General features: G+C 43.7%; 2 protein-coding genes, 5 long non-coding RNA genes and 6 pseudogenes across 16 annotated transcripts, besides 18 other annotated features; 7 read left to right on the forward strand and 6 right to left on the reverse strand.

Moving 5' to 3' along the window:
* Positions 6,279-7,478: an enhancer, noted in NCBI's record as "CDK7 strongly-dependent group 2 enhancer chr20:25582716-25583915 (GRCh37/hg19 assembly coordinates)". NCBI's record gives its function as "activates an origin of replication core promoter dependent on BRD2, BRD4, P300/CBP, MED14 and CDK7 cofactors, with strong dependence on CDK7, by STARR-seq in HCT116 cells {active_cell/tissue: HCT116}" and the evidence as "EXISTENCE:reporter gene assay evidence [ECO:0000049][PMID:35650434]".
* Positions 15,352-15,422, forward strand: RNU6ATAC17P (RNA, U6atac small nuclear 17, pseudogene; annotated as a pseudogene).
* Positions 17,134-28,213, reverse strand: NANP (N-acetylneuraminic acid phosphatase). Its single transcript, NM_152667.3, has 2 exons — positions 28,058-28,213; positions 17,134-20,780 (listed from the first exon to the last, which is right to left on the reverse strand). The coding sequence occupies exons 1-2, from the start codon at positions 28,145-28,147 to the stop codon at positions 20,124-20,126; spliced, it is 747 nt and encodes a 248-aa protein (NP_689880.1). The 5' UTR covers positions 28,148-28,213; the 3' UTR covers positions 17,134-20,123.
* Positions 27,486-28,161: an enhancer, noted in NCBI's record as "H3K27ac hESC enhancer chr20:25603923-25604598 (GRCh37/hg19 assembly coordinates)". NCBI's record gives its function as "activates a minimal SCP1, AML or CMV promoter by ChIP-STARR-seq in naive H9 embryonic stem cells {active_cell/tissue: H9 hESC(naive)}" and the evidence as "EXISTENCE:reporter gene assay evidence [ECO:0000049][PMID:30033119]".
* Positions 27,903-27,962: a silencer, noted in NCBI's record as "silent region_12754". NCBI's record gives its function as "represses an Ori minimal core promoter by ATAC-STARR-seq in GM12878 lymphoblastoid cells {active_cell/tissue: GM12878}" and the evidence as "EXISTENCE:reporter gene assay evidence [ECO:0000049][PMID:35858748]".
* Positions 28,133-28,302: an enhancer, noted in NCBI's record as "active region_17671". NCBI's record gives its function as "activates an Ori minimal core promoter by ATAC-STARR-seq in GM12878 lymphoblastoid cells {active_cell/tissue: GM12878}" and the evidence as "EXISTENCE:reporter gene assay evidence [ECO:0000049][PMID:35858748]".
* Positions 28,244-82,273, forward strand: ZNF337-AS1 (ZNF337 antisense RNA 1). Of its 3 annotated transcripts, none has more exons than NR_126466.1 (5): positions 28,244-28,334; positions 38,248-38,369; positions 38,928-39,026; positions 78,051-78,206; positions 79,096-79,277. It is a non-coding gene; the product is annotated as a ZNF337 antisense RNA 1 (long non-coding RNA). The 3 variants fall into 3 exon arrangements; NR_126467.1 differs by lacking the exons at positions 28,244-28,334; positions 78,051-78,206; positions 79,096-79,277 and adding exons at positions 28,424-28,625; positions 36,357-36,487; positions 74,310-74,543; NR_126465.1 differs by lacking the exons at positions 38,248-38,369; positions 38,928-39,026; positions 79,096-79,277 and adding exons at positions 49,730-49,847; positions 81,135-82,273.
* Positions 38,527-38,576: an enhancer, noted in NCBI's record as "active region_17672". NCBI's record gives its function as "activates an Ori minimal core promoter by ATAC-STARR-seq in GM12878 lymphoblastoid cells {active_cell/tissue: GM12878}" and the evidence as "EXISTENCE:reporter gene assay evidence [ECO:0000049][PMID:35858748]".
* Positions 58,794-59,080, reverse strand: RN7SL594P (RNA, 7SL, cytoplasmic 594, pseudogene; annotated as a pseudogene).
* MED28P7 (mediator complex subunit 28 pseudogene 7) lies at positions 73,859-74,603 on the reverse strand (annotated as a pseudogene).
* ZNF337 (zinc finger protein 337) lies at positions 77,394-101,052 on the reverse strand. Of its 6 annotated transcripts, none has more exons than NM_015655.4 (5): positions 100,958-101,052; positions 90,590-90,665; positions 90,195-90,321; positions 89,766-89,861; positions 77,394-81,236 (listed from the first exon to the last, which is right to left on the reverse strand). In NM_015655.4, exons 2-5 carry the CDS (start codon positions 90,614-90,616, stop codon positions 79,231-79,233), a joined length of 2,256 nt encoding a protein of 751 aa, NP_056470.1. In that variant the 5' UTR covers positions 90,617-90,665; positions 100,958-101,052; the 3' UTR covers positions 77,394-79,230. The 6 variants fall into 6 exon arrangements, with proteins under 6 accessions (NP_056470.1, XP_011527521.1, XP_006723621.1 ...); XM_011529219.3 differs by having other exon boundaries at positions 100,658-101,052; XM_006723558.5 differs by having other exon boundaries at positions 95,699-101,052.
* Positions 89,944-90,003: an enhancer, noted in NCBI's record as "active region_17673". NCBI's record gives its function as "activates an Ori minimal core promoter by ATAC-STARR-seq in GM12878 lymphoblastoid cells {active_cell/tissue: GM12878}" and the evidence as "EXISTENCE:reporter gene assay evidence [ECO:0000049][PMID:35858748]".
* Positions 100,456-100,565: an enhancer, noted in NCBI's record as "active region_17674". NCBI's record gives its function as "activates an Ori minimal core promoter by ATAC-STARR-seq in GM12878 lymphoblastoid cells {active_cell/tissue: GM12878}" and the evidence as "EXISTENCE:reporter gene assay evidence [ECO:0000049][PMID:35858748]".
* LOC107985400 (uncharacterized) lies at positions 101,240-152,341 on the forward strand. 2 transcript variants are annotated; one of them, XR_007067557.1, is made up of 2 exons: positions 101,240-101,362; positions 138,468-152,341. It is a non-coding gene; the product is annotated as an uncharacterized LOC107985400 (long non-coding RNA). The 2 variants fall into 2 exon arrangements; XR_007067556.1 differs by having other exon boundaries at positions 101,240-101,294.
* Positions 123,136-123,651: an enhancer, noted in NCBI's record as "NANOG-H3K27ac-H3K4me1 hESC enhancer chr20:25699573-25700088 (GRCh37/hg19 assembly coordinates)". NCBI's record gives its function as "activates a minimal SCP1, AML or CMV promoter by ChIP-STARR-seq in naive and primed H9 embryonic stem cells {active_cell/tissue: H9 hESC(naive and primed)}" and the evidence as "EXISTENCE:reporter gene assay evidence [ECO:0000049][PMID:30033119]".
* Positions 123,652-124,167: an enhancer, noted in NCBI's record as "NANOG-H3K27ac-H3K4me1 hESC enhancer chr20:25700089-25700604 (GRCh37/hg19 assembly coordinates)". NCBI's record gives its function as "activates a minimal SCP1, AML or CMV promoter by ChIP-STARR-seq in naive and primed H9 embryonic stem cells {active_cell/tissue: H9 hESC(naive and primed)}" and the evidence as "EXISTENCE:reporter gene assay evidence [ECO:0000049][PMID:30033119]".
* VN1R108P (vomeronasal 1 receptor 108 pseudogene) lies at positions 138,428-139,313 on the forward strand (annotated as a pseudogene).
* Positions 155,047-155,276: an enhancer, noted in NCBI's record as "active region_17675". NCBI's record gives its function as "activates an Ori minimal core promoter by ATAC-STARR-seq in GM12878 lymphoblastoid cells {active_cell/tissue: GM12878}" and the evidence as "EXISTENCE:reporter gene assay evidence [ECO:0000049][PMID:35858748]".
* Positions 155,407-160,249, forward strand: LOC105372582 (uncharacterized). The gene is made up of 2 exons (NR_135006.1): positions 155,407-155,537; positions 156,762-160,249. It is a non-coding gene; the product is annotated as an uncharacterized LOC105372582 (long non-coding RNA).
* A 7,401-nt stretch (positions 160,250-167,650) lies between these two features.
* Positions 167,651-205,490, reverse strand: FAM182B (family with sequence similarity 182 member B). Of its 2 annotated transcripts, NR_027061.3 has the most exons (5): positions 200,244-200,307; positions 190,944-191,187; positions 179,309-179,511; positions 169,093-169,200; positions 167,651-167,903 (listed from the first exon to the last, which is right to left on the reverse strand). It is a non-coding gene; the product is annotated as a family with sequence similarity 182 member B (long non-coding RNA). The 2 variants fall into 2 exon arrangements; NR_026714.2 differs by lacking the exons at positions 167,651-167,903; positions 169,093-169,200; positions 200,244-200,307 and adding exons at positions 173,797-178,358; positions 205,019-205,490.
* Positions 187,752-188,118, forward strand: BSNDP1 (BSND pseudogene 1; annotated as a pseudogene).
* Positions 205,491-248,865: 43,375 nt separating the features above from the next.
* Positions 248,866-258,220, reverse strand: LOC101926935 (uncharacterized). Its single transcript, NR_110001.1, has 3 exons — positions 256,297-258,220; positions 255,436-255,511; positions 248,866-253,147 (listed from the first exon to the last, which is right to left on the reverse strand). It is a non-coding gene; the product is annotated as an uncharacterized LOC101926935 (long non-coding RNA).
* BSNDP2 (BSND pseudogene 2) lies at positions 249,420-250,064 on the forward strand (annotated as a pseudogene).
* Positions 250,542-251,052: an enhancer, noted in NCBI's record as "H3K4me1 hESC enhancer chr20:25826979-25827489 (GRCh37/hg19 assembly coordinates)". NCBI's record gives its function as "activates a minimal SCP1, AML or CMV promoter by ChIP-STARR-seq in naive H9 embryonic stem cells {active_cell/tissue: H9 hESC(naive)}" and the evidence as "EXISTENCE:reporter gene assay evidence [ECO:0000049][PMID:30033119]".
* Positions 251,258-251,759: an enhancer, noted in NCBI's record as "OCT4 hESC enhancer chr20:25827695-25828196 (GRCh37/hg19 assembly coordinates)". NCBI's record gives its function as "activates a minimal SCP1, AML or CMV promoter by ChIP-STARR-seq in primed H9 embryonic stem cells {active_cell/tissue: H9 hESC(primed)}" and the evidence as "EXISTENCE:reporter gene assay evidence [ECO:0000049][PMID:30033119]".
* Positions 252,175-252,675: an enhancer, noted in NCBI's record as "H3K4me1 hESC enhancer chr20:25828612-25829112 (GRCh37/hg19 assembly coordinates)". NCBI's record gives its function as "activates a minimal SCP1, AML or CMV promoter by ChIP-STARR-seq in primed H9 embryonic stem cells {active_cell/tissue: H9 hESC(primed)}" and the evidence as "EXISTENCE:reporter gene assay evidence [ECO:0000049][PMID:30033119]".
* Positions 254,137-254,661: an enhancer, noted in NCBI's record as "NANOG hESC enhancer chr20:25830574-25831098 (GRCh37/hg19 assembly coordinates)". NCBI's record gives its function as "activates a minimal SCP1, AML or CMV promoter by ChIP-STARR-seq in naive H9 embryonic stem cells {active_cell/tissue: H9 hESC(naive)}" and the evidence as "EXISTENCE:reporter gene assay evidence [ECO:0000049][PMID:30033119]".
* Positions 266,012-266,061: an enhancer, noted in NCBI's record as "active region_17676". NCBI's record gives its function as "activates an Ori minimal core promoter by ATAC-STARR-seq in GM12878 lymphoblastoid cells {active_cell/tissue: GM12878}" and the evidence as "EXISTENCE:reporter gene assay evidence [ECO:0000049][PMID:35858748]".
* Positions 266,172-266,221: an enhancer, noted in NCBI's record as "active region_17677". NCBI's record gives its function as "activates an Ori minimal core promoter by ATAC-STARR-seq in GM12878 lymphoblastoid cells {active_cell/tissue: GM12878}" and the evidence as "EXISTENCE:reporter gene assay evidence [ECO:0000049][PMID:35858748]".
* Positions 267,218-267,287: an enhancer, noted in NCBI's record as "active region_17678". NCBI's record gives its function as "activates an Ori minimal core promoter by ATAC-STARR-seq in GM12878 lymphoblastoid cells {active_cell/tissue: GM12878}" and the evidence as "EXISTENCE:reporter gene assay evidence [ECO:0000049][PMID:35858748]".
* Positions 267,398-267,447: an enhancer, noted in NCBI's record as "active region_17679". NCBI's record gives its function as "activates an Ori minimal core promoter by ATAC-STARR-seq in GM12878 lymphoblastoid cells {active_cell/tissue: GM12878}" and the evidence as "EXISTENCE:reporter gene assay evidence [ECO:0000049][PMID:35858748]".

Below are 288,358 nucleotides of genomic sequence, written 5' to 3' on the forward strand. Positions count from 1 at the left end.
GGGCTTTTGGGAAGAACACACAGAAGTGAAGTGCCCTTGTCATCCCATCGCATAAGGGGTACCTGACATCCACATGGCATGTTAATCCTGATCACTTGGTTCAGGTGTTGTCTGCCAGGTTTCCTCACTGCAGTTTCAAATTTTCATCTTCATATTCTGTTTTGTTTGTTTGTTTTAGACAGTGTCTCCTCTGTCACCCAGGCTGGAGTGCAGTGGCGCAATCTTGGCTCACTGAAGCCTGGACTTCCCGGGCTCAGGTGATCCTCCCACCTTAGCCTCCCAAGTAGCTGAGACTACAGGGGGTCGGCACCATGCCCAGATAACATTTGTATTTTTTGTAGAAACGGGGTTTTGCCATGTTACCCAGGCTGGACTCAAACTCCTGGCCTCAAGTGATCTGCCCGCCTCAGCCTCCCAAAGTGCTGGGATTACAGGTGTGAGCCACTGCGCCCTGCCCATACTCTGTTCTTTAGGAGTAAGTTACTAAGTCCATTCCAGCCCACAGTCAAGAAAAGGAGGATTAAATTCCACCTCCTGGAGGGGGAGTATCTACATACATTATTTAGAATTCTTTATCAGGAGGATCTGTCTCTTATCTCCTATTTATTGATTCAATCAAATCATTTATTTATATTGATATGGACTCCTGTATTTTTATTTCCTACTCTAGGTTATAATCTAATGCTATATTATTTCATTGCTCCCATTGTTCCAGCCTTGGCCATTGGTGGCTCTTTCTGCTCGGGTCCTGCTCTCCTCACTGTGCCTGTGTATTTTGCTTTTGGAGCACTTCCGTAGTTGTGAACACCATATGATGTTCCAGGCTCATCTCATATTTTTCCAGCCCCAGCCCTAGTATCAAGCCAGGTATCCAAGATACCTGCTTCTTTTGGTTGGTGAATTGTATTTAGAAACCAAGATCTGAGTGAGGGCGTGTTCATTGCTATTGGAGGTGTCATTGCTTCTCGGCTCTCTCAGTGGACAGGCTCAGGAAATACACATGTATATTGACTCATATTTATAAATGTCTACTCTCACCTCTTTATCTGTCTATTCTCTATCATCTATCTATCTGCCATCTACCATCTGTCTACCAACCTACCTATCTACCAATTAAACTAAACCTGAGTTCATGCTGATGTCTCCAAAATAAATCCAATACCCTAGGCTTCATGCTAGCATTCCCCCCTTACTTCTTTATAATGCTTTCAGAATTTTTTTTCTTTTTTTGAGGCAGAGCCTCACTCTATCACCCAGGCTGGAGTGCAGTTGCACAATCTTAGCTCACTGCAGCTTCAACCTCCCCAGGCTCAAGTGATCCTCCCACCTTAGCCTCCCAAGTAGCTGGGACTACATGCTTATGCCACCACACCCAGCTTATTTTTATATTTTCTGTAGAGATGGGATTCCACATGTTGCCCAAGCTGGCCTCAAACTCCTGGGGCCAAGCAATCCACCCACCTCAGCCTCCCAAAGTGCTGGGATTACAGGCGTGAGCCACTGTGCCCAGTCTACTTTCAGAATTTTTAACCCATAGCCTGTGAGAAACAAATTTATAAACTAGAGTACAGTGCTTAATATAGTTCTTTAGCCTTACAGTTTCTGGTTAAAATACAAGCTTTCAAAATTACTTAGGTCACCTCCTTTTCCCTCAGCCCCTTTAGTGAGGTTATATCACACATTTAGAATAAGGTTAGATTCATTTATCACAGTCTGTTTTCCATATTAGGTCTTAAATATGCTGTTTGATTATTTTTTAATCGGCATGCAATAAAGTTCGTGCAGTATGAAAAAATAAAGTATGAAATTGACAATTGTGTAGATCACCATATATCGACTATCCCAGTACCATAGGTAAAGTTCCATCACTGTGAAAGTCACTGGTATGGTTTGGCTCTGTGTCCCCATCCAAATCTCACCTTGAATTGTATTACCATAATTCCCATGTGTTGTGGGAGGGACCTGGTGGGAGATAATTTGAATCACAGGGGTGGTTTCCCCTATACTGTTCTCGTGATAGTGAATAAGTCTCATGAGATCTGATGGTTTTATCAGGGGTTTCTGCTTTTGCATCTTCCTTATTTTTTCTTGCTGCTGCCATGTAAGAAGTGCCTTGCGCCTCCTGCCATGATTCTCAGGCCTCCGCAGCCATGTGGATCTGTAAGTCCAATTAAACCTCTTTTTCTTCCCGGTCTCGGGTATGTCTTTATCAGCAGTGTGAAAATGGACTAATACAGTCACCCTATGTGTCCCTGTGCAATTAACTGCTCCCCTCCCCCAAGTCCCTGGCAACCATTGATGTGTCTTCTGTCCTTGTAGTTTTGCCTTTTCTAAAATGTCATATGAATGGAATTACACATGTAGACTTTGGGGTTTGGCTTCTTGTTCTTGTTCTTCTTTTTTTTTGAGATGGAGTCTCACTCTGTTGCGAGGCTGGAGTGCAGTGGTGCAATCTTGGCTCACTGCAACCTCTGCCTCTTGGGTTCAAGCGATTCTGCTGCCTCAGCCTCCTGAGTAGCTGGGACTACAGGTGCGTGCCGCCACGTCTAGCTAATTTTTGTACTTTTAGTAGAGGCGGGGCTTCACCATGTTGGCCAGGATGGTCTGGATCTCCTGACCTCGTGATCCACCTGCCTCAGCCTCCCAAAGTGCTGGGATTACAGGCATGAGCCACCATGCCCGGCCTTGGGTTTGGCTTCTTTCACTTAGCAAAATGAGTCTAAGATTAATCCATGTTGTCGTGTGTATCAGTAGCTCATTCCTTTTGGTAATTATGAATAGAACTACAAGGCTGGGCATGGTGGCTCACACCTGTAATCCCAGCACTTTGGGAGGCTGAGATGGGAGGGTTGCTTGAGCGAAGGTGTTTGAGACCAGCCTGGGCAACATAGCAAGACCTTATCTCTACAATAGAAGTTAAAAACTAGCCAGGCATGGTGTCACATACTTGAGGTGCCAGCTACTCTACTCAGGAGGTTGAAGCGGAGGATGGCTTGAGCCCAGGAGGTCGAGGCTGCATTGAGCTGTGATCGTACCATTGCACACCAGCCTGGGTGACAGAGTAAGACCTCGTCACTAAAAAATAGAAAAAAAAAATGAGTAGAGTTCCTAGAAACATTTCCATACAGGTTTTTGTTTGTTCGAACATAAGTTTTCTATTCACTTTGGTAAATACCTATGAGTGGGTCATTGGCATCTCTGGGTTATAGGGGAAGTATCTGTTTAACTGGAGGAGACAGTGCCAAATGGTTTTCCAAAGTGGCTACACCATTTTGCATTCCCCACCAGCAACCAGTGAGTTTCTGTCCTCTGCATCCTTGTCAGCATTTGATGGTGTCACTTTATTTAATTTGATTTATTTTACAGTAGAGTCTATTTTCTTTTTGAGGGCAGTCTTGTTTTGGTGAGAATATTAGGTATTAACATTCAGCTAGCTAACAGAAGTTAGCTGAGGGTTTTTACTGTAAGCCAAAGTAGACATCATCCTTACCACTTCAATCAAAATGCTGTTGACAGAAGAAAGTTCATTTTGAAAATTACTCTAATCTAAGGGTCTTTCATTTCTAGAGAAGATGGTAGAAGAGGAAATTGAGAAATAAAGGGAAATATGATGTTCTTGCTATGGATTTTTTCCTTCTACACTGGAATTTTCTGACTTAGAATAAAATTCCCCTTTAAAAGCAGGTATGGGGCTGGGCACGGTGGCTTGTGCCTGTAATCCCAGCACTTTGGGAGGCCAAGGCAGGTGAATCACTTGAGGCCAGGAGTTCGAGACTAGCCTGGGCAACATGGCGAAACTCTGTCTCTTCTAAAAATACAAAAATTAGCCGGACGTGGTGGCACACGCCTGTAGTCTCAGCTACTCGGGAAGCTGAGGCATGAGAATTGCTTGAACCTGGGAGGCGGAGGTTGCAGTGAGCCAAGATGGTGCCACTGCACTCCAGCTTGGGCAATAGAGTGAGACTCTGTCTCAAAAAAAAAAAAAAAAAAAAAAAAAGCAGCTATGATTGCCTGTGGTCAAGGCTTTTGAGGGCCCAGAACCCTCATTTGGTTCTGGCATCTGAAGAGGGTTTATATTGCACCCCAGTGGGTGAAAGACCAGGCCCCCAAGGGCCCACTGTACAGAACACCCAGAGGTGGTCCAGGGCCTCTGTGCTGTTATCTTGGCCAGGAATTGTTGGAGCCTGAATCACGTGCACACACGGGAGCTTTAACAGCACAGGGAACCTACTGAAAGGTCCAATGATGTGGCTGCATCCTTTGAGCCTGTGAGCTCCATGAGAGCAGGCTCCTTGTTTCCCTGCTGTAGACTCAGAGCCTAGGACACCCTGCAACACTCAATACTGCTCAAATGTTTGACTGAATGGTACAACTGAACCAGGGCCTGCAAAGACATCACAACCATTACTTCTTGTTTGAGTCTGTTTGGGCTGCCAAGACAAAATACACAGACTGGGTGGCTTGAATAACAGAAATGTGTTTCTCACAGTGCTGGAGGCTGGGAGTTCAAGATCGAGGTGTAAGCACTCAAAATCAAGGTTTCTCTGACCCTCTCTCCTTGGCTTGCGGACAGCTGACTTCTCACCCTTTCCCCACTTGGTCCTTTCTCTGCTTTCTCTGTGCACGCCCATCCCTGGCATCCCTTCCTCTTCCTATAAGGACACCATTCCTATTGGATTGGGGCTCCACCCTTAGGACCTCATTTATCCTTATTTACCTCCTTAAAGACCCCATGTCCAGACACAGTGACATTAGGGGTTGGGGCTTCAGCACACGAGTTTTGGAGGGACACAGTTCAGTCCACTGTACCTATCCTGACCCACAGGTCCCTCCCTCTCCCTTGCCTTGCAGACCCACTTACTCTTCTGTCTCCACAGACTCCCTTTCTCTGTGACCATGGCTTTACCTCACTTGCCCTTTCAAGAGTTCACGCAACAGAAGAGGAATGTGCTGAGCGCACAGACCAGGAGCCCCGCGGTATTGCCTGCAGACCCAATTGGCTTGGCCTGGTGCCCAGGCGTCCTCTGGGTCATCCCCTCGTGGGTCTGCCACAGCCCACACCACTTCTGTGCCCTCCCCCAGCCTGTGTGGCTCGCCTACAGGCTGGCCTGGACCCTGTGGACATTCGTGAATGGCACTCCCAAACCAGAGCCTGTGAGTCCTGAATTCCCCGAAGAACCTGCCTTGCACAGTTGGGCTCAGTTGGAGGCGGCTGCCCACTCACTGGAGAAGTTCAGTCTGAGAAGAGGCCAAGGATAGGTTCTCTAAGAAGGAGGCTGGGACTTTAGAGGAATTGACTGCAGGAGAGACAACAGGCACCCCTGGCCGGCATCACACAGGACATTCCAGGCCTCTCTGTGTCTCTCTTCGTGTCTCTCTTCATCTCTCTCTGCTTCTCTGTCTCTGACTCTGTCTGCCTCTCTGCCACTGTCTCTGTCTCATCTCTTCATGATACTCTGCCTCTGTCTGTCTCTCTGCCACTGTCTCTGTCTTTCCCCGTCTCTCTGTCTCTGCCTCTGTCTCCCTGTCTGTCTCTGCCTCTGTCTCTCTGCTGCTCTGTCTCTCTCTCACCCAGGCAGGTTTTAATTCAATAAAGAAAGCATCTGTCCTTCACATAGTTCTTATTCAGTAACCACTACACACACACCCCTAACACAACACTGCTACACATACCACTGTCATACACACAATGTACACAAACACAACTGTATAACTCACATTCACCACAACCTCACTACTACACCCACTAAGCACACACACACAACCCTTCTAGACACACCCAGTGTGACATGCACACCCCCTACACACACCTCTCCACACACATACACAACCATCTCACACACACCTCTCCACGAACGTACATACATGCACACAGCCATCTCACACACACCTCTCCACACACCTACATACACACACACAACCATCTCACACAAACCTCTCCACGCACCTACATATACGCACACAACCATCTCACACACACCTCTCCACACACCTACATACACACACAACCATCTCACACCTCTCCACACACCTACATACATGCACACAACTATCTCACACACACCTCTCCACAAACCCTCCTTTGCCTTCACTATTCACACACCTCCACACTGCACATCCTGTTCCACACAGACCCACAGACACATGCACACAGGCTTCCCCACCTTCCTAAAATGCAGAGGACAGTGCTCTCTGACTCCAGGCCTATGTCCACAGCCCACTTTTGACAGTCCATCCTACCCATCCAAATTTCACTTCTCACCCCCCTACTCAGATCCCTCTCTGTGGAGATTGTAAACTCCTGGTTGCTTGGTACTCAGCTCCTGGCACTCAGGAGGAGCCCTCTATGCTTGTGTTGAACTGAATGAATTCTCTCCCTTCTTTGCCCCAATCAAATGTTTCATTTCCTTCAATCCTCAGCTTAGATTCATATCCCCAGTCAAGCCACTGCACAGTAGCTCCCTTATGAGACTTTGTTTCAGGAGGTGTTCATCTATATTGTACCGTATTCCTTCTTGTTTATGTACCAGGGTATCAAAATTGGAACTTTTTCTCCTCCAAAACAAAGGGTTGATTCAGGAATGGCAAGGAATTGCCATTCAGGCACACGTGCTCAGGCGGATCACAGGCCACACGTGCTCTGGCGGATCACAGGCCACACGTGCTCTGGCGGATCACAGGACACACGTGCTCTGGCGGATCTCACAGGACACACGTGCTCTGGCGGATCTCACAGGACACACGTGCTCTGGCGGATCACAGGACACACGTGCTCTGGCGGATCTCACAGGACACACGTGCTCTGGCGGATCACAGGACACACGTGCTCTGGCGGATCACAGGACACACGTGCTCTGGCGGATCTCACAGGACACACGTGCTCTGGCGGATCTCACAGGACACACGTGCTCTGGCGGATCACACAGGACACACGTGCTCTGGCGGATCTCACAGGACACACGTGCTCTGGCGGATCTCACAGGACACACGTGCTCTGGCGGATCACAGGACACACGTGCTCTGGCGGATCACAGGACACACGTGCTCTGGCGGATCTCACAGGACACACGTGCTCTGGCGGATCACAGGACACACGTGCTCTGGCGGATCTCACAGGACACACGTGCTCTGGCGGATCTCACAGGACACACGTGCTCTGGCGGATCTCACAGGACACACGTGCTCTGGCGGATCACAGGACACACGTGCTCTGGCGGATCACACAGGACACACGTGCTCTGGCAGATCTCACAGGCACAGCCTCAGAATGGAAACTTTGACCTAAGCCAGTAGACATCAGGCACCAGTTAGTGTGACACTTGTTGGAGGAGTTTTGAAATCAATCAGTCAACAACTCATTTCCTGACTTTTGAAGTCCCTTACCTATTTCAAGAATATTGCAGTGGAGAAACTGCAGATGGAAGAGGAAGGGAATTACAGGATTTCTTTGGAGAGAGAGCTACTGCAGCCTGTGGCTGCTGTTCTCTCAGGGGGTGAGAGAGGAACTCCTTCCTTCACCCAAACCCAGAGAATGGGACGACCCAGTGGTGAAATCCAGAGACAGGTTGGCATGCCTTTTCTGCAGAAAGCATGAAAGTTCAAGGGGCCTATGGCAGGGGTGGTAGGGGGCGTGAAGGATGTGGGTGGGATGTAACTCCATTCTCACTGATAAGGGGCAAGGACATGGGAGAGAGGCTGACCTGGGGTCCCTTCCAGAAGACAAAGGGGAGTCCAGTGGTGAGAACCAGTGGTGGAGGGGCCTGCCTGAGACCTAGGGCCAGAAGACAGCCCACTGGAGAAGCACAAGCTAAGCTGCAGCTGGAGGGGGTTTACCAGAGGTCTTTAAAGAGCCCCTGAAGCCAAGCCTAATAGCTCACGCATGTACTTCTAGCTCCTTGGGAGGCCAATACAGGAGGATCACTTGAGGCCAGGAGCTCAAGACCAGCTTGGGCAACATAGTGAGACCCCATCTCCAAAAAAAAAAAAAAAAAAAAAAAAAGGGAAATCAAGGTGTCAGCCGGGCAAAGAAAAAAACAGAAAACAAGAGCCCCTGAAAGTGCCCAATGGGAGGCAGGTTGGGGCTGGAGGCTATGGAGCTAACTCAAGACAAAACCAGGCTTTGGTGAGGAAGTCCCAAGCGAGAACTTACTTCCCTGCCCAGCGTCCCACCTCACCCCCAACTTGCAAAGAGGAGATGAGTGTGGAAGAAAGACGCCAACCATCCCACACCCCCACAGGGTGGCTGTGTCAGGCAGGCCTTGAGGGGGCAGGCAGGTGCAATTAGTTCTCCTTAGAGCAAAGCCCGAAGTGTGGCCGCCTCCACTGGGCTAAACCCTCCATGGGTCTGCACCAGGATGGTGTTTGTGACATCAAGTCATCACAGGACAATTTCCTAGGACTGAGCAGAAAAGGCTGGCGTCCACATCTCCCTTCAGTCCACTGCCAGGAGAAAACTTCCCACTCTGAGTAGATGTGAAAGGGATAGCAGGTGACCGAAAAGTTCATTTCCACTAAATTCCGTGGTTTATTTATTTATTTAGAGACAGAGTCTTGCTCTGTCGCCCAGGCTGGAGTGCAGTGGCAAGTTCTCAGCTCACTACAACCTCCGCCTCCCAGGTTCAAATGATTCTCCTGCCCCAGCCTCTCGCATAGCTAGGATTATAGGCATGTGCCACCACACCTATAATTTTGTATTTTTAGTAGAGATGAGGTTTCACCATGTTGGCCAAGCTTGTCTTGAATTCCTGATGCCAGGTGATGCACCTGCCAAAGTGCCTCCCAAAGTGCTGGGATTACAGGAGTGAGCCACTGCGCCTCATGGCATCCTTGTTCAGCACACTAGTTACACTCGTGTATCTAGTACATTGTTCTCTAGTTTTTATATCTGGTGTTCCAAATGTGACCCTCAAAATTTAAATACCTGCCACAGTATCTAATGCTGCCTGGGGAGTTCCCATGGGCAGGGGCAAGCATAGCATTTGGCAGACCAGGAGGGAGCAGGGCCGGCAGGGCCGGCAGCGCTGATCCACCATGGCAGGAACGTGTGCCAGTTGTTTCAGCAGTCTGGGCTTCGCTTTCCTCATTGCAGTGAAGGTTTTAGAAAACTGTTAAAAACACTGTGGACACTAACATTTTTAGTCAAAAAAACTCAGCCAGGTGCAGTGGCTCACGCCTGTAATCCCAGCACTTTGGGAAGCCGAGGAGGGCAGATCACTTGAGGTCAGGAGTTCGAGACCAGCCTGGCAAACATGGTGAAACCCCATCTCTGCTAAAAATACAAAATTAGCTGGGCGTGGTGGCAGGCGCCTATAATACCAGCTACTCTACTCAGGAGGCTGAGGCAGGAGAATCACTGGAACCCAGGAGGCGGAGGTTGCAATGAGCAGAGATCACACCATTGCACTCCAGACTGGGTGACAGAGCGACACTCTGTCTCAAAAAAATGAACAAACAAAAAACCTACCCACACAAAAAAACCCGTGGACGGATGCTGACCTCAGTATGTACTGAGCATCTGAGCTGTGTTCATCCTTCCCAGAGGGAGGGGTTTGCCCAGGAATTCCCAGAAACGAAACAGCTGTTTCCGGAGAAGCAGCATCAATATCTTATTTTAGTGGCATCTGTTGGACACTCAGTAAAGCACTGTCTGTGTTGTTTTCAAAGTTTATTTTATTATTTATTACATTTTTAAGCACAGATTTCAGGCTTGGGAGACGTACAAAGATGACACAGACATCCCTAATTATTAAGAACTTGGCCAGTATAAAAAGGTGGTAGACACCAAGGAATAAACTAGGGTTGTATTTCATAGAGGTGTCTATGGATGGACTTGTGGGGGGTTAAGGGGAATTTGGTGGACCCCTAAAATAATATGTAAATGTTTGGTTATGTGAATAGATTAATTTTGGGCGGAAGAAGGTCCATAACTTTTCCTAGATTTCTCGATTTAGCAGCGACTCAAATAAAAATCACTGGTATAAAATGAAGTAATGAGGGCTGGGCACGGTGGCTCACGCCTGTAATCCCAGCACTTTGGGAGGCTGAGGCGGGCGGATCATGAGGTCAAGAGATTAAGACCATCCTGGCCAACATGATGAAAGCCCATCTCTACTAAAAATACAAAAATTAGCTGGGCGTGGCGGTGCGCACCTGTAGTCCCAGCTACTCAGGAGGCTGAGGCAGGAGAATCGCTTGAACCCAGGAAGCAGAGGTTGTAGTGAGCCAATTGCACTCCAGCCTGGCGACAGAGTGAAACTCTGTCTCAAAAAAATAAAAAGAAAAAAGGAAGTAATGAGGCCAGGTTCAGTGGCTCACACTCTCACCTGTAATCCCAGAACTTTGGGAGGCTGAGGCAGGAGGATCATTTGAAGCCAGGAGTTTGAGATTAGCCTGGGCAACATTCCAAAGCCCTGTCTCTACAAAAAATACACAAATCAGCCAGAAGCAGTGGTGCACACCTGCAGTGCCAGCTTCTTGGGAGGTTGAGGTGGGAGGACACTTGAGCCAGGGAGGTCTAGGCTGCCTGGACCCATGTTCACAGCACTGCACTCCACCCTGGGTGATAGGGTGAGATTCTGTCTCAAAAAAAAAAAAAAAAAAAGTAACTGAACTGTAGAGCTAGAGCTAGTGGTTGAGTACATCAAATGTAGCAGCTGTTCTTCTAGACAAGAACATGAGCTCAGTGGTTTATTTCATTATCATGAATATCAGTGGAAACATAAATAATAAAGGATATCTCAGGATATACCAGAATGCCTCTTGCTTGTTCACTTTGAGGGAACATTTCCCTTCTTATCTTTACCTCACGTCTTGTCTCTCTTGGGACTATTCCCTGCCCAATTATGTAACCAAAGCAGTACCTACCTCATTCACAAGTGTAATAGTTTATTTGAGTAGCTCTTGCTAAAAGATATTAGAAAGCATGATGCAAACTGAGGCTTCAAAGTATTTATACGCTGGGGGTTGCCCAACTGGAATGCTCCTTATTGGAGCCCAGCCACCATGTTGAGAGGAAACCTAAGCTAGTCCCATGGAGAGGCTCTTGGACCACATGGAGAGCGGTCCGGTTGTTCCAGCCATCCCGTGTAATAATCCACGTTGACCCATGTCAACAGCCGGAATGAACTGCCAGCCATGTGAGTGAGGCCATTTTGCATAGTTCAGACAAGCCAGTACTCCAGGTGATGCCACAATAAGTGATTTTGTTGTTTTAATACACTAACTTTTGGGGTGTGTGTATTCTTTTTCAGCAATAGATTACCGAAACAATAAGTAATTGATTTTTTCTTTCTTTTTTTTTTTTTAAAGAGATGGGGGTCTCGCTATGTTGACCAGGCTGGTCTCAAACTCCTGTCCTCAAGTGATCCTCCCATCACAGCCTTCCAAAGTGCTGGGATTACAGGCATGAGCCATCATGCCTGGCCCAATAAGTAATTGATTTTCTATTGCTGTCTTCTAGTCCCTCTTCTACTGACTACAGCTACTTTTGCCATTTTTTCCGTTGTGTGATAGATGCTTTCAGCACTGTATTCAGTAAATAGCCTGTAGCATCCTTTTTAAAAAAAAAGCCCTTCCAAGTAAAGGCATATTTCAAACTGTATTAAGAATATTTTCTGGCTGGGCATGGTGGCTCATGCCTGTAATCCCAGCACTTTTGGGAGACCAAGGTGGGCAGATCCCTTGAGCTCAGGAGTTTGAGACCAGCCTGGTCAACATGGCAAAACCTCGTCTCTACAAAAAATACAAAAATTAGCCGGGCGTAATGGCGCTCACCTATGGTCCCAGCTACTCGGAAAGCTGCAGTGGAAGGATTGCTTGAGCCTGGGAGGTGAGGCGGCAGTGAGCCATGTTGTACCACTGCACCCCAGGGTGACAAAGTGAGACCTTGTCTCAAGAAAAAAAAAAAAAAAAAAAGGAACAGAACGTGAATATTTTCCATCATAATGACAGTCACTGCTGGAGTTTGTAAATGTACTCAAGAAAGATTTTCTTCATTAAATACATATGTCAAATAAATGGAGATTTGTGACCATTCCGTCAACTGTCATTTCTGTATCAGCTCAACAGTGTGGTACAGGTTATTAGCTGGTGCTTGGAAACAGGCACATTACAGGAAGTGAACTAGCATCATCACTGCAGTCCTCAACACAGAATTCCCATTCTGCTTTATCATGGTGCAAAGGACAAATCCGCATGTGAAAGGAAGGAAAAGTAAAATTTTAACAAAAACGAGTTGATGAGTTGCCCCTTGTTGTTAAAATTTGTTTAATTTTAATTAATTTTTATAGAAATAGCCAATAACTGCTTCATTCAACAGATATTCACTGAGTGCCTACCACGGGCCAGGAATATTCTTAAGTGCAAGATATAGCCATATCCTGAAAAAAAAGTGACATTGCTGTTACTGAGATGTGGAAGACAGCAGGAAGAGCAGATTTTTGAGAGAAATCCAGGAGTTTGGTTGGAAAGGAGTTATTTTGGTAATGTCTATTAGACATCTACGCAGAGATGCCAAGTGGGCTGAGGACACATATCTGAGAGTCCAAATTGGCTGATTTGCTTAACCTCTAAGCTTCAATAAAATGGTCAATATAATTCCTTTAAGCATTAAAAAATGTAATTTTAAACAGGAACTATTTTGAGTATTATTTCTTTAATTGTCTGGTGGTTAAAACCATTTTATCTTTTGTGACTTTTTAAAAAATTTTACTTTTTTTTACTTTTTGGGTTTAAGCGATCCTCCCGTCTCAGCTTCCCAAAGTGCTGAGATGACAGGTGTGAGCCATCATGCCTGGCTATCTTCCATGACTTTTAAAATCTGAGTATTGGCCAGGCACAGTGGCTCACACCTGTAATCCCAGCATTTTGGGAGGCCAAGGCGGATGGATTACTTGAGGTCAGGAATTTGAGACCAGCCTGGCCAAAATGGGGAAACCCCATCTTTACTAAAAATAGAAAAATTAGCCAGGCGTGGTGGCAGGCACCTGTAATCCCAGCTACTTTGGAGGCTGAGGCAGAAGACTTGCTTGAACCAGGGAGGCAGAGGTTGCAGTGAGCCAAGATTGCACCACTGTACTCCCACTTGGGCGACAGAGTGTGACTCTGTCTGAAAAAAAAAAATCGAGTATTGGAAATCTTTTTTAAGACAGAGTCTTGCTCTGTCACCCAGGCAGACAATAACAAAAACACAGTATACAGTTGTGGAAACACAGCTCACTGCAGCCTTGACCTCCTGGGCTCAAGCAATCTTCCTGCCTCAGGCTCCTGTGTAGCTGGGACCACAGGCACACGTCACCATGTCTGGCTAATTTTTTTTTATTTTGTGTAGACACAGTATCTCTCCTTGTTGCCTAGGCTGGTCTTGAACTCCTGGGCTCAAGCAATACTCCCACCTTGGCTTCCCAAAGTGCTGAGATTACAGGCATGAGCCACCACACCCAGCCTGAAGATCTTATCTGAAGGTCAGGCTGATCACAATGACATCTTCTAAGAAATCTAGTGGAAATAACTGTATTATCATATATGTCATATATGAATGAAGACTGGTTTTAAAAATTTATGGTTTTATCTGGCTAAATTTTAGTCCTATTGCTAGGAGTAAGTTAATTTTTAAAAAGTATAAATCTAAGAAAAAAAGAAACAAAGTATAAATCTAATGCATCCCAGTAAGGATTTTAATTTTAAAGAAATCTAAGAGAGTATAACTGTTTTAGAAGTGATTTGGGAATAGAGTTGCTGATATTGGCCAAAGACCCAGTCAGACTGTGCAAGCATGTCAATAAACATCTATGTCCAAGCAATGGCGAAAGTTCACAAACACAGGACAACAAGTAGACTCCCATCATGATAAGAGTTATGTCAAAGAGTGTCACATACAAGGACACAGAGAAAAAGGAAACTAGTAATTCAAAACAATAAATTAAAAGAAGAAAAAAGCTGCAGGCATGCTGTAAATGTCCACCTCAAATGAGCATTTCTGACCTGCGAGTAGTGACTATCGGGCATGGGGTCAGTTTCATGGGTCTTGACCAACATTGAACACAAAGTGGAAAAAGAACTTCCACATCAAGATGGTGGATGGAAATACACATCTGATAGCTTGTACCCCAAACTCAGCTAAAACTGCAGTAAAGGAATTCAAACATACAAGCACACACACACAAATCCACAAGGACCAGGAAGACAGGCATCAACCACAACACAAGTTTGGAAGCTGCAAAGCATATGGACAAGTGGCAAAGGATCTAGTAGACTAAAGAAAGCGAGTCCTGACCAGCAGAGGGGAAGGCTGAGAAATAATGAGGTACACAGCAGACTCCTCCAAAGATGCGGGCACTGGCATCCCCAGATGCTGAGGTCCTGGAGGAGAGGAAAGGAGCAGCTGAATTAAGGAGGCTGGGGTAAAAAGGTGCTCAAGGTACAAACAAACCCCTAGATCCCTGTCCCCACTCCAACTTGTTCTCTCTCAGCAGACACTGGGATGCTTCTCTGTGGAGGGTAAGACAGAGGGGTCTCTAGCCTGGGGAATACCAAGCATAGCTGGACTCAGGTGCAACAAGAAACAGAGAGCATGGGGCTATATGCACACACACCCTTCCCACTCAGCTCCTAATGCTGACATCAGACCTCTACTCTCCAGTCTGAAGATTCATCTCTAAGAGAGCAGACCAACAAAGAGAAAAGACTTTAACACACTGACCTCAGGGATCCCTCAACTAACAGCCCATCCAGATACCCCACAGTAAAAGAACCTCTGATTTGAGAAGGCCCATGCACTTGTGTGGAACTTCCAATCAGCATTTCCATCTCTCTTCTCTGTATCATAAATAACCAAGGGTTAATGGGCACTTGAGGAAAGCCTCCAGTATGAACAAATAGACCCAAATAAACAGATTAGGGAAACTTAGAATGGTATATGCTGTGGATTCTTTTAAAACTTAATTTTTTTTTTCAGAGATGATACTCCACTCAAAAACAAAACAAAAAACAAGCAACAAAAAAAATCCCAGAATGTTATTTAGAATTTTTTTTTAAAAAGCTCTTGGGGCCAGGTGCAGTGGCTCAGGCCTGTAATCCCAGCACTTTGGGAGGCCGAGGTGGGCGGATCACGAGGTCAAGAGATCGAGATCATCCTGGCCAACATGGTGAAACCCCGTCTCTACTAAAAATACAAAAATTAGCTGGGCATGGTGGTGCACACCTGTAGTCCCAGCTGCTCGGGAGGCTGAGGCAGGAGAATCACTTGAACCCGGGAGGTGGAAGTTGCAGTGAGCTGAGATCGTGCCACTTGCACTCCAGCCTGGCAACAGAGCAAGACTCCATCTCAACAACAACAAAAACAAGCTTTTGGGAGGCCCTTGGGCCTCACAACACACATATTGTTAAGGCCTTGCCACCTATTTCATGGCATCTAATTATTATATATATATATATATATATATATATATATTTTTAAGTAAAATTAAAGCCTTTTTTTTTTTAGACCGAGTCTCACTCTGTTGCCCAGGCTGGAGTGCAGTGGTGTGATCTTGGCTCACTGCAACCTCTGGCTCCTGTGTTCAAGTGATTCTCCTGCCTCACCCTCCCAAGTAGCTGGGACTTAAGGTGTGTGCCACCATGCCCAGCTAATTTTTGTTTTAGTAGATGTGGTTTCACCATGTTGGCCGGCTGGTCTTGAACACCTGAACTCAAGTGATTAAAAAATACACTGGGGCTGGGCACAGTGGCTCATGCCTGTAATTTTAGCACTTTTGGGAGGCCCAGGTGAGAGAATTGCTTGAGGCCAGGAGTTTGAGACCAGCCCGGACAACATGGTGAAGCCCCGTCTCTACAAAAAATACAAAAAAATTAGCTGGGTATCATAGCATGTGCCTGTAGTCTCAGCTACTCTGGAGGCTGAGGTGGGAGAATCACTTGAGCCCAGGAATTAAAGGCTGCAGTGAGCCATGACTGTGCTACCGCACTCCTCACTGGGTGACCGAGTTAAGACCCCGTCTAAAAAAAAAAAAAAAAAAATCAAGCTCTTGGAAATCTTTAAAAGGTATGATAGTAGAGGGAAAAATCATAGAAGGATTGGAAGGTAAAGTTGAAGAAACAGAGTAACAGAGATGGAAAAATGGGAGTGAAAAGATAAAGTGGAAGGTCAGTAAAGGAGTTCTAACATCTGAATAACAGGGATAAGAGAAACCAAAAAAAATCAGAAATCATAAAGAGAAATCAGAAAATAAACAAAGGGAGGCAATTATCAATGAAGTCATTAAATTCCCCAGGACCAAGAAAATATGATTTTGATTGAAAGGGTTCAGCGTGCCAAGCACAGAGGATGGAAACACCCTCTCCAAGGCATGTGATCATGGACCACTGGAGGAAAATAAGGTTCTAAGAGTTACAAGAGAGAAAGAAAGTGGTCACATACAAATGGCTGCTAGACCACAGACCAATGCCTTCAAAATTTCAAGTAAAAATGTTATCGAAATACACACTATTAAAACTATCAATGATGGGAGAAGAGAATAAAGATATTTTCAGACATTTCAGATCTCAAAACTTTTACCTCCTACACACGTTTACAGGGAACCTACGCAAGGATGCATGCCACCAAAAAGAGGGAATAAGTCAAAATAGGAATACACAGGACACAGAAAATAGGAAATTTAACATAAGAGGCAAAGAGAATCACCAGGGTGGTGGTATGCGAAAGTCAATGGAACTACAGAGATCTCGCACATGGCTGAGACCATGAAGGTATTATGTTCCTAACACAAATGGCTTAAACACAAGCTGCATGACTCTTAGATTATCTGAGCAAGAATGCTGTTTCCTAAACTGAAATACAGAAATTAAAAATCTGCCTGAATTCAACTGATTCTATATAGTCTTATACACTTCTATATGCAGGTATACATGAAGCTGGTAACAGCACTGGCCTTGGCTGGGTGACATGGCTCATGCCTGTAACCCTAGCACTTTTGGAGGCTGAGGCAGGTGGACTGCTTGAGCTCAGGAGTTTGAGACTAGCCTGGGCAACATAGCGAGACCTTGTCTCTATTTTTAAAAATAAAACAAAAACTAAACAGTAGTGGCCTTTAGGGCAAGTGGGTTGTGGGCCCCTAGCAAAGAGATGAGGAGAATGACTTTTCACCATTCACCCTTTTATTTTTTTGACTTGTGTACTACAAGTAGTACTTGTTCAACAATGAATATATTCCCTAATTCAAAAAAGAATGGAATGAAAAATATCATCACACGTAACAAGAATGTTTTATGAAAATTAAACATATAAAACTGGATCCCATACACATATTAATGTTATACTATAAAATGTTATATTTATATTTATTTATATACATGTGTTATATTTATATTTATATATAGTTACAGTGTTATCTAACACTATAAATGTGTTAAAGAGGTTATGATAGAAAATGTTTCTTACTGAAGGTTGCAAAGAAGTTTGAAAGCAATAAACCAAGAACTTTGGTAAAGACCTGCTTTCCTACAATACTGAGCATCCACTGGGTCCTGGGCACTCCCAGATCTGAGATGTTCGTGCCTTGTATGTGGAGGTGCACATGGAACCAAACCTCCCCACCAGGTGCTGGTATTCCAGGTGCAGTGTCCATTCATGTCTGTTCTAGGCCCACCTCTGTAAGCAGTGTTAGGGAGGGCCTCTGGCTTTGTGTGAGAAGGCCACTACAGGGAAACTTTGAAAAAAAATAAAGATGACAAAACATCACCCATAATTTTAAGGAATATTATTCTAAAACAAAAAATATTAATAAAATCATAGGTTTATTCCAATATTTTAAAATATTTTCTGTAACATTCCACTCAGAAGGTAGATAACCACAAAGTTCTTCCCTAAGGAAGGGTGCAAATGGAATGTAATACATTACTGTACTCTGTAGAATACAAACTGTGAAGACAAGGAAATTTAATTATTCAATTTTTTCCTTCTACATCATTTCTGCTGGAGAACTGCTCACTTAACATCCTAGAAGCTATCCTGTTGAGATTTGCTACCATGATACAGGAGTGATGAACCTTCACTCTCAGCATAATGAATGTGACACTGCCTACATCCATCCTGTGGGAGAGTTAAAAGGACAAGCCCCCTGCAGCACACGCCAACCAATCTATCAGAGCAATCATGCATGTGACTACTTCTGCCAAAATCCTCCAACTTAATTTTTAAATAGCTAAAATATGATCAAGGTCATATGGGTACTGCATTTGAAACTACAAACATCCTCTGTTCACAAATGTTCACTGTTATAGCAACAGCACTTTGGTACAGTCAAGGGCACAATCACATTTTTAAAAATCTAGAGCGAAAAGTAAACACGAAAGGGCATTTGCATGAGGCAGAGAATTCTGTTTCTTGGCAGTAGACAGAAAACTGGCTAAAGAAATAGGCTCACAGATAGGTACAATCTACAATTTGATTCTCTGAGTATTAGTCTTGAAGACATAGCTATACACATCCCAACATATAGCCTACTATTTTACATTAGTAGTTTCTTATATAACAGTTGGAAGAAAAACATATCAAAAACCAACCTAAATCATATTTATTAACCACTTTAATAAGCCCCTTTATACTTTCTTTTTTTTCAACCACTTTACTCCAGGTTTGGTTAGTATAATCATGAGACTGTCTAGCCTAATAGTCTAGAGAAAATTCTCCGGTTCCAAGACGATGCCTTGCTATGTAGCCATTAATTATTAAGCTCCTGGTAAACCCTGAATTAGATATAGAAATTTGCAAAACAATGATATATTTCCAAGAATGTGAAAAACAGAGGAAATTTAAGGCAGATGGTAACTCTAAGAAGAGTCACACGAGTATTAAATTGGCCCTCAGGAAATGGCTCATAGCAAAATCTAATTTTCTATCAGATGAGGGGGCCAGGCACAGTGGCTCATGCCTATAATCCTAGGACTTTAGGAGGCTGAGGTGGGAGGATCACTTGAATCCAGGAATTCGAGACCAGCCTGGGCAACATGGCAAAATCCCATCTCTACAAAAACACACATTAGCTGGGCGTGGTAGTGTGTACTTGTAGTCACACACACCCTTGGGAGGCTGAGGTGGGAGGATCACTTGAGCTCAGGAGGCAGAGGTTGCAGTGAGCCGAGATGGTGCCATGGCACTCCAACCTGGGCGACAGAGATCCCATTTCAAAAAAAAAAAGGAACAGATTGGGGGCTGCATTGTTAGGCTACACTGAGGAAATGTTCCTCTTATGGATCCACAGAAGAAAAATGACTTTTAGTGCCACGTGCCTTGCAATTATCTCTAGCAAAACAGCCTAGCTCCCTCAACCCCACTGTGTGTCTGGGAAAAGACAGTAAAAACATTTCCTTGAGAGGTGAAGACTAAAAGGAAGCTACCGGCTCACTGTGCACAGGTGAGAAAATGTCACGGTAAAGGAGCACCATGTGTTGATTTTAACAGCTTTTTCTAACTGGAGGAATCTGTCACATGCCATAGAAAAATTGCTCCCTGCCCTCTGAAAAAAAAAAAAATGTCATACAGAAAAATCAGGTTCATAAAAGAAAGTATACATCCAAAGTAGGCAAAAACTATGGTTTATGTTTTCAAAATATGCAAAATAATTTCACTATATAATACCTTGATTTGCATGTGACTTAGTACTTATTTCATATTAACCAGATTCACTTGCTTTCATAAATCTGTGTTTTAGAAAATCTATTTTTTAAAAATATCTATTTTTAAGCCAGAAGATAAACCTTACATTTGTGCATCCATGTGTAAAGCAATCCTGCTTGGCATTATGCAGCCAAGATACTAAAAGATTAATAACATAATTTTAAAAAGCTCCAGATACAGACTAACAAATAATATATTTCCTTAAATTTTCTGGGCTATACTACTGACCTGAATTCATGCAATCTGAATTTTCAGATATAAGTACCACTCAATGGTTGGTTGTTACAACTTAGAAGCAATAGGGTTGGGAAGACCTTCAAAATATTGGCCATTAAATCATAAGTAAAATTATTCTTAGAGCTGGATTATCATAAGTGGAGTGCCCTAACTTTTCTTATTTCATACTCAGCAAATTGATTCTAACATTCATAATCATGCCCTTTTATGTGCTTTAAGTGGACATACTGACTTTGCAGTCTATACTTTGTAAGAGAGCAGGTAACTCTAGCACAGAAGAAACCATGTAATGCGGAACTGGGGAGGACTTCAGTGGCACTATTCCATTTTTATTGATCCAGACTGTTGCTTTCAATCCTGCATTGAGGCCTCCTTGGATGTCGGTTTCTAATGTGTCACCGACCATCACACAGTCCCCAGGTTGTACTCCGAGAAGATTGCAGCAGTAATAAAATATGGACGGTGCTGGTTTCTCCTCTCTCTGCTCTCCACCTACAACAACAGCGTCAAAATAGGACTGACAGGCACAAGCCTCAATCTTCTCCCTCTGGGTCTGTCTGTCCCCATTCGTTAATAGAAGTAGGCGGACCTCCTTTCGAAGTTCAGTAAGCATGGCTTTGACGTCTTCTGCTAGTGTCATATGCTGTAAACGTGTAGATTTCCAAAGGAAATAACATTCTTCAGCCAATTTTCTATTGGCTGCACCACCTTTTGTTTCCTGGATTGCTTCTTCCCAATGTGAAGTCCTTAAATCAGTAATGCATGTATTGTAAGGATGAAAACATTCCTTGCTGAGTTTAACTTGAACTTTATCACAGATGATTTCAGCCTCTTCTTTATAATGGTATTTTGATTGTAAGAGTTTTATCACCTAAATAATGGAAAATAACTCCATTAACACATTGCATGTCTTTAGTAGTCATGCCCTAGGAAGCTGTGATCCTACAAGTGGCTGAGAGAGTCCAACTCCACTCCTCTGCTTTAAAGCAGCTACTAACTACACCGTTTCTGGTGGGAATTGGCCTTATTTTTAGAGACAACAAAGTGAGGCTCTCCCAACTGCTCTAGAACTCACTCATTTTTTAAAGCCAACTTCTTCATATATAGCTAGTAACAATCCTTTGTTTGGTAGTTTAGAGTCCAACATCTTTCATTCTGGTCATGAAGATATGAAAATAAAACTTGTGCTTTTTGGGCCGGGCATGGTGGCTCATGCCTGTAATCCCAGCACTTTGGAAGGCCAAGGTGGCAGGATCACTTGAGTTTAGGAGTTCAGGACCAGCATGAGCAACATATCGAGACCCCATCTTAAAAACAAAACAAAACAAAAACAAAAACTCGTTGTACTTATTTTTGGTAAAACATTTAAAATTTCTGACAACCACTATTTAGACTATCATCAGAAAAAAATAACACTTAGTTCATCTAATCTTTTCTCATCTACATCCATTTCACATTTTGAAGACCTAAATTGACTATCACCTATAATGGGATCCAATTCTACACTTTTATTTTTTTTGAGACACAGTCTCATTCTGTAGCTTAGGCTGAAGTACAATGGCACCAGCTCGGCTCACTGCAACCTCCACTGCCCAGGCTCAAGAGATTCTCCTGCTTTAGCCTCCCAAGTAGCTGGGATTACAGGCGCCCACCACGACGCCTGGTTAATTTTTGTATTTTTAGCAGAGACAGGGTTTCACAATGTTGGCCAGGCTGGTCTCGAACTCCTGACCTCAAGTGATCTGCCTGCCTCGGCCTCCAAATTACTAGGATTACAGGCGTGAACCACTGTGCCTGGCCCAATTCTGTACTTTTTTGTTTCTGGATACAGAGTCTCGCTCTGTTGCCCAGGCTGGAGTGCAGTGGTGCAATCTCAGCTTACTGCAACCTCTGCCTCCTGGGTTCAAGTGATTCTCCTGCTTCAGCCTCCCGCGTAGGTGAGACTATAGGTGCCCGCCACCATGCCTGGCTAATTTTTGTATTTTTAGTAGAGGCGGGGTTTTACCATGTTGGCCAGGCTAGCCTCGAACTCTTGACCCCAAGTGATCTTCCTGCCTCTGCCTGCCAAAGTGCTGGGATTATAGGCATGAGCCACTGCGCCCGGCCCCAATTCTGTACTTTTGAGTTAAATACTCCCTCTTCCTGCGTTCCCAAGGCTCTTTATGTGGCTTTTATAACACTAATCCATTTGGCCTGTCTTGTAACTTTTCCTAAAACCCCTAATGTGGCAAGCATTGTACTACATACTTACATACATTATTTCTAAACTTTTCTACAATCCTGCAAGACAGTTCCATGTTCCAAATTAGGCAGGGAAGTGCAGAACTGTTAATAACTCGCCCATCTGGGATCTGCATCCATACCTGCTTACTTCCAAAGCCCACATGCTTGCCTTTGCACTATGTGTTAAGCACTAGAGACTGGCCTTTGTCGTTGAGGCATTATCTGGTGGGGAATATAATATACAACCACTACAAATCATGGGCCGGGGGTGGGGGAAATGCCATGACAGTAGTTTGAACAAGCTGTGGGAATAATATGGAAGTCATTCCACAGGGTAGCTGGCAGAGGAAGTCACATTGAGACCAAGGAGTAAACAAGCAGAAAAAGCGGGTTTGGGAAGAGAAGAAAATCATTCCAGACAGAGGAACAGCATGAACAAAGGCCAAGAGTTTAAAATTTTGTGGAAAAAGCAAGAAGCTGAGTTGAGCCCAAATGGAGGCATGTGAGGGAAGATGCCAAGAGATGCAACTGGGGAACCTGTTCACAGATAGTTTGTGAAGGGCCTTGAACCCCATGTTATAGCAGGTGCTGCCTAAATCCCCTTGGCACACACTATATTCACTCGCCAGTGGCTTCCCTCTCCAAGTATGGGCCTCTCTGCTTGTGGGCTTTACTTGGCCACACACAAGGGTATCTATACACACAGGATGGGGCTAAAAAGTATTGCCCTGGGAGCAGCCCTCAACAAATGTAGGGCAGAAACTGGCGAATAAATATCACAGCTTCCTTGCCCCTTGGGGAGCAAAACTGAACCCTGTTCTGTGTACTGTCCCCCAGAAATCTCCAGCTGCTCACAGCAGTAACCTGGTCATTAAGCTGCTCTAACCCGTATTGGACTCCTTCCCCTTCTTGTCTCCCCGACCCCTTAACGTGTATCCTGGGATCGCCTCAAGAACTGTCTGCACTGGAAATCCTGTGTTCAGGTGAGCACCTGAAGAAAGTCAAACATGCCAGGCAATGCTGGCTCTTTGAAATGCACCCAGCTACAGTTAAAATATATCTGTTGTAATGGGACTAGGGAATAAACAGTATGCCACTCACACCAAAAACTCAACTCACCTACTGAGAGAGGAACGCATGTGTTTTTCTTCCCTCAGAGTAAAAGAATCACAACAAAGGAAAAGGGTCTTTTTTTTTTTTTTTTTTCCCCAAACAGGATCTTGCTCTGTTACTCAGGCTGGATGGAGTGCAGTAGAGGAATGATTATAGTTCACTGTGGCCTCAAACTCCTGGGCTCATCTCACTTCAGTCCCCCGAATAGCTAGAACTACAACTGCACACCACCATACCCAGCTAATAAATTTTTTTTGTAGAGACGGGTCTTGCCATATTGCCCAGGATTGTCTTTAACTCCTAGCCTCAAGCAATCCTCCTGCCTTGGCCTTCCAAAGTGCTGGGAATTACAGGTGTGAGCCACCGTGCCTGGCTGAAAGGAAAATATTTTTTGAGGTATTTGTGCTAATCAGAAAATGTATCAGAAGACTTGGCCATATGAGAAAAAAAAATTAAAGAAAAAAGAAAAGAAAATGTAATCATTAAGAAAAATCTTATCTGCCCAAGAAAAATATACCAGCCCTAGGAATTTTAGGTAAAGGCAAAACGCTGTAAATTTTTGCTTTATACATCTCTATGAACAAATAAAGCTTTCTCAATCTCCATGTTTATCTCACCATCTTTGCTAGCAACATCAATTGAAGGACTCTTAAGCTATGATTGACAGGAGCTCCAAAGTTTCAGCAACCCTACAGCAGTGCAAGGACACATGCCTCTAGGACTCCACAGAGCTTGCGCTTAGATACGGGCTGGCTCATAATCAGCTCCTATACAGACCCAATTTCCTACTGGCTCCCAGTACAGACCCAATTTCCTGTTACTTCAACTGGCACTTCATTAAGCACATTCTTGGGGCTCTGAAAAAGCAGGATTTGCTCACCTTAAAAGGGAGATGTTTATAAAGGCATGGTATGCCACGCCCAAGTTTCAAAATCTCTTCCTATTCTATCCCTTCAATTAACTTCCTCATTTTGTCATACAGCAACTAATTACAGGTTGGTATGCGACAATAAGTAGCATTTTAACAATATTAACATCTTTAGGAAAAAAGTTTATCAGCATTCATTTATTAGTTCAAACAGAAATTAACACCTACCCTGAATTAGTATGCGTTATTACAAACTCTCCTAACACCTGCACTGAAAATGGGAGTATTGATTGAATTGGAGGTGAAGGAAAAAGCTCTCTAACTTGGAGGCGTGATGATACTTTGTGTCTGACTGGTAAGGCAGGGCTGAAAAAGATTTTGGTATAAAGAGCCCACAAGGTGCTCGCTGGCCTGAAGAAAGGGGCCCTGCTCTGACAGAAGGGCTATCCGTTAGTAGATCAATATGAACTCAAACTTCACCCACTTCAAAACTCTATTTTAAGGCTCTCTCTGAACGTATACGAAAAAGGAAACTCTATTCTTCTGTCTGCTCCCTAGACCCAGAACTAAAGTTAGTATCATCAATACTTTAGTTTAGCTAACTGATTTTAAAAGACTTTTTGAGGGCTTAGTTTGGAACCATCTAATACTTTACAACACTTTAAGAAAAGTGTATTCTGAATACTAATCATTTGGATATGAAGCGTATAGCAGGTGCACCTGACAGCACTAACTTACGCACACCCTTAGAATGACCCTGTGGTCTATGAGGAATGTGTATTCGGGTTCCAAGATAAGGAGTCCAGGAGTGTCCAATCCAGAGATTCATTCCTTATTTATGAGGAGGATCTGAACCATGGCCCATCCCATCCTGCGGAACTCAGGTTGCAGAGGGGATAGAGGCCCCCCTTTTTTTTTTTTCCATTAAATGAAGGTAGCCAGGAGGAGGTTGCTGCAGGGAGGGTGCTAAGTGAAAATGCTATATAAACTGCATTCTTTTTACAAGTGGCTGCAGTTCTGTCCAGCCCGCCGCCAATGGACCGTCTTGTATATAAGTTCCCTCAAAAACCGTTCCTCATTTGCTGGCTCCGGGTCTCATCTTCAGCCTCTTGAACATGGTGCTATCCCTACTGAAATCAATAGGGATCCAGCACGACAGAAGGGGATGAATTCCAAATAAAACTATTAACAATTTTAAAACACGCTCACAAAATGAGGCCTGCACTCAGCCTAGCAATTCAAGCAGCGCTTCTGTTATTTTTATTTCAAGTCTGTGCACAAACATCACCTACTCGATGAGGCCAAATCTGACCAGTCTATTTAAAATGTTGATTTGTTACCCTCTCTGCTTTTTCTATCACACCTGTAAATATTTATTATGTTCACTGCCATACCCACTAAGAAGTAAATTCACAAATGCAGAAATCTCTTCTGCTTTGTTCACTGAGAAACTCCAGGCTTCTGTAGAAAAGTTCCTCTTGAGTAATTACCATGAAAAACAGGTCTAAAGAGGGAGAAAAAAAATAACTTCCCTAGGTGATTAGAAAAAATTAAAGTTGATACATACAGTCAGTATATGACCTCTTCTCCCCAAGCCCAAGGCCATAAATGGCTGGACCTTTCCCTCTTCCTCCATTCATAAATTATTATTATTTTTTGAGACGGAGTCTGGCTCTGTCGCCCAGGCTGGAGTGCAGTGGCGCGATCTCGGCTCACTGCAAGCTCCGCCTCCCGGGTTCACGCCATTCTCCTGGCTCAGCCTCCCCAGTAGCTGGGACTACAGGCGCCCGCCAACACACCCGGCTAATTTTTGTATTTTTAGTAGAGACGGGGTTTCACCGTGTTAGCCAGGATGGTCTCCATCTGCTGACCTCGTGATCTGCCCATCTCGGTCTCCCAAAGTACTGGGATTACAGGCGTGAGCCACCGCGCCCGGCCCATTCATAAATTATTTACAATGATTTGTAATTATAAAGGAGGCAGTAATAGAACCAAGTCTCGAAGTAAAAATTTGTATCCATCCATCCAGCATTTATTCAACATTTGCCATGTGTCAAACGAGGATAATTAAGACAGCTTGTTCCCTCCCAAGAAGCTCACTATTTAGTAGTAGGCACCTGAGTTGCAAAATTAATTGAAATATCCTTTGACAGATGCATTAAGAAATATCTGAACAAAATACAGCACTACTATAAGTGAGGGTGTAAAGACCAGGGAGGCATACGATTTAGTCTTTGTTTTAAAAATATTGCTGTGGCAAGAATGTGGAGGACACACTGGATGTGGTAAACCTGGAGACAAGCCCACAGCAACAGTCTAGGTGAGAGATGAGTTCAGCTGTAACTGAGACATGCACGGGGCATGTGCAGTGGTGGACAGACAGCGTACGAGGGTGGAAGGTGCTATAGTTCGCTGAGTGGACACTGCAACCATGGGCTTCCCAAGTATTACAGGGTTATTGAGGACTAATATAATTCACATTTTATGAAGATATAAGGCTCCGAGTGGTTAATTCCTTGAGGCACTTTCAGCTAGGTTTTGGGAGAGCTGTGATTCATATTCAAATGTCTGATTTTAAAGCCCAAACTCTGGGCCTACAGCAAGAATTGGCCTAAAGCAATAATTTAATTGAAATGCACAGGACTCAGCTTACTAATAACACACAGGTAAATATGTAACATCTGCAGCGAGAGATACTGGAGGCAATATGGCACAGGGTGGCACCCCTGAGGTGGAGGCCAACAAGTTAAAAGTGTGGAATGCCTCAGTAAAGTCATGAAGACAGACTTTAAAAATGTCTACTGATTCCGGCATTTTGGGAATGCCTAGTGATCCAGCAAGTCTATTTCAGTCTAGCGGTGAAGATAAAGCGACATTACGATGGATTTAGTAATAAATAGGAGGTAGAGACAAGGAGATAACGGGTATAGATTTCTCCGGGAAAACATGGCTGTCAAGAGAGACAGGCAACATCTACAGCAGGAAGAATAGCCCAAAGGGAGGCATCCTTTTTACAGCTTTTTTAAAACTATAGGGCAAACATGAATATGCGGCAGGAGTGGAATGCAGCTAAAAAGAAAACGGATGAGGTAGTGGAAGATCCAGGGACACAAAAACTAACTGATGAAGCATGAAGAGGACGGGGCGCTCAGGTTTGGATGAATTAGCTTTTGAAAGTGAGTTTTCCACATCTGATAAATCCTTCCCTTTCCCCTTGAAGCTGAAGGTAGAGAAAGGGAAGCCGGGGTGGACTGGGGCTGGAACACGGGAAGGTCTGAAAGCGCCTCCGCGCGTGTAGAGGGGCAGTGCCGCGGAGGAGCGCCTCAGGAAGGGCATGCCCTCGCAGCACGGGCTTTTGCTGTGTCACGTGTCAGAAAGCCACGGTGACCACCACCCCGCCAGGGAGGCCAGAAGAAGTTCTGCGGCGACAATTCTCTAAAGCAGGGCTTAAGTCCAGGCTCGGTACTGACAGCCGTGTCCCTTCTTGGGTCAACACTGGGGCTAACTCTACCATGTCTCCTCCCAGCAACCCCGAAAGTCGCATGGGGGACACGACCCTCTGTCGAGCTCCACACCGACAGTCTGACCGGGGGCGGGACCAGCGCCTGGTCTCGCGGCTTTGCTGTCGCCTCCCGCGCCCACGGGCACCTCCGCCACCGTGGCAGCCGTCACGGAGCCCTTCCGCGTCCCGAGCGCCAAGGCACCTGCGAGCAGCCGCTCCAGGGCTCGAGATTGGGTGACAAGCGGCCGCCAGGCCAGGGAAAGCAGACCCGCAGGGCCCGCGCGCCTCCAGCCACCTCCGCACCCGCACGCTCCACAGGTTTCAACCAGCAAGAGCGGCCCGCGGCGCCGGGGTGGAAGTGGGGTCAAGGGGAGGTGAGCGTGCAGGACGGGGCGGGGCGCACTGACCCCGCCCAGAGGAGCGCCATGGGTGGGGACGTTACCTCCAACATGCCTCTCCTGCTCGCCCCGGCCGTGTCGATGAGAGTGTTGTCCAAGTCAAAGAAAACCGCCCGCACGCGGCTCAGCCCCATAGCGCCGGCCGCTGGCGCGAACCGTAGCCTTGCCACCGCCGCCTGCGCATGCGCAAGGCGGACTGCCCAGAGAGACGTGGGAGGAGCCGCGAAGTCACCAGACCATCTCCCGGCGCGGGTGGAATTCCCGCGATCTGTCTCATTCCCTGCGCCGCCGAGAAAAGTGAGATCCCGCGAGACTCCCAGGGTATGGTCTCTCAAGAGCCCTGGAAACGTGTGTCGGCGCCGCCGGATGCGGCGACTTCTCAGTGGCTGTGGCTGGCGTTGGTCCGAAGCGTGGTGTTCTTCCCTGGTGTCTTTCTGCTTATCTCTTTCCTCCCTGGGCCCTCCGGCGCGAGGGACCGTCATCACCTCCCCGAGAGAGGTTGTCCGCGCTGCCAGGCGCTGGGCAGCAGGCTCTCCGGGTGGCCGGGCGGGCGGCGCGGAGACGTCGGCGGGCCTGATGTCTGCCTTGAGCGCCCGCGGTCCTAGCCTGCCTGTACGCGCAGGTCACTGTAGGTGATCTGGGGACGGGGGAAGGTGGAGCCTGCGCCTTCCCGCCTCGCGCCATTTGCGGCCTTCGCCGGGGTGGAATCCCTGTCTGCCTGGGCCCGCGCCAGCACGTTTCTGAAGGATGTGACTTGGGTCTCTTACAACCCGTTTAGTACCTGTGCCCTAAGACGGAGGGGCTGTGTAGTGGCTGCCCCATGTTTTGCCCTTCCTGATTGTTTTCCTGAAACCTTGCGTTCTCAGGTCTTTGGATGCCTTTTACTCGGTTGTTTTCAGGCATAGCAAGAGGTTGAGGGACGTCGACCGCCTTTTAAACCCGCGGAAGGGCTGTAGCAACTCTTGTCTCCTAGTGCTGGCAGAACGGGGATCGTAACACTAATCTCTAATCTTTGTCTCTCTTGGGTACCTTTACTGTAATTTGGATATGTGGTCATCATTAGTGACCAGAAATTGACTGTCAGGTACAGGCCAATTACCTGATTTTGTTTAGCCAGTGAGCTAAGTGGTTTTTTTTATTTTTTAATTTATTTTTATTTTTATTTTCGAGATGGAGTCTTGCTCTGTCACCCAGTCTGGCGTGTAGTGGCACGATCTTGGCTCACTGCAACCTCCGCCTCCCGGGTTCAAGCAATTCTCCGGCTTCAGCCTCCTGAGTAGCTGGGATTACAGGCGCATGCCACCACCCCCCGGCTAATTTTTGTATTTTTAGTAGAGACGGAGTTTCACCATGTTGGCCAGGCTGGTTCTCGAACTCCTGACTTCGTGATCCACCCGTCTTGGCCTCCCAAAGAGCTGGGATTACAGGCGTGAGCCACCGCGCCTGGCTAAGGGTGATTTTTACATTTGTAAATGGATTTAAAAAATCAAAATAACAGTGTTTTGTTACACATGAAAATCAAGAAATTTTAGTGCCCATAGTTGCATTAGAACACAGCGCACACATTCATTTCTGTATCGTCTGTGGCTGCTGTTGCCATACAGAAGCAGACAGAGTTGAGTAATTGTAAGCGAGACCACGTGGCTGGAAATCCTAAAATATTCATTATTTAGCTCTTTAGAGAAAAAAATTGCCAGTCTCTCACCTCGCTGGTGGAACTCCTTAACAGACCACTGATGTTCAGTAGGTTAGATTAATTGGTTTATCTTTATATTAATAGGAGTTTCTTCTGCAGCGTTAGACTACCTACAGTTTCTATATTTTATGGAGCACAATCACAGTTGACATCTCATTGCTATGGTGGAGAATAAACCCATAGGCATTCCTCAAAACCATGACTCCTTTCTGTGCTTACCTCATTGACGTATAGGGCTAGCCTATCAATTGTGGACATTTAGATTAGCAATCAGCCAAAATTATGGTGAATTAATTGGAGTTACTTTTAATTGCCTGAAATGTCAGAATCAATTTAGCATAAAACTATAGGCACAGGAAGCTTATAGGATTGGAGCAGCTTTTTTTTTTTTTTTCTGACTTGCATGCAGAGTTTGTTGTTTGCTGATTTAGGCAAAAATCTAAGGTTAGATGAGGCATAGCAGTCTGTATAATCCTTTTAAGGGGATGCGTTGTTTGATAGATTTCCTTTTGTGACAAGTCGTCTAATGGCATTCCATGACCTGTCCAACTTTGTGTAGAGCACCCTATTCTGTTGCTGTTCATAAAAATCTGAATCTGTTGTCCCACACATAGCACCAATTGAAAATAAAAAACAGGAGAGGGAGGATTAAAATTGGCCTATACCGCCTCCTCCAATTGCAGAAACATCGGTGCTGCCTCCTTCGGTAGTAGAAATAGAAACCCCAACACAAAGAATTTTACGCTCTGCTGTCATAGCTGGAGAGCCCTTAGGACCTTGCGCTTTTCCTGTTTCCATAAGGCCTGATCCAAATAATCCATAGTAGGTAATTCATGAACACACTCCACAGGAATTTAAGTTGTTGAAGGAATTAAAAACTAGTGTGGTCAATAATGGAGTACAAAGCCCATGGTTCCCAGAGGAAGGAATTCTAGACATAGAACTCTGGGAACAAGTGGGGAGAAACCTTAAACAACATCAGGCGCAAAGGCATCAGGTCCCAGTAAAATCTTTAATGTTATGGGCTTTAATTTGAGCAGCCCTGGCTCAGTTACACACAGAAGATCCTAAAAAGAGGAAGGAGAAGAAAACATCACCTGCCTTATCACCTCCTCTTCCCTCAGCCCCAATATCACTGGGCCAAAATAACAAAGAGGAAACAGAGGTCTTACCTAAGCCGCCTCCTCCTATAGATAGGGAAAAGGACAGAGGATATACTACAGCTATCAGTCCCTGTCCAGGTGCCACTATGTAACTAGCATGGACCTAGGGGGACTGAACAAAGAGGGGGAACACAGGAATGAAAGACGAGATAAAAATATATTTGGAAGAAGGGGTCGGGGGCACCTTGCCTCTAGTGGACAAGGGGCCTGAGCTTTACACAGCCCTCCGTATTTATTAGGCAAAAGAGATAGCGAGAAGGGGGGCGATTGTTGGGTAATAGTCGGCCATTTGGTTCACAGCAGGCTTGCGAGACTGCATCCTTTGGACAATAGGCGCTAGATTTCTCAATAGATAACTTTAAGGAGCCTGGCACCAGGGAGTGATGTCCTTCAGCAAACCTTTTGGTGGCAGGGCAATGTGAATTTGCCCACATCCTGCATTCATGATAAACAGTTTGCTGTTTGATCATATAGCCTCCGGTGGAATGCTGAGTTGGTCATGTCCCATGGGTCTTCGGCTCCTTGCAACTTTGCTACTTGAATAATGGCTAGATGCAGTAAAACCTGACAGCTTTATTATTTTATTATTAACTGTTTTTTTGAGATGGAGTTTCACTCTCGTTGCCCAGGCTGGAGTGCAATGGTGTGATCTCAGCTCACTGCAACCTCCACCTCCTGGGTTCAGGCAATTCTCCTGCCTCAACCTCCCAAGTAGCTGGGACTACAGGCATGCACCACCATGCCTGGCTAATTTTGCATTTTCAATAGAGACGGGGTTTCGCTCTGTTGGCCAGGCTGGTCTCAGACTCCTGACTTCAGGTGGTCCACCCACCTCGGCCTCCCAAAGTGCTGGGATTGCAGGCATGAGCTACCGTGCCTGGCTGACACCTTGATTGATTGATTGATTGAGACAGAGTCTCACTCTGTTGCCCAGACTGGAGTGCAGTGGCGTGATCTCAGTTTCCAGCTTCAAGCAATTCTCCTGCCCAAGTCTCCCTAGTAGCTGGGATTAAAGGTGCGTGCCACCATGCCTGGCTAATTTTTGTATTTTTAGTAGAGATGGGGTTTTGCCATGTTGGCCAGGCTGGTCTTGAAATCCTGACCTCATTTGATCTGCCTGCCTCAGCCTCCCAAAGTGCTGGGATTACAGGCATGAGCCACTGCACCCAGCCAGCTTTTTTTTTTTAATTAATATTATTCGAGACAGGGTCTTGCTCTGTTGCCCAGGCTGGAGGGCAGTGGCACAATCTCGGCTCACTGCAACTTCTGTCTCCTGGGCTCAAGTGGTCCTCCCACCACCATGTGGCAGCATGCTTGGCTAATTTTTTTTTTTTTAATTTACAAAGAAAAGAGGCTTAATTGGCTTATGGTTCTTTGGCCTATATAGACTTCTGCTTTTGGGGAGGCCTCAGGAAACTTACAATCAGGGTGGAAGGTGAAGAGAAAGCAAGCACATCTTCACATGGCTGGCAGGAGAGAGGAGGTGGGGAGGTGCTACACACTTTCAGTCAACCAGATCTTATGAGACCTCTATCTCAAGAACAGCAAGGGGGACGTCTGCCCCCATGATTCAATCATCTCCCACCAGGCCTCTCCTCCAACACTGGTGATTACAATTCGACATGAAATTTGAGTGGGGACACAGACCCAAGCCATATCAACTAATAAAGATAACACTAACTGTTGTAACAAACTGCAAATTTTAGTTGTCTGGGCAGTGAAATAGAAGTTCACTTCTCATTTATATAAAGTGTGGTGTGGATTGGTCCTGGGTTGATAGTGTCATTTCTCCATGGGGTGACGCAAGGCCCAGGGTTTTTCTTGTCATAGCTTCGCCATCCCCTAGAACCTGGGAATCTTCTATCCCCGGGCACTGGAAACCTGGAGAGATCATCGGGGAAGCACACCTGATTTTGAAAAACCCTGGCCTGGAAATGACCACTTCCCCTCTGCTTGTAGCCTATGGTTTGGCCATGACAAAGACAAAGGTGGCTGGGAGATGTCATCTGTGGCTGGGCAGCTGTTCCCAGCAGCCCCTCTATCTTCTGGAAGGTGGAGCATGAATTTTTTGTTGGTTCACTTGTGAATCTGTCACACCAACGAGTGCTGTAAAATTCGGAGTGGGATTTTACATAGAGAAAGCTAGAAAAACAACTGTGTGTTCATGAGGCCAAGGCATCAGGGTTGAGCACAAACAATTTGAGTGCAGATTTGTCTCTGCTAGTTAATCTCACTTTACAGTGCCCCCAATGTCATGGGTTATCCGGAAGGTTATTTCATGTACCGCCTTTGTGTGGAAGCACATTTCCATAGATAGTAGATAAAGATCTCTTAACCTTATATTTTCCCTCATATCATCATAAATAGCTTATGCAATGCCATTTCAGTGAGTCTGACAACTTCTCCAATGAGGTCTGGATGCAGCAGCGTATCTTTTTGTTATATATAAAAAAGAGTGACAGCATTCATCGTTTACAGTGACATCAATGAATTCTGCTTGTAGAGGTTCCCCATCCATCCGTTCATAATACCTTTTATGACTTCAGGCTTTTAAACATCGCACTCTGGTCTGTTTTTCAAATATACCACCATTATCGGCTCAGGAAGCCATTCTTCAATATTTCATTTTCCTAAGAATATCTGGAATATCTTAATTCCTATGAGGCTTCTCCATGGGGTAGGCTCTCAGGTAGGACTTTAACAGGAAAAGGGGGAAAACTGCTGCTGGAGACACGGTTCCTGAGCACAGCTGTCTGCTCTGTACTGGGAAGTTAAAAGGGTTAGAAAAAGGGGAGTTATAACACAGACTGAGTTATATCTTGGGTCATTCCTGACCTGGAAACATATTAGCTCTTCAGAGCCCTTGAGTTTGCCATCAGGAGAAGGAGAGACACCCATTCAGGTGAAGCCTGGAACCACCAAGGGTTGGGTGAGGAATGGGCAGTGAATGTCCTTCCTAAGATACCCTTCTGCTGATGAGAAGTGCATTCTTGGTTTCCCAGGAAGTGCCCATTTGGACAGAGATGGAGAATTACGAGGGGCATTGCTTCTCAATGTTTTGTCACTTTTGAGGTGCCACGGTGTCTTTCTTTGGCCACCATTTCCTGGTTTCTTCCTTGTCTGCAGATCTTACTAGAGTTAGGCAAAATCAATTTCAGGTTCAGCTCTAGTGGACTGGGAACAATCTCCAGCAGGGAACTCCCTGGACAGTCTGGGGACAGCTGGGACGATTCCTGAAGCAACTTAGATAGGAAAAATCACGATGAGCTTTGATTTAGGGAAGAACATTGTTGGGCACCCTGAGTCCACCTGCCACCAGCCGCGGAGGGCATGTTATAAACACACCAGACACGCCAAGGATGGGAACATTGGACCTAATTTAGCAACAACAAATCCTTTCCCTCATGCATACTTCTCTAATTACAAATGAGATTGTGGTAGGCTTAGCATGGGTAAATAAAATTGATTCTGTCCACAAAATTGGAGATGATAAATGTGTTCAAGAAAGGGCTTCAAATGCCTAGCTGCTGATTAGAAAAGGCAAAATAATTGTGAGATGGTGACTAATAGATGGAAGGAATTGTGGTAGAATTGGTCTCCTTGCAGAAATATCACTGGTCTGATCTTTTCAAGATAATTACCATCAAATGACTGTGTGTTTCATGCTCTACCCTTCAGTTGGCCGAGGCATTGCAGGAATCCCCACATTGACTCGGCTGTAGGTGGCTCTGGCTTTCTCTCTGTTTGAAGCCTGTAACGGAGCCCCTCTGTTTTCTTTTTTCTTTTTTTTAATTATACTTTAAGTTCTAGGGTACATGTGCACAACGTGCAGGTTTGTTACATAGGTATATATGTGTCATGTTGGTGTGCTGCACCCATTAACTCGTTATTTACAGTAGGTATTTCTCCTAATGCTATCCCTCCCCCAGGCCCCCACCCGCAACAGGCCCCAGTGTGTGATGTTCCCCGCCCTGTGTCCAGGTGTTCTCTTTGTTCAATTCCCACCTATGAGTGAGAACATGAAGTATTTGGTTTTCTGTCCTTGTGATAGTTTGCTGAGAATGATGGTTTCCAGCTTTATCCATGTCCCTGCAAAGGACATGAACTCATCCTTTTTTATGGCTGCATAGTATTCCGTGGTGTATATGTACCAATTTTCTTAATCCAGTCTATCATTGGTGAACATTTTGGTTGGTTCCAAGTCTTTGCTATTGTGAACAGTGCCACAATAAACATACATGTGCATGTGTATTTATACTAGCATGATTTATAATCCTTTGGGTATATAGCACCCAATAATGGGATCACTGGGTCAAATGGTATTTCTAGTCCTAGATCCTTGAGGAATTGCCACACTGTCTTCCACAATGGTTGAACTAATTTACACTCCCACCAACAGTGTAAAAGCGTTCCTATTTCTCCACATCCTCTCCAGCATCTGTTGTTTCCTGACTTTTTAATGATCGCCACTCTAACTGGCATAAGATGGTATCTCATTGTGGTTTTGATTTGCATTTCTCTGATGACCAGTGATGATGAGCATTTTTTCATGTGTCTATTGGCTGCATAAAAATGTCCTATTTTGAGAAGTGTCTGTTCATATCCTTTGCCCAATTTTTGATGGGGTTGTTTGATTTTTTCTTGTAAATTTGTTTAAGTTCTTTGTAGATTCTGCATATTAGCCCTTTGTCAGATGGGTAGATTGCAAAAATTTTCTCCCATTCTGTAGGTTACCTGTTTACTATGATGGTAGTTTCTTTTGCTGTGCAGAAGCTCTTTAGTTTAATTAGATCCCATTTGTCTATTTTCGCTTTTGTTGCCATTGCTTTAGGTGTTTTAGTCATGAAGTCCTTGCCCACACCTATGTCCTGAATGGTATTGCCTAAGTTTTCTTCTAGGGTGTTTATGGATTTAGTCTAACATTTGTGGATGAATGAGTCTTCGTGTAGCATTTTAAGGAGGGGAGATGTACAGACTCATTACAGATGAACCTGTTTGCTAAGCACAGTACTTAAACTGCCATTTTGATAGATTAACACTAGTAGTTAGAGGACATCTTCAAATTTGCAGGAAACAAGGTTTGAATAGAAGATTTGTAAGTCACTGTTCTCAGTGGCTCATGCCTATAACCTCAGCACTTTGGGAGGCTGAGGCAGTCAGATTGCTTTAGGCCAGGAGTTTGAGACCAGGCTGGCCAACATGGTGAGACCCCATATCTACAAAAAATTTGAAAATTAGCTGGGTGTAGTGGTGTGTGCCTGTGGTCCCATCTGCTTGGGAGGCTGAGGTGGGAGAATAGCTTGAGCTCAGGAGGTTGAGGCTACAGTGAGCTATGGTCCTGCCTCTGCACTTTAGCCTCGGCGACAATAAGACTCTGCCTCAAAAAAAAAAAAAAAAAAAAAGATTTTTGACTGTGAGACTTGATCTAGGAATGAATGGAAATGCAACTGTAGTCATGTTTCTCCTGCATTCTTCCATCTGCAGAATGGCACCATTGTTGTGCGGATGCTGATGCCCAGCGTTGAGCCTGTCGTCTCCTATATTAGGGGAAGTTCTCCTGGCCCTTCCCAACTACCTCCCCTGTGCAAGTTTATTACAACTGAACGGCCTCAAGGGCAAGTGTGCCTTCTGGTTTAAAGTTTTCTCAGATTAGGGCACTGTCAGGTTTATAGGGATGAAACAGAAGCAACCAGAAGAGAATCTTAGGCTCCCACATCTACCCAGCTACCGCCAGCCCTTTCTGTTGTTTGCTGGATCCCACCCTTACTGAGGGGCATCTTTCAGCAATTCTTTCCTCCTTGGTTTTGCATCTTCAAAGTTCTCCCACCCTTTGAATCCACTCCATTTAGCATTTCACTGACACCACTCCACCGAAACTACTCTTGTCAGGCCACCAATGACCTTCACCTTGCTCTTCAATCGCCATTTCCTGGCCTCTTCTTATTTGTCCTATCAGTAGCATTTGAACTAGCCAGTCACTGCTTTCTCCTTGATAAGCTTTTTTTTTTCTCTTTCTGTTTTTCTTTTTGAGATGGAGTCTCACTCTGTTGTCTGTTGCCCAGACTGCAGTGCAGTGGCACAATCCTGGTTCACTGCAATCTCCACCTCCTGGGTCCAAGCAATTTTCCTGCCTCACCCTCCTAAGAAGCTGGGGTTACAGGTGAGCACCACCGTGCCCAGCTAATTTTTGTATTTTTAGTAGAGATGGGGTTTCACTATGTTTCCCAGGCTGGTCTCGAACTCCTGACCTCTAGTGATCCACCCATCTTGGCCTCCCAAAGTGCTGGGATTACAGGTGTAAGCCACCGTGCCCAGCTGATAAACTTTCTTTACTTGGCTTTTGGGACACCACACTTTCTTCATTTTCTTCCCGGCTCACTGACTACTCTTCCTAGTCTCTTTTCTGGTTCCTCCCATTTCCCTGACTTTCTGGTATTAGAGTGCCCCAGGGCTGCTTAATTACACGCACTTCTTTGGTGATCTCATTCACTTTTATGACTTTAAATACCATCTGTATGTATATGCTGATGACTCAAAATTGTATCTTCCCTGGATTCTTAACACTTAGCTTGGCCAGAGGATAGAAAAGTAAATACAGCCAATTAATCCCGGAAAGGTGGTCAATCATACTCACATTTTAAGAAATGCAAATCCAAACTATAAGAAGATACCACCTACATATATGGGATAAGCAAAAGTTTAACATTTGACAGTCAGAGCTGGTGACCATGTAGGAAAACAGGCCCTTAGGTACTGGTGGAGGGAATGTAAATTGGTGCAGCCTCCTTTGAGAATAATTTGGCATAATCTGTCCCTTAAACAATCATTCCCACTGCTAGGAATTTACCCTTGGAAATACTTTCACGACTTTTACAGGATGCAGATACTAGAGCATTTCCTGCAGCACTGTATATTCAAAAGGGTGGAAACCACCCTTGGGTGCTTCAGGAACCACAAAATAAAATTTGGCATATCTGCAGGATGGAATACTATGAGACCTAAATGTAAACAGAGGAGATTCTTCTGCATGTTGGGGATCACAAGATTCACAATGATTTATAGAAGCTGCCAACCAAAGTTTTCTTGGGGCAGTTTCCCTAGAAGTAGGATGAAAAAAGACTTCCTTTCATGCCCCTCCTTTTCTGTCCCCTTATTACCGAAGAGTGAGTGCAGGAGGATAAAATGTGGAGGCCCCTGCTTCCTTAATTACTGGTCTAGTCACAGCCATTCTTGAGGCCCACTTTCTCCATGAAGTATTTTTTTACATCCCATGATCCCAGGCACTTTATTTCTTTAGTTCTCAACAGTATCCCCAAATTACCAGCCTGCATCTGTCATCCTGTATTTATTGCTGGTTTTTTTTCTTTTCTTTTAGATGAAGTCTGGCTCTGTTGCCCAAGCTGGAGTGTGTTGGCACCATCTTGGTTCACTGCAACTTCCACCTCCCAGGCTCCAGTGATTCTCCTGCCTCAGCCTCAAGGGTAGCTGAGATTACAGGTGCCTGCCACCACGCCTGGCTAATATTTGTATTTTTAGTAGAGATGGGGTTTCACCGTGTTGGCCAGGCTGGTCTCAAACTCCTGACCTCAAGTTATCTGCCTGCCTTGGCCTCCCAAAGTGCTGGGATTACAGGCATGAGCCACTGCACCTGGCCCATTTATTGCAAGTTTTTGAGAGCACTAATATATTTATTATTCTCCCACAGCATAGACCTGTGCCAAATACAGAATAAGTTTCCAAGCATTTGTTGAAGTCAGAAGTGAAAATAAGAAGACACCAAATGAATAATAACTAAACTAGAACACACTCAAATTAATACCAGCTGACCAACAAGGTTGTCAAAGTATTATCAGAATACCTGATAATTGCTACCTGGGCTTTATATACTTAGCTACAGTTTCCATTATTCAGAATTGCAGAATCCTGCTTTCCCTGTCCTCCAAAATATCTGAATAAATCATGCAGCAGACAATGACAGAAGTATAAGAAAGTATATGTCTTTCTCATACTGAAACTGCTATTTGTCATATTCTTTTTTTTTTCTCTCTCACCCAGGCTGGAGTGCAGTGGCATGATCTCACCTCACTGAGAACCTCCACCTCCAGGGTTCAAGTGATTCTGCTACCTCAACCTCCCAAATAGCTGGGACTACAGGTGTGTGCCACCTTGCCTGCTAATTTTTGTATTTTTAGTAAAGACGGGGTTTCACCATGCTAGCCAGGCTGGTCTCGAACTCCTGACCTCAGGTGATCCACCCACCTCAGCCTTCCAAAGTGCTAGGTTTACAGGCATGAGCCACCACACCTGGCCTGAGTTTCTTATATACTTTGGATGTTAACCTCTTATCAGATATGTGGTTTACAAATATTTTCTTCCATTCCTTTCGTTGTCTCTTCACTCTGTTGATTTTTTTTTTCCTGTGCAGAAGCTATTTAGTTTGATTTAATTCCATTTATATATTTTTGTAACCTGTGCTTTTGGGGTCATATCCAAAAAATCCTTGCCAATATCATGGAGCATTTCCCCTAAGTTTTCTTTTAGTAGTTTTTTAGTTTCAGGTCTTACATTTAAGTTTGTAATACATTTTAAGTTGATTTTTGAATATGGTATGAGACAAAGTTCTGATTTCATTCTACTGTATGTGGTTATTCAGTTTTCTCAGCAACATCTATTGAAGAGATCGCCCTTTCCCCTTTGGCACTTTTGTCAAAAATCAATTGACCATAAATGTATTGATTTAGTTCTGGGCTCTATTTTGTTCTACTAGTATGTCTGATTTCACGTGTCAACCTCAAAAATCTGAGACAGGTCTCAGTGAATTCAGAAAGTTTATTTTGCAAAGGTTGAAAATCTGTGCCTGTGATACAGCCTCAGGAGGTCCTGATGACATGTGCCCAAGGTGGTTGGGGCACAGCTTGTTTTTGTTTTGTTTTGTTTTGTTTTGAGACAGAGTCTTACTCTGTTGCCCAGGCTGGAGTGCAGTGGTGCAATCTTGGTTCACTGCAAACTCCGCCTCCCAGGTTCAAGCACTTCTCTGCCTCAGCCTCCTGAGTAGCTTGGATTACAGGCGCCCGCCACTCGCCCGGCTAATTTTTGTATTTTTAGTAGAGACAGGGTTTCATCATCTTTACCAGGCTGGTCTTGAACTCCTGACCTCGTGATCCACTCTCCTCGGCCTCCCAAAGTGCTGGGATTACAGGCATGAGCCACCACATCTGGCCGGTTTTATACATTTTAGGGAGACATAAGACATTAATCAATATACGTAAGATATACATTGGTTCCATCAGGAAAGGTGGGACCACTCAAGCACAGAGGATGCTTTCAGGTCACAGGTAAGTGAGAGGCAAATGGTTGCATTTTTTTTGAGTTTCTGATTAGCCTTTCCAAAGGAGGTAATCAGATAAGCATTTATCTCAGTGAGCGGATAGATGACTTCAAATCGAATGGGAGGCAGGCTTGCCCTAAGCAGTTTTCAGCTTGACTTTTTCCTTTAGTTTAGTGATTTTTGGGCTCTAAGATTTATTTTCCTTTCACATTTCCCCCCCTTTCTTTTTTTAAAATCTTTTGGAGAAAGCATTTTAGAAGAAAGCAAGTCTCTGGTCCCAGGTTTTCTCGGATCATTCATGGCTAGGGTGGTTTATCCTAGATGTGTAGGTCCTGAGTTAAGAAAGCAATTTTTAGCAGGTTAGAATTCTCATGTTCTATGAAGAGAGAATAGGGAGAAAAAGGGAGAAAAACAACAACAAACAAAAGAACAATCCTGGAAAATCAATATAGGCCACATGACTCTGAAGTCTATACATCAGTAGGCAGGAATGAAAGTGGCTTATGTAAGTAAATAGGTTGCTGTTACTTTCTTCTGATGTTTAAGTTGTCCAGATTCAGTTTGCAGGGCTTTAAGAAATCACATCTTAGTTTTCAGTGATTTCAAATTAGGAAAATAAAAAAAGGAAAAGAAAGAAGAAAAGTATTGAAAACATTTTGGAGATCAGTAACCAGGAAAAATTAGAATTCAGTTCAAACTGTTGAAAATGATAAAAATTGAAGAACAGGCAAGACTAGACTCTAAGAACAGGTGTACTATAGTTTTTGAAGCATAATTTTTCTCTCTCTAGTTTCCCATTTTTACTAAAGACAAGTCATGATAGGACCAATTTGGCTTAGTATACTTGACCAGCTTATTTGTATAAAGTGCAGCAAGAAAAATGATTTTTTCAATAGGCTTTTAAAATTGGCTTTCATGGAACTTTGTTTCATAGAAGGAATCTCAGATGAGACTTTTTAAAGCCAAGCACAGCCATGGATTTGTATCATCAAATACTCATGAATTGTCTGAATTCTCCTCTTGAGGCTTTCAGATAACTTGGGGCCCTGGGCCTGTCAGAAAATGACAGTCTCTACTTACTACAGGTCAGGAGCCCTGTTCAGGAACTGTGTAGATGAGATGTGGGCCAGTTTTCTCAAGGAGCTTTTATTGGCTCTGTAAGTCAAGTTTGATTCCTTAAAGGAAAGCACACCATTCCAGTCAAAGCCTTGGTAAAATAACCATATTCTCAAATTGTGTCCTGTTACAAATGAAAACAGATTCTTACTCTGCTTATGCAATAACTATATTGCCACAGGTTAAGAATACTCACAAATAGCTCCCAAATTATGGAGAAATCAGATAGAGAGAAACAAATATGTTCCAGATTTTGTTCATAGGAGTATACTTAATTGTTAAAAGCTGTCAGTAGCTCAAAAGAAAGGTTTGTTTGACTGAAAAAACAGAACAAAGGATCAGCAACATTTTACGTAAAAAGTCAAAAAGATTACTTCAGTCTTCTATTAGTTCAGTCCATGCAGTTAACTTTTGTTTTGCTTGATATTCATGAACATTTCGGCTCTCTTTGAGTCCTGAAAGTTTTTCCTCTATTCTGATGTTGCAGCCTCCAAAGTTATCAGAAACTTGCATTGAGGAGCACCTGTTAAGAGTTTTATAGCGATTTTAAAACCACCTTCTAAAGAGGACCAAAACAACAATTGTCCATGGATGACAAAAAATTTTAGAGCAGTGATAGTCAAAGACACAATTGAGAAGAAAACTTGTTACCTCTGTGGCACACAATAATTTAACATAATTATAATTATTACTGATAATGTACACTAAGTCATATCAGAATTGTAGTTTTTCATAATTTTGGAACACATCAATAATATATTTATACAAATACAGCCCAAAGAAAACCAAAGAGCATTTCATATTTGACAATGTTTCCTGTATAATTTTTATACCAAAAAACCCCCATATATGTCATTTTTGGACTTTAGGGAACTTTATACCTTAAAGGATTAATTATGTCAGAAAAAGACATAATTTATAATTTCACTTTGGAAAGTTTGTCAAATATCAAAGGTTTAAAACACTCAATATTGCAAAATGAGATTACAGGTCATTGTAAAATATATTATTCATTTAACTGAAGTGATAACTTAAGGATTTCAAAAAAGGTTGAAAACCTTCATTCTTTCAGAGAGGAAACTTAATTTTCCAAATGATAAGCCCTAATGAAAACAGCATGAAGCCAATTAAATTTGTTTTTCAAAATTTTATAAACAATCTATAAAATTTTAATGTTAATCATAAGTTATAACTTCCATAAACTTTTTATAGCATTTATAACCTTTATTAGGGAGTCAGTTAATGCTTTAAGAAAACCTTGTTAATCTGACACAGGGGCCCATATGCTGGTCTTGCATTTGTGTGCCTTTGACATTAAAGGTTAATTTATAGAGAAACTGAACTATTTTATCTCTCAAAATCAGCCCATACAATCTCACATGCCCACCTCTTTCTTGATAGTCCCTTGGCCTTGAGGAGTTGAATAGCTTTAATTTCTGTGTCTCAGGAATGCAGTTTATTTTGATTGGCATCTTTTACCAGGCCTGAAGATGAGGCTTTAATTGCTGTCAGTGTTTAAGATTTAGCAGGACTTGGTGTCCTTTTTAGACCCAGGAGTCAAGGCCTTATAAATCAATGTCACAAGGACTCTAAAAGCACATACAGAAAGATATATGGATATAATAACTTTAATTTAAAAAATTGTTTTAATCTCAGTTTTTTCCTAAGCAAACCAAAACTTAATAATAATGGCATAGGAATTGTTTCAATAAACCATAAAGTCTGTTAGGCCAGTTACCAAAAGGCAAAAGAAAACACCTTCTGCACTGCACAGAATATTACATTGGAAGAAAACATTTTGTTTAGACCTTTAAGAAAATACTGTTAGCATCAGACCTCAACAAACAGAACTTGAAAACTTATATGAGCTGAAAATGAATTGAAGGAGGGGGTTACTATTTCAGAAGGGAGAGAAAAAAAATGGCAAGATGCAGTAAAAGTTGAACTTTGGGTTAAAAAAATTAAAATATCTTATAATCTATTAAGAGTAAATCAATCCCTTAGGAAAATGTCATTGTTCTAGGCAATTATTTAATGTATAAGTGTTTTTTTTCACATCAAGCCCAATCTCTAGAAAGATCACTATAATTTCCTTTTAATTATAGACAACTTGATCATATAAAAGGTTTTTTTTTTTTTTTTGACAGAGTCTTGCTCTGTTGCCCAGGCTGAAGTTCAGTGATGTGATCTCAGCTCACTGCAACTGCAACATCTGCCTCTGAGGTTCAAGTGATTCTCCTGCCTCAGCCTCCCGAATAGGTGGGATTACAGGCATGCATCACCATACCTGGCTAATTTTTGTATTTTTAGTAGAGATGTGGTTTTGCCACGTTGGCCAGGCTGGTCTCCAACTCCTGACCTCAGGTGATCTGCCCACCTTGGCCTCCCAGAGTGCTGGGATTACAGGCATGAGTCACTGTGCCTGGCCTCTTTTTTGTTTTTTTCTTTTCTTTGTTTTAAAATAAATCCTCTTATTGTGACTTACACAGAGTGTTCATGACTTGGACTTTCTGGTGTGTTCTAAACATCCCTCTTTCTTTATATATATATATATATATATATATATATATATATATATATATATATATATATTTTTTTTTTTTTTTTTGAGATGGAGTCTCGCTCTGTCACCCAGGCTGGAGTGCAATGGTGTGATCTCGGCTCCCTGCAACCTCCGCTTCCCGGGTTCAAGCTATCCTCCTGCCTCAGCCTCCCGAGCAGCTGGGACTACAGGCACGTACCACCACGCCCAGCTAATTTTTGTATTTTAGTAGAGACGGGGTTTCACCATGTTGACCAGGATGGTCTCGATCTCTTGACCTCGTGATCCGCCCACCTCGGCCTCCCAAAGTGCTGGGATTAGAGGTATGAGCCACAGTGCCCGGCCTAAACATCCCTCTTTCTTAAACAACCAGTCGGTTTATTCTAGGACTAAATCTACCATACAAGATTCTTTCTCATATAAAATGATTTCTTTTTATTTATTTATTTAACCAAAAACAACCCTCTTTATTTTGATAACTTTCTTTACATCTCTCTTATTTCTTGGTCCCTTTTACCTCGTTTTGTATGTAACCTTTAAATAAGCTTTGAGTTAGACAAAAATTGTTCACCATTTTTAAAAAGGACACTTTTTTTCCTTCAATTATCTTAATTGGAAAATACTCAAATAATGAAATATCTATTATTTAATTTAATATAACTTTAGACTCTAAATTATGACAAGTTTGTCAACAAGTATTTATCCCATTACATTTACCTATTTTATTTTAATAGTTTACCTAGATTATTTATGGAAACTGTGATCATTATTGTTTAAAGTTATGAAACCGCCATTGCAAAATTATAACTGAAACAGTGAAAAAGTTCTAACCTAACTGACTCCATTTTGCTTCTTACCTCCAAGCTGTTCTTGTTCATTCCTGGGTATAGGCCAAACTATGGGAGAAACTTAGTTTATAGTTTAGCTTTGAAGCAAAGACAGTAACTGTCCTTTCCCAAACAAACCTCCTTATTGTTTGTGGACTCAATTGCCTAAAGCCACAAGATTAGAAATTATGGTAATTTTACTGAATAATTCAAGATGTAGCTATTTTGATTAAACCAATATCAATGTCTTATTTATTAAAAATTACATAAGCAAAGATTATTCTGTTTTGGGTTGGGTTTACAGTTTTGTAGCCCCTATACCAAATTTTGACAGCAAATAGTATTTGTCAGGGATAAGTATGAAATTGCTTGATTAATAAATGCAAACAAAAATGTTTGCTGGCAATTCTTAAGACATTTCTAATATTACTTTACCAACAATCTTAAAACAAACTTATTTATTAAAGATTTAAATTGTTATGTAAACTTGAAAAAGCATTTGACTGCTCTGTTCTTTTTTCCTGATAATGTATTTGATTCAAGCACTTTTATTTTCTTAAGCCAATTAATTAGAGCTCTATTATATATTGACAGTAGTGAAACATTGTATACACAACACATGAATACATAGATGTATTAGGCATGCCTATAGAAATATATCTTATAGATTCATAAAAACTGTTTTTTTCCTCTGTCTTAGACTTTCAGATTCTTGATAACCTGTTTCACAACCCTAGACAGTTGTCAGCTAAATAGCCTTAAATTTTGCTATTGAAGGAAACAACTGAGGTGAAAATCAAATAGCAAAATTTACATCATAATGTAGACAGAGAAAGTCTGGTGGTGCTAGAGGGAGATTAAAGATGCTAGAGGGAGATTAAAGATGCATAACAATCAAACAAAATTATAGAAATTTATCATAGGATTGTACAAGGAGACCAATTTTATTTAGATAGGGACTACCTATTTTTAACTGGATCTCTGAGGTCTGAGAAGAGCCCACACTAAATCCTAGGTCTCCAAAAAGGGAGAATTATGATGAGGTTAGGGCAGGTGATGCTTTTACAGTGCACTTAAAGTTTTTTTTAAACAAAGACATTTTTATGTGTCTAAACTACACTCTTCCTTAAAAACCCAAGTGTAGCCTCTGTTGCAATAACTATTTTAGTTTAAAAAAAAAAGGAAAAAAGAAACAGGTAACATAATATAAAAGTAAGCAGTTTAAGAGCTAAGATGAACTTGTCTGTTTACACTCTTGGGGTTCCATAACTAAAAACAGAGATTTCTCCCCAAAAGGGCATCGGGAGTCTGGTGCCTTCTTTTCTTTTCTTTTTTTTTTTTTTTTTTGAGACAGAGTCTCACTGTGTTGCCCAGGCTGAAGTGCAATGGTATGATCTTGGCTCACTGCAACCTCCACCTCCTGGGTTCAAGTGATTCTCCTGCCTCAGCCTCCTGAGTAGCTGGGATTATAGGCGCCCACCACCACACCCAGCTAATTTTTGTATTTTTAGTAGAGATGGGTTTCACCAGGTTGGCCAGGCTGTTCTCGAACTCCTGACCTCAGGTGATCCACCTGTCTCGGCCTCCCAAAGTGCTGGGATTACAGGCGTGAGCCACCATGCCCGGCCTGGAGTGCAGTGGTGCAATCTTGGCTCACTGCAACTTCCACCTCCCGGGTTCAAGCAATTATCCTGCCTCAGCCTCCTGAGTAGTTGGGATTACAGGCACGCACCACAATGCCTGGCTAATTTTTGTATTTTTAGTAGAGACGGGGTTTCAAGGCTGTCTTTACCAAAGACCAACCTTGTTGGCAAGGCTGGTCTTGAACTCCTGACCTCAGGTGATTCGCCCACCTTGGCCTCCCAAAGCATTGGGATTACATGCATGAGTCAGTGTGGCTGGCTCCTTCATCATTTTCTTTAAGGAACCCCTGGCTATCATAAACTGTTTTAGGTCCCTCATGCAGCAGAAGGTGCAGGAGAAAGGAGAGACAGCAGAAGTAAATGAAGAAAACAGAATTCAGTCAACTGAGAAGAAAAAAAAAATTTGCTTAAAAAAAAGACAAGGTCCTAGGAGAGAAACAAAAATATGAAGGCCTTTTAAACACACACACACACACACACACACACACGCGCGCGCGCGTGCGCGCGTACACATCTTGGATGTTAGCTTTCAACTAAGCTGACTTTTAACCATTGAGATCATTTGGAAAAAAATCTTAAAATCTCATGTCCATATTTCAGCTAGGACAAATTACTGCTATTTCAGAAGTACAGCCATTGCTGTTTCAGTTTGGCCTGGCTAGCAAAAAGGCAGCCTTGTTATGTAAATAAAGCCCCTTTAGTAGTCAAAGTCAAAAATCTTTCCTCTTTTTTTTCCTTTTGCCAGCCATTTTTCTCCCCCCACCACATCACCTTTGTGTGTGTGTGTGTGTGTGTGTGTGTGTGTGTGTGTGTGTGAATTTAGCCATTTCAGAGGCCTTGTTCTCCATAATTTGGAACTTTTCTCTGGATTTGATCAAGTCAGATAGAGTTGATCAAACCAAATGGGAAAAAGACCAACACAGCAACAAAAACAGAAAGAAATAACAACAAGAAAACTGTTAAGGAAAACAAATAATGACACAACTTCTATGATTACTGAGTGCTCCAATGGCAAGGAGAAATTAAGACCAGCTCGTTGTTAAACTTTAGCCAAGACAAACCCCAATTCAGTCACTTTCCTAGGGATGGGTCTCAGGAGAAAGAATGCTCTCTACCATCCTAGAAGCAGGAACAAACTCGAATCTGTCTTCCCTGTTGGAAGGGAGCTCAAGCTCCATAAAGGAATTACCTGCCTTCCAAGAATTTCATGGAAGCAGGAAAAACTTGCCTTGATTGTGTTGGAAGTGAGTAAAATTAAAAAAAAAAAAAAGAAGTTGTACAGCAAAATAAACTTTAAATCTTGGGAGATCAGAGATTGTCTGGGGGTGGGGGGCCTTCAGGCTTCAGCAAATTGTCCTACTGGTTTGAGCCATAAAGATAGCTCAAACTGGTATCAAGCACTGTTAAGAGATTTGTCAAAGGTCAGGGGCACCTCCACTCAGAATCCCTTTGTAGTTACCAAAATGTATACCCTGAAAATCTGAGACAGGTCTCAGTTAATTTAGAAAGTTCATTTTGCCAAGGTTGAGGATGCATGCCTGTGACACAGCCTCAGTAAAGTGGCCTCATCATCTGGGGTGACACTTGAAGTTTATTATCTCACATCCATGGAGATCAAGGATGCAGACACACAAAGAATGACTTTAAGAGCAGAAATTTAATAAGTGAAAGAGAATAGCTCTCTGCTGCAGAGAGAGGTCCTAGAAAAATGGGTTGCTGATCCATGGTGAAATGCAGGGGATTTTATAGATGAGCTAGTGGGGAGGCAGTGTCTGATCTACATAGGGTGTGAAAAACCACCAGGACCAGGTGTGCCATCTGCACAGGATGTGAGTCTCTGGCAGCCTCTGCCCCAATTTTTTATTATGCAGGTGGGTTCTGTGCCTGAACTTCTTCATGTTGCCCATTTCTTACTGTATACATGCTAACAATAAAGGGAAGGTGGAGCCCCATGGTGGGCATGCATGGCCCCCAGGTAGCCCTTTTTTATTGTTGTAGCCACAGGCCTCCCCCTGTACAAGCTTCCAGCTTCCTTTTCTGTCTTTGCAGCTCTATCTTTCAGGCTGCTCTGTATTAGAAAAGAAATTATTTCTAGGGCTGCTTTTTGTTAGAAGAGAAGTTTTGCCAAGGACTCGTTTGCCCTCACTATCTGCCCAAATAATTTCTTTTTATATCCTGTATCATCAGGAGGTCCTGACGACATGTGCCAAGGTGGTCAGGGGACAGCTTGGTTTTATGCATTTTAGGGAGACATGAGACATCAATCAATATATGTAACATGTACATTGGTTTTGTCCAGAAAGGCAAGACAACTCAAGCAGGGAGGGGGCTTCCAGGTCACAGGTAGGTGAGAGACAAATGAGAGACAAACGGTTGCATTCTTTTGAGTTTCTGATTAGCTTTTCCAAAGGAGGCAATCAGATATGCATTTATGTCAGTGAGCAGAGGGATAATTTTGAATAGAATGAAAGGCAGGTTTGCCCTAAGCAGTTCCCAGCTTGACTTTCCCCTTTAGCTTAGTGATTTTTGGGGCTCCAAGATTTATTTTCCTTTCACATATGCCAGTACCATGCTGTTTTGGTTGCTATAGCTTTGTAGTATATTTCAAAGTTAGGTAGTGTAATACCTCTTGCTTTGTTATTTTCACTTAAGATTGCTTTGACTACTTGAAGTCTTTTGTGGTTTCCTATTCATTTTAGGATTATGTGTTATTGGTTTTTTTGTTGAGTTATAGAAGTTCTTTAAATATTCTGGATATTAACCACCTATCAGATATATGATTTGAAAATCTTTTGTCCCATTCTGTAAATTTCCATTTTACTTTCTTGATAGTGTCCACAAAAGTTTTATAATTTGATGTAGTTCCATTTTGCTTTTGTCGTCTGTGCTTATGATGTCATATCCAAGAAATCATTGCCAAATATCATGTCATTATAATGTCATGAAGCTTTCCTCCCTTATTTTGTTTTTATTTTTATTTTATTTTATTTTTTTAATTTTTATTTTTAGACAGAGTTGTTTCACTCTTGTTGCCCAGGCTGGAGTGCAATGGCACGATCTTGGCTCACCGTAACCTCTGCCTCCCAGGTTCAAGCGATTCTCCTGCCTCAGCCTCCTGAGTAGCTGGGATTACAGCAATGCACCACCACGCCCGACTAATTTTCTTTGTATTTTTAGTAGAGATGGGTTTCTCCATGTTGGTCAGGCTGGTCTTGAACTCCCGACCTCAGGTGATCCACCTGCCTCAGCCTCCCAGAATGCTGGGATTACAGGCGTGAGCCACTGTGCCTGGCCTCCTCCCTTATTTTCTTCTAAGAGTTTTATAGATTTATCCCTTACATTTAGTTATTTGATACATTTTAAAATTAATTTTTAAAATATTTTTCCTTTTTTTGAAACAGGGTCTCATTCTGTCACCCAGGTTGGAGTGCAGTGGCAACATCATAGCTCACTGCAGCCTTGAACCCCTGGGCTCAAGTGATCCTCCTGCTTCAGCCTCCTGAGTAGCTGGGGCTACAGGTGAGTGCCACCACAGCCTGCTAATTTTTAAATTTTTTGTAGAGATGAGGTCTCTTTATGTTGCCCAGGCTGGTCTTGAACTCCTGGGCTCAAGTAATCCTTCTGCTTAGCCTTCCAAAGTTCTGGGACTTTGATGCATCTTGAGCAATTTTTATATATGGTGTAAGGTAAAGATATACCTTTTTTTTTTTTTTTTCGCATGAGCATATGAAGTTTTCCCAGCAGCATTTGTTGAAAAAACTGTTCTCACCAAATTGTCTTAACACCCTTGTCAATGATCATTTGACTATATATGCAAGCATTTATTTCTGGGCTTTCTATTGTACTCCATTGATCTATATGTCTGCCTCTATGCTAGTACCACACTGTTTTGATTACTATAGCTTTGTAGTAAGATTTGAAATCAGGAAGTATGAATTTTCTGAATTTGTTCTAATCTTTTCAGATTGTTTTTATTATTTGGGAGTCTCTTGAGATTTCATATGAATTTTAGGATGGCCTTTTCTATTTCTACAAAGAAGATCACTGGAATTTTGGTAGAGATTGCACTGAATCTGTAGATCCCTTTGGATAGTATTGGCATCTTAACAATATTTACTATTTCAATCCATAATCACAGTGCATCTTTCCATTTATTTGTGCCTTACTTAACTTCTTTAAGCAACATTTTGTTATTTTCAGTGTAGAAATCCTTTGCCTCCTTGGTTAAATTTATTCCTAAGTATTTTATTAATTTTGATGTTATTGCAAACATAATTGTTTTCTTAATTTCCTTTTCAGATTGTTTATTTTAGTGTATAGAAATACAATGGATTTTTGAGTATAAATTTTGTATCTTGCAACTTGAACTGAATTGAATTGAATATAATGAATTCATTTTTTTTTTTTTTTTGAGATGGAGTCTCACTCTGTCGCCCAGGCTGGAGTACAGTGGCGTGATCTCAGCTTACTGCAACCTCCACCTCCCAGGTTCAAGCAGTTCTTCTGCCTCAGCCTCCCGATTAGCTGGGATTACAGGCACCCGCCCCCATGCCCAGCTAATTTTTGTATTTTTAGTAGAGATGGGATTTCATCATTTTGGCCAGGCTGGTCTCAAACTCCTGACCTCGTGATCCACCCACCTCAGCCTCCCAAAGTGCTGGGATTACAGGTGTGAGCCACCGCACCCGGCCAAATTCATTTCTTAATTCTAACATTTTGTGTCTGTGTTTTTACATATAAGATCTCTTGTGTTTTTACATATAAGATCATGTTGTCTGCAAACAGATAATTTTACTTCTTCCTTTCTCAGTTGAAGGGGAAAGGGAGTTTTCTTTTTCTTGCTTAATTGCTCTGGTTAGAACATCCAGTACTATCCAGTACTATGTTTAATAGAAACGGTGACAGCAGGCATCATGATCACGTTCCTGACCTTAGAGAAAACTTGCAGTGTTTCATCATTGAGTATGTTGGCTGTGGGCTTTTTACATACCCTTTTTTTTTTTTTTTTAACAGAGTCTTGCTTGCCTAGGCTGAAGTGCAGTGGCATGATCTCAGCTCACTGCAACCTCCACCTCCTGGGTTTAAGTGGTTCTCCTGCCTCAGCCTCCCCAGGAGCTGGGATTACAGGCATGTGCCACCATGCCCAGCTAATTTTTGTATTTGTAGTAGAGATGGGGTTTCGTCATGTTGCCCAGGCTGGTGTCAAACTCCTGATCTCAAGTGATCTGCCTGCCTTAGCCTCCCAAAGTGCTGGGATTATAGGCGTGAGCCACCATGCCTGGCCTATTTATATGCAATTTTTATTATGTTGACATAGAGTCCTTCTACTTGTAATTTATTGGCTGTAATTATGAAAGGGCATTGAATTTTGTCAAGTTTTTTTCTGCATCAATTGAGTTGGTCATGTGTGTGTGTTCATATTTTACTATTCAATAGATTTTTAGTAAGCTTTGGTTTCATCTTCATGAATCATGGAAGACTTGAAAGGCCAAAGACACTCCAAGAAATTTACTTTAGCACCTTCTTTCTAGGCAGAAAGATAAGGCATCCCCATGAAAGATAGTGTATTGGACCCCTCTTGTACACCGTTTCAAAATTTTCTGTTTCTCCTCTTATTTCAGCCACAACTGTAGGGGACTGTTTCCCTGCATGTTTTGAGCAGCTTTGCACAGGTGCACCTGGGCAGTGACCTCACCTCATCCCTCATACTGTATCATTTGCTTCCTGCCCTATGCATCTCTGTTCTTCAGCTTAATAGTCCTAGGCATCCACTTCACACTCAAGCACAACCCAGCTGTGATGGGAAGTCAGTGCCATGGGGTCTACTCTTGACCGATGAAGATCTGGAGTCAATGGATAAATGCATCCCCATTTCATCCCCTGATGGACAGTTTTGAGATGCTTCAGAAAACCCCTACAGGTCCCAGTGGGATCAAACAGCCAATTTAATAATGCATCCTTGTGGTGGTCTTTCCCTTGCTCTGTTTCACTCCCCTTATCCTGCATTTCTGCTCCCCAGAATCACATTAGCAAACAAGCTACCTATGCACAAGCCTTTTGGGGGACCCTAGGCTAAGGCAAGTGGGTGGCAGCCTTATATTGGATTTGCAAAACCTCATATCTTGGATTTATGCTTCAAGAATACAGCACTCATGATAGGCCCCTTGGTGTGCCCCCATCACCCCTATGCAAGGACTTCTCAACTGCAGTGATGTGTCTCCTTTTTTTTTTTTTTCGAGACAGAGTTTTGCTCCTGTTGCCCAGGCTGGAATGCAATGGTGCAATCTTGGCTCAGCTCACTGCAACCTCCGCTTCCCAGGTTCAAGTGATTCTCTTGCCTCAGCTTCCCGAGTAGCTGGGATTACAGACATGCACCACCACGCCCGGCTAATTTTTGTATTTTTAGTAGAGACAGGGTTTCTCCATGTTGGTCATGCTGGTCTCGAACTCCCAACCTCAGGTGATCTGTCTGCCTTGGCCTCCCAAAGTGCTGGGATTACAGGCATGAGCCACCGTGCCTAGCCTGATGTGTCTCTTTTTTTTATGGCTGAAAGAGGAAACACGAAGGAAACAGATACTCACTGAGCACTTATGGCCCACCCTTGCTTTAGTTATTTTACTTATCTCCTTTATACAAGGAGGAAGCAGATTTAGAGAGGCCAGATAACTCATCTAATATCTCATAGTAAGAATGCAAGCCAGGATTTGAACTCAGTCCCATGAATTCAAAGCCCATAATCTTTCTATAGCATGTGAAGTCATTTCTTCTTGGGTCTCTGCACTTGGTTCTCCTTCATCACTTCAGGCAGCATAAGATGCTGAGCTTCTACCAATTGCTATTTTTTTCTTCCTTTGTCTTTATTAAGGTAAATAATATGTATATAATTTACCATCTTTACCATTTTAAGTGTCAAGTTCAATGTAATAAATACATTTATATAATTTTTTCCATTTATCTTCCTACTCACCTTTCTTCTTCCCAGCCTTTGGTAACAACCAATCTACTCTGTATCTTACTCACATGTAAGAGCTCTGAAGCTCTAAAGCTCTTCCATATGAGTGAGAACATGTGGTATTTGTCTTTCTGTGCTTGGCTTATTTTGCTTGACATAATGCCTCTAGTTCCATCCATATTACTATAAATAACAGGATTTCATTATTTTAATGGCTGAATAATTTTTTATTGTGTATATTTACCACATTTTCTTTATCTATTCATCTGTTGATGAGCACTTAAGTTGATATTGTATTAGGGCTATTGTGAATAGTGCTACAGCAAATGTGGGAGAGCAGATAGCTCTTTGGTGTATTTATTTCCTTTTTTCTTCTTTTTAAAAATATGCCCAGTAGTGGAATTGCTGGGTAGCTCTGTTTTCACTTTTTTGGGGAACTTCCATACAGTTCTTCATAGTAGCTGTACTAATTTATATTCTCACCAACAGTGTATGGGGGTTCCCTTTTCTCTACATCATTGCCAGAATTTGTTATTGCCTATCTTTTTGATGCAGACTATTTTAATTGGGGTGAGATTGATGATATTGCATTGTGGTTTTGATTTGAACTTCTTTGATTATTAATATTGAGTATAGCTTCATATACCTGTTGGCCATCTGTACATTGTCTTTTTGTATGTCTTTATGTGTCAAAATGTCATTTTGTATATCTTCTTTTGGGATGTGTCTGTTAAGATCTTTTGTCTGTTTTTAATCTTTTTACTTTTTTTTATTTTTTAGATACAGGGCCTCACTCTGTCACCCAGAGTGGACTGTAGTGGCTCAATTATAGATCACTATAAACTCAAATTCCTGGGCCCAAGTGATCCTTCTACCTCAGCCTCCTGACTAGCTAGGACTTCATTTTTGCTTTGGTTGCCTGTGTGTTTTGAGGTCATATACAAAATTCTTTGCCCAGACCAATGTCCTGGAGCATTTCCTCAGTGTTTTCTCCTGGTACTTTCATCATTCCAGGTCTTAGATTTCAGTCTTGAATCCATTTTGATTTGATTTTCATGTATGCTGAGAGATAGGGTTCTAATTTCATTCTTCTTTAAGATAGTTATCCAGTTTTCCCAGCATCATTTACTGAAAAGACTGTCTTTTTTTCATTGTATGGTCTTGACACCTTTATCAAAGATGAGTTGGTTGTAAATATGTGGGTGTACATCTGAGTGCTCTGTTTTGTTCCATTGGTCTATATGTCTGTTTTTATGTGAGTACCGTGCTGTTTTACTTACCATAGCTTTGTAGTAAGTTTTGAATTCTGGTAGTGTGATGCCTCCAGGTTTGTTCTTGTTGCCAGGATTGCTTTGGCTATTTGGGATCTTTTGTGGTTCTATATAAACTTTAGAATTTTTTTTCCTATTTCTGTGAAGAATGTCATTGGTATTTTGAGAGGGATTGCATTGAATCCGTAAATTGCTTTGGGTAGTATTGTTATTTTAACTATATTAATTCCTGCAAACCATGAGCATGGAATATCTTTTCATTTTTGTCTTCTTCTATTTCTTTCATCAGAATTTTATAGTGTTCCTTGTATGGATCTTTCTTTCTCTCTCTCTCTCTCTGTCTCTCTCTCTCTCTCTCTCTCTTTTGAGATGGAATCTCACTCTGTTGCCAGGCTGGAGTACAGTGGCGCAATCTCAGCTCACTGCAACCTCCATCTCCCGGGTTCAAGTGATTCTCCTGCCTCAGCCTCCTGAGTAGCTGGGACTACAGGCACATGCCACCATGAATGCCTGGCTGATTATTTTATTTTATTTTTTGTATTTTTAGTAGAGATGGGGTTTCACCATGTTGGCCAGGATGGTCTCGAACTCCAGATCTCGTGATCCACCCACTTCCAGCTCCCAAAGTGCTGGGATTACAGGTGTGAGCCACCACGCCCAGCCTTGTATAGATATTTCTTCTCTGGTTAAATTTATTCCTGGGTGTCTTACATATTTTGTAACTGTTGTAAATGAGATTGCTTTCTTTCTTTCATTTTTTTTTTTTTTTTTTTGAGATAGAGTTTTGCTCTTGTTGCCCAAGCTGGAGTGCAGTGGCCTGATTTCAGCTCACTACAACCTCTGCCTCCCGGGTTCAAGCGATTCTCATGCCTCAGCCTCCTGAGTAGCTGGGATTACAGGCATGTGCCAGCATGCCAGGCTAATTTTGTATTTTTAGTAGAGACAGGGTTTCTCCATGTTGGTGAGGCTGGTCTCAAACTCCTGACCTCAGGTGATTTGCCCGCTTTGACCTCCCAAAGTGTTGGGATTACAGGCATGAGCCACCATGCCCGGCCCTGCTTTCTTGCTTTCTTTTTCAGATCAGTCACTGTTGACATATATAAATGCTCCCGATTTTTATATGTTGTTTTGTTTGTACCCTGCCACTTTACTAAATTCGTTTATCAGTTCTAATAATGTTCTTGGTGGAGTCTTTAGGTTTTTGTAATTATAAGATAATGTCATCTGGAAACAAGGCTAGTTTGACTTCTTCCTTTCCAATTTGGATGCCCTTCCTTCTCTTGCCTAATTGCTCTGGCCATGACTTCTGGTATTATGCTGAATAATAGCAGTGAAAGTAGGCATCCTTGTCTTGTTATAGCCTTTAGAGGAGGGGCCTTCACTTTATCTATGTTGAGTATGCTATTAGCTATGGGTTTGTCATACATGGCCTTTATTATTTTGAGGTAGTTTCTCCTATACCCATTTTGATGAGTTTTTTTTTTTTTATCATATAGGGATGTTGAGTTTTATCAAAATTTTTTTGGCATCTATTGAAGTAATGGTTTTTGTTATTGACTTTGTTAATGCAATTGTATCATGTTTGTTGATTTGCATACGTTGAACCATCTTTGTATCCCTGGAATGAATTCCACTTGATCATGGTGAATGACTTTTTCAATGTGTTGTTGAATTTGGTTTGCTAGTATTTTGTTGAGGAGTTTTACATTATGTTTATCACTGATATTGGTATGTAGTTTTCTTTTTTTGGTTGTGTCCTCCTCTCATTTTGGTATTGGGGTAATGCTGGCCTTGTAGAATGAGTTTGGAAGTATTCCTTCCTCTTCAGTTTTTTTGAGGAGTTTGAGTAGGATTGGTATTAGTTCTTTAATGGTACAATTCAGCAGTAAATCCATCAGGTTCAGGGCTTTTCTTTAATGGGAGACTTTTTATTATGGCTTGGATCTTATTGGTTTGTTGAGGTTTTCTATTTCTTCATGGTTGAATCTTGGTAGGCTTTAGAGGTCTAGGACTTTATCCATTTCTCTTAGATTTTGAAATTTGTTGTGTAGTTGTTCATAATAGTGTTGTAGTCTCAGCAATGCATGAAGATGTAACAGTCTCTCCTTGTCTGAGATGACACCTGGAGTTCTTTGTCCTACCTCCAAGATGATTAAGGAGTACAGACACAAAGGTGAGGTTAGAGCAAAAGTTTAATAAGCGAAAGAAGAAAGCTCTCTGCCAGCAGAGTGGGGGGCTCAAATGGGGTGCCCACTATGAGGCTGGCGTCCCGGGTTTTATGGACTGGGAAGGGGAAGGAATGTGCTTAGTTCCTGGGCTGTCTTGGAGAACACATAACTCAGCTTGGCCCAGAGACCTTGGCCGCAACCAATCAGGAGCTGAAATGATGATTTATAGCTGCTGCTCAGCTTGGCCCAGGACCTATCAGAAACTGAATTGAAAGCTTGGCCCAGGACCTTAGCCTGGGACCAATCGGGCTGAAATGATAATTCATAGAAGCCGGACTTACAGTCCAAATAAAGGAAAATAGAGTGACCACTAGAACCCACCGGAGCCCACTGTGCCCATGCCCACAAAAGGAGAAGAAACTTTTCCTCAGAACCTGCTGAGTATACAAAGGACAAAGGCATTTCTATGCCAGGCCTTGTTCTCTTATCTGAGTGAGCTGGAGGTTTGCACAAGTTTGTATCCCAAAGGGCCAGAGGTTTTACTATCTGTGCCACCATGGGCATGTCTCTAGGCACAGCACCCTGTGTTAGTTCCCTTATCAGCCTAAATTTTTTCTCAGGCTGCTTTTTTTTTTTTTTTGAGGCAGAGTCTTGCTCTGTCACCAGGCTGGAGTGCAGTGGCGCCATCTCAGCTCACTGCAACCTCCGCCTCCCAGGTTCAAGCGATTCTCCTGCCTTAGCCTCCAGAGTAGCTGACACTACAGACGGCACGCCACTACGCCCAGCTAATTTTTATATTTTTAGTAGAGACAGGGTTTCACCATGTTGGCCAGGATGGTCTCGATCTCTTGACCACGTGATCCACCCACCTCCACCTCTCAAAGTGCTGGGATTACAGGCGTGAGCCACCGCCAGGGCCTCTCAGGCTGCTTTTTATGTTATGTGAGAATGAGGCACTGACCCACGGGCCAGGGGCTCTCTGGCACCCTTCCCTTGTTATCTATCTAAGGCAAGCTAAATAACTCCTTTCAATAGTATCTAATAATCCTTTCTAAGGTCTCAGTTGTTGTATCTCCTTTCTCATTTCTGATTTTATTTGGATCTTTCTCTTTTTCTCTTAGTCTAGATAAATGTTTGTTGATTTTGTTTATCTTTCCAAAAAAACAAGGTCGGGCATGGTGGCTCATGCCTGTAATCCCAGCGTTTTGGGAGGCTGAGGTGGGCAGATTACTTGAGCTCATGAGTTCAAGACCAGCCTGGGCAACATGGCGAAACCCCATCTCTATAAAAAATACAAAAATTAGGTGGGCGTGTGGGCACATGCCTGTAGTCACAGCTGTTTGGTGGGAGGATGGCTTGAGTTTGGGAGGTGGAGGTTGCAGTGAGCAGAGGTGGTGCCACTGCACTCCAGCCTGGGCAATAGAGTGAGACCCTGTCTAAAAAAAAAAACAAAAAACAAAGCCCACCAAACCACCTTTTCATTTTGTTGATTTCTTTTCATTTATTTCTGTTCTAATCTTTATTGTTTCTTTCCTTCTACTAATTTTGGGTTTGGTTTGTTCTTGCTTTTCTAGTTTCTTGAGGTGTATCGTTAGGTTGTTTATTTGAAGTCTTTCTACTTTTTTGATATAGGCGTTAGTTGCTATAAACTTCCCTGTTAGTATTGCTTTTCCTGTATCCCATAGACTTTGATATGTCATATTTCCATTTTCATTTGTTTCAAGACATTTTAAAATTTCCTTTTTCTAGGCCAGGTATGGTAACTCATGCCTGTTAATCCCAGTGCTTTGGGAGGCCACTGTAGGTGTATCTCTTGAGTCCAGGATTTTGAGACCTGCCTGGACAACATGGCAAAAACCAGTCTTTAAAAAATAAAAATAAAAAATTAGCCAACTGTGGTGGCGCATGCCTGTGGTCCTAGCTACTCAGGAGTCTGAGGCAGGAGGATCTCTTGAGCCTGAGAGTTTGAGGCTGCAGTGAGCAGTGATCACATCACTGTACTGCAGCCTGGGTAATGGAGCAGGACCCTGTCTCAAAAGAGAAAAAAAAAATTTCTTCTTTTATTTTTTTCTTAAGAGATGATCTTGCTATGTTGCCTATGCTATGTTGCCTGGGCATAGCTCATTACTGATCAGCATGCAAGTTTTGACCTGCCCTGTTTCCAACTTGGGTCACTTCCCAGTCTCCTTGGGCAACTTGATGATCACCTGCTCCCAGGAGGTCACTGTATTGATGCTGAACTTAGCATGGACACCTAATTGACATACCATACTATAGCCCAGAACTCCTAGATACAAGTGATCCTCCAGCCTCAGCCTCTTGAGTAACTTGTACAATAGGCATGTACCACTGCACCTGGCTCCTTCTTAATTTTTTCTTTGACCCATTGGTCATTCAGGAGCATGTTGTTTAATTTCCATGTGTTTGTGTATTTTTCTGAGATTCCTCTTGTTATTGATTTCTGTAGTTTTATTCCATTGTGGTCAGAAAAAATACTTGATATGATTTCTATTTTTTCAAATAGAAGTCAGACTTGTTTTTTTTGGATAGAAATCAGACTTGATACAGACTTGGTTTGTGGCTTAAGGTATGGTCTGCTCTGGAGAACGTTCCATGTACTGGTAAAACTGCTGCATTCGATAGCAGTTGGGTGAAATTTTTTTTTTTTTTTTTTTTTTTTGTCACCCAGGCTGGAGTGCAATGGCATGATCTCAGCTCACTGCAACCTCTGCCTCCTGGGTTCAAGCAATTCTCCTGCCTCAGCCTCCCGAATAGCTGGGATTACAGGCATGCGCCACTACGCCTGGCTAATTTTTTTTTTACTTCATTTTTAGTAGAGACGCGGTTTTACCATTTTGGCCAAGCTGGTCTCGAACTCCTGACATGAGGTGATCCTCCCACCTCGGCCTCCCAAAGTGCTGGGATTACAGGTGTGAGCCACTGTGCCCAGCCGAAATTTACTTTAAATGTCAGTTAGACCTATTAGATCTTGTGTAGTTTAACTCTGCCATTTCTTTGTTAATTTTCCGTGTGGATGATCTGTACTTTACTGAGAGTGAAGTGTTAAAAGCCTCTACTATTATTGTATTATAGTCTAACTCTCTCTTTAGAGCTATTATGTTTGCTTTATATACTTGGGAGCTCTGGTGTTGGGTGCACAGATTATTTATTTATTTATTTATTTATTTTTGAGACGGAGTCTTGCTCTGTTGCCCAGGCTGGAGTGCAGTGGCGCGATCTCTGCTCACTGCAAGCTCCACCTCGCAGGTTCACGCCATTCTCCTACCTCAGCCTCCCGAATAGGTGGGACTACAGGCGCTGGCTACCATGCCCGGCTAATTTTTTGTATTTTTAGTAGAGACGGGGTTTCACTGTGTTAGCCAGGATGGTGTCGATCTCCTGACCTCGTGATCCACCTGCCTCAGCCTCCCAAAGTGCTGGGATTACAGGTGTGAGCCACTGCACCCAGCCGGGTGCACAGATTATAGTCTCTTCCTGAATTGATGCCTTTATCATTATACAGTGACCCTCCTTTTCTTTTTTATAGTCTTTGATTTGTAGCATATTTTATCTTATATAAGTATAGATAGTCCTGCTTTTTAAAATTTTCCAGTTGCATGGAATATCTGTTTCCACCCCTTCACTTTCAGTCTACCTGTGTCTTTAGAGGTGAAATGGGTTTCTTGAAGGTAGCATATAGTTGGTTTTTGCTTCTTTATCCATTCAGCCACTCATGTTTTCTAGCTGGAGAAGTGAGAACATTTACATTCAGTGTTATTATTGATAAGTAAGGACTTACTACTGCTATTTTGTTGCTTGTTTTCTGGTTGTTTTGAGACTTGTCTCTTCCTTTCTTACTGTCTTCCTTATCTTGTAGTATGTTTTAATTTGTTGCTTTTTACTTGTAGTGGATCTATTATAAAAACTGCTGTGGTTACCATGAAGCTTACAAAAATGTTTTTATAGATATGAGTTATTTAAAAGAGATGACAACTTATCTTAGATCCCAAATAATAGAAACAAACAAAGCCAAAAAAACCCCCACAAGTTTTACAGTTTAATTCCTACCCCCACGTTTTAACTTTTAGTTGTCTCAATTTATACTTTTTTTTTTTTTGCGATGGAGTTTCACTCCATTTTGAGATGGAGTGCCGTGGTGCAATCGCAGCTTACTGCAACCTCTGCCTCCCGGGTTAAAGCAATTCTTCTGCATCAGCCTCCTGAGTAGCTGGGATTACAGTTGCCTGCAACCACATGCATCTAATTTTTGTACTTTTAGTAGAGATGGGGTTTTGCCATGTTGGCCGGGCTGGTCTCAAACTTGTGACTTCAGGTGATCCACAAGCCTCAACCTCCCAAGCTGCTTGGATTACAGGCATGAACCAATGCTCCAGCCAATTTATACATTTTTATGTAAAATAATAAGTTTTCTTTTGCACATTAGTGTTTTCTTCTTTCAGGTTGAAGAACTGTCTTTAGCATTTCTTGCAAGAAGGGTCTGGTGGTGGTGAATTCTATCTGGGAAATACTTTATCTCCCCTTAATATTTTAATGACAGTTCATTTGGATACAATATCCTTGGATGGCAGTTTTTATTTCTTTGAGTACTGAGCATGTCATTCCACTCCCTCCTGTCCTGTATGATTTCCATTGAGAAGTCTGTTGCCAGACACATTGGAGGTCTTTTGTATGTTATTTGCTTCTTATTTCTCAGTGGTTTTAGGATCTTCTCTTTGTCCTTGACCCTTGAGAGTTTGATTATTATATGCCTTGGGATAGTCTTATTGGGTTGAATCTGTTTGATGTACTAACACCTTCCTGCACCTGGATATTTATCTCTTTCTCCTGTTTTTGGCATTTTCTGTTATCATTTCTTTGAAGAAGATTTCTACCCTTTGCTCTTGGTCAGCTTCCTCTTGAACATCATTCTTAGATTTGGTCTTTGGAGGTAATTTTCTCTATCTTCTTTCTTTCTTTTATCGAGGCAGAGTTTTGCTCTGTTGTCCAGGCTGGAGTGCGGTGGCACGATCATGGTTCACTGCAGCCTCAACCTCCTGGGGTCAAGCGATCCCTCCCACCTACAGGCCCCAGCCACCACCCCAGCTGAATTATTGTATTTTTCGTAGAGATGGGTTTTCGCCATGTTGGCCAGGCTAGTCTTGAACTCCTGACCTCAAGTGATCTGCCTGCCTCGGCCTCCCAAAGCGCTGGAATTACAGGCACGAGTCACCACTTGCCCAGCCAAAACTGCTATTTTGAATTCCTGGTCAGAGAGCTCACAAGTTGCCATCTAGATAGGGTCACTCTCTGGATTTTTGGTTTGTCTTTTTGGGGAGGTCATATTCGTCTGTTTACTGTTGTTTCTTGTGGGTATATATATATGTTTTTGCAATGGAAGATTAGTTATTTATTCTAGTTTTCTCTGGCTTATTTTGCTTTTTATTGAACATATTTGCTTGGTGAATCTTTGCTACTAAGTCGCTGCCTTCTCTGTGGCTGTAGGTGGCACGTTAAGCCCAGGTTTGCCTCTTCTCTTCTAAGTGGTCAGAGCGCTGCCTGTCCTAAATGGAGGAGGTCCTAAAGATATTATCCCAGCAGTGAGGGAAGATTGTCTAGGAGTTCATGCCCAGGGGACCTGGGGAACTCCCTCCTACAGCATGGTGCTGGTGAACAGACACTCTGATTTAGCATCTCCTTTGGCTGAGTTACAAAGCGGTTTCTGAGGCTGGGGGTGGTAGTCCTGCCTACCCTGCTTGTTTCTGCCTGTCCTTAGGGTTAATTCTCCCTTCAGGCAGTCACGATGCTACCCATGGGTTAAAGCATGGAGAGGTCTCCTGCCTGGGAATCCAAGAAGTTGGAGAAGTGGCTGACAACCTCAATTTCACTTTTTCCATTGTAGAAACCATGAGCTGCAGGGAGACTGGTGCCAGGCATAATAGGGGGAGGGGCATCATGGATATGGAAGTCCAATTCTCCTGTCCTTTGCTTGAAGTTTTTCCTCTTCTCTGTGGCCCTGGGAATGGTCTCACCCTTGTACTTGAGCTCCGGGTTGTTGCTGGTGAGGAGTTTGGAGGTGCATATTTGGTTTTGGTTTTCTGTGGTGGGGATTGAAGCCATCTTGGAACTTCTTGTCATGTGTTTTTAAACACATCTATTTATAAGTGTAATATAAATAGTAAAAAAAAGTGTATTTTGTATGTTTTCTTTACATATATAATTTAGTAGATGTTTTAAAATAAAAATGAGACAATATTAAAGAGTATGAAACAATAGAAAAAATGAGATGAAATATGAACAGTTGATTTCTGTGTATGTGTATATACACACCTACACTTTCCTTTTAGATACTACAGTTTACTCTAAAACATGAAAATTCAGAAGTCCTTATCAGGTACTTGGTTTCAAAAATAAACTATAAATTTGAAAAGGCAGAAGTAATGCGAGAGACATTGACCACAATGCAGAAATTTAAAAATGAAAGGTAACAAAAAATGTATCCATTTGGACATTGAAAACATACATTGGAGTCTTAGCTTACAGAAGAAGTAAAAGTAAAAATTGCAGCATAAAGAAAGGAAATGACATTCAGCATACATTTCGGAAACTGAAAGATATTTTGATAAAAACAAGAAGAAGCAAATAAATGAGTTTAATACCAATGTAAGAAGCTGGAAAAGGACCAAATGGCCAGGCATGGTGGTTCATACCTGAAATCCCAGCATTATGGGAGCCTGAAGTGGGAAGATACGTGGGACCAGGAGTTCAAGACCAGCCTGGGCAAGAGAGTGAGACACTGTCTCTAGTACAAAAATTAGCCAAGTGTGGTGGTGCTTGCTTGTAGTCCCAGCTACTTGGGAGGCTGAGGCAGGAGAATCACTTGGAATAGCCTGGGTAACAGAGCAAGGCCCCATCTCTTAAAAAAAAAAGAAAAAGAAAAAGAAAACCAAAAGTAAGACATAACCACAGGTGTGGAGGAGAGTATGTAATTGTAAAGAAATACGATATAATCTTTGGCAAGAATAAAATTAGGAGAAAGGTATGTGCTTCTCTAGGAAGGACATGCCTGTTATTAAAAAGTGTTTAAAGAATAAGGAAAACCTTTGATTCACTAAACTGCAGGTCACTTCTCAGTAGTTTCAACCAGCACTTATTTTTTTGTGTCTGTATTGTTTATTTGGAATTTTCCTCTATGGTTTGTTTAAATATCAGTAAAGATCTGAATGGCACTGTGTTTTTACTTCATCATTTGTACATAGGATGTTCACCCATTGTTGAAGAAAGCGTTTTGTTTAGGAGAGAGTGTCTGTGTACTGTGGTGTGCGATGGTAGATGTGATTATCACTGAAGGTCACCGAAATGTGAAAATCCCTGGTACTGGCTTGACAGCTGTGTGGAAATAAAGACAACTCAAACGGGAACAATCAGGGCCCACTTAGAAAGTGCTTGCTAAAGCAAGAGAGTCAGCCACTTTTGACAAAGTGGGAAAGCTTTGTAGTGAACAAAAGGGAAGGCATCAGATGTGCTGTTGACTGGAGGCTACTGACATGGGACACTGGAAGTGTCTAATAAGCATTCAGGCATCTCATATGACTGGTTATGGGAGTACATTTGGCTTTCTCTGCTTGGTTCTGAGTTGGAAGCCAGGGCACAAATTAGAGAAGCTGCATCACTGCCATGTCCTGACTGGTGTGGGTTTGTTGCTACAGCAGTTCCTGGTTTGCCTTTCTGAGCTGGTTGCTGCAAAGGGTGTGGGTCACACCCTGCTAAGATTCACACTGACAAATGTATGCAGGCTTGGGAGTGAATGGAGAGGAAGCCATTTAATCATGGGGCCAATGAGTCTCTGCCTTAATCATGGGATTTGAGGTGACATTCAGTGTTTTATACATTGATTGATTTCTTTATTGAAGTGAGTTTTATATAATATAAAACTAACCATTGTAAAGAGAACGACTCAGTGGCAGTTGGTAGATTCACAGTGTTGCTCAACCATTGCTTCCATCTAGTTCCAAACAATTCCATGTCAAAATATAGCTCTGTACCTACCTGTTAAGCACCTCCTTCTTATTTCTCCCTCCTCCTAGCCCCGGACAACTGCCAGTGCTCTTTTCATCCATATGGATTTACTTACTCTGAATGTTTTAAATAGAATCATACAATATGTGACCTTTTGTGTTTGTCTGTTTTTCCTAAGCATGTCTTCAAGGTTCATCCACGTTGTAACAGATGTTATAATTACTTTCTTGTAATTTTCTTTCTCTTTTCATTCCTTTTTTTTTTTTGACACAGGGTCTCACTCTGTTACCCAAGCTGGAGTGCGGTGGTTCAATCTCGGCTCACTGCAGCCTTGACCTCCCAGGCTCAATTTTTCCATGGACAGGGTCAGGGGGATGGTTTTCGGATGAAACTGTTCCACCTTAGATCATCAGGAATTAGTTTGATTCTCATAAGGAGTGTGCAGCCTAGATCCTTTGCATGTGCAGTTCAGAATAGGGTTCATGTTCCTATGAGAATCTAATGCCACCGCTGATGTGACTGGAGGTGGGGCTCAGGCGGTAATACTTGCTGGCTCCTTTGTTCACCTCCTGCTCTGTGGCCCGGTTCCTAACAGGCCATGAACTGGTACCCATCCACGGCCTGGGGCTTGGGACCACTGCTTTAAATCCTAGATTACTTTAATACCTAGATTCCTAGGTTACTTATAATACCTAGTACAGTGCCTACATATAACTTTATTGGTGTGGATTTGACTTAGTATTTGGCTCAGGGAAAATTCAATTTTTGCTTTTTGGAACTTTGTGAAATTTAACATATTTTTGAATATTTTAAATCTGAGTTTGGTTAAATCCAGAGACACAGAACCCATGGATACGGAAGGCCCATAATATATACACAATGGAATATTACACAGACTTAAAAAGGAAGGTAATCCTGTCTCATGCTCCAACATGGATGAATCTTGAGTGCTAAGTGAAAGAATCCAGTCACAAAATGACTGTGTGATTTCACTTACATGAGTAATCTAAAGTAGAAAAATTCATAGAAACACAAAGTAGAATGGTATTTACTAGGGTGTGGAGGGAAGGGGAAAAATGGGGAGTTGTTTAATGACTATAGAGATTCCATTTTGCGTGATGCAGAAGTTCTGGGGACCTGGTCCACAACATTGTGAATATATTTAATGATACTAAAATATATGCTTAAAAATGACCAAGTTGGTAAATTTTGTTGTGTGTTTTAATATAATTTTTTTTTTTGAAACAGGGTCTCACTCTGTTGCTTAGGCTGGAGGACAGTGGCACCATCTTGGCTGACTGCAACCTCAACCTCTTGGGCTCAAGCGATCCTCTCACTTCAGCCTCCCAAGTAGCTGGGACTACAGGCATGCACCACCACGCCCAGCTAATTTTTATATATGTTTTTTTGTAGAGATGAGGTTTTGCTATGTTGCCCAGGCTGGTCTTGAATTCCTAGGCTCAAGCAATCCTCCTGCCTCAGCTGGGATTACAGGCATGAGCTATTGCATCCAGCCTGCAATTTTTAAAACATCAAAATAAATGTAAAGGCTATGTCTTAGATATATTTTTTTAACCAATTAAAAATAGTAAAATTTTCTCTTATAGCACGGTGGTCATGCCTGTAATCCTAACACTTTGGGAGGCTGAGGTGGGAGGATCACTTGAGCCCAGGAGTTTGAGACCAGCCTGGGCAACATAGGGAGACCCTAGTCTCTACAAAAAATGCAAAAATTAGCCAGGCATGGTGGCATGTGCCTGTAGTCCCAGCTACTTGGGAGGCTGAGGAGGGAGGATCACCTGAGTTTAGGAGGTCAAGGCTGCATGAGCCATGACTGCAGCACTGCACTCCAGCCTGGGTGACAGAGCAAGACCCTGTCTCAAAAAAATAAAAAAGTTTAAAAAGTGTAAGCCAAATTGTGAGTGAATGAGAGAGAGAGAAGTAGGGTGGGGTGGGAGGTGTGTGTGAGTGTCTAGATAAATATTTGATCAGTTTGCAGAAGCAAATGAATTTCATCATCAGGGCAAATTTATTGGAGAAAGTTTTGCCATGGTGAAGGTATTTCCTTGGGATAGGAATGAAGCAGGGAAATACTAATTTGTGCCTCTGGATATTTAAATTATTCAATGACAATCTGTTTAGATGTCTTTGCATAGATAATGCAAATTAGATTGGGAATTGCCAAAATTTGGTGCCTGAACAATGTAATTTTAAAATTTTTTAGATGAGAACATAATTTCTATTTCCAGCTCTATTCAGACACTGAAGAAGACTTAGGTTGGCCAATTCAAGGTCACCTCTTTTTTTCTTTGAGACGGAGTCTCACTCCGTCGCCCCGCTCTGTCTCCCAGGCTGGAGTGCAGTGGTGCAATCTCGGCTCACTGCAAGCTCCGCCTCCTGGGTTCACGCCATTCTCCTGGCTCAGCCTCCCCAGTAGCTGGGACTACAGGCGCCCGCCAACACGCCTGGCTAATTTTTTGTATTTTTAGTAGAGAGGGGGTTTCACCGTGTTAGCCAGGATGGTCTCAATCTCCTGACCTCGTGATCCGCCCACTTCGGCGTCCCGAAGTGCTGGGATTACAGGCGTGAGCCACCGCGCCTGGCCACTTTTTTTTTTGTATTTGTATTTTGCAACTTTGTTGAATTTATTTATTAGTTCTAACAGTTTTTTGTGTGGAATCTTCTACACGTAAGATAATAATTACAAACAGATGATTTTTCTTCCTTTCAAAATTGGATACCTTTTCTTTTTCTTGCCTAATTGCTCTGGCTAGAAATTCCAGTGCTATGTTGAATAGAAGTGATAAAAGTGGACATCCCTGCCTTGTTCCTGCTGTTAGAGGAAAAACTTTTGTCTTTCACCATTAAGAATGATGTTAGCTGTGGGTTTTTATATATGGCCTTTATTATGTTTCCTTTACAGAAACTGCCTTCCCATGACATTTTATTCCTTTTATTCCTAGTTTGTTGAATTTTGTTTTAATCATAAAGAGGTGTTGAATTTTGTCAAATAATTTTCTTGCATCAATGGAGATGTTCATGTGGTTTTCTCCCTTCAATTTGTTAATGCAGTGTATTACATTGATTGATTTTTATATACTCAATTATCCTTGCATTCCAGGAATAAGTCCCACTTGGTCATGGAGTATAATCCTTTTAAATTAAATTAAATTTAATTAATTAATTAATTAATTAATTACTTTGAGACAGGGTCTCGCTTTGTCATCCAGGCTGGAGTGCAGTGGCACCATCTTGGCTCACTGCAACCTCCGCCTTCCAGGTTCAAGTGATTCTCATACCTCAGCCTCCCAAGTAGCTAGAACTATAGGCGCACGCCACCATGCCCAGCTAATTTTTGTATTTTTAGTAGAGATAGGGTTTCGCCATGTTGGCCAGGCTAGTCTCGAACTCCTGAGGTCAAGTGATCTGCCCGCATTGGCCTCCCAAAGTCCTGGGATTACAGGCATGAGCCACTGTGCCCGGTGTAATCCTTTTTAAAAAAGAACATTTTATTGAGGTATAATTTACATACTTTGAAATTTAACCATGGAAAGTATTCAGTTTGATGAGTTTTAGTTTATACAGTTGTGTGATAATCACCATAATTTAGTTTAGAGCACTTCCTTCACTCCCAAAAGTTCACTTTGTAGTCATCTAACCTTCCCACCCCTAGGCAACAACTAATATACTTTCTATTTTTAAGATTTGCCTTTCTGGAAATTTAATAAGTAAACTCATACAATTTGAGGTATTTTATGTCTGGTTTCTTTGCTTAGCATAATAGTTTCCTTTAAAAGTTTTATTGATACATAATAACGACACATATTTATGAAGTACATGTGATATTTGAATGTATACATACGATATGAAATGATTAAATCAGAGTACTTAGTCTATCCATCACCTCAAACGTTTACTGTTTTTGTGTTGGGAACATTTCAAATCTTCTCTTTTAGCTATTATGACATATACAATATATTGGTGTTAACTATAGCCATCCTACTGTGCTATCAAACACTAGAACATATTCCTTCCATCTAACTCTATGTTCCTACCCATTAACCAATGCCTTTTCATTCCCCTAGGCCTGTCCTGTTCCCAATCTGTGGTAACCATTGTTTTACTTTCTACCTCTATGAGATCAACTTTCTTGTCTCCCACATATGAATATGTGATGTTTGTGTTTCTGTGCTTGGCTTATTTCACTTAACGTAATGACCTCCAGTTCCATCCATTTTGGTGTAGAATAACAGGATTTAATTATGTTTTTATGGCTGAATAATATTCCACTGTGTATATATAGGACATTTTATTTATCATTCATCCACTGATGGATACTTAGGTTGATTCCATGTTTTGGCTATTGTGAACAGTGCTACTACAATAAACATCAGGGTGCATGTATTCCTTTGGTATACTGATTTCCTTTTTTTTTTTTTTTTTTGAGGAGTCTCGTTCTGTCACTCAGGCTGGAGTGCAGTGGCGTGGTCTTGGCTCACTGCAACCTCTGCCTCCCAGGTTCAAATGATTTTCCTGCCTCAGTCTCCCAAGTAGCTGGGATTACAGGTGTGCACCACCACATCTGGCTAATTTTTATATTTTTAGTAGAGACAGGGTTTCACCATGTTGGCCAGGCTGGTCTCGAACTCTTGACCTCAAGTGTTCCACCAGCCTCAGCCTCCCAAAGTGCTGGGATTATAGGCATGAGCCACCACACCCTGCCTGATTTCCTTTCCTTTGGATAAATACCAAGTTTTAAGATTGCTTCATTGTATGGCAGTTCAATTTGTAGTTTTAAAAAGAACCTCCATATCATTTTCCATAATGGCTGTACTAATTTACATTCCCAGCAGCAGTGTATAAGAATTGCCTTTTCTCCACATCTTGCCATTATTTTTTTTTGTCTTTTTTGATAATACCCATCCTAACTGGGGTAAGGGGATCTCTCATTGTAACTTGCATTTCCCTGATGATTAGTGAGGTTGAGCATTTTTCCATATACTTGTTGCCTATTTGTATGTCTGTCTTCTTTTGAGACATGCCTATTCAGATCCCTTGCCACTTTTTAATTAGATTATTTGGGTTTTGTGTCGAGTTGTTTGAGTTCCTTGTATATTCTGTATATTAGTCCCTTACAAGATGAATAGTTTGCAAATATTTTCTTCTATTCTATATGTTGTCTCTTCACTCTGTTGTTTTACTTGCTATGCAGAAGCTTTCTAGTTTCATATAATCCCATTTGTCAATTTTTGGTTTTGTTGGCTGTGATTTTGAGGTCTCCGTCACAAAATCTTAGCCTAGACCAATTCCTGAAGCATTTTCCCTATGTTTGCTTCTAGCAGTTTTATGATTTCAGGTCCTACACTAAGTCTTTAATCTGTTTTTAGCAGATTTTTTTGCATATGGTAAAAGATAGGGGTATAGTTTTATTCTTCTGCATATGGCTGTCCAGTTTTCCTAGTACCATTTATTAGACAGTGTCCTTTACCCAATGTATATTCCTGGTGACTGTTAAAAATCAGTTGGCTGTAAATACATGAATGTTTTTCTGTGCTATTTATTCTCTTCATTGGTTTAGTATATATAGAAAGGATGCCTCCCACTTTGTTCTTTATGCTTACATTGCTTTGGCTATTTTGAGATTTTTTGTGGTTCCTTACAAACTTTAGGAGTATTTTTTCTATTTTTGTGAAGAATGTCATTGGTAGTTTGATAAGGATTGCATTAAATTTGTAGATTGCTCTGGGTAGTATGGTCATCTTAACAACATTAATTCTTTTGCTCCTTAAGCGTGGCATGTCTTTCTGTTTGTGTCCTCATCAATTTTTTTCATCAGTATTTTTTGGTTTTCATTGCCTAGGCCTTTTATCTCTTTGTTAAATTTTTTCCTAGGTATTTAATTTTTTTGTAGCTACTATAGTTGGGATTGCTTTTTTGATTTTTCAACTAGTTCATTATTAGTGTATAGAAATGCTACTGATTTTAGTATGTTGATTTTTGTCTCCTGCAACTTTACTGAATTTGTTTGTTCTAAGTTTTTTGGTGAAGTCTTTAGGATTTTCTATATTTAAGATCATCTTGTCTGTAAAGAGGGATAATTTGCCTTTCTGTTTTCCAATTTGGATGCCTATTTCTTTATCTTGCCTGATTCTAAGACTTCCACTACTATGTTAATAAGAGAGGTGGAAGTAGGCATTTGATTCATGTTTCAGTTCTTGGAGGAAAGGCTTTCAGCTTTCCCCTATTCATTATGATGTTAGCTGTGGGTTTGTAATATGTGGCTTATATTATGTTGAGGTATGTTTTTTCTATGCCTAATTTGTTGACAGTTTTTATCAGGATGGGATGTTAACTTATATAAAATGCTTTTCCTGCATCTATTGAGAGGATCATAGTTTTTGTCTTTCAATCTGTTGATGTGATATATCACATTTATTGATTTGCATATGTTCAACCTCCTTTGCATACCTGAGGTAGATTCCATTGATCATGGTATATTATCTTTTTGATGTGTTGCTAGGTTCAGTTTGCTAGTACTCTTGAAGATTTTTACTGTATGTTCATTAGGGACTTTTTTTGGCTGTTGTTTCCTTAGTATCAGAGTAATGCTGGTCTCAGAGGTCAAGTTTGAAAGAATTCGTGCCTCTTCATGTTTTTGGAATAATTTGAGAATTAATGTTAGTTGTTCTTTATAAGTTGAATGTAGCAGCAATGCCATCTGGTCCTAGATTTTTCACTGTTGGGAGACTTTTTATTATGGATTCAACCTCATTACTTATTATTAGTCTGTTCAGGTTTTGTATTCCTTTTTTTTTTCAAGATTGAAAAATTGCTATTTATTTAAAAAAACTTCTGAATTAAATAGGCAAATGGCAATAACTGGTATATACATTAATTCAAAGTATTTTCACTGAGCACTAAATAGAATAGTTTCCAATCTTTTCACTAAGAACCCCTTTTAAAGAATGCCCAAAACTGGCCAGTTGCGGTGGCTCAGGCCTGTAATCCCAACACTTTGAGAGGCCGAGGTGGTCGGATTACAAGGTCAGGAGTTCGAGACCAGCCTGGCCAACACAGTGAAACCCCATCTCTACTAAAAAATACAGAAAAAATTAGCTGGGCATGGTGGTGGGAGCCTGTAATCCCAGTTACTCGGGAGGCTGAGGCAGAATTGCTTAAACCTGGGAGGCAGAGATTGCAGTGAGCCGAGATGGTGCCATTGCGCTCCAGCCTGGGCAACAGTGCGAGACTCTGTCTCAAAAAAAAAAAAAAAAAAAAGAAAAGCCGGGCACGGTGGCTCACACCTGTAATCCCAGCACTTTGGGAGGCCGAGGCAGGTGGATCACGAGGTCAGGAGTTCAAGTCCAGCCTGGCCACAATGGTGAAACCCCATCTCTACTAAAAATACAAAAAATTAGCTGGGCGTGGTGGCACATGCCTGTAATCCCAACTACTCTGGAGGCTGAGGCAAAGAATTGCTCAAACCTGGAGGGGTGGAGGTTGCAGTGAGCCGAGATCACACCACTGCACTCCAGCCTGGGCGACAGAGTGAGACTCTGTCTCAAAAAAAAAAAAAAAAAGCCTAAAACTTAGTTTATTTAAGTCTTTAATCAAGAAATCTAAAGCTGCTAATCAGAGTTTTGAATCACCATTAGATGACTAGGCTAACAACCTTGAGGTCATATAATGTGGGTTTTAAAAGCTTTGTTTAAACTATACTTTCTAACAGAGGGGATTCATTGGTCTCAGGTGATTAATCACAGGTTCAAGTGCGAGATACTGTATATACATAAATAAAATAAAGTAATAGGTATCATTTATAAGGATAAATAACATATGGCCCTGGTATATTCAAGGGGAATAATGTCTTAATTTTTATGGTTGTACAATTAGTGATGGGCAGGGAGACAGATACAAATGACTGACCCACAAGGGAGAACCTAACAAGGGCAATAGAAGAGATAAAAGTCCGGTGCCCTAGGGATGCAGCAGAAAGGGTGCTGGGAGGCTTTAGGGACCAGGTGGCATCTAGGTCAGATCAAGATATGAATGGATGTCAATGTGTGTGTGTGTGTGGGAGGGACCTTCAAGGCTGGAGAAAACAAAGTGAGCCAAAACACTGAGCCACAGGAGTACTCCCTGCTCAGATGACAGTGAAGCATTTGTTCTGAGTAAAAATATGTAATCTAATAAAAGACTGCATAAAACACTGGAAAACCTCACGCAACAAGAGCAGGAAACAATGCTTGTGAGTATTTCTTAACAGCAATTCAAAAGAGTATCTGAGGTGGCCTGTGGAACGAACGAGAGAACAAAATATCTTCCTAAAGGCAGAGGCACCACATGTTCTTGGTGGAGGTTAAGTAGCCAAGGATCATACCGCAAGCCCACCTCCACTCTGAGACCCCAGTCCCTTGGAATCAAATCCACAGCAAAAATCTTACTTAATGGAAAATCTCTCCCTTCCCAAAATGTAAAACAAAAACAATATAGGCAAACAAAACTGAAAACAAAAAGAGATAATCAGAGCAAGCTTTAGCCTCTCATACTTCACCTATGCCCCAACTGCCATGTTACTGAGAAAAGGGTCTGCCCCATTACTTAAATGGATTCATTACTGCAGAACATGACAAAATTTAGCATATCACTGATCCTACTATGTCCCTCCCTATAAAAAAAAAACAAACCACACAAAATATAACCTTACCCTGAATAAAAGTCAGCATTGACCTAAGGATCCTACTGTAATGTGACTACCCTAACCCAGGAAACCTTAATCCTGTTCTGACCTATTCACACAAAAAATCCCCATTCTTAGAGCTTTGGAAGCATTACAAACATTGTTGCATTAGATTCCTCTTTTGAGGTATTCTGAAGCCTTGAAACACAGCAAATTTACATATTTTTCTATACTACCACTGAAGGGTAATTATCATAAAAGGCCTACAACCAAAATCCTCATCCCCTGATTCTTAGGCTATTTTTTTTCCCTCAGATGAAATAATAGGAAACACACACAAAAAGATGAAAGTCATACAAAAATAAAAACATAGAATCTGTAAGTGTCATCACACTAACAGTCTTAACTGTGCTAAAGAGAAAAAGAATTTATTTGGTTTACTCAAGCTCTGGGCATTTTATAAAGTACTCAAGACATTAACAGCTTATAAAAGTAGTGGAAAAAATTTAGGTGGGAGCATAAAACTAACTCCTTCGTTCAAAATGCCAAGTTCATAAGAAGGGATTTGTGGCAAACTGTCTGCACAGGGCTGCCTCAGACACCAGCCCAATCTTGGGCTGACGGCCTTGGCCTTTGTGCTCAGGTCAGTTTCTGAGGTGCAGGGATGTTGGCAGATGCCTGCTTGAGGTACGTGGAGGAGCCCTGAGGGCTGCTGCCTGGTGTTCTGTGCTGCACATTTGATGCCCTTCAGCACCTGTTGCCAGTGCCTCAGCTTTGTCAAGTGCTTCTGGACCAGTGTGTATTTCTGTTGTAATTCATTCCTTAGTTCTGAGACATCCTCTTTGGTAACTTGCTCTGGTGTCTGGACAAGTAATTGCAATCGTTTTTTGTAGGAAAACATTCTGCCTGTGTTGCAATATCCAGAAACTCCTAGATATACTGATCAACAGCAGTTTGAATGTTTTCCTGATCAGTGCCATTGACATAGTCCTGACTCACCAGAGAAGCAAAGCAAGCCTCGAAAGATGGCTCCAATTCATTCACCAGGTACTGTGAGAAGGTCTCAGAGTATCTGGTGCTGCCTGAAGAAGTGAAGCCTGGCCCCGGAGCTCCAATGTGGGTAGTGGGGGCCCTGGTGGCTGCCAAGAGAACATACCACCTAGTGGAGCCACCGTGTCTCGAATAGCCTGTATTTCTTTATGATTCAATCTTGTTATATAAAATGCATCTAGGAATTTATTCATTTCCTCTAGGTTTTCCACTTTGTTGGTGTATAATTGTTCATAAGTCTCTAATGAACCTTTGCATTCCTCGTTATTGATTTCTAGTTTTATTCCATTGTTGTCTGAGAAGATGCTAGATATGATTTCAATTTTTTTTTTTTTTTGAGACGGAGTCTCGCTTTATCGCCCAGGCTGGAGTGCAGTGGCGTGAACTCGGCTAACTGCAAGCTCCACCTCCTGGGTTCACGCCATTCTCCTGCCTCAGCCTCCTGAGTAGCTGGGACTACAGGCGCCCACCACCACGCCCAGCTAATTTTTTGTATTTTTAGTAGAGACAGGGTTTCACTGTGTTAGCCTGGTCTCGAACTCCTGACCTTGTGATCCGCCTGCCTTGGTGTCCCAAAGTGCTGGGATTACAGGCATGAGCCACCGCACCCAGCCTTAATTTTTAAAAATTTGTTGAGGCCAGGCTTGGTGGCTCACGCCTGTAATCCTAGTATTTTGGAATCTGAGGATCCTCAAGTGGGAGGATTGTTTGAGGCCAGGAATTTGAGGCCAGACTGGGCAACATAGTGAGGCATTGTCTCTACAAAAAGTTGAAAATTAGCTAGGCATTGTGGTGTGCACCTATAGTCCTTGTTACTTGGGAGGCTGAAGAGGGGATAATTTGAGCTCAGGAGTTCAAGGCTGCAGTGAGCTGTAGGACTGCATTCCTGCCTGGATGACAGGGCGAGACCGTGTCTAAAAAAAAAAAATGTTGAGACTTATTTTGTGGCCTAATGTATGGTTTACCCTTTAGAATGTTCCATGTGCTGATGAGAAGAATGTGTGTTCTACAGCTGTTGGATAAAAGATTCTGAAAATGTCTGTTAGGTCCATTTGGTCTAAAGTGCAGTTTAAATCCAGTGTTTGTTGATTTTCTGTTTAGACGATCAAATGCTGACAGTGGAGTGAAGTTCTCAATAGTTATTGTCTTGGAATCTTTATTTTTACAGTGAATAATATTTGCTTTATGTATCTGAGTGCTCTGTTGTTGGGTATATATATATATTTAGAGTTGTTATCTACTGTTACACTCCAGTAGCATTTTTGCTATGAAGTGAATCTCCTGGGTTGGATGCTATATTACTTGGTATTTCATGTCTTTGGATCAGGCGTGAATAATAGTGCTGGCTGAGCCTTACAGGACTAGAAAGGCAAATCCATGTTTGGAATAAATCCAGGTATTTATCCCTGTGAGGTTGAACCACTGTACTTTAGAGGCTGGCAGGTGGCTGAAGTAGTCAATTTGTCCCCCAGTAAGTAGTTTATTTTCTTGAGGAATAGTGTCACATTAGGGACTCAACTTTCTGCTGATACATGCTGGGTAGTTCTTGGCAATTCTTTAGGTATCTATGTACCATTTTCCTCCTTTATCAAGACCAACACTTGTGCACTGGGTTATCCTTAGACATAATCATAATTACTGGCCTGGTGGCTGGGAGAGGAGGTTGGACCAGCTCCTGGGAGAGCAGCACCTATTCCCTTGTGAACATAATTTGCAGGTACAGTACAAAATGAAAATGGGGACCTTTGTTCAAAAGGTAGAGGAAAACATGCCATAAAAACAAAGTTTCTTTTTTTCTGTGGAATAATATATATAAGGTCGCACACGGTGGCTCATGCCTGTAATCCCAGCACTTTGGGAGGCTGAGGTGGGTGGATCACGAGGTCAGGAGTTTGAGATCAGTCCAGCCAATATGGTGAAACCCTGTTTCTACTAAAAATACAAAAATTAGCCAGGCATGGTGGCACACGCCTGTCATCCCAGCTACTTGGGAGGCTGAGGCAGGAGAATTGCTTGAATCCAGGAGGCAGAGGTTGCAGTGACCTGAGATCGTGCCACTGCACTCCAGCCTGGGCAACAGAGCATGACTCCATCTCAAAAAAAAAAAAAAAAAAATATATATATATATATATACACACACATATAAATAAAATTATGTATATATTATATATATATGTGTGTGTGGTTGTGTATATATGTCAACCTTTCCTGTTCATCATTATATTGTGCATTGCCCATTTAAATCAGCACAATCAGTGAAATGACACAATTTCTACTTTGTTGCTCCTATTAGGATTTTTTTTTTAGAACATTAGAAATGTTGCAGAAACTAATTCAGCCTTGTTTTTGTTTTTGTTTTTTTTAGACAAGGTCTTGCTCTATTGCCCAGGCTTGAGTGCAGTGGCGCAATCACAGCTCACTGCAGCCTCAACTTCTCAGGCTCAGGTGATCCTTCCACCTCAGCCTCCCAAGTAGCTTGGACTATAGGCATGTGCCACCACACCTGGCTAGTTTTTTTAGAGATGGGATTTTGCCACTTTGGCCAGGCTGGTCTTGAATTCCTACACTCAAGCAATCCACCCAACTTGGCATCAGAAAGTGTTGGGATTATAGACGTGAACCACTGTGTCTAATGTCTAATTCAACTGTTTTACTTCACTTCTCCATATGCACATTCTACCAGTGCACTCTAACTTCAAGTTGAGTAAGAAACAGAGAAAGTAGCTATGAGTTGCCTTATGTTTCCAATCCCTTGTGTGTGATCATTTTCAACACAAGTGGTTGGCTAATAAGAGGAACTTGAGCAGGAAATGCGTTGACCGGGTTCCTTGGCTGTTTATGCTAAGACATTGTCTTCTGAGTTCAAATCAAATTCTGGGTCCAAATGGACAGTGGTGTCTCTTGGGGCTGTCAGTGTCCCAGATCACTCAGATGTAAATGTGTTTAATATGGAAGAGGAGCACAGAATTCTGGTGAACCCACAATGTGCAGTGAAACTCAAAATGAGTATGAGGAAAGTTATGGAAGTTGAAGGGCAAGCATCACAAATACCATTTACAAAAGGATAGGCATATTGCATGTATCTTCCCTGTGCTGGACAAGGGTTGTGTGCAGCTATGTAGGGCACATGCTCATTAAGCTGGCCTTAATTGTGAAGGTTCTGTGGTAATGAATGGTGGAAATGCTATTCCTAAGGAAGGATGGGCCATCTCTACACACCCAGATGGTCTGTGGCTGGGAGCATGGCAGAGGCAATCTTGGGCATCCATGGAGATGTTCCGGTGTCATTTTTCAGGATCCCAGATTTTCCTTACGAAGGGTCTGACCTCTACAAAATAGACATGCATTGGCTGAGCATTCCAACATCTGTAGAGCTCTGCTACAGGCCTTCAGCCCACATATTTGGGCAATAATTCTGCCTTCTATCCAAGAAGATAAAGGCCTTGTAAGCACTCACCAGGGAGTCCTGGTTTACTTAACCATTAACTGTTTGCTAATGGCTGAATGAAGTCTTCAATTTCTCAAGGTCCTTCTGCAGGTGGTAATGCAGATCGGCGATAATCAGTCTACTCTGCTCTTTGTAGGCACTTTCCCTACATTTTCAAAGGCCTGCATCATCACATCTGCCACAGCATTCTCTATCATTGAGGCATTTTCTCAGGAAATCACCTGTGAAATATTTTGCAGCTAACCACCTACCTGTGCCCCACCAGCCAACATGCTTTACTCCTGCCAGGCAGGTGAGTGGTCCCCAGATCCCTATTTTACCACTTGTTTTGTCAGACTGTTCTTGGTATCAGCTGTGTTGGAGGGAGTTCTCTGCAAAGACCAATATGGGACTGCATATACAGAGATTTTATTTCCAGATATGACTGTGAGAGAATGATGAGGGGAGCAGTTACTTAGTCTATTTGAGCTGTTATAATAAAATACCACTGACTAGGAAATGTATAAAGAGGACTTTATTTTCCCAGAGTTCTGGAGGCTGGGAAGTTCAACATCAAAACATCAGTAGGTGCAGTTGTCTGTTGAGGGCTCATGTCTGTTTCCAAGATGATGCCTTCATGCTGCATCTTTTGGAAGGGAGGAGCATTGTGTCCTCACAGAGCAGAAAATAGAAGGGCCACAGGACAAACTCCCTCTATCAAGCCTTTTCATAAGGGCACCTGATCCCATTCGCAAAGCTCTATCTTCGTGACTTGACTTAATCACTTCCCAAAGGTCCCACCTCCTAATACTTACACTGTTTCAACAGTAAACAGTTTATGTAGAGTTTCAACATAAATTAAGGAGGGGACAAAACATCCAAACCAAGGAAGGCTGGGAGGGAAGCCAGAGGGAAAGTGCAAGAGGAGGTTTGGTGGAGGTGTCCTAGATTGTTTGCAGTCCAAGGAGGTTGGGGAGAGTGTAACAGGCCTGCCTTGGTATCCCTGCTCTGCAGTCACTGGCTAAGAGCAGTCCTTAGAAAGCACAGCCTGGCACAAATACAACAAGAATATGTGCTCAGTAGGAAAGAGACCACATTTCCCCAATAGCCCAGGTAATGCCCTCCCCTCAACTGGCATCTCTGTTCCCTAAACATTGACCTCTTTTCTCTGAATCTCTTGGGGACACATGGGTTGAATTCAGGTTCTCTGTAGCCCTCTGGATTCTGTCTGCCTCTGTTATATCTTCACGAACAAGTTATGCAGCCTCAACTAAAGCTTGTAACAAAGCAAAGTTACTCTCCTGAGTGTGTCCTCTGATGGATGGTGAGATATAACTTCAAGATGAAGCCTCACCCACACTCCCTGTACAAAAACGCTTCTCACGTAAGTGTCTCTTTAAGTGCTTACTGTAGTATGACTTATTGCTAAACTTTCGTCCACACTCTTGGCATTCATAAGGCCTCTCTCCTGTGTGTATTCTTTCATGCACAGTGAGGTCTGACTTACTGGTATAGCCTCGCTTACACTCCTGGCAAACAAAAGGCTTCTCCTTTGAGTGTATCCGCCAGTGGTGTCTGGTGAGACTTCTCTTCCAGCTGAAGCCTTGCCCACACACATTACACACGAAGGGCTTCTCCCCTGAGTGTGTCCTCTGGTGTGTGAGGAGATTTCCCTTCCAGTTGAAGCCTCGCCCACACTCCTTGCATACAAAAGGCTGCTTGCCAGAATGTGCAAGCTGGTGTTTCACAAGATTTGACTTCCAGATAAATCCTTGCCCACATTCACTACAGATGAAAGGCTTCTCCCCTGAGTGTGTCTTCTGGTGGAAGAGGAGAGTTGATTTTAGGATGAAGCCTCGCCCGCAATCCTTGCAATTAAATGGCCTTTCCCCCGAGTGTGTCCACTGATGTCTAAGAAGATTTGCCTTCAAACTAAAACTTTTCTCACACTGCTTGCACATGAAGGGCTTCTCTCCTGAGTGTGTCCTCTGATGTATGGTGAGATTTGGCTTCAAGGTAAAGCCTCGCCCACAATCCCTGCAGAAAAAACGTTTCTCACCCAAGTGTGCCCTCAGGTGCTTGTTATAGGAGGACTTATCCCGAAACCTTCGCCCACACTCCCGACATCCATAAGGCTTCTCCTCTGAGTGTGTCCTCTGGTGTAAAGTGAAGGTTGACTTTTGGATAAAGCCTCGTCCACAGTCCTTGCACACAAAAGGCTTCTCCTCTGAGTGTGTGATCTGATGTTTCACAAGGGTTGACTTCTGAATAAATCCTTGCCCACATTCTCTACAAACAAAAGGTTTCTCCCCTGAGTGTGTTCTCTGGTGGTAGACAAGAGTTGACTTTTGGCTAAAGCTTCGCTCACAATCCTTGCACACAAAAGGCTTCTCCCCTGAGTGTGTTCTCTGGTGTCTGAGGAGACTTCCTTTCACGCTAAAACTTTGCTTACACTGCCTGCACGCAAAGGGCTTCTCCCCTGAGTGTGTCCTCTGGTGTGTGATAAGGTGTGACTTATTGCTAAAGCCTCGGCCACACTCCTGGCATCTGTAAGGCTTCTCTCCTGAGTGTATTCTCTTGTGCACAACGAAGTATGACTTATTAGTATAGCCTCGCCCACACTCCTTGCACACAAAAGGCTTCTCCCCTGAATGCGCCTTCAAGTGCTTGTTGTATGAGGACTTATCGTTAAACCTTCGCCCACACTCCTGGCATTCATAAGGCTTCTCTCCTGTGTGTGTTCTCTCATGCACAGTGAGGTATGACTTACTGGTATAGCCTCGTCCACACACCTTGCACAGAAAAGGCTTCTCTCCTGAGTGTGTCCTCTGGTGTCTGAGGAGGTTGGCCTTGAGGCTGAAGCCTCGCCCACACACACTGCACACATAGGACTTCTCTCCTGTGTGTGTGTTCTGGTGCAAGAGCAATGCTGACTCATCTCTAAAGCCCTGGTGACACTCCCTGCATGTAAAAAGTTTCTGCCTGGAATGTGCTTTTTTGTGTATGATTACCATCATCTTCCGGCTGAAGTCTTGCCCACGCTCTGCACACTTGAATGCTCCCCATCTTGAATTTTCTATTCCTTTCAATACTTTGTCTATTTCTGTAGGATTTTCCCTCTGGCCTTGACTAGACTCTATTTCCACTACACTGTTCCTCCTCCTTGAGCTTACTGCATGTCTTAGGGGTGGGCTGGAAAATGCCATGGGCTTAGTGCTTTTTTCTTTCTCTTGACCTTCAGCTGTGTCACTCTGGAAGCTTTGATCAGAAAATTGTAGTTGCTGTTGCCTCTGATGTGCAAGTCCAAGATTCTTGGGCCGCAGGACATGTTCTGCATATATTCCTGGAGAATAGACCAACAATGAGACTGAATCAGTAACGAAAAGTCTTCTATGAAAGAAAAACCCAGAACCATATTGCTTTACTGCTTAATTCTAATAAACTCATAAAGAACAACAAACACCAATTCTTCTCAAACTATTCCAAAAAATTGAAGCAGGGCAGGGAGGAATTCTTCCTAACTCATTCTAAAAGGCCAGCATTATCCTGATACCAAAACCAGACAAGGACACAGCAAAAACAGAGAACTACAGGCCAATATCCCTGATGATGCTAAATGGAAAAATCCTCAACAAAATACTAGCAAAACCAATGCAACAACACAGAAAAGATAATACACCATGATCAAATGAGATTTATCCCAAGTATGCAATCATGATTCAACATACACAAATCAATACTTGTGATACATCACATCAACAGAGTGAAGGACCAAAAGACATATGATCATCTCAACAGATACAGAAAAAGATTTGATATGATTCAAAATCCCATTATGATAAAAACTTTTTTTTTTTGAGACAGGGTCTCACTCTGTCACCCAGGCTGGAGTGCAGTGGCATGATCATGGCTCACTGCAGCCTCGACCTCCCAGGCTTACACGATCCTCCCACCTCAACTTTCCAAATAGCTAGACTACAGGTGCCTGCCTGTAGTCAAGCCATAGGTGCCATTGCCTGGCTAATTTTTATATTTTTTGTAGAGATGGGATTTCGCCATGTTGTCCAGGCTGGTCTCAAATTCTTGAGCTCAAGCAATCTGCCCATCTTGCCCTCCCAAAGTGATGAGATTAAAGGCATAAGCCACCGCACCCAGCCTATGATAAAAACTTAAATCAGGTGTACAGGAAACATATCTCAACATAATATAGACAATATGTTCCAAACCCACAGCAAACATCTTAGTGAATGGGGAAAAGATAAAAGTCTTTCCTCTAAGAACTGGAAGAAGATTCGAATGTCTACTTTCACCACTCTTATTACCATAGTTCAGGGAGTCCTAGTCAGAACTATGGTAAGAGAAAAAAATAAGGCAAGAAAAGGAAATAAAAGGCATCCAAGCTGGAAAACTGAAGTCAAATTGTCTCTTTTTGCAGATGACATGATCGTACCTATAGAAAACCTAAACACTCTTCGAACTGATGAATGATGTCAATAAAGTTGCACAATATGAAATCAGAAAAAAAAATCAGTAGTGTTTCTATATGCCAATAATAACTAGGTGAAAAAGAAATCAAGAAAGCAATCCCATTTATAATTGGTACAAAAAAGTATATGAATAAACAACCCCAAATTAAATGTTCTCTATGATAAAAACAATGAAATAAATAGACGAGGACACAAACAAATGAAAAGACATCTTATGTTCATGGAGCAAAATAATACTGTTGAGATGACCATACTGCCCAAAGCAATCTACAGATTCACTGCAATACCTATTAAAATACCAGTGATATTCTTTATAAAAATAGACAAAATACTCCTAGAATTCATAAGGAACCAAAAAGACCTCCAATAGGCAATAGTGAGCATAAAGTACAAAGTGGGAGGCATCATACTACCTCACTTCAAAATATAATACAAAGCTAGTGTCATCAAAGCAGCATGGTATTGGTCTAAAAATAGACACTGGCCAGGCACAGTGGCTCACACCTGTAATCCCAGTGCTCTGAGAGACTGTGGCAGGCGGATTGCTTGAGGCTAGGAGTTCGAGTCCAGCCTGGGCAACACGATGAGACCCCATCATTACAAAAGGTTAAAAAAAAAATTAGCTGGGCATGGTGGCACATGCCTATAGTCCTAGCTACTTGAGACACGAGGATCACTTAAGCCCAGGAGTTAGAGGCTGCAGTGAGCTGTGATGGCACCACTGCACTCCTGCCTGGGTGGACAGAGCAAGACCCTGTCCATAGAAACAAAAACAAAAATGAAATACACATAGACCAATAAAAGAGAATAGATAATCTACAAATAAATCCATATATTTATAGCCAACTGATTTTTGACAAAGGCACTAAAAACATACCTTAGGGTAAGGACAGAATCTTCAATAAATGGTATTAGAAAAAGTGAATTCCAAAATGAGTAAGAATGAAGTTAGATGTTTGTTTCTCATACTATACAAAAATAAACTCAAAATAGATTAAAGACTTAAACATGAGTTCCACAATTATAAAACAACTTGAAGAAACACAGGAGAAATGCTTTAGGACACTGGCCTAAACTAGCCATATTTTATGGCTAAGACTTCAAAATCACAAGCAACAAAAGCAAAAATACACACATGAGACTACATTAAACTAAAAACTAAAAAGCTTCTGTACAGCAAAGGAAAGTATCAACAGTGAAGATACAAAATGTAGAATGGGAGGAAATATCTGCAAAGTATTCATCTTACAAGGGACTAATATACAGAATATACAAGAAGTCAAAAAACAACAACAAAAAATCCAACTAAAAAGTGGGAAAAGGATCTGAATAGACATTTCTCAAAATAAGACATACAAATGGGCAACAGGTATACGAAAAAATGCTCATCATCACCAATCATCAGGGAAATGCAAATCACACTGAGAGATCCTCTTACCACAATTAGGATGGCTATTATCAAAAAGAGAAAAAATAACAAATAATGGCAAAGATGCAGAAAAAAGGCAATAATTATACACTCTTGGTGTATAATTAGTACAGCCATTATGGAAAATGGTATGGAGGTTCCTTAAAAAACTACAAATAGAACTACGATACAATCCAGCAATCCCACTACTTCATATTTATCCAAAGAAAAGGAAATCAGTATGGCAAAAGGATACCTGTACCCCCATGTTAACATTATTCACAATAGTCTAGATATGGAATTAACCTAAATGTCCATCAATGGTTGAATGGATAAAGAAAATGTAGTACATATATATAATGGAATGTTAGTCAACCATAAAGAAGAATAAGAATACTGCTGTCATTTACAGCAGTATCATTAGAATCATTATCATTAACTAATGATATAATCAGTATCATTAGTTCATTATGTTAGGTGAAATAAGCCAGGCACAGAAAGCCAAATATTGCATATTGTCACTCATATGTGGGAGCAGAGGCTAGGAAAGGGAGAGGGAAGGGAGAACGAAGAGCAGTTGATTATGGGTACAAAAATATAGTTAGAAGAAATAAGTGTTTGATAGCACAGTAGCGTGACTATAGTTTAACTGTAATTTATATTTCAAAATAGAAAAAAATGGAGTATACAGAGAAATGATAAATATTTGAGGTTATGGATCCTGATTTGATCATTACATATGGTATGCATATATCAAAATACCACATCTACTCCATAAATAATGTACAATTATTATGTATCAACAAATAAGAAAATAATCCCCCCAAAACTAATACAAAATAGTAGGCATCTACAAAGGGGAGATATTTATATATAAATGGAGAATAATAAAGAATTATCTTTTTTAATACATTAAAATGAATATTCATATTAAGAAAGGAAAAACTAAAGTGAAAAGAGAAATAGCAAACTGATAGAAAGTACTGCTGGTACTATGACAGTCAATGTGCTTATTATTCAGGAAAAATACTCCAAAACTTGTCAGATATATGATTATATGACCTTTCCTACATCATCTGTATAATTTTTAATTTTTCTGATCACTCGGATAATGACAGTTAAGTTTGCTGATTCTGTAAAGTTACAGGGTAACTTACAATGGTGTTATTTTGGCACTATCCACATACATCCCACCTTCTCATACCTGCACTGAACCAGCTTTGTCATCCTGCCAGTAACCTCACTTATGAGTTAAATAAAATCCTAACATATGCTCCCATTACATTAAACATTCACACTTTCAGAAGTCAGTGGTAGACAAGAAGCCTTTTATTTTAATTCACTGACAGACAAATCAGCAAGCAATTGATATGGGGGCGAGAGAAGGGAGTTGATAATGGGCTGAACATTAGCATCCCCCCCAAATTCATATGTTGATGCCTTAACCCCCAATGTGATGGTATTTGGAGGTGGAGTTGTTGGGAGATAAACAGGTTTAGTTGAGATCGTGGGGTGAGCCCATGAGAGGACACAGTAAGGAGGCGGCAGCCTGTGAGCCAGGATGGGGACCCTCACAATGAAGCAAAGGTGCCAGCACCTTCATCTTGGAATTCCCAGATTCTAGAACTGTACGAAATAAATGTCTGTTGTTTAAGCCTCCCAGTCTATGATATTTCGTCATTTCTACGATACTCAAGATGACAGAGGAGTCCCTTCCCACCTATGTAAACTGAGGGAGTGGCCCCGATCCAAAAGCAGAGACCTTATGCACGTGAAAACTCAGGCCAGCTCCAAATTTCTCAGTGGATGCCCCCACATTTTTTATGGGGTGGTGGGAAGCAAGGAATGGGAAAGAACTCCACAGTCTGTATGAACCTGCTTTTTTTGCAGACAATAGGACAAAGTCAACAACAATAACCATAAAAAAAAATCAACCTGCTAATTTTCTGATAGAGAGTATACTGTGTAATTCCACTTACATGAAGTTCTAAGATGGGTGAAATTAAGGCATATTGAACAAAATCCGAATAGTGATTTTCTCTGGTGGACGTGGGGGCAGGAAATGACTGGAAAAAGGCACAAAAGCACTTCTGGGGTGAGAGTAATTCTTTTGTGTTGTCATAGGGGTCCAGATTACACAAAGTTATGCATATGTCAAAGCTCACTGAATGTTACACTTAAGATTTATGCATCTTATATAAATCCTAAAAAGAACCACAAAGAAACATTATAATACTACTTATTGATATGCATGCTGAAGTGTTTATGCGTAAAGGATAATGATGTCCACAATATTAAAGAGCATCAAAAGGAAGATGGACTTATGGATGGAGAGAGCAATGCACAGCTGGGTAAGTAAGCGATAAAGAATACGGAGCACAAAGCTAAATGCTGACTGTAGGTGGCAGATCGACAGGTGTTCATTCTATAAGCCTTTCAACTTTTTAGTATCCACCAAAATATAATTGTTCAACATTTGCTTCACAAAAAAATGCTGGAGGAAAGGAAGTATTATAGGATGTAAACTCAAAATATATATGCCATGAAATAAGGAAAGTTAAATGAGGGTTACAGTCACCAAAAAAAATCTTAGGAACTAATATTAATATTAAACGAAATAGATTATAATACAGTAACTATTATTAGGTTTTACAGATGAAATATGATGACCAGGATTTGCTTCAAAATAATCCAGGAATGGGAGATGAGGGTGAAAGTACAGAGGACACAAGATTCCCTGTGAGCCAATAAAATTATAATAATTCTAACCCTGCATGTATTTAATAGTAGGCTAAAATATATAAAGTCCTACAAAACTTAGTAGATATGGAACAATCCACTATGAATATAGAAGATGTAAAAATCATCTTTTCAAGTATTGGATAGTTCAAACTGCCCTCCCAAAAAAAACTATAAAGCCACAGAAGAGTTAAATAACAACAACAAAAATCTTTATATATTGGCCAAGCATGGTGGCTTATGTCTGTAATCCCAGCACTTTGGGAGGCTGAGGCAGGAGGATCACCTGAGGTCAGGAGTTCAAAACCAGCCTGGCCAACATGGTGAAACCTCTCTCTACTAAAAATACAAAAAAAATTAGCCAGGCATGGTGGTGAGGACATGTAGTCCCAGCTACTCAAGAGGCTAAGACAGGAGAATTGCTTGAACCTGGGAGGTGGAGGTTCCAAGGAGCCAAGATCGCGCCATTGCACTCCAGCCTGGGCTACAAGAGTGAAACTCCGACTCAAAAAAAAAAAAACTTTATATCTTTAAATCTTTGTATCTTTATAAACTTGATCTAGGAAGGGTTTCTTAAACAAGACATAAAAGAGACTTCCAAGTACTCGAGGAGAACTGCAGCTGTGTAAGGCTAAATCTGTCCACACATTCTCCAAATAGGATATAAAGGTCAATAGAAACAGATGACCCCTGAAACTGACACATAACAAGATAGAGAAAACTAAATTTATCATTGTCATAAGCAGAAAACTTAACACCACTTTTCAGCAGTCTCCTGTGGTCCCACTGTGAGGAGTGAGGAAAGCCAGTAAAACAGCATGAAAAGAGAAGAGAGGAACACAGGGCCTAACTGTGAACTAAAACTGCTCCAAGAGAGAACAAGTCCACCCTAGAGGTAAGAATCATCATCATCATCATCATCATCATCATCATCATCATCATGAGTCCTGATGAACCACTGCGGTGACTACAGGGACTTAAGAGGGTGCACAATTCTAGACCACAGCCCCACTCAGGCAGTACATCTGGGGGAAATGGGGGAAGGAGGAAGGTGAAGTGACCTCTGGCAACAGTAGTACTGCTTAAAACATTAAACGACAAGGAAAAAAAGCTATGGGAATTGAAGAAGGAGAATAACGGACAGAGGTTTTAAGAAGCTAAAATAGAACTTAAACAAATTTACAAGAAAAAAAAAAACCCCATCAAAAAATGGGCAAAGGATATGAACAGACACTCCTCAAAAGAAGACATTTATGCAGCCAACAAACTTAGAAAAAATGCTCATCATCACTGGCCATCAGAGAAATGCAAATCAAAACCACAATGAGATACCATCTCATACCAGTTAGAATGGCAATCATTAAAAAGGAAACAACAGGTGCTGGAGAGGATGTGGAGAAATAGGAACACTTTTACACTGTTGGTGGGACTGTAAACTAGTTCAACCATTGTGGAAGTCAGTGTGGCGATTCCTCAGGGATCTAGAACTAGAAATACCATTTGACTCAGCCATCCCATTACCAGGTATATACCCAAAGGAATATAAATCATGCTGCTATAAAGACACATGCACACGTATGTTTATTGCAGCACTATACACAATAGCAAAGACTTGGAACCAACCCAAATGTCCAACAATGATAGACTGGATTAAGAAAATGTGGCACATATACACCATGGAATACTATGCAGCCGTAAAAAATGATGGGTTCATGTCCTTTACAGGGACATGGATGAAGTTGGAAACCATCATTCTCAGCAAACTATCTCAAGGACAAATAACCAAACACCGCATGTTCTCACTCATAGATGGGAATTGAACAATGAGAACACATGGACACAGGAAGGGGAACATCACACTCTGGGGACTGTTGTGGGGTGGGGGGAGGGGGGAGGGATAGCACTAGGAGATATACCTAATGCTAAATGACGAGTTAATGGGTGCAGCACACCAGCATGGCACATGTATACATATGTAACTAACCTGCACATTGTGCACATGTACCCTAAAACTTAAAGTATAATAATAATACAAATAAATAAAAAATATTAAAAAAAATTAAAAAAAGAGAAATGCAAATCAAAACCACAATGAGATACCATCTCACGCCAGTTAGAATGGCGATCATTAAAAAGTCAGGAAACAACAGATGCTTGAGAGGATGTGGAGAAATAGGAATGCTTTTCCTCTGTTGGTGGGAGTGTAAATTAGTTCAACCATTGTGGAAGACAGTGTGGCGATTCCTCAAGGATCTAGAACTAGAAATACCATTTGACCCGGCAATGCCATTACTGGGTATATACCCGAAGGATTATAAATCATTCTACTATAAAGACACATGCAGAGGTATGTTTACTGCAGCACTTTTCACAATAGCAAAGTCTTGGAACCAACCCAAATGCCCATCAATGATAGACTGGATAAAGAAAATGTGGCACATATATACCATAGAATACTATGTGGCCATAAAAAAGGATGAGTTCATGTCCTTTGCAGGATCATGGATGAAACTGGAAACCATCATTCTCAGCAGAGTAACACAAGAAGAGAAAAATCAAACACTATATGTTCTCACTCATAAGTGGGAGTTGAACCATGAAAACACATGGACACAGGGAGGGGAACATCACACACTGGGGCATGTTGGGGGGTAGGGGGCAGGGGAGAGGATAGCATTAGGAGAAACACCTAATGTAAATGACGAGTTGATGGATGTAGCAAACCAACATGGCACATGTATACCTATGTAACAAACCTGCATGTTGTGCACATATACCCCAGAACTTAAATTAAAAAAAAAAAAGAAAATCAGTATATAGAAGAATGAGATGCAAATTGTATCAAAAAATTTATATTTACTTACACAGAAAAATAATTAAAAAACAAAACAAAACAAAACAAAAAGAAGCTAAAATAGGAATACCTGGACAGTATCAGGAAGGGGCAATAGACTTAGGCTTGCAGTCGGGCAGTCACGAGGAAAGTCACAAATGAGGAGATTGAGTGGGAGAAAGAAGTCTAGCAAGTAGGGGGAAAGGAGGCTTCCTGGGAGAAGGAGTCCAGGGACCTCAGGAGAACCTCTCACTCAGCAAGGACTGGAAGGAAGGCAGGGCCAGGTGGTCTGAAGAGCAGCCAAGGAGGCCAGAACAGCTTCCAGGTCCCCTGGCCTCAGAGAAGCCTCCTCCCTCCTGAAAGGCGGAGTGCCTTGTGCTCTGTCTGCCCTGTCTATCCCCTCACCTGCACAGGGGCCTGGCCGGCGTCTTCTCTCTTCTCCCCAGGGCACTTCCCCTTGCTCTAGCCGCCTGATGAGTTCTGGTTTAGAATGGAGAATTCCTGCTCACAGGGAAAAAAACCATGAGGTGACTCCTGGTTGTAGGCTCCACGGGCCATTTGCTGGAGCCACCCAGGGCAGGAAGGGAGGGAGAATCAGAGGGGGAAGGCTCAGGAGGACCCTGTCTACCATGCTCAGAGTACAAACCCCCAGGGGGAGCCCCAGTGTGGGGAAAGGCCTGCAGGTGCCCAGTGGCAGTCAGTATGAAACTTTACCAAAGCCAGACCTTCCTCAGGGGAATAGAGAAAACAACATTCTTGTCTCTGAACCTAACCCTATGGCAACATCAGAGGCACCACAGGCCAAATGTTAGGCTCGAGGGAAGCCACGCTTACCTAGTGAGACCAGGTGGCTGTAGTTCTCCAGTGTCACCTCCCTGTACAGGGCCCTCTGAGCAGGGCTCAGCAGCCTCCATTCCTTCTGGGTGAAATCCACAGTGACATCCCCAAATGCCAAGAAAGCCTGTAACACAAAACCCAGGCATGCTCACCAGGGACAGTGTTGCACTCACGCAGTTGGAGGATTCCAGGTTCTGCCATCTGTACACAGATCACTACTTGATGAGTGACACCCACAGGCCAGTCACCTGCTGGAGGACGCCAGGAAAGACAGATCACTCCCCAGGAGCGGTGCTGGCCTTGGTCCTGTGCTAATAATGTAACTGCTAGGGCCAGTGAAGGAAATGGGCCCATCCTGTGACAGCAAGAACGACAGTTCTGGGAAGTCTCACCTGTCTCCTGGCTCCCTGAGGTCCCATGACTGTCTTCCTGCTCTCCACGGAGAAGGGAAGCTTGCAGATGGCCAATCTGTGGGAGGAGAGAAGTCAGAGGGTGGCTGGGTGCAGCTGCCCTCCCCATGTGTGACAGTTGGTGTGATTCCAATACCAACTGGGGATCTGGGGAGGGCGCACCTGCACAATTCCCCTGTGGGGATCTGGCCAAAAGGTCTAGGGAGCCAGGCTCCCTGCAAATCCAGGACAAGCTCATCTGGGAGTGAAGTGTGCCCCAGGAGCTGGGTGACGTTTGTTGCTTACATCACTGAGGGGCTAAAAGGATGAGGAACACCTGCAGATGAGGTCTTGCATTTAAGGTTAGGGCTCAGAGTTCCAGGTGTTCTTTGCACTGGACAGAATACACAAGAGCTGTCTGCCTCTTCTAGCCTCTGTCTCCCCGGGTTTGAAGTCAGGATAACCACAGGTGCAGACAAACTTGAGAAGGCCACAGGCAGATGGCATTGGCAGTTATTCAGTACTGTACAACACCAAAGCCTTTAACAAATTAATAGCATGGGGAGTGTGAGCTGTCAGGAATAAAAGTCCTCAGACACATGGTTAATCTAAGGCAATGAGTGATCCAATGCAATTTGGATCCTGATTGCAACAAAGAATATGTGAGGAGTATTAACAGCCAGTGAAATCTGAACACTAATTGGATATTAGATTATCAAACATTAATTTTGTTGTTATAAAAGTATTTTGGGTTTTAAAAACATGAGCCCTTCCTTGTATACAAACTTTTGGAACATTCATGAGTGAAAATGATGTCTGGATGTGCTTAAACACCCCTTCTCACCCTCAAAAGTCAATTGAGCATTACTGGCCACACTTCATAATTTTTAGAACTGAATAATGTGTACTGGGTTCATTATATTATTTTCTCCGAATTTTTTGAAAAAAATTCCAGTAGAAATACAGGAAAAGAACTGTAAATTAAAGTGGTGGGTGTAATGATTTCATTAGAGTATTCACTATACTTTTAAGTGAATGTTTTGACTAAAAAAATAAAATTAAAAACACAGACATATAGGGGTGAAAAGAAGGAAATGTGAAGGAACAAAGATGCTATCATGTGGTGATTATGATGAACACAGCATACATCCACTAGCCAGTAACTTTGAGACAGAAGTGAACAAATACTATGGTGTTATGAAAAGAAAATAAAACTAGGGACCCCAGTCCACTCTGCCAAAAGGAAAAACATTAAGCTGAAAGCTAAGTCATGCAAGAAGCTGCCTTTCCTTTTGTTCTTAAGGAGATAGCTACAGATAAAACGTTAAATATCTCCATAGTAGCTACTCTATGCACACCGTATCTTATGTAAAGTGCTGATTTACTGAGTGTGAGATGAATGCATAACTATTTTCCTACCTGCTCCTTTTCTCTTGTCACAGGTGGATTACCACACCTTTCCTCTTTCCCCTCCAGCCTACTTTTCCTTTTTAAACAATGAGGCTCTCAAACTCATCTTTGGGGAAAGCCACTGGCCTCTTTCTGTGGCATGTCCTCAACTGTGGCAAAATAAACATCTAAATTGGTACTTGACTCTGATACTTTTTGGTTTACATGTAGTTGGAGAAGAAAAACAGTGAAATTTCTTCCTCTGACGGCAGTTGAAAGGTGATTTAAAACATTTTTGTTATTTCTTTCTATATACTTACATAAATAGTTTACCTTTCATGTCCCATCTGTGCTATCTTTACCTATTCCAAAGTCACAAAGATATTCCCCTACATTTACTCTTAGAAGTTTAAATATGTTGTTTTTGATGGTAGTATAAATATGTATTTCATTTTTTAACTGTTTGCTGCTAGGTTACAGAAATACAAGTGCTTTTTAAAAATACTGACCTTATTTTCTGAAGTTCCTAAACTGTGTGTTACTAGTATCTAGTTGTTTAACTATTCTTCCATGTACATACTCACATCTTCTGTGAATAAAAAATTTTTTTTTCTGTTTCAACGTTTATGCCTTTTATTCCTTTTTAATACCTTAACAGGTTAGCTAGTTATTCTAGGATAATGCTAAATAAGAGTGATAAGAATCAACATTAATGCTTGTTCCTGATCTTAGTGTGAACACACTTCACCATTAAATATGATGATTGCAGCCAGGCTGTCACACATAACCTTTGTTTCATTAAGGGAAATTCTTTCTATTCCTCATTTACTGAGAATTTTTACCCTGAATAGGTGTGAAATGTTATCAAGTATTTTTCTGCATTAAGATAGTAATGTAGGTTTTTCTCTTTTGCTCCCTGAAAGCAGTGAAAGGAAAATAAAAACGTTGGAACCCAAACCACTCTGCCAAAAGAAAAATATTAAGCTGAAAGCTGATTCATCCAAGAAGCTACCTTTCCTTTTGTTCCTAAGCGGAGAACTACAGATAGGTTAAGTAAGGGTAAGTATCTCTGCCGGGCGCGGTGGCTCACGCCTGTAATCCTAGCACTTTGGGAGGCTGAGGCGGGCCTCCTCCTCGTGGTCAGGAGATTGAGACCGTCCTGGCTAACACCGTGAAACCCGTCTCTACTGAAAATACAAAAAAATACAAAAAATAGCCGGGAGTGGTGGCGGCGCCTGTAGTCCCAGCTACTCGGGAGGCTGAGGCAGGAGAATGGCGTGAACCCGGGAGGCAGAGCTTGCAGTGAGCCGAGATCGCGCCACTGCGCTCCAGCCTGAGCAAGAGTGAGACTCCGTCACAAAAAAAAAAAAAAAAAAAATTAGTCGGGTGTGGTGGCGAGCGCCTGTAGTCCCAGCTACTCAGGAGTCTGAGGCAGGAGAATGGTGTGAACGTGGGAGGCAGAGCTTGCAGTGAGCGGAGACCGTGCCACTGCACTCCAGCCTGGGCAACAGAGCAAGACTCCGCATCAAGAAAAAAAAAAAGTTAAATATCTCCACAGGTTGCTTACTCTATGTTCACTCTATCCTCGGTTTTTTGGGAACAAACTCTATTTGGCTAGAATATATCATCCTTTTCATGTATTGCTGGATACTACTTGTCCATATTTTGGTGAGAATTCTTGACTATTTTCCTCTGGAATGATTACATGTAAGGGCACATGAGAACTCTTGTTGAAATGTTCTGTATCTTGATTGAGGTGATAAGTGACCTGTGTATACTTTAAAGAGTCAAAACTCATTATACAGTTAAAAGCAGTGCTTCTTACGGTATGCAAGTTACACCTCAACACTGATTAAAAATCCTCTCAGAGATCAAGTATATATGGGTAAAATAACAAGACATCTGGATTTGTTTGAAATACTTTGGCACATAAACAGGGGGAAGGGATAAATCTAACAGAACTACCCATGGTTTTAAAATGATCAAATCTGGATGAAGGCAACATGGGGATTCCTATTACCATCTCCCAATTTTGCTACCCATTTGAGATTTTTCATAACACTAGTTTACAGAAAAAGCATTAATCATATTGCTAATTCTATGCTTACCAAAAAATTGGCTAAAATAATCTTATAGGAGCTAACTTCATTTGAAAATACTCAAAAGTCCCCAGCATTCAAGAAACTGCCCAATCAAGAAAAAGCCACATTAAAAACAGAAGGCAGCTGGCTGGGCACAGTGGCTTATTCCTGTAATCCCAGCACTTTGGGAGGCTGATGCATGTGGATCGCTTGATCCCAGGAGTTCGGGACCAGTTTGGGCAACATGGCAAAGGCTCATCTCTACAAAAAATATAAACATTAGCTGGATGTGGTGGCACGTGCCTGTAGTCCTAGCTACTCCTGGCTTGAGCCCAAGAGGTTGAGGCAGCAATGAGCCTTGAATATGCCACTCCACTCCAGCTTGGGCAACAGAGCAAGACATAGTCTCAAGAAAACAAAACAACAACAACAACAAAAACAAAACAGGAGACAGTCATATTTGCAGCCCAATACACCTTATTCCCAATGTTCTATCCTGTCCAAGTGTTGTCTAATGGAAAAATCTCATGGTGAACTTGCCTATAGATCCCTGGGGCAAAAAATTACAGGTGCAGAATACAACAGAGCTTCTAAAGCAGCATCTCAGTTTCCACTTCCTTCCCTCAAACCTGAGAAAGCACAGTAGACCTTTCTTACAAGGTTCTAAGCTGTTGGAGGCTGCCTGAGGGACTGCTCTGTTTTGAGGATCTCACACCTTAGGGAAGAAAAGCACTGGATCATGCTTGGCAAAGATGCAGACAGATTGAAGAGCAGATGCCTGGGGCAAGATATTATGGGTGGAGACATACAACAGACCATCAAAGGCCCAGAGGAGAGACTCTTGGGACAAATAAATATTTAAAAGCAGTTGCCTATGAGAAAATGGAAAAAGCCACAAGCAAAGGTAAGATCCATGCTCCAAAAAGGCCTGAGAAAATCTTAAACCTTCTCCTCAGATTGATCCCAAAGCTTAGAACGAATACCAAGATAATAGCAAAAATCCTCCCTGGAAAAGAGTCAGTCTGCAAAAACCGGAAAAGGAGGTTGTTTTTTCCACAATGCCTAATTTCTAACAACAACAACAAAAACTCAGAAAACATGGCCCAATAAGTGGAAGAAAATAAAGTGACGGAAACCTTCCCCGGAGAAACATAAGCTTCAGGCAAACTAGACAGATTTTAGACTGTCTAAAATATTCTCAAAAACTCATGAAACACGGGTAGAGAAAAGGAAATCAGGAAAATATATATGAACAAAATACCAACAGAGATTACAAAAAGGAAGCAAACAAAAATTCTGGACCCGAAAACACAGTAATTGAAAAATTCAGTAGAGGGATTTAACGGCAGATGAGCAGGCAGAAGAAATAATCAGTAAACATAAAGAGAAGAATTTGAAATTTCAGAGACAGAGAAGCAGAAGAGAAAAGAATGAAATAAACAGAGCCAAAAGAGTTATAAGGTGCCATTAACTGGACATATATATGGGTGTCTAGAAGATGCTGATAGATTACTGAAGAAATAATGGCCAAAACTTCAAAATTTGAAGACAGACATGAATCTACAAGGCCAGCACACTCAACAAACTCCAAGAATAAATTCAAGGAGGTCCACACCCAAACACACTTCTCAACTATACTTACATGAAACCAGCTTCAGGAACACAGGACTGGCAGGGGGAGAGAAGTTAAGAATAGTGGCATCGTGCCTCTCTCAGGGAAAAGCTGTCACCATAGACTGAGAACTGGAGAGGGACAGGGTTCCATCTTGTGATTTTCACAGCCCACAGTGGAGTTTCTCTCAGAGTGGACCAAAATGGGGGTGGGGAGGGTAGCAGTTTGTGTGTCAAATGTTACAGACTCTCACTGTTCTCAGAAAGGCTCAGTTGATTTTTCTGAATAAATGTTTCTCTAAATTCCTGAGTGGTCTTAAGACAAATTCCGTGTAGTTTAAATGGTTGTTTTTGGTTTTCTAAATTACCAGTTATGGTGTTTTACTGGAGATACAGTCCACGTCGCTCCTCACTGCCATTCCAGAATCCACATTTCTGATTATAGTTGGGACCAGAACTAGGGCCAGGCAATTAGGTAAGTGGTGTGATCATTATTTGTCCTTATGGGTAGAAGTAGAATTAGGAGATGAGCCTGGCAGGCAGAAGGAAGGAAGGGAAGGAAAAAGCTATGGCAAGGAAAGAATGAACAAGCCTCAGCACCTAAGCAAGCAAATGGGAAGTTTGCCAAGGTAGGGAAACTTCCTTTACCTAGATCACAACGAGAGAAGTAAAACAGACAAGGGGCACTACTGAGCTGGTTTCTAGATATTTCTTCTCTCATGCTTCCCATCTTAATGAACCTGAGTGTGAAATCTGAATTGTAAGGAGAAATTTTTGAGACCTGGAAAATTTCTGCATAAACTGGGTAATGAGTGAAATTAATACATTGCTAATTTTGTTGAGTATGATTCTGGTACTCTAGTTACGTTAAAAGGCAAGACAGTAACAACAAAAATAGTCCTCAGAGAAGTAGCTGCAGTAAATTTACAGATAAAATGGTGTCTTGGATTGGCTTCAAGATGCTCTAGCCTGAAAACAGAAAGCATGGGGTGGGGAGGGGGTTGGATGAAATAAGAAGAGCAAAGTGTTAAGGTGCAACAAGGGAACAGAGAGATCTGTTATATATTCTCTCTACTTTAGTTCCTACTTCAATATTTTTCATAGTAAATTTGAAAAAAATTGAATATCCCTTCCAAGATAATTTGGAGAGGAAAAATAGAGAAAACTTTCATTTCCAGGGTGTGAATGGAGAACACTGCAAACTGTTTGGTCTCACTCCTGCCATCTGTTGCCATCTGTGGGAGTTAATATCCTGTAGGAACAGAAACTGAGAGCCGTAAGAAAGTGGTTTAAATTAGTTACCAATAAATTAGATATGAATATGAGGCAAACTTGAAACATTTAGCTCCTCCACGTATATTTCATTAAAATTCTCCTAAGATAAAAAAACAGCTCCTACATTTTTGGGAGATGAAAAATGTTCATATGTTGATTTGATGATCAAGACTTCACTATATACATTTCTCAAAACTCATCAACTAGAACTTAAAATGGGAGATAATTTTATTGTCTCAATTATACCTCAATGAAGCTAATTCTTAACAGAAACCCCCAAAATCCCAGCTTGCTCCACAACCCAGTCCACTTGATCCCAGATATGTTACATAAAGTAAAAATTATTATTTTTTGAGACAGAGTCTCACTGTCCCCCAGGCTGTAGTGCAGTGGCATGTTCTCTGCTCACTGCAACCTCCATCTCCTGGATTCAAGCGATTATCTTGCTTCAGGCTCCAGAGTAGTTGGGATTACAGGCGTGAGCCACCATGCCTGGCTAATTTCTGTATTTTTAGTAGAGATGAGGTTTCACCATGTTGGCCAGGCTGGTCTCGAACTCCTGGCCTCAGGTAATCTGCCCGCCTTGGCCTCCCAAAGTGCTGGGATTACAGGTATGGGCCACCACGCCAAGCCGTAAAAATTATTTCAACTGATTAACACGCCACTTCTTAGTCTGTGAAATGGGGATTCCAATTCCTAACTTCCACATTGGTTGAAGAGATGAATAGGGCAATGACTATAAAGCCCTGTCCCTGGGACAGGACAATGGCTCAGCACATGCTGACTGAATAATTTTTTACAAGACCTGGTCTGCACCACGAATGCAGCAGCCTGAATAAAGCACTGAGAGAAGAAATGTAGGGACAATGATGGAAGTGTCCTGAATGAGGGCATCAGATCTGGGGAACGTTCCCCATGAGAACCGGCTGAGAGGTTCTGAGCCTCAGATGGGACAGTGTAGGGCACAAGATGTCAGACATTAGCAAAGGAAACCCACCATGGTTTAGGGCAGAGAAGGCACTGCAGGAAGGCAATACATAAGAAGTCCCCACCTGGGGTTGGGCTGTCCTCCCTTACCCTGCAGACAGTCCTCTCACGGGTAACGTGGGAGTGGAGGAAGAGGAGCTGGGGACTAAAATGGCTCTAAAATGAGCTCTGCGATCCTCAAAGGTGGCCTTGGAAATTCCCAGTCCCAGGGTAGAGCCTCTTCTTGTTAAAAAAAAAGGACCCAAAGTCTTCCAGAGAAGAAAACTTTACGCAGGTTCCTGGGAACAGATCCTGAGTGTGGGCATCGCAACAGACCCTGTCCTGACATGATGCTAACACTAAACACAGCATATCCTGTCGGTGCTTCCAGAATAAGGAAGTGTTGATATTCATTATAATATTTAACACTTTTTTAGAATTTAATATATGCCAGGGACGGTTCCAGGCGTGGCACAAATTTTTCTGCATTCAATCTTCACAACTGTCCTATGAAGTGACTATTACCCACCAATTTCAGATGAGGAAACAGGCACAAAACATTTAAATGCCTTTCTCAAAGCAACACAGCCAAGAAAGTGATAGAGCTTGGGTTTCAACTCTCACTGTAAAGGACTATGTCTTAACCAGTAGGCATGGCTATGACATTCCTCAATGAATCTGCACAGATTAGGAGGGGATCTGGGTCAAGCTAGATTAGCTTGCAAGGTCATGAGGTATATCTTGACTGATGGGTCTCTCTACTTGGGGGTTCTGCTGACAATTTTTCCATAATGAAATGATTAAAATCAGTTATTTGGATGGTCAGTCCACAGCCCCAGAGACATTTAAAAAAACTGCTGGGCCCAATGGTTGCTGTTACTCCCACTCCAATAACCGAGGAAGCCCTACCAACCTGGTGAGGACTAAATTCACCTTTTTTCCCTTGCCCAAATGCCTATGTATGAGGCTTGGGGAATCCTGCCCGAGAAACCATAAAATCTCATCAGATGAGTTTTATTACTCTTATATAATGAGGCTCACTTTCCAACCTGACTCTGGTACAGCATCACATGACAGCAGATGCTGAAGGAAATTATTTTACCCCAAAATATACTTCTTTGACATGTTTTGAAGTGGCTGCCACAGGGGCAACAGATTGAAATGGATAGCCCCGCAAAGCTATCTTTAGTGGGAAAATTTGCATCTGCAGCGAATCTCCATTAATGTAGCCAGACCTCCTTTGTTCTAAGCCTTTCTTAGGTCTGGAAGAGACAGCCAGCCTGACGCGCGGTGGCTCACGCCTGTAATCCCAGCACTTTGGGAGGTAGAGGTGGGTGGATCACCTGAGGTCAGGAAGTCAAGACCAGCCTCAGCAACATGGTGAAACCCCATCTCTACTAAAAATACAAAAATTAGCCAGGCGTGGTGGCGGGCGCCTGTAGTCCCAGCTACTCAGGAGGCTGAGGCAGGAGAACTGCTCAAACCTGGGAGGTGGAGGTTGCAGTGAGCTGAGATCACGCCACTGCACTCTAGCCTGGGCGACAGAGCAAGACTCTCTCTAAAAACAAAAACAAAAACACAAAAACCCAAAAAACTGAAAACAGACATTTACCATCTATTCTGAGAGTTGCCAACTAAGAGGCTTCATCTACATAATAAGAACTTTGATCTACGCAATCCCCTTAACTCTGGCATGCTTCTGATTCCAGTCTTCAGGCAGTAGCTTAAGTCTCTCAACCAACTGTCCACTAAAGAATCCCTAAGTGCCCCCATGAGGTGTAAACCCTTTGGAGATATACCAGCTTTTTGGGAGGAACCCGTGTATATCTTTCTCTTATTGATTTATGATTTTCTTTTTGGAGGCAGGATCTCGCTGTGTTACCCAGGCTAGCGTGCAGTGCAGCCAACATAGCTGGTTACAGCCTCCACCTCCTGGACTCAACTGACTGGGCCTCCCAAGTAGCTGAGGCCACAGGCATGGGACACCACGCCCCGCTAATTTTTTTATTTTTCTAATTTCATGTAGAGACAGGGTCTTGCTGTGCTGCCCAGGCTGCTCTGGAACTCCTGGCCTCCCAAAGTGCTGGGACTACAGGCATGAGCCACACTGCTCAGCCTGATTTATGACTTTACCTGAAATTCCTGTCTCCCTGAATTGTATAAAATTAACCTGCAAGCCTGACCATCTCGGGCACTTTCACAGGACCTCTTGAGGCTGAATAACCTGGGCCACAGTCACTCATACTGACTAGGAATAAACCTTTTTAAATATATTTTGGCAGAACCCGGATTTTGCCGTCATTAGCAAGGCCCCAGGGAAGAGGCCACCTGGGTCCCCACAGCCACCTCACCTCCCGCGGACGCTGCCCCACGCAGATCCCCCCCCCCCCCCACCAAAACACGTCTAGACGTGCCCGTGCGAGGACATTTGGTCCCGGCCTACACTCCTATCCGCGGAAGATCGTCCCAAGGCGGGGTGCTCCCAACCCAAAGCAGCGGCCCTTCCCCAAAACACGCGGGCGAAGTCCTCCCCTGTCCCGCCTCCCACAATAAAGTCTGGAGCATCAGAGTCGGAGGGAACCCGAGTCGGACCTAGCCCATCCGTCTCATGGCTGTAACCCCCACCCCACCAGTGGACCCTGGCTGTGGCCGAGTCCCCCTCCACCTCCGGCCAAAAGACCCCCGTGGCAGCTCGCTAGGCCGCTGGCCCGTCCCCACCCGAGGAGCGGCGACCCTGGCACAAGAGGACCTGGGTTGCTCGGCGCCCCTGTGAAATCCGGGCTGTTCACCGCCCGAGCCGCCACTACACGCAACCGGGAACGGAGACTGAGTGGCGGCCCAGACCCGGGGCGCTCGGCAAGCCGCAGCCCCACCGCCCACTTCAAGGCGCGGCCTGGGTCTCCGCCCCTCCCCAGAACGCGGAGACGCCGGGCCTGGAGGAGCGCGCGCTACGGCCCCAGCAGCGCCCTCACGTCCCAGGCCTTCCCGGCCCTTCTTCCTGCGCCGGAAGGGCGCGCTGCAGAGAGGGACCCGCAGGAGCGCAGCTCACCGGGGCGGCTGAGGGCGAACCGAGGCGGTGAGGTCACCGATGGTGGACCACGCATCTCACGGCTCGCTGACGCCCAGGGATCTGGAACGCTCTGCGCCGCCCGGGACTACACTACCCAGAATCCTCAGCGCGGCCGGGACTACGCTACCCAGCATCCTCGGCGCGGCCCGGAGGCTATGCGACCCTGCGCGTCGCATCCCCTCGGTGGACTACACTCCCCAGAGTCCTCGGGAGTCGTCCAGGTACACGCCCCAGAATATTGGTCATAGCGGTCCACCCGGGACTGCGCGACCCGGAATCCTTGGAAGGACTTCTCGGAAGGACTCCTCTCTGACAGGTGGGGCGAGCCTATGGTCGTTTGGACGTGGAGGGATCCTTTCAGAACCGGCGATTTCTTTTATTTAGGTAGCCCTATACATACATTAAGCATATTTTCCCATTTCTATGATATAGGTAAATAATTTTCCCACTGTCTTTTGATTATGGGTATGTCTTTTTTTTTTCTTTTGTTTCTTTTTTTTGCTATGTAGTACTTTTGATCTCTGATTTTCCTACGGATTTTGTGGTTTTATCATTCACATTTAGATCTCTCAATGGTTTAATTTTTCTCCAGGTACACACTGTAAATATACAATTATTTTTAAAATTTTCTAATATTTTATTAATTTCCCATTAAATTTATTAAAAATATAGTCTTTTACCAAATAATTTAAGGTTTCAGCTACATAATTCAGTATACTCAATTTACATTTGCATTTCAATTTCTAATTGTTCCCCCATTTATCTAATTATGCATCAATGCCAGAATTCTTTCATTATGTAGGGTGTATAATATGCTGATATCTTTTGTGGCTTGCCAAACCACGTAGACTTTATATTTCAGGCCTTTACTAGGTATACTTGCTGTTTGCTTTTTCTCTTTTGGTTTTTAAATTTTTAATTATTCTGGATAAATATTAGTTGTACATATTTATAGGGTACATGTTATGTTTTGATACAGGCATACAGTGTTTAATGGTCAAATGAGGGTGATTGGGGTATCCATCCCCTCAAGCATTTAGCATTTCTTTGTTTTAGGAAGTTTCCAATTCTCTCTTATTTTTAAATATATAGTAAAATTGTTCTTAACTATAGTCACTGTATAGTGCTACCAACTACTAGATCTTATTCATTCTAACTGTATTTTTGTATCGATTAACAAGTCCCTCTTTATCTCCTCTACCCACCATCCTTCCCAGCCTCTGTTAACTATCTCATTCTACTCTCCATCTCCATGAGTTCACGTTTTTAGCCCCACAAATGAGTGAGCACATGTGATATTTGTCATGCTGTGCCTCATTTCGCTTAACATAATGTCCTCCATTTTCATACATGCTATTGAAAATGACAGAATTTCATTCTTTTAATGACTGGCTAATATCCCATTGTGTTAATGTACCACACTTTCCTTATCCATTCATCTGTTGATAGACACTTTGATTCTATATCTTTACTATTTTGGATAGTGCTGTAGTAAACATGAGAGTGCAGATATATCCTTGAAATACTGATTTCCTTTCTTTTGGATATATACTCAGCAGTGGGATTGCGGGATCATGTATATATTTATTAATTCTTTTGAGGAACCTCCATACTGCTCTCCATAGTGGTTGTACTAATTTACATTCCTAACAACAGTGTATGAGGGTGTATCCACACCCTCACCAGTATTCACTATTGCCTGTCTCTTGAATAAAAGCTATCTTGACTGGGGTGACATTATATCTCATTGCGGTTTTGATTTACATTTCTCTGATGATTAGTGGCATTGAGCATTTTTTTTCATACACTTGTTGGCCGTTCATATATCTTATTTTGAGAGATGCCTATTCAGATCTTTTCTCCATTTAAAATATCAGATTGTCTTTTTCCTATTGAGTTGTTTTAGCTCCTTATATATATTCTGGCAATTACTTTCTTTTCAGATGGATAGTTTGCAAATTTTTTCTCCCATTCTGTGGATTGTCACTTCACTTTGTTGATTGTTTCCTTTGCTTGCAGAAGATTTTTATGTGATGTGGTCTCATTTGTCCACTTTTGCTTTAGGTGCTTGTGCTTTTGCAGTCTTACTCAAGAAATCTTTGTCCACACCAATGTCCTGGAGTGTTTCCCCAATGTTTTTTTCTAGTAGTTTTATAGTTTCAGGTCTTAGATTTACCTTTAATCCATTTTGATTTGATTTTTATATGTGGTGAGGGGATTGCTTTAGATTTCATTCTTCTGCAAATGGATATCCAGTTTTTGCAGTGCCATTTATTGAAATGACTGTCTTTCCCCAATGTAAGTTCTTTGCACCTTTGTGGGATATAAGTTGAACTATAAATGTGTGGATTTATTTCTGGGCTCTCCACTCTGTTCCATTGGTCTGTGTGCCTGTTTTTATGCCAGCATTTTGCTGTGTGGATTACTATAGTTTGCATAATTTGAAGTCAGGTAATGTGATTCCTCCAGCTTTATTACTTTTGTTCAGGATGGCTTTGGCTATTTTGGATCTTTCATGGTCCCATATAAATTTTAGGATTAATTTATCTATTTCTGTGAAGAATGTCATTGATATTTTGATTGGGATTGCATTGAATCTGTAGACAAGGTGGAATGGACATTTTAATAAGATTAATTCTTCTAGTCCAAAAACACGGACTATCTTTCCATTTTTTGTATCCTTTTCAATTTCTCTCATCAATGTTTTATAGTTTTTGTTGTAGAGATCGTTCACATCTTTGGTTGATTTTATTCCTAGCTATTTTATTTTATTTGTAACTTTTATAAACAGGTTACTTTCTTGATTTCTTTTTCAGATTGTTTGTTGTTGGCATATAGAAATGCCACCCATTTTTGTATGTTGATTTTGTATCCTGAAACTTTACTGAATTTCTTAATCAATTCTAATGTTTTTTGGCTGAAGTCTTTAGGTTTAACTAAATATAGGATCATATCATCTGCAAACAAGGATAACTTCACTTCTTCCTTTCTAATTTGAATACCTTTTATTTCTTTGTCTTCAGTAATTGCTCTAGCTAAGATTTCCTAGTACTACGTTGAATAAAAGTGTGGAATGTGGGAATCTTTGTCTTCTTCCAGATCTTACAGGAAAGGCTTTCAATTTTTCAGTATGATACTAGCTGTGGGTTTGTCACATATGGTTTTTATAATATTGAGGTATATTCCTTTTACACCGAGTTTTTTTTTTTTTTGAGTGTTTATTATGAAGGGATGTTGAATTTTACAAATGCTTTTTTGGTATCCATTGAGATGATCATATGGTTTTTGTCTTTTGTTTTTTTGATATGATATATCACATTTATTGAATTACATATATTGAGCCATCCTTGCATTCCTGGGATGAATTCCACTTGGTCATGATGAGTAATCACTTTAATGTGTTGTTGAATTTGGTTTGCAAGCATTTTGTTAAGGATTTTTGTGTCTCTGTTTATTGGAGATATTGCCTTATAGTTTTCTTTTTTTGTACATCTTTGTATGGTTTTGGTGTTAGGATAATACTGACCTTATAGGATGAGTTTGGAAGTGATCCTTCTTTCTTTCTTTTTTTTAAATAGTTTGCATAGATTGATACTAGTTCTTTATAAAATGTTTGGTAGAATTCAGCAATGAAACCGTCAGGTCCTGGGCTTTTCTTTGATGGGATACTTTTTAATACTGCTTCTATCTCATTTGTTATTAGTCTACTCATGTTTTGGATATTTTCATGGTTCAATCTTAGGTTTTATGTATCTAGGAATGTATCAGTTTCTCCTAGATTTTCCAAATTAATAGCATATAGTAGCTCATAATCATTTCTAATGATCCTTTAAATTTCTATGGTATCAATTGTAATGTCTCCTTTTTCATTTCTGATTTTATTTGTTTTGGTCTTCTGTTTTTTCTTAGTCTGGCTAAAGGTTTGTGAATTTTACCTTTTTTAAAATTATACTTTAAGTTCTGGGGTACATGTGCAGAACGTTCAGGTTTGTTACATAAGTATACACATGCCATGCTGGTTTGCTGCAGCCATAAACCCAGCATCTACATTAGGTATTTCTCCTAATGCTATCTCTCCCCCAGACCCCCACGGTCCGACAGGCCCCAGTGTGTGATGTTCCTCTCCCTGTGTCCATGTGTTCTCATTGCTCAACTCCCACTTATGAGTGAGAACATGTGGTGTTTGGTTTTCTGTCCTTGTGTTAGTTTGCTGAGAATGATGGTTTCCAGCTTCATCCATGTCCCTGCAAAGGACATGAGCTCATCCTTTTTTATTGCTGCATAGTATTCCATGGTATATATATGCCACATTTTCTTTATCCAGTCTAACATTGATGGGCATTTGGTTTGGTTCCAAGTCTTTGCTATTGTGAACATTGCTGCAGTAAACATACAAGTGCATGTGTCTTTATAGTAGAATGATTTATAATCCTTTGGGTATATACCCAGTAATGGGATTGCTGGATCAAATGGTATTTCTAGTTCTAGATCCTTGAGGAATTGCCACAATGTCTTCCACAATGGTTGAACTAATTTACACTCCCACCATCAGTGTAAAAGTGTTCCTATTTCTCCACGTCCTCTCCAGTATCTGTTGTTTCCTGACTTTTTAATGATCACCATTCTAAATGGCATGAGATGGTATCTCATTGTGGTTTTGATTTTCATTTCTCTAATAACCAGTGATGATGAGCATTTTTTCATGTGTCTGTTGGCTGCATAAATGTCTTCTTTTGAGAAGTTTCTGTTCATATCCTTCACCCAATTTTTTTTATTTTTATTTTTTGTAAATTTGTTTACCTTCTTTGTAGATTCTGCATATTAGCCCTTTGTCATATGGATAGATTGCAAAAATTTTCTCCCATTCTGTAGGTTGCCTGTTCACTCTAATGATAGTTTATTTTGCTGTGCAGAAGCTCTTTAGTTTAATTAGATCCTATTTGTCAATTTTGGCTTTTGTTGCCATTGCTTTTGGTGTTTTAGTCATGAAGTCTTTGCCCATGCCTATGTCCCGAATGGTATTACCTAGGTTTCCTTCTAGGGTTTTTATGGTTTTATGTCTTACGTTTAAGTCTTTAATTCAACCTGAGTTAATTTTTGTATAAGGTGTAAGGAAGGGATTCAGTTTTAGCTTTCTGCATATGGATAGCCAGTTTTCCCAACACCATTTATTAAATATGGAATTCTTTCTACATTGCTTGTTTTTGTCAGGATTATCAAAGATCAGATGGTTGTAGATGTGTGGTGTTATTTCTGAGGCCTCTGTTCTGTTCCATTGGTCTATCTCTCTGTTTTGGTATCAGTACCATGCTGTTTTTGTTACCGCAGCATTGTAGTATACTTTGAAGTCAGATAGGGTGATGCCTTTGTCCTTTTTTCTTAGGATTGTCTTGGCTATACGGGCTCTTTTTTGGTTCCATATGAAATTTAAAGTAGTTTTTTTCCAATTCTGTGAAGAAATCAGTGGTAGCTTGATGTGGATAGCATTGAATCTATAAATTACTTTGGGCAGTGTGGCCATTTTCATGATACTGATCCTTCCTATCCATAAGCATGGAATGTTTTTCTGTTTGCTTTTGTCCTCTCTTATTTCCTTGAGCAGTGGTTTGTAGTTCTCCTTTAAGAGGTCCTTTACATCCCTTGTAAGTTGTATTCCTAGGTATTTAATTCTCTTTGTAGCAACTGAGAATGGTAGTTCACTCATGATTTGGCTATCTGTTACTGGCGTAAAGGAATGCTTGTGATTTTTGCACACTGATTTTGTATCTTGAGACTTTGCTGAAGTTGCTTATCAGCTTAAGGAGATTTTGGGCTGAGATGATGGGGTTTTCTAAATATGCAATCATGTCATCTGCAAACAGAGACAATTTTACTTCCTTTTTTCCTAACTGAATACCCTTTATTTCTTTCTCCTGCCTGATTGCCCTGGCCAGAAATTCAAATACTGTGTTTAATAGGAGTGGTAAGAGAGGGCATCCTTGTCTTGTGCCAGTTTTCAAAGGGAAGGCTTCCAGCTTTTGCCCATTCAGTATGATATTGGCTGTGGGTTTGTGATAAATAGTTCTTATTATTTTGAGATACATTCAGTCAATACCTAGTTTACTGAGAGTTTTTAGCATGAAGGACTGTTGAATTTTGTTGAAAGTCTTTTCTGCATCTATTGAGATAATCGTGTGGTTTTTGTCATTGGTTCTGTTTATGTGATGGATTACGTTTATTGATTTGCATATGTTGAACCAGCCTTGTATGCCAGGGATGAAGCTGACTTGATCGTGGTGGATAAGTTTTTTAATGTCCTGCTGGATTTGGTTTGCCCGTATTTTATTGGGGATTTTCACACTGATGTTAATCAGGGATATTGGCCTGAAATTTTCTTTTTTTGTTGTGCCTCTGCCAGGTTTTGGTGTGAGGATGATGCTGGCCTCATAAAATGAGTTAGGGAGGATTCCCTCTTTTTCTATTGTTTGCAATAGTTTCAGAAGGAATGGTACCAGGTCCTCTTTGTACCTCTCATAGAATTTGGGTGTGAATCCATCTGGTCCTGGACTTTTTTAGGTTTGTAGGCTATTAGTTACTGCCTCAATTTCAGAAGTTGTTATTGGTTTATTCAGGGATTTGACTTCTTCCTGGTTTAGTCTTGGGAGAGTGTATATGTCCAGGAATTTATCCATTTTTTCTAGATTTTCTAGTTTATTTGCATAGAGGTGTTTATAGTATTCTCTGATGATAGTTTGTATTTCTGTGGGATCAGTAGTGATATCCTCTTTATCATTTTTTATTGCATCTATTTGATTCTTCTCTCTTTTCTTCTTTATTAGTCTGGCTAGCGGTCTATCTTCTTGAACTTTTCAAAAAGCCAGGTCCTGGATTCATTGATTTTTTGGAAGGTTTTTTTTGTGTTTCTATTTCCTTCCGTTCTGCTCTGATCTTAGTTATTTTTTGCCTTCTGCTAGCTTTTGAATTTGTTTGCTCTTGCTGTTCTAGTTCTTTTAGTTGTGATGCTAGGGTGTCAATTTTAGATCTTTCTTGCTTTCTCTCGTGGGCATTCAGTGCTATAAATTTCCCTGTATACCCTGCTTTAAATGTGTCCCAGGGCTTCTGGTACGTTGTGTCTTTGTTCTTATTGGTTTCAAAGAACATCTTTATTCCTGCCTTAATTTCGTTATTTACCCAGTAGTCATTCAGGAGCCAGTTGTTCAGTTTCCATGTAGTTGTGTAGTTTTGAGGGAGTTTCTTATTCCTGAGTTCTAATTTGATTGCACTGTGATCTGAGAGACAGTTTGTTGTGATTTCCATTCTTTTGCATTTGCTGAGTAGTGTTTTACTTCCAATTATGTGGTCAATCTTAGAGTACGTGCGACGTGGTGCTGAGAAGAATGTATATTCTGCCGATTTGGGGTGGAGAGTTCTGTAGATGTCTATTAGTTCTACTTGGTCCAGGGCTGAGTTCAAGTCCTGGATATCCTTGTTAATTTTCTGTCTTGTTGATCTGTCTAATATTGATGGTGGTGTGTTAAAGTCTCCCAGTATTATTGTGTGGGAGTCTAAGTTTCTTTGTAGGTCTCTAAGAACTTGCTTTATGAATCTAGGTGCTCCTTGTATTGGGTGCATATATATTTAGGATAGTTAGCTCTTCTTGATGCATTGATCCCTTTACCATTACGTAATGGCCTTGTCTCTTTTGATCTTTGTTGGTTTAAACTCTGTTTTGTCAGAGACTAGGATTGCAACCCCTGCTTTTTTTTTCCTTTCCATTTGCTTGGTAAATATTCCTCCATCCCTTTATTTTGAGCATATGTGAGTCTTTGCACATGAGATGCGTCTCCTGAATACAGCACACTGATGGGTCTTGACTATTCAGTTTGCCAGTCTGTGTCTTTTAATTGGGGGCATTTAGTCCATTTATATTTAAGGATAATATTGTTTTGTGTGAATTTGATCCTGTCATTATGATGCTAGCTGTTATTTTGTCAGTTAGTTGATGCAGTTTCTTCCTAGCATGGAAAGTCTTTACAATATGGTATGTTTTTGCAGTGGCTGGTACTGGTTGTTCCTTTCCATTTTAGTGCTTCCTTCAGGAGCTCTTGTAAGGCAGGCCTGGTGGTGACAAAATCTCTCAGCATTTGCTTGTCTGTAAAGGATTTTATTTCTCCTTCGCTCTCCTTTGCTTATGAAGCTTAGTTTGGCTCAATATGAAATTCTGGGTAGAAAATTCTTTTCTATAAGAATGTTAAATATTGGCCCACACTCTATTCTGGCTTGTAGGGTTTCTGCTGGAAGATCTGTTTTTAGTCTGATGGGCTTCCCTTTGTGGGTAACCCGACCTTTCTCTCTGGCTGCCCTTAACATTTTTTCCTTCATTTCAACCTTGGTGAATCTGAAGATTTTGTGTCTTGGGATTGTTCTTCTCGAGGAGTATCTTTGTGGTTTGTCTATATTTCCTGAATTTGAGTGTTGGCCTGCCTTGTTAGGTTGGGGAAAGTTCTCCTGGATAATATCCTGAAGAGTATTTTCCTACTTGATTCCATTTTCCCCATCACTTTCAGGCACACCAATCAAATGTAGATTTGTTTGGTCTTTTCACATAGTCCCATATTTCTTTGAGGCTTTATTCATTTCTTTTAACTCTTTTTTTGCTCTAATCTTGTCTTCTCGCTTTATTTCATTGAGTTGATCTTCCATCTCTGATATCCTTTCTTCCACTTGATCAATTCAGCTATTGATACTTGTGTATGCTTCATGAAGTTCTCATGCTGTTTTTCAGCTCCATCAGGTCATTTATGTTCTTCTCTAAACTGGTTATTCTAGTTAGTAACTCGTCTAAGCTTTTTTCAAGGTTCTTAGCTCCGTTGCATTGGGTTAGAAATGCTCCTTTAGCTCAGAGGCATTTGTTATTACCCACCTTCTGAAGTCTCTTTTTGTCAATTGGTCAAACTCATTCTCCATCCAGTTTTGTTCCCTTGCTGGTGAGGAGTTGTGATGCTTTGGAGGAAAAGAGGCATTCTGTTTTTTGGAATTTTCAGCCTGTTTGGACTGGTTTCTCCCCATCTTCATGGATTTATCTACCTTTGGTGTTTGCTGTTGGTGACCTTTGGATGGAGTTTTTGCATGGTTTTCCTTTTTGTTGATGTTGATGCTATTGCTTTCTGTTTGTTAATTTTTCTTCTAACAGTCAGGCTCCTCTGCTGCAGGTTCCCTGGAGTTTGCTGGAGGTTCACTCTAGACCCTGTTTGTCTGGGTATCAGCAGTGGAGTCTGCAGAACAGCAAAGATTGCTGCCTGTTTATTCCTCTGGAAGGTTTGCCCCAGAGGGCACCTACCAGATGCCAGCCAGAGGTCTCCTGTATGGGGTGTCTGTTGGTCCCTACTGGGAGATGTCTCCCAGTCAGGATACACAGGGGTCAGGTACCTACTTGAGGAGGCAGTCTGTCCCTTATCAGAGCTTGAACACTGTGCTGGGAGATCTGCTGCTCTCTTCTGAGCTGTCAGGCAGGGACATTTAAGTCTGCTAGAGCTGTGCCCATAGTCACCCTTCCCCCAAGTGCTGTGTCCCAGGGAGATGGGAGTTTTATCTTTAAGTCCCTGACTGGGGCTGCTGCCTTTTTGTCCAGAGATGCCCTGACAAGAGAGGAGGAATCTAGAGAGGCAGTCTGGCCACAGGGACCTTGCTGAGTTGTGGTGGGCTCCCCACAATTCGAACTTCACATGGCTTTGTTTACACTCTGAGGGTAAAGCCACCTACTCAAGCCTCAGCAATGGCGGATGCCCCAATCCCCACCAAGTTCAAGTGTCCCAGGTCGACCTCAGACTGCTGTGCTGGCAGTGAGAATTTCAAGCCAGTGGATCTTAGCTTGCTGGGCTCCATGGGTGTGGGACCGCCAAGCCAGACCACTTGGCTCCCTGGCTTCAGCCCCCTTTCCAGGGGAATGAACGGTTCTGTCTCGCTGGCATTCCAGATGCCACGGGGGTATGAAAAAAAAAAGCTCCTGCAGCTAGCTCAGTGTCTGTCCAAACGGCCGCCCAGTTTTATGCTTGAAACCCAGGGTCCTGGTGGTGTAGCCACTAGAGGGAATCTCCTGGTCTTCTGGCTGTGAAGACCATGGAAAAATCACAGTATCTGGGCCAACCAGGAGGCACTATTCCTCCTGGTATAGTCTCTCATGGCTTCCTTTGGCTAGGGGAGGGAAATCCCCTGAATGCTTGCACTTCCTGGGTGAGGTGATGCCCCACCCTGCTTTGCCTCACCGTCCGTGGCCTGCACCCACTGTTCAAGCAGTCCCAATGAGATGAACTGGGTACCTCAGTTGGAGATGGAGAAGTCACCCTGCCTTGTGTGTCGATCTCGCTCGGAGCTGTTCCTATTTGGCCATCTTGCCAGCAACCTGTTTATCTTTTCAAAAAACCATTTTTGTTGTTTCACTGGTCTTTTTTTTTTTTGTCTCAATCACTGATTTCTGCTCTTATCTATATTGTTTCTTTTCTTCTAATTTTAGACTTCGTCTGCGTTTGCTTTTCTAGGTCTTTTTAAGGTGCATCATTAGGTTGTTTAAAGTTTTTAAGAGCTTTTTTGATGGAGGCATCTATTGCGATAAACTTCTTTCTTAGTACTACTATTTTTGCTTTCTTAGTACTACTATTTAGGTTTTGGGATGTTGTGTTTCCATTTTCATTATTTCAAAATTTTAAAATTTTCTTATTTTTTAATTGACCAAGTCATTTTATAGGTGCATGTGATGTATTTTCCACAAGTTTGTGTAGTTTCCAAAGTTTCTCTTGTTATTGATTTTCAGTTTTCCATTTTGGTCAGAAAAGATACTTCATACCATTCAATTTTTTACTTTTTTGAGGCATGTTTTGTGGCCTAACACATGGTCTTTCCTGGAGAATATTCCATGTACTGAGAAGAATGTGTGTTCTGCAGCTGTTTGATGGCATATTCTTAAAAAAAATGTTTGTTTTTACCTTTCAGGTCTGTTGGGCTTAAAGATGAGATGTTCTTTAAATGTCTATTAGATTAATTTGTTCTATAGTGTAGATCAAGTCTGATGTTCTCTGTTGATTTTCTGTCAAATAGTCTGTCCAATAATGAAAGTGGGGTGTTAAAGTCCCCAGCTGTTATTATTAGGGTTTCACTCTCTTTTTAGCTCTAATAACATTTGCTTTATAGATCTTGGTCCACTGGTGTGGGTTGTACATATATTTACAATTTTTTATATCCTTTTGCTGAATTGACCTCTTTATCATTATATAACACATTATTTGCCTCTTTTTTGCCATTTATGTCTTGAAATTTATTTCTCTGATACAAATATAGCTACTCCTGTTCTTTTTTTGCTTGCATTTGCATGGAATATCTTTTTCCATCCCTTTATTTCCAGTCTTTGCATGCCTTTATAGATAAAGTGAGTTTCTTGTAGGAGCATATATTTGGTTGTTGTTTTATTACCACTCAAGGACTCTATGTCTTTTGATTGCAGAAGTTAGGCCATTTACATTCAATATTGGCATTTATAGGTAAGAACTCAATACTGCCATTTTGTTATTTGTTTACTAGTTGCTTTATCAATCCTCTCTTCTTTTCTTCCTTACTTCCTGTCTTCCTTTGTGTAAAAGTGGTTTTCTCTGGTGGTATGGTTTAATTTCCTTGTGATTTATTTATTTCTCAGTTTTTAAGTTTTGGGTTTTTTATTGGCTTAATTTTTTTCAATTTCTTATTTATTTATTTATTTTTATTTTACTTTAAGTTCTGGGATACATGTGCAGAACGTACAGGTTTGTTACATAGGTATGCATGTGCCATGGTGGTTTGCTGCACCCATCAACCCATCATCGACATTAGGTATTTCTCCTAATGACATCCCTCCCCTTGCTCCCCAGCCTCTGACAGGCCTCAGTGTGTGATGTTCCTCTCCCTGTGCCCATATGTTCTCATTGTTCAACTCCACCTTCTAAGTGAGAACATGTGGTGTTTGGTTTTCTGTTCCTGTGTTAGTTTGCTGAGAATGATGGTTTCCAGCTTCATCCATGTTCCTGCAAAGGACGTGAACTCATCCTTTTTTATTGCTGCATAGTATTCCATGGTGTATATGTGTCACATTTTCTTTATCCAGTCTAACGTTGATGGGCATTTGGGTTGGTTCTAAGTCTTTGCTATTGTGAATAGTGCTGCAATAAACATAGGTGTGCATGTGTCTTTATAGAAGAATGATTTATAATCCTTTGAGTATATACTCAGTAATAGGATTGCTGGGTCAAATGGTATTTCTAGTTCTAGATCCTTGAGGAATTGCCACACTGTCTTCCACAATGGTTGAACTAATTTACACTCCTACCAACAGTGTAAAAGCGTTTCTATTTCTCCACATCCTCTGCAGCATCTGTTGTTTCCTGACTTTTTATTGATCGCCATTCTAACTGGTGTGAGATGGTATCTCATTGTGGTTTTGATTTGCATTTCTGTAATGACCAGTGATGATGAGCATTTTTTCATGTGTCTGTTGACTGCATAAATGTCTTCTTTTGAGAAGTGTCTGTTCGTATCCTTTGCCCACTTTTTGATGGGGTTGGTTTTTTCTTGTAAATTTGTTTAAGTTATTTGTAGATTCTGGATATTAGCCCTTTGTCAGATGGCTATATTGCAAAATTTTTCTCCAATTCTGTAGGCTGCCTGTTCACTCTGATGGTAGTTTCTTTTGCTGTGCAGAAGCTCTTAAGTTTCATTAGATCCCATTTGTCAATTTTGGCTTTTATTGCCATTGCTTTTGGTGTTTTAGTCATGAAGTCCTTGCCCATGCCTGTGTCCTGAATGGTATTGCCTAGGTTTTCTTCTAGGGTTTTTATGGTTTTAGGTCTTACATTTACATCTTTAGTGCATCTTGAATTAATTTTTGTATACGGTGTAAGGAAGGGATCCAGTTTCAGCTTTCTACATATGGCTAGCCAGCTTTCCCAGCAGCATTTATTAAATAGGGAATTCTTTCCCCATTTCTTGTTTTTGTCAGGATTATCAAAGATCAGATGGTTGTAGATGTGTGGTGTTATTTCTGAGGCCTCCGTTCTGCTCCATTGGTCTATCTCTCTGTTTTGGTACCAGTAACATGCTGTTTTGGTTACTGTAGCCTTGTAGTATAGTTTGAAGTCAGGTAGCATGATGCCTCCAGCTTTGTTCTTTTTGCTTAGGATTGTCTTGGCAATTTGGGCTCTTTTTTGGTTCCATATGAACTTTAAAGTAGGTTTTTTCAATTCTATGAAGGAAGTCATTGGTAGCTTGATGGGGATGGCATTGAATCTATAAATTACCTTGGGCAGTATGGTTATTTTCACAATACTGTTCCTCCTATCCATGAGCATGGAATGTTTTTCCATTTGTTTGTGTCCTCTCTTATTTCCTTGAGCAGTGGTTTGTAGTTCTCCTTGAAGAGTTCCTTCACATTCCTTGTTAGTTGGATTCCTAGGTATTTTATTCTCTTTGTAGCAACTGTGAATGGGAGTTCACTCATGATTTGGCTCTCTGTCTGCTATTGGTGTGTAGAAATGCTTGTGATTTTTGCACATTGATTTTGTATCCTGAGATTTTGCTGAAGTTGCTTATCAGCTTAAGGAGATTTTGGGCTGAGACAATGGGGTTCTCTAAATATACAATCATGTCATCTGCAAACAGGGACAATTTGATTTCCTCTTTTCCTAACTGAATACCCTTTATTTCTTTCTCCTGCCTGATTGCCCTGGCTAGAACTTCCAACACCATGTTGAATAGGAGTGGTGAGAGAGGGCATCCCTGTCTTGTGCCAGTTTTCAAAGGGAATGCTTCCGGTTTTTGTCCATTCAGTATGATATTGCCTGTGGGTTTGTGATAAATAGTTCTTATTATTTTGAGATACGTTCCATCAATACCTAGTTTATTGAGAGTTTTTAGCATGAAGGGCTGCTGAATTTTGTCGAAGGCCTTTTCTGCATCTATTGAGATAATCGTGTGGTTTTTGTCATTGATTCTGTTTATGTGATGGATTATGTTTATTGATTTACATATGTTGAGCCAGCCTCGCATCCTGGGGATGAAGCCGACCTGATTGTGGTGGATAAGCTTTTTGATGTGCTGCTGGATTCAGTTTGCCAGTATTTTATTGAGAATTTTCACATTGGTGTTCATCAGGGATATTGGTCTAAAATTCTCTTTTTTTTTGTCGTGTCTTTGCCAGGCTTTGGTATCAGGATGATGCTGGCCTCATATAATGAGTTAAGGAGGATTCTCTCTTTTTTTGTTTGGAATAGTTTCAGAAGGAATGGTACCAGCTCCTTTTTGTACCTGTGGTAGAATTCGGCTGTGAATCCCTCTGGTCCTGGACTTGTTTTGGTTGGTAGGATATTAATTATTGCCTCAATTTTAGAGCCTGTTAATTGGTCTATTCAGAGATTCAACTTCTTCCTGGTTTAGTCGTGGGAGGATGTATGTGTTCAGAAATTTATCCATTTCTTCTACATTTTCTAGTTTATTTGCATAGAGGTGTTTATAGTTTTCTCTGATGGTAGTTTGTATTTCTGTGGTATTGGTGGTGATATCCCCTTTATCATTTTTTATTGCATCTATTTGATTCTTCTCTCTTTTCTTCTTTATTAGTCTTGCTAGCAGTCTACCAGTTTTGTTGATCTTTTCAAAAACCAGCTCCTGGATTCATTGACTTTTTGAAGGGTTTTTTTTTTGTTTTTTTTTGTTTTTTTGGTCTCTCTTTCAGTTCTGCTCTGATATTAGTTATTTCTTTTCTGCTAGCTTTTGAATTTGTTTGCTCTTTCTTCTCTAGTTCTTTTAATACTGACATTAGGGTGTGGATTTTAGATCTTTCCTGCTTTCTCTTCTGGACATTTAGTGCTATAAATTTCCCTCTACACACTGCTTTGAATGTGTCCCATAGATTCTGATACATTGTGTCCTTGTTCTCATTGGTTTCAAAGAACATCTTTATTTCTGCCTTCATTTTGCTATTTACCCAGTAGTCATTCAGGAGCAGGTTGTTCAGTTTGCATGTAGTTGTGCAGTTTTGAGTGAGTTTCTTAATGCTGAGCTCTAATTTGATTGCACTGTGGTCTTAGAGACAGTTTGTTCTGATTTCTTTTCTTTTACATTTGCTGAGAAGTGCTTTACTTTCAACTATGTGGTCAATTTTGGAATAAGTGCAATGTGGTGCTGAGAAGAATGTATATTCTGTTTATTTGGGGTGGAGAGTTCTGTAGATGTCTATTAGGTCCGCTTGGTGCAGAGCTGAGTTCAAGTCCTGGATATCCTTCTTAACCTTCTGTCTCATTGATCTAATACTGATGGTGGTGTGTTAAAGTCTCCCATTATTATTGTGTGGGAGTCTAAGTCTCTTTTTAGGTCTCTAAGGACTTGCTTTATGAATCTGATTGCTCCTGTATTGAGTGCATATATATTTAGGATAGTTAGCTCTTTTTGATGCATTGATCCTTTTATCATTATGTAATGGCCTTCTTTGTCAATGGCCTTCTGTGTCTCTTCTGATCTTTGTTGGTTTAACGTCTGTTTTATCAGAGAGTAGGATTCCAACCCCTGGTTTTTTTGCTTTCCATTTGCTTGGTAGGTCTTCCTCCTTCTCTTTATTTTGAGCCTATATGTGTCTCTGCACAAGAGATGGGTCTCCTGAATACAGCACACTGATGGTTCTTGACTCTACCCAATTTGCCAGTCTGTGTCTTTTAATTGGAGTATTTAGTCCATTTACATTTAAGGTTAATATTGTTATGTGTGAATTTGATCATGTCATTATGATGTTAGCTGGTTATTTTGCTCATTAGTTGATGCAGTTTCTTCCTAGTATCAATGGTCTTTACAATTTGGCATGTTTTTGCAGTGGTTGGTACTGTTTGTTCCTTTCCATGTTTCGTGCTTCCTTCAGGAGCCCTTGTAAGGCAGGCCTGGTGGTGACAAAATCTCTCAGCATTTGCTTGGCTGTAAAGGATTTTATTTCTCCTTCACTTATGAAGCTTAGTTTGGCTGGATATGAAATTCTGGGTTGAAAATTCTTTTCTTTAAGAATGTTGAATATTGGCCCCACTCTCTTCTGGCTTGTAGAGTTTCTGTGGAGAGATCCACTGTTAGTCTGATGGGCTTCCTTTTGTGGGTAACCCTACATTTTTCTGTGGCTGCCCCAACATTTTTTCCTTCATTTCAACCTTGGTGAATCTGATAATTATACATCTTGGGGTTGCTGTTCTCAAAGAGTATCTGTCGTGTTCTCTGTATTTCCTGAATTTGAATGTCGGCCTGCCTTGCTAGATTGGGGAAGTTCTCCTGGATAATATCGTGCAGAGTGTTTTCCAGCTTGGTTCCATTATCCCTGTCACTTTCAGATACACCAATCTAACGTAGATTTGGTCTTTTCACATAGTCCCATATTTCTTGGAGGCTTTGTTCGTTTCTTTTTACTTTTTTCTCTAAACTTCTCCTCTTGCTTTATTTCATTAATTTGATCTTCAATCACTGATACCCTTTCTTCCACTTGATTGAGTTGGCTATTGAAGCTTGTGCATGCATCACGTAGTTCTTGTGCCATGGTGTTCAGCTCTATCAGGTCATTTAATGTCTTCTCTACACTGTTTAATCTAGTTAGCCATTCATCTAATCTTTTTTTCAATGTTTTTAGCTTCCTTGCAATGGGTTCCAACATCCTCCTTTAGCTTGGAGAAGTTTGTTATTACCGACCTTCTGAAGTCTACTTCTGCCAGCTTGTCAAATTCATTCTCCATCCAGTTTTGTTCCGTTGCTGGTAAGGATCTGCGATCCTTTGGAGGAGAAGAGGTGGTCTGGTTTTTAGAATTTTCAGCTTTTCTGCCATGGTTTCTCCCCATCTTTCTGGTTTTTTAAAATTATTATTATTATACCTTAAGTTTTAGGGTACATGTGCACAATGTGCAGGTTAGTTAACATATGTATACATGTGCCATGCTGGTGTGCTGCACCCATTAACTCATCATTTAGCATTAGGTATATCTCCTAATGCTATCCCTTCCCCCTCCCCCCACACCACAACAGTCCCCAGAGTGTGATGTTCCCCTTCCTGTGTCCATGTGTTCTCATTGTTCAATTCCCACCTATGAGTGAGAATATGCTGTGTTTGGTTTTTTGTTCTTGCGATAGTTTACTGAGAATGATGATTTCCAATTTCATCCATGTCCCTACAAAGGACATGAACTCATCATTTTTTATGTCTGCATAGTATTCCATGGTGTATATGTGCCACATTTTCTTAATCCAGTCTATCATTGTTGGACATTTGGGTTGGTTCCAAGTCTTTGCTATTGTGAATAGTGCCACAATAAACATACGTATGCATGTGTCTTTATAGCAGCATGATTTATAGTCCTTTGGGTATATACCCAGTAATGGGACAGCTGGGTCAAATGGTATTTCTAGTTCTAAATCTCTGAGGAATTGCCACATTGACTTCCACAATGGTTGAACTAGTTTACAGTCCCAACAACAGTGTAAAAGTGTTCTTATTTCTCCACATCCTCTCCAGCACCTGTTGTTTCCTGACTTTTTAATGATTGCCATTGTAACTGGTGTGAGATGGTATCTCATTGTGGTTTTGATTTGCATTTCTCTGATGGCCAGTGATGGTGAGCATTTTTTCATGTGTTTTTTGGCTGCATAAATGTCTTCTTTTGAGAAGTGTCTGTTCATGTCCTTCGCCCACTTTTTGATGGGGTTGTTTGTTTTTTTCTTGTAAATTTGATTGAGTTCATTGTAGATTCTGGATATTAGCCCTTTGTCAGATGAGTAGGCTGCAAAAATTTTCTCCCATTTTGTAGGTTGCCTGTTCACTCTGATGGTAGTTTCTGTTGCTGTGCAGAAGCTCTTTAGTTTAATTATATCCCATTTGTCAATTTTGTCTTTTGTTGCCATTGCTTTTGGTGTTTTAGACATGAAGTCCTTTCCCAAGCCTATGTCCTGAATGGTAATGCCTAGGTTTTCTTCTAGGGTTTTTATGGTTTTAAGTCTAACATTTAAGTCTTTAATCCATCTTGAATTAATTTTTGTATAAGGTGTAAGGAAGGGATCCAATTTCGGCTTTCTACATATGGCTAGCCAGTTTCCCCAGCACCATTTATTAAATAGGGAATCCTTTCCCCATGGCTTGTTTTTCTCAGGTTTGTCAAAGATCAGATAGTTGTAGATATGCGGCGTCATTTCTGAGGGCTCTGTTCTGTTCCATTGATCTATATCTCTGTTTTGATACCCCAGTACCATGTTGTTTTGGTTACTGTAGCCTTGTAGTATAGTGTGAAGTCAGGTAGTGTGATGCCTCCAGCTTTGTTCTTTTGGCTTAGGACTGACTTGGCGTTGCGGGCTCTTTTTTGGTTCCATATGAACTTTAAAGTAGTTTTTTCCAATTCTGTGAAGAAAGTCATTGGTAGCTTGATGGGGATGGCATTGAATCTATAAATTACCTTGGGCAGTATGGCCATTTTCACGATATTGATTCTTCCTACCCGTGAGCATGGAATGTTCTTCCATTTGTTTGTATCCTCGTTTATTTCATTGAGCAGTGGTTTGTAGTTCTCCTTGAAGAGGTCCTTCACGTCCCTTGTAAGTTGGATTCCTAGGTATTTTATTCTCTTTGAAGCAATTGTGAATGGGAGTTCACTCATGATTTGGCTGTTTGTCTGTTATTGGTGTATAAGAATGCTTGTGATTTTTGTACATTGATTTTGTATCCTGAGACCTTGCTGAAGTTGCCTGTCAGCTTGAGGAGATTTTGGGCTGAGACAATGGGGTTTTCTAGATATACAATCATGTCATCTGCAAACAGGGACAATTTGGCTTCCTCTTTTCCTAATTGAATACCCTTTATTTCCTTCTCCTGCCTAATTGCCCTGGCCAGAACTTCCAACACTATGTTGAATAGGAGTGGTGAGAGAGGGCATCCCTGTCTTGTGCCAGTTTTCAAAGTGAATGCTTCCAGTTTTTGCCCATTGAGTATGATATTGGCTGTGGGTTTGTCATAGGTAGCTCTTATTATTTTGAGATACGTCCCATCAATACCTAATTTATTGAGAGTTTTTAGCAAGAAGGGTTGTTGAATTTTGTCAAAGGCCTTTACTGCATCTATTGAGATAATCATGTGGTTTTTGTCTTTGGTTCTGTTTATATGCTGGATTACATTTATTGATTTGCGTATATTGAACCAACCTTGCATCCCAGGGATGAAGCCCACTTGATCATGGTGGATAAGCTTTTTAATGTGCTGCTGGGTTCGGTTTGCCAGTATTTTATTGAGGATTTTTGCATCAATGTTCATCAAGGATATTGGTCTAAAATTCTCTTTTTTGGTTGTGTCTCTGCCCGGCTTTGGTATCAGGATGATCCTGGCCTCATAAAATGAGTTAGGGAGGATTCCCTCTTTTTCTATTGATTGGAATAGTTTCAGAAGGAATGGTACCAGTTCCTCCTTGTACCTCTGGTAGAATTCAGCTGTGAATCCATCTGGTCCTGGACTCTGTTAGGTTGGTAAGCTATTGATTGTTGCCACAATTTCAGCTCCTGTTATTGGTCTATTCAGAGATTGAATTTCTTCCTGGTTTAGTCTTCGGAGGGTGTATGTGTCGAGGAATATATCCATTTCTTCTAGATTTTCTAGTTTATTTTCATAGAGGTGTTTGTAATGTTCTCTGATGGTAGTTTGTATTTCTGTGGGATCAGTGGTGATATCCCCTTTATCGTTTTTTATTGCGTCTATTTGATTCTTCTCTCTTTTCTTCTTTATTAGTCTTGCTAGTGGTCTATCAATTTTGTTGATCCTTTCGAAAAACCAGCTCCTGGATTCATTAATTTTTTGAAGGGTTGTTTGTGTCTCTATTTCCTGCAGTTCTGCTCTGATTTTAGTTATTTCTTGCCTTCTGCTAGCTTTTGAATGTGTTTGCTCTTGCTTTTCTAGTTCTTTTAATTGTGATGTTAGGGTGTCAATTTTGGATCTTTCCTGCTTTCTCTTGTGGGTATTTAGTGCTATAAATTTCCCTCTACACACTGCTTTGAATGTGTCCCAGAGATTCTGGTATGTTGTGTCTTTGTTCTCGTTGGTTTCAAAGAACATCTTTATTTCTGCCTTCATTTTGTTATGTACCCAGTAGTAATTCAGGAGCAGGTTGTTCAGTTTCCATGTAGTTGAGTGGTTTTGAGTGGGTTTCTTAATCGTGAGTTCTAGTTTGATTGCACTGTGGTCTGAGAGACAGTTTGTTATAATTTCTGTTCTTTTACATTTGCTGAGGAGAGCTTTACTTCCCAGTATGTGGTCAATTTTGGAATAGGTGTGGTGTGGTGCTGAAAGAAATGTGTATTTTGTTGATTTGGGGTGGAGAGTTCTGTAGATGTCCATTAGGTCTGCTTGGTGCAGAGCTGAGTTCAATTCCTGGGTATCCTTCTTAACTTTCTGTCTCGTTGATCTGTCTAATGTTGACAGTGGGGTGTTAAAGTCTCCCATTATTATTGTGTGGGAGTCTAAGTCTCTTTGTAGGTCACTCAGGACTTGCTTTATGAATCTGGGTGCTCCTGTATTGGGTGCATATATATTTAGGATAGTTAGCTCTTCTTGTTGATTTGATCCCTTTACCACTATGCAATGGCCTTCTTTGTCTCTTTTGTTCTTTGTTGGTTTAAAGTCTGTTTTATCAGAGACTAGGATTGCAACCCTGCCTTTTTTTGTTTTCCATTTGCTTGGTAGATCTTCCTCCATCCTTTTGTTTTGAGCCTATCTGTGTCTCTGCACGTGAGATGGGTTTCATGAATACAGCACACTGATGGGTCTTGACTCTTTATCCAATTTGCCAGTCTGTGTCTTTTATTTGGAGCATTTATTCCATTTACATTTAAAGTTAATATTGCTTTGTGTGAATTTGATCCTGTCATTATGATGTTAGCTGGTTATTTTGCTCGTTAGTTAATGCAGTTTCTTCCTAGCCTTGATGGTCTTTACAATTTGGCATGATTTTGCAGTGGCTGTTACCGGTTGTTCCTTTCCATGTTTAGTGCTTCCTTCAGGAGCTCTTTTAGGGCAGGCCTGGTGGTGACAAAATCTCTCAACATTTGCTTTTCTGTAAAGTATTTTATTTCTCCTTCACTTATGAAGCTTAGTTTGGCTGGATATGAAATTCTGGGTTGAAAATTCTTTTCTTTAAGAATGTTGAATGTTGGCCCTCACTGTCTTCTGGCTTGTTGAGTTTCTGTGAAGGGATCAGCAGTTAGTCTCATGGGCTTCCCTTTGTGGGTATCCCGACCTTTCTCTCTGGCTTCCCTTAACATTTTTTCCTTCATTTCAACTTTGGTGAACCTGACAATTATGTGTCTTGGAGTTGCTCTTCTCGAGGAGTATCTTTGTGGTATTCTCTGTATTTCCTGAATCTGAATGCTGGCTTGCCTTGCTAGATTGGGTAAGTTCTCCTGGATAATATCCTGCAGAGCGTTTTCCAACTTGGTTCCATTCTCCCCATCACTTTCAGGTACACCAGTCAGATGTAGATTTGGTCTTTTCACATAGTCCCATATTTCTTGGAGGCTTTATTCATTTCTTTTTATTGTTTTTTCTCTAAACTTCCCTTCTCGCTTCATTTCATTCATTTCATCTTCCATCACTGATACCCTTTCTTCCATTTGATTGCATCGGCTCCTGAGGCTTCTGCATTCTTCACGTAGTTCTTGAGCCTTGGCTTTCAGCATCTTCAGCTCCTTTAAGCACTTCTCTGTATTGGTTATTCTAGTTATACATTCGTCTTAATTTTTTTCAAAGTTTTTAACTTCTTTGCCTTTGGTTTGAATTTCCTCCTGTAGCTCAGAGTAGTTTTGTCATCTGAAGCTTTCTTCTCTCAACTCATCAAAGTCATTCTCCGTCCAGCTTTGTTTCATTGCTGGTGAGGAACTGCATTCCTTTGGAGGAGGAGAGGTGCTCTGCTTTTTAGAGTTTCCAGTTTTTCCAATTTTTCTGCTCTGTTTTTTCCCCATCTTTGTGGTTTTATCTGCTTTTGGTCTTTGATGATGGTGATGTACAGATGGGTTTTTGATGTGGATGTCCTTTCTGTTTGTTAGTTTTCCTTCTGACAGACAGGACCCTCAGCTGCAGGTCTGTTGGAGTTTGCTAGAAGTCCACTCCAGACCTTGTTTGCCTGGGTACCAGCAGCGGTGGCTGCAGAATAGCAGATTTTCGTGAACCGTGAATGCTGCTGTCTGATCTTTCCTCTGGAAGTTTTGTCTCAGAGGAGTACCCGGCCGTGTGAGGTGTCAGTCTGCCCCTACTGGGGGTGTCTCCCAGTTAGGCTGCTCGGGGGTCAGGGTTCAGGGACCCACTTGAGGAGTCAGTCTGCCCGTTCTCAGATCTCCAGCTGTGTGCTGGGAGAACCACTGCTCTCTTCAAAGCTGTCAGACAGGGACATTTAAGTCTGCAGAGGTTCCTGCTGTCTTTTTGTTTGTCTGTGCCCTGCCCCCAGAGGTGGAGCCTACAGAGGCAGGCAGGCCTCCTTGAGCTGTGGTGGGCTCCACCCAGTTCGAGTTTCCTGGCTGCTTTGTTTGCCTAAGCAAGCCTGGGCAATGGCAGGCGCTCCTCCCCCAGCCTCACTGTCGCCTTGCAGTTTGATCTCAGACTGCTGTGCTAGCAATCAGCGAGACTCCATGGGCATAGGACCCTCCAAGCCAGGTGTGGGATATAATCTTCTGTTGTGCCGTTTTTTAAGCCTGTCCGAAAAGTGCAGCATTAGGGTGGGAGTGACCCAATTTTCCAGATGCCATCTGTCACCCCTTTCTTTGACTAGGAAAGGGAACTCCTTGACCCTTTGCGCTTCCCAAGTGAGGCAATGCCTCGCCCTGCTTCAGCTCGTGCACGGTGCACTGCACCCATTGTCCTGTGCCCACTCTCTGGCACTCCCTAGTGAGATGAACCCGGTACCTCAGATGGAAATGCAGAAATCACCCATCTTCTGCATCGCTCACGTTGGGAGCTGTAGACCAGAGCTGTTCCTGTTCAGTCATCTTGGCTCCATCCATCCCAAAGACCCATTTTTCTTGTTTTATCTACCTTTGGTCTTTGATGCTGGTGACCAACAGATGGGGTTTTGCTGTGGATGTCCCTTTTGTTGATGTTGATGCTATTCCTTTCTGTTTGTCAGTTTTCCTTCTAAGAGTCAGGTCCCTCAGCTGCAGGTCTGTTGGAGTTTGCTGGAGGTCCACTCCAGACCCTCTTTGCCTGGATATCACTAGGAGAGGCTGCAGCACAGCAAATATTGCAGAACAGCAAATGTTGCTGCCTGATCCTTCCTCTGGAAGCTTCATCCCAGAGGGGCACCCTCCTGTATGATGTGTCAGTTGGCCCCTACTGGGAGGTGTCTCCCAGTTTGGCTACATGCGTGTCAGGGACCCACTTGAGGAGGCAGTCTATCCATTCTCAGAGCTCAAACACCATGCTGGGAGAACCACTTCTCTCTTCAGAGCTGTCAGACAGGGATATTTAAGTCTGCAGAAGTTTCTGCTGTCTTTTGTTTAGCTATTCCCCACCCCCAGAGGTGGGGTCTACAGAGGCAGCAGGCCTTGCAGAGCTGCGGTGGGCTCTGCCCCGTTCAAGCTTCCCAGGCCACTTTGTTTACCTACTCACGCCTGAGCAATGGCGGACACCTCTCCCACTGCCAGACTGCTGCCTCACAGGTCGATCTCAGACTGCTGCTGTAGCAGTGAGCAAGGCTCTGTGGGTGTGGGTCCTGCCAAGCCAGGTGCGAGATATAATCTCTGGGTGTGCCATTTGCTAAGACTGTAGGTAAAGCACAGTATTTGTGTGAGGGTGTCCGGATTTTCTAGGTTCAGTCTGACTTGGCTTCCCTTGGCTGGGAAAGGGAAATCCCCTGACCCCTTGCACTTCCCAGGTAAGGTGATGCACCACCCTGCTTTGGCTCACCCTCCATGGGCTGCATCCACTGTCCAACCAGTCCCAGTAAGATGAACCAGGTACCTCAGTTGGAAATGCAGAAATTGCCATCTTCTGCATTGATCATGCTGGGAGCTGCAGACGGGAGCTGTTCCTATTCGGCTGTCTTGGAGCAGAATCCTGGCTTATGTTTTTTTTTCAATGGGAGCCTCCAATCACCATAAAAGATTATGTACCTTACATAGTTGTACTTGTTATACTTTTTAATTTTTATTTTTCATTTCTTTAGTAGGTACAAGTGCAGATTTCTTACATGCATATATTGCATACTGTTGGGTAGACTGGGCTTTTAGTGTACCCGTCACCTTAATAGTGATCACTGTACCCAATAGGTAAATTTTCAACCATCACCTCTCTCCCACCCTCCTATCTTTTGTAGTCTCCAATGCGTATTATTTCACTCTGTATGTCCATATGTATCAATTGTTTAGCTCTCATTTACAAGTGATGGCATGCAGTATTTGACTTTCTGTTTCTGAGTTTTTCACTTAAGATAATGGGCTTCAATACCATCAGTGTTGCTGCAAAAGACATGATTTTATGGCTGAGTAGTATTTTCTATATCCAGTTCTCCGCTGATGGACATGTATGTTTATTTCTTTTTTTGCAATTGTGAATAGGTCTGTGATAAACATGAGTGCAGGTATATTTTTGATATACTGATTTCTTTTCCTTTGGGTATATACCCAGTAATGGAATTGGATCAAATGGTAGTTCTGTTATTAGTTCTTTGAGAAATCTCCTTATTGTTTTCCGTAGAGGTTGTACTTATTTACATTTCTACCAACAGTATATAAGCATTACCTTTTCTTCACATCCTCATCAACATCTGTTTTGTTTTTTTTGACTTTTTAGTAATAGCCATTCTGACTGGTATAAGATTGTATTTTACTATTTTAATTTTTATTTCTCTGATGATTAGAAATATTGAGCATTTTTCATGTTTGTTGACTGCTTGTAGGTACTCTTTTGAAAAATGTCTGTTTGTATCCTTTGCCCGCTTTTTAATGGGGTTGTTTCTTGTTGTTTTGTTGTTAGAGTTCCTTGTAGATTCTGGATGTAAGCGCTTTGTTGGATGCATAGTTTGCAAATATATTTTCCCACTTTATAGGTTGTCTGTTTACTTTATTAATTATTTCTTTTGCTGTGCAGAAACTTTTTAGTTAAATTATCTCGTCTGTTTATTTTTATTGCATTTGCTTTTGAGGACTTGGTCATTAATTCTTTGCCTAGACCAATGTCTGGAAGGGTTTTTCCTAAGTTTTCTTCTAGGATTTCTGTGGTTTCAGGTCTTACACTTTGGTCTTTGATCCATATTGAGTTTATTTTTGTATATTTTGAGAGGTATGGGTCCAGTTTTATTATCCCATATGTGTTTATCCAATTTTACTGGCACCACTTATTTATAGGGTGTCATTTCCCCAGAATATATTTTTGTTGACTTTTTAAAAGATAAGTTGGTTGTAGGTATGGGGCTTTATTTCTGAGTTGTCTATTCTGCTCCATTGATCTATGTGTCTATGTTATGCCAGTACAATGCTGTTTTGGTTTCTATAGTTTTGTAGTATAATTTGAAAACAGGTAATGTGATGCCTCCAGCTTTGTTCTTCTTCCTTAGAATTGCTTTGGCTGTTCAGGCCCTTTTTTTGGTTCCATATTAATTTTAGGATTTTTTTTTCTAATTCTGTGAAAAATAACATTGGTAATTTGATAGGGATTGTGTTGAATCTGTAGTTTGCCTTGAACAGTATGGTCATTTTAATGATATTGCATATTCTAATTTATAAGCGTGGGGGTTTTTCATTTGTTTATGTCATCTAGGATTTTTTTCATCAGTGTTTTGTAGTTCTCCTTCTAGAAGTCTTTCAGCTTCTAGGTCAAAGATATTCCTCGGTATTTTTTTGTAGCTATTGTAAATGGGATTGTTTTCTTGATTTGGCCTTTGGCTGGCTCATTATTTGTGTATATAAACACTACTGATATTTGTACATTAATTTTGTATCCTGACGCTCACTGCTTCCTTTGTCAAATTTAAGAATTTTGGGCAGCATCTTTAGGGTTCTTCAGGAATAATATTATATCATCAGCAAACAGGGGTAACTTGACTTCCTCTTTTCCAATTTGGATGCATTTTATTTCTTTCTTCTGCCTGATTGCTCTGGCAAGAAATTCCAGTACTGTGTTGAATAAGAATAGTGAAAGTCGGCATCCTTGTATTGTTCTAGTTCTTACAGGAAATGCTTTCAACTTTCCCATATTAGATATGATGTTGTTGGGTACACATGGACACAAAGATGGGAAGAGTAGACATGGGACACTCTAAATTAGGGGAGGAAGGATGGGGAACAAGGGTTGGGAGATTACTTATTGGGTACTATGTTTGCTACTTGGGCAACAGATCATTAGAAGCCCAAACCTCAGCATCAGAAAATATACCCATATAAAAAACCTGCACAGGTACCCCTGAATCTAAAATTTTAAAAAACGAGATAGAATTATGAGATTAGGTAATGCATATTTTAGCCTTAGGATTGAGGTCTTTGCAAAAAGTAGGGAAAATGTCTTCTTACTCATTTCCTTATGCACAAAACATGTCCTCAGAAATATTTCTACTAGCATCATTAAATGTATTTTCAAATTTCTCTATTTAGGGCCCTGTGCTAGTTGCTAAGGATGTAGGTAAAACAAGTGAACAAGAAAATCCTGTTTTGAAAGGTCTTCTGATTCTAGTGGGAGAAAGAAAAAGAGTTTGATATTAATCAGCTGCCCTCTTGGAATAAGCAGAAATACTACCACATTCTTATAGATGAATGATACACAGGAGGATCTGAAGGGTTTCTATTTTTTAAAAAGTATGATGTTGGCTGTGGGTTTGTTGTATATAATCTTTATTATGTTGAAGTATATTTCTTCTATGCCTAGTTTGTTGAGGATTTTTATCATGAAGTGATGCTGAGTTTTATTGGATGCCTTTTCTGCATCTGTTGAGATGATCATATGGTTTTTGTTTCTAATTCTGTTGATGTGATATATCACACTTACTGATTTCCATATGTTAAACCATCCTTCCGCCCTTGGGATAAATTACACCTGATCGTGGTGTGGTATCTTTTTGATGTGCTGTTGGATTCCATTTTTTAGTGTTTTGTTGAGGATTCCCTGCTTATCTATGTTTTAGAATAGTTTCAAAAGAATAGGTATTAATTTTTTTTGTATGTTTGGTGTAATTTGGCTGTGAATCCTCCTGATCCTGGGATTTTTTTGTTGAGAGATTTTTTATTACTGATTTCAGTCTCACTACCAATTATTTGTCTCTTTGGGAATCCTCTTTTATCCTGGTTTAATCTTGGGAAATTGTGTGTTTTCGGGAATTTATCCATTTACTCTAGGTTATCTAAGTTGTGAATACTTGTTTGTAATAGTCTTTAGTGACCTTTGTACTTCTGTGGTATCAGTTGTAATGTCTCCTTTGTCATTTCTGATTGTGTTTATTTGCGTCTTTATTTTTTTCTTAGTTAGTCTAGCTAGTGGTTTATCAGTTTTGTATATCTTTTCAAAGAACTAATTTTTTTGTTTCATTGATCCTTTGTATTTTGGGAGGGTTCTATTTTATTTATTTTTGTTCATTTCCTTGTTATTTATTTTCTTCTGCTAACTTTGGGTTTGGTTTGTTCTTTTTCTAGTTCCTTGAGGTGTGACATTAGCTTGTAAATTTGTGGTCCTTCTACTTTTTTGATATAGGCATTTAATGTTAAGACTTCCCTCTTGGCACTGCTATTGCTGTATACCATAGGTTTTGGTTATGTTGTGTTTTTATTTTCACTTGTTTCAAAAAATGTTTAATTTCCATATTAATTTCTTTATTGACCTAGTGACTGTTCAGGAGCATGCTATTTAATTCCCATGTATTTATATAGTTTCCAAGGTTCCTCTTGCTGTTGATTTCTAGCTTTATTCCACTGCAGCCTGAGAAGATACTCGATATGATTTTGATTTTTAAAAATTTAAGACTTGTTTTGTGACCTAACATGTAGTGTATCTTAGAGAATGTTCCCTGTGCTGATGAAAAGAATATATATTGGGTAGAATGTTTTGTAAATGTCTGTTATATCCATTTGGTCTCAAGTCCAATTTAAGACCAACGTTTGTTAATTTTTGTCTTGATGATCTGTCTGGTGCTGTGAGCAGGGTGTTGAATTCTCCCACTATTATTGTATTGCTGTCTCTTTTTTCAGGTCTAGAAATATTGGAATTCTGAATTTGGGTGCTCTGATGTTGGATGTATATGTATTTAGGATTGTTATATCCTCTTGCTAAGTTGATCTCTTTTTCATTATATAATGACCTTTTTTGTCTTTTTTCAAACCATTTTTATTGTACAGTGTTTATCTTGCTTACTGTTGATTTTCATTTGTGTGGAATATCTTTTTCCACCTCTTTATTTTTAGTTTATATGTGTCTTTATGGGTAAGATGAGTGTCTTACAGGCACCATATAGTTGGTTTATGGTTTTTAAAAATTCATTCTGCCAATCTTTATCTTTTAAGCAGAGCATTTATTCTATTTACATTCAAGTTTAACATTGATATATGACATTTTGTTCCTGTTATATTTTTGTTTTCAAGTTATTTTATAACTTTTTTTCTTTATTTTTCTCTGTCTTTGTGGTTTGAGGAAATTCTGTCATGTTGCCATTTTATATTTTTCTCTTGCTCCTTGTGTGATTGTTTTATACAAACTGTGAATTTTATATTTTTGTATATTTTTGTGACTATCAACCTTTTGTTTCCATGCTTAAGACCCTTTTAAGCATTTCCTGTAGGACTAGATTAGTGGTGACAAAGTCTCTTAGCATTTGCTTGTCTAGGGAAAACTTTAATTCTCCTTCATTTATGAAGCTTATCAAAAGGATACAAACTTCTGGCTGACAGTGTTTTTCTTTAAGCACTTTGTAAAGATACCATCTCATTCACTTCTGGCCTGCAAGGTTTCTTTTGGAAAATCTGCTGTTAGTTTGATGCAGTTTCTTTTATAGGTGACTAGATACTTTACTCTTGCTAATTTTAAAATACTTTCACTTTTACTTTAGACATTCTGAATATAATATGCCATGGTGAAGTCCTTTGTGCAACTATTTTCCTGGGTATCACTGGGCCTCCTGTATCTGGATGTCTGACTCTCTTGATAAAGTTGGGAAGTTTTCATTGATTATTTCCTTACATATATTTTCTAAATTTTTGTTCTATCTACATCTGAGGATGATATGGTTTGGATCTGTGTTCCCACTCAAATCTCATGTTGAAGGTGAGGCCCCAATGTTAGAGGTGGGGCCTAGTGGAAAATGATTGGTTCATTGGGGAAGTTTCTCATAAATGGCTTAGTACCATTCCCTTGGTGCTGTTCTTGTAACAGTGAGTGAGTGAGTTACTGTGAAATGTGGTTGATCTAAAGTGTGTAGTGTGCACCTTCCTTGCCTCTTTCTCTTACTCCAGCCATGTGATGTGCCTCACTTCCCCTTTGCTTTCTGCTATGATTGGAGGCTCCTAAAGCCTCCCCAGAAGCAGAAGCCATTATGCTTTCTGTATATCCTGCAGAACTGTGAGCCGATTAAACCTCTTCTCTTTATAAATTATCCAGTCTCAGGTATTTCTTTATAGCAGTCCAAAAATGGACTAATAGATGGTGATCTCAGGAATACTGATAATTCATAAGTTCCATCACTCTGTGTAGTCCCAGACATCTTGAAGATGTTGTTCATTCTTATTCTTTTTTTTTTTTTTTGTCTGACTGGATAATTTCAAAAGACCTGTCTTCAATTTCTGAGATTTGTTTTTCTGATTATTCTATTATTAACGATTTCAATGTATTTTGTATTTCTTTCAATGAATTTTTTAGTTCCAGATTTTCTGCTTGCTTTTTCTTTAAAATATTGATCTCTTTGGTAAATTTCTCAGTTCTTATCCTGAATTGATTTTCTGATTTCTTTGTATTTGTTTCTAGATTTCTCTTGTATCTCATTGAGCTTCTTTCAAATCAATATTTTGTATCCTCATGTGGCATTTTGAGCAATTCTTTTTGTATTAGGGTCTGTTGATGAATGTATTAGCATGTTCTTGCATTGCTAATATCTGAAACTGGGTAATTTATAAGGAAAAGAGGTTTAGTTGGCTCACAGTTTTGCAGACATTACAAGCAGCTTAGTAACATCTGCTTCTGGAGGAGCCTCAGGAAGCTTCCAATCATGGCAGAAGGCCAAGGGGGAGCACACACATCACATGGTGAAAGCAGGAGCAAGAGAACAAAGGGGAGGTGTTACACACTTTTAAATGAACAGAACTCATGAGAACTCACTCACTATTATGAGGACAGTACCAAGAGGAATTGTGCTAAATTATTCATGAGAAATCCACTCCCACGATCCAGTCACCTCCCACCAGTCTCCACTTCCAACCTTGGGAATTACATTTCAGTATGAAATTTGGGCAGGGGAACACATCTGAATCATATTACTGGACAATTGTTGTGGTCTTTTGGTGGTGTCATATTTCCCTGCTTTTTTCATGTTTCCTGTGTCATTCTATTGATATGTACACATCTGGTGTTCCAATTTTTAAAATTTGCTTTTGTAGAAAAATATGTTTTCCTGAACTTCCAACACTATGTTGAATAGGAGTGGTGAGAGAGGGCATCCCTGTCTTGTGCCAGTTTTCAAAGGGAATGCTTCCAGTTTTTGCCCATTCAGTATGATATTGGCTGTGGGTTTGTCATAGATAGCTCTTATTATTTTGAGATATGTCCCATCAATACCGAATTTATTGAGAGTTTTTAGCATGAAGGGTTGTTGAATTTTGTCAGAGGCCTTTTCTGCATCTATTGAGATAATCATGTGGTTTTTGTCTTTGGTTCTGTTTATATGCTGGATTACATTTATTGATTTGCGTATATTGAACCAACCTTGCATCCCAGGGATGAAGCCCACTTGATCATGGTGGATAAGCTTTTTGATGTGCTGCTGGGTTTGGTTTGCCAGTATTTTACTGAGGATTTTTGTGTCAATGTTCATCAAGGATATTGGTCTAAAATTCTCCTTTTTGGTTGTGTCTCTGCCCAGCTTTGGTATCAGGATGATGCTGGCCTCATAAAATGAGTTAGGGAGGATTCCCTCTTTTTCTATTGATTGGAATAGTTTCAGAAGGAATGGTACCAGTTCCTCCTTGTACCTCTGGTAGAATTCAGCTGTGAATCCATCTGGTCCTGGACTCTTTTTGGTTGGTAAGCTATTGTTTATTGTCACAATTTCACCTCCTGTTATTGGTCTATTCAGAGATTCAATTTCTTGCTGGTTTAGTCTTGGGAGGGTGTAGGTTTTGAGGAATTTATCCATTTCTTGTACATTTGCTAGTTTATTTTCATAGAGGTGTTTGTAGTATTCTCTGATAGTAGTTTGTATTTCTGTATGCCAGGGCAATTAGGCAGGAGAAGGAAATAAAGGGTATTCAATTAGGAAAAGAGGAAGTCAAATTGTCCCTGTTTGCAGATGACATGATTGTATATCTAGAAAACCCCATTGTCTCAGCCCAAAATCTCCTTAAGCTGATAAGCAACTTCAGCAAAGTCTCAGGATACAAAATCAATGTATAAAAATCACAAACATTCTTATACACCAACAACAGACAAACAGCCAAATCATGAGTGAACTCCCATTCACAATTGCTTCAAAGAGAATAAAATACCTGGGAATCCAACTTACAAGGGATGTGAAGGACCTCTTCAAGGAGAACTACAAACCACTGCTCAAGGAAATAAAAGAGGATACAAACAAATGGAAGAACATTCCATGCTCATGGGTAAGAAGAATCAATATCGTGAAAATGGCCATACTGCCCAAGGTAATTTACAGATTCAATGCCATCCCCATCAAGCTACCAGTGACTTTCTTCACAGAATTGGAAAAAACTACTTTAAAGTTCATATGGAACCAAAAAAGAGCCCGCATCGCCAAGTCAATCCTAAGCCAAAAGAACAAAGCTGGAGACATCACACTACCTGACTTCAAACTATACTACAAGGCTACAGTAACCAAAACAACATGGTACTGGTACCAAAACAGAGATATAGATCAATGGAACAGAACAGAGCCCTCAGAAATAACACCGCATATCTACAACTATCTGATCTTTGACAAACCTGAGAAAAACAAGCAATGGGGAAAGGATTCCCGATTTAATAAATGGTGCTGGGAAAACTGGCTAGCCATATGTAGAAAGCTGAAACTGGATCCCTTCCTTACACCTTATACAAAAATTAATTCCAGATGAATTAAAGACTTAAACGTTAGACCTAAAACCATAAAAACCCTAGAAGAAAACCTAGGCATTACCATTCAGGACATAGGCATGGGCAAGGACTTCATATCTAAAACACCAAAAGCAATGGCAAGAAAAGCCAAAATTGACAAATGGGATATAATTAAACTAAAGAGCTTCTGCACAGCAAAAGAAACTAGCATCAGAGTGAACAGGCAACCTACAAAATGGGAGAAAATTTTCACAACCTACTCATCTGACAAAGGGCTAATATCCAGAATCTACAATGAACTCAAATTTACAAGAAAAAAACAAACAACCCCATCAAAAAGTGGGCAAAGGACATGAACAGACACTTCTCAAAAGAAGACATTTATGCAGCCAAAAAACACATGAAAAAATGCTCACCATCACTGGCCATCAGAGAAATGCAAATCAAAACCACAATAAGATACCATCTCACACCAGTTAGAATGGCAATCATTAAAAAGTCAGGAAACAACAGGTGCTGGAGAGGATGTGGAGAAATAGGAACACTTTTACACTGTTGGTGGGACTGTAAACTAGTTCAGCCATTGTGGAAGTCAGTGTGGCAATTCCTCAGGGATCTAGAACTAGAAATACCATTTGACCCAGCCATCCCATTACTGGGTATATACCCAAAGGACTATAAATCATGCTGCTATAAAGACACATGCACATGTATGTTTATCGCGGCATTATTCACAATAGCAAAGACTTGGAACCAACCCAAATGTCCAACAATGATAGACTGGATTAAGAAAATGTGGCACATATACACCATGGAATACTATGCAGACATAAAAAATGATGAGTTCATGTCCTTTGTAGGGACATGGATGAAATTGGAAATCATCATTCTCAGTAAACTATTGCAAGAACAAAAAACCAAACACCGCATATTCTCACTCATAGGTGGGAATTGAACAGTGAGAACACATGGACACAGGAAGGGGAACATCACACTCTGGGGACTGTTGTGGTGTGGGGGGAGGGGGGAGGGATAGCATTAGGAGATATACCTAATGCTAAATGACGAGTTAATGGGTGCAGCACACCAGCATGGCACATGTATACATATGTTAACTAACCTGCACATTGTGCACATGTACCCTAAAACTTAAAGTATAATAATAATTAAAAAAAAGATAAATATGTTTTCCTAAGGATATATGTATGTTGTTGACTGCAGAAATTACTCTGGCTTTGATTTTGTGTGCCTGTTGTAGTGTGATCTTTTTATGACTTCTTTGGCAGTACATAGGTCAGTGGTTTCTGTGATTTCCTCAGCGGCTTAGGGTGCAGTTACTAGTTGAAATTGTGCTGAAGTTTAGCTGGGGACTTGGACACCAATGACCCAGTCTTTGGGCCCTGGCAGTGGCAGTAGAGGGGCAAGTGTGCCTGTTTTTAGGCCAGCAGCCTAAACTCAGCTCAAAAATTTATGATCAACGAAGGCATAGAATTCTCCAGAAAAGTTAAAAGCACAAAGTCATTATGTCTGTGAATATTAAATAAATTAATTAAAGCATTTTAAATGTCTGTCTGCATTTTATGCTCTGAGGGAGGATAATATCAGAACAAAGTTCAATTGCTTTTAATTAGTGTACACAGAAAAAAATGCGTTCCTTCACCTTTCAATTTCCCACTTGGAAATATCCCTCCAAATTTAATATTTGACACAGTTAATAGCTATGACTTGCAGTCTCTTTGCTGTAATACACATGGAAATAATGGGTAAAAATAAAACTTTCAAGCCTTTAGTAAAGATGTGTGTCTACTAATTGATGTCTTCTTGGTTGGGATGGTCAGAAAAAATAAACAAAATAGAAACTAAAAATTTTCCTGTAGTATTTTTAGGGTTTTTCAAAATTGGTAGCACACAATTTGTGATCAAGTCTCTCCAGCTATTTTTCTGCCTCCTAATTCAGCAGCGATACTTTCCCTGCCTATGTTTTCCCCCAGGGCAGCTGAGAATTAAATGTCTCAGAATTAGCATTATGCTTGTCAACAAGAGTTGTACTTTCAGCTGCACCCCACACTATGTTTAATTTCTAGAGAATTGTTGATGCACTGCAGTAAATCAGTAACATCTGATGCTTATCTAGTTATTCTTCTGGCATTTGTGTATTTTAAAAAGATATGTTTATGAAACTAATTTTAGTGAAAATGAGTTTTTATTTTCTAAATGTCATCTGACTTTTTGAGGTTGCCACTTATTGTCATTTGTCAATCAACCTCCCTCAAGTTGACACCCAAAATGCTCATAATTACTTTTGTTTTTATGACCAATCATAGGTCTTACAAGGTTCCTCAGCTAATATGGAAAAAATGTATGTTTAAAATGACATTTTGATTAATATAAAACAAAACAGTTTTTAAAAATAGATTTTATTCTTAAATCTACAGAAGGCAAAGTGAAAAGATTACTCACTATTCAAATAATATTATTTATAAAATAAAACCACTTTAAAAGTTAAATCTTGTGATGAAGGTAAAAGAATACATTTTACCAGACTACTTTTTTCCCCTCAATGGAACATATTCATTCTATACAAATAGTTCTTGGGTTCTTATAAATGACTTCTGTCTTTCATTATATGCCTTATCTCTTCTTCAGATGTCTGATCTAACCCCACATATGTTATGATCGTCTTTTTTTGCCTAGTGCATTTAATGGTGTTATTTTCCCCATCATTATCCATGATCATGTCTACACTTTGGGACTTATGATATTGAGAACAGCCTAAAATTAAAGTCAGTAAAATGAGAGTGAACTTAATTTGCATTGTCTGTTCTCTGAGAATAGCTTTACGCTTAGCCCTAGCAATCTCTAGTTGTCACTTCTCATAGTCTGAGCTAAAAAGTGTTCAGATTTTATATTTTTAGTGTATCAAATAAAACTCAATTATTTTTTGCAGTCTGACCAAAGTGTAAGTAACTTCCATGGATTTTTAATTTATTTTATTTCTCCCAGTTTGTCATCCTGTTATTGCAAATTCCATGAGTTTTTTCATAATAAATTTGCCAGAATCATTAGAAGAAATTAACGATGCACAGTTTAAAATTTGCATAAAATAAAACACTTTTGATATATTGAAGACAACAATCAGTTCAGTTTTGTCAATTGAGATATATTTTTTAAATATACAATAAAAATAATTTATTATTAAATGTAATTATTTGTGCACCTTTTCCATGGGGACCATGGTTCTTTCCTTTCCAGGCTTAGTAGCAATGCCCTCCAGGTTCTCATGGAGAAATACACCATTTGATAATTCAGAAAGTCAAGTCCTTTTCAGTGTGTGATGGCCACTTACAGAGGGAAGGGCATGAATTAGAGAGGGTGAGCTCAATATCTGTTGGTAGTGAGAGAAGAAAATACTAACATTATCAATGTTATTTTATCTAACTATTTATATCATCTCTTTTCGATACATGGTTTATAACATGGAGTAAACCAATAAAATTACATAAATATAGTTAATAAATCATTGTACACATATTATTAATCCATGCCCAACTATTCTGTTACTGGTAATGGAATATAATCCTAATATTTAGAGAACATTAAGCCATTAATTTAATATGATCCTACTATTTCTGGCTCCAAATCGCTAGTAGAACCAAACTGTGCCAAGGGTGCCACGGTATGCTGGTAGGAGCTCTCTGTTGTTTGGTTCTTGCAGCTAAAATAAATGTGTTATCTTACTAGATTAAGCCTTTAAAAAGTAACAATTATTTAATTAACTATACAATGTATGTCTTACAAAATTGTCTATATGTATCAGGTGGCTTTAAGGCAATTTTCTACCTCAGTCATTTATCAGCCTAGCCTGATTATTAGCCAAGAATGCTGTCAACATTTCTGCTTTGCCTTATATATTTATATTTATGAGACAGTACAGTAATAAGTGTCCTTGAATATAGAGATGGACACACCTTCATCTCATAATAATCTGAGTGAAGGTGGTGGTTTTCTATTTCTCCATGTCATGAAGCTAAACTGTTATTAGATCTGGATTAAATTCAACTGATAAAATAATGATGCCTGAACCCAAGCTAAATAACATGAGACAGTAACTGCATCATTATGCTGTGAAACTTTACAAGATATTCTGGTATTGGAGATATTTGGTGAAAACTTTAGGGGAATTACCTTTACTATTGGAGAGAGTATTTTTCTAGGCATTTGAGAGTATCCCTGCAGTAAGTGATGTCTCAGGAAGAGAATCAACATGTGATTATTTAGAAGCAAGTTCATGGTTGTCATGTAGTGACTAAAGTGGCAATTTTTTTCTCGATAATTGAGAGATGGCAATCCTGTGCTGAAAGGAAGAGAGTCTCATAAAATATTTCTGGGATGAAAAATAAGCTTGGAGAAAATCAGCATCATTTTTAGGTAAAAGAATTAGTAGATTACTGGTAAACATAATATAATCTTTAAGGGGCAATAATGCCCCTTAAGTATGTTCATTTTAATTCTCACATACTGAGAATATTTCACAGTTCATGGCAAAGGAAATATAAGGTTTCGGATGAAATCAAGATTGAGAATCAGCTGATTGAAAATAAGGATATTATCATTAATTATTATAGTGCATTCAGTAGAATTACCGAGTCCAAACTCACAGGAGAGTGATGAAGAATGAGATGTATCAAAGTGATGGGATGTGAGAAAGAGTCAACTGGATATTAGCATTTGTTTATTAGTGATTCTTTCCTATTAGAATAAATTTTCATTTAATTTAACTGAGCAAATACCATTGAGCAATTTTATATGTTCCTTACCATCCTAGATGCTTAATATAGAATGCAGGAATATTAAACAACAAGGATATGATTTCTAAAAAGAGAGGCACAGGTATAATAGAAATTTAGAAATTGTGCATCTACACAGGCATAATTATGAATGTGTTGATGTTTTACATGTATAAGTTATTTGGTGTAGAAAATAGTGCAGAGACTGGATTATGCAGAATTTATATGAGATAGAGTTAACCAAGAAGTGGGTAAAATTAAAATAATGATGTAATCATTTTGGACACTAAAGAACAAACATTGATAATGTGAGATCCATTGTTTTGTTCCCAGATATATGAAATATGTTTGTCATTAATATGAACACACTTTTCACTTCAGTTATGCCTAAAAATGTTTTTTTTTTCTTCTGAATCTGCCATTGGACTTTCAGACAACACCTTTTTGCTTTTCTTCCACATCTTCACACTCCTTCAGGATCAAAAACCTAAGCCACATGACTGGATGAGCCGTCACTTGGCCTTCATTCGGGTAGTGATGGTCCTCACTGTAGTGGATGTTTTGCCTCCAGATATGCTTGAATCACTGCATTTTGGGAATAACTTCAAATGCAAGTCCTTGATCTAAATAAACAGAGTGACGAGGGGCCTATGTATCTATACCACCTGTCTCCTGAGTATACACCAGGCCAGCATAATCAGCCTCAGCAACTTCTGGTTGGAAAGCTTTAAACATAAATTTACAAATAACATTGTCAGTGTCCTCTTTTTTCTTTTTTGTTCCCTCAATTTGTCTTTCAGTAGTGACATAATATTCTTCACTGTGGCTTCTTCCATTGTGACCCAGACCAATCTACTTAAGGTCCGCAAATACTGCTCACGTTCTCCCATGAAGTCCATCATGTGGGGAGTGTTTTCCTTGTAGGATTACGCTGCTCTCAAGTGCATACATGATGATCTTTTTGTCCAAGCATCAGAGGTGATCCCAGCATCTTCACAGTACCAGCCTTTCCCCAAGATCCTCGCCAGAGAAAAGGGTTACCCAGATCATCCTGCCACTGGTGAGTTGCTTTGTTGTCATGTACTGGGTGGACCTTATCATCTCATCCTCTTCATCCCTGTTATGGACGTATAACCCAGTCATCCTGAGCATCTAGAACCTTGTAGCCTGTGTCTATGCCACTCTCGTTCCATTGGTACAAATCCGCTCTGATAAAAGAATAGTTAATATTCTCCAAAAAATGGAATTAAAGTGCTATAATTTTTTAATGTGTTGGTGATGAAAAATATTTCTAAAAATTAGTCTCATTCTATAGTTAAATTGTTCAAGTAGCCCCAGATTTAGCTTACTGAGTTTAAATAAAATGCGTGGAATTACACTTTTATTATATTTTTATGCTTCTGAAACTGAGGCATCTAAGGACTATGTAGTTTCTTCAGTTCAATGTTCACCATAGATTGACATTTCAGATATCAAGTCTTTTGCACTTTTATTTTTATGTTAACTTTGTACAAGAAAATGTTTCTCTCTTTTTGAAGTACATTCTTAAAAAATTTGTTTTGGTAATCAAATCTCTCAATGTTTTTACTTTTGAAAATATTTACTTACTCTGTTTATGAATGATACTTTAGCTAAATATTCAATTCTAGCTTTTAAGCCATGCTTGCTCATTGTAACCTCCCTGACTAAAAAAAATTATGTCAATTTGGATTTTAAATTTAATCTAGAATTCATTTTAAAGGGTTTTAAATGAAATTTATATGTGGCTAGATACTGTTTTGGTAATACTCGATAGTTTCCCGCCTCTATTGGGATATTATTGACAAAAATTTTGTATATTTATGGTGCACAATATGATGTTTTGAGGTATAGACACGTGCACGCAGACACATAAACACACACACACACACACATTGTAAAATTACCAAAATCAAGCTTAATAACATGTCAATTACTTCTCATACAAGGGTATTTTTGGTGTATGGTGAGAACATTTGAGATCTACTTCATTAATATAATTTACTTATACAATACATATTATTAATATAGTCTCTATGCTGTATACATATATTTATATTAACTTCTCTTTTGTTATTGTTGGAGACAGTTGTCTGTCTTTGTTCCCCAGGCTGGAGTGCAGTGGCATTATCATAGCTCACTGAAACGTCAAACTCCTGGGTTCAAATCATTCTCCCACCTCAGCCTCAAAAGTAGCTAGAACTACAGGGGTGCACCACTATGCCAAGCTAATTTGTAGGAACAGAGTCTTGCTATGTTACCCAGGCTGGTCTTGAACTCCTGGCCTCAAGCAATCCTCCTGCCTTAGCCTCCCAAAATACAGGGATTATAGGCATGAGCCACATGCCTAGCTTTATAACATTTTCTTTATTCATTTATGTGTTGATGGACATTTACATTGTTTTCATATCTTGTCTATTGTGAATATTGCTTCAAGAAACATAGGAGTGAAGATATCTCTTCAATATGTGATTTTATGTTCTTTGGATATTTAACCATAGGTAGGATTCCTGAATCATATGATAGTTTTATTTTTAATTTTTTGATGAATAATCATGCTGTTTTCCATAATGGCTTTACCAATTTACATTCCCAGTGACAGTGTACAAGGTTCCTTTTCTCTCCATCATTGATAACATTTGTTTTCTTTTGAATTTTTAATAAACATTACCCTAACATGTGCTTGAGGTGCTATCTCATTTTGGTTTTGATTTGCATTCTCCTGATGATTACTAATGGCTTCTTTGAAAAAGGATCCATTTAGATTATTTGGCTACTTTTAAAAAGAATGTGTTATTTTTATTGTTATTTTTATTCAGAGGGGGTTATATTTTATGAATTTCTTACAGATTTTGAATGCTAACCCTTTATCTGATATTTGGCTTACAAGTATTTTTCTTCGGTTCTGTGGATTGCCTTTTAAATTGATTGACTGTCTTTTGCTATGCAGTAGAAACTTTTTAGTTTGATGTCGTTTCATTTTTTTTCTCCCTGGGCTTTTAGTGTCAAATACAAAAAATAATTATTGCCGCAAACAATGCCAAAGAATTTTCCCCAATGTTGTTTTCTAAAAGTTTTATGGTTTCAGGTCCAATATTGAAGTCTTTAATCTCTTAAGTTAATTTTTGTGTATTCTGTAAAAGATGGGTTAAATTTTTTTTGCATGTGTATATCCAGTTTTCCCATCACCATTTATTGAACAGTGTATTCTTTCTTCACTGTATATTTATATATCTTTGTTGAAAATTAGTTGACTGTGTTCAGATGGATATTTCTGAGCTCTCTATTCAGTTTCATTGGTCTATGTGTCTGTGTTAATGCCAGCATCATGCTGTTTTGATGACTGTAGCTTTGTTATATCATTTGAAATTAAGAAGTTTGATGCCTTCAGCTTTGTTCTTGCTCAAAATTCTTTGGTTATTTTGGGTCTTTTCTAATTCCTTACAAACTTTAGAAATTTTTTATTTTTCTGGAAAATGATATTTTAATTTTGATGGAGATTGCTTTAAATTTTTTTTTTTTTTTTTTGAGATGGAGTCTCACTGTGTCACCCAGGGCCCAGGCTGGAGTGCAGTGAGGTGATCTCAGCTCACTGCAACCTCCACCTTCCTGGTTCAAACAATTCCCCTGACTCAGCCTCCTGAGTAGCTGGGATTACAGGTGCACGCCACCATGCCTGGCTAATTTTTTTGTGTGTTTTTAGTAGAGATGGGGTTTCACCATGTTGGCCAGACTGGTCACGAACTCCTGACCTCAAGCAATCCACCCACCTCGGCCTCCCAAAGTGCTAGGATTACAGGTGTGAGCCACTGCACCCGGTGAGATTGCTTTAAATCTTTATATCACTTTTAGTAGTATGAATGTTTTAATATTAATTTATCCAATCCATGAACACTAAGTTTTTTTTGTCTCTTCTATAATTGCCTTTGCCACTATTTTAGAGTTTTTATTGTACAAATCTTTTACCGTCTTAGTTATAAGTATTATTTTTTATGTTATGGCATATGGAATTTTCTTAATTTTTCCCATATATTTTGTTGTAAGTGTATAGAAATGCAATTTATTGTTTTGTACATTGATATAGTATCCTGCAACATTGCTGAATTAGTTTATTAGTTTTAAAAGTTTTTTTCCTGTAATGATGAGCACACGGGACTGTGTTTACACACTCATTAATATTCTGTTAACATATCACAGTGCCTAAAAATGTGCTCTGTTGTATTTCTGCGGTGACCAATTTAATGGCATCTTTTAGTCCTAATTTTTTTTTCTTTTAAAATACTTTTGTCTGGTATTGTATAATGGTGTGTTACTTTTCAGTTGTGCTACACATTTATTTCCAGGCAGAGTTAGTCAAGCTTTCTAATAAAGTTATTTAATACCTTTATGTGCATTTAGTTGTTGTAAGCCAAAACAGTAGATTTTAATGATAGTTTTAAAGTTACCAAGTAAGATTGAAAATATGTCAATTCATCACTGCTCAAGAATCTCTGGATTCCTCATTTCAAACTCTTACGTATGATGTGTGTGTGTGTGTGTGTGTGTGTGTAATGGCTTAGAATCTTACCTAACATATTGTATGCACTAACCAAGTACTAAAAGACATGATTCATCAAATTATCATCTTTATACCATTCTTCAAATAGAATATTATTTTCTGTTTGTTCTAATTAAAAATTATGTTTGTCTTATTTAAATATCAATGAAAATTAAAAGGTCTACTCAGTCTGCCGCCTTGATAAAAGCCAAAGCTAAATGGCAGTTTCACTAATATTTTAAATTCAATACCTTATTTGCATCACGATAAATATAAACAGTAAGGATAAAATTATATTTTAATTACCCATCCTACAATAAAGAGACTTTGAGTCATTCATTAATAGGGCTGAAGCCTTGCTCTGTATTTTTCTGATTTTTCTATGTTAACAGCCTAGAAAAATTTTTTACACATAGAATACTACAAATTAGAAATTAATATCTTGAAATGTACAAATTATAAAAAAACTGAGTAAGTAGAATAGATGAATATATGTTTATATATTATGAATTGTTATATAACAAGCAAAATTATTAATTAAAAATATTTTCACAAAGAAAATTCCAGGGCAAAATAGCCTTTATGGAAAACTGTCCCTATATTCAATAAATAATACTAACTCTTCACCCAAAAATATTTTCAAAAATTGAAAAAGAGGGAACATTTTCCAATTTATTCTAGGAGGCCAGTATTTCTGTGATACTAAGGGCAGACCCAAATATATGACAGAGAAGGACTATGGACCAATGTGGCATATTTATGTATATACATACATCCCCAGAAAATATAGCAAACCAAATCCAGTCACATAAAATATGCATATACACGAAGACCATATGATATTGTTTTATAAATGCAATTGTGACTTAATATCTAAAATTTAATCAAGATGATGCTCAATACTAGTAAAGAACAAAAAGTGATAATTTAAATAGGCACAGAGAAAATTTCAAAAATTGAATATCCATCCCTGAGAAAACCCCTAGCAAACTACTAATAGAAGGAAATTTTGAGACCTACTAAAATGCATCTATTTTTTAAATCTGTAGCTAACATCATACTTAATGGTGACAAACTAGTGTTTTTTTTTTTACCTGAAAGTTTGGGGAGAAGACAAGAATTTTCACTATAATATTCCAGATTGTAAAATATAAAAGTAGAACTGTATTTATTGTAAATGATACAATTTTCCGTTAAAAAATACAAAAAAATTCACTAAAATACCACTAAGGCAGACAAATCCAGTTTGTCAGTAGAGGGTGATTTATTGGGGGGACACAGAGAATGAAGCATGATCTTTGGCAGGTGCAATACAGGTAGATCTCTGCGCCGTAACCCTCCAGACCCAGGACTTATACCCTATAGAAAAGGGCATATGACCAATGTGCCAGACAATTAAAGTGGACCTTCCAGGAAATGATGAGATTGCTATCTATGTGTGTCATATCCTGTAATTTGTGCCGTAACATCAAGGTTTCTGTTGACCTAGGGGCAGGATGTGGTCTTATATAAAGAGCAGTAGATAAAGTGGATATCCTAAAGGCATTCCTGGAACTGGGGGTAATCAAAGTCAAATGGCAAATTATAATTCAGGATGGAGTTACTTTAGTCTTTACACTCCACCCATCTTATCCACCTGTAACTATCTCAGCATTCTGCTCTTCTGTGATGGTCCATTAGTTTTTGTGGAGAGACTGTAGGTGACATGTTTTATCACTGTGTTTTTTGCTTATAAGCAGATATAGCAGTAACAATACAGACAACAACAGACAATGACACCTATGACATGTATCAGACACAGAATTAATAACACTTTCTGCCACCATGTTCCTCAGGATCCAAACCAGGAGGAGAGCCATTGGGAGAAAGGTTAGAGTCAGACACTGTGGTTATTTGTTTATGCATGTCTTGTAGGGCTAGAGTTATACTGCTAGAATGATCAGGAATAAATACACAACATTCCGTCTTAATCATGGCAAAAGCTTTTCCTTGTGCAGCAGTTAATACATCGAATACCATGTAATTTTGTAGAATAGCCTTCAGTATGGGGGTCATCTCAGAGTTCATTAAAAAATACCTTGGAGGCTGTCATTGAGAAAAAGCTGAGTATAGTTAATGTGTTTTCAATGCCTACAAATGGCACAGAGATTGAAGCTAAATAATCATACCAATAAAAGAAAGCCCTTATCCACCTACTAGTCACATATGGGAAATTAACAGGTTTATCAGTTTGCTTTTCCCATCATCCTTGGACCAATAGAAAACCTAACATGTAGTGTCCTAGCCATCCCAATGGTGACCAAGGCCAGAGATTAAATCCATACAACCATTCAGTACCATTTGGAGCTGCCAATTTATTCCAGGTTGTTGAGATGAGTCTGTAGTAACCCAGTCCATGGCTTGCAGTATTACAATGTGTTGGCATTGTTCCTGGGACATCCAGCCCTTACTATGGGTATAATTGAGCCATGAGGCGTGGTTTCATTGCTCACATCATAGGGGCACTAACTGACTTAAATGCCCTATAGCTGGTGTCAGCCAAATGAAACCATCTCAAATTTTAAAAAGACCTTCTTTACAGTGAGAATGTCAAGGTCTTATAATAAGACTCATTCCTTAGAATCCTTTGGTTGTGGCGTAGCTCTAGTTACTACATGTTTTTGTGTGGCATTTATTGAAAAGGGCTTTCCATGTCCATAACTGTTAAGTGTCTTGTTAATAGGCTAATTACATCACTTCTTGTCACATCTTCTAAAGGTGTATTCCACTGTTGAAGAGACTTGATGAATATCTGTACATTCTGCAAGTCATTTTTCTGCATAGGTGATACATACCAAGGCATACCAGAGGTGCTGGAATAAAATAACCACAATGCCAGTAGGCATCCTTTTATGAACTGTCAGCATAATGTTGAGCCCATTGTAGAGAAAATACAGCAGAGCAGCAACAGGAACAGAAGACTATGGGTGTAAATACAAGTGTTTAGCAGTAGTTGAAAGGGCAGTTCTTTCCCATCAAGCAGAATGATTGTAGTGACTTTGTCCCTGTTAGTTAGGACATAGGCACCCAAAGGATTATGGGCTGGGAGTGCACACCAAACATGGGGCCTAAGGGGTAAATGTGCCAGTATTATCTGTAAAGTTACAGGGACAGCAAAAGACTATGTTAAACCACTGATCAAAGTGTTCTTTAAAAGAAGTTGTGTTCCAGTGTATTGGTATTTGGCACATTTTTGCCCAGACTCCAACAGGATCAACAGAGACCACTTTAGCTGGCTGGGGAAGTTCTCACTCTCTGGAAAGAAATAGCCTATCCAACCAGGGGAAATTTGCCAGTCCAACAGTATTCAAGGGCTCCCTTTCTTGGCTGGAGGTCTTGGGGAGTCCTAAATAATACGTGCCATTGGCCTTTTATCAGCTACAGTAGAAATGGATCTGGTTGGATTTTCTTTACAATGATGGTTAATAGACCCTCCTTTATGGGGATCCTGAATCATTGGTATAGTTCCAACCCTATATTTGTTTCAACTGAATTAAGGTGTCTAATGGTTGGAGTCAAAACCTTCACCCAGCCATGCAAAATATTAGATTTTAAGAGTGCTCACAGTTGAGTCTAGTGCTATTTTTCCTTTCAATCAAACCTGCCACTTGAGGATTACATAATAAATAGAATTCCCAGTCTATATCCTTTTCATGTGCCCAACCTTGGACATCATGTTCAATGAAATGTGTGCCTCAGTCACTATCAGTGTGTTGAGGATATCCATATATGACACCGAGTTGCTTCAAGCCCTTGATGGTGGCTGTCTGGTTTGCCCTTTTGCAAGTGAAGGCCTGAAATAATACTATAAGAGTATCCACATATTTTAGTGCATACTTTTGTCTCAAGTTTACTGGCAGGGATTCGATGTAGTCTCTTTACCAGCTTATCAGAGGGGTAGCTGTCTTATGAATGAGTTCCTATGTATGTGGTGTGTGGTGAGGGCTCAGGTGAGAGCAAACTAAGCAGACTGTTATTGCCACCACTAAATCTGCATAGTGGAGGGCAATCATCCTACCTTCGCTATTTGCCAGCCCACTCGTGCACTGTGATGCTCACTATGTTCATGTACCCAATCAACTAGCTCAGATGACTGTGAGGAAGCCAATGTTCTAATTTTTGCTAGAGTATCTGCATCCATGTTACCAGGAAGGAAATCTGACCAGTGTGCTGAAACACAGTACATGATTAAGCTCACAGTGGGTTCTTGTAGCCTCTCCCAAATGTCGTTTCACATGGCAGCTGGCCATAAGGGTTTTTAAAGCACATAGCAACCATTTCAGGACCATTGGGAAGCCAAGTTGTAAGACCCTTAAGACCCTATAGTTCTCTGTACAGACAGGCCCACCTGGATAGGCCATAACTCATGGATACCAACCAATTATGCACGTTGAAGCTCTGCCCATTGATGGCTTTGTTGCATTCCCTCCTCAATCCAGATAGCATCTGTCTAGTTGTACAGCTAGAGCCATCCACATGCATGTTACTATGTGTGGCTTGATCTGAATACCAATCATTTTCAAAAATGAGGCCGTGCCTTCATGTACATTGGAAGCATCTCTTGTGAGGGATCCGCACTGGGGGCAGCCCTTGTCTCATAGTGCACTGGCCCTAACATAGCAGGCAGTTCATTCCCCAAGGGACTCATGGAGAGGATACTATGTTGTTGCAGATCTGCATGCCATTTTTGTACAGTGGAGGCTTGAGCAATGGCTAATTCAGGCCTGGCAGACAAGCCTTTCATCCAGCAAATGGGTTCCATTTGCTGCAAGCCTTGTATACCTGTTCAGTCAAAACAGTGGATTTCACCACTCCTCCACAAACATCCTAGGGGAACTGTTTTTTTATTCTGGACTTGCCCGAGAGCCCCAGTGTTCCCATCAGGACTTATGGTCACATCTAAAGACACTGCTACTGTTGAAGGGACTCTGGGCTGGCCAAATAATATAGCACACCGTGGGGAAGAAAGGTGTACAGATTTTCTTTTACTTTCCCTCTTAACATAGCTTTTACTACCCAAATCCATAGGCATAATTCTCCAACAGATGTTCGTAAAGTGTGCCTTAAGAGGACATTTATACCCAAGATGTTTTGTGGACTAGATGAGATACAGTAAAGCAAGCAGGAGGTTCTAACCAGAACCAAGGGGGAAAGAAGTTTGTTTAACTCAGATTGTTCATCCCCCATAGCCATCTATAGCTCCCCACTTATCAGGATGTCTTTCTGCATTTCCATGAATTAAGGTGCATTTGACACCTGTGCCTACCACTGCTAAGGTCCTCTGCTTGTTTTCTGGACTTAAATGAATTGTGAACTCCACATGGACCTCTGGTCACCTCGATTGCTCATACATGAAGGCAGCCTCGGCCTTAACCCTATTCTCTAGGCTGGGAAGGACGCCACTCATTGAACATAGATTGGAGTTCTTTTCTGCAAAGTTTTTTCTTCTTTCTACTCTTCTGCTGGGGCAATAGGCAGGGCACTAGGCAGGGCATTAGCAGAAGTCAACTCCTTCCAAATGCCCACAAATATGGCCTTTTCTTTGTCCACCCCAGCTGAGATTAGATTATACATTAGTTTTTCTAGTAACCCTAACTGAGTTACTGAAAGACTTGGCATGTCCTTCTTTTCCTTTTCCTTTGGTAAGCAGTCAGACCTTATTTCTTCCCTCTTTCTCCAAGATTAGCTACAGTTCTCCCACATCACACACATCTTTTCCCATGAGGGAACTCAAGATGTATATGAGGGCACCATGCCAATTCCAAGGGACATTTTGTTAACTACTGATTTTTCATGACCATGGTAAACACAGCCTTATCTGATCCTTCAAATTATTGGATATATATGTCCTGCCACATACCCAACTCACTTAAATTGATGTATGTTTCCTCCAGTGATGGCCATGCCAGGGTCTGACCTGAGAAGTCTCCTTCATTTGGCCCGGCCTCGCTCATGGCCATGATAATCCAGTCCATAACACTATGATTGCCCTGAACAGTTGTAGCTTTGTGCAAACACTGTCTCAAAGCAGGATGGGTGGTTATTTGTTCATTGTTTTAGCTTCACTGTCAGCTAGGGAGATGCCATTTCTATCAGAGTCCTAGTCACACAAACCATGTGGCTAACCTTTCTCTCAGCAACTATTTAAGTATTTTTGCTATGTCTAATAGTTCTACTAAGGTGTACTCTCAGACAGTACAGGTTTATTGCAAAGACTGTCCATTATTGCCCAGCTCCATGTGTTGGGCTTTTGCTTTCTGCTGCATGAGTGGATTGCTCTAAAATGGGGACGGTAATCCTACACCTCTTCTGTGATAAACTCTGTCTTCATCTGGCTCACTAGTTGCTTTCTGATGATTCCAGACCTTAGCGTCCCAGTCAGGTTTAGCAAGGCAGTCCTCCACTTTCAGCTGGTGCAACTTCCACCCTCCCAGCTGCACAAGTGGCAGCTAGAGCTTCCAGCTGTGCCTCCTGTGTTTTGAACTCATCCCCCAAGGTAGTCACTAACACAGACATGGATGTCCTCAAACTCATGCTTAACAGTAATTTTTCTTGTAGCCAGATGACCCTGGTAATGGAATGTGGTGATGGCAGCTGGGCTGTTGAGCAGGATGATGAGTGGCAGAATTAGCAGGGCTCTGGCTCCCATGTTGGTCCATCCTGCTGGCATGGAGCTTTTTCCAGGCTGTGGGCTGGATGTGGTAGGTGGGGCTTCCTTTCTTCCCCAGACTAGCCCAGCAATTCTCCAGGAAGCCAGGCCTCTGCGGCTAATTCTGTCTTGCACCTCAACACGGCAGGAAACAGACCCAAAGCAGGCAGTAACTTGCCTAGATCCCCAGAGGAGAGACGAACTCCTCCTCCCACCTGGAGGCCCTGTCCCAGCTACCTTCACCCCATACCCCAGCACCACTACTGACCAGGGTTCCATCTTCTGGACTCTATGGGCATCTCCATTCTGGGCTCAGCCACGGTGGAAGTAAGATGTGGTGTCTTGGGAGACCTGGTTGAGCAGGTCTCTGTTTCCTCATCTGAAAAATGTACAAATAATGAACCTGTTGTGCAGGCCTTACAGAGTCCTGATGAGGTTCAAGGGAGAAAGGGAATTTGAGGGTCCTTGCATCTGGCTCTTCTTGATAAATATAATGGTGAGAACAATGGTGATAGTCACATTCAACTGAGTCCTCAGGAGGCCCTGAGGTAGGCGTGGTTTCCACTGCCCTTTCCTGATGAGAAAGCAGCCTCTGGGAGGCCCGGCTTCATGCCCAGATGGCAAAGCCGTGAGTGCTGGAGCTGGGAGTGAGTCTAGAATCAGGACTCACTGGAGGTAGTGGGGGTATTGCATCAGCTGACCAAGGCCAGTTAACCAGGGTTTGAGGTTAGTGTGGCTGGGGTGAAAAATGGTTGATGGAGGATAATCTCACTGACCTTACCCCTGACCCTCACAGTAGGGGACCTCCAAGTTGGTCACCCTGGAGAGGAACCCAGCAAATCTGGGGCAGCAGCAGGTGAGTGTGCCTGTGGTGGGGAGGGGCTGCAGGGAGTCAGAGGACAGGGACCGTCCCTCCCAGCTGGAGGCCTCTACATCAAGCAAGCAGGGGACCTTTCTCCCCCAGCTCTTCCCTCCTGTGACCACAGTGCCTGAAATGCCTCCATTAGAGAGACCAGAAAAAGGGCCTGGGAGACCTTGGCTCACTGTGGATTTTGGGAATGGTGGAGCAGGGGACCCCATGATCTTATTACTTGCTAATATCCCACCAGAAAATTAAAAAAAAAAAACAACAAACTGGGGATGCCCGCTGGCTTTGGACACCAGCTAGGGGAAAAAGGTGAGAATTGGGGGAAGACAGCTGGGGGTCCTTAGTTACTCCAAGTGAAAGACCTGGGTAAGGGGATACAGAAGACAGGAATGGTGAGATTTCACACGACAGACCTTGGACAGGCACCTAAAAGCGGGTGCTCATCATCTCTAGCACTCTGATGGCCCAGGCTGTGTGCTGTCTCTGGGCATGTTCCTCAGTGATGCTGGACACTGCCATGAAGGACTGTGTGGATGGGAGTGAGCCTGGGGCAGGCAGGTCAGGGACCGGGATCCTGAGGCCTGGGAGGAGAGAGCCGAGGATTGAGCCCTTGGATCTCAGCACTCAGCAGACCTCCTCTCATGAGAGCCTCACAGCTGCCCCTGTGAGCTGGGGTGTCAGGCCCATGTCACCTATGAGTGGTGGAGGTTCCATAGCAGCTGCCAGCCTCTGCTTCCTGAGTAGTGATGCGTCAGGGCTGTCTGACTGCAAAGTTGTGTGAGGTTTGGGCTGAGCTGAACTTAGCCTGTCCCTCAGGTGGTGCCCATGAGAGGAGAGGGAAATTGCACCCATGAAAGATCAGACAGGTCCTAAATGGCTGAGCGCTTTCTCTTTATGCAAGGCCTCAATTTCCCTGTCTGTCATGAGAGAGGGTTGAGGCAGAAGGTTCCCAAGCCTCAGTGCCCATGCTGTCTCCTCTGGAGCCCAGAGGCTAACACAGGTCTCAGTTCTGCTTGGTGCACAACCCCTGACCCTCATAGCCTTGGCAGTAGCACAGCATGAGGGCAGGTGAGGAGTGGGGCTAGCCATGGGCCGGAGTGCCTTTCTGATGAACCTTGGCTGTCTGCCTTCCAGGGATATTAGGTCAGCACTCAAAAGAGGAAGATGAGCAATTGGGGCCCTCACTTTGGGGGATATTGGGAATGTGGAAGTCAGAGACCCTCCTGGGCAGGACGCCCCCTGGCTCCACCCTCTGCCTCTTAGATTTACTGGGAGGGTTGGATGCACAGAGAAGGAAGAAACCCATCCCAGTGGAGGGTGTGGGTAGGGGTCTGCAATCAATGACAAATTCCTAGAGGAGGGGCTGTTTATATCCAACTCTGAAAACAGGTTGAAGCTGAATGGCATTGAAGAAGAGGGTGCCCTTTAAGAGAAAAGCCCTAGAGACCAGCCCCTGCTCCTCCCACCCCAACAAGTCCCCTTCAGCATCTTCTATCCAGGCCCTGTCAGCATCCTGTCCTTCCCTCTGGGTCCAGGAAATCAAAGTCCTCCAAGAAATGCAGCCACTTCTGTAACAAGAGAGAACTGTCATCTTCAGAGTCAGGAGGAATTTGGGGTTTGGTTCAGGTCCATTGAAAAGCACAGTTGGAATAAAACTTGGGGGTAGCAGATATTCAGAGGGTAGGAGGAGACTCTCTCTTACAGCCAGCTTCAGACAGCCTGTGGACATGGCTCCCTGGTCAGCAGGAGAGCATGTTGCATGGGGATCCCTGGGCAGGCACTGGGAGGGAGGCCTGAGGTGTGGCTCCTGCAGCGTCATAGCTACTGCTCTTTCCTGCAGTGACAACCTGTCCGGCCCACTGAGCCTCCATCCCAGTAGGCCAGCAACACCCTCAAGGCTAAGAAGATCAGGCCATGAAGAATCTCAGGGCCAATGAGTGCCCAGGTGGTAGGTGCAGAGTGCCTCAGGGCTCAGTGAAGTTTGGGCTGAGCACGGGCTCTGGACTTCCAACTAACTCCACTGTGACTAGCACTGTGATTGGGGCAGCCTCACTGCTCTGGAACTTGAGGTACCATTGTCACAGATATAAAACACCCTTCCAATCTTTTTCTTTTTTATCTTCCTCTGTAATCACCATGTACTACTGCTCTGTTAGTGTTTTTATTCAAATTAATAAACATATGTTATACAGTGTATATCATTGTTCCTCATGATTTCTACACCATACTGTATGATTCCAGTCACATGAGGTACTTATGGTCGTTCCATTCATAGAAACACAAGGTAGAAGAGTGGTTCCCAGGGGCTGTAGGGAGGGTAAAAGGGAGGTATTGTTTAATGGGCACAGTTTTGGTTTTGCAGAATGAAAAATATAACATTTCCTATGAATGTGGATGATGGTTGCAAAACAATGTAAATGTACTTAATTCTTTTGAACTGCACACTTAAAAATTGTTAAAATGGTTAATTTTGTATATATTTTACCACAATATAAAAATACTTAAAAAATAGACTATAGCTATATGCAACAGCATGAATGAATATCACAAATATAATGTCTCATAAAGGAAAGTTGATGTAAAATATACATACTATATAATTTCATTCATATTAAATCCAAAAATCAAACAAAACTGAGGTTCTGGCTTCTACTCATTGTGGAGTAGCTTGGTGAACTAACACTCTTAAAAATAACAAACATGAAACCAGGATAAAAATACTATATATTATTATAGAAATCCATCTACATATAATATAAACACGACATATGTGTGAATAAGAAATAATGAGGATTTCACCTGTGCCCAGTGTAGGGGAGATAGGTAATAAAGTTTCAATTCAGCCCAGTAACACCTTAAAAAAAAAAAAAACTCTTCAAATAAACACAACCAAATCCAGAGTCTCTATAAATATCCTTTTTAGTTTGTAGTACACAATTTTGCAATTAATGAGACCTGTGAAGAAACATGAAAATGCAATCCATACAGAAGATAAAATGCTGGCAGTAGAAGCTACCCCAATATATCCAAGATATTGTAATCAGAAGACAGGGATTTAAAGGCAGCTATTATATATGCATTCATGGGGATAAAGGAAAATAGTCGCATTACAAATGAACAGATGTGAAACTTCAGCAGAGAAATGGAAATTATGTGTATAAAAAGGAACCACATAGAAAGATAAGGAGATGAAAAAATATTTTGAGCTTATCCACAGATTAGAAACAGAAGACACAGCAATAGAAATGATTCAATCTGAAGAAAAGAATTTAAAGAAAATAGACAGAGCCTTAGAGACCTGTGGGATAATTGAGTCTGAGAAAGAGGAGAGAGACAGACAAATCAAATGAGTTTCAAAATAAATTACCAACTGGTAAATGAATACTTTCAAAAAATTTTCCAAGACCTTAATTTTTATATACAAAAGGTCAACAACCCCCCCAAAATAAATACAAATAAATACAAATAAAATCATACCAAGGCCACATTGTGACTGTGGAAACTGGCAAGGCAGGGCTTTCAACTGACTTGTTATTAATGCTCCAGAAAGATGTCCCAGGGAGAGTCTGCTCTGGTGCATCCACCCTGCACGGAGCTGAGGCTGCGCCTACACTAGTTTCAGAAGTGTGTAGTTGTGGAGTACTTAGAGTTAATCTGAGAAAGTAAATGGAAAAATGGATTCAGATAATTATCACTGTTAAGTTCCACCAGCAAAGTATTGAAAGTGGTTATAAAGGGATATTTAAAAAGCAAAATTAAAAGATTTTCTAAGGGAGCCCTATTCACAGCAGAAATGCAGACACTGAACATGACCTCACCAAACAAACTTCCCTTATGTGTTGGGAGGGACCAAGGGGCCTTCTGGTCTTGCTGGTCTGTGTTAATTATGGCAGAGAAGTCCATACTAGTGAAACGGGAAAAGTTCACTTGTCCCTTTTGCAGGGCGTGCGATGGGGGTGTAACTTGCTTCTTCAGTGCCCTGCTGCTCAGACCTCTAGGGGAGCATACAGAGGGGCAGGCTATGGGGCTCTGACCCCATGGCAGTGATCTAGGGGTGAATGTTTACAGCTGAAGCCCCAGTGGACGTGTGTTACAGCTCTTAGTTTAGCTGTCCGTAGGCGACTTGTGTTAGTCATCTCAATTAGACCCCTGCTTTATTGGAAGGACAGAGGGCTTTATGTATCCTGGGGTTCTTGCCTTGGTGTACTGGAAGAATTGGATCACATGTGGGCTTGGAGAATAAGCGCGAGGTTTTATTGAGTGGAAGTAGCTCTGAACAGATGGGGGAGGCAGAAAGGAGATGGTTTTCCCCTGGAATTGGGCGCCCGGGGGGCCTGGCTCTCTGGCCAAACTTCACCTCCTTCTGCCGGTGGATAGCCTGCTGGTCTGCTGGAGTCTATCCTGTGCTCTTCCACAGAGTACTCCCCTCTATGCCCAGAGGACGTCCAGAGGACCTGTGTGTCTGCCTGTTAGGGCCTCAGGGTTTTTATAGGCACAAGATGGGGGCGTGGCAGGCCACGGTGGTCTTGGGAAATGCAACATTTGGGCAAGAAAACAAAAATGCCTGTCCTCACCTAGGTCCGTGGGGGTGGAGCCCTAGCCAGGGACCATGCCCTCCTCTAACCCATACTTCCCTTCCCCCTTCCGTATCATTTGAAGGGACCACGCTCTTCCCTTCCAGCAGTTCCCTTCCTTATCACTAGGACCCCAAGACCTGGGAACCAGCCTGGGTGGGGGTCAGTGGTGGATGTGGCCCCAAAAGCAGCTTAGGGGGTCCCTTCCTTGTGGCTGCTTCTTGACTGGATGGAGCAGTGTTCAGGCCTTTCCCCTGTGACGTTTTCTCCTAATAACGTCACAGGCCTTTCTCATGTGACTTTATTACAGCGGCTGGGGCGTCCCTGTGAGAGGCCTGACCCAGGTGTGGGGGGCGCAGCCAGACCGGGGTGCTCCTGGGGTGCAGAGGATTCGTGGCAGCACGGAGAGTCCGAGGGAAAGGTGACTTTGGAAAGGCAAGTGCCAGGTTACTAGGACCGTGTATATTCACTTCTGGCAGTGAAATGACGGTTTCAGACACTATGAGGGAGCTTCCCGAGTAGGATACAAAGAAAGCCTGCAGCTACCAGGTCCACGGGCTGATAGCCCCACCTCTACGGAGAAGGCTACACGGCGCATGCTCGAAGGGCGTGACAAGGGGCGGGGCGAGAAGGAAGGGGCGGGGCTGAGGGGAGGGGTGGGGCAGAAGAAAGGGGCCGTGTGCGCCCACATACTGGAGGATCAACATTATCATGGCAACCCTGAGGAGGCTGTGAGAGTCTCTGGGGTCCTTGCCGGCCTGCAGAAAATCAAGCTTTGAGCGGGAAGCTTCGAGGAGACACAGTGTCACAATTACAAGGTGAGACCAGATGCCCTGGCCCCGCTGTCTCCTCGCAGGCAGGAGAGGTTTGGGAACACCCACGCTTCCCTCAGCAAGGCAGAACTGCACTGGACGCATGGAAGTGTGATTTGGAAAGCGGGACCTTCGTACGGAATGTTCGGAGTTGTAGTATCTGTTCTACTCCCAGCCTGTTGGTTCTAGGGCTGCGGACTATAATCCCAGCATGCACTGGGTTTGGGTAAGAGACTGAAGCATCCAGGTGAAGAACTGGCATTGCTTCTACCTGTGGAGAGAGGACACCTGTAGGCTGCACGATTGACTGTGAATTTAGGAGGAGGATTAAAAGTTACCTGGCAAACAGTAGGCACCCTACAAATACTGATTTTTCCCCCTCCTTTAAAAAGTTTGATCTCTTGTTAGATGGTGTTGAGTAATACAGAAATGGCAGGTATGCATGTGATTGGTGCTTAAATGCACACAGTTCCCCATACCACAAGAGGAAACACACCACAGCCTGATCATTAGGACCAACAGCAAAATAAGTTTGCCTTTAATCTATTCACTGCATATCTAAACTTTGATCAAGCCCATGGACACACCTGAAGACATGGGGTTTCCTTCTTCTGGGCACAATCATCCTTTGATCAGTGTCTGCTCTGTAAAACAGGATTCCCCCTAACTCTACCAACCAGCAGATGGGAAGTAGTAATCCACCCGTGGACACTTCCTGCTTGCAGCCCACTGCTCTCTCAGGTTACCATTTTCAGATGTTGCAAGGATGGGGTACTCCCTTGCCTCTGAAAGGGAATGGAGGGTGGGGGGTGTGGTTCAGCACTCAGAGCTTCACTTCAATGTGGCAGCCACTGACCATTGGGACCACTGAGCCCCTGGAATGTGGCTGGTCTGTATTGAGATGTGCTGGAAGTTTAAAATACAGAGTTTTATGGTTTTATTCTTTGTGTGTGTGTGTGTGTGTGTGTGTGTGTATGTATGTGTTTAAAAATGGCTTTTATTTGTATGTTATTGCACATTCCTAATACAGTGATTTCTGGAAATCACAGTATTTTGTAAACATAAGATTTATACTTTAACCATACCCAAAGTCTATTTTTATTTCTTGACAGAATTGCTTTTCTTAGTACACATGGCTCTGCTGTGGTTTAAAACTGACTTTTTCATTTAAGGCAATCTGGACTCTATTAGTGAGAAATGCATTGTTTTTCTTGGTTTTATTCTCTAAAGGTTCCAGCATTTGGAGGCAAACATGAAGCTCCATCCTCTCCAATTCTGGGGCAACCGTGTGGAGATGATCAAAATGCTTCACCTTCAAAACTTTCAAAGGAAGAGTTAATACAGAGTATGGATCGTGTAGATCGAGAAATTGCAAAAGTAGAACAGCAGATCCTTAAACTGAAAAAGAAACAAGTAAAAGTCTTTGCCTAATATATTCTAAGAATGTATTTTTTTCTCCCTACCGAAGATATTTTTGAGTTTTCCATATTTTGAAACATTACATAAAAGGAATCATTCCTTATATATTCTGACTTGCTGTTTTTGCTACCATTGTGGTTTTCTTACATTCATTCATTTTCCTTGCTGCACTGTCCGATTATATGATTGTAGAGAGTGAAATTTGTTTGTCCATTCTATTTTTTATTTTTTTTTATAATCCATACAATGGTGCTGGTTTTTGGTTCACATGCAGAGATTTTCCATGGCATGTGCCCAGGAATGGCAGTGCTTGGCCCAAGATTATGCACAGTGAACTATTTAATAGATGATACCAAATTTGCTAAGAAGTAACACCTTTTTACATTCCCACTGGCAGCTTATGTGGGTACTGGTTTGTGCACATTCTTGCCTTTACTTGATATCATTTTTTTCAGTTGAATATGAAATAGTCTTCTGTGGTTTGGAAGAAGGCTGAGCTTATTTTCATTTGTTTGTGGGTTATTTGCGTTCCTTATGTGCATTGTTCAAGTCTTTTGTCTATAGTCTCCTATTTCAACATTGAAACTTTTAAGATTTCCTGAAGTCCCTTGTCAGATATGTGTATAGAAGATTTGCCTAGTTTGAGGCCTGTCACTTCACTTTTAGCCTAGTATCCACTCTTAAGTGTACACTAAGTGCATTTTTTTTTCTGGAATTGGAGTCTCACTGTGTCACCCAGGCTGGAGTGCAGTGGTGTGACCTTGGCTCACTGCAACCTCTGCCTCCCAGGTTCAAGCGATTCTCCTGCAACAGCCTCCCGAGTAGCTGGGACTGCAGGCGCTTTAAGTGCTTTTAATGTATTCATACAGTTGTACAGCTATCACCACTCTCTAACTCTAGAACATGTTTATCATTTCAAAAAGAAACTCCATACTTACTAGCAGTTACTCCCCATTTCCCCCTTTCCCCAGCCCCTGGCAACCACTAATCTATTCTCTGTCTCTATGGACTAGCATATGCCAAATATCAGAAAAAGCAGAATCATATGTGACCTTTTGTGTTTGGCTTCATTTATTTAGCATGTTGTCCTGATTCATCCATGTTGTATCTTGTGTCAGCACTTCATTGCTTTATATGCCTGAATCCCATTGCATGAGTATACTATGTTTTGTTTATCCATTCATTAGTTGATGGATATTTGAGTTATGTTCATTTTTTGACTATGATTATTAACGTACTGTGATGAGATTCATGTAATCGTTTTTGTGCGGACGTATTTTTACAATTTTCTTTATATATCTAGGAGTGGGCCTATGGTAAATCTATGTTTAAATTTTTGAAAAACTTCAAAACTGTTTTCCAAAGTCTCTGTACCATTTTATATTATTACCAGCAGTGTATGGAGGTTCCATTTTTTCCTACCTCCTTGCCAACATCTGTTATTTTTGTTTTTTAAAAAAATATACCCATCCTTGTAGATGTGAAGTTGTATCTAGTTGTAGTTTTCACTTGCATATCCTTAATGACTAATGATGTTGAGCATCCTTTCGTGTGCTGATTGGCCATTTGTATATCTTTTTAGAGAAATGTTCATTTAGACTGTTTGCTCATTTAATTGGGTTGTCTTTTTGTTATTCTAAGAATTCTTTATATATTCTGGACATTAGTTCCTCATCAGATGTATGACTTAATAGATATTTTCTCTCATTCTGTGGGTTCTTTTCACTTTCCTGATGGTATCCTTTGATGTACAAAAGTTTTGAATTTTGTTAAAGTCCAGTTTGTTTTTTCCTTTTGTCACTCTTGCATTTGGTGTTGTATCTAAGACCCATTGACTAATTCACGGTCACAGATTTATACCTATGTTTTCTTCTACAAATTTTATAGTTTTACCCCTTATATTTGGGTCTTTGATCCTGATAGTGTTTTTTTGGTGAACAGAATTTGTTTAGGTTTTATATGAAAACCCACTGGGGCTATTAAGGTAGTCTTACTGTATTATCTTTAGAAGTTTTATGGTTTTGCTTCTCATCTTATTCTTAATCCACTGGAAACTACATGTTATATAGTCAGTGTTCATTTATATTTACTCACATATTTGTCTTCTTACGTACTCACCATTTCTTCTCGCAACTCAAGTCTTCCATCTAGGGGAACACCCTTCTACTGAAGAACATCTCTTAGAATTTCCTTTAGTGAAGGTCTTTTAGTTAGCAAATTCAGTATTTGTTTGGTTTTTATGACTTAAATATTGTCTTATATTTGGCCTGTTTATTAAAACATATATTAATTTCGTATGTGATTATTTTTTCTTAGTACATTGTCTTCTTGCTTCCATTTTTAAGACATTAGCTCTTGGTCTAAATCCATATTCTTTCATGGATAATGTGAATTTTCTCTCTGCTTGTTTTCAATATATTCTTTTCTTCAGGGTTCCGTTATTTTTATGATGATACATTTAGGTGATTTTTTTTCCCTTTTAAATTGAGCTTCCTGAATATGAAGGGTGGAGTTTTTCATCACTTTGGGAAAATTCCAAGCCGTTATCTTTTTTACAAAACCTTTCTAACAGTTTATTGTTCTACTTATGAAATCCTGTTAGTTGTAATATCTTATCACTCTTGTCTTCCATTTCTCTTGTTTCTTTCTTATTTTTTACTTCTTTGGGTTTCATTCTGAGCAATTTCTTCAGCCTGTCTTCCAGTTTACATTTTCCTTTTCAATTATATGTAATCTGCTGTCAAATCTGTCTTCAATTTCAACAATTATGTTTTTATTTCTGGAATTTCTGTTTGGCTCTTTCTCAAATCTGCCTGGTCATTTTTTAAAATTTTTTTTGCTTTCATTGAGTTGTATTAAATTTTTAATATATGCCCAAAAATTCTAATTAAGTCTTTATTGGTTTGATTTTGCTGAGTCTGTTTTCTTTTTTTTTTTGTCTTTATTTTCTTTACTTGTACAATGGTAATAATCTAGTAATAACACCAACTAAATCACATGATTGTTTTATGAATTGAGATAATGAATATATTCATTATCTCATAATATGTGGTACATAGTAAATGTACATGCGATCCATTATAATAATTAGAAATAATGAAATATGATGTATGATTATTATGAAATGTACCAGAGCCACAAATTTTATTGAGCAATATAAAAGACAACTAGAGAAAACAAAGAAATATGCCATACCTGGATGGAAACAGTAATAATAATGTTGTGTGTTCATCTTTGACTAAATCATGTCTCATAAAATTTCAATAAAATTCCAATTAAATTTATTTTTAAAACATGGCAAATACATTGTAAAGTTAATGTAAAAGAACAAACAGGGCCAGGCCCAGTGGCTCAACCTATAATCCCAGCACTTTGGGAGGCTGAGGTGGGCATATCACGAGGTCAGGAGATCGAGACCATCCTGGCTAACATGGTGAAACCCCATCTCTACTATAATACAAAAAATTTGCCGGGCGTGGTTGCAGGCGCCTGTAGTCCCAGCTACTCAGGAGTCTGAGGCAGGAGAATGGCGTGAACCCAGGAGAAGGAGCTTGTGGTGAGTGGAGATCATGCGACTGCACTCCAGCTTGGGTGACAGAGCGAGATTCCATCTGAAAAATAAAATAAAATATAAAAAGAAAAATAATTTGTGTCTTGTTTCCTCATTAATGTTGGTTGAAAGCATGTTTGCACGTGTCTTTGATTTGCATTTTATTAACATCGATTGGCGTATTAAAAGTCCCTCTGAGCTTACCTTCTCTAAAAAAATGTAAGAAAAAGAGCCTGTGGGAAGGACTATGAAGCAGAGGGGCTGGTGTGAGCACATGCTGGGCAGGAGGAAAGAGGTAATGACCAGGACCAGGGAAATCCCCAAACTCAGCAAGTCAGGGAGCCAAATGAAAGCCTTTCATCCTGTATTGGCCACCTAACCCCATCGACACAAGTGAACATTCTCTTTTAGAGATACTCATTGTCCTGTTTTTTTCTGTAATCTTGTAAAGGAATCTGATTTCTCCCATTAGCCTTTCACAGGACTAAAATTTCACATTAGAATGCTATTCTTTAGAAAGCATCTTCTAGATTAGGCTGCAAGGAGATTGAGGAAGTTACTGTCAGTCGCTTATACCCCACAGGGACATTAACTCACCAGAGCTTTGGTGGGGGAGTAGAGGAGCTCATTACAAGCAGGCCTGGATGCTGCACAGAGTGTAAAGGGGGCAGAAGGATCCAGGACACCTAGGCCTGGAGATAGCGCTAATGCTGGGAGGTACCGTTATTATCCCCATTTTACAGAGGAGGAAACAGACACAGGTAGGTAATGTGATCAAGACCATGCTGCCGCGCAGTACAGGAGCCAGGATCTAAACCCAGGCAGCCTGCCTTGCCATCAGAGCTCTCACCCATAACCTCTTGCTGCCGTTAAGCAGGATTGCCCTGTGGCCAGGGGCACAGCTTCTGGGTTCACGTTCCAGCTTCTCTACCATTTCCAGCTGTGTGACCTCGGGCAAGTTACTTGTCTGTGCTCAGTGTCCTCTGCATAGTGGGTATAGCAATACCTGCCTCATGGAGTCCCTTAAGTGAGTTAATAGCTGTAACATGCTTAGAATGGTGCCATGTGCATCGTCACCATCCAGTACATATGGGCCATCATGCCTGAATCCCAGATGGACACATATCCTTGAAGGGTCTAAAATCTAGGATCTTGAAATGCCTGACAGTGGGATCCTGAAATCCTCTGGCAGCATTCTAACATATTTTGGCTGCAGAATTTTACCCTGCTTCCCAGGGCTAGAAGGTGTGGGATCAACTGCTTACTCAGTTCAGCCCCAAAGTAGGCAAAGAAGGTTTTGTCACAGGCCTGCCTGGGGCCCAGCCCCTGTAACCACCCCTTGTCCCTCCCTTGCCTGCTCCCTCACCCAGATTCACACATGCACTCCAGGCCTTCTGGGCCCCAAGGGAAGGAGAGAGGGTGGGGAGTGGGTTCACTGGTCCACCAAAGCATGCTGCCTCCAGCCCTGCTGAACTGGTGGGTCCAGGGAATGGGCCTGGAGCTGAAGGGGTCTTGCCCTCCCTTTACCTTTAAGCCTTGATTTGCAGTGATCCAAGAGCTTCATCTCTTCCTGTGAGCCTGTCTGGATGTTTATGCTGTATGGCATGGGCCCATTCTGGCAGGGGTGCACGGGGGTGCACAGGTGCACATGGCTGGCAGCCATGGCAGGTGAGGAGACCTTGGCAGATCAGAAGACCTTCTGCTTCAGCTTCAATATATGGGTCTTCTGGCTCTCAGTACATTCCTCCTGAGCCATGATGGGCCCCAGTTCAATGAAACCTTCTGTGGCAGCATCATGGTGTCCAGGGGTATAATCTGGAGCATGTACCAGCGCTACCCAAAGGTATGTGGTTGTGGGGCTGAGTGGAGCCAGAAGGGCTGGATCTTGTACCTCTCTTCCATGTTTCAGCCCCATCCTTCAATCATCTTCTTGTTCTTTTCATTTTGACTCCCTGTTTTATTGTCTTCTCTTCTGAGCACCCGTCCATTCATTTATCCATTCATCCATCTATTCATCCATCCATTCATCTCAGCATCAATCTGTCAATCCATGCATCCATCCATTTATTTGTCCAACCACCCATCCATCTATCTGTCCATCATTTAGCATAAAGATTGATCAGAAGCCTCCTGGTTCTGGAGCCATAGACCAGACACCATGGGGAGACATGATGAAAAACAACATATGATTTGTGTGCTTGAAACAAAAGTTAATGAGTGCTTACCACCTGCCTGGCAGTCCTGCATTCAGGGCGCAGTTCTCCCCTCATCCTGAGCTTTTTGGTACCTTCTATAGTTTCATTTTGTAGTAGAGAAGGCTGAGCCTCGTAAAGTGGGGTCACACAGCTGCGTAATGGAGTTTGGATTGGAGCTCAGATGTGTGTGACTTAGGCATCACCCTCTGCCTTGAGTCCTCTACTCCAGGGTCCCAGAGCTGCTGAGCATTCTGGGGTTGGTCAGCTCTAACCTGGGTGGCATGCATTGAGCAACTCTCCATATTTTGGAGTCTTAATGTATTCCCAGCCTTAATGATGGCAAGGACCCTGCTTTGGGAGACCTGGGTTCTAGTTCCAGTCCTGTCCCAAACTTCCTGTGTGATTTTTGTCTTTCTGAGTCCAGTATTTGCATCTGCATAATAGGACACAAGCACCAATATTCACAGCTTCATAGGGGTATTACAGAGGTCAGAGAAGAGAAGAGATATATGAATATTTGTAGACTGTAGAGTGTTTTGTTTAGGTGAAGGGCTGTCAGGTCCTGACAACCCTCTGGAATGAACATGTCAGAAGCTGTAAACCTTCAATGCCCAGAGAGGTGGAGTGACTCTTCCAAGGTCACGTAGCTAGTCAGAGACAGACCTAGGGGAAAAAAGGGAGAGAAACATGGATTCTAACTTGGGCTCTGTCTCTAACTGCCTGAGAGACTGCTCAAGCCCCTTCCCTCTCTAGGCCTGTTTCCTTGTTTTTAGAATATGTGAGACAGGATGAGGGGATGGATGGGGAGGATATCTGGGGGCCCTGCTAGAACTCACCTCTAGGGCCCAGACTTGGAAATCCCCAGAATCCCCGTATTGTCCTTTACACCTGGGTGGCTGTGCTCAAGGGCTCAGGGAGGGGGGACTCTTGCAGCCCTGGACTCCCTAGCCCTTACCCTTCTGTGGGCCCACCCTGGGCTATCAGCGTGTTCGGTGCTGGAATGGTCTGAGCTGGTTTATAGTCATTTCTGAGGCAGTTTATGGTAACCTCACCTCTGTCCGTGCCATGTCCTGAGCAGAGGTCCCGGGGAGAAGTGCTGGGGGCCAGAGCCACCCATGTCACCACTAGCCATGGTAGTCCTCTTCCCCATGAGGAGGCTGCACCCTGGGAGATGGCATCGGGTGGAATGGAGCATCTGTCCTGACCTCCCCGTTAAGCAGAGGTGGCTCTGGGACTGTGGGCAGAGATATTGGAGTGGCAGTGGGAAACGAAGTGGAGGAGGAAATATTGCTGGGTACTAATGAGTCACAGTTGATGGACTCATGTCTTCATGTGCTTTGGAGGCACTATGGTGGGGTGCAGATGGCATATGTTTTGGTGACCTACAGGCTTACATTCAAATAGCTGTTACCTCATGTTTCACATCTGTGACCTTGGCAGGGGGAGCTCCTCAACCCCAAACCTTGCACAGCTGAGTGGGAGAAACCAGAGGGGTCTTGTGTTGTCAAGGACCTGGCATCATGCCTGGCACAGAGCACTTGCAAAATCTTCATTCTCAAGATTGGCATTTGTAGCTCTGGGGGATACACACAGAGGTCTCTCTATGTATGGGCAAGGTACCTGTGGATAGATGTGGGTCTGTTTGTGTGTGTGGGAGTGCATGTTTCAGGGACACAGGCTATCAAAACCAGCACAAGGTGACTCCAATAAGGGAAGGGAAGAAAGCGCATGGTAAACCAGGAAGACACTCTAGAGATGAGGCTTCTTGCACTCCACATGGCCTCTTGGTGCCTGTGCCATTGTAGCCTTCAGTACTCATGCTTGTCCTACCCTCCGGGTCCTCCCCTGGATCTCAGTGCCTGACCCATGGAAAGCTTCAGTAAATGGGGAAACACAAATATAAGGGAATATAACTAGCTAATTAGGGTAATGAAGTGAGGAGTAGCCATTTCCAACATGCATTAAGCTGTCCCTGATTTTTAGGGGCTGGAGGTCTAGTGAGAGAGACAATTTGCGGCATGATGGGGAGGAAGTAGGATTCACAGAGAAGGTGAGCTTGGATTTGTAAGGTTAAGTAGAAATTCACCAGGCAGAGAAGATGTAGGAAGACGCTCCAGGCAGAAGAGCAACAGGATCAAAGCCATGTGGTGAAAGAACAAGGCAAGTGGGTCAGCAATGCTACTAGAAGGGGAGGGGAAAAAGTCAAGGTGGAAATGGAGGGGTCTCAGCTCCTCAGTGCCTGGGGTGTTATGCTAAGGGATTTGGATCTTACCCTTTAGTCAAAGGGACAAGGGAGGGACATGACCAGGTTTGCAGTGAGAAAATTATCAGGCTGATATCTGGAAAGAGGAAGGTCTGGAGCAGCGAGACCAATGGGAGGCTTCTCTGCTCAGGTGAGAGACAGTGGTCATCTGGATTAGGCAGAATTTGAAGCCAAGGCTGTGGGAACTGAGAAGACAGTTCCAGTTTACCATATGAGGAGTACCTGCTGTGGCTGGCAGGGCACCAGCACTTCTACCCAGATTATCTCATTAAAATTCTAAAGTAGACCTGGTCAGTTCTGGAAGCCACCTGGGCCTCAGGCATGAGAGAGGAGGAGGAATTGGGGCAAATCTAGTCGGTGGGTGCAGTTGGAGATGCTGAGCCTATTAGCAAAGATGGGACAGGAAAGTGGGGAGCAGGGAAAGGAGTGGCAGGGAGAGTGAGGCCTTTCCCTGCCTGGCTGCAGCCTTTACCCATGAGCCTCCCGTTCCTCATTCCTGCCAGATCTGCTGGACCCAGGACCAGGACCCTGGTTGGTGTTGAAGGTTCTGTCTCCTCTGTGGGCCTCCCTCCCTCTGCTTCTTCTGAGGATTGCTCAATGTTCTGCCTAAACACAAATCTGACTGCATACTCTCCTGCTGATAAATCTCCAAGGATGCCTCTGATTCTGGGCAAAGCCTGAGCTTCTTAGCTTTCTGTTCTGGGGGTCTCCATTGTTTGATATCCCCTCCCCAGCTTCAACTCTGCCTGTTCCTCCCCATCAAAGTACCTGTATTTTAATATGCTACCTCCTCTCCTTTTCCTCCAAGATTTTCATAATTGTGGTTGTGATGATGATGATGATGGTGATGGTGAAAGTGGTGATAATGATAGTGATAGTCATGTTGAGGATGATGGTGAGGATAGTGATAGTGATAATGTTGGTGATGGTGAGGAAAGTGATAGTGAAGGTGGTGGTGATGATAGTGATAGTTATGCTGAGGATGATGATGATGATGGGGAGAATGTTGAAGGTGAGCATGGTGATGGTGATGATAAGGATGGTGATGGTGATGATGAGGTGATAATGATGGTGATGAGGATGGTGATGGTGAAGGTGGTGATCATGATAGTGATAGTTATGCTGAGGATGATGATGATAATGGTGAGAATGGTGAAGGTGAGCATGGTGATGGTGATGGTAAGGATGGTGATGGTGAAAATGGTGGTGGTGATAATGAAGATGATGGTGATGGTGAGGATGGTGATGGTGAAGGTGGTGATAGATACTGATAGTTATGGTGAGGATGCTGCTGCTGATGCTGGTGAGAATGGTGAGGGTGAGACTGATGATAATGAGGATGGTGATGGTGAGTATGGGGATGGTGATGGTGCACCCCTTGATTTGGCAATTCGACATCTAAGAATTGTTCATTTCTTCTAGGATGTTTGTTTTTTGAGTCAAGACTTCCCTATGTTGCCCAGGCTGGCCACGAACTACTGGCCACGAGTGATCCTCCCACTTTGGCCTCCTGAGTAGCTGTGCTTACAGGCATGAACCATGGTGCCTGGCTTTACCCTAGAAATTTATCCTGAGGAAATAATCAGAGAAGTGTGCCAAGTGGTACTTAGAGAAGGGTATTTATTGTTGCATCGATGATAGTAGGTAAGATGTGGGAAGAATGTAAATGTCCAGCAATAAGAGATTGGACTACATACAGCAATAATTGTGCTACAGCTAGGCAAGGGGCTGGCTTCTGGCCATTCAGAACACAGACCCTCCTGATTGAGTCAAATATCCTGTCACTGCTCTCACACACCACACACCTCCCTCCTTTTCAGCACAAATTACAATCGTAATTTTACATTTCTTTGTGAACCTCTTTGATGAATGTCTGTATCCCTCATTAGATGCTAAGCTCCATGGAGGCAAGGAGTATACTATGTTCATTATTGTGTCCTCCATGCCAAGTTACGTTCCTAGAACACAGTACACTCTCAATAATTTGTTGTTAAATGAATGACTGAATCTATATTTCTTAGTATGGAAAGATGTTGGAAATATGCAATTAAGAGGAAGAGCAGATTATAAAACAGTATGCATGCTGTAGTACAGACTGCAAATTCCCTCCTTTCTTGATCTTCTTTAGGGGACCACATGCGCACTCTCAGTCAATAAATTATGATTGATCCAAAGTCAATCATGACAATGCTATTCTCTACAGCTAGGGATGGTCATGAGATCAGGTTCTGGCCAATCTAAACACAGATTTCCAGACCTAAAGAGAAATCCTCTGGGAGTCACCTCTGAAGTTCTTGCTTTTCTAATAAGAATACAGAAGTGACTGCTTTTGCTGGCCTTGTAAACTCATGTAGTGGTTGGAGCTGCAGTAGCCGTCTTACAGCCGTGAGCTAAATTCCAATAGACTCACAAAGATACTGGGCCTAACATTGTTGAACCAGTGAACCATAGCCAGGAACCATAGGTACTCTAACTATGTAAGAAAAATGAACCTGTCTTTGTTTAAGTGACTGAATTTTCAGATTAATGCACTCCCAACAGATACAGAGCATGATCCCATATGTACCTGTATGTGCAAATATGAATAGAAAAATAATTAAAGTGATTATCTCTGTGTGGTAAGATTCTCCTTCATATTTTTTTATTTTATAAAGTTTTCCCAAAGGGCATGTAAATAATAATCAGACAAATATTTCTGTACATTCAGAAAATAAACAATGGTACTAATTTTATTTTTTAAAAATAAACAAAATATTGGGGCCCCAGAAGGGAGTTCACTACCATATGGTAAGTTAATTAGCCACGACCGAGATGAACACTTGTCGGTATCCTGGAGGACAGGTTCTGCAGCAGTGAGAGGTCCCCTCCAGAACAGTATGTGGTTCCAAACTTCTGAGGGAGGCGGGGCAGACCCCAAGGAAGTAGATGAGAACCTGAGTGAGGCTCTGTGGGGAGAGAGGATGTTCCTCAGTCCTCACAGGGACATGTCAGTTTCACTTGAGATTAGGCCCCAGCCTTGGCTGGGAAGCCTGCCAGGCAGGTTCTCAGCAGCATGGGGTGATAACAGGAGGAGGGGAAACCTGGCAAGCTGGGGCAGCTCTGGGGTCTTCAGGTGGGGCTGTCTCAGGCAGCAACTGTGTTGGCTGTAAACACAGATTTCCAGGAAGCAGAGCGTTGCAATCTCTCCCACCACAAACCTGGACCATCAGAGATGTTTCCATAGCAGCATGTATGCCAGTGAGGAATCTGGACATGATCTGTGATCCCCTCTCCTACTTTTCCTTTTCTCTTAGAATGGGACAGAGCAGCCTGGAGCAGCTAGTGTCTTGTAGTGACTCCAGTTTGCTGCTCTCTTCCTTATCTTCTTCCTCCTGCCCTCTGTCTCCTCTGCATCCTTCACCTTCTACATCAGGAAGCTCAAGTCATCGGGCTGAGCTTGGGCTTCTCATCTAAATCACGGAGTGCCAGTCAATGCCTCCCTTCCTCTTCCCAGGGAGCAACTTCAATCTTCCCTGCCTGCAGTGGGGAGTTAGACCCTGCTCCTTATTCCCTGTGGGACCATCCGCAGCCTGTTTCCTCACCCCTGTAATGGGACTGCTGTCCTCCCTGCTCACCTGGCAGTGCTAATTCCAGGCCATGGGCCCTCCTGGGAAAATCACCAGTGTGGGTGACACGATGGGTGTTTGTGTGTGTGGAGGGGTGGGGCTGCCACCTGGCCATTTACAGACCCCTTCCTTCCTCTCTCCCTGTGCTTGTCGCATGTCAGGGATCCCTCTCCTTTGTGCCATGAAACATAAGGCATTTTCAGATCCATCATGTCATGGAGCCTAGCATCTCCTTGGTGAAGTTGGAGTTATTGTCACCATTTTACTGATGAGTAAAATGAGGCTCAGAAAGGGGAAAGTCATTGCCAGGGTTCCGCTGTGTACTTATAGTGGAGCTGGGATTAGGATGCGTGTTCTGGATTCCTGGCGGGGTCCTGGCCCATCTGCAGCTAAGGCCTGTCTTTCTGCTCCCATGAGGTCCCTTTTCCATTCCTTTCCTCCCCATGACAGCCACTGTCACCACCACCCAGGGTCTGCGCTCACTGTCACACCACCCCTCGCTGACCCCTGTGTCTGGGCTGAAACCCACCATGTCCGTCAGATGGATTTTCCTCAATGGTGGTTGGGCTCCAAATCCACTCTCCCTAGACTGACACAAATTGCACTACAGGGGGCCGCAACTGTAGGCGTTTCTGTTCTAGAGAGAGAGAGAGAGATGGTCACATAGAAATGTCAACATCACTTGGTGAAGAGGAGAGTGGAAACACAGGAGAAAGTTCTGGGAGTGACGTCAGGAGGAGGTAGCCCTTGAGTTGGGTCTTGAGGGATGTGTAAGAGCTACCAGGCAAGGAACACTGGGAAGGGCATTCCAAGAGGAAAGAGCAGCATTCTCCAAGGCTGAGACTGGTCTGGTGGCTACAAGATAGAGCTGGGTGACCGGGACCCCTTGAGACAGTGCTCCCTTTTCAGGAGGAAACCTGCAGCTCTAATACTTTGGGCTGTCTCAGAGTCCCCCAGAGATCTTGGGAAATTCCTGGGTCCAGTTCCCAGGGATTCTGGTCCGGGCAGAGGAATCCGCACTTCTCACAGGCAGGGGCTATGACTTCACCCCACAGTTCTGATGCAGTTGGTCCCTGGATCACTCTTGGAGAAATACAAGCAGGACTGAGAGGCTTTGACCCAAGCACTGTGCAGGGGGTGGGATGGGGATAGATGTGGAATGGGCCAGAGGAATAGTGGTTGGAGCTATACCTTCCTGGACCACCCTGTCTAAAATGTGGCTCTCCCATCCCCCTTTCCCACTGATACATTCTATCCTCCTTCACTTTTCCTTTATTTTATTTTTTGTAGATACAGGGTCTCACTATGTTACCCAGACTGGTCTCAAATTCCTGACCTCAACCATCCTCACATCTCGGCCTCCCAAAGCACTAGGATTACAGGCATGAACCACCATGCTCTCATCACCAACTCACATGCTGAATATTTGACTAGTTTATTTATTATCTGTTTCACCCTACTAGCATGAGGGCTACATGAGGAAAGGGACTTTGTCTATGTCATTCACTGCTGTAGCCAAGTGTCTACAATGTGTAAGGACATGGAAGCTGTTTCTGTTTTGACTTGTAATTTTAATTTTGGGAAGCAGAAGATATCTGAGTGGACTCAGTGGCTGACAGGAAAAGGGAGAACAGTCTTGGTGTGCACTAGAGTGACAGGGAGACCTAGACAGAGAGATGTCAGAGGACATTTCCTGGAAGAGGCTGACGGAAAGGTGGGGCAACTGGGGAGGGTCTCTCTGGACATCAATGCCTTTGAAGCTGGCAGGGAGGGAGGAAGTGCATGGGTGGAGAAGAATGCCTGAAGAAGACCTCCTTGGCTTCCATATTCTTCATGAAGTGACAGGTGAGGGGCTTCCTGGAAAGAGAGGGCAGGAGGGGAGCAAATGTAGGCTGGTGATGGTGGGCCTGCAGCAGTGCCCCAGGGTGAAGGGGTGAGTGCATTACTGAGGCTGGACCCTGGTCATGACCCTTGCCTTGGCCTCAAGACTCATTAAAAACCAGCCTCCTCCAGTGAGCTTAGATCATGCCACTGCACTCCAGCCTGGAGACAGAGTGAGACTCCGTCTCAAAAACAAAAACGAAAAAACAGCCTCCAGTCCCAATGTGCCCAGCTGGACCATGCGCTGCTTCCTGGATGTGCCACCATCACAACTGGAACACAAATCCTGAGTCACTGCCTCTAGAAAGCCTGCCTGGATTCAGTGCCCTTCTGACTGGGCTCCTGCAGCACCTGGTCTGACACTACTATGTGACTTGCCTCTGCCTGCCTCTTATCACAGGTGCCTGTGTTTTTACCTGCCTCAGTGAGGGCTGTTGAGGACCCGACCAGGCTGATCCATCTTAGGGGCTACAGCAGGTGCCAGCAATGGCTGGGCTGTGTCAGGGCTGGGCAATAGGCAGACCAGGTTCTCACGCTGGGCACGGGTGCCCTTTGTGGGCTCAACTGGGTGTGAGCACTACTTCTGAGTGGCCAGAAGATTCCTGGGAGAGACCTGGTTATCTTGGGCTGACCCTCGCTCCCCAGTTCCTTCCTTCCTCCCTCCCTTGCTGAAACCCTTTTGCATGTCCTCAAAATCCTGCTCCAGCACCAGCAGCCCTCTGGGTTTCAGCAGCCTCAGGGAACTCTTCCTTTTCTTCCTTGCTGTAAGAGGCCCGATCCCCTGAGGACACTGCTGCCTTGCTGTCCTCTGCTGCAGCCCTTCCCTGGGCCTGAGCAGGATAGGTCCTCCTTGCTTCCCATTGCCTCCCTCTTTCAGCTCATCATCCTGCTCTCCCATAAAAATCCATTCATGCACCACGAAATGATGTTTCCATCAACCCAGACCGCATGTGCAGTGGTGGACCCATGAAACTATAATGGGGCCGAAAGACACCTACTGCCTAGCCCAGTGACATAACAATTGTAACGTTATGGCACAGTTACTTTAAAAATATATTGATTAAAAAAGATTTATAATTCTATAGAAAAAGAAATATATATCTCGTAGTGTAGCCTAAGTGTCCAGTGTTTATAAAATCTACAGTAGTGCACAGTCACGCCCTAGGACTTCAACTTCACTCACCACTCACTGACGCACCCAGAGAAGCTTCCAGCCCTGCACGTTCCATTCATGATAAGTGTCCTAGACCAGTGCACCATGTCTAGGTACCATACTATATTTTTATATAGTGCAATACTATGATTTTACTGTACTTTTCATGATACGTTTAGATGCACAAGTACTGACCATTGTGCTACAACTGCCAACAGTATTCACTGCAGTAACCTGTGCCCAGGTGTGCGGCCTGAGAGCAGTAGGCTGTGCCACAGAGCCTAGGTGTACAGTAGGTACAATATTGAGGTGTGTGTAAGCACACTCTGTGATGTTCACACAAAGAAAAATTACCCAAGGACACGGTGACACACGAAGGGAATCAATATTGAAGCTCTTGCCCTCAGATTGCACCCAGGGCCGCATCCCTATGCATTGAGGACTTGGCTCCCGGTTCATGGGCACTTTCTCCTGCTGAGGTGATGTCAACATGCACATAGAGAGTCCTCCTCATGCTCTGGCTCTTGGTCCCTCCACCCCTAGAGACCTTGTCTCCACCCTCCCTGTGTCACCCACTCCTACCTGTAAATTCTTGTCCTTATCACTGCAGAAACTGTAGCTACTCCAGACCCTCAATTTCAAACACCCTTTTTTTGACCACCATTTTCCTTTTTCCAGCTGCCTCCCAACTCCGACACACTTCAATGACTCCAAATTTTCACTTTTGTGTCTCACTCACTTTCTTGCAAATTTCCCCTCCTCCCAGCTGAGACTATATGGCCCAGCCTGTCATCCACCCTCTCTAACACTCTCCACTCTCTTGCCCCACAAATAATTGTACTCCCAGGGGAAAACTGCACTCTGCTGAAAACCAGGCACCCACTCCCTCTGCTCCTGCACTCAGGTGGCTGTGCACAGCCAGAGAGAAACACACATGCCTTTTGCTCTCATTTAATCATCAAGCCCAAACCTCCAGTGGGCACTGGATGATGTTCTACAGACTCACTCATTTCCTGAGTCCATAAGTCTGCCAGACTTCTTTGTTATCTTAATAAAAAAATATATAATCTAAGCATGTTATGAATACCAACTGATTTAATTATCATCAAACTCTATGAATCTGTTCTATAATAATCACTATTTCACAGCTGAGGAGATGCTGGCACAGGAAGAGATGAAGTGACTTGCCCTGGAGCCCAGGCACCCAGCTCTAGAAGTGCTGCCCTGTCCCCAAGCAACAGTATCTTGCCTCCTCCTTCCTCCTTAAACCTCTAAAACCTTCCTCAGCCTTCCTTACACCTGTTGCCTTGCTTCCTATTTCAATTTGAAAATAGATGCAATAAAGAGAGAACCTTCCCTGGATCCCACCCCCACATCTCCCCAGCTGCTTGCCTCTGTGCTTCCTTCTCCACCTTCGCTTGTTATTGTAGCTGGAGTGTCTCCACTCATGTTAGGGGCGAATTTCCTCCATCATATCCACATCATATCCACATTATATCCACAGCTCAACCCTCAGGTTCTTTCCTGAGTGTCCGCTTTGCACACTGCCTGGTTCCACAATGCGGTCTCCCACCCATCTCACACCCTGCATGCTTACTTATTCATCATCTGTTCTGCTCTACTACAGTGAGGGGCAGGGATTCTGGGTATCTTATTCACTGCAGATTCCAGCATCTAGAGCAGTACCTGGCACCTAGAAGGTGTTGGTATTTAATGAAGTCAGTCATTTTATATGTCAGGCTCTGGCCTGGTGCTGGGGACACTAGGGTGATTCAGACAGGTCCAAGTTTACAGTCCCATAGGGGAGACAAACACATTACCTGACAAATTTGCAGGCAGCCATTTATATTTTCCATCTTACAAAGCAGCCGTTATTGTACTTGAGAGGAAATGCACTCAAGCCGTGAACTGTAGCCGTGAGCTCCCCTACCTCAGGACAGAAAGCCCCAGGCTCCAGCCCTTACATTCCTGGGCCTCCAGGGCTCCCTGGACTTTAGGAAACATCTAGTAAGGGAGACCAAGTCCACTTTGACTCAGAGCTGTGGGATGTCAACAAGGTGCTTCCCCTCTCTGGTCCTCAATGTCTTCGTCTATTACAAGAGATGATGGTGCCAGCTCAGCGAGCTCCACAGGGCTGGGGCAAATGGGACAGGGAGGGTGACAATGCTTTGTGGACAGAGAGGAGGAATTCTGAGTGGCTACTGGAAAGGCACCATGTTTATTTGACAATTTCAAACATGACAGAACTGCAGAACACAGACATCAAGATTCCCCTGTAATTCCATTTGGAGTCTAAAGCTTAGATTTTGTTTTGTTTAAGCAGTGGCAAACATTATGTATAGATATAGATGTGGGATCATAAAATGTGTTTAAAAGTTATTGATGCAGGACAACTTTGCATATCAATACACAAGCATTTATTTGATTTGTTTTAATAGCTGTGAAATATCCCACTGTATGAAGAGACTAAAATCTGTCCTTGTGTTGTGGATATTTGGATTGATGAACCATTGGAACAAAACAGAGAGGGCAATCAAAGCATTTGACAGCCTGGCAGATCAAAGTGAGAGGTTTATTACAGAAGACAGTAATGCTAAAAGGGGAGGAGAGCTAAGTGAATCCACCTGCTGCAATCAGAGCCGAGAATCCCACCACCCTAAAAGCCAGGAGACAACGCGGCCAAAAGGGCAGAGGCCCCCAGGGCTCCCAGCCATGCCAGATGCAAACTTGTCATCCCACCCTGTGTGTGGGCTTCCTATGCCCTGGACAGTCTTTCCTGAGGCAGAGCTGTTTTAAGAGCTTAGAGCACACATTCTACAGCAGAATTTCTTATGAATGAGGTCCCTGTTCTGTGCTCCTCACCTATCCTGGGCCCTTTTCCTAACTTGACTTTCGGTAGTGGGTGGATAGAGGCCCCAGGTAAACACCAGGCCCCAGGTGGACATCAGGGCTCAAGTGGACACACAGGCTCCAGGTGTATATCAGGCCCCAGGTATATACCATTTTCCTGGTACGTATTAGTAACCAAGGGGACACCGGACTCCAGGTGTACATCAGGCTCACAGGTGAACACCCAGGCCCCATATGGACACCAGCCTACAGGTGAGCATCAGGCTGCAGGAGGATACCCAGGCCTTAGGTAGATATCAGGCCCTACAAGGACACCAGGCCTCAGGTGGACATCAGGGCCCAGTTGGGGACTCAGGTTCTAGGAAGACACCCAGGCCTCAAGTAGCATCAGGGCCAAGGCGGATACTAGACTCCAGGTGGACATCAGGCCCTAGTTGGTCACTAGGCCCTAGGTGGACACCTGGGTCCCTGGTGACCATCAGGCCCCAGATTAACTCCAGGCCTTAGGTGAACATCTGATCCCAGTTGGATATCAGACCCCAGGAGAACATCAGTCCCCAGGTGGATATCAGCTTCCAAGTTGACATCAGGCCACAAGTGGACACTGGACTTGAGGTGTACATCAGGCCTCAGATGGACACCCAGGCCCCAGGTGTACATCAGGCTCAGGTGGAAATCAAGGCACAGGTAACACCAAGGCACAGGTGGTTACCTAGGCTTCAGGTAGACATCAGACCCCAGGTGGACACCTGGGTCTCCGGTGGTCATCAGGCCCTAGGTGGAAACTCAGGTCCCAGGTGCACATCACGTTCCAAGTGGACACCCAGGCCCCATGGTGATACCCAGGTTCCAGGTGGGCACTGGGCCCCAGATGAACACCAGGCTCCGGGTGGATACCAGAACTTGGGTGGACACCCAGCTCTGAGGTGGATATCGGGCTCCAGGTGGACATCAAGCCTCAGGTAGATATCTAGTCCCCAGGTGGACATAAGACCCCAGGTCGACACCAGAACCTGGGTGGATACCTAGGTTTCGGATGGATGCATCTCCAGCTGAACATCAGGCTCCAGGTGGACACCCAGGCCCTAGGTGAACACTAGGTCTTAGGTGGACATTAGGCCCCAAGTGGACAACCAGGTCCCAGGTGGACACCCAGCCTTAACATGGACATCGGGCCCTAGGTAGACAGCAGGTTCAAGGTGCATATGAGGCTCCCGATAAACACTGGTCCCCAGGGAGACCCTTGTCCCCAGGTGAACACCAGCACCCAGGAAGACATCCACCTCCACCTGCACATCATTCTCCAGGTTTATACCTAGGCCCTGTGGGAGCACCAGGCCCCAAGTGAGTACATAGATCCCTGGTGGCCATTAGGCACCAGGTTGACACCCAGGGCTTAAGTGGACATGAGGCCCCAGATGAATGCTAGTCCCCAGGTGGATAAATAGGCCCCAGGCATACATCAGATCTGAGGTCTATACTCAGTCTTCAGGTGGACACTAGGCCCCAGGCAGACACCAGACCCCAGGTGGATACCAGGCCCTATGTAGACACCAGTCTGCAGGTGGACAGCAGGCCCCAAGGGGACATTATGCCCTGGGTTGACACCTAGGCTTCAGGGCAACACTAGGCCACAAGTGGTTACCTATGCCCCAGGTGGACATCAAGCTTTAGTGGAATTCCTAGTCAGCAACTGAACATCAGGCCACAGGGGGATGCCCAGGCTCTAGCTGAATACCAGGCCTCACATGGACATTAGGCCCCAGGTGAACAGCAAGCCCCAAGTGAATACCTAGGTTCCTGGTGAACATCAGGAAGCAGGTGGCACTCAGGCCCTACACTCAGGCCAAAAGAGAAATCAGAACATATGTGGACACTCAGGGCCCAGGTGGCTATCAGGCCCCAGGTTTATATCACTTTCCTGGTAGACATCAGTACCCACGTAGACACTGGACTTCAGGTATACATCAGGTTCCTAGGTGGACACCCAGGCCCCAGGTGGACACCAGCCTACAAGTGGACATCAGACCACAGGAGGACACCCGGGCCCCAGATAGATATCAGACTCCAGAGGAACACCCACGTCTCAGGTGGACATCAGGTCCCAGGTTAATTCCAGGCCCCAGGTGGAATTCAGGCCCCACCTGGACACAAGTCCCTAGGTAGATACATAGGCTCTGTAGGCCCTGGGGAACATCAGGCCTTAGGTGAAGTTCTAGGCTACAGGTGGACATCTTGCTCCAGTTGGACATCTGGTCCCAAATGGACATCGGTCTCCAGGTGGACACAAAGTCCCAAGTTGGACATCAGGCACCAGGAGGACTAGTCCTCTCTGGTGATCACCAGCTCCCAGGTTGACATCAGGCTACAAGTTGACACCTAGGGCCCAGACGGACATGTGGCCCCATATAAACACTAGTCCCCAGTCAGCTAGGGCCTGGGTCCCCCTGGAGCCTGATGCTTAGCTAGAGACTGGATATCCACCTGAGGCCAAGGTATCTACCCAGGGACTGGTGTCCAAGTGGGGCCTGATATCCACCTGGGGACTAGGTATCCACCTGGGGCTTGATGTCCACCTCGAGCCAGATGACCTTCTGGAGTCTGATGTCCACCACAGGCCTGGGTGTCCATCTGGGGCCTGGTGTTGATTTGGATTCTAGTGTCTACCTGGAACCTGGGGCCATGTTGTCTACTTGGAGCCTGGAGTTTTCACCTGGGGCCTGGTAGACATCTGGCCCCAGTAAACATCAGCCTGGGGCCTGGTTGTCCACTTAGAGCCTGGAGTTTTCACCTAGGGCCTGAAGATCACCTGGGACCCGGGTGTCCACCTGGGACATCAGGCTCCAGGTTTACACCCAGGCTCCAGGGTACAACAGGCCCCAAAAGAACTCCAGACCATATTAAACATCAAGTCTCAGGTGGATGCCCAGGCCCCATGTGTACACCAGGCCCCAAGTAGACAGTGGACACCAGCTGAACATTAGCCCCAAGGTTGACACCCATACTACAGGTGGGTATCAGGCCCCAGGTGAATACCTATCCTTCAGGTGTGCATCGGTCCCCAGGTGAACATAAGGCCACAGATAGACATCAGGTCTCAGGTGCACATCTGGCTCCAGGTAAACATCAGGCCTTAGGTGGATACCCAATCCCCAGGTGGACATCAGAGACCAGGCTGACACAAAAAATTCCCAGTGGGTATCATGTCCCAGTGGATGTCCAGGCTCCAGGTAAACACCCCAGCCCCTCTGTAACCGTAACCACCGTAACGAGAAATGGTAGGTCTAAGTACCATCATGCTCCTTGCTCACAAAAGGATGCATAGATATTTTATTCAAAACACAACTCCATTCATCACTCTGAGCAGCGATGTGTAGAAAGGAAAAGAAAAATAAACCAGGCCTCAAGGATTCCATCCAAAATGAGGTAGACATTATAAGGGACAGAAATCCCCAAATTAAATGTTATAGTTGACATAGAATAGTCTTTAAAACCCATTGATTTTCTCACACATTTGATCCAAGGCATTATTTCCAGAGACTGAACCTAGAAAGAATTGCTTAAGACTAGGAGTCTTGTTCCAGCCTAGATCCCACACTGTTGAACATCTATACTTAGTATACCACATTATACATAGCACTGACATGACCTGTGTGCATTTAATTTTCTAATGCTTGTTCATCTCTGGCATATATATATATATATATATATATATATATGACCTATGTAACATACATACATACAAGTACACACACACACAAAAAGTATATAAGGGTAGGATAGTATAATTGTGCAGTAACGTTTTTTGTGAAAGTGGTGGAAAGTGGATTGCGTTGGCGACATGCTGGAATGTGCTTCCATTGGCAGAAGTGAGGCTTTCAAAACTAGTAGTTTTCAGTTTTCTCTAGCAACTGGGAATATTAATAATTGAAGATGTGTTGGTATAAAAATAATCATAATAATCACACTGAAGTGGTGTTAATAATTATATCACAAGATATAATAAACATTATAGATATTATAAGATGTCAAAAAAAAGATGCCATAAAATCTTTCAGATGATTGACATGTTAAATGCGGCCTCCTGTGCCGCCCTGGGGCGCCACTCTCGCTGGGTTCTTGGCGGAGCTCACCCTACTCCACCTGCTCAGCCCAGGCTCCTGCACCCTGGAGTCACGCCATGGGAGCAAGGACCTTGCCGCCGCGGCCCTAGACAAGGACAATGAGGAGGGGGTGCACGTGGAGTCCCCGCGGATAGGCTGGACGCAGGGCAGGAGCCTTTGCAGGGGTGCACAGCCTCCTCTGGAAGCCCTGGTCACTGCCCGATGCCTGCTGCGCCCTGCGAGCTCCGCGGCGGTGGAGCCAGGCCTGCACTGCCTGCACTCGGCCCCGCCTGCGGACCCTCTGCCCTTTGTCTTGCCCATGGGGCCCGGGGCCTCAGCTGGCCCGGGGTTCCTGAAGTTAGCTGACAATGGGCTGGCCTCTGGGACTGGGTCGTAGGCCTTGTGCACTGGCCGCCACTTCACCAGCACCAGGCCTACCTGCGATGCTGCTGGAGATGCGGGATGCCCGGGCTCGGGCTCTGCTGGGTCCCCTGGCGCTGCGAACCCCGTCACCTTCCATCGCGGCCACCATGCTGCCCGCTGGTCAGCCCTGGTCTGCAGCCTTCCTGGGACCACTCCGGCCCCAGGGAGGCATCACTCACAGCCGCTTGCGACACCGGGGCCGCCTGAACCTCCGCCAGGGCTGCGCCGCACAAGTGGCTCCAGCCAGCCAGCCCTGGCCCGGGAGCAGGACTTTCCGCTCCCCCAGAAGATTGCCCTGGGCAGGGATACACGGCTATGGAGGATGTAGCGGATACCTTCCGAAGTTTGTGGACACTCTTCTGCCACACCAAAAGTTTCACCATCAGCTGCGATGCCGACTGAGGCGCAGAGACCCCTCCGGGATGTGGACCAGGCAGTGACTTTGCTGGGCATCCGCAGTGCTGACCACCCCAAGTGCAGATCCCCACTTCGTGTTCCTCCTCCTCCACGTTCCACATCCAAAGTTCTCGCACCATTTCTAAGCAGGAGAAATCAAAAGAAACTGAAATCAGAAAGAAAGAGAGAGAGAGAGAGAGAGAAAGCCATGAGCAAAAAAAAAGAGCAAAACCTTTTGGAAAGCGTAAAACGCCCCAAAGCCAAAAGCTAATTCTTACCTCTTTTAAACCTTCTGCACTTCTCCAATGATTAATGATTTATTTTTTTTAACCACTGGCAATTCGCAATTATTAACTTCTCTGGCATTAATAAATAGAAATTGAATCACATGTGGGAGTATAATTTGTATTATATGAAGGTTTTCATATTTTAAAAAATAATTGTCCAGTTTTTCTCCATGGATTAACAATTAATGGGAAATTTTCAACATTGCTGTGTTAATGTCTCCTGAGATAATTAGATGTGAATAATTTTTATAAACAGAATTTCCTGGGTGGAATTTCTCATCTTCAGGAGCTCCATAAATAACCGTGTCCCAAGAGAACTGTGAATTTGGGAACTGCAGGAACTGAGTCCCAACTCGTCCAGCCTGGAAGTTTTTGGGTGATCATTCTTGCAGGTGACTTCACTGCCTTCTGTTGAAGGGCCAGTGAGAGCCTGGGGGTTTCAACCTACAAGAAGAGCCTTACCATTTTAGGGTTAGCATTCACAATGAGGAAAAGGCAAACTTTTTTGATATTCTCTGTATGTAATAAAAATAGTTACCAAAACAAAGCAAAGTGTGAGTGGTGACTATTGAGAGGACCCTTTCTATCTTTGCTGGATTCCCAGAGATTTCTGAGTTTCTTTTGGAGTCAATAGTATTTCCATGTTAATTCTGAGCTCTTAAAACCCACAATATGAGTTGCAGCCAGTGACTAGAGTTGCAGCCAGTGACTAGTGTTGCAGCTTGTTAAACTGATCACTGGTGGTAGAGCCTTTTCGTTCTGCTCACTTCTTAAAAGGTCAGCTTGGTCAGGGATTAGTGCTACCCTGCCAGAAATAAGCAGTTAGGAATCAAGTAAAGGAGTCAGCTAAAAGCGTAATTACTAAGTAGTGAGGTCACAGCTAGATGGTTGTTGATCTCATTTTCTCTCTGCTGCTGATTTCAAGGTTTATACCGTGTTTTGATGTAACATAGAATGTATAGTATGAAGTACAAACAGTCTGTTAGCTTCTTGGAGCTATACTCCATTACCGGAGCAGGGGACAACAATTTGAAGGACATTACTACTTAGTTTAATCTGCCTTTGGCTAGAATAAACCTCAAGTTCCAAGGGCTGGGTTCAGTTGTTATGCAAATTTAGATTGTTGCGGTAAAATTTCCAAAAAAAAGGATAGGACTCTTTAGATGAAATAAGAATTTAACTGTATTTGAACCCTGTTGAAGGCCAGACAAGTTTAGGCAAAATCCCATGACTGAATACTCTGATGAGTCCCTTTAAATTCCGACATATAATCTATGTTGGTAAATATGATACGTGCACTGGAAAAGGATGTGTATTCAGTAGTTGTTGAGTGTCACGTTCTGTATATGTCAGTTTATGTCAAGTTTGTTCATTGTGTTCATCCAATCTCCCTTTCTCTTATGGATTTTTTTCTGTTGGTTCCATCGGTAATTGAAAGGTATGTTAAAATCTATATTGTAGATTAGTCCATTTTTCTTTTAGTTATATCAGTTTCTGTATTAAATAACTTGAAGGGATATTTTATATTTATACATATTTAAAATTGGCATACTTTTCTAGTGACTGACATCGTAAAATCTTTTTTATCTTAGCAATAGTTCTTGGCTTAAGTCTAAACTGTCAAAAATAACATAGCAACATAAGCTTTGTGCTGATTAGTGTTTGCAGGCATGTTTTCCATTGTTTTACTTCCAAATGTCTGGATTCTTGTATTCAGATAAATTAATTAAAACATAAAAATAAATATAAAGCATTAAAAAGTAAATATTCTAAAAATCCAGCCAGAGATGTTTCACTTTTAATTGAAGTGTTTAGGACCACGGCTCTCACACTGTGTGCTAAGGTGCCCTGAGATGCTGTGTTTAACTGACAGGGGCACCAGTGGATAGCGTGTGAGTCTGTGTATGTGTGTGTCTGTATTTGAGATGGGGGTCTCACTCTGTCCCCCAGGCTGGAGTGGAGTGGTGAGGTCTAGGCTCACTGCGGCCTCTGCCTCCCTGAGTAGCTGGGACAACAGGCATGCACCACTATGCCTGGCTAAGTTTTCTAATTGTAGTAGAGATGGGGTTTTGCCAGGTTGCCCAGGCTGTATATTTTTGAGAGAAACAAAGCAACATTTGCTGGAGACCTTAAGAACTACTAGCCTGAGGCAGTTCAGAGTTTCAAAAGTAGTTAGTTAGAAGTGCATTTCTTTACCTTTAAGGTGGGTGGTGTTAATTACCGCGATAAAACAAGTATTGTGCTAAAGTCAGTGTGGAATAGGAATAAGGTCCAGTGGTTGAGATCCAGTCCGATTTTAAGATTTGAAAAGTTGTGCTGTGTGCCCAACAGGCACACACATCCCATTAGTAAGTAAATTGTGCTTTTTTAAGAAAGAAACAAAATTACTGTTTCTACTTCCATTGCGTGTTATTTTTTATGTATACTTGCAAATCCATCACCAAAATAAAAATAATGAACATATCCAGCACTCATAAAAGTTTCCCCTTGCCCTTTTATAATCCCAAACTTTTTCTATCTTCCTACCTTACCACTCTCCCTGGCAATCACCAATCTGTCACTGTAAAATAGTTTGCCTTGTCTAGACATTTATACAAATGAAGTGTAGTATGGACCCTTTTTAGGAGGCGTCTGGCATCTTTCACACAGCATAATTATTTTGAGATTCAGCTACATGGCAGGCATAAATAGGCCATTAATTTTATGACTGAGTAGTATCCTATTGTGCAGATCGGTCACAACTTATATATCCATTTGCCTGCTGATGGGTTTTTGCATTGCTTCTGGTTTTGGACTTATGCAAATACATTTGCAATGAACATTCATGTATATAAGTTCTTCTAACTTTGAGTAAATATTAGGAGTGTAATAATTAATAGGTTTAGGTTTAGTTTTAAGAGACTGTCAAAATGTTTGCCAAAATGGTTGTACCATTTTATATTTTTATCAGCAGTATATAAGAATTCCACACTCTTGCCAACATTTTGTATGGGCCTTCTTTTAAAATTTTAGACATTTTCCTGTTTGTACAATAGTATTTTATTGTGGTTCCCTAATGCCTAATAATATTTAGTATCTATGTACGTACATGCCATCTGTATATATTTGGTAAAGTGTATGTTCACGTTTATTTTGCTTCTTTCTTTTTTGTTTTTTTCTTTGCTTATTTTCTCATTATTAAATTTTAATAGTTTCTTTATATACTCTGGATTCAAATCCCTTATTAGATATGAGACTTGCCAGTATTTTCCCCTTGAGTTTTCTTTTTTGTTCTCATAACACTATCTTTCAAATAGCAGATGCTTTTAATTTTGATGGGGTCCAATTTATTAATTGTTCTTGTGCATTTGGTTTTTGGGGCTTCATCTAAGACATTTTTGATTAACTGAACATTACAAAGATTTTTTTTCTGTATTTTCATCTAAAAGTTCATAGCTTTTAATACTTTATTTTATATTTAAGTCAATGGTCCCATAAGCGACAGAGCTTTAACCCAAGTCGCTGCCGTGCATAGCTGGACCCAGGGGCTTATATAAAATCATCAAGAAATGTTCTCCTTCTTTCTCTTGCCACTTTTCCTTTTGTTTTAGCCTCATTTTTTCCTTCTGAAGATGACTCTCTTCTCTCTCTGTAGCAAGAGATAGTGCTACAAATAACACACTTACTTTGTCCTCGCAGACCACAGTAGTAGAAAAAGCAAGAGTCCTTCCTGATGATTCCAAAAAAAAAGTACTGAAACAGTGGCTATGATCCAAGGGTAGAGTCTTACATGGTTTCACTGTGTTAGCTAGGATGGTCTTGATCTCCTGACCTTGTGATCCGCCCACCTTGGCCTCCCAAGGTACTGCGATTACAGGCATGAGCTACCATGCCTGGCCACAAGACATAGATTTTCTATATGCACATCAAGGGAGGTAGTGTTTTAGGTTGCTATAGGACAGAGCTATCCTGTATTCCAGCTGGCTTTTTTAATGATCACCTCTAGGGCTGGGGCTGGTAGGTTGGGTCAGGCTTAGTTGGTTCTCATTGAAATGGTCCTCAAAGAAAAGGGGGGCTCTCAAGAGGAGAGTTGCTGAACACCCCACCCAAAAATAGCCACTGTGTACATACCTACAATTCCTTGACATTTTATAAGCAACTGGTTGGGTGGAAAATGACTAGAAATTCAGTTGTCATTAACTTTCCTTTATAATGTCAGTAGAATGAGCCATACATTTCACATGTTGTGGGTTATGTCCATGATAGTCATTTCTGTATATTAAGTATCAATTTGGAGTATCATCTGAAGAAATATAATATTTTGTGACGTTATCCTTAAATTAATATTTTTAGGATAAAGAATTATAGGATAAAAGAAAAGTCTAGGATAGAAATAAAAGAATAGAGAAAATAGGAACATGGATATACCGCAGAAAATGGCCAAACAGGAAAAGTACTTGTGAGAGGTATTGAAGTACATAATTGATATCACATAGACCTCCAGAAAATTACAACTACTGGCATAAGAACAAACTATCTGAATAGTCTTTGCTAATACTGAGTCTTTTCTGCTTGCAAAAGAAGTAAGAATGGTAAGGAATTGGGACATTGTTCAGATAGGCCTCAATGCATTTATTCATTTACCTGTTGATGGGGTTTGGGGGTATTAATGAAAGATGTTAATAAATAATAATGGGCATGTGAGGTAATCATAATTGATTTGTCCATTTGGTCTGAAGAAAATGTTGCCTACCTTCTTTTTTGTCGAGGGATTCATTTTTAATGCCATGTTGGATTCTATGGCTTACTAAATGTGTAATTGCCTATTTATGGATTCTGAAGAATTTTATAAAATGTATTTGCCAAACATTTTGAAAGCTTAGAACTTCTCCAAGGAAGAAGTTCTTTAGTGCTTTAGTGCTGCCCTAACAAATATGGTAGCCACAGCCATGTGAATATTGAACACTTGAAATGTGGCTAGGCTGGACTGAGATGTGCTGTCAGGGTAAAACACACACCAGATTTTGAAGACTTAGTAGGAAATAAAATTAAACATATCTAATTAATAACTTTTATATTGGTTAGACATTGAAATAATATTTTGTATGTATGTTACATATAAATATGCATTCATGTGTATGTGTAATTAATATCTTCATATGAAATACTTCTCAATTACAATTGGAAGAATGATGACTTTGTGGTGGACAAATCTGGCACAAACTTGATCATGTGCCTCCTGCTGGGATGTCCTAGGAAGACCACAGCATTATTTCTGTGATTTTCTTGTGAAAGATACATGACCTAAGTCTGGATGTGGAAACACATCAGATGGAAAAAGGTGAACACATCCTTCATAAATGCTTATGCTCTTAAAACTCTTAAGGTTATGAAAAATAGGGAAAAAAAGAGGAACTCTTTGAAGTTGAAAGAGCTTAGGAGACATGACAATTAATGCAATGGGAAATCCTGGATTGGATCCTGGATTACAAAGTTCAAAAAAACTGTATTTAGGGCACAACTGAGAAAATTTGGGTGAGATTATAGCGTCTGTTGATTGGACAGTAGTGTTGGGTGAATGCTGATATCCTGATGTGGATGATTATATTCTGGTTATGAGATCTTTTCCCAGATTCCTCATCATTTGCCCAGTGGGTTCATGGACAATGTGGCGATGGTAGCAGGAGAAGATGCTACATGTTTCCAATAACGTGAACTTCCCTGCAGCAGTGCTGCCTACTGCCCAGATGAGTGCCCTGACGGCCGACAATGAGCAATAATGAGACCCTGGATAGAGGAACTGCCTTGCCTAGACCAGACAGATTTCTGGTAATGTGGTAATAATATTTTTTCCCTTCCTTCATGGAAGTGGTAAAGAATTGCCCTCACTGGAATAGATGCATATCAGAATATGGACTCCACTTCATATGCTTCTGATAGCATCAAATTATTTACATTTGCTGAGTTCTTATTCTCTGCTATCATACAATTACTACTGATGATGGAGCTTATTTTACAAGAAAAGAAGTGATGCGATGGGCTTCAGCCCATATTTATTGGTCTTGTGACATCCCACATCACCCAGAGGAATATGACCTCACAAGAATCAGTTACTTCACCAACTGTGAGACCCTGAGGGGCTGGGTTTCTATCCTACAAGATGTGTTAGAAGCCCTGACCCAAGAGCCCTGCTACCCAGAATGCATGGTTTCATGTAGCAAGGATCCTTGTGATGGTGGTGATGATGATGGTGAGGATGGTGATGGTGAAGGTGGAGGTGGTGATAATGAAGTGATAGTTATGTTGAGGATGATGAAGGTGATGATGATGGTGAGAATGGTAAAGGTGAACAAGGTGATGGTGAGAATGGCGAGGGTAAGAATGGTGATGGCGATGATGATAGTGTTGGTGATTGTAAGGATGGTGATGGCGATCATGGTGATGAAGATAATGGTGCTGACAGGGCTATGAGGTAATGGAGGCAGAAAAGTGGCAGTTTCCAGGAAGTATAGAGCCAGCTGGGAACTGCAAGGTAACCTTAGTGGGGGTGGAAGATGTAGGGTCCCTGCCTCATTTCTAGACATCTGGAGAAAGCTCACCCCTCACAGTAGTTCCAGGAACCCCTCCATCCAGCATTTCCTTCTCACAATCAGCATGGAGCTTTTGGGGTGCAGAGAAGTGTCTTCTATTCACTGCACTCTGTGGGAAGGGAAAAGGGGGAGTGCTATTTATGAACCCAGTATAATACAGTAGTTACTATGTGCCAGGCAACATGCTGGGTGGTTCCTTATATGTTATCTCATGAAATCCTACAGCAACACAAGGAGACAGGCATAACTACCCCATTATAAAAATTCTGGTAAAATAAACTAAAATTTACTGTCTAGCTATGTTTAAATTTACATTTCAGTGGCATTAAATACATTCGCAATGTTGTGCAACCAATTTCCAGAATGCTTTTCATCTTGTAAAACTACAATTCTGTAACTCATTTAAAAACAACTCCCCAATCACCACCCTCCCCAGGACCTGGTAGCCACCATTGTCCAGTCTGTCTCTATAGATTTGATGACTCTAGGTGCCTTAGAAAAGTGGAATAATACAACATTTGTCTTTTTGGTCTGGCTTATTTTGCTCAGCCTAATGTCCTCAAGGTTCATTCTTGACACTGCAGGTGTCAGAATCTCCTGCCTTTTCAAGGCTGAACACTATTCCACTGTATGCATAGACAGCATTTTGTTGATCCGTCCATCCATCCACGGACACTTGGGTTGCTTCCACCTTTTGGTTATTGTGGATGATGCTGCTCTGAACATGGTTGTGCAAGTATCTCTTCCAGGCTAGCCCCATTATATAGAAGAGTATAGAGAGATTCTGGGAGGAGGGATGACCTTCCTGGGGCCTTTGTTGAGGTCCTGGTAGAGGATCTCCCAGACCTCAAAGGCAGATCTCCTCTCCTCACCCCACTGCCTTTCTTAAGACCTGCCTCCTGCTCCACCACACAGTGCCCACTCCCTGGTACTAGACTTGCTAAGGCCTCTTGATCCCTGAAAGTTCAGGGACAGGAACTGGTGGGCACAACTACAGTCACTCACTTCTCTGTCCCCTACTGCAGATTCTGTGCCAAACAATACATGATAATGACCTGCTTTCCACTCTTTCACCAGATGTGGATGAGGCACCTACTACATGCCAGGCATGTGTGGGCACTGGACAGAGACCCCTGGGAAATAAGTAGATGTGAGCTCCTCAAGGCCAGGGGGATCCCTTTCACTTGCTGCTACCCTGTGAGGGATGGAGGGGCACCCTGAAGCATTGGAGAGGTGCATGAGTGACCTAGCTCAGATGATGATATCATAGTAACCCTGTTTATTATTTATTATCACCTACCATGTGCCAGGCCTTATGGGAAGTACTTTGCACACATTACCTGCTATAAAGCTCAGAGACAACTGTAGGAGTGAATCTGTTATACCTCCCACTTTACAGGGGAGGAAACTGACACCCAGAGAAGTGAACCATTCTTCCTCAGGCCTTGCAGCTAGTCTCTGGGATGTGGATCCAGGCGGTCTGACCCAGAGATCCCCTCATCCTCTTGGTTTTTGCTCCTGCAGCCCTCTGGCCTGTCCCCAGGACCCTGTAACCTTGGCCACCCCCAAGATGACCTGGACATGGGCTTCAGCAAAGGCAGCAACCCCAGCATATCTCCATTTGATAGGGAGGAACCTCAGGCCCACCACAGGAGCCCTGGGCTGCAGGTGGTATAGGTGCTGGCTGAACCACAGTGCACCCATGTTGGAGGATGCAACATAGGATGGGCAGCAGCAGGAGGTCTCCCTGCCCAACAACTGGTAGTGGTACCTGAGAACAAAGGAGGAGAAGGAAGCTTTGGATACAGGTGTGGAGAAGCCCAAGGAGGAAGAAAAAGACTTGGACTATGGGCTGCTGGATGGCCTCAAGGACCCCCTCCCCGAAAAGGAATTTTGAGACTTATACCCAGGGCTGAGATGAAAGTGCTTCCTATTTTCTATCCTGGAACTGCTGCAAACCTCGGTGTGACATCACAGGGCCTCATTTCCCTATTTGTAAAATGGGATTTTATGGGGGTTCCCATGAGAGACTGGACCGAGAGCATTTTGAGAATTGTAAAAAATGTACATTGAGGGAATAATTATTATCAATGGGCCATTGCTCTTCCAATAGTTAGTATTCTTTAGCAAATATTGGAAGGTAAAATATGATTTATTGAGGAGGTTTGCAGCAGCTGAGGCCCTCAAGAGTCTTTTCTGTCTCCGTTCAAAGCTGGTCTCTGACAGGGACCTTCTTGGTGCTACCCCTGGGCCCCTCATTCTTTGTGCAGGCTTCTCAGGGTTCTTATTTCTATTGTATCTTGTGGTTCCCTGGTGGATGGCATGCTCCATCTTCACTCAGAGCTAACTGCATCTCCTCCAGGCCCATGTCCCTTGTGCAGCACCCATTGCTCCCTCACCAGGATTCAAAACCTTCTGTGACTGACCTCTGCTGACCTCCCAACTTTATCTCCCCTCATTCTTTCTGCTCCTCCAGTTACATGCCTGAGCCCCTCAATCCTGTGGCTCACACTCTCACCCAAGCTGTTCTCCATCAGGATTTGCTTGGCTCCCTTTTCTGCTAGGCAAATTTGTGTTCATCCTTCCAAGCCTTGCACAGATGTCCTCCTCTGAAAGCTCTCCCTGAGGTCACAGAGTCCTGGAACAAGGTAGTCATTGCTCCTCTGCTGCCTCTGCATTTTGTGCCTTTATCACTTTGGTGTGACTGCCCGCCTCCTGCTGAATGGAGGCATTTTGGCTTTACTCACCTCAGTATCTCCTGGGTCCAGCTGGGTGTCTGGCCTGGCCCAGAATCAGTGCTCATCAAGGGTGTATAGAACTCACAAGGACCCAGGAATGTTTTGTAAATAATACCACCCTCCCACACTTCTCCAATGCTTACTTTCTAAGCTCCTTTACTCTTTGACATTCAAATTTCTAAATGGCCTGTATGTATTTACAAAGCCTGGGAAAACGCCTTCAGAGGACAAACACACCCCACCGGCAAAATGTATTTGCATTGACTAGGATTATGGATGAAATTCAGCCTTCTGGCAAATGAATCATTTGGCATTGGCTGAGTATCTGCTCTGTGCCAGATACTAAGCTGTGATCTCTAGAAAGAGACATGAACTACTGACACAGTCCTTGACCCCGAAGAGCTCAGAATCCAGTGAGCTTGATTTCTTGTAAGTTAGAGACAGAGTTCAGAGCAGAAGCTGAGGCAGGAGAAGAGAAGTAAAATGGACACACCAGAGGCAGTGACAGCCACACAGCTGTCTGGGGACACTGAGTGCAGCAACAAATAGCTTAGGCTGCCTTGGCAGCCCACGAAGGTATCACGGTTTCCTATTGCAGCATCTCAGTGATGCTTTTGTTATGCTGATCTCTGCAAAGCCCCTCTGTACCCCAGCCCAGGATGGTGACTGCCATGCTGTGGAGAAAAGGGCAGTGACCAGGACCACAGGCTCAGAGCTTGCACCCTGGACCACCTGGGAATGGGAGCCCTTCACATGTTCTCTACCTCTGTGTTCAGGTTGGGGGTCCTGGCCAAGGAAGGGAGATGACCCCCATGCTGGGTCAAAAGGACACACTCCCGGGAACAGACTATCTCTTCTTTCTGGGTAATTTCTGCCTCTGCAGTGAATGGTGAAACCAGACACATCCTCTCTGTTGGTATGACACAAAGACAGGCGTTCCTGCTCATGGGCTGAATCTTCAGATGAGGGGAGGTGTAGCACACTCCTGTGCTCTGCTGACTAAGGCAGGGACACATGTCACCCCATCGGAATGAGTGTCAGACCAATGGCTAAAATAAAATCATTTTCAATATTCAAAGGAATCACCTTCATTCATCTACAAATACTTTTCCTTTTCTTTCTTTTTTTTTTTTTTTTTTGAGATGGAGTTTTGCTCTGTCGCCTAGGCTGGAGTGCAGTGGCATGATCTTGGCTCACCGCAACTTCCGCCTCCTGGGTTCAAGTGATTCTCCTGCCTTAGCCTCTGGAGTAGCTGGGACTACAGGCGCCCACCACCACATCTGGCTAATTTTTGTATTTTTCATAGAGACAAGGTTTCACTATATTAGCAAGGCTGGTATTGAGTTCCTGACCTTGTGATCCGCCCGCCTTGGCCTCCTAAAGTGCTGGGATTACAGGTGTGAGCCACCGCACCTGGCCCAAGTTTTTTTCTATAAAACCACATATTGCACTCAAGGTAGGGTAAATGATGCATCATGCCTGCTGGCAACATGGGCCCTATCTGGAAAGCGAGTGCCCACCACCATGGCACAGTGCTGTGCAGTGCCTGTGTGGTGCTGAATCTCAGGAGCAGCCCCCATCCTGTGAACCACAACTACAGGGACCTTAGACATAAGAAAAAATCTCTGGTGGCCAGGCCTGCCAGCAAGCAGATGCTAACCCTGTCCTGGGGGCCTGCAGGGAGGTCGGGCCAGTGGAGAGGTGGCGAGACCCATGTCTGGTCTCCCCAACTCCCACACATGCTATGCAATGGGCGGATGACCACATACCCGATCTGCCTGGAAGGGTCCTGGTGTGCCCACTGCCTCGAAGAGTTATGAGGGGTGCTGCCTCTCACATCTCACCGGTATCGCATTTGAAGGACAAATTATGTCTTCCCTTCCCCACCCTGTGGGCCTCCGTTTCCTCATGTGCAAGTGGGGGATGATATGCTTACATGGTTTTGCAGTGGGGGTATCGATGGGATCCATCTGTCAATGCCTTGCATCCAGTGACCACCTGGAGCACACCTGCAGTTCGCAAGTTAGGCTTCCTGCTGCAGTGAGGGGAGCAAGCACTGCCTGGAGCCAGGGAGCTTCTCTGAAGGAGGTGTTGGAAAGGACCTGTTCCAGAATTTGGGCTTGTATTGGGAGCTTGGGGGAGGGTTGAAATAAGCCTTTGCTCCAGATTGGATGCTGTCAGAGGCAGGGTGGATTCTATCACCTGGCATCTTCCCCAATCTTACCTAGAAGGAAGGAAGACAAAAACAAAGCTAACGCTGCAATTGACAAAGAGGTAGTGGTGAAGACATAGACACAGGGGAGGGGGTATGAGGTCATTTTTGTCCATATTTTGCATGAGCTGAGCCATGATAGCTACCAAGTGACCTTGCTTTGTCTTGACCCATCATGGTCACAGAGCGACCTTGTCTGATGCTGACAACCTGTGCAGTTCAACAGGAGAACACCAACGTCTTGCCAGCAGTGGCTGCTGTCCTCCTGAGGCCTCGCTGCTCCTCCTCTGGGGCCTACTGCTGACCGTGGGAGGTGTGGAGTGGGAGGGGAATATGCCATGGGTTTTTTTTTTTGCAGAGCAAGGGCAGGGGACTCTGATGCCTTCAGCTCTGGCCATCCTGAGTGCTGTGATCTGCTTCCCCTGCTTCCTACACCACCCGCAATCCCACCACGCTGCTGCAGTCACTGCCAACTCATAGTGCCTTCTAAGGGCCCCAGTGTCTCTGGGACACCCCTCTCCCCTGGGAGGGAAGCAAGGTGCTCATGAAGGTCCCAGGTGGAGGTGCTGAAAGAGTGTGGAGGTGCCTTCTTGAGTGTCAAAGTCTGGGATTCCAGCTTTCAGCTTCAGGCTCCAGGTGTGTGTGCCGAAGTGGAATTTTCTGCTCTCATTCGCTCTCCTGTCTGGTCAGAGGAACTTGGGGAGTTTCCTCTCTAGGGGAGGGAAAGGGCCTGGAGAGGTGGCCTTGCCCTGAACTGGGAAGGGGTGGGCATGGGAAAGCAGGGGCCTGGGCTCTGCCTACTGCTTGCTGACAGCTTGGGCACAGCACTGCCCTCCCTGGGCTCCTGTCTCCTTTCTCTGTATGATTAGGTGGAGGTGGATGGGATTCTGCTTCTACTCCCAGTCCTTGGGCACCATATCAGGTACTCACACACTTACGACCCCATCTGGTCTTTGGAACAGCACTGGGGGATGGATCTGTCAATCTCACGTTGCAAATGTTTGTTCTAAATCCCACACTCTGAAGTCAGAAAGACCTGGGTTAGCCCTCAGCCACTGACGGTTGCTTGCTATGTGACCTTGGACAAGTCACTGCCCTTCTCTGAGCCTCAACACCCACATTTACACAGGGGAAGAATAATACCTCCCTCTTGGGCTGCTGTGAAGCAGAGCTAATGCGTACATTGCCTCAGGCACATTGCAGGTGCTCAAAGTGTTGGTCTTTCCTTCCCTTTCTAGGTCCCCATTTCATCATCTACACAGTAGGGAGTAACTCTGTCTGGATTATAAATAAGACAATAGGTGAATGCACTCAGCAAGCCTGGGGGCAGGGATGCCTAGAGAAGCTTCTTGCAAAGGTGAAGAATGTGTGCTCTGAGCCCCATGCTGAGAGGCAGGTGAGAGGACAGCAAGCCCAGCAACTGAGGCCTACAAAATGCCTCCTGCAGAGAGGGAGGAGGAGCAGTGTTCTAAGGCGGGTGGGAGGCAGCATCCCCAGTACTTGCAGGAGGAGCAGGACTGTTGTGCTTGCTCAGGGGGGTGGTAGGTTAGGTTCTTAGGTATCTGCTGGGTATCAGATGCTGCACAAGCATCGTCTCCTTGAACTTAATCTTTCCATCATCCCTGAGAGGTGGGCATTACAGGGGCTTAGTGGGATTGAAACACAGGTCCCCTGAGCCTGTGCTTTTTCTACAAGGCAACTTAGTTCACATGTAATAATAGGACCCAAAAATACAACTGCTATGCTGTGCTCACCTGATTTCATAACATCCTTGTGACCTGCGAGGTTGGTGTACTGTCATCATTTTATGGATGAGGAAACTGAGGCTCAGAGAGGGTGAATAATTTGCTCATCCTTCCAAAGAACTAAAGGGAAGAGAAGTGCTATAGCTCTGGCGCCTTCTATTCCTGGTAGGAAGTGTGCAGTACCCAAGGCCATTCTGACCCTAGTGCAGGCAGGAGAAAAGGCACATCAACAAATCCAGCAGCAAGCTTCCACTGAGGGCCTCCCTGACCTTTCCTTGCACTAGTGCTGTGGGAGAAACAGCCTTGTTCCTTCACCTAACATGGCTTCTTGCCGCCCCCAGGATAAAGCTCAGAGTCCTCAGGTCTGTGTTTGAGAGTCTTCATGGTCTGGTCCCACCTGCATTTCCAGCCAAATCCTCCACCAGGGTTCCCAGTGCAGCAGCCCTGGCCACCTGTCCCATCCTACCATCCTGACTTGGCTCAAGCTGCTCCCTCTGTCCCATGGTCTTCACACATAGAACAAGGAGAAGCTTGATATAGGCTAACCTGAATTTTCCATTTGAGAGCATTTTCACCTTCTGGAAACAGACATTTCACCCAAAATTCCAGATTCCCTGCTTCTCTGAAAATAAATACATACATACATACATACATACATACATGCATATATAAATCTGCTCTTACTCTGCACTATTCTGTTTTCTGAGACAGAGTTTCACTCTTGTTGCCCAGGCTGTAGTGCAGTGGTGTGATCCCCACTCACCGCAACCCCTGCCACCCAGTTTCAAGTAAGTCTCCTGCCTCAGACTCCTGAGTAGCTGGGATACACAGGCATGCACCACCATAGCCGGCTAATTTTCATGTATTTTTTTTTAGTAGAGATGGAGTTTCACGATGTTGGTCAGGCTGGTCTCCAACTCCTGACCTCAGGTGATCTACCGGCCTCGGCCTCCCAAAGTGCTGGGATTACAGGTGTCAGTCACCTCATTTGTCCAGTCTGCACTATTCCTTAGTGTCAGACAATTTGAGCCAAACAATGTCTTTCTCATTTGGACATGACCTTCAGGGTCTAATTTTTGTATTTTTAGTATAGACCAGTTTTGTTTTTTTTTTTTGACAGAGTTTCACTCTTGTCCCCAGGCCGGACGGTGCAGTGGCATGATCTCAGCTCAATGCAACCTCCGCCTCCTGGGTTCAAGTGATTCTTCTGCCTCAACCTCCCGAGTAGCTGGGATTACAGGTGCCTGACACAACAACCTGCTAATTTTTTGTATTTTTAGTAGAAACAGGGTTTCACCATGTTGGGCAGACTGGTCTCGAACTCCTGACCTTAGGTGATCCACCCTCCTCAGCCTCCCAAAGTGTGGAATTACAGGCATGAGCCAGAGCCTGGCCTCACCTGGCTAATTCTTTGTATATTTGAAGAGACGGGGTTTCACTGTGTTGGCCAGGATGGTCTTGATCTCCTGACTTCGTGATCCGCTGGCCTCGGCCTCCCAAAGAACTGGGATGAGAGGTGTGAGCCACTGCACCGGCCTCAGTGTAGCTTATTATCAAAGTATTTACATAGAAAAATTAATCAAAGGGCACAAGCATTTCAATACTTAGGTTAAGATGAAATCTGTGGCCGGAAGAGTGCCAGACACACATGAAATGTTTTGTGCATGAAGGAACCACAACTTAAAATGATTTTCTGTTATTCATTTTGGTATGTTATTTTGGAAATGTGATTAATCACGTATGTAAAGGACGTTGAGAAGAATTTCCAGATACTCTGATATGCATGACATCTTAATCACACAATATAAAGCAAGGCTATCTTAGGAAATTAGGTATCACTGCCAAGGACCTTTACATGAGAAGATAAATAAAAACTACTATTAAATTTGTAACAGTCAGATGGGCTGGCAGGCAAGTTGCGTCATTTTTTTCTCAGTATTTTTTCTTTTTCCTTGATTCAATAAAACAAACTTAAACGCCAGTTATCTGCAGAACCCTCACTGGACTATGTTTAATGATATGTGAAACACAGCCTGCACACTCACAGATCCTTGCCACGTCCCGTTCCCATCCTCTCAAAACCTGTGTTACCCTGTGGCTAGATTTCTCAAGGAGATGAAAGAGAGAGATGAATGAGAACCACCTTCTTTCAGGTCGCTCTGCACTGCTCCTGCAGGTAGACAATGACCTCTCCGGTGAAGCTATTATCCTTGGCTTGGGGGTGGAGGCCTTTATCCTGGAAAAGAGGCCTCTCAGGGTGGGGAGGTGATTTAAATTCTTATGAGAGAGACGCAGCTCCTCACCTCATCTGGACCTTCACAAACCTAAACTGGAACCGCCAGAAAAATGACTGACAACGGGCCACACAAGCCAGGCAGAGACGCGGGGAGAGGCTGACCACAAGAAAGGCGGACATAGAAGATACCGTCCTCTGGCGCACAGGGCACATATGTCCCAACACACACACACATGCACACAGGGACACAGAGCAAAAGAGTGAGAAAGGGGAGAGAGAGAAACAAGAGAGAGACATACGCACACACACAAACGCACAAAGACATACAGCAGTGGCACGGTAACACCTACACGCAGGCAGCCCCTGAATTTTCAGGGTTCTGCTCTCCATGACAACAACCCACTGGTGAGAGAGCAGCCCACGGGCACACAAGCAAACCTCTCCTTTTTTGAAGAGACTCACTGGCACACCGTCCGTGCAGGCCTGAACCTGGGATCCTGCGCTGCTTGCCCGGCCCTCCACCTGCAGTTTCTTCCTCCTGGACGACCCTCCGTGAATCCCGGCCTCCAGAGACTATCCTGTTGATGCCCTGGCCAGGACTGGTCTTAGCCCGGACTCTGACTAATCCCTCTAGTACCAGGTACTCGGGAGGTGGAGGCAAGAGAATCACTTGAACCTGGGCGGCAGAGTTTGCAGTCAGCTGAGATCCCGCCACTGCACTCCACTGAGTGACAGAGTGAGATTCCGACTATAAAAAAAAAAAAAGAAAGAAAGAAAAGAAAAATGACCGCGGAGCGGTGGCTGCGGGGACTGGTGCTGCGGCGGGTGAAGTGAAGATTGGGAAAGGGGCCTCGTCGACCCTCCCCGAATCCGGGCCTGAGGCTGGGATCTCGCGCTGCCGCCCCGGCGATCCGCCTGAGGTTTCTACCTTCTGAGGTTTCTTCCTTCTGAGGTTTCTTCCTGGTGGTCAACCCTCCGAGAATCCCAGGCTCTGGAGACGATCCTGTTAATGCCTTGGCCAGGACTGCTCTCAGACCCAACTCTGACGCACTATCACACGGGGCTCCTACTTCGCAAAGTCTCGGGGACCCATCCACGGGCAACAGTGGCAATCACTACGACCAAAGCGGAGGCTCAGGCCTTGCGCATGCGCACTGGCGAGACTGAATCCCCGCTTGCTCCCGAGAGTCCGGCGGCAGATCCTTTAAAAAATGGCGGCGACGCGCGGCTGAGGGGACTGGGGCAGCGGTGGCAGCAGCAGCGCAGTCCGAGGCGGCGGGTGGGAAGAGGACTACGAGAGGGTCCTGCGGGAGACCCAAGGGTTGTACCCATAGAGGTCCTGTCATCAGGACCTTCTTGATCGGTCTTCTGCTTTGGTTGCCGGTGGAGGAGGAGCTTCAGGGTGTGGCTGGGCTCTCTGGAATCCTCTTCGACCTGACTATGGATCCCACTGGGTGATCAGGAATGGGGTTACAATGCAGTGAGGCGGGAAGGGTCTCGCTGGGGCACAGAAAGATCCTAAGGGCTGCAAGGCGAACTGTCAGCTGAAAATGCACTGACCCATGAGCCCACTGCCTCCCTCCTTCCTAGGTGGAGCAGTGGCCTGACTTCATCTCCAAGGTTCGGGGCTCTGGCATCCCGACACTGCTTTCCGCAGCATGTGCAAGGAGAGACAGAGGTGAGTCCGAGATGGAGCCAATGTGACCACACGTGGCACTAATGTTCCCCAAGAGCAGATGGAGTCAGTGTGTGTCTTTGAGGCCATATGGGGCGATGCTGAGACGGATAGTGATGTCCAGGTGTGTGCAGGTGGGTCACTGGGACCTCCCACACAAAGCCAAGGAAAAGCCAAGCACACTAGAAAACCTGTGAGACAGGGCCTGTGCCTGAGTCCAAGCCACATTCAGGGATGACTGCCAGAGGGGCCAAGAGGTTTCGACAAACGACACCACACCGACATCCTGCCACCTGTAGGTACCCCTGATGCCACCTCCTCTGCACCCAGCAAAACCCAGTCCCTTTGGCTCCCTGACATCCGTGGCAGCCAAAAGATTCAGTGCTTGGAGGCACTTTCCCCAGGAGCAGAGGAACGGGATGGCCCTCAGGAATGAGAGAGGAAGGGCAGGTGGGATGCAACACTAACTTTTCTAGAAGGCAAAGGTCAGCCACAGTGGGGTTGCCTCCCGCTCTTCCTTGATGGACCACGAAGCCATCACTTGGGACATGCAGACAAAGGGAGCTTTCCTGTCCAAGACAGGTATGGAAGCCCAGAACTCCAGGATCATGACAACCTATCATCCAGAAACAGGTTTGGGGAGGGAAGCAATCATAAAAGGGAGCCCAGCGAAATTTCTCCCTAATGGACTGGGAAGTGTTCTTTGTTGAAGACATTGAGCCAGACTAAGAAACCTCTAGGCTTCACAGGAACTGGGCAGACAGAACAAGAGGGAGGACAGAGCAGAGGCCAATGCCACAGCACAATGCCACTATCACGGGCATCCGGGAAAATGTGCCAAATGGGTGACTTGGCGAGGAAGGCCAGCGTTTGAGTGACAGACATGCTTGCCCCATCTTGTAGCCAGCTTCCTTCTCCGTCCCAGTGTATAGCTGTGGGTAGCTTTCTCAATGAGGGCAAAGGGTGAGAGGAGTGAGAACCATCTTCTTGAAGGTCTGTGGGCACACGCCTGTGGGTGGACAATGAGCACCTGTGAGGCCTTTGTCCTTGGCTGGTTTGCAGTCGTCTTGATCCTAGCAAGGAGACAGCACAGGATGGGAGGGGTATTAAAACTCCTGCAAGACAGCGGAGGCATTAAGCCCCTTCACCAAAGCACAGTCATGGAGAACTCCTGCTATGCCAAAATTAAGGGACTGGATATTAAGACAACAGTGGAAATCACTGTGATGAGACAATCAGCTAGAGCCACGTGGAGGCACACTGGCTGGGCCGACTAAAGCTCCGGTGCTGGACGGCAGGCAGCTGCCCCTTTCAACAATGGCTACTGTGCGGTAGCAGATGGGCTCCTGTTGCAGCCTCGGCAGCGACTGGATCCGGGGTAAAGTTTGCAGCGGCCCGGTAGAGGGTGTGGCCAGTGTCCTGTCCCAGGGTGAAACCCCCAGGAGTCCTGTCCTCAGGACTTCCTTGAGCCAATTCTCACCAAGGGAGGGAGAGCTTCAGGACACCTGCTGGGTTCTCGGGACTCCCCTTCAGATCCGATTTTGGCCCCCGCCGAGTGAGATAGGATGGGCTCACCACATCTGGTGAGGCAGGCAGCGCCTCGCTGCAGCACAGAATGATCCCATAGGTCTCAAGACCTAGTGTCAGCTGCAAATTCACTGATCCCTCAGCCCTCTGCCTCCCTCCTCCTTTGAAAGAGCAGTGGCCTGCCCCGCTTCTAAAAGCCCTGGGGCTCCGGAAAGCCAACCGCCCTTTACAGGACACCTACAAACAGGAACAAGGGCGAATCCGAGGTGGAGACAATGTGACCATGCATGGCACTGGCGTATCCCACAGAAGATGGTGTGAATGTGTGTCACCGGAGGCATACGGGGCGACGCGAAACAAACGGTGTTCTCCATGCATGTGCCGGGGGAAGAGGGGAACGAGTGGCCTTTCCCTCAATGCCAAGGAAAATTGAAGAACACCTGGGAACCGGGGGGTGGGGGGGGGCCTGTGCCTGACCCAAGCCACGTTTTCAAATGCCTACCAGAGGAGCAAAGAGGTTTCTGCAAAATTCGCCCCACCTCCAACCCTACACCGCCCTGGTATCCCTGACACAACTTAGGCTGCCCCCAGCCCCAACCCCAGCCCCTGCCCCAGCCCAGTCCCTTTGGTTCCCTGACATTCGTTTCGGCCAGAAGATCAAGGGAGTCAGTTCACCCAGGAGCAGAGGAGAGGATGTCCCTCAAAAATGAGACAGGAAGTGCAGAGGAAATGCGACACCACCTGTCCTGGAAGACAAGGCCAGTCACTGTCGCCTAGCGCTCCTTCTAGGCAATCCACCCACCCATGAGGGAAAACGTGGAGAAGAAGGAAGCTTCCCTGCCTGAGACACATATGGAAGCCAAGAGCTCCAGGGTCATGAGACCTGCGGAATCCAGGAGAAACACGTTTGGAGAGAGAAACATTCAGGACACGGATCTCCAGGAAATGTCACCCTGACGGACTGGGAAGTCATCTTTGTTGAAGACATTTGGCCAGAGCGAGATGCATCCAGGTCCCTGAGAAACAGGGGAGGCAGAGCAAGAGGGAAGACAGAGCAGAGGCCGGAGCCCAGGCAGGGTAAAGCACCGTGCCACCGCCACGGTCATAAGGGGAGGGGTTCCAAAGGGATGGCTTGTCCAGAGAGGCCAGCGTTCCAGTGACAGGGACTGTTGCCATCTCCCATTCCCGGCTTCCTCTTGCAGACCGTATGGTGGTGTGGCTTCATTTCTCAGAAAAGAGCCGTGAAAAGATACCAGCATCTTCTCTGACGTGGGTCCGCTGCTCTCCTGCAGGACAAAGAGCCCCTGTGGGGCTCTTGTCTTCAGCTGCAGTGTGTTCATCTTGATCCTAGGAAACTGGCCGCTCAGGATGGGAATGAGATTTCATTTGCTCCGTGACCAACGCATCTCCTCAAGTGGGCCAGGCCTTCACATACCCAAAGCGGATCCGCGGCGGCGAAAAAGATTGACAACCGGACTCATGACCCAGGCAGAGACGCAGAAAGAGGGTCACCAAAGACAGGCCGCCCTGCGAGAAACCGCTTTGTGGCGCACAGGGCACATTCGGCAAAGACACACACGCACACGGGCAAACACACACAAAACACTGAGAGAGGGAAAGAAACACACAGACACTGAGAGATAGAGAAGAGAGAATGGGAGACACACACATAGACACACACACTCACACACACACACACACACAGACACAGAGACACACACAGAGTCCTAGAGCAGAGGCATTGAAACACACACCCCCAGGCAACACCTGAGGCTTCGGGGTTGTGCTCTCGACGAGAACGATCCTCGGGTGAGAGACCACCCCATGGGCACGCAGGCCTACATGTCCTCGAGATCACGGCGGCACTACTTTTGGAGAGACTCACCCCAACCAACACCGTCCGGGCAGGCCTGAGGCTGGGATGCCGTGCTGCTTTCCCCGGACTCTGCCTAAGGTTTCGCCATCCTGGTCAGCCCTTTGCGAATCCTGGCATCTGGGGACGTTCCCGTCGACCACGTGGAGAGGTCAGGCCGGAGACTCAGAGCCCCGACACTCAAGCACTGCCATGGAGGGCTCCTACTTTGCCATGCCTCGAGGACTGCTTTCTAAGACAACCGTGGGAACCACTGTGACGGGAGAAGCCGCTCCCGCCTCGCGCATGCGCATTGGCTGGCCCGACTCGAACTCTGCTCCTGGCAGTCAGGCTGGGTCCCCTTTAAAGAACGCCACCGCAGCGCGGCGGCAGCGAGGCTCCAGCTGCAGGCGCGGCGGCGGCTGGATCCGGCCTCCAGTTTGGGGCAGCGTGGGAGAGGGGACCGCGGGTGTCTTGTCCTGTCCCAGGGCCAAACCCCCAGGAGTCCTGTCCTCAGGAACTCCTTGAGCTGACTTCCACCGAGGGAGGGAGGGGGAGCTTCAGGACGCCTGCTGTGTTCTCAGGACACCCCTTCAGATCCCATTTTGGCCCCCACCGAGTGAGATAGGATGGGCTCGCCACATCTGCTGAGGCAGGCAGGGCCTCGCTGCAGCAAAGAATGATCCCATAGGTCTCGAGGCCTAGTGTCAGCTGCAAATTCACTGATCCTTCAACCCTCTGCCTCCCTCCTCCTTTGAAAGAGCAGTGGCCTACCCCTCTTCTAAAAGCCCTGGGGCTCCGGAAAGCCGACCGCGCTTTACAGGGCTCGTGCAAACAGGAACAGTGGCGAATGCCAGGTGCAGACCATGTGACCACGCGTGGCACTGGCGTATCCCACAGCAGATGGTGTGAATGTGTGTCACCGGAGGCATACGGGGCGACGGCGAAACAAATGGTGGTGTCCAGGCATGTGCCGGCGGAAGTGGGGAACGAGTGACCTTTCCATCAATGCCAAGGAAAATCTAAGAACACCTGGGACCCGGGGGGTGGGGGCGCCTGTGCCTGACCCAAGCCACGTTTTCAAATGCCTAGCAGAGGAGCAAAGAGGTTTCTGCAAAATTCGCCCCACCCCCAAACCTCCACCGCCCTGGTAGCCCTGAAGCAACTTCGGCTGCACCCAGCCCCAGCCCCAGCCACAGCCCCACCCATGAGAGGAAACCTGGAGAAGAAGGAAGCTTCCCTGCCTGAGACATGTATGGACACCCAGAGCTCCAGGGTCATTAGACCTGCGGAATCCAGCTGAAACACGTTTGGAGAGAGAAACAATCATAACATGGATCTCCAGGTAGTGTCTCCCTGACGGACTGGGAAGTCATCTTTGTTGAAGAAATTTGGCCAGAGCGAGAGCCATCTAGGCCTCTGAGAAACAGGGGAGGCACAGCGAGTGTGACAACAGAGTAGAGGCTGTAGCCCAGGCAGGGTACAGCACCGTGCCACCGCAATGGGCATAAGGGGCGGGGTTCCAAAAGGGTGGCTTGTCCAGAGAGGCCAGCGTTCCAATGACAGCGATTGTTGCCATCTCCCATTCCCAGCTTCCTCTTGCAGACTGTATTGTGGTGTGGCTTCATTTCTCAGACAAAAGCCGTGAAAAGATACAAGCATCTTCTCTCACCTGGGTCAGCTGCTGTCCTGTGGGAAAAAGAGCTCCTGTGAGGCTCTTGTCCTCGGTTGCTGTGTTTTCATCTTGATGCTAGAAAAGAGGCCACTCAGGATTGGGATGAGATTTCAATTGCTCCGGGACCGTCGCATCTCCTCACGTGGGCCAGGTCTTCACACACCCAAAGCGGTTCCGCGACAGTGAAAACAATTTACAACCAGCCTCATAACCCAGGCAGAGACCCAGAAAGAGGCTCACCAAAGACAGGCCGCCATGCGAGAAACCGCTTTGTGGCGCACAGGGCACATTTGTCCAAAGACACACAAGCAGACGGGCACACACACACAAACCAATAGAGAGAGGGAAAGAAACACACAGAGACTGAGAGACAGAGAGAGAAGAGATCATGGGAGACACACACACAGACACACACCGACACACACACACACACACACACACACACACACAGAGTCCTAGAGCAGAAGCATTGAAACACACAACCCCAGGCAACCCATGAGGCTGCGTGGTTCTGCTCTCAAAGAAAGCGACCCTCGGTTGACAGAGCAGCCCAGGGGCATGCAGGCCGACCTGTCCTCGAGATCACGGCTGCGGCACGACTTTTGAGGAGACTCACCCCAACCAACACCGTCCAGGCAAGCCTGAGGCTCGGATGCCGTGCTGCTTCCCCAGGACTCTGCCTGGGGTTTCCTCATCTAGGTCTGCCCTTTGCAACTCCTGGCATCCGGAGACATTCCCGTCGACCCCGTGGAGAGGTCAGACCGGAGCCTCAGAGCCCGGACACCCAAGCTCTGCCGCGGAAGGCTCCCGCTTTGCCAAGCCTCGAGGACTTGTTTCTAAGACAACCGTGGGAACCACTGTAATGGGAGAAGCCGCTCGCGCCTCGCGCATGCGCATTGGCTGGGCCGACTCGCGCTTCCCTCCTGGCAGTTAGGCTGCGTCCCCTTTCAATAACGCCACTGCTCCGTGGTGGCGGCGAGGCTCCTGCTGCTGCCACGGCGGCGGCTGGTTCAGGGGTCCAGTTTGTGGCGGCGTGGGAGAAGGGGCCTTGAGTATCCTGTCCCAGGGCCAAACCCCCAGGAGTCCAGTCTTCAGGACCTCCTTGAGCCGACTTCCACTGATGGAGGGGGAGCTTCAAGGCGCCTGCTGGGTTCTCAGGAATCCTCTTCAGATCTTAGTTTGGACCCCTCCTGGTTAGAAAGGAAGGGCTCAGCACATCTGGTGAGGCAGGCAGGGCCTCGCTGCTGCACAGAATGATCCCATGGCCCTCAAGGCGTGGTGTCAGCTAAATGTTCACTGATCAGTGAGCCCTCTGCCTCCCTCCTCCGTTGAAAGAGCAGTGGTGTGCCCCACTTCTAAAAGCCGTGGGGCTCCTGCCAGCAGACACCGCTTTCCAGGACAGGTGCAAACAGGGTCGGTGAGAATCCGAGGTGGAGACAATGCGATCACGCGTGGCACTGGCGTATCCCACAGCAGATGGTGTGAATGTATGTCACCGGAGGCATATGTTGCAATGATGAAACCAACATTAGTGTCCACGCATGTGCCTGGTGGAAAGGCGGATCAAGTGGCTTTTCCCTGAATGCCAAGGAAAATCAAAGAACACCTGCGAACAAGGAGGAGGCCTGTGCCTCAGTCCAAGCCACATTTTGAAATGCCTGCCAGAGGAGCAAGGAGTTCTCTGCAACATTCACCCCACCCCGAAGCCTCCACCGCCCAGGTAGCCCTGACGCAACCTCCCCTGCACCCAGCCGCAACCCCATCCCCAGGCCCAGCCCTGTTCCTTTGGTTTCATGACATTCGTTACAGAAAAAAGATTCAGGGAGTCAGTCCACCTACGAGCAGAGGAGAGGATATCCCTCATTTGTGAGACAGGACGTGCAGAGGTAATGGGACACCATCTGTCCTAGAAGACAAGGCCAGTCATGATCGCCTAGCACTCATTCTAGACAATCCACCCACCCATGAGGTGAAACAAGGAGACTAAGGAAGCTTCTCTGTCTGAGACACGTGTGGAAGCCAAGTGTTCCAGGCTCATCAGACCTGCCCAATCCAGCAGAAACAGGTTTGGAGAGAGAAGGAGTCATGACAAGGATCTACAGGAAGTGTCTCCCTGATGGACTGGGAAGCGATCTTCGTAGAAGTTATTCAGCCAGACCAAGAGGCAACTAGTCCCCTCAGAAACAGGGGAGACCGGGCAAGAGGGAGGACAGAGCAGAGGCCAGAGCCCAGGCAGGTTACAGAACCTTGCCACTGCCACGGGCATAAGGGGAGGGGTGCGAAACGCGTGACTTGTCCAGAGAGGCCAGCATTCCAGGGACAGGGATTGTTGCCGTCTCCCATTCCCGGCTTCCTCTTCAGAATTGTATGGTGGTGTGGCTTCATTGCTCAGAGAAGAGCCGTGCAGGGGTACAACCATCTTCTTGGAGGTGGGTCTTCTCCTCTCCTGCCGGACAATGAGCTGCTGTGGGGTTTTGTCCTGGGCTGGAGTGTGGTCCTCTTGATCCTAGAAAAGAAGCCGCTCAGGATGCGGATGAGACTTTGATTGCTCTGGGACCGACGCGTCTCCTCAAGTGATCAAGGCCTTCACAAACCCAAAGTGGAACCGCCGTGAAAACGATGGACAACCGGCCACAGGACCCAGGCAGAGATGCAGAAAGAGGCTCACCAAAGACTGGCCAACATGCAAAAAATTGCATTTTGGCGAACAGAGCACATTCGTCCAAAGACACACACGCACACGGGCATACGCACACAAACACACACACACAGACCGACAGAGAGAGGGAAAGAAACACACAGAGGGTGAGAGACAGAGAGAGAAGAGAGAATGGGAGACACACACACACACACAGTCCTACAGCGGTGGCACAGAAATACACACTCCCAGGCAAACCCTGAGGCTAATAGTGGAAAATATGTATCTAAGAATACATTTGGAACAGAAATGTGAAAAACCAAAAGTAAGAGATATTATGAAGGATCAAATATAAAATGACCCAGTGCTAAAGAGGCAACAAAGAAAATTGTAGAAGAAAATGACAAGAGGAATTGTGCCTTAATGAGTTTGTACTACTATATAGAAAATACACTAGGCTGGGTAATTTCTGAAGAACAGAAATGTATTTCTCACAGTTCCATAGGCTAGAAGTCCAAGATCAAGGTGCCAGCAGGATTGGTGTCTGGTGAGGGTCTGGTCTCTGCATCCAAGATGGTATCTTGTGCACTGTGTCTTCAGGAGGAGATGCACTGTGTCCTCACATGGCAGAAGGTGGAAGGGCAAAACAGGGGAAGCCCACTCCATCCAGTCCTTGTGTAAGGATCCTAAACTCATTCGTGAACACTCTCCCTTCATGACTGAATCACTACCTTAAAGCCCTACTTCCTAATCTTATGACATTGGTGATTAATTTTAGGGGGACACATTCAGAGCATAACACCCTATATTCAATTTCTTAAAAATTATTTTGTTGTTTTGCTTTTCTGTTTTTCAAATGGCTTAAAGTGCACAAAACTGGATTACTCATAATCCTTGGCTCATAGCATACCTTGGCTCCTATTTCATCCTTGTCTGTGCCTGGGCCTCTGTGTAAATGTATTTGAATAATATGGTAATCACTTGTGAACTTACAACACAACCAAAGAACCAGGGTTCTGACCCTAACATCTGCTCCTCCTCTGTCCTTTTTCCTGATTTTCACCCTTCAGCCCGAGGGTAACTACTACCCTGAATTTATGTTTAGGATTCTCTTCCTTTAAAAAAAAAACATTGTTTATTTCATACATATGATTACCTTAAATGATATATTATTTAGTTTTTAAGGGTATAATTTATTTACCCATTATCCTATTAATTTACCCATTCTCCTATTAATGAAAATCTGGCTTGTTTCCATATATTCGCTATTATGAATGGAATTACATGAGCGTTTTTTTTTTTTTACTACCTCTGGTACATATGGGCAAGAGTTTCTCCAGGGCCTATGGTAGAGGAATTACTTTGCCATAACATATGAGAATGCTCAAACTTATAAGATAATCCAAATTGCTTTCCAAAGTGGTTGTTCTAATTTAAACTCTCACCTCCTGTATTAGTTTGAGATGATCTTGTTGATCCACAGTCTCTCCATATTTGGTGATATGGTTTGGCTGTGACCACACCCAAATCTCAGCTTGAATTCTATCTCCCAGAATTCCCACATGTTATGGGAGGGACCCAGGGTGAGGTAATTGAATCACGGAGGCCAGTCTTCCCTGTGCTATTCTCATGATAGTGAATAAGTCTCATGAGATATGATGGGTTTATCAGGAGTTTCTGCTTTGGCTTCCTCCTCATTTTCTCTTGCTTCTGCCATATAAGAAGTGCCTTTCACCTCCTGCCATGATTCTGAGGCCCCCCTCACCATTTGGGACTGTAAATCCAATTACAGTTCTTTTTCTTTACACCTCTTTTTCTTCTCAGACTTGAGTATGTCTTTATCAGCAGGGTGAAAGCAGACTAATACAGTAAATTGATACCAGTGGAGTGAGGTGCTCCTTAAAAAAGTACCCAAAAATGTGCAAGCAACTTTGAAACTTGGTAACAGGCAGAGGTTGGAACAGTTTGGAGGGCTCAGTAGAACACTGGAAAATGTGGGAAACTTTGGAACCTCCTAGAGACTTGCTGAATGACTTTGACAAAAATGCTGATAGTGTTTTGAACAATAAGGTCCAGGCTGAGGTGGTCTCAGATGGAGATGAGGAACTTGTTGTGAACTGGAGCAAAGGTAACTCTCGTTATGTTTTAGCAAAGAGAATGGCAGCATTTTGCCTCTGTCCTAGAGATTTGTGGAACTTTGAACTTGAGAGTGATAATTTAGGGTATCTGCTGGAAGAAATTTCTAAGCAATAAAGCATTCAAGAGGTGACTCGGGTGATGTTAAAGGCCTTCGGTTTTATAAAGGAAGCAGAGCATACAGTTTTGGAAAATTTGCAGCCTGACAATGTGATAGAGAAGAAAATCCCATTTTCTGAGGATAAATTCAAGGTGTCTGCAGAAATTTGCATAAGTAACAAGAAGCTGAATGTTAATCCCAAAAACAATGGGGAAAATGTCTACAGGACATGTCATAGGTCATCACAGCAGCCCCTCCCATCACAAGCCCGGGGCCTAGGAGGATAAAATGGATTTCTGGGCTGGGCCAGGTTCACTGTGCTGTGTGTAGCCTAGGGCCTTGTTTCTCTGCGTTTCAGCCCCTCCAGCCATGGCTGAAAGGGGCCAACATAGAACTCAGGCCATGGCCTTGAGAGTGCAAACACCAAGCCTTGGCAGCTTCCACGTTGTGTTCAGCCTGCACATGCATAGAAGTCAAGAATTGAGGTTTGGAAACCTCCACCTAGATTTCAGAGGATGTTTGAAAACATCTGGATATCCAAGCAGAAGTTTGCTGCAGGGGTGGTGCTCTGATGGAGAACCTCTGCTAGGGCTCTGCAGAAGAGAAATGTGGGGTCAGAGCCTCTCTACAGAGTCCTTACTGGGGAACTTCCTAGTGGAGCTGTGAGGAGAGGGCCACTCTCCTCCAGACCCCAGAATGGTAGATTCACTGACAGCTTGCACCATGAGCCTGGAAAAGCTATGGACACTCAACATCAGTCCATGAAAACAGCCACGAGGTGGACTATACCCTACAAAGCCACAGGGGCAGAACTACACAAGGCTGTGGGAGCCCACCTCTTGTATCAGCATGACCATGATGTGAAACAGGGAGTCAAAGGAGATCATTTTGGAGCTTTAAAATTTGATTACCTTGCTGGATTTTGGACTTGCATGGGGCCTGTAACCCCTTTTTTTTGGCCAATTACTCCCATTTGGAACAGCTGTATTTACTCAATTACCTGTACCCCGATTGTATCTAGGAAGTAACTAGCTTGATTTGGATTTTACAGGGTCATAGGCAGAAGAGACTTGCCTTGTCTCAGATGAGACTTTGGACAGGGGACATTTGGGTTAATGCTGAAATGAGTTAAGACTTTGGGGGACTGTTGGGAAGGCATGATCGGATTTGAAGTGTGAGGACATGAGATTTGGAGGGGCCAGGAGCAGAATAATATGGTTTGACTATGTCCCTACCCACATCTCAACTTGAATTGTACTGCTCAGGATTCCCATGTGTTCGGGGAGGGAATCAGGGGGAGGTAGTTGAATCTTTGGGGCTGGTCTTTCCCATGCTATTCTTGTGATAGTGAATAAATCTCACAAGATCTGATGGGTTAGTGGTTTCGTCTTTTGCTTCTTTTGCCTCCTTCTCATATTCTCTTGCCACTGCCATGTAAGAAGTGCTGTTCATCCACCGCCATAACTCTGAGGCCTCCTCAGCTATGTGGAACCCTTAATCCATTTAAGCCTCTTTTTCTTCCCTGTCTCGGGTATGTCTTTATCAGCAGTGTGAATATGGACTAATACATTTGGTATTGTCAAACTTCTTAATATTTGTGGAGAGAATAGGTGTGTAGTATCTTGTGCATTTCCCTGATTACTAATGAGGTTGAGAAAATTTTTATGTTTTGCAAGCTTTCTCTTTTGTGAAATCCCTATTAATGTCTTTTCCCAATTTTCTGTTGGGTTGCTATTTTTAAAATTAATTCATAGGAGCTCCTTATGCTTAGTTGATATGATATTAATCTTTCATAGGTTTTAGGTACTGCAAATATCTTCTCTAATTTATAGTTTATCTTTTGACTTTTTTACTTTTATTTTTTAATTTCAATTTTTTTGTTTTTGAGACAGAGTCTGGCTCTGTCATTCAGGCTGGAGTGCAGTGGCTCACTGCAACCTCCACCTCCTGGGTTGAGATGATTCTCATGCCTCAGCTTCCCAAGTAGCTTGGACTACAGGTGTCTGCCACTGATGCCCAGCTAATTTCTTGTATTTTTAGTAGAGATGGGGTTTCACCATGTTGGCCAGCCTGCTCTCAAACTCCTGACCTCAGGTGATATACTATTGGGATTACAGGATTGAGACACTGTGACCAGCCTATCTTTCCACTTTTTGATGTAAAAAGTTCTTAATTTTGTGATAGTCAAAATGTCTAATCTTTTTTAATGGTTAAATGGCTTTTTGTGTCCCATTCACTTACATTTTCTACTAAAAGTTTTAAAGTTTTGTTTCTGACATGTAAGTCTTTGGTCCTCTGGAATTTAATGTTTGTATATAGAGTGAAGTAGGAATATAATTTCATTTTGTTTCTTATATCAATAACCATTATTTTTCTATTCTATTTATTGAAAAGTCCTTTCTTTCCTTACTGATCTGCCATGTCACCTACATCACGTATCGAAGATTAAATTTGTAGAGATTTGCTTGGGAGCTCTCTATTCTGTTTCATTAGTCAGTTTATCAGTGAGGACCACACTGTCTTAATTGCTGTAGCTTTATAAAAGTTCTGATATTTGGCAGGACAAATCTTTCCTCTTCTTCAATGTCTTTGATATTCTTGGACCTTCTCTTTTCCATATATATATATCTAGAGAGAGAGAGAGAGAGAGAGGTCTCACTTTGTTGCCCAGGCTTGAGGACAGTGGTGCAATCACAGTTTACTTCACACTTGAACTCCTGGACTCAAGAGCTCCTCCTACCTCAGCCTTCCAAGTAACTGGGACTCTAAGGCATGCACCACCACATCCAGCTAATTTTTTAAAAAAATATTATTTTTTGCAATGATGGAGATCTTGCTATGCTGCCCAGGCTGGTCTCAAACTTTTGGCCTCAAGCAATCCTCCCCCCTCAGGTTCCCATAGTGCTGGGATCACAAGAGTGAGCCACCACACCTGGCTCCATTTTCCATATTTTAAGACCATTTTTAAAAAGTTGCTCAAGACTGCTTTTTTCTCTTGGTGTTACTTGCAACCCCCTTACTTAGCCTTGGAAATACTGTTAGTGAAGAAAATCTAAAGACTCAAAAAAATAAAATATTCTTTCTTTTCTTCCAACTGCAAAAGAGCAGACACCCTCCTGTATCATAAAGCTAGTTTTGATAAATAATTGGTGAACTGAGAGCATACACAGTATTATTAATTCTGTTCTAATTTCTGCTTCACTGTGGAGTGTCTTCACAGAGTCTTAAAAGATTATTGCTATGAAATATTCTTATACATGTAACCCATAACCTCTACAATTCTGCAGTTGTACTTGGCTGTCTTATCCAATACTCAGTTGTTTTGCTTCCTAATTTTTAAATTGGCATCTCTAAGTTCCAAAAGGCATAAATACTAGTATAGATTTTTAGTTAAGCCAGAAGAAAGTAGACTTTATTTACTAACATATCTTATATGTAAAAGTTTAATAAATCTCCCTGCTTCTTTTCTTTTGCATCATAACAGCCACTGAAAATAATCTTTCTATAGCAGTTTGGGGTAAATGGACAATGACTTTTGTGGCCAGAGGTGAATGGCCCAGGGGCTCCTGCACTCCAGGTCCCACTGAGCCTGCCACACAGCTGAGGGCATCGGTATTTCCACACACCTATAGTGCACGCTGTCCCAGAACACAGATCCGATGCTCTCCTTTATTCAAATGGGGAGTTGAGAGTACTGTCGTAGTAATTAAATTAATAAATACATATTTATACACCGTTAAAATCTGGTTGGATTTGTGTCCCTTCACAAAACAAATTGCTTAAATGAAACCACAGAGTTAATATAATTGAGTTCATTTGCTTCTACGAGATGCTCTTTTAAATGGAATTAGAATCTAATATGAAATGTCAATTAAAAGTTTAAATATTCAACTCAATTACATTTAGATTTTTGTTCTGTTTTGTTTTGAGATGGAGTTTAGCTCTTGTCACCCAGGCTGGAGTGCAATGGCACAATCTCAGCTCACTGCAAGCACCTTCTCCTTGGTTCAAGCAATTCTCCTGCCTCAGCCTCTGGAGTAGCTGGGATTACAAGTGTCTGCCACCACGTCTGGCTAAGTTTTGTATTTTCAGTAGAGATGGGGTTTCACCATGTTGGTCAGGCTGGTCTCGAACTCCTGACCTCAGGGGATCCACCCATCTTGGCCTCCCAAAGTGCTGGGACTATAGGCATGAGCCACCACACTCAGCCTTTTTAGATTACTTTACTTTATTTTAGTTACTTATTTTTATGACTTTATTGTTATAAAAATGCTAATTTTAAAAAATCAATCAATATAACAAAGAACATAGAAGATGATCAACAAACATTCCCACCTCTGTTATCTAGAAATAACTGTCATGAATCCAAAAGCTGACACATGGCAAATCCCTTCACACCGGTTCACAGTACTAAGTAACTCCTTGCTTGTAGAAAACATTATTATTATCATTATTATTTTTGAGATGGAATTTGACTCTTGTAGCCCAGGCTGGAGTGCGATGGTGTGATCTCGGCTCACTGCAATGTCTGCCTCCCATGTTCAAAGGATTCTCCTGCCTCAGCCTCCCAAGCAGCTGGGATTACTGGCACACACCACGATGGCCTGCTAATTTTTTGTATTTTTGTAGAGACGTGGATTCACCATGTTGGCCAGGCTGGTTTCGAACTCCTGACCTCAGGTGATCCACTTGCCTCGACCTTCAAAAGTGTTGGGTTTACAGGCAGGAGCCACCACACCCAGACTAGAAAACATTATCCAACAGCAAACAGTAGCAGTATGCTTGGGGGTTTTAGGATTGATTATTTTCAAATCTCTAGAAAAGCTCAATGCATTGCTTTAGGCTATAATCTCAGGGCAGAGTCTCATCTGTTAATGGGGGGATGGTCTAAGGGTCCTTCCAGCTCTCAGATTAATGGTTTCCCATGTTGAACTGCTCCCTGTCACCCACCCATCCTCGGTTTTGTTTGTTTGTTTTTACAGAGATGAGGTCTCACTATACTGCCCAGGCTGGTCTTGAACTCCTGGCCTTAAGCGATCCTCCTGCCTTGACTTCCCAAAGTGCTGGAGTTACAGATGTGAGCCTCTGTGCTCAGCCCATCCTTGCCTGTTCAAGTGTAGAGGTAAGTAGCAGATGCCAAGTTTACCTCCATGTCAGAAGGGGCAGATGCCCCAGGGCAGAATCATAACGCTAATCAGGCCTCCCACTGCATGAAGACATTATGTTCTGAAGCTTAAACCTGGACAAAGGTCTGACCAGTAGCACTGTGTTCATGATTATCAGGTCAAAAATTTAATACTGGGACTACCCAGAAGAACCTGGTAGATTCAGGTGCAGTCCACAGTCCAATGGTCAGCCATGATAACAGGCCACCTGTACTTTCTCTTTATCTTGGAGTCCTTGATGTAAAAATTGATGACATATTCTTCTGGTGTGCTTCCCTTTCTTCTTCATTTTCCATAAGTAATTTCCTCCATCCCGACTCCCAACAGGCCACAGTCAATTCAGGACATTTTAACCATGAAAAGGAGTCTCCATAACACGAATTTAGAGGCCAGACACGGTGGATCACACCTGTAATCCCAGCACTCTGTGAGGCTGAAGTGGGAGAATGGCTTGAGCTTAGGAGCTTGAGACCAGCCTGGGCAACATGGTGAAACCCTGTCTCTAACAAAAAATAAATAAATAAATAAATAAATAAATAAATGAAAATAAGCCATGTATGGTGGTGCATGCTACTAGTCCCAGCTACTCAGGAGGCTGAGGTGGGAGGATTGTGGAGCCAAGGAGGTCAAGTATGGAGTGGTCCAAGATCATGCCACTGCAATCCAGCCTGGGTAATGGAGTGAGACTTTATATAAAATAAAAAAAGGATTTAAAGGACAGGCTGACTTTCTTGTTACAAGCCAATGCACATTTGCTATTCCATAAATCCTAGGGCACCTCTTAAGAATTAATCCAGCATATAAACAGAACCAAAAACAAAAACCATATGATTATCTCAATAGATGCAGAAAAGGCCTTTGAAAAAATTCAACAACTATTCATGCAAAAAACTCTCAATAAATTAGGTATTGAATGGACATATCTCAAAATAATAAGAGCTATCTATGACAAACCCACAGCCAATATCATACTGAATTGGCAAAGACTGGAAGCATTCCCTTTGAAAACTGGCACAAGACAGTGATGTCCTCTCTCACCACTCCTATTCAACAAAGTGTTGGAAGTTCTGGCCAGGGCAATTAGGAAGGAGAAGGAAATAAAGGGTATTCAATTAGGAAAAGAGGAAGTCAAATTGTCCCTGTTTGCAGATGACAAGATTGTGTATCTAGAAAACCCCATAGTCTCAGCCCAAAACCTCCTTAAGCTGATAAGCAACTTCAGCAAACTCTCAGGATACAAAATCAATGTACAAAAATCACAAGCATTCTTATACACCAATAACAGACAAACAGAGAGCCAAATCATGAGTGAACTCCCATTCACAATTGCTTCAAAGAGAAGCAAATACCTAGGAATCCAACTTACAAGGGACGTGAAGGCATTTGGTTCTTCAATGAGAGCTACAAACCACTGCTCAATGAAATAAAAGATGATACAAACAAATGGAAGAACATTCCATGCTCATGGGTAGGAAGAATCAATATTGTGAAAAGGGCCATACTGCCCAAGGTAATTTACAGACTCAATGCCATCCCCATCAAGCTACCAATGACTTTCTTCACAGAATTGGAAAAAACAACTTTAAAGTTTATATGGAACCAAAAAGGAGCCCGCATCACCAAGTCAATCCTAAGCCAAAAGAACAAAGCGGGAGGCATCATGCTAACCTGACTTCAAACTATACTACAAGGCTACAGTAACCAAAACAGCATGGTACTTGTACCAAAACAGATATAGATCAATGGAACAGAACAGAGCCCTCAGAAATATCGCCGCGTATCTACAACTATCTGATCTTTGAGGAAAACAAGCAATGGGGAAAGGATTCCCTATTTAACAAATGGTGCTGGGAAAGCTGGCTAGCCATATGTAGAAGGCTGAAACTGGATCCCTTCCTTACACCTTATACAAAAATTAATTAAAGATGGATTAAAGACTTAAATGTTAGACCTAAAACCATAAAAACTCTAGAAGAAAACCTAGGCTTTACAATTCAGGACATAGGCATGGGAAAGGACTTCATGTCTAAAATACCAAAAGCAATGGCAACAAAAGCAAAAATTGACAAATGGGATCTAATTAAACTAAAGGGCTTCTGCACAGCAAAAGAAAATACCATCAGAGTGAACAGGCAACCTACAAAATGGGAGAAAATTTTTGCAACCTACTCATCTGACTAAGGGCTAACATCCAGAATCTACAATGAACTCAAACAAATTTACAAGAAAAAAACAAACAACCCCATCAAAAAGTGGGCAAAGGACATGAACAGACACTTCTCAAAAGAAGACATTTATGCAGCCAAAAAACACATGAAAAAATGCTCATCATCACTGGCCATCAGAGAAATGCAAATCAAAACCACAATGAGATACCATCTCACACCAGTTAGAAGGGCGATCATTAAAAAGTCAGGAAACAGCAGGTGCTGGAGAGGATGTGGAGGAATAGGAACACTTTTACACTATGATGGGACTGTAAACCTGTTCAACCATTGTGGAAGACACTGTAGCCATTCCTCAAGGATCTAGAACTAGAAATACCATTTGACCCAGCCATCCCATTACTGGGTATATACCCAAAGGACTATAAATCATGCTGCTATAAAGACACATGCACACGTATGTTTATTGTGGCACTATTCACAATAGCAAAGACTTGGAACCAACCCAAATGTCCAAAAATGATAGACTGGATTAAGAAAATGTGGCACATATACACCATGGAATACTATGCAGCCATAAAAAATGATGAGTTCATGTCCTTTGTAGGGACATGGATGAAATTGGAAATCATCATTCTCAGTAAACTATAGCAAGAACAAAATACCAAACACCGCATATTCTCACTCATACTTGGGAATTGAACAAAGAGAACACATGGACACAGGAAGGGGAACATCACACTCTGGGGACTGTTGTGGGGTGGGGAGAGGGGTGAGGGATACCTTTAGGAGATATACCTAATACTAAATGACGAGTTAATGGGTGCAGCACACCAGCATGGCACATGTATACATATGTAACTAACCTGCACATTGTGCACATGTACCCTAAAACTTAAAGTATAATAATAATAAAAGAAAAAATAAAAAAGAATTATGCTAAATCTACTCTACCCATGCTGTATAAATGGAACAACAACACTTGGATGATATCAGAGCTGTTTACGGCATGGGTTACTGAGTATTTTAATCCCACTTTTGAGACCTACAGCTCAGAAAAAAAGATTCATTTCAAATACTTCAGCTTTTTGACAATGTACCTGGTGACTAAAGAGCTCTAATGGAGATGTACAGGGAAACGCATGCTGGTTTCATGCCTGCCAACACAACATCTATTCTGTAGTCCATGGACTGAGGCATCATTTTGACTTTCTAGTCTTATTATTTGAGAAATATATTTTATAAGGCTGTTACTGCCATAGGTCATGATTCCTTTGATGGATCTGGGCAAAGTCAATTGGAAACCTTCTGGAAAGGATTCACTATGACAGATGCCACTAAGAACATTCAAGATTCACCAGAGGAGGTAAAAATAGCAGCATTAATAGGAGTTTGGAAGAAGTTGATTCCAACCCTCATAGATGACTTTGAGAGGTTCAAGACCTTAGCAGAGGAAGCAACCACAGTTGTGGTGAAGATAGCAAGAGAACTAGAATTACAAGTGGAACCTGAAGACGTGAGTGAATTGCTGCAATCTTTTTTTTTTTTTTTTTTTTTTTTTGAGATGGAGTTTTGTTTTGTTGCCAAGGCTGGAGTGCAATGGCGCGATCTCGGCTCACCACAACCTCCGCCTACTGGGTTCAAGTGATTCTCCTGCCTCAGCCTCCTGAGTAGCTGCCATTATAGGCATGTGCTACCGCATCCGGCCGATTTTGTATTTTTAGTAGACACGATGTTTCACCACGTTGGTTAGGGTGGACTGGTACTCCCAACCGCAGATGATCCTTCCACCTCGGCCTTCCAAAGTGCCGGGATTACAGGCATGAACCACCGCGCCCGGCCAAATTGCTGCAATCTTAATGGAAATAAATGGAATTAGATGGAAAAAAGTTTAGCCTGGGGCTCAGGATCGGCTCTCCCTTTACTACCACATTCCCGTGCAGAGCACCAAGGAATCAGAGAATTCTAAACTCAACTTCGACCTTGTGGGTTATTATGACAGTATATTTATCAAAGTAGGAGAATAGAACATATTTAACTATTTGTTAGCTTCATTTATAACTCATAATTATTTAGACATACTGCAAATGTGGGCTGGAATTCACGTTCTGACTTTTTGTGGCCTTGAGCTAAGGAAAACGGACCCAGGGAAATGGGCTTTATATGCTTGGATGGCTTCATGGAATCCCCAACTTCTTTAGCTTCTGTGACAGCTCAAGATTGTTACTAAAATCCACTTTGTATTATCTTTAAAAACCAAGGGATATCATTTTTGCTTATATAATAATTATAAAGTTAGTTGATAGAGGAGTGGCAGGGTTAGAGAGGATTGGTTCCAATTTTGATATAAATTCTACTGTGGGTAAAATGCTACCAAACTGCATAGCATGCTACAGTGAAATCTTTTGTGAAAGGAAGAGTCAGTCAATGAAGTAAACTTCATTGTCATCTTCTTTTAAGAAATTTGTCACTCCCTCTCCAGCCCTCAGCAACCACCACCCGGATCAGTCAGTAGCTATCAACATTGAGACAAAACCATCCAGCAGCAAAATGGTGATGACTTGCTGAAGGCCTAGATGATGGTTAGCATTTTTTGGCAATCACGTATTTTCAAAGTAAGGTATATACATTATATTTTAGACATAATGCTATTGCACACTTAATTGATTACAGTAGCTTAAACATAACTTCTTTTTTTGAGATGGCATCTGGCTCTGTTGCCCAGGTTGGAGTGCAGTGGTGCGATCTTGGCTTACTGCAAACTCTGCCTCCCAGGTTCAAACAATTCTCCTGCCTCAGCCTCCTGAGTAGCTGGGACTACAGGAGTGCACCACCATTTTTGTATTTCCGGTAGACACAGGGTTTCACCATGTTGGCCAGGCTGGTCTCGAAATTCTGACCTCAGGTGATGCACCCGCCTCGGCCTCCCAATGTGCTGTGATTACAGGCGTGAGCCACCATGCCTGGCAACATAACTTTTATATACACCAGAAAGCAAAACATTTCGTGTGACTTGCAAAAAGTTTCGTGTGACTTGCGCTGTTGTGATATTCCCCTTATTGTGGTTACCTAGAACCAAACCTGCAATATCTCCAAGGTGTGCCTGTATCCCTAGAAGCAGAGCTGGAGTAAGGACTTGGGTGTGGGTGGTTTATTTGGGAAGTGATTCCAAGAAGCAAGAGTCAGAAGTGGGAAGAGTGAGCCAGGAAAGAAAGAAAAACCAAAATAATGGCATGTTATTGAGGCTCCTGCCATGGTGTTTTTTCTTCAGGACCTTCCAAGAGGTTCCGGAAAGTTATCCAGAACTGTTCACCTGAAACATGAGCCTGGAGCATTTGTCCACCTGTCCCACACTGGTTGAGGTCTTCCCCTGAGGCTGTTAACTTGCAAGTGTTTCTGGGCTGTATTTATGCTCAGACAAAATCCTACAATAATGGAGATGCCCTAGGGCAGAAAGTGGAGCTTGAGTTTGCTGGCAGCACAAGGGAAGCCTGCGCTTCAGTGGAACTTCCCACGGTGGCTGAGACTGAATGAAAGGTGAGCTGAGAAGACATGACGCAGGCGCCATTGCACTAAGCAATGGTAGCCATCGATCTGGGCAAGAGGACCCCTGCCCTGAATCCTGTACTTGAGAAGGTGCCTCTCTGGCCCTCCACTGACTGTACCCTGGCCCACCCAGAGCTTCACCCTCTCTTCTAGGGCACACGCTGGGCACTCAGGCCCCTGATGAAATGTGCCTGAGCCTGCATGGCCTCTTCCCTAGGTTCATTTCAAAGCGCAAACTGCTTGTCCAAATGGTGCCCCCTTGTGCACCAGAGGCTTTCTGCTGTCTGAATGGGGTGAGAATTGTGGATGGAGCTTGCACGGGGCCTAGGGAGTCCCCCACACAGGGGTATGCAAAGCTTCTCAAGTGAGGACAGGGCTACCTACGATGAAAGAAAAAAGTTTAGCCTGGGGCTGAGGATCGGCTCTCCCTTTACTACCACAATCCTGTGCAGAGCACCAAGAAATCAGAGAATTCTACACTCGACTTTGACCTTGTGGGTTATTATGGGTGTATATTTATCAAAGTAGGAGAATAGAACATATTTAACTAATTGTTAGCTTCATTTACAACTCATAATTATGTAGACATAAGGCAAATGTGGGCTGGAATTCAAGTTCTGATTTTTTGTGGCCTTGAGCTAAGGAAAAGGGACCCCGGGAAATGGGCTTTATATGCTTGGATGGATTCGTGGAATCCCCAACTTCATTAGCTTCTGTGATGACTCAAGATTGTTACTAAAATCCACTTTGTAGGAAATACGGGGAGGAAGGAAAGAGAAATAGGCCTTTTTATTTTTATTGATACATGACAATTATACATATTTCTAGGGTACATGTGATATTTTGATACATGCATACAATGTGTAGTCATCAAATCAGGATAATGTGCATATCCATCAACTTAAACATTTATCATTTATTTGTGTTGAGAACATTCCACATCTTTCCTCTAGTCATTTTGAAATATATAAGTTATTGTTAATGATCATCACCCTACTGTGCTTTTGAACACTAGAAATTCTGTTCCTTCCATCTAACTGTATTTTTGTCCCCATTAACCAACTTCTGGGAAGGGCAAAAGAGTGGGTGGATGAAAAGGGCCCTTTTTAGGAAAAGTAAATCTTATGAGAAGGGAAGACATTTTAGGAGGAAAAATAAAAAGGTGGACCATGGGCTTAGAGTAGGGACTGCAGAAATTGAATGACAAAGAGAAAAAACCAACTTAGCGATGTGAAAATACATCTCAATGTCATTCCTTTCACAGGTCCTATGTCTGATATTCTTTTGGGAAGCTGGATATGAAGTCGGAATCTTTCTTTGAGTCAAACATTTTTATGATTACGCTTATTATGGAATGATAGCTGACAATTATTGAGAGCAATTATTGGGGACAATTATTGAGCTTTCACAAGCTCTTTTCAAAGGCCTTTACATATATTTTCTACACGTCTAATTGTCAGATATTCTTATTATTCCCATTTTGTAGATGAGGGATGCACAGGCCTAAAACCTATGTGGAGGCAGAGAGCAGCTAAGTAACATGACCATGGCCCAACAGCAAACAAATGATGGGGCCACATGCAAATCCAGGCAGAACCCTTCTATTATATGAAGCTCAATGTTTTCTTGTTTGCATCTTGTTATGAATACACCTATTTGCAAAGGGGTTTTGAAGCTACTTTAAAACATTTTGTGGTTGTGCATGGTGGCTGACACATGTAATCCCAGCATTTTGGGAGACCAAGGTGGACAGATTGCTTGAGCTCAGGAGTTTGAGACCAGCCTGGCCAATATGGTGAAACCCTGTGTCTACTAAAAATACAAAAAAATTAGCTGGGCGTGTTGGTGTGCACCTGTAATCCCAGCTAATCTGGAGGCTGAGGCAGGGGAATCACTTGAACCCAGGAAAGGAAGGTTGCAGTAAGCTGAGATCATGCCACTGAACTCCAGCCTGAGCAACAGAGTGAGATTCTGTCTCCAAATAAAAAATAAATAAGATTGAATTTTGAGCTCCTGACCATGTCCCTAGATTGTACTCATATGTATTTTGATGTCTAATCAAATTTATTCTTAGTGCGCTTTTTAGGGAAAGTATTTATTGAGCATCTACTGTATATCATGTGCTGAGATAGGCACCAGTGGTGCAGGGAACATATGGCACAGTCTCTGACCTCAGGTAACTTTCACTCTCATACATATGTATTAGGACTCCAATACATGTGTGAATATAAGATAGTATGATAGATATTGCAACAAGTAATTATTTACTGTAAACCTATTTTATAGGATTTTAAACTTAAAATACTTTCACCCTATTTCCAAAAAAAGTATTGCATAAGTTTAAATGGATTCTCAGTTTGAAATCATCATAGAAACTGCAGTAGCATCTGCTGGTGAAATACTGCTTTGTGTCTATTAGAATAGTCCAAACAATTGGGAGAGAACTGCATTATTAGAGCTGTAAAAGTTACTGTCTAGAAATCTCAGAAAAGAGGAGGAAGTTCTATGGTAGATGAATAAGATGATATCTAAACTGTTCTCTTAAACTACTGAAGTTCTGTGGATATCTCACAGCACAAAGTTCAACTGTATGCCCACAACTCCTCATGCTACAAGATGTGACACCTTTCCAATCTCTTTTTGCAAAAGCTTCCAATTATGTCTCTTTTAAGAGTACTTTTTATACCCACATATTCCGGATTTTGTAGTACATGCAAAGACAAGATGGGAAGGGGCTTCCATTTGTTGATGCCAGCTGCCCTATGGACCAGGCCCTGCCCATGCATCCGTGTTGGTTCTTTTATCCCCACATCAGCCATAGCCCATAGGCATTAAGTGTCATTGCACAGATGAGGAAATTGAAACTCTAAGAGAATATGCAATCTACCCAGAGTCATGCAGCTTGTGTATGTAAGGGTTGGAATGAAAATCCAATCTGTGTGAGTCCCAAGTCCCCTTCCACCATATGGTTTCCATTTCATTTTGCAATCAGCTTGGCTGGGATATGTCTGCCCTAAAAGATAGTAAGTAGGAATACTTGCCTCTATACCTTAACCTGACATCCATGGGCTTGCTTTTTGTATTTGGAGGTGTCATAACATTATAATAATAATTTGATTTTTTTTGAACAGTGAATATTATACTACTCAGTCTAGAGATTTATGACATCCCAGTCTAAACTGGATGATAACAATGAACTTCTTCAAGGAGACAAGTATGAGTAATAAGGTAGTAATAAGTTGAATTTTTATGGAGTTGCTACTTCTGAATTAAAACTAGTTGAGGTTAAGTAGATATTCAAAATTATTGCTATAATCTTCACTTGAATAATACAAACATTTATTTTTTTTACATATTTATTTATTTATGGAACAGAGAGGTAATTTTAAAACAGAATTTTTGCAAATTGTATTAAAATATATTAAAAACATAATACATTATGACCCAGTAGAGTTTTTCAAAGTAATTCAGTGTTAGTTCAAAATGTGAAATTCAATCAGTATAATTCACCATAGAATACAGTGTGTATGTCAGTATAATATATATCAAAATTGGAAAGAAGTAAATGTATCTTTGTTTTGTAATAAGATGAAATTAAAATTTTAATGAATTTCAACTTTCATTTTAGATTCTGGAGGGTACCTGTGCAGGTTTATTACATGGATGTATTGTGTGATGCTGAGATTTGGGGTACGAATGAAGATGTGAGTGCCTGTCTTGAACTTGCACCCAGAGCAATCTCCCCTGATCAGCAGATGGTAAACTAATTTGAATTACACTTGAATTTCTTAGTAGAGCAGGTCACAAAGGGCAAATTGTGGTCCGGAGACAAAAGTGCCCAATGGTCTAAAATGAGCCTCCCATATCACTGAGGGTACAGGTCTTCAGAGAAATATATTTCAGAAAGGGGTCAAACCCTTGTTTAAAGATAAATGTAAGCTGGGTGTGGAGGCACACGTCTATAATTCCAGCTACTCAGGAGGCTGAGGCAGGAGGATTCCTTGAGTTCAGGAGTTTAAGACCAGCCTGGACAACATAGGAAGATCCCATCTCAATTTTTAAAAATGAGAAAAAAAATTGATAAACTTAAGCACATTAAAATTTTAAAGAGTTTATTTGAGCAAACAGAGATTCATGGATCAGGCAGCTCCAAACTGAAAGTGGTTGGAGGATCTACTGGAGGTGTTTGTAAGGAAGGCTTTTATAGGGTGAATATAGAAGTAGGGTAGAGAAATTATTTGATTGGCAAAAATTTGGGCAGTTGCATTATTTGAACTATCCTGGTGGTAGGTCTCTCATTACACAGCTAATACTCAGCGGGCCACTTGTTGATGGGCTAAGCTTGTTTCATTTTTTCTATGTAGGAACCCTGGCCATGGGAGCTATCTCAGCCTAATGCTCTCCCATTACGTTATTTTACACCTTCTTTCTGTATCAGGGTAAGTGGGGGTCTTCCCCAGGAGTGTTCTTACCACCCTGTTTCCCTCAGCAAAATGAAACTGTCCCTTTTGCCTCTGTAGGCAATCTTCTGAACAAGACATTCCTAATATTCTTATCTTACTTTATCTTATCCTCTTCTCTGTACCTTGTTTACATGCTTCTGGAACACTTGTGTGTCTTGCACTTATCTCCTGAATTATTTAGGCAATCCTAAAAGAAGACCGCTAGGATGGATTGGTAGAGAACTGCTGGCATATTGAGCCCTCTCTCTTTGTATCTGGAACTTTCATAATTACGTTAGTTCTCCATGCCAATTTTGCACTTATCTTTGTTCTCCACTTCAAAATACATTTACCTCTGACAGAAGCTGAGTACATAAAAGGGACCTTGTCCAGTGGTACTTATGAGGCAGGAGACATGATATAGTTAAAATTATAAACTATAATCACTATATAGTTATATACTACATATAATCACTATATCACTCCCGGGTTCAAGTGATACTCCTGCCTCAGCCTCCTGAGTAGCTGGGATTACAGACGTGTGCCACCACACTTGAATAATTGTATATGTTTTAAAATAAGAATAGATTTTCTCAGCTAAACTGAAGGGAAATGCTAAAGAAAGAGTGAGATTTGACTTGATAATTATGTGTCTGAATGAATCAGCCAATTAATAAAATGAAAACAGGCCGGGACAGTGGTACATGCCAGTCCTCCCAGCAATTTGGGAGGCCAAGGTGGGCAGATCACTTGAGTCCAAGAGTTTGAGACCAGCCTGAGCAACATATCAAAACACTGTCTCTACAAAAAATACAAAAATTAGCCACTGTGTGGTGGCTCATGTCTGTAGTCCCTGCTACTTGGGAGGCTGAGGTAGGAGGATCACCTGAGCCTGGAGATGTAGAGGCTGCAGTGAGCTGTGATCATGCCACCGCACTTCCAGCCTGGGTGACAGTGAGACCCTGTCCCAAAGAAACTAAACTAAAATTAAATGAAAACAAACACAAGACAAAAATTGATGGACTTGTTTTAACACATAGCATGATGAACACACGTAGATAACAATACTAACCCAATGGGTTATTGTCAGTCAAACTCATGGTCACTAGTCTAAAGGAAATAGAAATAATGACTGTAAATTAACAACCATTTACAACATTAGAAATACAAAATACAAATTATCATCAGATATATCAGACTCACAATTATTTGACCTTTTAAGAATTCATCCTGCTCTCCAAAATGAATAAGAAAATATTGATAACTCTTTTTTCCCTTAACTTAGCCCTTCATGCTCCTGAATCTCTGAATTTGTGTTTACATCTTAACACTCTTTTTTTGTAATTATTTTCTGCAGCTTTTTTCTCTTCACTTGAGACATCTCCTATATTCTCTTTACACTTTTCCACAAATGACTCAATTTTTTTTTGTAAACTTCATTAATGAGTTCCATGTATGTGATGATAGTGTAATGATAAATTATCCATGTGGTTTCCCTCCACTCTTGTTCATTATTCAAGTGACTCTCGATTTACCAACAGGCTAGGAGGTACCTATGACATTTTGTTCAGGTTAAGCAGAAAGAAGAAAACAAAATCTACATTCTCTTTTTTATATTTTAAACACAAGCCAACAAATAATTTGGAAGGACCCATGACAGGGAGGATTTTATGCTCTTTCAAGAGTAATTGAGATTGTTTAATTGTACGGAGGAATGAGCATATCTCAAGGGGAAGCAAGAAGATATAATATTTGGATGACAGAATCATTAAGAACTGGCTTTGCACCCTGGCTACACCATTGCACACAGGAAATATTAGGGTGCAGTGGTGCATGCCTGTAATCCCAGCACTTTAGGAGGCTGAGGCAGGTGGATCACCTGAGGTCAGCTGTTCAAGACCAGCCTGACAAACATGGTGAAACCCCATCTGTACTAAATACAAAAAATTAGCTGGGTGTGGTGGCACATGCTTCTAATCCCAGCTACTTGGGAGGCTGAGGCAGGAGAATCACTTGAACTTGGGAGGCAGAGGTTGCAGTGAGCTGAGATAGTGCCATTGCACTCCAGCCTGGGCAACAAGAGCAAAACTCTGTCTCAAAAAAAAAAAAAAATATATATATATATATTCACTGCCCCACCAACTTTTTCACATAGGATGATTAAGGATTCCAGAGCCCATGCTACCTCTAGGGGCTCCTACCCCTGCCACACCACACATATATCTTGCCAGGGCCTGTTACAGAGAAGAAAAGGCCCAGTAAATTAATATCACAATCATTGCCACATACCCACCAAAAGACTCAAATTAAAATTTTGACAAAATTAAGTGTCAAGAAGAATGCGAAGATTTGAGAATTATCACATTGTAAGACTGTCAGTTGGTGTGTTAACATTGGAATGAAACGAATAATACCTAGTAAAACTGAAGATAAGTTTACCCTGTAACCTATGGTTTCACCTCTTGCTTTATACTGTACATAAATACACACTAATGGTAACCAAATAGAAATACAAACATGTTCACAACAACATCATTTGTAACTGACAAAAGTGAACACAACCTACATGTCCACCAACAATGAAGGGATACACACTGGTGTACTGTAGTTTTATTTATTTTTATTTTTTATATTTATTTTATATATATAAATATAAATTTATATATATTTTTTGAGACAGAGTCTTGCTTAGTTGCCCAGGTTGGAGTGCAGTGGTGCGATCTTGGCTCACTGCAATCTCCACCTCCTGGGTTCAAGGAATTCTCCTGTCTCAGCCTCCCCAGTAGCTGGGATTACAGGCGCATGCCGCCACTCCCGGTAAATTTTTTTATTTCTAGTAGAGATGGGGTTTCACCTTGTTGGTAAGGCCGGTCTCAAACTCCTGTCGTGAGGTGATCCACCTATCTCGGATTCCCAAAGTGCTGGGATTACAGGTGGCAGGCGCTGCGCCTGGGCTGTTTTTTTTTTTTTTTTTTTTGAGACTGTCACTCTATTGCCCCAGTTGGAGTACAGGGTGAGATCTTGGCTCACTGCAACCTCCACCACCTCCCAGGTTCAACTGATTCTCCTGCCTTAGCCTGTCAAATAATTGGGATTACAGGCGCACACCACCACATCTGGCTAATTTTTTTTTTTTTTAACAGAGTCTAGTTCTGTCACCCAGGCTGGAGTGCAGTGGTGCAAACTTGGCTCACTGCAACCTCTGCCTCCCAGATACAAGTGATTCTCCAGCCTCAGCCTCCAGAGTAGCTGAGACTACAGGCATGTGCCACCACACCTGGCTAATTTTTTGTATTTTTAGAAGAGATGTGGTTTCACTGTGTTCGCCAGGATTGTCTCTATCTCCTGACTTAATGATCCACCTGCCTTGGCCTCCCAAAGTGCTGAGATGACAGACATTGGCCACCACGTGGCCTAATTTTTGTAGTTTTAATAGAGATGGAGTTTCATCATGTTGGCTAGGGTGGTCTGGAACTCCTGAACTCAAGTGATCTGCCTGCCTCAGCCTCCCAAAGTGCTGGGATTATAGGCACGAGCCATCATGGCTGGCTGGTGTACTGTTTTAATAGAATGAAGAAACAATGTTAAGTGTGAATCTTAAATACTTAATATTGAGTAAAAGGGGCCAGATGCACCAGGATACAGACTTTTACTCCAATTATGTAAGAGAAAAACCAGGCAAAATCAGACTTTACTTTAGGCATATAAAAAATGCATAATAAGGCCAGGCACTGAGGTCAGGAGTTCTAAACCAGCCTGACAAACATGCAAAACCCCATCTCTACTACAAACACAAAAATTATCCAGGCATGGTGGCACATGGGCCATGCCTGTAATCCCAGCTACTTGGAAGGTTGAGACATGAGAATCACTTGAATCTGGGAGGCAGAGGTTGCCGTGAGCCAAGATCATGCCACTATACTCCAGCCTGGGTGACAGAGCGAGGCTCTGTCTCCAAAAAAAAAAAAAAATGATATAAAATACATAATAAAATTATAAAGAGAACCAAGGAGAGGATGGCAGATATCCACAGGTAATGTGGATATCTCTTATATCTGTTACTAATAAGGGGAAGGAAGACTTTAGGATCAGTTAGGTGCATACAGAGGACTTCTCGGTGGTGATAGTCCTCTATTTCTTCACCTGGATAGGTATCACACAGATGTTTATTTAATAACTGATGTATCCATATCTTTGTTTGTATATTTTAAAATAAGAATGAAATAGAGGAAAGGAAGGTGAATGGAAAGAGATTTCTCCATTCATCAAAATTTTAAAGTCATGTTTTTCCTCAGGTTCTTCTCCAAGCTCAGTTTGAAATAATGAAAGGAGCTAAGCATGGTGGCTCACGCCTGTAATCTCAGGATTTTGAGAGGTTGAGGTGGACGGATCACCTGCGGTCAGGAGCTAAGACCAGCCTGGCCAACATGGTAAAGCCCCGTCTCTACTAAAAATACAAAAATTAGCTGGGTGTGGTGGTGGGCACCTATAATTCCAGCTACTCAGGAGGCTACAGTGAGCTGAGATCACATCACTTGACTCAAAAGAGTGAAACTTGTCTCAAAACAAAACAACAGCAATGAAAAAGGAAACAGGAAAACATCCTCAATAATAGAGGACGTACTAAACAAGGATGCAGCCACTCATATCATGTCTTGATTTGTAGATTAAGAAAATGATGACCCTTCCTAGGTACTGATTTAGAGTGACATTTCTGTGAAAGTAGAGAAATACTTATATATCCATAGAACACATATATGTATTTAAAATTGTATATGAGCATGACATATACATACATATTTGTGTGTATGGCATCTGCATCCTTGTATGTTTAAATACAATCTGGCAATTGCATTCTTTGGTATTTGAAAACTTATATCCACTCAAATCCTGCACATGAATGTTTACAGCAGCTTATACACAACTGACAAAGATTGGAAGTAACCAAGATATCCTACAATAGAGAAATGGATAAACTAATTCTGAAACATTCATACAAAGGAATATTCTTCAGGAATAAAAAGAAATGAACTACCAAAGCATGAAAAGACATGGAGGAATCTTAAACATGTATTTCTAAGTGAAAGAAGCCAATACAAAAAGGCCACATAGTATAGATTTCCAACTATATGGAATACTAGAAAAGGCAAAACTAGGCAGATGGTATTATAAAAAGTTCAGTGGTTGCCAGAGGCTTGAGCAGAGGGAAAGATAAATAGGTGGAGCACAGAAGATTTTTAGGGCAGTGAAACTTTTCTGTGTGACCCTATAATGGTGGATATATGTCCTTATGCATTTGTCGAAGCCCATAAATGGTAGAACACAGAGAGTGAATCTTAATATTAGCCATGAACTTAATAATATCAATATTGGCTCATCAAGCATAACAAATTACCACACTAACAAGATGATAATAGAGGAAGCGTGTGTACTATGGTGTGAGGTGAATATTAGAGCTCAATATGCCTTCTGCTCTATTTTTCTGTACACCTACAACTGTTCTAAAAATTGTCAGTTATTTATTTATTTATTTATTTATTTATTTTTATTTATTGAGATGGAGTCTCACTCTGTCACCCAGGCTGGAGTGCAATGGCCCAATCTCGGCTCATGGCAACCTCCACCTCCCGGGTTCAAGTGATTCTCCTGCTTCAGCCTCCTGAGTAGTTGGGATTACAGGCACCAGCCACCATGCCTGGCTAATTTTTTGTATTTTTAGTTGAGATGGGGTTTCACTGTGTCAGCCAGGATGGTCTTGATCTGCTGACCTCGTGATCCACCCGCCTTGGCCTTCCAAGGTGCTTGGATTACAGACATGAGCCACTGCGCCTGGCCTTATTTATCTTTTTGAGACAGGTTTTAGCTCTGTCACTCAGGCTGGAGTGCAGTGGTGCAATCATGGCTCAATGCAGCCCCAAACTCCAGGTCTCAAGTAACCCTCCCGCCTCAGCCTCCTGAGTAGCCGGGACCACAGGCATGTGCCACCATGCCCAGCACATTTCATAGACCTCTGAAAAGATGCTCAACACCATATGTCACTAGGGTGAAACAACGATGTGATACCATTACACATCTCTTAGACTGCCTTGAATGCAAACACCAACACCAAATGCTGGTGAAGATATGGAGCGACAGGAACTCATCTCTATTTCTGCTGAGAATGCAAAGTGGGACAGCCACTGTGGAAGGCAGTTTTGCAAGTTCCTGCCAGACTAAACATACGCTTACCATACAATCCAGTGAAAAATGAAATTTTAAAAATATGTTTTATATACTTGAACCATATACATTTAAATACATATATATTTTATATATATTTTAAAAGTATATATATTGTTATTTTTTGTAGAGACAGTCTCTACAGACCATAGCCTGCAGAATCTATTAATTTTAAAAGCGTTTTAAACTCTTGAACAAGAAATTATTTGAAGAGTGAAAAATAAAATGATAGAGTATTGATTGGTAAATTCCAAATGTTGTATATTACATAATTTGGATTAATTTTAAATTCCAAATAGTGAAACTTTAAAAAATATTTTAAAAATTTCCTAATCCGAGATCAATCCTAGTTCAACACATTCAAGAGCTGATTTCAGAGGAGAGATAATTGGTCAACAAGTTCTTTGGTTTTGACCTTGTTTTCCGACTATTTGTGTTTGTGAATGGTGAATTTTTAGATTTTGTTCCTTTCTTCTTAGGGTATTGACTAATATTTTATTAAGCCAGAGAGACAGTAAATTAGAATTATCTTGTTATAAATATTTCCTCCAAATTCACTTATCTAAAGTTTTTGGTTTCTTTAGTCGGGTGCAGTGGCTCACGCCTGTAATCTCAGCACTTTTGGAGGCTGAGGTGGGGGTCACTTGAGGTCAGGAGTTCAAGATCAGCCTGGCCAACATGTCAAAACCCCGTGCTTACTACCATACAAAAATTAGTAGAGTGGCTGGGTGTTTTGGCTCACTCCTATAATCCTTGCACTTTGGGAAGCCAAGGTGGGCAGATCACCTGAGGTCGGGAGTAAAGAAACAGAGAGTAAAGAATTTCTGAAACCAAAAAGTCTGAGAAAAGCTGCTCAATATATTCATTCAACAAATATTTGTCTCCTTACTGTGTACATGGTACAGTTCTAAGCTCTAGGGATAAATAGCATTGAACAAAATTCACAATATCTCCTGCTCTCATCAAGTTTACATTCTAGTGGACATAATATAAGAACAGAGATGATTTGTCAAAAGGCAGTCCGGGCACAGTGGCTCATGCCTGTAATCCCAACACTTTGGGAGGCCAAGGCAGGGAGATCACTTGAGGTCAGGGGTTCGAGATCAGCCTAGCCAATATGGTGAAACCCTGTCTCCACTAAAAATACAAAAATTAGCCAGGGCTGGGTGTGGTGGCTCACCCCTGTAATCCCAACACTTTGGGAGTCCGAGGTGGTTTGGATCACCTGAGGTAAGGAGTTCAAGAACAGCCTGGCCAACATGGTGAAACCCCGTCTCTACTAAAATACAAAAAAAAAAAAAAAATGTTAGCCAGGCGTGGTGGCAGATGACTGTAATCCCAGCTACTTGGGAGGCTAAGGCAGGAGAATCACTTGAACCTTTGGGGCGGAGGTTGCAGTGAGCCGAGATCACACCGATGCACTCCAGCCTGGGTGACAGAGCGAGACTCCATCTCAAAAAAAAAAAAAGTTTTAAGTGCCATGGAAAAAATAGGGAAGTGGTAAATAGTTTCAATTTCAGATAGGATGATCTCTGACAAGGCAAGAATCATGTTAAGACATGAAGAAAATTAAGACAATGATCCTTACAGGTATATGGAGGGAGAGCTTCTTTTTTTTCCTTTTCTGTTTTATTTATTTATTTATTTATTTATTTATTTATTTATTTGACAGAGTTTCACTCCTGTTGCCCAGGCTGCAATGCAATGGCACCATCTCAACTCATTGCAACCTCCACCTCCTGGGTTCAAGTGATTCTCCTGCCTCAGCTACTCTCCCAAGTGAAAGGTGACCAAGAGAGCCATTGAAAATAGTGAGAGTGGCCGAGTGCGGTCCCAGCACTTTGAGAGGCTGAGATGGGTGGATCATGAGGTCAGGCATTGAAGACCAACCTGGCTGAGAGGGTGAAACCCCGTCTCTACTAAAAATACAAAAATTAGCGAGGTGTGGTGGCATGTCCCTGTAATCCCAGCTACTCCAGAGGCTGAGGCAGAAGAATCACTTGAATCTGGGAGGTGGAGGTTGCAGTGAGCCCAGATCATGCCACTGCACTCTAGCCTGGGTGACAGAGCAATATTCTGCCTCAAAAAAAAAAAAAAGAAAAGAAAAGAAAAATAAAATGGTGAGAGCACCATGTTTGAAAAGTGGTCCAGGCACTGGAGTAAAGGGCCAGTGTCAGCCAAGTCATCAGCTATCAGAACAGGAAGCCATCAGGTAATATATCAAGTTGATATATTGAGAAGAAGCAGGATCTACCTATTATATAATATAGAGACAAGCACTCAGATATGTAGATTAGAAATAGTTTAGAAAATTTAAACATTTGATTATTCAGGAAGTAGACCTGGGAGCATTGGAGAAACAGGTTGGGGGAGTAGACTGCATGGAAAGCTCTTTCTTAGTTTGTAATTTTTCAATTATGCACATAGGTTTCTTACATAACATGGAAAATTCAATTAAAGAAGAAACAACATTGTGTTCTGAGGTCCCAAAGGTTTAGTGATTAATTAGAAAGACTCACAAAACCGAGTGAAGCTGTTATACTCATAGTTTATTACAACAAAAAGATACAGATGAAAATCAGCAGCAGAAAAAGGTGCATAGGGCAGAGTCCAGGAGAGACAAAGCACAAGCTTCCAGTTTTCCTCTCCCAGTGACATCGTGTGGACGGTGCTTAATTCACCCAGCGATATGTGGCAAAAAGTATAGAATATACTCCCCAACAAGAAGCTTACCTGAGCCTTGGGGTTGAGGGTTTTACTGGAGGTTGGTCACATGGACAAGAGCACCCATTTGGATGGCCTTAGTTTCTCTGTCTCCACCCTTCCCAAGGTCAAGCTGACACTGCATGGTCCAAGTTCCCCATAATAAATCACGTTGTTAACTCCCAGATAGGCAGGAGATTCCAAGGACTTAGAGGTTATTTCCTGGGAGCTAGGATAGAGTCAAACCTTTCTTTGGAGTATGCCAGGTTTGGGCAATTCAGGCCTACTAAGTTTCCTCGACTGCATACAAGTGATAGTATGTAGGAAATGAGTAGTCACATATATTGCTGGTGAAAGTAGAGTGTTATATAACCCTTTGGAAAGAAATCAAGTGTGTAGCACATACACATTATATTTGGTTTGTTTTTGTTTTTGTCTGAGACAGGGTCTCACTCTGTCACCCACACTCAGATGCAGTGGCATGATCACAGCTCACTGCAGCCTCGACTACCCAGGTTCCAGCTATCCTCCCACTCAGTCTCCTGAGTACCTGGGACCACAGGCACCTGCAAGTACACCCAGCTAATTTTTGCGTTTTTTGTGCAGATAGTGTTTCACCATGTTGCCCAGGCTGATTTCAAACTCCTGGGTTCAAACAATCCCCTACCTCAGCTCCCCATTGTGCTAGGATTACAGGAGTGAGCCACTGCACCCAACCTATATTTGTATATACATTAAATTGTATATGTTAGGCTGGGCACGGAGGCTCACGCCTGTAATTCCAGCATTTTGGGAGGCCAAGGTGGGCGGATCACTTGAGGTCAGGAGTTTGAGAGCAGCCTGGCCAACATGGTGAAAACCCATCTCCACTAAAAAAGCAAAGTTAGCTGGACATGGTGGCAGATGCCTGTATTCCCAGCTACTCAGGAGGCTGAGGCAGGAGAATTACTTGAACCAAGCAGCGGAAGTTGCAGTCAGCCGAGATCATGCCACCGCACTCCAGCCTGGATGAGAGAGCAAAACTCCATCTCAAAAAACAAAACAAAAAAGTTGTATATGTTATTGTATGTTGTGTATATATTAAGTTGCATATACACATATTAAATATATACACATATATTACACTTTATACACATACACTTGTTTCCTCATGCAATTTGTTTCAGCAGAAGTAAAAATAAAGATATAAGTAAAAGAATATTTATAGAAGCACTATTTTTGGTGGCAAGAGTACTTTAATATCTTAAATGCTCATATAATGAAAGATACTTTAACTCTTACAAAGAACGAGTTAGCTTTTTATCTACTATAAAGATATCCTAATATCTTTATATCTAAAGTGACATATGTGGCCAATTGTTATATTAAAAAAGGAGAATGCTTTATAATTAAAGAAAAAAGAAAGAAACGTTACATAGTAGCCCTCCCTTATCTGCAGGAGATGTGTTCTAAGACCCTCAGTGGATGCCTGAAACTTGGGTAGCATTGACCCAATTGCTGTCAATCAGAACACATTTCTGTTTATGATTTCCACGCACAAATTTAATGCCTTTTTCATCTTAACTAAGCACTTATCACACACTTGGCTGTACTTTTTAGAGCTTGCAGTGCAATAAACAAGACTAACAGAAATTTCTTTTTCCTTCTTACATTTTCACCGCTAGAGGATTTGTTCTTACTATCGATGTTAGCAAACTGAGCACATTACTTCTCTCTTTTTCTTTCTTTCTTCCTTTCTTTCTCTTTCTTTCTCTTTCTTTCTTTCTCTTTCTTTCTTTCTTCTTTCTTTCTTTCTTTTTCTTTCTTTCATCTTTCTTTTTTTCTCTTTATTTTATGTATTTACTTATTTATTGAGATGGAATCTCAGTCTATCATCCAGGTTGGGGTGCATTAATGCAATATTGGCTCACTGCAAACGTCTCCTCCCAGGTTCAAGAGATTCTCATGCCTCCGCCTCCCAAGTAGCTGGGATTAAGGCGCTCGCCACCGTGCCCAAATAATTTTTGTATTTTTTGTAGCGATGGGGTTTCACCATGTTGGCCAGGTTAGTCTCGAACTCCTAACCTCAAAAGATCCACCTGCTTCAGTCTCCCAAAGTGCTGGGATTACAGGCATGAGCCACCAAGACTGGCCTGTATATTCTGTTGTTTGCTGGCCAATACTTATATGAATCTTGGAGAACATCGTGGAAAGATGCTCATCATCTTGTTAACTGGTTATTTCAATAGTGGAACTGGAGGGGGAATACTGCCTTTCCTTGTATTTATTTGTAATGTTTCATTTTCATTATGAACATGTATTATTCTAATATGTTTAAATATTAATAAAGACAGGTAAATATATGTAATTTTAATTCAAGCTGAAATCCTCAAGGCAATCACATATAATTAAATAGATGGAGGAAAGAAAACATTTAAAATCCCTGAAGGAAAAGGAGGGAAGTCCAGGCAAGGAGTCTCATGCTTATGTCAGCACTTGGGGAGGCCAAGGCAGGAGGATCACTTGGGGTCAGAAGTTCGAGACCAGTTTAGCCAATATGGTGAAACCCTGTCCCTACTGAAAATACAAAAATTAGCCAGGCATGATGGCATGCACCTGTAATCCCAGCTACTTGGAAGGTTGAGGTGGGAGAATCGCTTGAACCCGGGAAGCAGAGGTTTCAATGAACCGAGATTGTGCCACTGCAGTTCAGTCTGGGTGAAACAGTGAGACTCTGTGTCAATCAATCAATAAAAGGAGGGGGGAAAACACAACTAAAAAAATAAGTGATTCAAAAGTAGCAATGTACCATAATGCCTAAATTTGTGGGATTGGCGGGGTGTGATGGCTCCCGCCTGTAATCCCAGCACTTTGAGAGGCCAAGGTGGGTCGATCACCTGGTCAGGAGTTCGACACCAGCCTGATCAACATTGTGAAACCCTGCCTCTACTAAAAATAAAAAATTTAGCAAGGTGTGGTGGCGGACACCTGTAGTCCCAGCTACTAGGGAGGCTGAAACAGGAGAATCACTTGAACCTGGGAATCAGAGGTTGCAGTGAGCTGAGATTGTCCCACTGCACTCCAGCCTGGGTGACAGAGGGAGACTCCCTCCAAATAAATAAATAAATAAATAAATAAATAAATAAATAAATAACACTTTGTGGGACCAATTCCAATCGAGTCCAGGGGAGCACACACTGGCGACCAACATCCCCCCTCAGGTCCCTTCAGGGTCGAGAGAGTGCATCTGGAACAGACTGGGAAACTCCAGCAGGCAAAGTAAGGTTCCAGGAATAGACACACCTGACACATTCTCCATGTGCCCTCCACCCAACCCTCTCCCCATCAGGCTTCCATCGGGCTCCAATTCTGCACTCTCCCCAAGAACCTCAGATTGAAACATTGCAAGGAAGACACCGATACTCAAAGTCACAGGCTTAGGAATCTGAGCTACAAAGAAAAATGAGCCCCTGCTCCCCCAACTGCCTGGTACTCCCCTCAGCACTGCTGCCCTTCACCTGCCCCCTCCTCCATAATTTGAACTGTCCTCACAGAAGCTGGAGAGACGGCTCGCCTGTCAGGAAAGAGAGGACCAGCATGTGGCAAATGCCTGGAGTATGTAGGAGCAGATGGAGAGATTAGCACAGGGATGTAAGAAACAAGTGGCTCTCAGACCAAAGAAGACTCTGCGGGAGACGGCACATTAAGCCTTCATAGGGGCGTGTGCTGGACAGCAGCTCCCCAGTTACCGAAACAATTATCTGAGAAAGGCTCTGAGCTGACCCGAAACACCCTTGGATCCCATGGCAACGCCTCAGCGTCTGGCAGTAATAGGTTTCTGTGCCCATAATCTCTAGGTCTGGAGGTCCCAACTCCACCAGCCTCTCACAGCCCAGAGGTACATCCCATTGGCGCCTGATGGGTTAGGGAGGCTGTTCTTCCAGCTGTGACAGATCCAGCCTAGGAGCGCTCCTGGGTCTTCTTAGTTGTTTCTTCCCGCACACCTGCCACTCAAAGCCACAACCCACTTGCACACCACCTTGAGGACACCTTAAAACGACTGCCTAGATGTGAACCGCGCTGAGGGAATGGTCAGCTTTACTCCCATTAGATGGCTTGGCCCAAAGGACCTAGCGACCACTCAGACAAAAATTTCTTCCTAAAAGCTGGATGTGTCTGTGATCTCTAAGAGGCAAAACTAAACCCTAAAGAAAAAGCCAACCCACCCCCACCTCCACAAAACAAAAACAAAAACAAAACCCACCGCCAACCCACCTTTCATGTGAGGAGTCCTTGAGAAGGGCCTCTCCAGCCAGGACCAGGCAAGGGAATCTATGCACTTGGCCAGACCCAGAACACACAGTGTCAGGGACCTCACAGTCACACTCTGACCTCATAGAATTTCCACCACTGACACACAGATCAGGATGTGTCAGCCTGAGAGATGACACCACAAATCTGGCTTTCACAGATTGATTCCACACACATCCCATCACTGACACCAGATTCCCTCATCACTGACCCTACATACCCACAAGAATTGATTCCATGGATCTCATCACTATCCCAAAGACTACCCATCATAATCTACAGATTGTCATCTCTCACCCCAGGGACCCCACAGATTCCCCATCCCTGATTCCAGGATCTACAGAACCTCATCTCTTACCCCCACAGACCTATTAATAAAAGGATACATTCATAGGAGACTGTGTTGACCATTTTACACACCCATTGCCTGTGTGTGTGTGTGTGTGTGTGTGTGTGTGTGTGTGCTGATTAATGGACTTAGGTAAACTTTAGCATTTTGGTAGGCAATGCAATTTTTCAATGCCTTTTCTTTCTTTTTCTTGTACATCTTTAAAGGCCTTACTCCAGTAAGTATGCATTGCAGTTTATTAATGCCTATCCCTTACTGAGTCCTTGTCATGCGTATTTGTTATTAATCATAATTCACAATTCTTATAATTCAGAGACACCAGAGATTCACATAAGAAGAATGGCTTTGGGTTTTTATTTATTTATTTGTTTTGGTTTCTGTAAGTTATCAAATTCATTCATTTGTATCAAGTCACTAAGTGTATACTTTGTTTTCTAAAAAAAATTCCAATCAATTTTTTTTTTAAGACAGGTTATCGCTCTGTCCCCCAGGCTGGAGTGCAGTGGTATAATCATGGCCACTGTAGCCTCAACCTCCTGGGCTCAAGTGATCCTCCCTCCTCAGCCTATGTAGTAAGCTGAGACCACAGGCATGCACCAATATGCCCACCTAATTAAAATTTTTTTGTAGATATGTGTGTCTCACTATATTGCAGAGACTGGTCTTGAACTCCTGGGCTCAACTGATCCTCCCACCTTGGCCTCCCAAAGTACTGAGATTACAGGTGTGAGCCACTGTACTCAGCTGATAAAATCTTAAAAAGAGGAAAATACTTTGGGGCCTAATGTAAAATTTCCACCGAGATGATGCGTCAGAAATTAAGGTAGAATAAGATGTCCCTAGGGCATCAAAACAACAAAACTTAATCTTGGGCTGGGTGCGGTGGCTCATGCCTGTAATCACAGCAATTTTGGAAACCAAGGTGGGGGACTCACTTGAGGTCAGAAGTGTGAGACCAGTGTAGCCACCATGGTGAAACGCTGTCTCTACTAAAAATACAAAAATTAGCCTGGAGGTTGCACTGAGCCAAGATTGTGCCAATACCCTCCAGTCTGGGCAACAGAGGGAGATTCTGTCTCAAAAAAAAAAGAAGAGGAAGAAGAAAGAAAATCTTAATTTCTTCGTCAAATGTAAAAACTATGGACTGGACTCTGGAGGAATAATACACAAAAAGACAGATAGGCACTATTTTTTTGAAGTTTTATTGAGAAATATTGATAACATACCACAGAAGCCACTGATTTAAAGTGTAAAATTCAGTGGTTTTCAGTATATTTGCACTGTTATGCAAACATCACCACAATAAATTTTAGATCATTTTCATTACCCTGAAGTAAACACCATATCCCTCCATTTCCCCCCAACTCCCCTAATCCTGGGCCACCACAAATCTACTTTCTGTTTCTATGTGTTGGTCTATTTTGGACATTTTATTTAAATGGAATTACATACCATGTGGTCCTTTGTGACCGGCTTCTTTCACTTAGCATAATATTTTCAAGGTTTATTCAATCTTGCATGTGCAAAGGGGGCACTTTACATAAGGATAAACCTGGAGTGGGGGGTACTTACTGATTGATTTGGAAACTTCCCTCCGAAATTGTAAAGGCTTTCAAATAGAGGAACAACCTATTCAGGCTAAAATCCTGTTTTCAGCAGTTTGTAATGTGGGGTTTTATTGCAAAGAATGGCAAGATTTTTGGGCTTATTTTCTGCAAATTCTCCCTGTGTTTGGGGAACAGTCACAGAATGTGGAGGAATGAGCTTCTAGGCTCTGTGGCTGCAGATTCATGTCCAGGAGAACTCAGGTCCCAGGATAGGCAGAGAAAAACAGTGTAAGAAGGCCAACAGAATGCTTTGAAATGGAAAATTTAAAATGTTCCCTCCAAAAGGAGTCCCAGATAACCACATAGAAGAGGACTTTGCTGGGCAGCTCCATCGCAATTGTTCAATACTAAGATACAGACAGACTGGGAAAGAAGGAAGTTTATTTCTGCAGCCACTTACAGGGAGAAGCGCCAGGTAAATCACCAGATCAACTCAAAGTTACAAGTTTTTTTTTCTAGTGCTTATATATATCTTAAGCTCCATGTGGGATTGCACCTACAAGCAGGAGTGTTTCATTCAATCAACATCTAATCTTTAACTCGGGTCTAGCGTCTGGAAAGATTTCCCTAGAGTCTTGGAAAGTTTTTGAATCTTAAGACAGGCCGAGGTGAATGTGTACGAACGCTATCATTATTCGATCAGATTTTAGGGTCTGAGAAAACCCAGACGGGGTCTCAGTGGGTTTGTTTTCACATTCCATCCGTGATACTCAGGCACCAGTTTCTCCATTTCTTTAACGTTAACTTATGCATTCATCAAAATTATAGTAAAGGGTTAGTAGAAACTGTTCTGGTTGCTATTGCAAACCTGGCCTGCCACAGGCACTGAAGCCCACTATAGAACATTGAAAATGCCTGCAAACACTGACTTTACTGACCAGTCAATTAAATTGCAGAAAAGCAAGCTCACGCTGCCTCCCTGATCTGTCCTCCAGAATTGCTAGTTAGAAACGTTCACATTGTCCTAGGTTCAGTTTTGCAAAGATGGAGCCTGGCAGTGAAAGCATTTGTTTGAGTTCATGCATTAAGATTTGCTTTGTCTATTTCTTTTATATTTATTTATTTATTTATTTATTTATTTATTTATTTATTTTTGTGATGGAGTTTCAATCCTCTTGCCCAAGCTGGAGTGCAATGTGGCGGTCTCGGCTCACTGCAACTTCCGCCTCCTGGGTTGAAACTGTTCTCCTGCCTCAGCCTCCAAAGTAGCTAGGATTACAGGCATGCGCCACCATGCCCGGCTAATTTTTGCATTTTTAGTAGAGATGGGGTTTCACCATGTAGGCCAGGATGGTCTTGAACTCCTGAGCTCAGGCAATCCACCCGCCTCAGCCTCCAAAATGCTGTGATTACAGGCATGAGCACCCTCGGCCGGCCTATTTTATTTTAAGATGGAGTCTTGCTCTGTCGCCCAGGCTGGAGCGCAGTGGCACGAGCTCGGCTCACTGCAACCTCTGTCTCCGGGATTCAAGCGATTCTTGTGTCTCCGCCTCACAAATAGCTGGGATTACAGGCTCCCGCCACCATGCCTGGCTAATTGTTTATTTTTAGTAGAGAAGGGGTTTCACCATGTTGGCCAGACTGGTCTCGAACTTCTGACCTCAAGTGATCTGCCCGCCTCGGCCACCAAAAGTGCTGGAATTACAGGCGTGAGCCACCATGCCCGGCCCTATTTCCTTTATTTTATTTATTATTTCGAGAAGGAGTTTCGCTCTTGCCATCCACGCTGGAGCGCAGTGGCGCGATCTCGCCTCACTGCAACCTTCACCTCCTGGGTTCAAGCGATTCTCCTGCATCAGCCTCCGGAGTAGCTGGGATTACAGGCGCATGCCACCACGCCCAGCTACATTTCCTTTATTTTATTTTTTATAATTTACTACCCTGTTTGTTGATGACAAGACTGGCTGTGCACAAGGTTGGGTCTCGGTGCTCACCGGGAGCCGGGCATGGACCAGGTGGGAGGTTCTCCAGTGCCTGATACAAATCTGCAAGAAAGCGCAGGAAACGGCACTAAAGGTAGGCGTTCCAGCGCAGAAATGCGCAGGAATGGTTTTCCTGTGCTTGTAGGGAGGTCATCCCCAAGCGTTTCTTATTGGCTTCCAGTGAGACAAGATCACACCACTGCACTCCAGCCCGGGCTACAGAGTGAGACTCTGTATCCAAAAAAAAAAAAAGAGTGCTGAATGAATATCCATTGATGCATGAAATGGCTGCATTAAAGGAAAACTAGACAAGAAAAGACAAGGCAAAAAAAAGTCAAGGATCAGTATGAAAAATAAATATATTCTAAAAGATTTGTTTTTAAAGCAACTACATGGGTTTAAATTTTAAAGGGAAAGAAGTAGCTCCAAGATAGAGGAAACAGGATGGCTTCTGAAGAAGGGAGCATTATTCTTTGAAATGGAAAGAAATTATGACAAGAGGGTAGCACAGACTGTCCAAGAGGTGGAGGTAAAAGGGGGTTCTTGGCCAGACACAGTGGCTCACACCTGTAATACCAGCACTTTCAGAGGCCAAGGCAGGTGAATCACCTGAGGTCAGGAGTTCGAGGCCAGCCTAGCCAACATGGTGAAACGCCTTCTCTACTAAAAATACAAAAATTAGCTGGGCATGGTGGCAGGTGCCTATAATGCCAGTTCCTTTAGAGGCTGAGGCAGGAGAATCGCTTCAACCCGCGGGTGAAGGTTGCAGTGAGCCGAGATTGCATCACTGTTCTCCAGCCTGGGTGACTGAGAAAGAATCTCTCTCAAATTAAAAAAATTAAAAAAAATGTGTGTGGTGGGGGTATCTTGACTTTCCTCCATGTGTCTTAGGCCACAACTCTTACATGGGACCTTGCAGAAGAGATTCCTCAACCAATACCTTTATGGTGCTGCCTCCCTGATGGGCTGGGTTCTAAACAGCAGTGCCTTCCCCATCTGCTCAGTCCTTACTCACCTGGGCACCATCCTCCTGGTACGTCCCTTGAAACCATGCAGGACTCTTTCCCTTGCTCCAGTAAGGAAATCACATCAGGCTTTGGGATAGAGAGACCTGTTTATAAGAAAAGAAGTAAGATGGCCAGGCATAGTGGCTCACTCCTGTAATCCCAGCACTTTAGGAGGCCAAAACAGGTGGATTGCTTGAGGTCAGGAGTTCAAGACCAGACTGACCAACATGGTGAAATCCCGTCTCTACTAAAAACACAAAAATTGCCCAGACATGGTGGCCAGTGCCTGTAATCCCAGCTACTCAGGAGGCTGAGACGTGAGAATTGCTTGAACCCAAGATGAAGGTTGGAGTGAACCGAGATCGCACCATTGCACTCCAGCCTGGGCGATAGAGTGAGACTTCATCTCAAAAAAAAAAAAAAGAAAGAAAGAAGAAAAAGAAAGAAAGAAAGTAAGTAAAAAAGAAGGAAAGAAAGAAAGAAAGAAAGAAAAGAAGTAAGACATACTCCTGCTGTTCCTGAATTCAAAGTTAGTCCCTTAGTACTCACGAAGGACTAGAGGAAGGTGTAAAGGTCTGAAGCATGGAGAAGATGGAAGGACCCCAAAGAGCTGCCCATCTATTAATCTACTAAACACAAAACAATTCCCTAGGCAGCAGGTGAAAAGTCACCCAGACAAGTGAAAGCTACAGCCAAAACTCATGAGTTATTTGGGGATAGACATCCTTACCTAGTGAGACCAGGCTGCTATAGTTCTCCATCATTACATCTCTCTATAAGTCCTTCTGAGCAGTGTCCAGGCCCTCCCATTCCTCCTGAGAGAAGTCGATAGACAGATCCTGGAACATGCCCAACCCCTGAAATGACAAACCCAGGCAGCGCTGTTGAAATTAAAGGAAAGGTTTTTAAGATGAAGGAAGAGATGGAAGGGTGCTGAAGGATGGAGAGAATGTAGTGTGCAGACCGGCTAGGCTGAGAGTGGGGAAGAGTAAAAAAATTAGTGTGACTTCAACAAAGTACCTTCATGTTCATGAATATTCCTGTTGTGGCTGACAAACCTCCTTCACAGAAAGGGACATTCCCAGTATTCCATGGTTAGAGCTGGGAATGAATAAAGTACATTGATATATTATTTCCCAAATAAATGAAATAGAGTTGAAAAGCACACAGCAAGCTGTAGGCTTGGCAAAGCTTCAAGAATATTACAGTAAACATCTGATATGCAAGTTACTATTTACAACAAAAGCTTAATAAATAGGCACTTCCCCCTTACCATTTTCTTTCTTGTTTTTTTTTCTCTTGTTTCATTTTTTTGTTTTTGTTTTCACTTTGAGACAGGGTCTCATTCTGTTGCCCAGGCTGGAGTGCAGTGGCACAATCACAGCTCACTGCAGCCGCAACCTCCCAGGCTCAGGTGATCCTCTCACCTTAGCTTTGATTAGCTTTGATTATAAGCGTGCGCCACCATGTCCAGCTAATTTTTTTTTTTTTTTTTAGTAGAAATGAGGGTTTGCCATTTGGCCAGGCTACTCTCAAACTCCTGAGCTCAAGCAATCCACCTGCTTTGGCCTCCCAAAGTGCTGGGATTACAGGCATGAGCCACCACACCCAGCCTTGTCTCTTTTCTTAAAGGAAGACAGGATCTTTCAAAAATATCTACAAAAAGGTTAAAAACCTCTATTGGCCGGGCACAGTGGCTCACACCTGTAAACCCAGCACTTTGGGAGGCCAAGGCGGATGGATCGCCTGAGGTCAGGAGTTCGAGACCAGTCTGACCAACATGGAGAGACCATTTTAGTCTCTATTAAAAATATAAAATTAGCTGGGTGTGGTGACACATGTCTGTAATCCCAGCTACTTGGGAGGCTGAGGCAGGAGAATCGCTTGAACCTGGGAGGTGGAGGTTGCAGTGAGCCGAGATCGCACCACTCACTCCAGCCTGGGCAATAAGAGTGAAACTCTGTCTCAAAAGAAAAACAACAACAACAACAACAAAACCTCTATTGCACTTTGATAATTAGTACTTCCATAAAATAGTATAGATAGCACTTCGATAATTAAATGTACATTGGCTGGGTGTGGTAACCCACACCTGTTATCACAGCACTTTGGGAGGCCAAGGCAGGTGAATTGCTTGAACTCAGGAGTTCAAGATCAACCTGGGCAACATGGCAAAACCCTATCTCTACAAAAATACATATCATATACAAATTAGCCAGATGTAGTGGGACATGCCTCTAGTCCCAGCTACTTGGGAGGCTGAGGTGGGAGGGTTGCTTGAGCCTAGGAGGTCAAGGCCGCAGTGAGCTGTGATCCTGCCACTGCACTCCAGCCTAGGCACCAGAGCAAGATCCTGTCTCAAAAAAAAAAAAAAAAAAAAGGCCAGGTGCGGTGGCTCACGCCTGTAATCCCAGAACTTTGGGAGGCTGAGTAGGGCAGATCATGAGGTCAAGGGATCAAAACCATCCTGGACAACATGGTGAATCTCTGACTCTACTAAAAATACAAAAATTAGCTGTGCATGGTGGCACGTGCCTGTAGTCCCAGCTACTCGGGAGGCTGAGGCAGGAGAATTGCTTGAACCCAGATGGTGGAGGTTGCAGTGAACCAAGGTCATGCCACAGCACTCCAGCCTGGTAACAGATGGAGACTGCATCTCAAAAAAAAAAAAAAAAAGAGTGGGTATCATGGTAGGAATAAACTGCACACAGGTCAGACAAAAGTTACAAGGGCATCTGCCAGTATAAACAAGTTTCCTGTGAGACACCTGGTCATGGGTCAGATACTTGAGCATTAGGCTGTGGTCCAGGAAAAAGAAATGTCCAGTGAAAGGCTACTCTAAAGACCCACAGGCCCCTCCCCTAGAGCCCCATTAGAGTGAGGTAGAGTTTATAGCCATTCTCCTGAGAGACCTCAAGACCTAATTAGAAGAAAACTATAACATTTGTTATATAGAAGGCATTTTCCAAAGACTAGTTCAAAGATGAAAGATATAGTCTTCCTTTGGATATAAAACAAAATCTCAAGATACACCAAAACTGTTTTGCTTTTACTGAATAATTTTTGTGCATATGTGTTTAGCTGCAAGTGCCTAACAAGCTGTGATTTTCTTTCCTTTCCTTTCCCTTTTTTTTTGTCTTGAGACAGCCTTGCTCTGTCACCCAGGCTGAAGTGCAGTGGCCTGATCTTGGCTCACTGCAACCTCAGCCTCCCATAGCTGGGATTACAGGTGCCTGCCACCACACCCAGCTAATTTTTGTAATTTTAGTAGAGACGGGGTTTCACTGTGTTGCCGAGGATGGTCTCGAACTCGTGGCCTCAAGTGATCCACCCACGTTGGGTCCCAAAGTACTAGGATTACAGGCATGAGCCACCATGCCTGGCCAACTCTGATTTTCTAACTTGCCTCATGTATTAGGTTCATACTGGGAAAAAAACAGGTCAGAGCCATTGGAGCCACGTGTACAGATGTGCAGTAGCTCTGCTAGTAACACTGCTGCTTTCTTCGGCTCTTAAGACAGATGAGTTCAGCACGTGTCTGCCCTTGCTCTAGCTGTCTCTGATTCCCCCCAACAGATCCACAATCATGTCACTCAGTTAGATTCACTTTGGATATCCCATCATTAGATTAAAACCAGCAGGTCAAAAAGATAACCTGAGGAAATGCTTTCACATCCACAGTGTTCTCATAGGGCAAGTATCATTTAGACATGTCAGGACCGTGGTTGCAGAGGACAGAATGAAGTGTCATCCTTAACTGGCCATCCAATGTCATCAGCAAGAACAGGAGGACTTTATAGGATATTATCTGATGTTTTCTGAATATTACCTTACAAATGCTGCTTTACTTATAACTTAAGAATAGGGACCCTGTCTTTTAAAGCTTTATACATCCTCAAGTAAAGGTTTTTCATATTAAATCCATTAATAATATCTAAAGGCCGACCTGGAAATTCCATTTCTAAGTATTTATCCAAAGTAAAGATTTTTTTTTCTTTTTTTGAGACGGAGTTTTGCTCTTGTTGCCCAGGCTGGAGTGCAGTGGTGTGATCTCGGCTCACTGCAACTTCTGCCTCCTGGGTTCAAGCGATTCTCCTGCCTCACCCTCCTGAGTAGCTGGGATTACAGGCACGCAGCACCACGCCCAGCTAATTTTGTATTTTTAGGAGAGACAGAGTTTCTCCATGTTAGTCAGGCTGGTCTCAAACTCCTGACCTCAGGTGATCAACCCACCTTGGCCTCCCAAAATGCTGGGAGTACAGGTGTGAGCCACCACGTCCTGCCAAGAATTTTTTTTTTCTTGAGACAAGTCTCAATCTGTTACCCAGGCTACAGTGCAGTGAGGTGATCACAGCTCACTGCAACCTCTGCCTCCTGGGTTCAAGTGTTTTTTGTGACTCAACCATTAAAGTAGCTTGGAATACAGGCACACACCACCATACCTGGCTAATTTTTTTTTTGTATTTTTGGTAAAGAGCAGGTTTTACCATGTTGGCCAGGCTGGTCTCAAACTCCTGGCCTCAAGCAAGGCCACTTTGGGAGGCCAAGGTGGGCAGATCACCTGAGGTCAGGAGTTCAAGACCAGCCTGGCCAACATGGTGAAACCCTGTCTCTAATTAAAATACAAAAGGTAGCCAGGTGTGGTAGCAGGTGCCTGTAATACCAGCTACTGGGGAGTCAGAGGCAGGAGAATCACTTCAGCCTGGGAGGCGGAGGTTGCAGTGAGCCGAGACTGTGCCACTGCACTCCAGCCTGGGCAACAGAGCCAGACTGTCTATCAAAATATAAATAAATATAAAAATACAAAAAAGCTGGACACAGTGGCTCATGCCTGTAATCTCAGCGCTTTGGGAGGCCAAGGCAGGTGGATGACTTGAGATCAGGAGTTCCAGACCAGACTGTCCAACATGGCAAAACCCTGTCTCTACTAAAAATACAAAAATTAGTCGGGTGTGGTGGCTCACCCTCTAATCCCAGCTACTTGGGAGGCTGAAGCAGGAGAATCACTTGAACCTGGGAGGCAGAAGTTGCAGTGAGCAGAGTTCATGCCATTGCACTCCAGCCTGGGCAACAAGAGTGAAACTGCATCTCAAGAAAAAAAAAAAAGAATACAAAAAATTAGCAGGGTGTAGTGGCGCATGCCTGTAATCTAGGCTACTTGGGAGGCTGAGGCAGGAGAATTGCCTGAACCTGGAAGGTGAAGATTACAGTGATAAGACTGCACCACTGCACTCTAGCCTGGGTCACAAGAGCCAAGAGCGAGAATCCATCTAAAAAAAAAAAAGAGTTTCTATTTGGGGTGCAAAACAAAAGAAATGGAGTGAAAGGGATGTAAGGAAATTGAAAGTCAACAGGCTAATAATGCCAATAAATAATGATGGAGCAAAGAAATCAGTATTGGCCAAATAAAACCAACGTGTTTTGTAATATTTTTTCAAAATTTAGACAAAGTTTTCCAGTACACTGAGACACTTCTACTATCAAGACTATAATATTGGCTGAACACAGTGGCTTATGCGTATAATCCCAGCACTTTGGGATGCCAAGGCAGGAGGATTGCTTGATCCCAGAAGTTCAAGTCAAGCCTGGGAAATATAGGGAGACACCGTCTCTGCAAAAATTAAAATAAAATAAAATAAAATAAAATAAAATAAAATAAAATAAAATAAAATAAAATAATAATAAAATAAAATAATTAAAATAATAAAATAAAATAAAATGCCAGGCATGGTGGTATACCTCTGTGAGCTGTGACCACCCCACTGCACTCTAGGCTTGGTAACAGAGCAAGAAAGACCCTGTCTCAACAAAAACCTAGAATATAGAATAAATGACATTTGGGTAAGTGGAATATTAGGTGTTCAATAAACATAGGTTATTCCCTCCCTATCTCCATAGAATCATCAATTTTATTTTAAAAGAGAAGTTTTGATTAGAATCCAAAAATATCAATACTTCTCTTTCCAAAAAAGGAGGGAGGATTTAAATATAACAATTTCTTGGTTATTTCTATTTATTTTCATGGTTGCTTAATATTACTCAGTAACAAATATGCAATTGCTCTCTTTCAAACGTAGTTTTAATTAGTTGCACAAAATGCCAACTTATAGTCTGATGTACTTCAAATTTCCCTATCTATGAAAGCTAAATTTGGATATTATCATCTCAAGAATATTATAATCTCTGTCTTTAAATCTATCTGGGGTTCTACCTTTTCTGTAAGCCTTAGTGAATCTCACTATAGTCCTCCTTCCCTTTAAAAATGCAGTGATAGGCCGGGTGCAGTGGCTCTTCCCTGTAATCCCAGAACTTTGGGAGGCTCAGGTGGGAAGATTGTTGGAGCTCAGGAGTTCAAGACCAGACTGGGCAACATGGCAAAACCCCGTCTGTGCAAAAATTACAAATATTAGCCTGGCATGGTGCCATATGCCTATACTCCAGATACTTGGGAGGCTGAGGAGGGAGGATCCCTTCAGCCCCAGAGGTCAAGGCTGCAGTATGCCCTGACCCTGCCACTGCACTTTTGGAGGCCAAGGCAGGTAGATCACCTGAGATCAGGAGTTCGTGACCAGCCTGGCCAATACGGTGAAACCCTGTCTCTACTAAAAATACAAAAATTGGTCTGGTGTGGTGGCGGGCACGTGTAATCCCAACTATTCAGGAGGCTGAGACAGGAGAATCGCTTGAATCTGGGAGGTGGAGGCTGCAGTGAACCAAGATTGCACCACTGCAGTTCAGCCTAGGCAAGGCAGAGTGAGACTCTGTCAAAAAAAAAAAAAAGAAAGAAAGAAAGAAAGAGAAAGAAAGAAAGAAAGAAAAAGAAAATCAGTGATAGGTGAGGCAGCTCATGCCTGTAATCATAGCACTTTGGAGGCAGAGGGGGAGGATCACTTGAACTCAGGAGTTCAAGACCAGCCCAGACAACATAGTGAGTCTTCTTCTCTACTGTAAATTATTTTTAATTACACCATAGTGCTAGTGTGTGCCTCTGGTTTCAGCTTATTTGGCAGGCTGAGGTAGAAGGATCTCTTGGGCATAGGAGATCAAGGCTGCAATGAGCTGAGATCGTGCCACTGAACTCCAGCCTGGGAGACAGAGTGAGACTCTACCTCATAAATAAAAATAAATACATAAATAAAAATTCAGCGATGGAGTTGATGGATTTGAGGTTGAGGACCCCCAATGTGAACCCATTTGGAAAAAACTCAACCTGTGTTCTTCCTCTGCTTCACACCAAAAACACAACAATCTACCCAGAAGACTTCTGTGGCCTCAAAATATGAGGCGATTTCTCCCTTTCACCAAGCAAGGAATCAGTTCTGCAGCAGACACCAGCTGGGTGTCCACCAATTCGATTCTGACACTATCTGCCATAAGACAGTGTCACCTCACAGATTGAGGGCTCAGCCCCCAAAACTGCCCCCCTTTCAGACACCAGTCACAAGTCCCAGCCTCTGGAACTTCTGACTGATGGGTTTAATTTGGGGTTCCTATGACCTCCTCTTTGGTTTGATTAATTTGCTAGAATAAAATGGCTCACAAACCTCACGGAAACACATTTACTATTTGATTATAAGGATATTCCAAAGGATATAGATGAAGAGATGCCTAGCACGAGGTATGGGGGAAGGGGCACAGAGCTTCCATCCCCTCCCTGGGCACAACCCTCCAGGAACCTCCATGTGTTCAGCTCTCTGGAAGCTCTCCGAATCCACTCCTTTGGGGTTTGTAAGGTGGCCTCATTACATATGCATGATTGATTAAACCATTAGCCACTTGCCATCAACTTAATCCTCAGTCCCCTCCACTCCCCAGGGGTGGGAGGGTAGGGGCTGAAAGTCCCAACCCTCTAATCCTGCCTTGGTCTTTCTGATGACCAGTCCACATCCTGAAGCTATCGGTCAATCACTAACATATAAAAAGCCAAAGCCTGGGTGCGGTGGCTCACGCCTGTAATCCCAACACTTTGGGAGCCCGAGGCAGGCAGATCACTTGAGGTTAGGAGTTCGAGACCAGACTGGCCAATATGGTGAAACCCCGTCTCTACTAAAGAAGAAAACAAAGACAAAAATTAGCCGGGCATGGTGGCACATGCCTGTAGTCCACTCGGAAGGCTGAAGCAGAAGAATTGCTTGAACCCGGGAGGCAGAGGTTGCAGTGAGTGGAGATTGCGCCACTGCACTCCAGCCTGGGTTACAGAGCAAGACTCCGTTTCAAAAAAAAAAAAAAAAAAAAAAAAAAAAAAAAAAAAAAACAGCAAGCCCTTAGGACATTCCAAGGATTTTAGGAGTTGTATGCCAGGAAATAGGGACAAAGACCAAATTTGTATTTGACAAAATCACAGAACCGTATGAGTATTTAATTCAATACAGGCATGGAAACTGGCCCAAGCATTTACTCACAGATGACTGGGCAAATCCCTGGTCCTATGGGTACAAACTATTGATCAAACCCCCAATCTCATTCCTACCCCTAAAATATAGCAACGTGAAAGATCTTATTACCTATTTGGACTGAGATTAACACCATCCCTTAAACTGCATGGCTTTCAATCCCAGGGCTATGGCGTGTGATGCCACATAGAATATGCATGAATCTTCTCTCCAACAATTGAGTTGTTAGGATAAAGGCTCTTGTCTTTGCCTTCTTTCTCTCACAGCCAAGAATATTAAGGAACGTGGACACAAAGAATGAGTTTGGAACAGAAGTTTAATAAGCAAAAGAAGAAAGCTCTCCCCAGCAGAGAGGGGACCCGAAAGAGGGTTGCCAACTAGGAGGCTGAATCTGGGGGTTTTGTGAACTGGGAAGAGGAAGAATGTGCTCACTGGTCTGTGAGCTGTCTTGGAGATAGCACGACTTCGCTTGGCCCGGGACCTTAGCCTGGGACCAATCAGAGGCTGAAGTGAAATTTTGGCCCAAGACCAATCAGGGGCTGAAGTGAAAGTTTGGCCCAGGACCAATCAGAGGCTGAAGTGATGATTCATAGAGGCTCGGCTCACAGTCCAAAGCATGTCCAGAAAACAAAGTGGCCGCCGGAGCCTGTTAGTCCAAGCTGCACCGATTTGTAAGCCCCCACCATTTCACAGACCCTGTTCAGAGGGAAACATTCCACTGGGGTTTGGGCTGCGAGAAACATCCTCCCCAACCGCCTGACTTCCTTATCACATCCTGCTGGGGTAGCACTTGCTGCTACCCTGTGAGGGATGGAGGGGCACCCTGAAGCATTGGAGAAGTGCATGAGTGACCTAGCTCAGATGATGATATCATAGTAACCCTGTTTATTATTTATCACCTACCATGTGCCAGGCCTTGTGCGAAGTACTTTGCACACATTACCTGCCATAAAGCTCAGAGACAACTGTAGGAGTGAATCTGTTATAACTCCCACTTTACAGGGGAGGAAACTGACGCCCAGAGAGGTGAACCAGTCTTCCCCAGGCCTTGCACCTAGTCTCTAGGATGTGGATTCAGGCGGTCTGTCTCACAGATCCCCTCATCCTCTTGGTTTTTGCTCCTGCAGCCCTCTGGCCTGTCCCCAGGACCCTGTAACCTTGGCCACCCCCAAGATGACCTGGACATGGGCTTCAGCAAAGGCAGCAACCCCAGCATATCTCCATTTGATAGGGAGGAACCTCAGGCCCACCACAGGAGCCCTGGGCTGCAGGTGGTATAGGTGCTGGCTGAACCACAGTGCACCCATGTTGGAGGATGCAACATAGGATGGGCAGCAGCAGGAGGTCTCCCTGCCCAACAACTGGTAGTGGTACCTGAGAACAAAGGAGGAGAAGGAAGCTTTGGATACAGGTGTGGAGAAGCCCAAGGAGGAAGAAAAAGACTTGGACTATGGGCTGCTGGATGGCCTCAAGGATCCCCTCCCCGAAAAGGAATTTTGAGACTTATACCCAGGGCTGAGATGAAAGTGCTTCCTATTTTCTATCCTGGAACTGCTGCAAACCTCGGTGTGACATCACAGGGCCTCATTTCCCTATTTGTAAAATGGGATTTTATGGGGGTTCCAATGAGAGACTGGACCGAGAGCATTTTGAGAATTGTAAAAAATGTACATTGAGGGAATAATTATTATCAATGGGCCATTGCTCTTCCAATAGTTAGTATTCTTTAGCAAATATTGGAAGGTAAAATATGATTTATTGAGGAGGTTTGCAGCAGCTGAGGCCCTCAAGAGTCTTTTCTGTCTCCGTTCAAAGCTGGCCTCTGACAGGGACCTTCTTGGTGCTACCCCTGGGCCCCTCATTCTTTGTGCAGGCTTCTCAGGGTTCTTATTTCTATTGCATCTTGTGGTTCCCTGGTGGATGGCATGCTCCATCTTCACTCAGAGCTAACTGCATCTCCTCCAGGCCCATGTCCCTTGTGCAGCACCCATTGCTTCCTCACCAGGATTCAAAACCTTCTGTGACTGACCTCTGCTGACCTCCCAACTTTATCTCCCCTCATTCTTTCTGCTCCTCCAGTTACATGCCTGAGCCCCTCAATCCTGTGGCTCACACTCTCACCCAAGCTGTTCTCCATCAGGATTTGCTTGGCTCCCTTTTCTGCTAGGCAAATTTGTGTTCATCCTTCCAAGCCTTGCACAGATGTCCTCCTCTGAAAGCTCTCCCTGAGGTCACAGAGTCCTGGAACAAGGTAGTCATTGCTCCTCTGCTGCCTCTGCATTTTGTGCCTTTATCACTTTGGTGTGACTGCCCGCCTCCTGCTGAATGGAGGCATTTTGGCTTTACTCACCTCAGTATCTCCTGGGTCCAGCTGGGTGTCTGGCCTGGCCCAGAATCAGTGCTCATCAAGGGTGTATAGAACTCACAAGGACCCAGGAATGTTTTGTAAATAATACCACCCTCCCACACTTCTCCAATGCTTACTTTCTAAGCTCCTTTACTCTTTGACATTCAAATTTCTAAATGGCCTGTATGTATTTACAAAGCCTGGGAAAACGCCTTCAGAGGACAAACACACCCCACCGGCAAAATGTATTTGCATTGACTAGGATTATGGATGATATTCAGCCTTCTGGCAAATGAATCATTTGGCATTGGCTGAGTATCTGCTCTGTGCCAGATACTAAGCTGTGATCTCTAGAAAGAGACATGAACTACTGACACAGTCCTTGACCCCGAAGAGCTCAGAATCCAGTGAGCTTGATTTCTTGTAAGTTAGAGACAGAGTTCAGAGCAGAAGCTGAGGCAGGAGAAGAGAAGTAAAATGGACACATCAGAGGCAGTGACAGCCACACAGCTGTCTGGGGACACTGAGTGCAGCAACAAATAGCTTAGGCTGCCTTGGCAGCCCACGAAGGTATCACGGTTTCCTATTGCAGCATCTCAGTGATGCTTTTGTTATGCTGATCTCTGCAAAGCCCCTCTGTACCCCAGCCCAGGATGGTGACTGCCATGCTGTGGAGAAAAGGGCAGTGACCAGGACCACAGGCTCAGAGCTTGCACCCTGGACCACCTGGGAATGGGAGCCCTTCACATGTTCTCTACCTCTGTGTTCAGGTTGGGGGTCCTGGCCAAGGAAGGGAGATGACCCCCATGCGGGGTCAAAAGGACACACTCCCGGGAACAGACTGTCTCTTCTTTCTGGGTAATTTCTGCCTCTGCAGTGAATGGTGAAACCAGACACATCCTCTCTGTTGGTATGACACAAAGACAGGCGTTCCTGCTCATGGGCTGAATCTTCAGATGAGGGGAGGTGTAGCAAACTCCTGTGCTCTGATGACTAAGGCAGGGACACATGTCACCCCATCGGAATGAGTGTCAGACCAATGGCTAAAATAAAATCATTTTCAATATTCAAAGGAATCACCTTCATTCATCTACAAATACTTTTCCTTTTCTTTCTTTTTTTTTTTTTTTTTTTTTTTTTTGAGAAGGAGTTTTGCTCTGTCGCCTAGGCTGGAGTGCAGTGGCATGATCTTGGCTCACCGCAACTTCTGCCTCCTGGGTTCAAGCGATTCTCCTGCCTCAGCCTCCGGAGTATCCGGTGTAGCTGGGACTACAGGTGCCCACCACCACATCTGGCTAATTCTTGTATTTTTCATAGAGACAAGGTTTCACTATATTAGCCAGGCTGGTCTTGAGTTCCTGACCTTTTGATCCGCCTACCTTGGCCTCCTAAACTGCTGGGATTACAGGTGTGAGCCACCGCATCTGGCCCAAGTTTTTTTCTATAAAACCACATATTGCACTCAGGGTAGGGTAAATGATGCATCATGCCTGCTGGCAACATGGGCCCTATCTGGAAAGCGAGTGCCCACCACCATAGCACAGTTCCATGCAGTGCCTGTGTGGTGCTGAATCTCAGGAGCAGCCCCAATCCTGTGAACCACAACTACAGGGACCTTAGACATAAGCAAATACTTCTGGTGGCCAGGCCTGCCAGCAAGCAGATGCTAACCCTGTCCTGGGGGCCTGCAGAGAGGTCGGGCCAGTGCAGAGGTGGTGAGACCCATGTCTGGTCTCCCCAACTCCCACCCATGCTATGCAATGGGGGCGACCACGCACCCGATCTGCCTGGGAGGGTCCTAGTGTGCCCACTGCCTTGCTGAGTTATGAGGGATGCTGCCTCTCACATCTCACCGGTATCGCATTTGAAGGACAAATTATGTCTTCCCTTCCCCACCCTGTGGACCTCCGTTTCCTCATGTGCAAGTGGGGGATGATAGGCTTACATGGTTATGCAGTGGGGGTATCAATGGGATCCATCTGTCAATACCTTGCATCCAGTGACCACCTGGAGCACACCTGCAGTTCGCAAGTTAGGCTTCCTGCTGCAGTGAGGGGAGCAAGCACTGCCTGGAGCCAGGGAGCTTCTCTGAAGGAGGTGTTGGAAAGGACTTGTTCCAGAATTTGGGCTTGTATTGGGAGCTTGGGGGAAGGTTGAAAGAAGCCTTTGCTCCAGATTGGATGCTGTCAGAGGCAGGGTGGATTCTATCACCTGGCATCTTCCCCAATCTTACCTAGAAGGAAGGAAGACAAGACCAAAGCTAACGCTGCAATTGACAGAGGTAGTGGTCATGACATAGACACAGGGGAGGGGGTGTGAGGTCATTTTTGTCCATGTTTTGCATGAGCTGAGCCATGATAGCTACCAAGTGACCTTGCTTTGTCTTGACCCATCATGGTCACAGAGCGACCTTGTCTGATGCTGACAACCTGTGCAGTTCAACAGGAGAACACCAACGTCTTGCCAGCAGTGGCTGCTGTCCTCCTGAGGCCTCGCTTCTCCTCCTCTGGGGCCTACTGCTGACCGTGGGAGGTGTGGAGTGGGAAGGGAATATGCCGTGGGTTTTTTTTTTTTTTTTTTTTTTGCAGAACAAGGACAGGGGACTCTGATGCCTTCAGCTCTGGCCATCCTGAGTGCTGTGATCTGCTTCCCCTGCTTCCTACACCACCCACAATCCCACCACGCTGCTGCAGTCACTGCCAACTCATAGTGCCTTCTAAGGGCCCCAGTGTCTCTGGGACACCCCTCTCCCCTGGGAGGGAAGCCAGGTGCTCATGAATGTCCCAGGTGGAGGTGCTGAAAAAGTGTGGAGATGCCTTCTTGAGTGTCAAAGTCTGGGATTCCAGCTTTCAGCCTCAGGCTCCAGGTGTGTGTGCTGAAGTGGAATTTTCTTCTCTCGTTCACTCTCCTGTCTGGTCAGAGGAACTTGGGGAGTTTCCTCTCTAGGGGAGGGAAAGGCCCTGGAGAGGTGGCCTTGCCCTGAACTGGGAAGGGGTGGGCATGGGAAAGCAGGGGCCTGGGCTCTGCCTACTGCTTGCTGAGAGCTTGGACATAGCACTGCCCTCCCTCAGCTCCTGTCTCCTTTCTCTGTATGATTAGGTGGAGGTGGATGGGATTCTGCTTCTACTCCCAGTCCTTGGGCACCATGTCAGGTACTCACACACTTATGACCCCATCTGGTCTTTGGAATGGCACTGGGGGATGGATCTGTCAATCTCACGTTGCAAATGTTTGTTCTAAATCCCACACTCTGAAGTCAGAAAGACCTGGGTTAGCCCTCAGCCACTGACGGTTGCTTGCTATGTGACCTTGGACAAGTCACTGCCCTTCTCTGAGCCTCAACACCCACATTTACACAGGGGAAGAATAATACCTCCCTCTTGGGCTGCTGTGAAGCAGAGCTAATGCGTACATTGCCTCAGGCACATTGCAGGTGCTCAAAGTGTTGGTCTTTCCTTCCCTTTCTAGGTCTCCATTTCCTCATCTACACAGTAGGGAGCAACTCTGTCCTGATTATAAATAAGACAACAGGTGAATGCACTCAGCAAGCCTAGGGGCAAGGATGCGTAGAGAAGCTTCTTGCAAAGGTGAAGAATGTGTGCTCTGAGCCCCGTGCTGAGAGGCAGGTGAGAGGACAGCAAGCCCAGCGACTGAGGCCTACAAAATGCCCCCTGCAGAGAGGGAGGAGGAGCAGTGTTCTAAGGCGGGTGGGAGGCAGCATCCCCAGTGCTTGCAGGAGGAGCAGGACTGTTGTGCTTGCTCAGGTGGGTGGTAGGTTAGGTTCTTAGGTATCTGCTGGGTATCAGATGCTGCACAAGCATCATCTCCGTGAACTTAATCTTTCCATCATCCCTGAGAGGTGGGCATTACAGGGGCATAGTGGGATTGAAACACAGGTCCCCTGAGCCTGTGCCTTTTCTACAAGGCAATTTAGTTCACATGTAATAATAGGACCCAAAAATACACCTGCTATGCTGTGCTCACCTGATTTCATAACATCCTTGTGACCTGCCAGGTTGGTGAACTGTCATCATTTTATGGATGAGAAAACTGAGGCTCAGAGAGGGTGAATAATTTGCTCATCCTTCCAAAGAACTAAAAGGAAGAGAGGTGCTATAGCTGTGGGGCCTTCTATTCCTGGTAGGAAGTGTGCAGTACCCAAGGCCATTCTGACCCCAGTGCAGGCAGGAGAAAAGGCACATCAACAAATCCAGCAGCAAGCTTCCACTGAGGGCCTCCCTGGCCTTTCCTTGCACTAGTGCTGAGGGAGAAACAGCCTTGTTCCTTCACCTAACATGGCTTCTTGCTGCCCCCAGGATAAAGGTCAGAGTCCTCAAGTCTGTGTTTGAGACTCTTCATGGTCTGGTCCCACCTGCGTTTCCAGCGAAATCCTCCACCAGGGTCCCCAGTGCAGCAGCCCTGGCCACCTGTCCCATCCTACCATCCTGACTTGGCTCAAGCTGCTCCCTCTGTCCCATGGTCTTCACACATAGAACAAGGAGAAGCTTGATATAGGCTAACCTGAATTTTCCATTTGAGAGCATTTTCAGCTTCTGGAAACAGACATTTCACCCAAAATTCCAGATTCCCTGCTTCTCTGAAAATACATACATACATACATACATACATACATACATACATACATACATATATAAATCTGCTCTTACTCTGCACTATTCTGTTTTCTGAGACAGAGTTTCACTCTTGTTGCCCAGGCTGGAGTGCAGTGGTGTGATCTCCACTCCCCACAACCTCCGCCACCCAGTTTCAAGTAAGTCTCCTGCCTCAGACTCCTGAGTAGCTGGGATTTACAGGCATGCACCATCATAGCCAGCTAATTTTCATGTACTTTTTTTTAGTAGAGATGGAGTTTCATGATGTTGGTCAGGCTGGTCTCCAACTCTTGACCTCAGGTGATCTACCAGCCTCGGCCTCCGAAAGTACTGGGATTACAGGTGTCAGCCACCTCACTTGTCCAGTCTGCACTATTCCTTAGTGTCAGACAATTTGAGCCAAACAATGTCTTTCTCATTTGGACGTGACCTTCAGGGTCTAATTTTTGTATTTTCAGTATAGACCAGTTTTTTTTTTTTTTTTGACAGAGTTTCACTCTTGTCCCCCAGGCCAGATGGTGCAGTGGCATGATCTCAGCTCAATGCAACCTCCGCCTCCTGGGTTCAAGTGATTCTTCTGCCTCAACCTCCCGAGTAGCTGGGATTACAGTCACCTGACACCACACCCAGCTAATTTTTTGTATTTTTAGTAGAAACAGAGTTTCACCGTGTTGGGCAGACTGGTCTCAAACTCCTGACCTTAGGTGATCCACCCTCCTCAGCCTCCCAAAGTGTGGAATTACAGGCATGAGCCAGAGCCTGGCCTTACCTGGCTAATTCTTTGTATATTTGAAGAGACAGGGTTTCACTGTGTTGGCCAGGATGGTCTTGATCTCCTGACTTCGTGATCCGCTGGCCTCAGCCTCCCAAAGAACTGGGATGAGAGGTGTGAGCCACTGCACCCGGCCTCAATGTAGCTTATTATCAAAGTATTTACACAGAAAAATTAATCAAAGGGCACAAGCATTTCAATACTTAGGTTAAGATGAAATCTGTGGCCGGAAGAGGGCCAGACACACATGAAATGTTTTGTGCATGAAGGAACCACAACTTAAAATGATTTTCTGTTATTCGTTTTGGTATGTTATTTTGGAAATGTGATTAATCACGTATGTAAAGGACGTTGGGAAGAATTTCCAGATACTCTGATATGCATGACATCTTAATCACACAATATAAAGCAAGGCTATCTTAGGAAATTAGGTATCACTGCCAAGGACCTTTACATGAGATGATAAATTAAAATTACTATTAAATTTGTAACAGTCAGATGGGCTGGCAGGCAAGTTGCGTCATTTTTTTCTCAGTATTTTTTCTTTTTCCTTGATTCAATAAAACAAACTTAAATGCCAGTTATCTGCAGAACCCTCACTAGACTATGTTTAATGATATGTGAAACACAGCCTGCACACTCACAGATCCTTGCCACGTCCCGTTCCCATCCTCTCAAAACCTGTGTTACCCTGTGGCTAGATTTCTCAAGGAGATGAAAGAGAGAGACGAATGAGAACCACCTTCTTTCAGGTCGCTCTGCACTGCTCCTGCAGGTAGACAATGACCTCTCCGGTGAGGCTATTATCCTTGGCTTGGGGGTGGAGGCCTTTATCCTGGAAAAGAGGCCTCTCAGGGTGGGGAGGTGATTTAAATTCTTATGAGAGAGACGCAGCTCCCCATCTCATCTGGACCTTCACAAACCTAAACTGGAACCGCCAGAAAAATGACTGACAACGGGCCACGCAAGCCAGGCAGAGACGCGGGGAGAGGCTGACCACAAGAAAGGCGGACGTAGAAGATACCGTCCTCTGGCGCACAGGGCACATATGTCCCAACACACACACACACACACGCACACAGGGACACAGAGCAAAAGAGTGAGAAAAGGGAGAGAGAGAAACAAGAGAGAGACATACGCACACACACAAACGCACAGACATACAGCAGTGGCACGGTAACACCTACACCCAGGCAGCCCCTGAATTTTCAGGGTTCTGCTCTCCACGACTACAACCCACTAGTGAGAGAGCAGCCCACGGGCACACAAGCAAACCTCTCCTTTTTTGAAGAGACTCACTGGCACACCGTCCGTGCAGGCCTGAACCTGGGATCCCGCGCTGCTTGCCCGGCCCTCCACCTGCAGTTTCTTCCTCCTGGACGACCCTCCGTGAATCCCGGCCTCCAGAGACTATCCTGTTGATGCCCTGGCCAGGACTGGTCTTAGCCCCGACACTGACTAATCCCTCTAGTACCAGGTACTCGGGAGGCGGAGGCAAGAGAATCACTTGAACCTGGGCGGCAGAGTTTGCAGTCAGCTGAGATCCCGCCACTGCACTCGACTGAGTGACAGAGTGAGATTCCGACTATTAAAAAAAAAAAGATAGAAAAGAAAAATGACCGCGGAGCGGCGGCTGCGGGGACTGGGGCGGCGGCGGGTGAAGTGAAGATTGGGAAAAGGGCTTCGTCGACCCTTCCCGAATCCGGGCCTGAGGCTGGGATCTCGCGCTGCCGCCCGGCGATCCGCCTGAGGTTTCTACCTTCTGAGGTTTCTTCCTGGTGGTCAGCCCTCCGAGAATCCCAGGCTCCGGAGACCATCCTGTTAAAGCCCTGGCCAGGACTGCTCTCAGGCCCGACTCTGACGCACTATCACACAGGGCTCCTACTTCGCAAAGTCTCAGGGACCCATCCACGGCAACAGTGGCAATCACTACGACCAAAGCGGAGGCTCAGGCCTTGCGCATGCGCACTGGCGAGACCGAATCCCCGCTTGCTCCGCAGAGTCCGGCGGCGGATCCTTTAAAAAATGGCGGCGACGCGCGGCTGAGGGGACTGGGGCAGCGGTGGCGGCGGCAGCGCAGTCCGAGGCGGCGGGTGGGAAGAGGACTACGATAGGGTCCTGCGGGAGACCCAAGGGTTGTACCCATAGAGGTCCTGTCATCAGGACCTTCTTGATCGGTCTTCTGCTTCGGTTACCGGTGGAGGAGGAGCTTCAGGGTGCGGCTGGGCTCTCTGGAATCCTCTTCGACCTGACTATGGATCCCACGGGGTGATCAAGAATGGGGTTACAATGCAGTGAGGCGGGAAGGGTCTCGCTGGGGCACAGAAAGATCCTAAGGGCTGCAAGGTGAACTGTCAGCTGAAAATGCACTGACCCATGAGCCCACTGCCTCCCTCCTTCCTAGGTGGAGCAGTGGCCTGACTTCATCTCCAAGGTTCGGGGCTCTGGCATCCCGACACTGCTTTCCGCAGCATGTGCAAGGAGAGACAGAGGTGAGTCCGAGATGGAGCCAATGTGACCACACGTGGCACTAATGTTCCCCAAGAGCAGATGGAGTCAGGGTGGGTCTTTGAGGCCATATGGGGTGATGCTGAGACGGATAGTGACGTCCAGATGTGCGCAGGTGGGTCACTGGGACCTCCCACACAAAGCCAAGGAAAAGCCAAGCACACTAGAAAACCTGTGAGACAGGGCCTGTGCCTGAGTCCAAGCCACATTCAGGGATGACTGCCAGAGGGGCCAAGAGGTTTCGACAAACGACACCATACCGACATCCCGCTACCGGTAGGTACCCCTGACGCCACCTCCCCTGCACCCAGCAAAACCCAGTCCCTTTGGCTCCCTGACATCCGTGGCAGCCAAAAGATTCAGTGCTTAGAGGCACTTTCCCCAGGAGCAGAGGAACGGAATGGCCCTCAGGAATGAGAGAGGAAGGGCAGGTGGGATGCAACACTAACTTTTCTAGAAGGCAAAGGTCAGCCACAGTGGGGTTGCCTCCCGCTCTTCCTGGACGGACCACAAAGCCATCACTTGGGACATGCAGACAAAGGGAGCTTCCCTGTCCAAGACAGGTATGGAAGCCCAGAACTCCAGGATCATGACACCCTATCATCCAGAAATAGGTTTGGAGAGGGAAGCAATCATAAAAGGGACCCCAACGAAATTTCTTCCTAATGGACTGAGAAGTGTTCTTTGTTGAAGACATTGAGCCAGACTAAGAAGCCTCTAGGCTTCACAGGAACTGGGCAGACAGAACAAGAGGGAGGACAGAGCAGAGGCCAATGCCACAGCACAATGCCACTATCACGGGCATCCGGGAAAATGTGCCAAATGGGTGACTAGGCCAGGAAGGCCAGCGTTTGAGTGACAGACATGCTTGCCCCATCTTGTAGCCAGCTTCCTTCTCCGTCCCAGTGTATAGCTGTGGGTAGCTTTCTCAATGAGGGCAAAGGGCGAGAGGAGTGAGAACCATCTTCTTGAAGCTCTGTGGGCACACTCCTGCAGGTGGACAATGAGCACCTCTGAGGCCTTTGTCCTTGGCTGGGGTGCAGTCGTCTTGATCCTAGCAAGGAGGCAGCACAGGATGGGAAGGATATTAAAACTCCTGCAAGACAGGCCGGAGGCACGAAGCCCCTTCACTGAAGCACAGCCATGGAGAACTCCTGCTATGCCAAAATTCAGGGACTGGATACTAAGACAACAGTGGAAATCACTGTGACGAGACAATCAGCTAGAGCCACGCGGAGGCACACTGGCTGGGCCGACTAAAGCTCCGGTGCTGGACGGCAGGCAGCTGCCCCTTTAAACAATGGCTACTGCGCGGTAGCAGATGGGCTCCTGTTGCAGCCTCGGCAGCGACTGGATCCAGGGTAAAGTTTGCAGCGGCCTGGTAGAGGCTGTGGCCGGTGTCCTGTCCCAGGGCGAAACCCCCAGAAGTCCTGTCCTCAGGACCTCCTTGAGCCGACTCCCACCAAGGGAGGGAGAGCTACAGGATGTCTGCTGGGTTCTCGGGACTCCCCTTCAGATCCGATTTTGGCCCCCTCCGAGTGAGATAGGATGGGCTCACCACATCTGTTGAGGCAGGCAGGGCATCGCTGCAGCATAGAATGATCCCATGGGTTTCAAGGCGTGGTGTCAGCTGAAAATTCACTGATCCATCAGCCCTCTGCCTCCCTTCTCCTTTGAAAGAGCACTGGCCTGCCCGGCTTCTAAAAGCCATGGGGCTCCGGAAGCCAACCGCAATTTACAGGACACGTGCAAAAAGGAACAAGGGCGAATCCCAGGTGGAGACCATGCGATGACGTGTGGCTGTGGCCCATCCCACAGCAGATGGCGTGGATGTGTGTAACCAGAGGAATGTGGGGCGACGGCGAAACAAACGGTGGTGTCTAAGCATGTGCCCGGTGGAAGGGGGGGACAAGTGACATTTCCATCACAGCAATGAAAACTTAAAGAACACCTGGGAACCAGGAGGGGGCTTGTGACTGACCGGATACAAAATTTGAAATTGCTGCCAGAGGAGCAAAGAGGGTTCTGCAAATTTCACCCCAACGCCAAAGCTCCATCGCCCATGTAGCCCTCACACAACGTCCTGTGCACCAAGCCCCAGCCCCAACACCAGCCCCAGCCCCAGCCCCAGCCCAAGACCGAGCCCAGTCCCCTTGTTTCCCTGACATTCGTTAAGGCCAAAAGATCCAGGGAGACAGTCCACCCATGAGAAGAGGAGAGGATGTCCCTCGAGAATGAGACAGGAAGTGCAGAGGAAATGCGACACCACCTGTGCTAGAAGACAAGGCCAGTCCCGGTCTCCTAGCGCTCATTCTAGGCAATCCACCCACCCATGAATGGAAACATGGAGAAGAAGCAAGCTTTCCTGTCTGAGACACTTATGGGAGCAAAGAGCTCCACGGTCACGAGATCTGCCCAATCAAGCAGAAAGAGGTTTGGAGAGAGAAACAATCATAACAGGGATCTCCAGGAAATGTCTCCCGGACAGACTGGGAAGTCAAGCACTGGGAAGTCCCTAACGGACAGGGAAGACATGTGGCCAGAGCGAGAGGCATCTAGGACAGGGGAGGCAGAGCAAGAGGGAGGACAGAGCAGAAGGAGCAAGAGGGAGAACAGAGCAGAGGGAGGACAGAGCAAGAGGGAGGAGAGAGCAGAGGCCGGAGCCCAGGCCGGATATAGCACCATGCCACCGCCACAGGCATAAGGGGAGGGGTTCCAAAAGGGTGGCTTGTCCAGCGAGGTCACCGTTCCAGTGACAGGGATTGTTGCCATCTCTCATTCCCGGCTTCCTCTTGCAGACTGTATCATGGTGTGGCTTCATTTCTCAGAGAAGAGCCGTGAAAAGATACAAGCATCTTCTCTGACGTGGGTCCGCTGCTCTCCTGCGGGACAAAGAGCTCCTGTGGGGCTCTTGTCCTCGGCTGCAGTGTGATCATTTTGATCTTAGGAGAGAGGCCGCTCAGGATGGGGATGAGATTTCAATTGCTCCCGGACCCATGCATCTCTTCACGTAGGCCAGGACTTCACACACCCAAAGCGGATCCGGGGCGGCGAAAACGATTGACAACCGGCCTCATGACAAAGGCAGAGACGCAGAAAGAGGGTCACCAAAGACAGGCCGCCATGCGAGAAACCGCTTTGTGGCGCACAGGGCACATTCTGCCAAAGACACACACGCACACGGGCACACACACACAACCCACTGAGAGAGGGAAAGAAACACACAGAGACTGAGAGACAGAGAGAGAAGAGAGAATGGGAGAAACACACACAGACACACACACACACACACACACACACACACACACACACACACACAATGTCATTCAGGAGAGGCATTGAAACGCACACACCCAGGCAAACCCTGAGTCTGCGGGGATCGGCTCTCGACGAGAACGACCCTCCTGTGAGAGAGCACCCCAGGGGCAGGCAGGCCGACCTGTCGTCGAGATCACGGACGGCGGCACGACTTTTGGGGAGACTCACCCCAACCCACACCGTCATGGCAGGCCTGAAGCTGGGATGCCGTGCTGCTATCCCCGGACTCCCCCTGGGGTTTCCTCATCCTGGTCGGCCCTTTGAGACTCCTGGCATCCGGAGACGTTCCCGTCGACCCGGTGGAGAGGTCAGGCCAGAGCCTCAGAGCCCCGACACACAAGCACTGCCACGGAGGGCTCCTGCTTTGCCAAGCCTCAGGGAGTGGTTTCTAAGAAAACCGTGGGAACCACTGTGAGGGCAAAAGAAGCTCGCGCCTCGCGCATGCGCATTGTCAGGGCCAACTCGCGCTACGCTCCTCACAGGCAGGCTGCGTCCCCTTTAAATAACGCCGCCGCTGCGCTGGGGCAGCGAGGCTCCTGCTGCATCCGCCGCGGTGGCTGGATCCGGGGTCCAGTTGGGGCGGCGTGAGAGAGAGGGCCGCGGGTGTCTTGTCGTGTCCCAGGGCCAAACCCCGAGGAATCCTGTCCTCAGGACCACCTTGAGCTGACTTCCACCGAGGGAGGGGGACATCAGGACGCCTGCTGTGTTCTCAGGACTCCCCTTCAGATCCGATTTTGGCCCACTCCGAGTGAGATAGGATGGGCTCACCACATCTGGTGAGGCAGGCAGCGCCTCGCTGCAGCACAGAATGATCCCATAAGTCTCAAGACCTAGTGTCAGCTGCAAATTCATTGATCCCTCAGGCCTCTGCCTCCCTCCTCCTTTGAAAGAGCAGGGGCCTGACCCGCTTCTAAAAGACCTGGGGCTACGGAAAGCAGACCGCCCTTTACAGGACACCTGAAAACAGGAACAAGGGCGAATCTGAGGTGGAGACAATGCGACCAAGCGTGGCACTGGCGTATCCCACAGCAGATGGTGAGAATGTGTGTCACCGGAGACATACGGGGCGACGGCGAAACAAATGGTGGTGTCCAGGCATGTGCCGGTGGAAGGGGGGAATGAGTGACCCCTGCATCAATGCCAAGGAAAATCGAAGAACATCTGGGACCCGGGGATGGGGGCGCCAGTACCTGACCCAAGCCACGTTTTCAAATGCCTACCAGAGTAGCAAAGAGGTTTCTGCAAAATTCTCCCCACCCCCAACCCTCCACCGCCCTGGTAGCCCTGAGGCAAATTCGGCTGCACCCAGCCCAGCCACAGCCACAGTCCCAGCTCCAGCCCAGTCCCTTTGGGTCCCTGACATTCGTTTGGGACAGAAGATCAAGGGAGTCTTTCCACCCAGGAGCAGAGGAGAGGATGTCCCTCAAGAAGGAGACAGGCGGCCATGCGAGAAACCGCTTTGTGGAGCACAGGGCACATTCGGCCAAAGACACACACGCACACGGGCACTCACACACAAACCGACAGAGAGGAAAGAAACACACAGAGACTGAGAGACAGAGAGAGAAGAGAGAATGGGAGACACACACACACTCACAGAAACACAAACACACAAACACACACACACACACACACACACACACACACACAGAGGCCCTGAGCAGAGGCATTGAAACACACACCCCAAGGCAACCCTTGAGGCTTCGGGGTTCTGCTCTTGATGAGATCGACCCTCAGGTGAGGGAACACCCCAGGGGTACTCAGGCCGACCTGTCCTCGAGATCACGGCGGCATGACTTTTGGCGAGACTCACCCCAACCAACACCGTCCGGGCAGCCCTGAGGCTGGGATGCCGTGCTGCCTCCCCTGGACTCCGCCTGGGAATTCCTCATTCTGGTCGGCCCTTTGCGTCTCCTGGCATCCAGAGACGTTCCCGTCGACCCTGTGGAGAGGTCAGGCCGGAGCCTCAGAGCCCCGACACACAAGCACTGCCACGGAGGGCTCCTGCTTTGCCAAGCCTCAGGGACTGGTTTCTAAGACAACCGTGGGAACCACTGTGACAGGAGAAGTCGCTCGCGCCGCGCGCATGCGCATTGGCTGGCCTGACTAGCGCTCCGCTTCTGGCAGTCAGGCTGCATCCCCTTTAAATAACGCTACTGCAGCGCAGGGCAGCGAGGTTCCCGCTGCAGCCGCGGCCTGGATCCGGGCTCCAGTTTGTGGCGGCGTGGGAGACGGGACCGTGGGTGTCTTGTCCTGTCCCAGGACCAAACCCCCAGGAATCCTGTCCTCAGGAACTCCTTGAGCTGACTTCCACGGAGGGAGGGAGAGGGAGCTTCAGGACGCCTGCTGTGTTCTCAGGACACCCCTTCAGATCCGATTTAGGCCCCCACCGAGTGACATAGGATGGGCTCGCCACATCTGCTGGGGCAGGCAGGGCCTCCATGCAGCAAAGAATGATCCCACAGGTCTCGAGGCAAAGTGTCGGCTGCAAATTCACTGATCATTCAACCCTCTGCCTCCCTCCTCCTTTGAAAGAGCAGTGGCATACCCCGCTTCTAAAAGCCCTGGGGCTCAGGAAAGCCGACCGCGCTTTACAGGACTCGTGCAAACAGGAACAGGGGCGAATGCGAGGTGGAGACCACGGGAACATGCGAGGCACTGGCGTATCCCACAGCAGATGGTGTGAACGTGTATCACCGGAGGCATACGGGGCGACGGCGAAAGAAACGGTGGTGTCCAGGCATGTGCCGGTGCAAAGGGGGAATGAGTGACCTATCCATCAATGCAAAGGAAAATCGAAGAACACCTGGGACCCGGCGGGTGGGGGCGCCTGTTCCTGACCCAAGCCACATTTTCAAATGCCTACCAGAGGAGCAAAGAGGTTTCTGCAAAATTCTCCCAACCCTCCACCGGGCTGGTAGCCCTGAGGCAACTTCAGCTGCATCCAGCCCCAGCCACAGCCACAGCCCCAGCCCCAGCCAAGTCCCTCTGGGTCCCTGACATTCATTTGGGACAGAAGATCAAGGGAGTCTTTCCACCCAGGAGCAGAGGAGAGGATGTCCCTCAAGAAGTAGACAGGCCGCCAAGCGAGAAACCGCTTTGTGGCACACAGGGCACATTGGGCCAAAGACACACACGCACATGGGCACTCACACACAAACCGACAGAGGGAAAGAAACACACAGAGACTGAGAGACAGAGAGAGAAGGGAGAATGGGAGACACACACACACACTCACAGACGGACACACAAACACTCACACACACACACACACACACACACACACACACACACACACACACACACACACACAGAGTCCTTGAGCAGAGGCATTGAAACACACACCCTAAGGCAACCCCTGAGGCTTCGGGGTTCTGCTCTTGGCGAGATCGACCCTCGGGTGAGGGAGCACCGCAGGGGTACTCAGGCCGACCAGTCCTCGAGGTCACGGCGGCACGACTTTTGGCGAGACTCACCCCAACCAACACCGTCCGGGCAGCCCTGAGGCTGGGATGCCGTGCTGCCTCCCCCGGACTCCGCCTGGGATTTCCTCATTCTTGTCAGCCCTTTGCGAGTCCTGGCATCCGGAGACGTTCCCGTCGACCCCGAGGAGAGGTCAGGCCGGAGCCTCAGAGCTCCGACACACAAGCACTGCCACGAAGGGCTCCTGCTTTGCCAAGCCTCGGGGACTGGTTTCTAAGACAACCGTGGGAACCACTGTGACGGGAGAAGAGGCTCGCGCCTCGCGCATGCGCATTGGCCCGCCCGACTGGCGCTCCGCTCCTGGCGGTCAGGCTGCGTCCCCTTTAAATAACGCCACCGCAGCGCGGCGGCAGCGAGCCTCCTGCTGCAGCCGCGGCGGCGGCTGGATCCGGGCTCCAGTTTGTGGCGGCTTGGGAGACCGGACCGTGGGTGTCTTGTCCTGTCCCAGGGCCAAACCCCCAGGAGTCCTGTCCTCAGGAACTCCTTGAGCTGACTTCCACCGAGGGAGGGAGGGGGAGCTTCAGGACGCCTGCTGTGTTCTCAGGACACCCCTTCAGATCCCATTTCGGCCCCCACTGAGTGAGATAGGATGGGCTCGCCACATGCGCTGAGGCAGGCAGGGCCTCGCTGCAGCCAAGAATGATCCCATAGGTCTCGAGGCCAAGTGTCCGCTGCAAATTCACTGATCCTTCAACCCTCTGCCTCCCTCCTCCTTTGAAAGAGCAGTGGCCTACCCCTCTTCTAAAAGCCCTGGGGCTCAGGAAAGCCGACCGCGCTTTACAGGACTCGTGCAAACAAGAACAGGGGAGATTGCGAGGTGGAGACCATGTGAACACGAATGGCACTGGCGTATCCCACAGCAGATGGTGTGAACGTGTGTCACCGGAGGCAAACCGGGCGACAGCGAAAGAAACGGTGGTGTCCAGGCATGTGCCGGTGCAAGGGGGGAACGAGTGACCTATCCATCAATGCAAAGGAAAATCGAAGACCACCTGGGACCCGGCGGGTGGGGGCGCCTGTGCCTGACCCAAGCCACGTTTTCAAATGCCTACCAGAGGAGCAAAGAGGTTTCTGCAAAATTCTCCCCACCCCCAACCCTCCACCGCGCTGGTAGCCCTGAGGCAAATTCGGCTGCACCCAGCCCCAGCCACAGCCACAGCCCCAGCCCCAGCCAAGTCCCTTTGGGTCCCTGACATTCGTTTGAGACGGAAGATCAAGGGAGTCTTTCCACCCAGGAGCAGAGGAGAGGATGTCCCTCAAGAAGGAGACAGGCCGCCAAGCGAGAAACCGCTTTGTGGTGCACAGGGCACATTCGGCCAAAGACACACACGCACATGGGCACTCACACACAAACCGACAGAGGGGAAAGAAACACACAGAGACTGAGAGACAGAGAGAGAAGGGAGAATGGGAGACACACACACACTCACAGACGGACACACAAACACACACACACACACACACACACACACACACACACACACACAGAGTCCTTGAGCAGAGGCATTGAAACACACACCCCAAGGCAACCCCTGAGGCTTCGGGGTTCTGCTCTTGACGAGATCGACACTCGGGTGAGGGAGCACCGCAGGGGTACTCAGGCCGACCTGTCCTGGAGGTCACCGCGGCACGACTTTTGGCGAGACTCACCCCAACCAACACCGTCCGGGCAGCCCTGAGGCTGGGATGCCGTGCTGCCTCCCCCGGACTCCGCCTGGGATTTCCTCATTCTGGTCGGCCCTTTGCGAGTCCTGGCATCCGGAGACCTTCCCGTCGACCCCGAGGAGAGGTCAGGCCGGAGCCTCAGAGCCCCGACACACAAGCACTGCCACGGAGCGCTCCTGCTTTGCCAAGCCTCGGGGACTGGTTTCTAAGACAACCGTGGGAACCACTGTGACGGGAGAAGGCGCTCGCGCCTCGCGCATGCGCATTGGCCCACCCGACTGGCGCTCCGCTCCTGGCGGTCAGGCTGCGTCCCCTTTAAATAACGCCACCGCAGCGCGGCGGCAGGGAGGCTCCTGCTGCAGCCGCGGCGGCGGCTGGATCCGGGCTCCAGTTTGGGTCGGCGTGGGAGAGGGGACCGCGGGTGTCTTCTTCTGTCCCACGGCCAAACCCCCAGGAGTCCTGTCCTCAGAAACTCCTTGAGCCGACTTCCACCGAGGGAGGGAGGGGGAGCTTCAGGACGCCTGCTGTGTTCTCAGGACTCCCCTTCAGATCTGATTTTGGCCCCCACCGAGTGAGATAGGATGGGCTCACCACATCTGGTGAGGCAGGCAGGGCCTCGCTGCAGCACACAATGATCCCATGGGTCTCAAGGCATGCTGTCAGCTGAAATTTCACTGATCCATCAGCCCTCTGCCTCCCTTCTCCTTTTAAAGAACACTGGCCTGCCGGGCTTCTAAAAGCCCTGGGGCTCTGGAAGCCAATCGCAATTTACAGGACACGTGCAAACAGGAACAGGGGCGAATCCCAGGTGGAGACCATGCGTTGACGTGTGGCACTGACCAATCCCACAGCAGATGGCTTGAATGTGTGTAACCAGAGGAATGTGGGGCGACGGCGAAACAAACGATGCTGTCTAGGCATGTGCCCGGTGGAAGGGAGGGTCAAGTGACATTTCCATCACAGCAATGAAAAATTAAAGAACACTTGGGAAACAGGAGGCGGCTTGTGACTGACCGGATCCAAAATTTGAAATTCCTGCCAGAGCAACAAATAGGTTTCTGCAAAATTCACCCCAAGGCCAAAGCTCCACCGCCCAGGTAGCCCTCACACAACCTCCCCTGCACCAAGCCCCAGCCCCAGCACCAGCAACAGCCCCAGCCCCAGCCCCAGACCCAGCCCAGTCACCTTGGTTCCCTGACTTTCGTTACGGGCAAAAGATCCAGGGAGACAGTCCACCCAGAAGCAGAGGAGAGGTGTCCCTCAACAATGAGACAGGAATTGCAGAGGAAATGGGACACTACCTGTTCTTGAAGACAAGGCCAGTCACGGTCGCCTAGCGCTCCTTCTAGGCAATCCACGCACCCATGAAGGGAAACATGGAGAACAAGCAAGCTTTCCTGTCTGAGACACTTATGGGAGCAAAGAGCTCCACGGTCACGAGATCTGCCCAATCAAGCAGAAACAGGTTTGGAGAGAGAAACAATCATAACAGGGATCTCCAGGAAATGTCTCCCTGACAGACTGGGAAGTCACGGACTGGGAAGTCCCTGATGGACAGGGAAGACATGTGGCCAGAGAGAGAGGCATCTAGGACAGGGGAGACAGAGCAAGAGGGAGGACAGAGCAGAAGGAGCAAGAGGGAGGACAGAGCAGAGGCAGGACAGAGCAAGAAGAAGGAGAGAGCAGAGGCCGGAGCCCAGGCAGGAAACAGCACGGTGCCACCGCCACAGGCATAAGGGGAGGGGATCCAAAAGCGTGGCTTGTCCAGAGAAACCAGCGATCCAGTGACAGGGATTGTTGCCATCTCCCATTCCCGGCTTCCTCTTGCAGACTGTATCGTGCTATGGCTTCATTTCTCAGAGAAGAGCCGTGAAAAGATACAAGCATCTTCTCTGACGTGGGTCCGCTGCTCTCCTGTGGGACAAAGAGCTCCTGTGGGGCTCTTGTCCTCAGCTGCAGTGTTTTCATCTTGATGCTAGAAAAGAGGCTGCTCAGGATGAGGATGAGATTTCAATTGCTCCAGGACCGACGCATCTCCTCACGTGGGCCAGGCCTTCACACACCCAAAGCGGATCCGCGGCCGCGAAAACGATTGACAACCGGCCTCATGACCCAGGCAAAGATGCAGAAAGAGGCTCACCAAAGACAGGCCGCCATGCGAGAAACCGCTTTGTGGCACACAGGGCACATTCGGCCAAAGACACACATGGACACGGGCACACACACACAAACCCACAGAGAGAGGGAAAGAAACTCACAGAGATTGAGAGACAGAGAGAGAAGAGAGAATGGGAGACACACACACAGACACACAGATACACACACACACACACACACACACACACACAGACACACACACAGAGTCATACAGCAGAGGCATGAAAACACACACCCCCAGGCAACCCCTGAGGCTGCGGGGTTCTGCTGTCGACCCTCTGGTGAGAGAGCACCCTAGGGGCACGCATTCCAACCTGTCTTCGAGATCTCTGACGGCGGCACGACTTTTGGGGAGACTCAACCCAACCAACACCATCCCGGCAGGCCTGAGGCTGGGATGCCGTGCTGCTTCCCCAGGACTCCGCCTGGGGTTTCCTCATCCTGGTCGGCCCTTTGCGACTCCTGGCATCCGGAAACCTTCCCGTCGACCCCGTGGAGAGGTCAGGCCGGAGCCTCAGAGCCCCGACACACAAGCACTGGCACAGAGGGCTCCTGCTTTGCCGAGCCTCAGAGACTGGTTTCTAAGACAACTGTGGGAAGCACTGTGACGGGAGAAGCCGCTCGCACCTCACGCATGCGCATTGGCTGGGCCGACTCGCTCTCCGCTCCTGGCAGGCAGGCTGCGTCCTCTTTAAATAATGCCACCGCTGCGCAGCGGCTGGATCCGGGCTCCAGTTTGGGGCGGCGTGGGAGAGGCGACCGCGGGTGTCTTGTCCTGTCCCAGGGCCAAACCCCCAGGTGTCCTGTCCCCAGGACCTCCTTGAGCTGACTTCCACCTTGGGAGGAAGGGGGAGCTTCAGGACGCCTGCTGTGTTCTCAGGACTCCCCTTCAGATCCCATTTTGGCCCACTCCGAGTGAGATAGGATGGGCTCGCCACATCTGGTGAGGCAGGCAGGGCCTCGCTGCAGCACAGAATGATCCCATAGGTCTCAAGGCCTAGTGTCAGCTGCAAATTCACTGATCCATCAGCCCTCTGCCTCCCTCCTCCTTTGAAAGAGCAGTGGCCTGCCCAGCTTCTAAAAGCCCTGGTGCTCCGGAAAGCCCACCATGCTTTACAGGACACTTGCAGGCAGGAACCAGGGCAAATCCGATGTGGAGACCATGTGACCACGCGTGGCACTGGCGTATCCCACAGCAGATGGTGTGAATGTGTGTCACCGGAGGCATACGGAGCGATGGCGAAAGAAACGGTGGTGTCCAGGCATGTGCCGGTGGAAGGGTGGAACGAGTGAACTTTCCCACAATGCCAAGGAAAATCGAAGAACACCTGGGACCCGGGGGGTGGCAGGGGGCGTGTGCCTGACCCAAGCCATGTTTTCAAATGCCTAGCAGAGGAGCAAAGAGGTTTCTGCAAAATTCGCCCCACCTCTAACCCTCCACCACCCTGGTAGCCCTGACGGAACTTCGGCTACACTCAGCCCCAGCCCCAGCCCCAGCCCAGTCCCTTTGGTTCCCTGACATTCGTTTCGGACAGAAGGTCATGGGAGTCAGTCCACCCAGGAGCAGAGAAGAGGATGTCCCTCAAGAATGAGACAGGAAGCGCAGAGGAAATGCGACACCACCTGTCCTGGAAGACAAGGCCAGTCACGGTCGCCTAGCGCTCTTTCTAGGCAATCCACCCACCCATGAGGGGAAACGTGGAGAAGAAGGAAGCTTCCCTGCCTGAGACATGTATGGAAGTCAAGAGCTCCAGGGTCATGAGACCTGCCCAATCCAGCAGAAACACGTTTGGAGAGAGAAACAGTCATGACACGGATCTCCAGGTAGTGTCTCCCTGACGGACTGGGAAGTCATCTTTGCTGAAGACATTTGGCGAGAGCGAGAGGCATCCAGGCCCCTGAGAAACAGGGGAGGCAGAGCGAGAGGGAGGAGAGAGCAGAGGCCGGAGCCCAGGCAGCGTATAGCACCGTGCCACCTCCATGGGCATAAGGGGAGGGGTTCCAAAAGCGTGGCTTTTCCAGAGAGGCCAGCGTTCCAGTGACAGGGATTGTTGCCATCTCCCATTCCCGGCTTCCTCTTGCAGACCGTAGCGTGGTGTGGCTTCATTTCTCAGAGAAGAGCCGTGAAAAGATACAAGCATCTTCTCTGACGTGGGACCTCTGCTCTCCTGTCGGACAAAGAGCTCCTATGGGGCTCTTGTCCTCGGCTGCAGTGTGTTCATCTTGGTCCTAGGAGAGAGGCCGCTCAGGATGGGGATGAGATTTCAATTGCTCCGGGACCGACGCATCTCCTCACGTGGGCCAGGCCTTCACACACCCAAAGCGGATCCGCGGCCGTGAAAACGATTGACAACCGGCCTCATGAGCAAGACAGAGATGCAGAAAGAGGCTCACCAAAGACAGGCCGCCATGCAAGAAACCGCTTTGTGGCGCACAGGGCACATTCGGCCAAAGACACACACGCACTCGGTCACACACACACAAACCCACAGAGAGAGGGAAAGAAACACACAGAGACTGAGAGGTAGAGAGAGAAGACAGAATGGGAGACACACACAGAGTCATACAGCAGAGGCATTGAAACACACACCCCCACGCAACCCCTGAGGCTTCGGGGTTCTGCTCTGGATGAGAAGGACCCTCGGGTGAGAGAGCAGCCCAGGAGCACGCAGGCCGACCTGTCCTCGAGATCACGGCGGCACGACTTTTGGGGAGACTCACCCCAACCATCACCGTCCGGGCAGGCCTGAGGCTGGGATGCCGTGCTGCTTCCCCCGGACTCCGCCTGGGGTTTCCTCATCCTGGTCGGCCCTTTGGGACTCCTGGCATCCGGAGACGATCCCGTCGACCCCGTGAAGAGGTCAGGCCGGAGCCTCAGAGCCCCGACACCCAAGCACTGCCAAGGAGGGCTCCTGCTTTGCCAAGCCTCGGAGACTGGTTTCTAAGACAACCGTGGGAACCACTGTGATGGGAGAAGAAGCCCGCGCCTCGCGCATGCGCATTGGCTGGGCCTACTCGCGCTCAGCTCCTGGTAGTCAGGCTGCGTCCCCTTTAAATAATGCCACCGCTGCTCAGTGAAGGCAGGGCTCCTGCTGCAGCTGCGGCGGCGGCTGGATCCGTGGTCCAGTTTGGGGCGGCATGGGAGAGGGGGCCTTAACTATACTGTCCGAAGGCCAAACCCGCAGGAGTCCAGTCTTCAGCAAGTCCTTTACCCGACTTCCACTGAGGGAGGGGGAGCTTCAGAGCCACTGCTGGGTTCTCAGGCTCCTCTTCAGATCCGAGTTTGGACCCCTCCGGGTGAGAAAGGATGTGCTCAGCACATCTGGTGACGCAGGTAGGGCCTCGCTGCAGCACAGAATGATCCCATGGCCCTCAAGGAGTGATGTCAGCTGAAAGTTCACTTATTCGTGAGCCCTCTGCCTCCCTCCTCCGTTGAAAGAGCAGTGGCGTGCCCCGCTTCTAAAAGCCCTGGGGCTCCTGCAAGCGGACACCGCTTTCCAGGACAGGTGCAAACAGGGTCGGTGCGAATCCGAGGTGGAGACAATGCGATCACGCGTGGCACTGGCGTATCCCTCAGTAGATGGTGTGAATTTGTGTCACCGGAGGGATATGTTGCGATGGCGAAACCAACAATGGCTCCAGGCATGTGACCGGTGGAAAGGCGGAACAAGTGGCCTTTCCCTTAGTGCCAAGGAAAATCAAAGAACATCTGGGAACAAGGAGGAGTCCTGTGCCTCAGTGCAAGCCACATTTTGAAATGCCTACCAGAGGAGCAAAGAGATTTCTACAACATTCACTCCACCCCAAAGCCTCCACCGCCCAGGTAGCCCTGACGCAACCTCCCCTGCACCCAGCCCCAACCCCATCCAGGCCCAGTGCAGTTCCCTTGGTTTCCCGACATTCATTACAGCCAAAAGATTCAGGAAGTCAGTCTACCTATGTGCAGAGGAGAGGACGTCCCTCATTTGTGAGACAGGACGTGCAGAGGTAAGGGGACACCATCTGTCCTGGAAGACAAGGCCAGTCATGATCGCCTAGCGCTCATTCTAGGCAATCCACCCACCCACGAGGTGAAACAAGGAGACCAAGGAAGCTTCCCTGTCTGAGACAAGTATGGAAGCCAAGTGTTCCAGGCTCATCAGACCTGCCCAATCCAGCAGAAACAGGTTTGGAGAGAGAAAGAGTCATGACAAGGATCTCCAGGAAGTTTCTCCCTGATGGACTCGGAAGTGATCTTCGTAGAAGTTATTCAGCCAGACCAAGAGGCAACTGGGCCCCTCAGAAACAGGGGAGACAGGGCAAGAGGGAGGACAGAGCAGAGGCCAGAGCCCAGGCAGGTTACAGAACCTTGCCACCACCACGGGCATAAGGGGAGGGGTGCGAAACGCGTGACTTATCCAGAGAGGCCAGCCTTCCAGGGACAGTGATTGTCACCATCTCCAATTCCTGGCTTCCTCTTCAGAATTGTATCGTGGTGTGGCTTCATTGCTCAGAGAAGAGCCGTGCAAGGGTACAACCATCTTCTTGGAGGTGGGTCTGCTCCTCTCCTGCTGGACAATGAGCTACTGTGGCATTTTGTCCTGGGCTGGAGTGTGGTCCCCTTGATCCTAGAAAAGAAGCCGCTCAGGATGCGGATGAGACTTTGATTGCTCTGGGACCGACGCGTCTCCTCAAGTGATCAAGGCCTTCACAAACCCAAAGTGGAACCGCCGTGAAAACGATGGACAACCGGCCACAGGACCCAGGCAGAGATGCAGAAGGAGGCTCACCAAACACTGGCCAACATTCAAAAAATCGCATTTTGGCGAACAGAGCACAGTCGTCCAAAGACACACACGCACATGGGCATACACACAGAAAAACACACACACACAGAGACCGACAGAGAGAGGGAAAGAAACACACAGAGGGTGAGAGACAGAGAGAGAAGAGAGAATGGGAGACACACACACACACACACACACACACACACAGTCCTACAGCGGTGGCACAGAAACACACACTCCCAGGCAACCCCTGAGGCTAACTAATAGTGGAAAATGTGTATCTAAGAATACACTTGGAACAGAAATATGAAAAACCGAAAGTAAGAGATATTATGAAGGATCAAATACAAAATGACCCAGTGCTAAAGAGGCAACAAAGAAAATTGTAGAAGTAAATGACAACAGGCATTGTGCCTTAATGAGTTTGTCCTACTATATAAGAAAATACACTAGGCTGGGTAATTTCTGAAGAACAGAAATGTATTTCTCACATTTCCACAGGGCAGAAGTCCAAGATCAAGGTGCCAGCAGGATTGGTGTCTGGTGAGGGCCTGGTCTCTGCATCCAAGATGGTATCTTGTGCACTGTGTCTTCAGGAAGAGATGCAGTGTCCTCACATGGCAGAAGGCAGAAGGGCAAAACAGGGGAAGCCCACTCCATCCAGTCCTTGTGTAAGGACCTAAACTCTTTCGTGAAGACTCTCCCTTCATGACTGAATCACTACCTAAAAGCCCTTCTTCCTAATCCTATGGCATTGGTGATTAATTTTAGGGGGGCACATTCAGAACATAGCACCCTATATTCAATTTCTTAAAAATTATTTTGTTGTTTTGCTTTTGTGTTTTTCAAATGGCTTAAAGTGCACAAAATTGGATTAGTCATAATCCTTAGCTCATAGTATACCTTGGCTCCTATTTCATCCTTGTTTGTGCGTGGACGTCTGTGTAAATGTATTTGAACAATATGGTAATCACTTGTGAACTTACAACACAACCAAAGAACTAGGGTTCTGACCCTAATATCTGCTCTTCCTCTGTCCTTTTTCCTGATTTTCACCCTTCAGCCCGAGGGTAACTACTACCCTGAATTTATGTTTAGGATTCTCTTCCTTTAAAAAAAACTTGTTTTATGGCATACATATGATTACCCTAAATGACATATTATTTAGTTTTTAAGGATATAATTTATTTACCCATTCTCCTATTAATTTACCCATTCTCCTATTAATGAACATTTGGCTTATTTCCAGATTTTTGCTATTATGAATGGCATTACATGAGCATTTTTTTTTTTTTTACTACTTCTGGTACATATGGGCAAGAGTTTCTCCAGGGCCTGTTGTAGAGGTATTACTTTTCCATAACATATGAGAATGCTCAAACTTATAAGATAATCCAAATTGCTTTCCAAAGCAGTTGTTCTAATTTAAACTCTCGCCTCCTGTATTAGTTCGAGATGATCTTGTTGATCCACAGTCTCTCCATAATTGGTGATATGGTTTGGCTGTGTCCACACCCAAATCCCAGCTTGAATTCTATCTCCCAGAATTCCCACGTTATGGGAGGGACCCAGGGTGAGGTAATTGAATCACAGAGACCAGTCTTCCCTGTGCTATTCTCATGATAGTGAATAAGTCTCATGAGATCTGATGGGTTTATCAGGAGTTTCTGCTTTGGCTTCCTCCTCATTTTCTCTTGCTGCTGCCATGTAAGAAGGCCTTTTACCTCCTGCCATGACTCTGAGGTGTCCCCCACCATGTGGCACTGTAAATCCAATTACAATTCTTTCTCTTTACATCTCTTTTTCTTCTCAGACTTGGGTATGTCTTTTTCAGCAGTGTGAAAACAGACTAATACAGTAAATTGATACCCGTGGTGTGGGGTGCTCCTGAAAAGATACCCAAAAATGTGCAAGTGACTTTGAAACTTGGTAACAGGCAGAGGGTGGAACAGTTTGGAGGGCTCAGAAGAACACTGGAAAATGTGGGAAAATTTGGAACCTCCTAGAGGCTTGCTGAATGACTTTGACAAAAATGCTGATAGTGTTTTGAACAATAAGGTCCAGGCTGAGGTGGTCTCAGATGGAGATGAGGAACTTGTTGTGAACTGGAGCAAAGGTAACTCTCGTTACGTTTTAGCAAAGAGAATGGCAGCATTTTGCCTCTGTCCTAGAGATTTGTGGAACTTTGAACTTGAGAGAGATGATTTAGGTTATCTGCTGGAAGAAATTTCAAAGCAGTAAAGCATTCAAGAGGTGACTTGGGTGATGTTAAAGGCCTTTGGTTTTATAAAGGAAGCAGAGCATACCGTTTTGGAAAATTTGCAGCCTGACAATGTGATAGAGAAGAAAATCCCATTTTCTGAGGATAAATTCAAGGTGTTTGCAGAAATTTGCATAAGTAACAAGAAGCTGAATGTTAATCCCAAAAACAATGGGGAAAATGTCTACAGGACATGTCATAGGTCATCACAGCAGCCCCTCCCATCACAAACCCAGGGCCTAGGAGGATAAAATGGATTTCTGGGCTGGGCCAGGTTCACTGTGCTGTGTGTAGCCTAGGGCCTTGTTTCTCTGCATTTCAGCCCCTCCAGCCATGGCTGAAAGGGGACAACATAGAACTCAGGCCATGGCCTTGAGAGTGCAAGCCTTGGCAGCTTCCACATTGTTTTCAGCCTGCACATGCATAGAAGTCAAGAATTGAGGTTTGGAAACCTCCACCTACATTTCAGAGGATGATTGAAAACACCTGGATATCCAAGCAGAAGTTTGCTGCAGGGGTGGTGCTCTGATGGAGAACCTCTGCTAGGGCTGTGCAGTAGGGAAATGTGGGGTCGGAGTCCCTACACAGAGTCCCTACTGGGGCACTTCCTAGTGGAGCTGTGAGGAGAGGGCCACTCTCCTCCAGACCCCAGAATGGTAGATTCACTGACAGCTTGCACCATGAGCCTGGAAAAGCTGCGGGCACTCAACATCAGCCCATGTAAACAGCCACGAGGTGGGCTATACCCTGCAAAGCCACAGGGGCAGAACTACCCAAGGCTGTGGGAGCCGACCTCTTGCATCAGCATGACCTTGATGTGAAACATGGAGTCAAAGGAGATCATTTTGGAGCTTTAAAATTTGACTATCTTGCTGGATTTTGGACTTGCATGGGTCCTGTAACCCCTTTCTTTTGGCCAATTGCTCCCATTTGGAACAGCTGTGTTTACTCAATTATCTGTACCTCCATTGTATCTAGGAAGTAACTAGCTTGACCTGGATTTTACAGGGTCATAGGCAGAAGAGACTTGCCTTGTCTCAGATGAGACTTTGGACAGCGGATATTTGGGTTAATGCTGAAATGAGTTAAGATTTTGGGGGACTGTTGGGAAGGCATGATCATATTTGAAGTGTAAGGACATGAGATTTGGAGGGGCCAGGAGCAGAATGATGTGGTTTGTCTATGTCCCTACCCACATCTCAACTTGAATTGTATTGCTCAGGATTCCCATGTGTTCAGGGAGGGAACCAGGGGGAGGTAGTTGAATCTTTGGGGTTGGTCTTTCCCATGCTATTCTTGTGATAGTGAATAAATCTCACAAGATCTGATGGGTTAGTGGTTTTGTCTTTGGCTTCTTTTGCCTCCTTCTCATATTCTCTTGCCACTGCCATGTAAGAAGTGCTGTTCATCCACCGCCATAACTCTGAGGACTCCTCAGCCATGTGGAATCTTAATCCAATTAAGCCACTTTTTCTTCCCTGTCTCGGGTATGTCTTTATCAGCAGTGTGAATATAGACTAATACACTTCGTATTGTCAAACTTCTTAATATTTGTGGAGAGAATAGATGTGTAGTATCTTGTGCATTTCCCTGATTAGTAATGAGGTTGAGAAAATTTTTATGTTTTGCAGGCTTTCCCTTTTGTGAAATCCCTATTAATGTCTTTTCCCAATTTTCTGTTGGGTTGCTATTTTTAAAATTAATTCATAGGAGCTCCTTATACTTATTTGATATGATATTAATCTTTCGTAGGTTTTAGGTACTGCAAATATCTTCTCTAATTTATAGTTTATCTTTTGACTTTTTACTTTTATTTTTTAATTTCTTTTTTTTTTTGTTTTTGAGACAGAGTCTGGCTCTGTCATTCAGGCTGGAGTGCAGAGTCTGGCTCTGTCATTCAGGCTGGAGTGCAGTGGCTCACTGCAACCTCCACCTCCCGGGTTCAGACCATTCTCGTGCCTCAGCTTCCCAAGTAGCTGGGATTACAGGTGTCTGCCACTAATGCCTGGCTAATTTCTTGTATTTAATAGAGATGGGGTTTCACCATGTTGGCCAGCCTGGTCTCAAACTCCTGACCTCAGGTGATGTACTGTCGGGATTACAGGATTGAGACACCGTGCACAGCCTATCTTTCCACTTTTTGATGTAAAAAGTTCTTAATTTTGTGTTAGTCAAAATGTCTAATCTTTTTTAATGGTTAAATGGCTTTTTGTGTCTCATTCACTTACATTTTCTACTAAAAGTTTTAAAGTTTTGTTTCTGACATGTAAGTCTTTGTCCATCTGGAATTTAATGTTTGTATATAGAGTGAGGCAGGAATATAATTTCATTTTGTTTCTTATATCAATAACCATTATTTTTCTATTCTATTTATTGAAAAGTCCTTTCTTTGCTTGCTGATCTGCCATGTCACCTACATCACATATCAAAGATTAAATTTGTGGAGATTTGCTTGGGAGCTCTCTATTCTGTTTCATTAGTCAGTTTATCAGTGAGGACCACACTGTCTTAATTGCTGTAGCTTTATAAAAGTTCTGATATTTGCCAGCACAAATCTTTCCTCTTCCTCAATGTCTTTGATATTCTTGGCCCTTCCCTTTTCCATATATATACATTTTTTCCATATATATATATATTTATATATATATATTTATATATATATTTATATATATTTATATATATATTTATATATATATTTATATATATATTTATATATATATTTATATATATATATTTATAGATATATTTATATATATATTAATATATATATTTATATATATATTTATATATATATTTATATATATTTATATATATTTATATATATATATTTATATATATATTTATATATATATAATTAGAGAGAGAGAGAGAGGTATCATTTTGTTGCCCAGGCTTGAGGACAGTGGTGTAATCACAGCTCACTTCAGACTTGAACTCCTGGACTCAGGAGCTCCTCCTACCTCAGCCTCCCAAGTAACTGGGACTCTAAGGCATGCACCACCACATCCAGCTAATTTTTAAAAAAAATATATTTTGCAATGATGGGGATCTTGCTATGCTGCCCAGGCTGGTCTCAAACTTTTGAACTCAAGCAATCCTCCCACCTCAGGCTCCCAAAATGCTGGGATCACAAGAGTGAGCCACCACACCTGACTTCATTTTCCATATTTTAAGACCATTTTTAAAAAGTTGCTCAAGACTGCTTTTTTCTCTTGGTGTTACTTGCAACCCCCTTACTTAGCCTTGGAAATACTGTTAGTGAAGGAAATCTAAAGAGTCAAAAAGTAAAATATTCTTTCTTTTCTTCAAATTGCAAAAGAGCAGAAACCCTCCTGAATCATAAAGCTAGTTTTGATAAATTGGTGAACTGAGAGCATACGCAGTATTATTAATTCTGTTCTAATTTCTGCTTCACTGTGGAGTGTCTTCACAGAGTCTTAAAAGATTATTGCTATGAAATATTCTTATACATGTAACACATAACCTCTACAATTCTGCAGTTGTACTTGGCTGTCTTACCTAATACTCAGTTGCTTTGCTTCATAATATTTAAATTGGCACCTCTAATTTCCAAAAGACATAAATACTAGTATAGATTTTTAGTTAAGCCAGAAGAAAGTAGACTTTATTTACTAACATAACTTATATGTAAAGTTTTAATAAATCTCCCTGCTCCTTTTCTTTTGCATCATAACAACCACTGAAAATAATATTTCTATAGCAGTTGGGGGTAAATGAGCAATGACTTTTGTGGCCAGAGGTGAATGGCCCAGGGGCTCCTGCACTCCAGGTCCCACTGAGCCTGCCACACAGCTGAGGGCATCAGCATTTCCACACACCTACAGTGCACACTGTCCCAGAACACAGATCCGATGCTCTCCTTTATTCACATGGGGAGTTGAGAGTATTGTCATTGTAAGTAAATTAATAAATACATATTTATACACTGTTAAAATCTGATTGGATTTGTGTCCCTTCACAAAACAAATTGCTTAAATGAAACCACAGATTTAACATAAATGAGTACGTTTGCTTCTATGATATGCTCTTTTAAATGGAATTGGAATCTAATTTGAAATGTGAATTAAAAGTTTAAATATTCAACTCAATTACATTTAGATTTTTGTTTTGTTTTGTTTTGAGACGGAGTTTAGCTCTTGTCACCCAGGCTGGAATGCAATGGCACAATCTCAGCTCACTGCAACCACCTTCTCCCGGGTTCAAGAAATTCTGTTGCCTCAACCTCCTGAGTAGCTGGGATTACAGGTGCCTGCCACCATGCCCGGCTAATTTTTGTATTTTCAGTAGAGATGGGGTTTCACCATGTTGGCCAGGCTAGTCTTGAACTCCTGACCTCACGTGATCCACCCACCTCGGCCTCCCAAAGTGCTGGGATTACAGGTGTGAGCCACAGCCCTCGGCCTTTTTAGATTATTTTACTTTATTTTACTTATTTTTATGACTTTATTGCAATAAAAATGCTAGCTTTTTAAGAAAATCAATCAATATAACAAAGAACATAGAAGATGAACAACAAGCATTCCCACCTCCATGATCTGGAAATAACTGTCATCAATCCAAAAACTGACACATGGTGGATCCCTTCACACCAGTTCCCAGTACAAAGTAACTCCTTGCTTGTAGAAAACATTATTATTATCATTAGTATTTTCAAGACAGAATTTGAGTCTTGTAGCCCAGGCTGGAGTGCAATGGTTCAATCTCAGCTCACTGCAACCTCTGCCTCCCAGGATCAAAGTATTCTCCTGCCTCAGTCTCCCAAGCAGCTGGAATTACAGGCATGCACCACGATGGCTTGCTAATTTTTTGTATTTTTAGTAGAGACAGGGTTTCACCATGTTGGCCAGGTTGGTCTCGAACTCCTGACCTCAGGTGATCCACTTGCCTCAACCTTCTAAAGTGTTGGGATTACAGGCATGAACCACCACACCTGGACTGGAAAACATTATTCAATGGCAAACAGTAGCAGTGTGCTTGGGGATTTTAGAATTGATTATTTTCATATGTCTAGAAAAGTTCAATGCATTACCTCAGGCTATAATCCCAGGGCAGAGTCTCATCTGTTAATAGGGGGCTGGTCTAAGGGTCCTTCCAGCTCTCAGATTAATGGTTTCCCATGATGAACTGCTCCCTGCCACCCATCCATCCTTGGTTTTGTTTATTCATTTGTTTGTTTTTACAGGACAAGGTCTCACTATATTGCCCAGGCTGGTCTTGAACTCCAGGCCTTAAGCGATCCTCCTTCCTTGGCCTCCCAAAGTGTTAGAGTTACAGATGTGAGCCTTTGTGCTCAGCCCATCCTTGGCTGTTCAAGTGTGGAGGTAAATTGTAGGTGCCAAGTTTACCTCCAGGTCAGAAGGGGCAGAAGCTCCAGGAAAGAATCATAACCCTAACCAGGCCTCCCACTGCATGAAGACCTTATTTTCTGAAGCTTAAACCTGGACAAGGGTCTGACCAGTAGCACTGTGTTCATGAATATCAGGTCAAAAATTTAAAACTGGGAGTATCCAGAAGAACATGGTAGATGCAGGTGCAGTCTGCAGTCCAATGGTCAGCCACAAAAACAGGCTACCTGTTCCTTCTCTTTATCATGGAGTCCTTGATATAAAAATCGATGACACTCTCTTGCTTCTGGTGTGCTTCCCTTTCTTCTTCATTTTCCGTAAGTAGTTTTCTCCATCCCACCTCCCAACAGGCCACAGTCAATTCAGGACATTTTAACCATGAAAATCAGTCTACATAACATGAATTTAGAGGCCAGGCAGGGTGGCCCATGTCTGTAATCCCAGCACTCTGGGAGGTTGAAGTGGGAGAATGGATTGAGCTTAGGAGTTTGAGACCAGCCTGGGCAACATGGTGAAACCCTGTCTCTAACCAAAAATAAATGAATAAAAAAAAATAAGCCATGTATGGTGGTGCATGCTACTAGTCCAGCTACTCAGGAGGCTGAGGTGGGAGGATTGCTTGAGTCAAGGAGGTCAAGTCTGAAGTGGGCCAAGATCATGCCACTGCAATCCAGCCTGGGCAACAGAGTGAGACCTTATCTCAAGAGAAAAAAAAGATTTATAGGACAGACTGACTCTCTTATTACAAGCCAATGCTCATTTGCCATTCCATAAATCCTAGGGCACCTTGTAAGAATTATGCCAAATCTACTCTACCCGTGCTCTATAAATGGATTCACTATTGTAGATGCCACTAAGAACATTCATGATTCACCAGAGGAGGTAAAAATAACAGCATTAATAGGAGTTTGGAAGAAGTTCATTCCAACCCTCATAAATGACTTTGAGGGGTTCAAGACTTTAGCAGAGGAAGTAACCACAGTTGTGGTGAAGATAGCAAGAGAAGTAGTATTACAAGTGGAGCCTGAAGATGTGAGTGAACTGCAGCAATATATATATATATTTTTTGAGATGGATTTTTGCTCTTGTTGCCCAGGCTGGAGTGCAATGGTGCGATCTCAGCTCACTGCAACCTCCGCCTCCTGGTTTCAAGCGATTCTCCTGCCTCAGCCTCTCGAGTAGCTGGTATTGTAGGCATGTGCCACAACACTTGGCTAATTTTGTATTTTTAGTAGAGACAGAGTTTCACCATGTTGGTCAGGCTGGTCTCGAACTCCCAACGTCAGATGATCTACTCACCTCAGCCTACAAAAGTGGTGGGATTACAGGCATGAGCCACCACACCTGGCCAAATTGCTGCAATCTTAATGGATGAAGAGTTGCTTATTATGAATGAGCAAAGAAAGTGGTTTCTTGGGATGGAATCTACTCCTGGTGAAGATGCCGTGAACATTGTGGAAAGGACAACAAAGGACTTAGAATATTCCATAAACTTAGTTGATAGAGGAGTGGCAGGTTTTGAGAGGATAGGTTCCAGTTTTGTTATAAATTCTACTGTGGGTAAAATGCTACCAAACTGTACAGCATGCTACCGTGAAATCTTTTGTGAAAGCAAGAGTCAGTCAATGCCGCAAACTGCATTGTCATGTTATTTTAAGATATTCCCACACCCTCTCCAGCCCTCAGCAACTATCACCCTGATCAGTCAGTAGCTATCAACACTGAGTCAAGACCATCCACCAGCAAAATGATGATGACTTGCTGAAGGCCCAGATGATGGTTAGCATTTTTTGGCAATCAAGTATTTTCAAAATAAGGTATATACATTATATTTCAGACATAATGCTATTGCACACTTCATTGACTACAGTAGTTTAAACATAACTTTTTTTTTGAGATGGAGTCTCACTCTGTTGCCCAGGTTGGAGTGCAGTGGTGTGATCTTGTCTCACTGCAAACTCTGCCTCCCAGGTTCAAACAATTCTCCTGCCTCAGCCTCTTGAGTAGTTAGGAATACAGGTGCTTACCACCATTTTTGTATTTTCACAGGGTTTTCCCATGTTGACCAGGCTGGTCTCGAACTTCTGACCTCTGGTGATCCACCCGCCTCAGCCTCCCAATGTGCTGTGATTACAGGCATGAGCCACCATGCCTGGCAACATAACTTTTATATGCACCAGAAAGCAAAGAATTTCTTGTGACTTGCAAAAAATTTCATGTGACTTGCTCTATTGTGATATTCACCTTATTGTGGTGACCTAGAACCAAACCTGCAATATCTCCAAGGTGTGCCTGTACCCCTGAAAGCAGAGCTGGAGAAAAGACTTGGGTGTGGATAGTTTATTTGGGAAGTGATTCCAAGAAGCAAGAGTGAGATGTGGGAAGAGTGAACCAGGCAAGAAAATAAAGCCAAAATAATGGCATGCTACTGAGGCTGCTCCCATGCACTTTTTTTCTGCAGGACTTTCCGAGAGGCTCTGGAAAGTTATCCAGGACTGTCCACCTGAAACATGAGCCTCGAGCATTTGCCCACCTGTCCCACACTGGTTGAGGTCTTCCCCTGAGGCTGTTAACCTGCAAGTGTTTCTGGGCTGTATTTGTGCTCAGGCAAAATCCTACAATAGTGGAGACGTCCCGGGGCGGAAAGTGTAGCTTGAGTTTGCTGGCAGCACAAAGGAAGCCTGTGCTTCAGTGGAACTCCCCACGGTGGCTGAGACTCAATGAAAGGTGTGCTGAGAAGACATGACGCAGTCGTCATTGCACGGAGGAATCGTAGCCATCGATCTTGGCAAGAGGACCACCGCCCTGAATCCTGCGCTTGAGAAGGTGCCTCTCTGTCTGGGCACTCAGGCCCCTGGCCAAATGTGCCTGACCCTGCATGGCCTCTTTCCTGGGTCCATTTCAAAGTGCAAACTGTGTTTGTCCAAATGGTGCCCAAGGCTCTGCTGTCTGAAGGGGTGAGAATTGTGTATGGAGCTTGCATGAGGCCTAGGGAGTTCCCCACACAGGGGTATGCAAGGCTTCTCAAGTAAGGAAAGGGATAGCTATGACGAAAGAAAAAAGTTTAGCCTGGGGTTGAGGATCAGCTCTCCCTTTACTACCACATTCCCATGCAGAGCACCAAGAAATCAGAGAATTCTACACTCGACTTTGACCTTGTGGGTTATTATGGCAGTATATTTATTGAAGTAGAAGAATAGAATGTATTTAGCTATTTTTTAGCTTCATTTATAATTCATCATTATTTAGACATAATGCAAATGTGGGCTGGAATTCATGTTCTGATTTTTGTGGCCTTGAGCTAAGGAAAAGGGACCCAGGAAATGGGCTTTATGTGTTGGATGGCTTCATGGAATCCCCAACTTCATTAGCTTCTATGATGACTCAAGATTGTTACTAAAATCCACTTTTAATTATCTTTAAAAACCAAGGGATATTATGTAGCTCAGCGGTTAGATGGCACTTGACTCAAAATATCTATGAAGCAAAGGATATAAATGACTAAGAGCAGGAGGATCATTACCTGAAGGGGTGGAGAGTTGATCTCAGGTTATGACCTGAGAGATCCTTCCTGCTGGCTCAGTGCTGACTGAACGTGGGGCAGGAGAGCCCCAGGAGCAACACGTATCTGGGATAGGAGGGAATGCTGGGAGGAAGGAAAGGGAAATAAGCCCTTTTTGTTTTTATTGATACATGACAATTATAATTATTTCTAGGGTACACGTGATATTCTGATACATGCATACAATGTGTAGTCATCAAATCAAGATAATTTGCATTTCCATCACCTCAAACATTTATCATTTATTTGTGTTAGGAAAATTCCACATCTTTCCTCTAGCCATTTTGAAATGTATAATAAGTTATTGTTAACGATCATCACCCTACTGTACTATTGAACACTAGAACTTCTTCTGTTCTTTCCATCTAACTGTATTTTTGTGCCCATTAACCAACTTCTGGGAAGGGTAAAAGAGTGGGTGGATGAAAAGGGCCCTTCTTAATGCAAAGAAAACCTTACAAGAAGGAAAGACATCTTAGGAGGAGAAATAAAAAGGTGGACCCTGGACTTAGAGTAGGGACTGCAGAAATTGAATGGCAAAGAAAAAACCAACTTAGCAATGTAAAAATAAATCTCAATGTCATTCCTTTCACAGGTCCAATGTCTGATATTCTTTTGGCAAGCTGGATATGAAGTAGGAATCTTTCTTTGAGTCATACATTTTCATGATTATGATTGTTATTGAATAATAGCTGACAATTGTTGAGAGCAATTATTGAGGACAATTGAGCTTTCACAAGCTCTTTTCAAAGGACTTTACATATATTTCTCCACTTCTAACTGTTAGATATTCTTATTATTCCCATTTTGTAGATGAGGGATGCACAGGCATAAAGCCTATGTGGAGGCAGAGAGCAGCTAAGTAACCTGACCATGGCCCAACAGCAAACAAATGATGGGGCCACATGCAAATCCAGGAGAACCCCTCTATTATATGAAGCTCAATGTTTTCTTGTTTGAATCTTGTTATGAATACACCTATTTGCAAAGGGGTTTTGAAGCTACATTAAAATATTCTGTGGTTGTGCGCGGTGGCTGATGCCTATAATCCCAGCATTTTGGGAGACCAAAGTGGGCAGATTGCCTGAGCTCAGGAGTTTGAGACCAGCCTGGCCAACATGGTGAAACCCTGTGTCTACTAAAAATACAAAAAAAAAAAAAAAAAATAGCTGGGCGTGTTATTGTGCACCTGTAATCCCAGCTACTCTGGAGGCTGAGGCAGGAGAATCGCTTGAACCCGGGAGAGGAAGGTTGCAGTAAGCCGAGATCGTGCCACCCCACTCCAACCTGGGTGACAGAGTGAGACTCTGTCTCTAAATAAATAAATAAATAAATAAGATTGAATTTCGAGCCCCTGACCATGTCCCCAGATTGTACTCATATGTATTTTGATGTCTTCTAAGATTTATTCTTAGTGCATTTTTTAAGTTAAAGTATTTACTGAGCATCTACTGTACATCACGTGCTGAGATAGGCATCAGCGGTGCAGGGAACATATGGCACAGTCTCTGCCCTCAAGTAACTTTCACTCACCACATATATTTATTAGGACACCGATACATGTGTGAATATAAGATATTAGGATAGACATTGCAACAAATAATTATTTACTGTAAACCTATTTCATAGGATTTTAATCTTAAAGTACTTTCAACCTATTTCCAAAAAATATGTATTGCATAACTTTAAAGGGATTCTTAGTTTGAAATCACCATATGAACTGCAGTAGCATCTGCTGGTGAAATACTGCTTTGTGTCTATTAGAATTGTCCAAACAATTGGGAGAGAACTGCATTATTAGAGCTGTAAAAGTTACTGTCTAGTAATCTCAGAAAAGAAGAGGAAGTTCTATGGTAGATGAATAAGATGACATCTAAACTGTTCTCTTAAGCTACTGAAGTTCTGTGGACATCTCACAGCACAAAGTTCAAATGTATGCCCACAAATCCTCATGCCACAAGATGTGACACCTTTCCAATCTCTTTTTGCAAAACTTTCCAATTCTGTCTCTTGTAAGAGTACTTTCTATACCCACATATTCTGGATTTTGTGGTGCACACAAAGACAAGATGGGAAGGGGGCTTCCATTTGTTGATGCCAGCTGCTCTATGGACCAGGCCCTGCCCATGCATCCTTGTTGGTTCTTTTATCCCTACATCAGCCATAGCCCATAGGCATTAACCTCCATTGTACAGATGAAGAAATTGAAACTCTAAGAGAATATGCAATTTACCCAGAGTCATGCAGCTTGTGTATGTAAGAGTTGGAATGAAAATCCAATCTGAGAATGCAGTAAACTATCGCAAGAACAAAAAACCAAACACCGCATATTTTCACTCATAGGTGGGAATTGAACAATGAGAATATGTGGACACAGGAAGGGGAACATCACACTCTAGGGACTGTTGTGGTGTCGGGGGAGGGGGTGGGATAGCTTTGGGAGATATACCTAATGCTAGATGACGAGTTAGTGGGTGCAGCGCACCAGCATGGCACATGTCTACTTATGTAACTAACCTGAAGATTGTGAACATGTACCCTAAAGCTTAAAGTATAATAATAAAAAAAAGAACAAAAAAGAAAATACAATCTGAGTCTCAAGTCCCCTTCCACAATATGGTATCCATTTCATTTTGCAATCACCTTAGCTGGGATATATGTCTGCCCTAAAAGATAGTAAGTAGGAATACTTGTCTCTATACCTTAACCTAACATCCATGGGCTTCGTTTTTGTATTTGGAGGTGTCATAACATTATAATAATTTGATTTTATTTGAATAGTGAGTATTATACTACTCAGTCTAGAGATCTGTGACATCCCAGTCTAAACTGGATGATAGCAATGAAGTTTCTTCAAGGAGACAAGTATGAGTAATAAGGTAGAAATAAGTTGAATTTTTATGGAGTTGCTATTTCTGAATTTAAAGCTAGCTGAGGTTAAGTAGATATTCAAAAAGATCACTATAATCTTCAC

Source organism: Homo sapiens, chromosome 20, assembly GCF_000001405.40.
Source record: "Homo sapiens chromosome 20, GRCh38.p14 Primary Assembly".
NCBI lineage: Eukaryota > Metazoa > Chordata > Mammalia > Primates > Hominidae > Homo > Homo sapiens.

Bases quoted from the DNA above. Each gene is read 5' to 3' on its own strand.
- NANP (NM_152667.3), bottom strand. From the start codon at position 28,147: ATGGGGCTGAGCCGCGTGCGGGCGGTTTTCTTTGACTTGGACAACACT. The intron at 20,781-28,057 runs GTAACGTCCCCA...TCCATTATTTAG, and splicing joins GCAGGAGAGGCATGTTGGAG to GTGATAAAACTCTTACAATC.
- ZNF337 (NM_015655.4), bottom strand. From the start codon at position 90,616: ATGGGACCTCAGGGAGCCAGGAGACAG. The intron at 89,862-90,194 runs GTAAGCGTGGCT...CCCTGTGAGCAG, and splicing joins CAGCCACCTGGTCTCACTAG to GAATTCTCCATTCTAAACCA. The intron at 81,237-89,765 runs GTGAGGGGATAG...TCTATTCTCCAG, and splicing joins CCGGCCAGGCCCCTGTGCAG to GAATATATGCAGAACATGTC.